Source organism: Peromyscus eremicus, chromosome 3 (assembly GCF_949786415.1).
Source record: "Peromyscus eremicus chromosome 3, PerEre_H2_v1, whole genome shotgun sequence".
Classification (NCBI taxonomy): Eukaryota; Metazoa; Chordata; class Mammalia; order Rodentia; family Cricetidae; genus Peromyscus; species Peromyscus eremicus.
In genome coordinates this window covers 58560159-58836297 of record NC_081418.1, presented here as the reverse complement: position 1 = coordinate 58836297, position 276139 = coordinate 58560159, and the positions used below count along the sequence as shown (strand labels likewise).

Sequence of the window (276139 nt, the reverse complement as noted above, 5' to 3'; positions counted from 1 at the left end):
TGGTCTATACTGCCTAAGCAAGAGCCACACTGAGCAGGACACAGTGTCCTTGTTAGAAATCTAAAGTAAACTGCACTTGTGCTATAATCATCTTGGAGGTCTAGGGGACGGGGGACATACGGGATATACCTTGGTGAGGAAAACCACCCACCCACTCCCCTCACCTCCTTAATAAAGAAGGCGCACCCTAAGAACAGTCCCCCACCTCCCCTGGGCACCAGGTCAATGCATAGAAAACCATCTCATCAAGCTGATGAGGTGAAAACGTTAGACAGCGTGAGCAGGTGCCTGTGAGGGAGGGGCTGAAGGCTGGAGAGCTCAGGCTGCTCCAGAACAGAGAAAGCCACAGACTGAGGGCGAGCGGGGATCTTGAAGGAACTAGCAAGCTTTGGGGGAGTGCTTAAAGTGAAAATAAAGCTTCACATAACTCCTTCCTGATCTAGCAGGGTGACGATTTGCCAAATTGGCTTTGCGCGGAATGATCTTTCAGCAAGAGTTAATCCACATTGTTTCTGGTTTGGCACTGAGGAAGGATGGGGGTCTCCTGCCCTCTAGTGGCCGTGTATAATGACACATGGAGCAAATGTGGACCTGCAAGATCCCTGAGGACTCTCCTAGCTCTCAGTAGGGACAAGATGAAGAGGGACTGTAAACTGACAGAAATTGATTAAGGAGAAAGACATGGTCATGCAAGGAGGATTCTACCATGACAAGGAACTGTGTGAGACCAGAGTCAAAGATTAGCAAGGAACCTGGGCACAGTGGCACACACTTTCAATCTCAGCACTTGGAAGGCAGAAGCAGGTGGACCTCTGTGAGGTCCAGGCAGGCAAGGCAAGAGCTACATAATGAGACCCTGTCTCCAAAACCAACCAACCAAACAAAACCACAAACAAACAAAAAAGAAGAAGAAGGATTTCCCAGGAGCCCACAGTCTCAGGACAGGGAAGCCACCAAGCCTGCCACAACGAAACTGCACATAGGATGTGGGGCACGGGGGTGCGTTTGGTGAGCCCTGAGAGCAAGGAAGAATATGTGTTATACATCCCGTGAGGTGTTAAGCAAATCCATGAGAGTTTGTTAAAGGGTATCAAGGCTTTATTAAGATATAAAATGGGGAGAAATACACTCACAGGTACAGAACAAATCCCACAACAGCGAGGCACAAAATAACCTCTACTCTGGTGCTCATGGTGATTGTTGGAGCAGCCAGGGGGTGATGGCAAATGTCTGGCTGGGGCAGCTCTCTGGTGAGATTCAAGGACATCTGAGCTGTAATTCCAGGCCACCATTGCACATTAGGGTATGAGCTGTGAAGTTCCCATCTGTTCCTTGTGGAAAACCCCACTTCCCTTTTGCAGGTGACAGACACTAGCCAAGGCTACACTTGGTGGGGCTGTAAGCAAGAGGGAGGAGGCTAGCCCACTGTAATCTGGAAAGGTAAGGTGCTACCTTTCCCTCTGCGAGGTCTCTTGCATTTCCGGCATACTGTGAAGATTCCCTTTTCCTTCCCCTCCTGGCCTGGACTCACTTCTTCTTTTCAGAAGGGGCAGGAGCAGAGCATGTGGTTCTGATGTCTGCCCTGCCAGTCTCCTTCCCACCAGGCTCTCATATGCAAGGGGCCTGCCAGAAGGCAGGCTTCCCTTGCTCCAGAATGGCAGGCCCTCCTTCCTCTCACCCCAGATTTGCGGCCAGTTTGCGTTCGTAAGTATCCCTTCCAGGTCAGTTTGTGTTCGTAAGTATCCCTTCCAGGTCAGTTTGTGTTCGTAAGTATCCCTTCCAGGTCAGTTTGTGTTCGTAAGTATCCCTTCCAGGTCAGTTTGCGTTCGTAAGTATCCCTTCCAGGTCAGTTTGGCTTGACCCACCATAGGATGGGTTTAACTGCAGGCTGAGACCAGTTGCGTCTCCACAGGAAGGGGCGCTTTCTTTCCTTGGGGACACCCAGGGAAAAGAGGCACAACTTGAGTCAATGTGGTACAGCTGGCTCTCTTTTGCCTCCAAGAGCTAGCCTTCAGGGTAAACGCAGGCCTCTGGTAGAACCTACAACACAACCTGTGTTCTTTTATTCCCTGTGACTCATGCCTGGTCTATGTTTGACCTCCAGACCCCGACCTTAAAATCCCATCAAGCCTCTTCCCTATCATATAAGTCAGCCCCATTTCTAGATTTCTGCCTGGTTGTTTCTTACTAACCAGTGCACTTCTTCAACCTAAGTGTAAATAACCAGCTCTACTTTGAACTCTTTACCTTCGCTCAACCGGTCTCAATACTTAGGTTAAGCTCTGTGCTGTCGAGATACAAACTTTCTGTCTTGATTCTACTGATCATGCACTCTTATTGAATGCAGTCAACTTGTGTGTCCTTTGAGTTTCTTCTTAGAATGTTCAACAATGTTCACCCCACGTACTTGCTGATGTGTCCTTTTGTGTGCAGGTGCAGTGGCTAGCCTGTATCTATGACTTGGGTTTTAATTATCTATGTACTTAGTATGTGGGACACACACATGAATATGAAGGTCAGAAGGCAGCTTGCAGGATTTGGTTCTCTCCTGCCATGAGGGTCCTGGGAATTGAACTCAAGTCACCAAGGTTGGCAACAAATGCCTTTACCTGATGAGCCATCTTATCAGCCATAATTGGATATGCTTGTTATCAGTGTGTATGTCCTGTATGTCACAGCAAAGTATGTGTTAAGTGGTACAATTACATGATAAAGTTTTTCCACCCTCAAAAAGAATTTATTTAAAGAGGCCTGCAAATGCACAAGAGTACAGGGTGATTCTCAGACAAGCTGAGCTGCCTAGAAGAGGCCCCGATGAGCCAAGCCAGCTGGAAGAAGCTCCAAACACCTGAAGACAGTTGTTTTGGTCTGAAAACATGCTGAAAGACAATCCCCAGCCTGTCCGGCTGAGCAGTGAGCTCCAGGTTACTAGCTTTCATGGGCTGTCACCCATGCTGGGGTGGGCTTTGGTGGTACAGCTGGCTTTGAGTCACTTCTGCTGCTGTAAGTAGCCCTCATCCAGATGTCTATAAACAACCCAATAAAACTCACTGGTCCACGAAGCTGGACTTTAATGGTGTTCTTATCTTGGTCAGTTAGTCAGTTCCCTATATGGGATGAGTAGACTCCCAGGAATAGTGTCCCATAGCAGACAGTATCACACAATGCTTCCTATTAGAATCTCCGTTCTATATTCATATTTCAGAATCTCTCTGAAAAATGAAATAATATTTTGACCTATGGGATCCTGACTTCTCACAGGACTGGTCTCTTGTTTTTATCCTTGTCATAAATAATAATTGGTACATGGGTAAAGAATCTTCTGGAATGGAATTTGAAGAGATACTGTATTGTTTTCCAATTCTTCTATAATGTGATTGTTCATTTAATCCCCCAAGCTAGAATCTGGTGAAATACCAAAATAAAACGACAAATCAAGTTATTATCCTCAAACAAAAGGTATAATAATTTAGCTACAGAGGATTAACCTCTTCTAGAATTATAGCTAGCCACTCCATATGAGATCATAACTATGGAATCAAACAGCCAGAGGAAAAACTAGAATTAAAGAATATAATATTTAATTTTCTGTTGGTGTGACAAAATACCTTGAGAAAAGGCAACACAGGAAAGAGAGGGTTATTTGGCTTAAAACTGCAGAGAGGATATGTGGTGCCTTGGATGAGAATGGCCGCTATTTGCTCATGTTTGAATACTTGATTCAAACAGTTGGTGGAACTGTTTGGGAAGGGGAAGGCGGTACGGCCTATTTAGAGGAGATGTGTGACTGAGGGTGGGCCCTGAGGTTTCAAAAGACACATGCCATTCCCACCGTGTTCTCTGACTCATGCTCACTCAAGATGTGAGCGCTCAGCTGTCCCTGCTGCCATGCCTTCACTGGGCCATCGTGGACACTAATCCTCTGGAACCACAAGCCCATTTAAACACGTTCTTTTATAAGTTGCCTTGGTCATTGTGTTCTGTCACAGCAATAGAAAAGTAACTAATACAGGATATCATCATGGGACAAGGCCATAAAACCTCAAGTTCACTCCCACCTCTGGGGTGTACTTCCTTCATCAAGACTCCACCTACTAAAGGATCCATGATCTTCCCAAATAGCCCCAGCAACTGGAAAACAAGTGTTCAAATGCTGAGCATATGGCAGATGTTTCTCATTCAAACCACAACCTTCTGCCTCTGGCCCCCAGACTCATGGTCATCTCATGATGTAAAATGCATTTAGTCAACTTTGTCTCCATAGTCTTTAAGAGTACCAATGCTGTTCAAAGGCCCAAAGTATCTTCTCAGACTAACCTCTTAAACTGTGACCCCCCCTATAAAATAAAAAACCATAATTATATATTTCCAACATACAATATCACAGAGTACACATCCCAAAGGGAGGAATGGGGAATGGTGAAGAAAGATTGGACCAGAGAAAGACTGAAACCCAGCAAGGCAAGTGCCAAATCAGCTAGCTCCATGTCTAGTATCTTGGGCTTGAGTTTCAAAGGGCTTAGGTGACCTCACCCATCCAGTGTTGCTGCCTGCCGCCCAGCTATCTCTTACACTGGTTCCACCCTTATATACAGTGCTCCTTGGAAGATGCCCCCACATGTGGTGGTATTGTGTTCCCCAAAATATTGTGCCATCTAATAAACTTATCTGGGGTCAGAGAACAGAACAGCCACAATATTAAACATAGAGGCTAGACAGTGGTAGCACACGCCTTTAATCCTAGCATTCCAGAGGCAGAGATCCGCCTGGATCTCTGTGAGTTCAAGGCCACACTGGAAACAGCCAAGCATGGTGACTCACGCCTTTAATCCCAGGAAGTAATGGCAGGAGGCAGAAAGGTATTTAAGGTGTGAAGACGAGGAACTATAGCCTGGTTAAGCTTTTAGGCTTTGAGCAACACAGTTCAGCTGAGACCCATTTGGATGAGGACTCAGAGGCTTCCAGTCTGAGGAAACAGGATCAGCTGAGGAATTGTCGAGGTGAGGAAGCTGTGGCTTGTTCTGCTTCTCTGATCTTCCCGAATTCACCCCAGTACCTGGCTCCAGGTTTGTTTCTATTAAAAAGACTATTTAAGATTCATGCTACACCCACAGCTCTGGCATCTCCGACATCTTGGAGTCTTCAGGCTCCACCTTCACAGCTTCATTCGCTGGCACTCATGGTTTTCTCTCAGAGACTGCAGTCCTGTCACGTGGTGCCTGGCCCAGTGACTCTCTGAGAGCACAAAGGAAAAACCCACGACCCCTACGGTTTTGCATTTCTCATGCTTCTAAAACTAGCACCACATAGATGACACTACCATGCTTTCCTTACAGCTTAGGATGGAGTCTGCCCCCACCCCTACTCCCTGGACCTCAGCTGCAGCAGATTCTGTATGCTGAAGCTGGTGAACAATTTCCATGGGAGTTTGATCTGTAAGCTGGAGTCTTTTCTGAGCGGGGGTGGGGGTGGGGTGTGTGGGGGGTCCTGCCCTGAGGCACATTTCTTACTCCTCCAGTGCAGGGCAGGAGGCCTCACTTAAGGGCACCAGCCTCTCTTTAACTTATTCAATTCCTTTTCAGTAAATGACCCAACCTAACTGTAACTTCTCCAAATTGCATTTTTTTTTTCTGTCCTGCTTGTCCTTTTTCATTTAGACCTGTATGGAGTCATCAGTAGTAACTATGCCATGAATTCAATGTTATACTTTCCTGAAATTTCCTCCACCAGAGAAACTAGTCCACTACTTTCCAATTCAGCCTCATGCAAATTCTTGTGACATAAGTAAAGTGCAATCAGATCCTTTCCCAAAACAGCACACGAATGGCCAATAGCCAATTCCTTAATAGAGTTGTTGTTTCCCTCTGAAGCCTCATAGCCAGGTCTCCATTGTCCATGCTACTCTCAGTTCTTCTGTCTTACAATCACAAAGAGCAGTGGACCATTTGCCAACAGTATCCAATGTCTTTTACAGCCCAAAATTCCAAAACTTTCCACATTCCTCCAGAAAACATGATCAAGTTCATTACAGTAACAACCTCACTCCTGGTAGCAATTTCTTCATGATTTACCTTTCTTCTGCCTGTGATAGAATATCCTGGCAAAAAGCTACTTGGAAGAGAAGGGATTATTTGGGTTTAAGGTTCCAGTGGGGCTACCACCCATCATTGTAGGGAAGACATGGCATCATGAGTGTGAAGCCAGCCTGGCAGTCAAGGAGCCAGCTGCTTGCATTTTGTTTTCAAAGAGGAAGATGAAAGAGAGAATGAAAAATGGGACCAGGCTATAAAACCTCAAAGCCTTCCCCAGTGATATAATCCCTCCAGTGACATTTACCTACTAAGGGTCTCATAATCCTTCCAAATAGCACCACCAACTGAGGACCAAGTATTCAAACATGTGAGCCTATGGGGGATATTTCTCACTCAAACCACATCAGAGAATAATAAATTATTTCAAGTCCTGGCAGCAAATAAAATGTTTCACAAAGAACAAATGGCTGTGAAGTCACAAGGGAAAAACAGTCTAGTCAAGGAGCACAATGGTGCATACAGAGAGTTGTTTGGGTCAGTAAGCATGCTCACTTCCCTGTCCACTACCTTCACTTCATTATGCAAGATTGTGTTCTAGATGGTTTTAATTTCAAGTATAATAATCCTATTTGATATCACATGTAATAGTTATATTCAGAAGACAGAAAAAAATCAGATCCAGATCATGATGGCTAATAGATTTTATAGGATCCAGAAGTTTCTTCTTTAATGGCTTTAGGAGCTATACCTCTCTCCTGAGGATTTCTGTTTTGCCTACTACTCAGCCTCCTGAATAGGAGATCCTAAGACTGCGTCTTGTTTGCAGTGGAGAACAATAAATAATATTTTATTAAATAACGTATGGGCCTCCCTTGCATAACATGTGATGCTTAGCTATTACAGTTAACTTCAGCAGTCAACTTGGCACAAACCTCAAGTAGCCTGAGAAGAAAAAAAAAAACCTCAACTGAAGACTTATCTCCACCAGACTGGTCTGTAGGCATGTCTGTGGGACATTTTCTTAACTTTCAATTGATGTAGAAAGGCCCAGACCACTGTGGGTGATACATCCCCAAAACTATATGAAAAGCTAGCTGAGCAAGCCAAAGGAAGCAAGCCTCCATGTGCTCCTCCACGTCTCTGTTTTAGCTCCTGCCTCTAGGTTCCTGATTTAGTTCACTAGTCAAAAGTTGCTTCAGCTCTCTTCATGGCCTCTCCTATATGGTTGGAATGTCCGGGTGAAAGTGAACGTCTCCTTTCCACTTAGCAGTCAGAAACCCAATGAAGTGGATGATGAATACAAGCTTCATACTTTCCGTGAGAAGCAAATAGCCACAGAAGTAGCTGTTGACATTCTGGGCAAAGAATGGAAGGGTTATTAGTCTTGGGGAAAGGTTTTTGTTTTTGTCTTTTAGGAGAATGAGGAATCTGAAAAACACTGGACAAATGAGACAACTGAAGAAAAACATTTGATTACAAAAGCTGTTATGCCAAAATGTATATTTTAAAGGTACCTTGACTTCAAAATTTGGATGTAAGGATATCTTGCTTTGGAAAGGAGGCTCTGCTTTTGTTTCCACAGAAAGCCAGAGGCTATGGATTTGTTCCAGATTAAGATACATCAGGATTGACCAACCAAGACCCCCTGAAAGGTCTCTGATGACACCATGGCCCCGATGATCCAACATCTGGAACTGTTTCAAGGCAACTGGCTCAGACGATACACCCTCATGGACTACTCCATAATCCTAAAATTTTCTTTGTGTCCCCATAAGATACAGCGCCCCCCTCCAGCAGGAAGTAGTAAGAGAAGCTACGCCCAAATTCCCAAATATACCAAGCTGACTTTGGAGATGTGTAAAGGTTAAAACCTTCCTTTTTAAGAAAAGAAAAGGGGAAGTGCTGTGGGATGGTCTGTATGTCAAATGTGTTGCTGATTGGTCAATAAATAAATCACTGATTGGCCAGTGGCCAGGCAGGAAGTATAGGCGGGACTAACAGAGAGGAGAATTGAGAGAACAGGAAGGTGGAAGGAAGACACTGCCAGCCAGTATGCATGACAAGAAGCATGTGAAGATGCCGGTAAGCCACGAGCCACGTGGCAAGGTGTAGATTTATAGAAATGGATTAATTTAAGATATAAGAACAGTTAGCAAGAAGCCTGCCACGGCCATACAGTTTGTAAGCAATATAAGTCTCTGTGTTTACTTGGTTGGGTCTGAGCGGCTGTGAGACTGGCGGTGTCAGAGATTTGTTCTGACTGTGGGCCAGGCCAGAAAACTCTAGCTACAAGCAAGGCTTTCCATGAAGCAAGGCATCTTGGCCCATGGCGGCAGAGTGCACCTACTGTTGAGTAAGGGGCCAAGGAGAGCAGGAGAGAGGAAGTGCAAATCTGTTTGGCAATGCATTGTGGATGCCAATCTAAATGCTCTCAACTTGGTTATTGCAAGCAATAATAATAATGAGAGAGGGGGGTATTCCTGAACTGACAGATACTTCTCATATTTTCCAGTAAACATAGAAACAGGGACTCACTCTTCAATCAGGTCAGCCATGACAGTCATCTGGATCGATGATTTAGAAAGACTATTTTATAATCATCCACTTATAAATAAGAACGGGACCCTTTTCTCCTATCCCCTACCCCTAGTCATCTTGATCTTTTAGACCAAAGAAAATGTTCTAAAATCAGAACTTCAAATCAACCAACACTTCCTCTCTGTACATATTTCAGGACTATTAGAGGGAAGTTTGGTTTTTTTTCCCCCAAAGGGAAAAGAGGGTCATACAAACATATGTTAGTTTATAATGGAGATTTCTAACATGGGACAGGATCAAAGAGAATCTAATGAGCCCCCAGTTACCTGTCATTTGCCTCCCAAACTATCAAAACATCGTCAGTGCTGCCCCCAGCCTCACCCACACCCATATGATTCCAAAGCATCTCCGTTTCACCCAGCATGCATTCTGAATGACAGCGTAAGAACAACAGAATTATAGCTGAGAAAAGTTAATAATCCCATAGCATAAAAAAGTCCAGAGTGTGTCCAAATTTCTCCAATAACTTCTCTACTTTCAATGCTCCCTACACATGAAAGCGGCCCACTACAATTTGCCTGCTTGTTATTGGGTCCCCCTGATTCTCCTGCAGGCTCTCACACTCCTGCAGGCAGCTGAGGCAGCCAGGGGAGTTGATGCATCACCCCATCTCAAAGCCACCTAAGTACTTAAAGTGTTCCTTTTGGGCTTTGGTTGTTTCTGTAGTTGGGATGTTTGTTTATTTGTTTGTTTGTTTTGAGATCCTGAGACTTGAACCTGGTGCCTCACGTATGCTGGGCAAGTGCTCTCCCTCTGAGCTATATCCTTTGCTCCTAAATATTTGGGGCTTTTATGATTAACATTAGTGACTGGTTTTTCTGTTGTTCAATTCCCAGAGTCATTATTTCCTTCTTTTTTCTTATATCCTTTGAAAGTAGAAAAGAAACTAAGTTCTAACTGTAGACGCTTGTCTCCACCATACTCACCATCAACTTCCACTTCTTCTCTTAGAGGACAATGCATTTAGGTTGACCTCGAGCTTCTGGTCCTTCTGTGTCCTTCTCTCAAGTGTTGAGATTACAGGGGTGGGGATAGAACCTAGGGTTTTGCACACACTGGGCAAATTCGACCAACTAAGCTATGTATTTTGATGATTCCCTTCTCTAGGGCACACCAAGAACCTTATGATTCTACATATTAACTCATTCAGCAAATAGGCACCCTCTAACTTATTGACTCCTTCTTACCAATATAAGCTGGTCCCTCAGGACTCCAAGGCAACCTTTTTTCTCCAAGGTCTATTCTCAAAATGTGCACTAGAGGGAACTATGCTCTCTAAATACTGGCCTCCATGTACTATTCAACCAGTGAGATTTCTGTATCCTTCTTAGCCCACTCAATGAAGAATCCCGGACAACCTGCCCTTTAAACTGGTAACAAAGGTTGGGGTGTAGCTCGGTGGTTGAAAGACTTCTTGTCTAGCATGTGTGAGGCACTGGGTCAATCCACAGCACTGAAAAACAAAAGTTAAATAAATTCCACCATGTGGATGCAAGGCATCGCTCCCGAACAGGTCTGTTTTCCAAAAACCATGATAGAGACAGCCTACAGATTTGGGGGTCCTATAAAATTATGAAAGCTAAAGGCTGTTTCCACTCCAAAATATTGAAAGAAAACAGCAAGAATAAAATTAATGTCTTTAATTACATGTTTATAGTACAACCAATTTAACCAATTGTTAAAATAGTGTCTCAAAAAATTTCAATATGCTTGAAAACTTAATAGCTCTGATTTTTCTCATACTGTCAAACTCCTCAGCCAGCTTAAATAAAAATGGCCAAGAAATCAGAGTCAAACAGCATATATCTCCTTGGCACCTAAAGTGTGCTGGATGCTGCTGTGGGCAGTGGAGGTCTGGTCCCAGACTTTTGGAGCCCACACTTCAAGGGGAGTTGATGGACAGGCACACAGCAAGCAACAGGCAAGTGCTATAGTCTGGTCCAAAAGACATGTGTTGGAGGCTTGGTCCCCAGCTCCCCAGCTGACGGCGTTAGTGGGAGGTGGCAAGTACAGGAAAGAAGGCTTCCAGTCTCTGAGGGGACAGTGAGACCTCGGTCCCTTCTTCATCCGCTCTGTTTTGCCCCTGTTCATGGGGTGAGCAATTTCAGTTGCCAGCACAGCTCCCAACCATCTGTAATGAGATCTGGCGCCCTCTTCTGGCGTGTAGGCAGAACACTGTATACATAATAAATCTTTGAAAAAAAAAAAAATTCTCCTCACCACAGGCCCAAAGCAAAATAGCCAAATGGCCATGAACCAGAGCCTCCCAACTGTGGCCAAATATCCCTCTTCTCTTTGCAAGCTGATTTTCTCAAGCACTTTGTTGTAATAACAGGAAGCTGACCCACATAGAGGACGTTAGTGGAGAATGCTAAAGGGGAAATTGAAGTGGACAATACAAAGAGAATGGATGTGTGATGATTTTGATAGTGTCTTCAGTCAAAGCCTTCTGAGACGGTGGTAGCTGCCCTGGAACACAAGTGACAAGAAAGAATTCTGGGATGTGAGAACAAAGTATTTCAGAATAACCACGCAGAGGGAAAAGACAGGAGGAGCTTTCGATGATGGAGTATGAGTTTTTACACCATAACGAAGGGCAGGGAAGATATGCAAATAGCCCCTGACTTTGGTAGTTCTGGGCTTAAGTTTTCAACATTACTGGGGCGCAGTGATCGATATAAATCCAGTAGCAACTTCAAAGTCTGAGTTTGAAGCTTTTCTGGAGTGAGGTACACATGGTGCATTCTCTGTCATGCTGGGCAGCAGCATCAAGCCACAGCCCCAGTCAGTCCTGCTGCTCCACGGGGACCACAGCTTAGGTGTGTCAAACACGTTAGACCTGCACCAGGGCAGAGCCGCACCGCATGGAGGAGAGAGGGGCTGTGTTGTACCAAGAGGCTAGGGAACAGATAAAAGCAGGCAACAGAGGTAGCCAGGAAAGACCGCTCCGGTTTTGTTGGTCTGTTTTTCATTCTTTTAAGGAAGCCAGAGGACAACCTCCGGTGTTGTTCCTCAGGAGCACTCACTGCCCTTTCTGGAGACAAGATCTCATTGGCCTGGAGCTAGCTGCTGGGCTAGGCCGGCTCAGCAGGGAGCCCTGGGGACTGTCAGGCCTGGTATTTTTACACTGTCTCTAGTGAGCAAACTGAAGCCCTTTAATGACTGAGGCATCTCCCCAGCCCTCCTGCAGTCTTCTGAGGTTGAGTCATGGGAGTGAGATGGCACCTTGGACATGGGGACATGGCCTACCTGTAAATATATTTCTGGATCAAATTTGCTAATATTTTATTGGAGAGTTTGTAATTACAGTCCTGGCCTGGTTTTCCCCCAGGAGTCTCATTGCCTGACTTTGGAAATGTTTGCCACACTGGCTGGGACTGTACAGGAAGGGCTATCTTAATGAGGCTGTAGGAATACAGATCTTATCTTATTTTTCTATTAAAAATTCAAGTATTCTGGGCAATTATGATTCAGCATATATTCAGACTAGGTCCATCACAGGAATTCCTACAATTTTCTAGAAAAATGTCTATTTTCTGTAAATGTAAACTTGTTTGATGCTTTGTTCATGAACATCTATGGAAACATCATTATCTCCACAGTCGTGCTTGGTTTTCTTCCTGACACTGTGTGAGTGCACTCCCTCCTCTCTCCCTCCCCACCCCATCAGAGGTTTTCTGTTTTGTCTTTTCTTTTTTTTTTTTTTTTAAGAAAAATTTTCATTCATTTTACACATCAATCAGAGATGCCCCTCTTCCCAAGAAGGCAAGGCCTCCCATGTGGAGGGACATCCAGTAGAGGCAAGTCCCCCTGCCTCAAGGCTGTAAGAGGTGTCCCATCATAGGTAGTAGGCTCCAAAAAGCCCGCTCATGTACCAGGAATGGATTCTGATTGTATCGCCAGCCCCCCGCCCCAAGCAAATCAAGCTACACAATTGTCTCACCATGCAAAGGGCCTAGTCCAGTCCCATCCAGGCTCCACAGCCATTGATCCAACTTTCATGAGTTCCCTCTGGTTTGGCTTGGTCATCCCTGCATGTTTCCCCATTATGATCCTGATACACTTGCTCATACAATCCCTCTTCTCTCTCTTTGACTGGACTCCTGGAGCTGTGTCTGTGACTGGCTGTGGATCTCTGCATCTGCTTCCATTAGTCATTGGAGAAAAGTTCTGTGATGACAGTTTGGGTATTTACCAGTCTGATCTTTGGGGCAAGCCAGTTCAGTTCAGGCACCCTCTCCACTATTGCTAGTAGTCCAGGCTGGGGTCATCCTTGGGAATTCCTGGCAACTTCCCTAGCGGTTTCTCTCTATCCCCCGTGATATCTCCCTCTATCATGGTATCTCTTTCATTGCTATCCCCCTCTCTCCCTGTTCCAGCTCAACCATCCCATTCCCTTATGTTCTCATCCCCTATCCCCTACCCTCATCCCCAATTTACTCATGGATATCTCATCTATTTCCCCTTCCCAGAGCAGTCCATGCATCCTTCTTTGGGTCTTCCCTGTTAGTTAGCTTCTCTGGAGTTGTGGGTTGTTGCCTGATTACCTTTTGCTTTATATCTAGCAACCACTTATGAGTAGGTACATACCATGTTTGTCCTTTTGAGTCTGGGTTATCTTACTCAGGATGATATTTTCTAGATCCATCCATTTGCCTGCAAACCTCATGATGTCATTGTTTTTCTCTGCTGAGTAGTACTCCATTGTGTATATGTACCACATTTTATTTATCCATTCTTCAGTTGAGGGACATCCAGGTTGTCTCCAGGTTATGGCTATTACAAATAATGCTGCTATGGACATAGTTGAGCATGTATCCTTGTGGTATGACTGAGAATTCCTTGGATGCCCAAGAGTGGTATAGCTGGGTCTTGAGGTAGATTGATTCCCAATTTTCTGAGAAACTGCCATACTGATTTCCAAAGTGGCTGTACCAGTTTGCACTCCCACTAACAGTGGAGGAGTGTTCCCATTGCTCCACATCCTCTCCAACATAAGCTGTCTTCGGTGCTTTTGATCTTAGCCATTCTGACAGGTGTAAGATGGTATCTCAGAGTCATTTTGATTTGCCTTTCCCTGATAATTAAGGATGGTGAGCAATTCCTTAAATGTCTTTCGGCCATTTGAAATTCTTCCTTTGAGAATTCTCTGTTTAGCTTTATAGCCCATTTTTTAATTGGATTGTTTGTTATTCTGATGTCTAGTTTCTTGAGTTCTTTACATATTTTGGAGATCAGCCCTCTGTCAGATGTGGGGTTAGTGAAAATCTTTTCCCATTCTGTAGGCTGTTGTTTTGTCTTATTTACTATGTCCTTTGCCTTACAGAAGATTCTCAGTTTCAGGAGGTCCCATTGATTAATTGTTGCTCTCAGTGTCTGTGCTACTGGTGTTATATTTAGGAAGTGGTCTCCTGTGCCAATGTGTTCAAGACTATTACTTACTTTCTCTTCTATCAGGTTCAGTGTAACTGGTTTTATATTGAGGTCTTTGATCCACTTGGACTTGAGTTTTGTGCATGGAGATAGATATGGATCTATTTGCAATCTTCTACATGTTGACATCCAGTTATGTCAGCACCATTTGTTGAAGATGCTTCCTTTTTTTCCATTGTACAGTTTTGGCTTCTTTGTCAAAAATAAGGTGTTCATAAGTGTGTGGGTTGATGTCAGAATCTTCAATTTTATTTCATTGGTCCACATGTCAGTTTTTATGCCAATACCAAGCTGTTTTTATTACTATAGCTCTATAGTAGAGCTTGATGTCAGGGATGGTGATGCCTCCTGAGGTGGCTTTGTTGTGTAGGATTCTTTTAGGTATCCTGGGTTTTTCGTTTTTTCAAATGAAATTGAGTATTGTTCTTTCCAGGTCTGTGAAGAATTGTGTTGGGATTTTGATGGGGATTGCATTGAATCTGTAGATTGCTTTTGGTAAGACTGCCATTTTTACTGTTAATCCTTCCTATCCATGAGCATGGGAGATCTTTCCATTTTCTGATATCTTCTTCTATTGGCAAAATTATTACGGCCGCTCCATGTAGTTAAAAGGGAGGTTTATTTAGTGGTGTAACTTACAAATGAAGGGATAGTTAGGTCGCAGGGTCTGGAAAAGACGTAGTGCAGTCCGGCAGTGTTCTCTGGAGAACTCTGCTTGCTCTACCTCCAGCATCCAGGGTCCGGGAACCAAGAGCGATGGCGCATCCAGATCTTGGGTCTTCAGGGTCCTCTCTTGGCCCCGTCTTGTAGGCGTGACAGTTACTAAAGCCTCAATGGGGGTTGGAACTTCCAGATCAAGGTTGGAATGGCTACCCACTACATTCTTCAATTTCTTGCTTCAGAGACTTGAAGTTCTTGTCATACAGGTCTTTCACATGCTTAGTTAGAGTTACCCAAAGGTATTTTACATTATTTGTAGCTATTGTAAAGGGTGACGTCTCTCTGATTTCTTTCTCAGCCCGTTTATCATTTATACATAGGAGGGCTACTAGTATTTTTTTGAGTTAATCTTGTGTCCTGACACATTATTGAAGGTGTTTATCAGCTGTAGGAGTTCCCTGGTAAAATTTTTGGGGTCATTTATGTATACTATCATATCATCTGCAAATAGTGAAAGTTTGACTTCTTCCTTTCCAATTTATATCCCCTTGATCTCCTTTTTCTGTCTTATTGCTCTAGCTAGAACTTCAAGTACTATATTGAATAAATATGGGAAGATTGGACAGCCTTGTCTTGTTTCTGATTTTAGTGGAATCGCTTTGAGTTTCTCTCCATTTAATTTGATGTTGGCTGTTAGCTTGCTATAACTTGCCTTTATTATGTTTAGGTATGTTCCCTGTGTTCCTGATCTCCCCAAGACCTTTATCATGAAGGGGTGTCGGATTTTGTCAAAAGCCTTTTCAGTATCTAATGAAATGATCATGTGGGTTTTTTTTTTCAGCTTGTTTATATGGTATATTACATTGATAGACTTTTATATGTTGATCATCCTTGCATCTCTGGGATGAAGCCTACTTGATCATGGTGGATAATGTTTTTGGTGTGTTCTTGGGATTGGTTTGCCAATATTTTATTGAGTATTTTGCATCAATGTTCATGAGGGAGATTGGTCTATAATTCTCTTTCTTTGTTGCATCTTTATGTGGTTTGGGAATCAGAGTAACTGTAGCCTCATAAAGGGAGTTTGGTAACATCCCTTCTGTTTCTGTTGTGTGGAACAATTTGAAGAGTATTGGTATTAACTCTTCTTTGGATATTTGGTAGAATTCTGTGTTGAAACCATCTATCTGGTCTTGGGATTTTTTGGTTGGGAGACTTTTAATGACTGTTTCTATTTCCTTAGGGGTTATTGGTCTATTTAAATTGTTTACCTGGTCTTGATTTAACTTTGGTATGTGGTACCTATTCAGAAAATTGTCCATTTCTTTTAGATTTTACAATTTTGTGGAGTACAGGTTTCTAAAGTATGACCTGGTAATTCTCTGGATTTCCTCATTGTCCATTGTTATATCTCCCTTTTCATTTCTGATTTTGTTAATTTGGATGTTTTCTCTCTGCCTTTTGGTTAGTCTGGATAAGGGCTTGTCTATCTTGTTAATTTTCTCCAAGAACCAACTCTTTGTTTCATTGATTCTTTGTATTTGTTCTCTTTGTTTCTATTTTATTGATTTCAGCTCTCAATTTGATTATTTCCTGGTGTCTATTCCTCCTCCTGGTGTCTATTCCTCCTGGGTGACTTTGCTTCTTCTTGTTCTAGAGCTTTCAGGTATGCTGTTAACACACTAGTGTGAGATTTCTCCTTCTTCTTTATGTGGGCATTTAGTGCTATGAATTTTCCTCTTAGCACTGCTTTCATAGTGTCCCATAAGTTTGGGTATGTAGTACATTCATTTTCATTGAACTCTAGGAAGTCTTTAATTTCTTACTTTATTTCTTCTTTGACCCATTGGTGATTCAGTTGAGCATTATTCAGTTTCCATGAGATTGTAGGCTTTCTGTAATTTTTTTTTGTTGTTGAAATCTAACTTTAAGCCATGGTGGTCCGATAGAATACAGGAGGTTATTCCAATTTTTTTTTTAATCTGTTGAGATTTGCTTTATGACCGAGTATGTGGTTGATTTTAGAGAAAGTTCCATGGGGTGCTGAGAGGAAGGTATATTCTTTTTTGTTAGGGTGGAATGTTCTGTGGGTATCAATTAAGTCCATTTGAGTTATAACATCAGTTAGGTCCCTTATTTCTCTATTAAGTTTTGAGCTCTCCAGTGGTGAGAGTGGGGTGTTGAAGTTTCCCACTATTAATGTGTAGGGTTTGATGTGTGATATAAGCTTTAGTAATGTTTCTTTTACATATGTGGGTGCCTTTGTATTTGGAGCATAAATGTTCAGAATTGAAACTTCATCTTGGTGGATCTTTTCTGTGATTAACATGTAATGTCCTCAATCTCTCTTGATTAATTTTAGTTTGAAGTCTATTTTGTTAGATATTAGGATAGCTACACCAGCTTGCTTCTTTTTTGTTTTTGTTTTTGTTTTTTTGTTTTTCGAGACAGGGTTTCTCTGTGTAGCTTTGTGCCTTTCCTGGAACTCACTTGGTAGCCCAGGCTGGCCTCGAACTCACAGAGATCCGCCTGGCTCTGCCTCCCAAGTGCTGGGATTAAAGGCGTGCGCCACCACCGCCCAGCCCAGCTTGCTTCTTAAGACCATTTGATTGGAAAGACTTTTCTCAGCCTTTTACTTTGAGATAGTGTTTGTCTTTGAAGTTGAGGTGTGTTTCTTGTATGCAGCAGAAAGATGGGTCCTGCTTTTGTATCCATTCTGTTAGCCTGTATCTTTTTATAGGTGAATTAAGTCTATACATTAAGGGATATTAATGACAAGTGATTGGTTTTGGTGGTAGTGTGTGTGTATTTCTCTTCTTTGGGATTTACTGCTGTGGGGTTATCTATTGCCTGTGTTTTTGTGAATGTATCTGACTTCCTTAGGTTGGAATTTTCCTTCTAGTGCTTTCTGTAGGGCTAGATTTGTGGATAGGTATTGTTTAAATCTGGTTTTGTCTTGGAATGTCTTGTTAACTCCGTCTATGATGATTGAAAGTTATGCTGGGTATATTAGTCTAGGCTGGCATCTATGGTCTCTTAGTGTCTGCATTATATCTGTCCAGGACCTTCTGGCTTTCAAAGACTCCATTGAGAAGTCAGGTGTTATTCTGATGGGTCTGCCTTTATAAATCACTTGGCCTTTTTCCTTTGCTGCTCTTAATATTCTTTATTTATTCTGTATGTTTAATGGTTTTAATTATTATGTGGCAAGGGAACTTTTTTTTGGGGGGGGGGAGTCTAGTCTATTTAGTGTTCTATAAGCTCCATGTATCTTCATAGATATTTCCTTCTTTAAGTTGGGAAAGTTTCTTCCATGATTTTGTTGAATATATTTTCTGTGCCTTTGAGTTGGTATTCTTCTCCTTCCTCTATCCCTATTATTCTTAGGTTTGGCCTTTTCATGGTGTCCCAGACTTCCTGAACATTTTGTGATATGACTTTTTTGGCTTTGGTATTTTCTTTGACTATGAATCTATTTGCTCTATTGTATCCTCTACACTAGAGAGTCTGTCTTCCATCTCTTGTGTTCTGTTGGTTATGCTTGCATCTGTGTTTCCTGTTCATTTACTCAGATTTTCTATTTTCAGCATTTCCTCTGTGTCTTCTTCATTGTTTCTATTTCAATTTTCAGATCTTGAACTGTTTCCCTCACAGTTTAATTGCTTTTTCATGGTTTTCTTGGCTTTCTTTAAGGGATTTATTGATTTCTTCCCATTTTTTTTGTTTGTCTTTCCCTCAATTTCTTTATTGGTTTCTTCCCATTTTTTGTTTGTCTTTCCCTCAATTTCTTTATTGGTTTCTTCCAATATTTTATTTGTCTTTTCCTCAATTTCTTTAAGGAAAATTTTCATTTTTTTTCTTTAAAGGCCTCTAGCATCTTCATGAAGCTATTTTTAAGGTCACTTTCTTCTGCTTCTTCTACATTGTGATGTTCAGGTCTTGCTGTTGTGGGAAGGCTAGGTTCTGGTGATGCCATGTCGCTCTTTATGTTGTTGTGTGTATTTTTGTACTGACATCTACCCATCTCTTCCTCTAATAGGTACAAGAGGTGCCTATGTCTGAGCGCGCTACTATTAGTCCACTCTGTGCTTGTTGAGTCTGTGTCTCAGAGGGTCCCTCTGGGTCCAGTCTTAGCTCTTGGTCTAATTGGAGCTGGCAGATTCTGTGTCTCAGGGAGCTGCTCTTGGCCCAATCCAAGCTAGCTGATTCTGTGACCCAGGGAGCTGCTCTTGGTTTTATCAGGGCTCTTGGTCCAGTCAGAGCTGGTGGATTTTGCTCAGGAGGCCTCTCTTGGTCCAGTGAGAGCTGGCAGATTCTGTGTCTCAGGAAGTTACTCTTGGTCCAATGGGAGCTGACAGATTCCTTGTCTCAGGAAGTTACTGGGGTCACAGACAGATGGGTATTGGGGTAGGGCATGGGTCTTGTAGATGGCAGAGACCAATGGGGGGTTTTGGTGAGGGAGCCTGGCCATGGGAGTTTCCCTGCTGGCCAGCAACTGGGGGCAGAGTTGGGTGGGGGTTCCCAGGGACTGGCTGTGTCCCAGGGCCTGGGTCCTAGAGGCAGGACTCTCTGGGTGGGAGGGGAGTCACTCACCTCTTGGTCCAATGAGAGATGGTGGATTCTTTGTCTCAGGAAGTTACTGGGGTCACTAGCAGATGGGTATTGGGGTAGGGTGTGTGGATCTTGTAGATTGCAGGGTCTGATGGGGGTTTGGTTGGGGAGCTTGGTTGCAGGAGTTTTCCCTGCTGGCCGGCAACTGGGGCACAGTTGGATGGGGGTCCCCCTGTCATTTTGATTGTATTTATTCTCTTTGATATTATTTTATTCTGTAACCCATCCATTTTTTATTTTTATTGCAACTTTTCTGCATTTGTAAGCATATCTTGACATTTTACCTTTTTTTTCAGTGCTGGGAATCAAACCAGGGCAAGCATTAGCATTCTGCCTCTGAGCTACACCGTCTGCCCACGTTTGCTAACTTAAACTGGATTTGTTTTGTTGTTTGTTGTTATCCTTGTGTTGAAGCAAGGTCTAGCTACTAGCCCAGGCTGACCTGGAACTTTCCATCCTCTGCCATCCCCAGCCTCCAGGAGTTCTGCAATACAGGTATATCTGTCACCATGCCTGGCCTCAAAGCTGAGCTTTTCGCTTTTAGATCCCCACATTTTCTCTTTTTCTCATGAATATATTTACAGCAATGTTTTCCTGTAATTATTGTTTCAGTTCTGTCCCACAAGTTTTTAAATGTAATGTTCTCAGAGTTACATGTTCACAAATATTTATTCCATTGCAATTCTTTTCTTTGACCTGAATTCTTGCATATATCTTTAAATCTTTTAATATATAGAATCTTTTATTTGCAATAGATGAGAGATCATGACAATTTGAAACTGGCCGAGATTTACACTTTAGGAGTCTGTCACCTGACACAGCCAGAGGACCAGGGCTCAGGACAACACAGATGGTGTGGGAAGCAAGGAGTCTAGTCGAGAGACATCCAATGAGGACAGTGACAGGCACACCAGCATCTGCCTGGGACATCCACAAGAAAGACGTCAGGAACAGTGGAGCAGAGTATTGGAAAGAAGGCTCCCACCACCACCACCACAGGCCTGTGATGGAAACCTACAACGAAAGGCAAGCTAAGGCGATAAGCACACAGACCTATTTCATGTCAGCTTTATGTGGTGCCGGAGCTGACAGAAATAAACTCTCAGAGGCAGGGAAACCTGGCTGAGCTGTCCATTCAGACAGCTGTGCTAAAATGTGACTGGAGAACCAAGGGTTGTTCTTATCCAACAGTAACACGAAGTCAGCAAGACCAGTTGGATCCAGTTCCTCCCAGTCTGCACGGCTTTCCATAACCCTCACATTGAGAGACTCCTCTGGAATGAAGGCTCTGGCCTACTTTAGAGGTCAGAGACTCTTCTGTGGCCTCCTCAAGGGAGTAGACAGGGGGATGGTGAAAGTGCCCATCTGATGATTGCCTGCCATTTTTCCATGTTCAAATGCCATAATGGGGGTAACATGTCCCGGACCCCACCAAAGCTAAGAGATGTGGTATAAAGGAGAAAAGCAAGCCTGAGCCACGGAGCTGCAGCTACCAAGGGGAGCACGTGATAGGAGCTGCAGGAAGCCATGGTCAGAGTATCCCCCTGACAGCATGAAGTACAGTTCTCTTGTGATCAAAACATGATGTAGCTTCTCACAGTCCTGGGACTCATGTAGACTGTCCTCCCCCTCTCCCCTGCCCAGGGCCCACACTAGACCTGTGGAAAGTTATAGGTCTGCTGACACTGTCACTTCTATCCATCAGCCAATTCCTCCCTCAACTCTCAGGACACAGAGTGCACCTCCCTGCCACCCACCCCAGAAGCCTTCCTTGCCAAGACTTCATTCAGCAAAGGTTCTATTGAATCCACAAGATAGTCATGGGGGACCCTGTCAGTCCCCTAGCATTTGTCCTAGTGCCAGATGAAGACCAACTCAGGCCCTCATAAGGAAAATTCCAGCTCCTTCCTACACCAGAGCTCCCCATTCCAGGCTGTACTCAATTCATAGTGGTTATTATAAAGTGGAATGGCGATCCCATGATCAGAAGCAGCTGTGAGGTGCCACTGAGTCCAAGAGCAGCAGCAGGTATTCACTTATGGCATTCCAGAAACAAAGTCTGCTCCAAGGTGACTCTCCTGGAATGCTGCTAGAAACTGCATGACCGAGGATTTTGTGCCTAAAGAAAAAGAGACACCACACTGCAGTTCATCAGGCATCTGCTGCAGGGCGGAGATGATGGCTGCTGTGCTGGGGAGTGGCAGCCGAGAAGCATCTCAGAGACCACAGATCATCTTGGGACCCCTGCTGCCTGCTCCTGGAGACCCAGCTGCACAGTTGGACAGGAGGAACGCCTCACATTCCCAAGGGCTTTGGACACAGCCTGTCATCAGCCCATGTGGGTCTGTACCCTCAGGCCAGCAGTCCAGGGAACACCCTGGAGAAACTCCCACAGTTGGCTCCTCTGCCCAGCTCTGGTCAGAGATCAGAAGGAGAAGTTCAAATTGGTTAAAGACCTTGTTCAAAGCCACACAGTCAGATGGGACCCCAGCCCATACCTCTAAACTCTGCTCTCAGCTCTTGTTCCCAGTTAAAAGGAACTGTGCCTCCACTGGGGGACTACCCAGCCAGCATTTGGATCCCTTTGTCCATTGTCATCTACCACCCATGAACCCAGTGACAGTTCTTTACTGAAGACCCTCAGGTAACCAGTATCGCACAGAACTGTCTTGTGTGGGCAAGAGCTTGGGTCTTACTCTTCAAAGACCTTGTCCCATTCAATGGGGCATCCAGGAAGCAGAGCCTGAAGCAGGGACTTTCATTTGGCAGGATGAGAATTCTTGGGAAGGTTCCAGAGAAAGAGAGTGGCTGCAAACAGCACAGGGCGGAGCCAGGATGCCCCAGCTGGGTCTCCTCTGGAGACCCCTTCTGTTCAGCTCTCCCGGAAACTCTGAGCATCAGCTGCATCAAAGCTCCTTGCCTCCCATTCTCAGCTTCCAGTTCAGGGCAGGGGTGAGGCGACGCCCAGGCTGGGCGGCTGTAAGCCCTGGTGTCTGTATTAATTCTCACTTCTCAGACCGAATACCTGACAAGAAGCAGTCTAAAGGAGGAAAGGTCTGTTCCGGTGTATAGTTCAAAGGAGTCATTCCATCATGGCAGGGGCGGAATGGTAGCAGTGGGAAGGAGCACGGCGGGGGGCGGGGAGGGGGGCGGGCAGAAGCAGGAGGCAGCTGGTCACGTGGCATCTGCAGTCAAGAGGCAGAGAGTTGAATGCTGGTGCTCAGCTCACCTTCTTCTTTTGATCCAGCCGGTGGAATAATACCATCCACCGTTAAAGTGAGTCTTTTCATCTCAATTAACCTAATCTAGATAATTTTTCACAGGTGTGGCCAGAGGTGTCTCCTGGGTGAGCCTAGGTCCTATCAAGATGACAATATTAACTATCACAATGGCCAACAATCAGCAAAGCTATAAAAGGGACAAGGGACGCCAAGAGCACACACAGAGACATTCTTTCACTTGGGGTGGGGCTCTTGGTGTGTCTGAACACAGCAGCTGAGGCAGGATGTATAGACAAGGGGTGGAGCCTGCTCCAGGAAAGATGTGACATTTTTGGTCCAAGACTTGTTATTTCTTAGCCTTTCACTCTCTGCTGTGTCCTGTAGCCCCACCCATTCCCATTAAGTTGGGCTGTGCAAGCCAGGTGAGGATGGGCCCTGCTGATATGGCCAGTCCCCAGGACCAGAAAGAGGTAACAAACAGTTCTGGCAGATAGACCCCCTGAAGGTACCCTCTCTCGCCTCTACATCCCGCAAGCTTTCCCAAGAGGAAAAAAGCCATCTCCATCTCCATCTCCTCCTCCCCACCCCAAGGGAAGAGGGCCAATGGAATACCTGAGCCAAAAGGTCCTCCTCAGAGGGTGCACAGTTCCCCAGTGTGGATGACATCTTTTTAAAATGAAGCTTCCAAGCCGAGTCTGGGGTTGGACCCATAGCTTCACATAACAAGCACCCAGGAGACAGTAATGCCCAGAGAGCACACACCCCTGGGTGCAAACACACAGGAACACACACACACACACACACACACACACACACACACCTGGGTGCAAACACACAGGAACACACACACACATACACACACACACACACACACACACACACACACACCTATGGATGCAAACACACAGGTTTTCTTCCCCTATTCTCACCCTGTGAGTGACAGGTAGGACTCTGAAGGGTTGTAATCCAGCCGTTCCTAAAGTCCTCGCCAGGCCATACCTCAGGCTGAGCCAGGCCTGCAACCCTGTCTGAAGCTCATAGTGTGAAACTCGGCCAAGAGAGGCGGGGCCAAAGCCGCTGCTTCTGCCTGGGATTGGGGGCAGAGTAAGAGGGGTGGGCCCTGATGTAACCTTCAGTTTGGGCAATGTGAACGGAACACAACCCTGACTACTCTACCCCATCCCCTCGCCCTAGAGCCAGGCTTCACAGGCCCCGAGTGACTTCCCACTCATGACCCTCCTTGGCTAGTGACAGAATCTAGAGTACTCCTCAGCCATGGTTGGGTCTGGACCCTACACACTTGCACTAGAGAAAATGAGGTCTGTGACAGGCTCCACCTTAGGACAGGGACAGGCTTTGAATTTGCATCAGTTCTGTCTGACTTGTTTGTTCTCCCAGCTCTATGAAGTCAGTGAGCAGGCTGTTAGGACTACAATCAGAAGAGATGTGACTGGCCCAATGGCCCACCCTGGAGTCCAATCTCCTGACTCAAATCTTCTCGGTGGCCCAGCGCTTGGGAGCCAGCGGGAATCACCTCAAAGCTTCTGAGCAGGTGTTGTTCCACCTTGGGCTGAGGGTGACTCAGACCCCAATAGTAGTCACTACCTGGACAAGGAGGTCTGTGCTAACTGTTGTAGCTGGTGATCTGCTTCCTGTAGTCTATGGTTACTACTCTGCTTTGAACACAAGTCCATGTTACCTTGGAGGAAATTCCCCCACAAGCGATGGGGGCTAAGATACAGGTTGGAGTAGAAGCCACTACCCCCTCCTGGCTATGTCCCCCAAAGACTGCTCCACATACCAACTGTTGTAGAGAACATTTATTTGAGTCGGCTCCAACAGATGTCAGGGACTTCCAGGAATACCCAACCTGGACATCCATTCAGGTGCACTCCTGTGTAGCCATAGTGTGTGTTGGGGGGTTATCCCTTCTGCTTCTACCACCCCCAAAATGCAAGGGCCTGAGGCCTCAAGCATCCATTATTGATCCAAGGAGCCAGCCCACAACCCAACCCAATGCATCTGTAGTTAACTCCCGTGCACTCTCCCCTTGCACAGCTCGCACACCACCCCCAACCTCCAACATTTATTCCATCAGCCAGTTGACAAGCATTTTCCTGAGAGTTAGGAGCCCAGCCCTGTGCTAGACCCACTTGGGGTTGAAGAAGAAATGACAGCCCCTTGCCCTCAGGGAGCTCACAGTCTAGTTGGGGACTTGAGGTGCACATGTGCACACACACACAGCACGTATACGTATACACAGACACAGAAGCAGCGTGCACAAGACTACACAGTACGTAGTACTCAAGGGAGACACCGTGTGTTAACGTGAGTACTGTCCAGAGGGAGCATGGCGGTGGGGTGCTGGGAGGCTCAGCCCTGGTGAAGAAGGAGAATTTTGGGGGTGGGGAAAAGAACATTTCGGGGCAGTACAGGGGAAGTCAGGGTACAGCTACAGCAGGGAAGAGACGAGCTGGGCAGTTAGTTGAGGGACACGGCGAGGGCTCCTCTAGACTAGCCAGGGAAAAGAGCTGCATGGGAGCTCCTAGGGTCTGGGGAATGATCCCCCTTCTCAGACTGCTTTAGTACTCAGTGACCCCAGAATAAGGCATAGGGGTTCAGTAAGAACCTGTAACCCAAACTGCATAGGGGATACAGGCAGTAAGACCCCAGGTTAGGAATCCACAGGTTCCTACCAAGCCCTAGCAGAAAAGGGAGGCCTCCCCTTTCCTAATGAGTGGTTCATTCTAGGGAAAAAGAAATATCCACAGCTTCCCGACTGACCTGCTCACATTTGAAGACAGGAGTCCTTGACCAACAGTAGCCCAAGACCCACACCCCCTACTTGTACACCTGCTTGCTTAGGGGACACACACAACTCCTCCACTGACTTCTTCCTCTGCCTAGACCCATGGGCACATGCCCATGCAGGGTTCTGGTACCTTTCTACCCACACCTTCCCAGGTGAGAATCTTGGCCAACCAAGAGGCCTGATTGGTTGCGTGGGGCTAAAGGAAACAGGATTCCTTCTCCCTGGGGCAGACACAGAGAAAATGATCCACTGTCCCTTCAGCAGTCCAGCCTCCCCTTGAGACTCCACAGTGAAATCAGAGTCAAGGCCAAGCACGGGGCTTCATTGTAAAATCCCACAGCCTGTCAGACACAAAAAGGGGGAAAGGAACCAAGCCCAGGGATCCTTGGGCAATGCTGAGGGAGGGAGACCGGGTCCTACAGATCAGGTGTATTGTTAGATTGGGGAGAAGGGATGGATGAACTAAAAGGGGCTCAGCCTCAGAATTCTTTATTCCCAAACAAGAGGCGACCAGGAGGAGAGAGACACACTTGGATGGAGTAAGAAAGGGATGGCAGATGAAACCCCCAGGGCTGAGGTCTTTAGTCTGGAGTCCCGAGGCTCCTGAAACTGCTTGGTATTTTGAGAGCTACATGAGTATGTGACTTCTAGAAGGTCCACAGCCTCCATCAGAATTTAAAGGGCCACGTGTCCCCGAAGTCTTAACCTTTCTAGTTCAGAGAGGGCGCAGAAGCACTCAGGTGCTGCTCACGTCTCGAGGGAAGTTTTGCCTCTCCAGCCAGGACTGCCATCAACTTGCTGCGATAGTGCAGACCAGTCGCTTTTTGTCTGCCCTTCAACCCAGTGGTGGGCAGGGCTGGAAGAGCGAAGCCAGCTCTCCACACATTCCAGCCAGCTCTCCACACGGGTGCTGTCTGTCTCCACATGTGAGTGGAGATCTCGGGGCAGGAAGCCAAAAGGAGGCTTGCCCAGCTGTAACTCAAGTCAGACCTGGGGAGCTCTCCCACCAAAGGCATGGACCCAGCCTCTAATTCCCAGCTCTACCAACACAGGGCACCTCCAGAGGTAGGTCTTCTGAGGAGACACATCCTCATGCCAGGATGCCAGGACCCCATGGGACTCCATTCTTAGTCTCCATGCCCAGATATGTCCTGCATGTCCTGGGCCACAAGGTCCTGTCCGCTTTGTATCTGTTCACAGAAAGAGAGGTCATGGTCAGTACATTGTAGTAACAAAGGCCCTGCCTACACACCCTGTCAAACCCACCGATGCCCTGCCCACATGCCCAAGTTCTCCTCACTGCCTTTTCAACAACTCAGTAACAAAGGTGAAAGATCTTCGGGTCCAAAATCCAAAACAAAGCCCATCCTTGACCCACTGTAGCACTAATTATTAACTGTGATTCGGAACAGGCTTGGGAAAACCTTGGAATTTCCTTGTTTGTCAAATGGCAGAAAAGGCCAGAGCCTCAGAGTGACAGCTTGTAAACAGGGGTCCCGGAAGCAAGCCCTGCTTATCTTTTTTTTTTTTTTTTTTTTTTTTTTTTTGAGACAGGGTTTCTCTGTGTAGTTTTGGTGCCTGACCTGGAACTCACTCTGTAGCCCAGGCTGGCCTTGAACTCACAGAGATCCACCTGGCTCTGCCTCCCGAGTGCTGGGATCAAAGGTGTGTGCCACCACCGCCCTGCACTACTTCTCCTTCTCACCAGGTGACCTTGCTCAGCCCTTTGGCTGAGGCCTCCAAGCTCTTCCCCTGAATGACCCTCGTCTCTCCCATCTGAGTCCCCGGGGCCTCTGCTCTGTGCTCCCGGGGCCTCTGCTCTGTGCTCCCCGGGGCCGCTGCTCTGTGCTCCCGGGGCCTCTGCTCTGTGCTCCCGGGGCCTCTGCTCTGTGCTCCCCGGGCGTCTGTTCTGTGCTCCCCGGGGCCTCTGCTCTGTGCTCCCCGGGGCCTCTGCTCTGTGCTCCCCGGGGCCGCTGCTCTGTGCTCCCCGGGGCCGCTGCTCTGTGCTCCCGGGGCCTCGGCTCTCATCCTAAACGACAGGTCTGAGCTCACTGCACTCATTACAATGTCTAGTGTCCCCTCCCCACTGAACACAAAGTCCTTTGTGGAACAAATCCTAGCCCTTGCCTCTGGAAGTCACCCTTCTGCACACCTGCCCTTCCTACAGCAATTCTCTGTCTCTAGGACGTAGTGCAAGGCCTTCGACCCCCCTCAGGTGAAGCCAGTCCTTTTCCTGACCCAGGGGCGTCCTCCCTACTGTAGCCCACATGTCTGTGCAGACACCCTGACGCCTGGTCCCAGGCACGAGTGCGGGCTTCCAAGTGCCTGGGCCTGGGGTCCTTCCAAGAGTGGAGCAGAGCACAACCCAGAGCTACTGAGCAAAATTCTCTGGACAAATGACTTCCCCCTCTGCGAACAGCCAAGCCTCGCAACACCCCAGGGAAAAGGAAAAGTCTCTCATCTTCGTGCCCAACTTACAGATATGCAAACTGAGACATGGAGTGAAATGGCTTCTCAAGGCCACCAGACAGTGGGTGCAGGCTTTGGGGACTGAGCTTGGGCCCAGGGACCGTGGAAAGCGTGGCCCTCTCCAAGTCGCTTTCAAGTCTGATGTGCTGAGAATGAAGATCAGGTAAGCAACAGTCATGGAGACCAACACAGGCCCGCCCACCCACTTCTGACCTAGAGAGCCAACACTGTACACCCCCGCCCCCACTCCCACCACCTCCACGCCCCAGGGGACTCTGGCCAACGCTATGGGGCTCACCTGCTCTAGGCCACAGGAGACTGAGGAGGCAAACTAACGCAGAACCCATAGCAGATGCATGCAGCCAGCCAAAGGGTCCAGGGGGAGGAAGGAAAGGGAGTGGCTCAAGCCCTTCCAACACCCCAAGCTGGCCCTGCCCCTCTCCCATGAGCCCATCCAGAGAGGGGGCAACTCAGCACCCCTGGATGTGGCTCCTGGATCGGAGGCAGCTGATGGTGGCAGGCCTCCCACGGGTCATAGCACGCGTCCTAAATGGGCTGCCTGGCCCTCAGGCCCGTGGCCATGGCTGCGCTGGTGGGTCTTCAGCGAGCCCTCACGCGCGAAGCTCTTGCCGCAGCGTGGGCAGAAGTAGGGTCGCCGCTCCCCGAAGACACCGGGACGACGCGGGTGTGGCGTGGGCATGCGCGCGTGTGTGCGCTGGTGGTTGAGCAGGAAGCGCGGCTCGCGGAAGCAGCGGCCGCACTGCGTGCACTGGTGCGGCTTCTCGCCGCTGTGGATGCGCTGGTGCGTGAGCAGGTTCTGCTTGAGGCTGAAGCAGCGGCCGCACTCGGGGCAAGGGAAGGGCCGCTCGCCGGTGTGTGTGCGCTGGTGCACCTCCAGGTTGTGTTTGACGCTGAAGGCCTTGCCGCACTCGGGACACACGAAGGCGGCGGTGCGACCCGCCCCTACGTGCGCCTTCTGGTGCCGCACCAGGCTGGGCTGCTGGGAGAAGGTCTGGCCGCACAGTGGGCAGCGGTGGGGCTGTTCCTCTGCCGGGTGGTGGATAACCAGGCCTTGGTCGTCCCCCAGACCCTCCTCCCCGTCCCCCGTAGGAGACCCTTCCCTGGAGGACACCAGCTCTGTCATGGGCACTTCCAGATGCAGTCACCAGCCCCTAGAGAAGCAGAAGCGGAGAGAGGGATCAAGGAAGACCCCACGGATCAGCCATTCTCCAGCCTTTTGAATCACTCACTTCCAACAACCCCCAGCGTTTGCCCATCTACAGCTTGGTTTCGTTTCCTCACAGCCCGTCGTCCTGGGCTTTTCCCAAGACCCATTACCTCCTAGAAGACTTCCCTGGCCTCTCCAGCATCCCCTTGCAGTCTGCTGCCCAACCCTGTGCCCTTCATCATCACCTTGGGGTAGGGTGGTCATGTTACCTCTAACTCCAACCCAGCACCTCAAGAACAGAGAGCTACCTTCTGTTAAAAGACACACCAAGCCCTGTGCCTGCAACACACAATGCATGGGCTAAATACTGCCGTGCAATTCTCAGGAGCAGCTTCTCCATTCAGATACCCAAGGACAGAAGGCGACCTGAAACCTGCAGGAAGGAAGGTCGCCAGTGGCTTAAAGCAGGAAGCAAAATAAACCCCCATAAACCTGAAAGTGACCTCCCCGGGTTAAACATTAAAGGTAGTCCCTCTGTCTAACGAGATGAATCCTACACTTGAAAAGTTGCAGGTCACTGAACCAAAGCAAGAGCTCCCAAGGAGCAGGTCTGGTCCAAGGGCTGAGCACCAACCACACTCACTCAGCAAACATCCCCAGCACTGGGCTCCCTGCAGGCCTGCTTTAAAGATTGTCTTCCCAGGCCACTCACTATCAGTCTGAAATAGTTTCCCACCGCCCTCACAACATCCTTGAATAAGGGGCAGAGCAGCCCTGCCGAGCCCAGGTTTGTAAATGGAATCATGGAAGCTGTGTGAAACCAACATACTTGTCCAAGGTCACGCAGCAAGGTGAGCCAGGCCTAGGCCCTAAGTCTCCTGACTCACTGTTACAAACATTTGGATATATGAGCTGCTCAGCAGCAAAACACCCCTTCACACACATACGCAGGCATGCACGCAGGCACGAACACACACACGCACACGCATGCACACCTACCAACACCTCAGCCACCACAAACCCATCCTTTCTCAAAGGGCCACTGCTCCTATAGCGCAGGGTGTCTTGCCTCCACTCCCATGCCATGTAGGGCACAGGGACCCACTTCACTCACCCCCTCCATCCAAGAAGCTTGTTCAGGGTTTCCCTCAAACCTCCCTGAAGGTCTTCACACTTCTAGCCTCAGTCAATCTACCTGCAGGGTGGGGTCTCAGAGACACCCTCTGTCTTCCCCTACCTCCAAGCCTGGGTGGAACTGGCACTCACCCTGGAGAAAGGGACTAGGACCCATTGTCATGCCTCCACCCACAATCCCTCCCCAGATAGCTGCGCTGGCATTTGCAAAGACAGACCATTAGAGTCTCCTTGGCCAGCATGAGCCTGGTCGCTGGGCAACCCTCCTCTCTTTCTCTACTAGACCTCTGACCAGGCCCAGAGGGTCCAGGGCCATGGTTGTGCCTCCCTCCCCCAAGTTCCTCCATCAGGTGCCACACTCACAGCCCAACCTGCTCCCCTTCTGCAGTCTGCAGCAGCTTTTTCCTCTGTCTGGGCAGCCCAAGGAAAACACAGTTAAGTCTCCCGCAGCGCTGCGCCCCTTCTTCCCCGCCCCCACACAGCCGAAAAGCCTCCCGCAGTCAAACCGCTGCATTAATCTCAAGAGCTCACCCCACCCGGCACGACTCCCTCTCACAGCCCTGCTAATTCCAGGGGTCCGAGCGACCCTGGAGAAACGTGATAAGCTGTGTACCAACCCCACCCCTAGGAAGAGACACAGGCTACCACCCAGCTGCCGCAGCCCACCCTGCCGGGCTGCCAGCCCCAGCTCCTGGAGGAACGCATGCAATCCACCCACCCCCGTGCCCGCAGCGCCCCCCTCGGGACCGCGAGACCCCGAGTAAACAAGAAATTAAGTCTTGGCACTGCCACTCCCAGAAAGGGCTGCATGGCTCCGGGCAAATACGGTAGCAGGCCCGCAGTGACCCGCCCCCAAGGGTCCCGCACTGGCCTCGATAAATACGGTAATCTCCCTCCCAGTCTGGGGCCCTAGCCAGAGACTCACGTGGCGCCGCCTCTGGAGCCCTCGTCTCTGCTGCAGCGCCGCAGTCGCCAGCGTCGCCGCAGCCGCACAGCAGCCCCGTGAGGCTGGGAGGTCTAACTCGCCAACAACCTGGCTGGCGGGGTGAGGGGGAAACGGAGGCCACAACGCTGCTCCTGCCCGGGGAAGAAGAGAGTCCAGATTCTGGGGCCAGCTTTGCCGAGAGGAGGGGTCACCCTAGTGGCCCAACACCCGCCCCCCAGCCAGCCCCCCTTCCGGAGGAGCGCGATCTTGATCTTCGTCGTCCCTAGGCAGAAGCAGCCTAGCCAGGCGCCTGACCTGCCCCAGCTCCTGAGAAGCAGGCTGAGTCTCTGGGAGCAGCAAGACATTCCCAAGGGGCGAGAAGGGAGAGATGCCCGGTGGGTGTGGGGGTGGGCAGTGCTGAAAAGTCTCTGCTGAGTCTATTGTGATCAAGCTAGAGCCGTCTCCCCAAAGCGCGGCTTCTAACCCCCAGAGAAGTCAGGCATGGTGCACGCCTTTAATCCCAGCACTAGAGACAAGTGGATCTCTGGAATTCGAGGCCAGCTTTGTCTACATACTGAGTTCCATACCAGCCAGTGCTATATAGTGAGGCTCTGTCTCAAATGAATGAATGAATGAATGCACCCAGAGAAGCAGCAGGTTTGAGGAGCAGCACTAAATTGCAGTTTCCCACTGTCCTTTAATAATACAGCTTGCCTGTCCATAACCTTGGCTTTCTATACCACTGTTTCTCATGTATTATCTCATGGGAACTTCCAATAACAATTGGCTCTATGAAATGGGATAATAAGTTATTATTAGTATTTATAGATAGGAAGAGATTTAAACCAAAACACAAGGTAGCTTCCTCCAGCACCCACAACTTTTAAAGTAACAAAGACCACACAGGAAAGGGCCTTAGAGTTCACAATTGATGAGGAAACAAGCCGGTGGGCAGAGTGATTTCAAGGTTATAGTCACCAGAGAAATAACTGATAGACTTTCTCTGTGGCCCCTCAGTAGTTGCCAGAGAAAGCAGGATTCCCAGAAGCAAGTAGAGCTTATTCTAGCAGCTTCTAGGACTGGCTGTTAAGTAGGAAAACGGTGCATCATGGGCGTTGGGAAACTTGGATAGTGTGAGGGTCCTCCCTGCTTCATCTCTACAAGTGTCCAGTGCGTTTGCAGAATTCCTCCAGAGGGCTGAGACACTGCAAACACCCTCTTGTTTGGGACGCGAGAACTGCAAGTCATGCCTACCTCTCAGTTTACTTAGGACCAGCATGTCAGCAGGCTCAGCTTGACTCATTCTGGACGACCCACCTCACCACAACCAGCCCCACTCCCCATTCCTGTGGTCAGTGATGCAGGCTAAGCAGTGACATTGCCATTTGACATGAGGGAAAGGGGGTTGGTAACTCGACTTGTCCACCAGGTCATGTTCTACACTGATGGCAGGTCCAGACCTTCTGTCAGCCTGAGGTCCCTTGTCACAACTATTGGCTTCTCTAAGGATAGCTCAGCGCTGGCAACTTCGGTTCTGATTCTCTTTCTTGGTAAAGTGGGTCAGAGACTATCAAAGAGGTGACATCAAATCAAAGACAAGGTCACACTTGTCCTAGTGGTTTACAATGTGGGGTGCTCAGCAGCATTGCAGAGAATAAGGGGGTACGTGGGTACCTGGGGACAGCCAGCCAGGCAGCTACCAGCTAGCCAGACATTAAGTAGAACATACAGAATGAAAGGTAAAAAGCACAGAGGCAAAATGTAGATGAAGAGAAACAGGTTAAATTAAGTCTAAGAGCTAGTGGGACAAGCATAAGATAAGGCCAACCATTCATAACTAATATAAGTCTCTGGGTCATGAATGGGAGCTGGTTGATGGCCCAAAAGAAAGCCTGTTACACATGGGAGCCAGTCCATGAGAAAGGAAACAAGACCCCAAGCGTTCCTATCCTGTCCTCTGCCAGGTAAGTGAGTGTGAGCCTGCAGCGGCCCTGTAGCCAAGTTGCAAAAGGCTGCATAGCTGGGTGGGGCTGGATCCTGGACCCCCTCTTGTCTTCTGTGAGGAGCAGGCTGAAGGCTAAGACAAATAACCCAAGGTCCATGAAGAGCAGCTGGTCTTGGGCAAACAAAGAAAACATCCAGTTCGACAGCCAAGGGGAGCTGTCAGCTGAGTTCCATCTCTTCAGCAGGCCACAGGAGAAAGGGGGACACTCAGGGAAGACCAAGGGGAGCTGTCAACTGAGGGTCATCTCTTCAGCAGGCCACAGGAGAAAGGGGGACACTCAGGGAAGACCAAGGGGAGCTGTCAGCTGAGTTCCATCTCTTCAGCAGGCCATAGGAGAAAGGGGGACACTCAGGGAAGACCAAGGTTTTCCAAAGCAAATACAATGCTATATGGCAGGACAGTGCCACGCTCTCAGTGGCATTCTCTAGGTAAGCTGTGTAAGTACAGAGGAAGAAAACACGGCTGTGGGCAGGAATGGGGGACAGGGGTGCCATTCAAAATCCTAGGAAGGGAATGACAGGGACGAAGGCTGAACTCCGGCCGAGTCACTGCTGTCTCCTCCCATTTCATATACTTTCTGTCCCCAGATATCAGGCCATGGTCTCTATCTCACCCAAATGCCTGGTGCTGATTTCAATTTGCATTTTTAACACACTTGTGTCGTCCCCATCAGGTTGTGAATTTCCAAGAGCAGGGACTGTGTTTTTAGCATCCCTGTTCCCCCAAGAGTCCAGCATTTGTGAGTCTTTTTCAATGTCTTTTCAGTGAATAATGCATGTCTACATGGTACATCTCACGTCTCCATGGGCAGCCACAGGGACAGGGTGAAAAATGAGGAAAACTACCGATCCGGCTACACGTTAGAGGGATGTGAGGGGCTGCAGAGGCCTGAATGTAGACGTAGGGCTCTAGTTGTGAGGTGTCATCTGTTCCAAAGTTCTTTCTTCGCAATTAAAATCCAAGACAGGGCCAAAAACATCGGTTCAGCCAAACACATGGCAGATCTGCTGAATGTGAGGAACTGGTTCATTCCGGCCATTCTACCATTTAGATACAATGTGCCCCTCCCTTCCAGAGCTCAAAGATTAATCCACTGATGGATTCATACGATGACAGCGATGGCAGTATTGGGAGGATTTTGCAATGTTGGAGATGGTGCCTAGTTGGAGGAAGTAGGCTCTTCCTTGGGTGGGAGGGGGTGCCCAGAAATCACACACACACACACACACACACACACACACACACACACACACACACACCATCTCTGTGCATCCTGGCTGCCTTTCGGTGAGCAGCCTCCTTTGCCAGACACTGCCACCACCATGATACTCTGTCTCAGGCCTAAAGAGATGGAGCCAGCAAAGCATGGACCGACACCCAGCCACGCACACCCTTAGGACGGGACTGCATGGACTGACACCCGGCCACGCACACCCTTAGGACGGGACTGCATGGACTGACACCCGGCCACGCACACCCTTAGGACGGGACTGCATGGACTGACACCCGGCCACGCACACCCTTAGGACGGGACTGCATGGACTGACACCCGGCCACGCACACCCTTAGGACGGGACTGCATGGACTGACACCCGGCCACGCACACCCTTAGGACGGGACTGCATGGACTGACACCCGGCCACGCACACCCTTAGGACGGGACTGCATGGACTGACACCCGGCCACGCACACCCTTAGGACGGGACTGCATGGACTGACACCCGGCCACGCACACCCTTAGGACGGGACTGCAGCCTTTGGTGTCCTCAGGTATTTTCACAGCAACAGAAAAACCGAGGAACATAGTTCCTCATAGAAACTGAGCTCAACAGGGAAACTCCTTTCCTTCTCTCTCCACAGTGCACATGCTCTTCCAGTAGCCACACACGGAGCTTATTAGAATCATAATAAAGGCAACCTCCTAGTGAGTGCTTGCCTTGTTCTTCGCCCACCAAGGCCCAAAGCTTCAGCCCCACAGCTGTAACTCCATCCTTGATTAACAACAGCAAAACCCCATCGTTTTCTAGATTTGAGCCATGGGTAAGGAAGAGTGGAGAAAGGGTGGGAGAAGGCAAAGCTTCTAGCTTTTTGCCTATAGAAACATCATTACTAGGGTACATTATTGCCCCATGTAGCTGTTACATAAAATTCAAGTTAAAATTCAGGAATCGGTATACATGTGTGGATGTTTGATTTTTGTTTTTGAGAAGGGTCTCCTGTAGCCCAAGCTAGCCTCAAACTTTCCATGTAGACAAGGATGACCTTGAGCTTCTGATCCTCCAGATCCTCCTGCCTCCACCTCCCAAGTGCAGAGATTAACAGCTGCGTCCATGGTGGCTAATTCTATGGGGTTCTGGGAACAGAACCCAGGGCTTTGTGCATGCTAGGCAAGCACTGACATCTAATCGATGAGCTACATCCCCAGGCTCCAGGTTTAAGTGTTTAGAGCCACATGTGGCCAGTGACTATGATATTGGACGACACACATTTCATCACTGCAGAAAGTGCTGTAGCACAGAGATCACCTAGGACACTTCCCCAAACCTGGAGACGCAGAAGATTCCATCCCCTTTCCCCAAAGGGACAACCTAAGACTCTACTCATTTCTCTCTCTTCACTGTCCTTGTCTCATCCAGGATGATGGTGACATACTATTTTTGCCTCCAATACTCCCCCTACCAAAAGGTCAAAGATATTTATGAAACTCAGACTACGTTAGAATGTTTCAGAGGTACCCTTCACTCTGTCAGCTTTTCCACCCCCGCCCCAGCAAGGATCTGTTCTCTCTCCAGGTTAGTGCACCTGCTGGACAGCTGCTCCTCAGGGCCGCTGTATCCCGGCCCCCCACCTTCCCTCAATCAGCTTCCCATGGCAGATTGACCCATGGACCTGAGCAGTGTACTCCAAACCCTCCCAAGGAGCCTGACCCCTTTGCTGTCGAACTTGGTTTGTTTGTTTGCCTAAAGCCAGCTGCTCTTCATGGACCTTGGGTTATCTGTCTTAGCCTTCAGCCTGCTCCTCACAGAAGACAAGAGGGGGTCCAGGATCCAGCCCCACCCAGCTATGCAGCCTTTTGCAACTTGGCTACAGGGCCACTGCAGGCTCGTACTCACTTACCTGGCAGAGGACAGGACAGGAACGCTTGGGGTCTTGTTTCCTTTCTCATGGACTGGCTCCCATGTACCCCTTATTCTCTGCAATGCTGCTGAGTACCCCACATTGTAAACCACTAGGACAAGTGTGACCTTCTCTTTGATTTGATGTCACCTCTTTGATAGTCTCTGACCCACTTTACAAAGAAAGAGAATCAGAACCGAAGTTGCCAGCGCTGAGCTATCCTTAGAGAAGCCAATAGTTGTGACAAGGGACCTCAGGCTGACAGAAGGTCTGGACCTGCCATCAGTGTAGAACATGACCTGGTGGACAAGTCGAGTTACCAACCCCCTTTCCCTCATGTCAAATGGCAATGTCACTGCTTAGCCTACATCACTGACCACATGGGATTAGATGAGATCATGAATAAGAAAGTCTTATTCACAGGGCCAGGGCTGAAAACCATCTGTTCAAGAGTGGAGCATACAGGCTGTGACAGTGTACAGCATATTAAAATGATTCCCCAGGAAGTCCTTCAGCAAGGGCAGAGGCCATGTTCTGCTCATCTAGCACAAGGCCTAGTACACAGATCCATTAAGGAGCCAATGCTTTGCAGTCCCAATCTGGTTGATATGCATATAAATCAGTAATTTAGCCTTCTGGGAGATTTGACCCTGTCTGCCCTAGGACCCTGTGAGAGACTCGTCACCCAGGAAAAGTGAACAGGCATTCTTAACTTGCAACTTGCACAAGCAAGAGCTACAATTAGGCCTCATTAACCCTGAGTCCTACTCACACTCCACTGTGATTTGATATTAATCACAGGCCATTTGTGGAAAAGAACCCGTTCTGTTGAAGGACCGAGCCTATCTAATCTCTTCAGTGTCTGCCACTTGATTCTATAGGGAGCCGGTGTTTCTGCAGGACCTACCCTGAAGGCAAAGGTGCTCTAGCCCAAAATGCTGGTCCTCTAGGATGCCTTTCAGTAGTAGGTGAGCCTTCCAGGCCAGATCCAGGATTTGCTAGATGACAAAGAAGAAGCATGGAATAATGCAGGACCCTGAATACCTCCTGGGAAGGTTGGATAGGAAAGAACAGGACATCACAGGGTGGCAGGGGAGAAGCTATTCCCAGTGTGGGTTGGAGGGGGTGGTGGGAAAACTCTGCAGGTTTGGCTTCCTGTTGGTCCTCAGAGCTGATCAGCACACCTCAGCCAGTGCAGAACTTCACCCAGCTTAGGGTCAAATAACTTGACCAAGAAAGAGCAGGCCAGGCTGAACACTAAGCTGCCTTGCCAACGTGCTCCTCGGAGAGGTGCAACAGCTGCAGGGGGCTTGCTTGGCCTTTAGCCTTCCGTGGCCTTCTGTAACAACTGAAGCATCTCCAAAATAAAGAGGTTAAACTCTGCCGGGCAGCGGTGGCGCACGCCTTTAATCCCAGCACTCGGAGGCAGAGCCAGGCAGATCTCTGTGAGTTCGAGGCCAGCCTGGTCTACAGAGCGAGATCCAAGACAGGCACCAAACCTACACAGAGAAACCCTGTCTCAAAAAACAAAAAAACTGAGCCATTCCCTTCCTTAACGAGCCTTACTGTAAACTGGAGTCCTTGTAAGATGGTATCCCAAAAGCAAATGGAACTTGAGTTTATAAATTTATAATTTTCAAAGTCAATCGAAATGTATACAACTATTGAATTAATTTATCATGCCCAATAGAATGAAAGATTAATTAACTGTGGTAGCTACTTTTGCTGCCAGGGTCTCCACTGTGCTAGCTGTAGTAAGCAATTATGAAATGGTAATCCCAGAAACAGTAGCAGCAGTGGCTGCCTCTGCTATAACAGCAACAACGGCAGCAGCAATGTCAAATTCTCCTCTGGAGCATGTGGGCATCCACTGACATGGATAGGACTCCAGGAACACGAACCGCCAAGGTCCATTTTTCTTGATCCCAGCACAACTTAAGCTGGCAGCTCTGCAAAAGAACAACTAAGAACCATAAAGAAAAAACAGGCAGCTCACAAGGAGCATAACTAATGGTCTCATGATGGCTACATTTAGGCTGATAAATTTTAAGGTATCTTCAAAGGAGGCCAATAAATGTTGCACAGAGCCACTCCTGAAAAGTATGTATTACCCCAGCTTGAAGAGGATTTTGAAAATGAAAAGGCTTAGCTGGCATGCAACTGTTAACCCTACTGGCTATGAGTGGGTTAGGGCTTCTGTTGGTCTTTTCTGTGTCGAACACACAGATTGCAAGCCCAGCGCCACTTTGAGATCTTTGGCAGCAGTTAACTCTGCAGCTCACACATGATTGAGCCTGTATGATAATGAGTATTCAGAGACGGGTAATACCTAGGGGGCGCTCACCAACCTAAGACAGAGTGCCTGTATGGCCTGGGCAAGCATCTCCATGACGGGTAAGGTGACCTGCTGATGTCCCACACAACCTAAGTCAGAAGCTTATTTTATTAGTAAAAGGGGAACCTGTAGGTTCCTGGCCCCCGTTTTGGATAACTGTTGCCTTGCTTGCTGACCTTGACCTTGATATCCTCCCTATGCTAATTCCCTCCCGGGTTTCACCCTCCCGAATGCTTAAGGGAAGTTCCTTGTCTATATATCTGGCATAATGGGCGTTAACAGCTTAGATGCAAGATTGTAAAACATCTGTAGCAAACCTCTGCCCTCCAGGGTTCTCCCATTGTGCTGTAAGCCTGTATTTAAGACCTCCTCGCTCCTTCAATAAACGGCATTAGGCATTAAAAAAAAAAAAATAGCTGAGGAGCCCCCATGGAACTGGACCAGGCCCTCTGGATAAGTGAGACAGTTGATGAGCTTGAACTGTTTAGGAAGCCCCCAAACAGTGGGACCAGGACCTGTCCTTGGTGCATGAGCTGGCTTTTTAGAACCTAGGGCCTATGCTGAGACACTTTGCACAGCCTTGGTGTAGAGAGGAGGGGACTGGACCTACCTCAACTGAATCTACCAGGCTGGGCTGACTCCCCAGGGGAGACCTTGCCTTGGGGGAGGTGAGAATGGGGGGTGGATTGGGAGGGAAGGCTGGGGGGTGGGAGGAGGAAGGACAGGGGAATCTGTGGCTGATATGTAAAATTAAATTAATTATAAAATAAAAAAAAACAAAACAAACAAAAGGTTAAACTCTTCTCCTTAGAGTGGCGACCAGAGGCCAGGCTGAACTCAACACTGCTTGGCATCCTCAGGAAGATAGCGGCCCCAGGAGGCCAGCACATCCAGTTCTCTTCTCCAGAACTTTACTGGCCCCACCTTCCTCCTGCCTCCAGCCCTGGAACTCATCTTTGGGGAAGAACACATCCAAGGCTATAACCTGAGCTGGAGCCCTGGCTTCTGTCAACACCAGGACATCAGCTCCCCTGCTTTACAGGGGGAGGAGAGGTGACCTCAGAGGGATGAGGAGGGGACAGAGAATCGGTATGTGGGAAGACACATGGAACTGACCTGAAGGACAGTAGAAGGCAGAAAACTACCCTCCAGCCTGGGCAGCAGGTTGGAGCAGGACACATATGAAAGGCAACCCTCACAAACACCCTCGGAATCCTAGGGAGCACACATAGCTGGTCTCCAGTAAAGATGATTCAGAAAGGACAGTGACACCACGTGGAATATTCAGTCCTTCATTTTTTCTCCAACACCAGTATGGGTACGGACCCAAGTCAGCCATAGAAACCCACACACTTGGAACAGATGGCCCACTCTCCCACAGCCACTTTCCCGAGCAGCCAAGCTATAGCTGAAACCATGTGACTGTACCCCAACCCTTAGTCATCATACACATCATCAGTTCTATGGCCAGGCTTGCCTTACCTAGCACCATGACACTCAGTTGGAGAGAGACCATCAAATCATCCAACACGGCACAAGTGGCACTGTCCTTGGTGCTGGGGAAATAATTACCCCCCTCCTAGCCAAAACCTTTGCTCTATTGCTGGTATCCTGGAGCCTGTGACCATCTTCCCATGCGGATGACCCCGCTAACCATCGTGCAGCCTATGTCACAGGACAGTGCTACCACTGATCAGTTCCAGGCCATTTCACACAAGGAGGCTTTCCTAGGGACCCCAACAGCCCTTCACAAGGTGCCTATGGCTGAGGGCCAATTCTGAATGGTGTACTAAGGAACACATTCCCATCACAGACACTCAGAGCTTTGATCTCGCCTCCCCCACTAGGCACTTTTCAGGCTTCTGGAATACCATCCTCAGGCCTCCGAACCTTGAGGAGCCTTTCAACAGGCTCTAACTTGGGGAACATCAAGAATCAGCATTCCTGGTCCTCCTGTTCCCCAAACAACACCCTGCAGGCACACATTCTACCACCCACCACCATTAGCTGCACGGGGGGCACACACTACGGCTCTTCTTCCTCCTCTGGGCGAGGGTGTGGTGCCTGAGCTCCACGATGCACACGCTGGTGCTTGAGCAGATGCTGCTTTTGACGGAACCCACGGCCACAGGCAGTGCACAGGTAGGGTCTCTCGCCGGTGTGGTTGCGCCGGTGTCGTGTGAGGTTGGGCTTTTGGCTGAAGCAGCGGCCGCAGTCTGGGCACGCATAGGGCCGCTCGCCAGTGTGGATGCGCTGGTGGATGGTGAGCGCTGACCACCATGAGAAGCTCTTGCCACACTCGTTACAGATGAACTGGCGCTGCTCACTGGGTGCAGCCAGGGTCTCGCACCCCTGACCACACAGCACTTCTTTGACACCCTGGGTACCGTGGGGCTTCACAGCCACACTCCGGGCAATCTCAGCTTGTGGCTCTGAACCAGGCACACCACCCTGGACTGCAGACCGCGAACGTAGCAGCTCTGCTGCGGCATGTACTCTCTGGTGGGCCCGCAGTGCCGCACGGCTAGGGTAGTTCTGTCCACAGCTGGTGCACCTTGCAGACTGGGCACCAGGCAGGTGTGTGCGCAAGTGCTTGAGCAGGTGCTGCTTTTGGCGGAAGCTGCGGCCACAGTGCGAGCATGGGTGCGGCCGCTCACCCGTGTGGTTGCGCAGGTGCCTTGTCAGGTTGGGCTTCTGGCTGAAGCGGCGGCCGCATTCAGGGCATGCGTAGGGCCGCTCGCCTGTATGGATGCGCTGATGGATATTCAGGGATGACCACCACGTGAAGCTCTTACCGCACTCATTACAGATGAACTGGCGCTGCTCACTGGGACCTAAGCGGCCATGGGCTGCTGTCCGTACCCCATGCTGGCCCCACCAGCCCTGGCAGAGCCCCAGCCAGACCCACTCGGGGCGCCCGCGTGGGGATCCAGGGCGCAGGCGGCAGGCCCGGCGGCGCACAGCAGCATACCGGAGCATCTCCTGCAAGCTGACCCGGGCACCCAGGCGGTCCCGGGCATGCGCTCGCTGATGGATGCGGAGGCCCACTTGGTGCCGGAAGCAGCGCTCGCATTCTGGACACGCGTGGGTGGCGGGTCGAGAGTGCGTCTTCTGGTGCTTGAGCAGGTGTTGCTTCTGACTGAAGCGTCTGGTGCACTCTGGGCAGCAGAAGGGCCTCTCGCCAGTGTGGTGGCGCTGATGGCGCTCCAGGTTAGGCTTCTGGCTGAAGCTCTTGCCACACTTGCTGCAGAGGTAAGGCTTCTCGCCCGTGTGTGTGCGCTGGTGGATCTTCAGGGATGACCACCAGCTGAACCTTTTCCCACAATCCACACACACGAAGTGACCCCCACCCGCAGAAAGTGCGGGGCTCAGCGGGCCTGGGGCTGTCCCCGGAACTCGAGTAGCCAGCCGGGCATCCTGCTCAGGAGGTGGGACCCACCATGCACCTCCAATCTCCTCCTGTGACCCCCGAGCCCAGGGCCGCCCCACGGTCTGGCACGGTGGGAGGACGCCCTGCTGCTGAAATATGTTTTCCTTGTCCTTCTCCGGAAGCGCGGCCTGAGACTCCACAGTCTGCAGCAGCCACTCTGGCTTCTCCTGCTTGATCCCCGCCAGCCCATCTCCTATGGAGGCAAAGGGAGAAGTCAGAAGACATCACCGTGGGATGCAGAGAGCGGAGAGAGGAAGAGGTGCGGGGAAGGGTGGGGACAGCTGAGAGAGTGAAGGCAAAACAGTTTTCAATGGAGGGAAGAACATGGATAAGAAAGAATGAGGGTAGGGAAGACTTGGAGGACCTAGATGGGCAGGCAGAAGGTGAAGAGTGGAGAACGCCCACAGAAGAGTAAAACCAAATCCGCGGCTGGCTTGCCAAGGCCATGGGGTCCCTCATGCATGAGCTGTCCTGCCTTCCCTACCCAAGGTCCAGCGGATGCAGAGATGTTAAAGAACCCAGGCAGTGACGCTTCCTGAGCCAGGGAGAAAGACAACGGCCAATGTTCAAAATTACCATTGTTTTTTAAAAGTGACTCTGTGTGTATACATGTGTGTGCACGTGTGTGTGCACGTGTGTGTGTTTGTGTGGGTAGGCAGATGCAAGGTCGATATGTGGAGGTCCAAGGACAACTTCCATTTTCATGTAGGTTTTGGGAGTTGAACTTGGGCTGTCAGGCTTGCCCTGTAAGAGCATCCCCTGCCCTGTAAGAGCATCTCCTGCCCTGTAAGAGCATCCCCTGCCCTGTTAGAGCATCCCCTGCCCTGTAAGAGCATCCCCTGCCCTGTAGAGCATCCCCTGCCCTGTAAGAGCATCTCCTGCCCTGTAAGAGCATCTCCTGCCCTGTTGGAACATCCCCTGCCCTGTAAGAGCATCTCCTGCCCTGTAAGAGCATCTCCTGCCCTGTTGGAACATCTCCTGCCCTGTAAGAGCATCCTCTGCCCTGTTAGAGCATCCCCTCCCCTGTAAGAGCATCCCCTGCCCTGTAAGAGCATCCCCTGCCCTGTAAGAGCATCCCCTGCCCTGTTAGGGCATCTCCTGCCCTGTTAGAGCATCTCCTGCCCTGTTAGAGCATCTCCTGCCCTGTTAGAGCATCTCCTGCCCTGTTAGAGCATCTCCTGCCCTGTAATATCGTCTGCTGAGCCATCTCACCAAACTAAAACTTGCTGTTCTTTTTCTAGCATGGACACCAGGAGCTTTCTAGGCATGCCCAGTCCCTCAGTGGTTAGGGCTACCACACCCTGAGTCACCGACCCTTTGTCTCCACTGGCAGAGCCCCTGCTCCAATACAGTAGCTATGGAGCAGGAACACCCCACTGGAAGGACCTCCACCTTTCTCTCACAAAACCATGAATGAGGAGGTAGGTCCCAAAGGCTCAGCATGGAAAAAGGTATTCCATGCCCTTTTAGTGAAGGTAATCCACTAGAGCAGTGGTTCTCAACCTTCCTAATGCTGCCACCCTTTAAACAGTTCCTCATGTTTTGATGACCCCCAACCATAAAATATTTCATTGTTACTTTATACCTGTAATTTTGCTACTGCTATGAATCATAATGTAAATATCTGATATGCAGCCCCTGTGAAAGGGTCATTCACCCCCAAAGGGATCACAACTCATGGGTTGAGAACCACTGCACTAGAGCTCAGGAGACCAGCGACCAGCCCACAGCTTACACCCAGGCTCCCGGTGGTAAGAAGCCATAGCAAAGACTGCTTTAGAAAGGGCAGAGTATAGATGTGATTCACTTATGTAAACATCAAATCTGGTAAAAAACTACTATGAGTTAGATCCTGGCCCATCACAGAGGAACAGGCTCTGAGGTCCTATCTGTGTTCTTCTTTGACGCAGGTCCTGGTTACAAAGGTGGGCTGCTTTGTAAGAATTTATGAGCTTGTAACGTGTGCACCTTCTTTTGTGTGCTATGTTTCAGTAAGAAGCTCACACCTGATAAAAAGAGGCAGTACGAAACAGTCATGAGCCAAGAAGATTTGCAAACAACAGATTTCAGCATCAGCAAAGCAACACATTCAAAGTAGAAAAAAAGATTAATAAAGTTAAAAATAAAGTCTTGCAAAGTACAAAAGGATTCCAATAATACTAAAATATCATGAATAGCCTTTATATCACTAAATCCATAAATATAAAGTAAATAATATTACAAGAAAATATAAATTAAAACGAATTCAAGAGCAGGTTAAAAGGACTGGAGAGATGGCTCAGTGGTTAAGAGCACCGGTTGCTCTTCCAGAGGACCAGGGTTCAGTTCCCAATGCCCACAAGGCAGCTCATAAACCTCCTGTAATGGCGCCCCCTTCTGGCCTCTATGGGTACTGCATGCATGTGGTGCACAGACACATGCAGGCAAAATATGCATACACATAAAAATAAAAATGGCCTAGCATAGCAGTGTACTCCTTTAATCCCAACACTTGGGAGGCAGAAGGAGGCAGAGCTCTGTGAGTTTGAGGCTAGCTCACCTACATAGTAAGTTCCAGGACAACCAGGGCTACATAAGCTCCCTAAAGAGACCGTTTTAAAAAAACAAAAATAAATAATTTAAAAATAAAAACACATTTTAAAATGATTTTAAATAAGATCAGATTTAAAACTGATTATATATATATATATATATGTTTATATGAGATTAATGTGAAAGCTAAATTCTAGCCCAAATTGGGTTATAAACAACATAGCTGTATCAACACACTCTATAAAAAATTCAAAGGAAGTATGAGAGATGGCTCAGCATTGAAGAGCATGTCCTGCTCTGACTTCGGCTTCAGCACCCAGGTGGAGTGACTCACAACCAGCCGTAACTCTTGCTCTCGGGATCTGACGTTCTCTTCTGGAGTTTGGAAACGTGTACAGCATACACTCACGTCACACACAGTCAGCATCAAAAATAAAAATGTCTTTTAATTGATAAGAAAGGCTTATTCCCAGCTCTGGAACTAGTCAGTAACTAGGAGGGAAAAAGAAGGAGGAGAGGAGAGAATGAGGGGCAGGGAGCATCTCTAAGACAAGCATCCAAGAATGGGAACAGGCAGGAAATGGCAGATTCACTGCTCCTCAAACACAAACATTTGCAAAGCAAGTTCAGCAGAATTAGAAATATTACAGCCTTGCTGGGATTTTTCCCTAGAAAAGGTAAAGATGGCTTGATATAACTCTCGATATTATCTTTTTTTTTTTTTTTTTTTTTTGGTTTTTTAAAACAGGGTTTCTCTGTGTAGCTTTGGTGCCTTTCCTAGAATTCACTCTGTACCCCAGGCTGGCCTCGAACTCACAGAGATCCGCCTGGCTCTGCCTCCCGAGTGCTGGGATTAAAGGCATGAGCCACCACTGCCCAGCTCAATATTATCTTATTAAAAGTGAAATATCAGCTGGGGTTGTAGAGTGCTTACCTAGCAGCACAAGGCCTGTAATTGATTCTCCAGCATATTAAAAAAAAGAAAAGTCTACCTTACAGTATTTTCAACAGATGCAGAAAAAGTCACATGAAAAATTTCAGTCATCATTTCGGGAGGAGGGAGGGCATTAGCAAACTAGGGATATAAGGAAATTCAAGAAGGCCAAAAGATGTATACTAACACTACAGCAAGCTTTCTAGTCAGCAACAAAGGATAGAAGACAGTATTCAGAACACAGTAAGGACACGTATTCTCATTGATACTATTTAACCCTGAGGAATCAGTCAAACATAGAAGAGAAAAACACAAAGATACTTGAAAGAGGAAAAAATCCTCTCATGAGCTTATGACTATTAACTTAGGTGTACCGGAGAACCCACTAACAAATGGAGATACTATGGCTCAGCAAGACTGTCAGGCACAAAAGCATACAAAATCAATTACTTTTAAAAACGGACAACAGCCGGGCGGTGGTGGCACACCACCCAGCACTCGGGAGGCAGAGCCAGGAAGATCTCTGTGAGTTCGAGACCAGCTTGGTCTACAGAGTGAGTTCCAGGAAAAGGCACAAAGTTACACAGAGAAACCCTGTCTCGAAAAACAAAAACAAAAACAAGCAAACAAACAAACAAACAAACAAACAAAAAAAAAACGGACAAGAGTCATTTATAATTGTGAGTGCCTTAAAAAGCATAGAAAATGTTTGTAAAGAAAACCACTAAACTTTACTGAAGAGACAAAGGTCTTAGTGCCAACTGTCCTTCTTTGGTAGTTTGAAAGAATGGCCTCCAAAGGGGGTCATAGAGTTGAAATCTTGGTCCCCAGTTAGTAGAAGGAAGTGTGATCTTGCTGGAGGAGATGTGCCACTGGGGGCAGGCTTTGGGGTTTCCAAAGCCTGGAGCCATTCCATTGTGCTCTCCTCTCTGTCTGTCTGTCTGTCTGTCTGTCTGTTTGTCTGATGGTTGTGGATCATGATGTGCACCCTCAGCTGGTCCCTCGCCCCACCATTATGGACTCTAACCCTCTGAAACCCTAAGCCAAATTAAATGATTTTTCTTACAAGTTGCCCTGGTCATGGCATTTCATCACAGAAACAGAAGAGTAACTTTTTCTTTCAGGGGAAATACAATAGGCTCCTGGTGCACAGCATTAATAAAAATCAGTTCGAAATTAATTTTGGTCTTCTCTGTGCTTGGTCATGAGAATTCATTTTAGTAAGCCATGCTTAAGAAGGCAGGCAGTGCCTTCAATTCTATATTGGCAGGAACTGAATATCCAAGTGTAATGAGTTAAATTGATTATAGAACTCTCCCCTGACCTGCGCTGAAATCCGGGCAAAGGAAGTATTTGGTGCCAAGTATCTAACCTGACAGTGAGTCTGAGGTTTATTCAATGAGAAGAGATCACTGTCCCTGATTGACATGGTGTCTACTGAAATAACCCAGAAGCCCCCATGTTTCATGCCTTATCTAGTTAAGCTTAGATGACATCCAACCAGAAAGACGACCCTGGACAGAGTTCTTCTCCAGATGCCTGCTTCAGAGTATAGAGGAATCTGGACCCAGCACAGACCCCTGCAGGGCCTACGACTGAGGAAGGGAGTGTGCTTGAATTTCAGCCTGCCCCAAGGCGCGCAAGTGTGATGAAAGTCTCGGGCCTCCAGGTACTGCTCCCCATTCTTATAACAGAATGCCAGGCAGGAAATGTTTCCACTCCAGGAAGCATTGGCCTGGGAAATCCCCAGACTGCCTGCTGCCTGTCAGCACAGCAGCCTGCAGAATGATGAGGACCCTGAACTCTGCATAACCCTGGGATCTCTAGTAGTCTGGCTTGATGGTCAGTGAACAACAGCTTCTCTTAGCCAACCGCCCTACCCAGAGAGCTCACTCCCCAAGTCTGACTGGCAAGGTGTTGTCAAGTCCCAGTCCCAGCACTGAAAACAACACCCCGCTTTTTACAACATCCTGCTTTTTACCCGCCTGCTGTGTCCCTACAGGCCTGGCTTGGCCTTTTTTATGCTCCCAACATTACTGTCTTTGTTTTATTCTTTGGATGACCTTCAAAGTCCTGGTCCCCACACTGAAATTCTACATTCTAGAAGATACTAGTTGAGGGAGGCAACTTACATTTGGCTCCAAGGAGGGTAAGGGTTTGGGAGGGGGAGACTGACTTCTCTTACCTGAGCCATTGGCAATGAGGATGCTCTCCATCCCTGCAGACCTCCCCCTGCATCAGTGCTGCTGAGGTCTCAGCCCTGCCCCCTGGGGGAAGACGGAAGAAAAGAGAAAGAATGGTCTGTGGCACAGTCAAAACCCATTTTCCCAATGCTCTCCCATCTCACAGCCCATGCTTTTTTTCAGAGTTCTATCAGCTCCCTCGGGTGAAATGTGCAGATGGGAAGGGAAGCGGGCACAATTCTCACGGACAGAGAGGAAACTGGGCCTGAGAGAGGCCTTGATGTGCCCAGAGACACAGGGATGGCTACACAGCTGAATGTGTGCAAATTCCATAACTCCCACACCAAAGCCTCAGAGTCCACACCCTCAGCATGGGTAGAGGGCATATGAAGGGCATGGCACCCGAGAGCCAGGTACCCCAGGTAAGGTTAGATATGGGGGACCTGTTCAAGAAGACACCTGGAGGGGCTGGGGATGTGACTGAGGCAGAGTGCTTGCCTAGCATGTGCAAGGCCTGGAATTCCACCCCAACACTATCACCAAAACTAAAACAACACCGGGAAGGCAGACCATCTCCCACATTCCCTACGTCAGTGGAAAACTCTTCCAATATCCTAGAACAAACCCCTCCATGACATCTCACAGCTGCTGTCGCCTCCTACACCACCACCATCACCACCATCACCATCACCACCATCACCACCATCACCACCATCACCACCACCACCACCATCACCATCACCAGCACCACCACCACCACCACCACCACCACCACCATCACCATCATCACCACCACCACCACCATCATCACCACCACCACCACCACCATCACCATCATCACCACCACCATCACCACCACCACCATCACCATCACCATCATCACCACCACCACCACCATCACCATCACCATCACCACCATCACTACCACCACCACCACCACCACCACCACCACCATCACCACCACCACCATCACTACCACCCCCACCACCATCACCACCATCACCACCACCATCACTACCACCATCACCACCATCACCACCACCACCACCATCACCACCATCACCACCACCACCACCACCATCACCACCATCACCACCACCACCACCACCACCACCACCACATCACCACATCACCACCACCACCACCACCACCACCACCACCACCACCACCATCACCACCACCATCACCACCATCACCACCACATCACCACATCACCACCACCACCACCATCACCGAGAACACGCAGGCTGACCACTCCCTAGTTCACGATCTAGCATTCATCAATCTCATTTTACAGTCATCTTTTGAACATCTCCAACTGCTTCCCTTTATAGCCGGGGTACGGCTTGAGACAGGCCACACAGCTGCTTGGATGGCCCAGGCTTTGACCCCCCTCTGCTCTGTTCATCCCTACAATCTCTGCCCATCTCACTCTTCCTTCCATCTGCTTAAGCATCACCTTACCAGAGCAGCTGGCTTCCCCGGGACCCCTCACTGTTCTTTTCCATCCCCTAAGTTTAGGAGAGTGTGAGGCACTGTCCTGTGTAGGCCAGGCTGGCCTTGCTTGTCATGTACTCAAGGATGACCTTCAGTTTACGGCCTCCAGCTCCCATCTCCCTAGTGCCACCGTTACAGACCCGTGCCACCAGGCCTGGCTTTCTATTCGGTCTAGGGATGGATAGAACTCAAGGTTCCCAGCATGCTCTGCATCCACTCTACCAACTGAGCTACATTCCCCAGCTCACCTCCAACGGGTTTTACCACCTGACAGGCTCTGTGTATTCCCAAACACGCTGCCCAGCTTTGAGCTGTGGCTCACAGGTGGGCTGGTGCTATCCACCACGTTGGTGTGACTGTCTCTCCTAAGGTTGGGGTCCAGCTTCACCCAACAATTCCCCCTTAGCACAACCAGGACTTTGTGGCTGGCTGCCCTATAGAAATTCAAAGCTGGTTTCACCCAGCCCCAGACAGGGACTTCTTGGTACCTTTGTTTGCTTTGTTATCTACACTAGAGAACCAACTCTGGGCCCTAGAGACCAGCCCTCAGTATGACATCCCCCAGGCCACCTTCCTGAGTTTGTCCTGGGGGTGCTTCCCCAGACTAGAAATCAGAGCCCTGACTGGAAATGCAAACCCCAGATGCAAGGCAGGGAGGAAATATTTCCTTTTCTCGGAGCATCTTCTTTAGAAATTTCTAGTTGCTAAGCTCTGGCTCTGTCCTCTCTAAACAAATGTAAATCTTTTCAAAACTAAATAAGCGTCTAAATAAACTTGACAACCACTGTCTTCTTCAAGGGTCGGGAGCCATCCACTGGAGACAAAGCAGGCAGGAAGCCAGAGGCCTCTCTCCTCAAGAGAGTTGGATGCCTCCCTCCAGCAGGCTAGCACCTGGGCAGCAAACTTTTTTTTCTGTCATAAAAATACGATGTTGACCTTCTGCTCTCTCCTCCCCACCACCTCCCTGCTCATGTCCCTCTATTTATGTATGTGAGTTTCTGCATCCCACACCTTGGAGACCACCTCAAGAGGCTTAGAGGACCATAAATGGAGGTCATCTGGCCAGACTGAGAGAGTGCGGGCCTGGAATGCAGAACAGAGCTAGAGGGTCAGGATTCAGCCTACACCACACCTGAGAGACCCTAAACTGCCCAGTCAGAGCACCCCTAAACCACCCAGTCAGAGCACCCCTAAACCACCCAGTCAGAGCACCCCTAAACTGCCCAGTTAGAGCACCCCTAAACCACCCAGTCAGAGCATCCCTAAACCACCCAGTCAGAGCATCCCTAAACTGCCCAGTTAGAGCACCTCTAAACTGCCCAGTCAGAGCACCCCTAAACCACCCAGTCAGAGCATCCCTAAACTGCCCAGTTAGAGCACCTCTAAACTGCCCAGTCAGAGCACCCCTAAACCACCCAGTCAGAGCATCCCTAAACTGCCCAGTTAGAGCACCCCCTAAACCACCCAGTTAGAGCACCTCTAAACTGTCCAGTCAGAGCACCCCAAAACCACCCAGCCAGAGCACCACTTCACCCACTCTGGCTTCTAAGAACCGTTTCAAAAATGGAACCGGAAGGGTTTTGGTTCCTGGTGACCCAGCCTGAGCACCACCAGGCCACACCAGGCCAGAAGGGCAACTCTTCTGGGGTCTCAGCAGGAACAGACATGGGAAAAGAAGGAAGGAGACCCACACAGGCCCAAAGGGATGAGGAGAGAAATGAGGGGGATACAGAAAAGACAGCGATACGTGGAGGCAGGCCATGTCTTTTGAGATCTACTTCCTGTATGCTCAGGTGTTACATGTCTGCAGAACACAGGCTAGGCAAGCCAAGCCCAGGGTAGGCCACACACGGACACTCAAGTCCTCCATGCCTCCATGCCACACCCTCCAGTGTGTCTCTCATTCCACCTATCACTCTGCTGTGCCATTTACATTGTCCCTCCCCATAACCCACCTGACACACCAGTCAGCTGACAGGAGAGACACCCAGGAAGCAAGTGAGTGGGCTTTCCACCTGAACACCCTAGCAAGACAGGAGCTAAGGGGCAGAAGCACCCCCCACACATACTTCCTATACAGCCTCGAGAGACCGGCAGACAGGCTGGCCTATCACGGGGGGCCTGGACCCCAGTCTTGACCCTCTCTTCTGTCCATCACCACGAGAACTACGAGGACAGGACATACACAAGATACGGCCTCTGACCACGGTTTGGCTGTGAAGTCCCCTGATGGGAAGTCCACAGCCGTCAGCTGCTCTGCCATCTGCAGAGACACCAAGAGGGGACTGTGGCCTGCAGCAGGCGGTGAGGGCTGGGACACGGGGGATAACAAGGGACTCTGGTGTCAGCACAGACCGAAGTGCACGGGGTGAAGATGAGGAACTGAGGTGAGGCCCAGTGACAGAGACAAGCAACTCAGGGGCCTGTCCAGGTCTCCCCACTCGCCCCTCCCACAATGCAGGCCCCTGCCCGGGAACGGAAGTGAGAAATGGAACGGTACTTCGTATCTCATCATCAGTAGAGCAGGTCTTCCGATGACAAAAGCCCGGCCACTGGCTTTTCTCAGCCCAGGGGTCCCACGAGGTCCCAATCCTGTTGAGCTCTCGTCTACACCAATGACACTTTACCTTCCCAGGAGACCCAGGCAGGCGACAGCCCGCCTCAGGGCCCTCCCCACCTGGCCACTGTCCTCTCCCCCACTTTTCTTTCTAGCAAACACATCTTTCCCAGCCCTCACTGACCCTGCCTGTCCTCAGGGCACCCGCCAGTGACATCATCCTTCTGCCTGCCTTCCCTGCTTGCCAGCCTCCCCAGGGAATTGCCAGAAAGCGGGGACATCATCTGCAGAGGGACAGGTGAGGGTAACATCTGTACCTCTGTGCCAAGGAGGTTCTTAGCTCTCCCCTGGGGAAAAGGATGTGCATCGCCCAAGCCCACACGGGTCTGAGGATGGGGTCACGGGCTTCCTTGACAGTGACCTGGGGAAAGAGAGAAGAGCTGTCAGCACGAACAAGGAGATGTCACCAGCTGCTAAAAACTGACAAGCATCAAGCACTCAGCAAGCAAAGCCCACACTGTCCTTTAGCTAAGGAAATCCTGCCTGGGGTCATGTAAACGGTGGCATCAGGATAGATGAGGGGATAGATGGAGCACTCTCCAAAACCATGTAGCCTCCAAGAGATGGTACGAGACTTACCTGGAGGGCACCAGCAGCCAAGACAACCCTAAACTCCCAGTCCCTCATTTTCAGGAGTTTGCCTTCTATGCCCAAATGTGGTTATTTAAATTCAGAGGAGCTGGAAAGATGGTTCCTAGGTTAAGAGCACTGGCTCCACTTCCAGAGGACCAGGGTTCAATTCCCAGCACCCACATGGCAGCTCACACTGCCTGTAACTTCAGTTCCAGGGGATCTGACACCCTCACACAGACATATATGCAGGCGAAACACCAATGCCCATAAAATAAAAATACACAAACCATTAACAGCTACAACAACAAGCATCCTTAAATTCAAATAAATTAACTTTTAAAATTCAGTTTCTCAAGCATGCTGGTCACATGCAAGTGCTCAAAGGCCACACGTGCTTGTCCCACTGTGACTGACAGCCAAGGCCACTGCTGTCTTCCTGGGGGGTGAGATCTAGGAGGGCAGAGCCTTGCCTTGCTGGAGCCCTGACACAAAAGAGCCCACACACACTGAACTGGGTAGATAAGACTTAAAGCAGACTCTCCTCTGGCCCCAGTCCTTTGTCATCACCAACACATTTACCAACACATTTGAATGGATTTCAGTCAAACAAGACCAACGGCCAACAGGAAGCTAAGAAACACAGCCAAGTGCACACACGAGCAATACCCCCTATCCACACCAGCTGAGCAAACACAAGTTCAAAGACACAGAACGGATATCTGCCACACTGCACAGTAACCCCTTCACCCACAGTGTGCTTTCCAGATCCAGTTAGCCACGGCCAACCTCACCTGGTAGAATAGAAAAGACCTTTTGAGAGACCCAAGAATGACATTTATTATAGCACTGTCATAACTGTTATATTGTAACATTTATTGATCTTACCCTCTCTCTGTGTCTAGTGTATAAAGTAGACTGTCAGATGTACGTGCGGGAAAAGACTGAGTGCAGTCCAGTATTAGCTGCAGTTTCAAACGCGCACTGGGAGCCGGGCAACACTGCAGCGTGTCCCCCAGACATGTGGAGGACTGGAGGACCGGACTTGTAAACACAGGAAAGTGTCCTAAAGCAGGCATGGGGGCTGGAGAGGTGACTGGGTAGTTAAGTGCACTTGACGCTCTTGCAGAGGATGGGGTTCCGTTCCCAGCACCCACATGACAGCTGACATCAGTGTGTAACTCCAGTTCCAGGAGATCTGACTCCCACTCTGGTCTGCCTGCATGTATGTGGTGCATAGAGATACACACAGGCAAAGCACCCGGACACATAAAGCAAAACTAAGTCTTTTTAAAAAGATGCATTTCCAGCATCATACAGGCATGCCGATGTGAGGCACATCAACACGGTCCGCTTGTGACAACAGAAACGAAAGCAATCATGATAAAGTCTTCTCAAATTGAATGTAGTGGGACCTTCATGTAATCCAAGCTTTCAGTAAACAGGAACCCCAGGAGTTCAAGGCCAGCCTAAGCTACATTTCAGGTTCAACACTAGCCTAGGTTACAGAAAACCCTATCTTTAAAAAAATTTTTTAAAAGTCTTTGAATACCCAGAGCCATATTAACATACACTCACTCCAAGAAACAGAACTTAGGGAGGGAGAAAGCCCTGAATTGCTTTATGGGACATGTGACTAGACTGTGCCCAGCAGTCCGTGCAGTGTGAGCTCCTCCGGGGCCTAGCCTGCATGGAAGCAGCAGATCCTTTCCCCTCTACCCACTTTGGGTGAGCTCAGTTACCCCAAGTCTACATCATCAGCCCAAGTTTCTCCCTTGAGCCCACACCCAAGGCTGGCAAAGTTCTTCCAGGCCTCCACATCACACCTAGAACGGGAATCAGGAACCCATCCCAGGCCACCTGTCACCAATTCTGAGTTCAGTTCTCAATGTTTCTCACCTAAATGACTTTAAAAAGTCAGTGAGATCACTTAGTGCATCAGTTCTCGACGTGCGGGTCGCCTAAGACCACGAGAAAACACAGATACTTATAGTCCGATTCTAACAGTAGCAAAATCACAGTTATGAAGTAGTAACTTCAAAACAGTTCACGGTTGGGGTCACCACATGAGGAACTGTATTAAAGGGTTGCAGCCCTAGGAAGGTTGAGAAACACTGGCTTAGTGGGTAAAAGTGCTTGACATGTAAACCTGTTGACCTAAGTTTGATACCCAGAACCCATGTGATCCACGTGGTAGAGTGTGAGCGCCAACTCCCAACTCACTCTCTCTCTCTCTCTTTCTCTCTCTCTCTCTCTCTCTCTCTCTCTCCCCCTCTCCCTCCCTCTCCCTCTCTCTCTCTCTCTCTCTCTCTCTCTCTCTCTCTCTCTCACACACACACACACACACACACATACAAAATAAATAAAATCTGAAAGTTTTACTGATTTTCTTGGTCCTTCCAACCCATCTGCCACCCAAAACCCAAATATTTTTCTAAAACTGCAATTTGGACATTTTTCCCCCTTAACATACTCCAAAGGCTCCCAGACACTTGGAGATTTAGCCAAAACATCTTGGCAAGGTCATTCAAAATTTAGTCTCTGGTTACCTTTCCCCATTGCCCCATGTATGTTATCACCCAATACCCAGATTTCTTGTCTCCTCACCCACCTGCAACCTCTGACCTGTCTTGCAGTGACCTTGCCCATACCCCTTTCCGGCCCAAATCAGGGGTCCCTTTGCCAGAGACAGACACCTTTTGGAGACACAAGCTAATGTTTCTGTGTCATCCAAACAAGTACTCAGGGTAACTGTCATCATCAGAGTTTTCTGTTATCACCGAAGATCAAACACATCCTAATATCCAGGCCCAGCCTTGTAGACCATTACAAAACACGGTTATGAGGGCTCACTTAAATGTCAGTTCGTCAGCCACAACTGATTGGTAGAAGCACAGCATCATGGAACCTTGGAACTGACAGGACACAAATGCTATGGAATGTTTTCATGCAATTGCTTAACACAGGTAAAAAACAAAACCGAACAAACAAAAATGTGGAGCCTGGATGGCCACTTGCCTCCAACCTCAGGTGACCACACCCAGCCTCCGCTGCAGCTGGAGACCATTCCGGGACTCTAGGTCGCCGGACACCACACCCACTGAAGCTGCTGCAATCATTTTACTTGAATAGTCTCGAGAACCCCCTCCCCCGAAAACGCGCACACAGCTGTCTGTAACTTCTGTGTGTTTTTCTCTCGCCTCCATCCTCATCCCAGGTCACGGAATCGCTCACTTAGGGATCACCTACTGAGTCTTTCTGTAACCAACACTGGGGTTCCTGTCTCCAGAAGCGCGTCTACGCGGGGGTGGGGGTGGGGTGGACAAACAGAGAACTCGGAACAACCAGAGGGGCCGCGCGTAGACTCTCTGCTCTCCAACGGTCCTACCCCTTGACCTCGCTGCCCTGGCCTGCCGCCCTCCCAGCCAGCCTCAGGTCTCTCCCCGCTGCGCTAGGCAGGGTGCTGGTGGTGCAGAAAGTTGGGGCCTGGAGCTGAGGTGCGCGCGGGACTCGGGGCACCTCAAGGCCCGGGACCCATCCTTCCTCTACAGCCCGGGACAGCAGAGCAGCACCGGAGCAGCGGCCGGGCGCTGGCCCATCCCTGCACCGCCCCTCCTGCCCGGAATGCACAGGGACTCGGGGTGGGGGTGGGGGGCTGGGAAATAAATACCTTTGACTTTGTAGCTAAGGTTAACGGGAACTGCTACCCAAGGGGCGACTTGGGCACCGGGCTCCGGGCCACGGCCAGTCCCGGGGCAGACGGGGCGGGCAGGCGCCCGTGATTGGCTGGCCGCCCTGCATAACCCTGTCTGCGGATTGGCTGTGCGGCTCAGATGACACTCCCGGCCCTATCGGAGCAGCCCGCGGGGCGGCCCCTTTGTTCTCCGGAGCCAATAGCCAGGGTCTGACCTCGCCCGCGGACTAGCATCCCTGAGCGGTGAATCTGTGCGCTGAGCCCTGCTGGGATGAAGACGGTGGTCAACGGCGGCGTCCTGTGCTGGGCGACATTACGTCGTTCTCCCCTGTCCACCAGGTGCCTTGGATCTGCCCGCCTTTGCGTGCTCTGCCTCCCGCACAAGCGCGTGTTGCCATCTGAACTCCTAACATGGGTGCGGGGTCCGGCAGTAGCTAGTATTATCGAGGTGCTACTGGGATCCGTGCTGGGAAGCCGTCGCGGACCACCACTGTTAGGAGCCCTCTCGAGAGTATGTCCATTTTAGTGTGGCCTTTTTCTTTATTCCCTGAAAGCTGTGTTCAGGTGACACTGCACACGCCCGCCTGTTAAACATTGCAGGACTCTTGTACCTCATGAGTATGCAATGAGCCATCTTCAGCACCTCAGCAGACCACAGTCATGATAAATGATGTTTGGTGCTGTCTGGGAGTGGCCTTGGAAATCGTTGCACTCGAGAGCTTTTTCTAGCTGAGGAAACAGGTCTGAAGAGGTTACTTTACCGCAACAGGTTTCACTGCACTCTAGGGTTCAGTTGAGTGAAATATCTTCAAGCTGCTAACCCGGTCCAGACCGCCAAGGACGGTGACTGTTTCCAAACACCTCCAGGGAAGTGTTTTCATCTCCAACCACTTCCATCCATCTGAAAGAATTCCTTCCACTCCTGCCTTTAGTTGGGTCAAAGTTGGGTAAATTCTCTCACTCCAGGCTTAGGAACCACGGTGGGGTCAACTGGAGAGAAACTGCATTTTCTCTCCAGAGCTACTTTGAAGGTGCATTTGGAACCAAGATGGATGACTTCCTACGACCCCTACCATGGGACCAATCTGCAGCTGATCAATCTGGGCTTGCTCTAAGCCCAGCTGCTTGCTGTCCAGCTCTCAAGCATAATGGAAACTGGGGTGGAATCTCTACCCATTTTCCCACTAACTTCACGTGCAGTAATTACGAAAGAGACTTTTCTGTTTCTGGACTTTGATGTACTTGTCTGTGAAACAGATGAATAATTTTCCACCTGCTTGTGTATCTTTCTGGATTTTCATTCCTCTCTGAGCAGCATTCTAGTTCCAAATCTTCCACCACCTAATGTGGCCCTGGAACACTAAGCAATTCCACTCTAGAGTGGCAGACTTTCTCCAGACTGACACTCCAGGACCAAGGCTGTGGAAAGATTGAAGCACATCTGGGAGTATTTCCCACCAAGCCAAAACAGGGCAGTTGAAAATGCACAAAAAAGAAATGGCTGGGAGAAAATCCTTTGAACTTCAGGTATGAAGAGAGAGAGGGGCCAAGAAGGATATGTAAAGCACATAAAGAGAGGTTGCATGTGGTGGTGCTTGCTTGGAACCCCAGTGCTTGGGAGGTAAAGTCCAGAGGATCAGTAGTTCAAGGCCAGCCTGCCTTACATAGTGAGTTCAAGGCCAACCTGGAGCTATGTTATATCCTGTCTCAAAACAAAACTACATATGTGTTGATACACATACATATATACACATACAAGGAGAGTCTGCATTATAAAATGTGTGTGTGTGTGTATGGAGAATGCATGTGAAGGCCAGAGGATCACAGCAGGTATCTTCAGGCACGTGCTATCTTCTCAAGACAGGGTCTCTAATTGGCCTGGAACTTCATCAAGTAGCCTAAGCTGAGGTGACCAGCAAGACACTGGGGTTGCACTACCTGTGGGATTACAACTGTGAGCCACCATACCCAGCTTTTCACATGGCCTCTGGGAGCCAAACTCCGGTCGGTCCTCAGGCTTGAAAGGAATATGTTCGACAAACCGAGCCACCTCCCCAACCTCAATAGTATGTAACCAAAAGCAGCACACAAATTTACTTTTTTTGATATGTAGTGGAAGTCAAGAGTGAGAGGGGAGCTGGGGAGATGGCTGACTAATTAAGAGCACTTGCTGCTCTTGGAGAAGACCTGGGTTTGGTTCCTAGAGCTCACACAGTGGCTCACAACTGTCTCATAACTCCAGTTCTAGGTCTAATACCCTCTTCTGGTCTAGCCTCCACACACATGTACACAGACATACATGAAGGCAAATATATCTCTAAGAGAAAAGGGGGCAGGAGCAGACGGACGAGTCTCAGTCAGCCTCTAGTAATCAGTATTACAGGATCATGCGCAAGTGTTTGCATGAATTTAAAGGGAGAAGAGAATCTAGAGCAGCCCATCAGCAGGATCTGGTAGAACTTCTTAGCAAAGTGCATTCCCCAAAGGTGAGTTATTTTTATGCACCACTCTGTAGGGACTGATGCAGCTCACAGGCAAGGGGGCCTATGGATACCTAACAAGAGCAGCACTCAGCTGTGTGTGAAACTATCCATGATGGGCCTGCAGCAAACCTTCCAGGGAGCCCCTTTCCCCTTAGGGAACCTGCTGCTGACTTTGAGCTGACCCCAGAGAAGGCTGAGCTCATGTGTGGATCTGTCATCAGTGTAGGGGTGTTAGCTGAAAGCTGTCTTTGCTGCTCGGAACACACCTTTTCCCAGAGCCTCCTTTTTTCATGACAACAACCTGACAAAGCTGCAGATGTGACCGCAGTATGTAAGGTTCACCGTCCTTCCAAGGAAGCTCTCAGTGACGTGACATGAAGGCTGAAGTGGGAAGAAAGCAATGATGGTCTTGGGTCCAACATTCCAAGACCTTGATTCCAAAGTAAGCATGTTTGTTCTCTGGTGCTTTTACACACACCTGAATCTGCTCAAGCTCAGGAATGTCTAGCTCTGCCTCCAGCAAGGACTGGGAGGAGAGTGTAAGGCACTCAGCTGCTGTCAAAGCTCCCAGAACCTGGCTTCTTTTCTGGAAACAGAGTGATGTTCCTTCCCCTGTCACCATAGCTCCCACAGAAAGGAACACAGCCAGCCACTAGTTCTAAAACCAAATCTTTATTCTCTAGTTTGAAAAGGAGGGTAAATGGTTGTTCTTTTTCAGTCCAGAGAACAAAATAAGACCCAGTAGGCAGAAATCATAGGAAAGCAGAATCCAATCATTTTAAGTAAGAATTTCTAACAATTAGAATCACCCTACAATAGAACCAGTGCCTCTGGAGGTAAGAGTACCCCAGCACCGAGGTGCACGGGTGGAGGCTGGCATCCACACCCTGGAAACCTTAAAAGGAAATCTACCCAGGACCTTCCCTGCAGTCAAACGCCCAGCATCAGAGGGCTAGGCTTTCCCAGAACTCCTGAAGCTCTGGAAAGAGTTGGGGAGAGCCAGGGGTTTAAACGAAACCACCAGGGAAGCCCTCTACTGGGGAGGAAGGACAGATAAAGCCAGGCAGGTGAAGGAGTAAATAAATGCCCTGGGAGGATAACCTACAAGTGGATGGAATTGCTAACCGAGGATGGGCCTCGACACATCTGGGTACCTATGCAGGAGGCACTGCAGAAGGGTACTGGTTAAAAAAAAGAAAAAGAAAAAAGAAACCGCTCAGCTTCACCTCTCCTGCCGCCTGACAAGGGCAGCAGCAGGCTCACCAAGGTGCATCCAGCTGGCCCGCTTCCCTGCCCCAGGATTCATTTACTAATGACTATACCACACCTACTTCCAAAAAATGACCTGAAGTAACTCATAGTAAAGACTGGGACATTAAGGCGTTAACACCAGAGGGTGGAGTGGTTCCCTTCCCACTGGTGGCTCCTCTAGCCGAGGATTCAAAGGGTAGATGGAGCTGCTATTGCTACTTTTCCAGGGTACAGGGCAGTCTGAGTTGACCTTACAAAAACCAGGTGGGGGCCTGCTAGCTCAAAGCCAGGTCCCTGCATTCTAAAATGGGTTCCCTGACCACCTGGGGAAACTCCAAATCTGAACAGAGCCCAGATCACTCCGCCTCTTCTATCCCCCTGGGATGCCCTCCAGCCGTGTCAGTGTAGGCACCCCACTAGGGGCCCTCTGCCACGCCTGTTGCCAAGGACATCCAGGCCTGTTTCCCTCGGCCTATGGCCCCTCTTAGGCATCATGCTGCTTCTGGTGCATCAAGAGTCGATCCTCGTCGTCAAAGGTCTGACCGCAGATGGCACAGCAGAAGGCACCATCCCGGATGTGGCTTTTCCGGTGTGTGATAAGGTTGGACTTCTGGCTGAAGCTGCGGTCACAGTCGGGGCAGGCGTAGGGCCGCTCGCCCGTGTGGATGCGCCGGTGCGACACCAGGTTGGACTTCTGACTGAAGGCTTTGCCACAGTCTGGACACACGTAGGGCTTCTCGCCGGTGTGGATGCGCCGGTGTGCTGCTAGGTAGGGCTTGTGGCGGAAAGCCTTGCCACAGTCGGGGCACACGAAGGGCCTCTCCGGTGCGTGGTCGCGCCGGTGGGCTGCCAGGTGGCTGCCCTGTGAGAAGCGGCGCCCACACTCCTCACAGGCGAAAGGCCGCTCACCCGAGTGCACTCGCGAGTGAGCAACCAAGTGCGTCTTCTTGCCGAAGTTCTTGCCGCACTCGGGGCAGGTGAAGGGCCGCTCGCCTGTGTGCTGTCGCTGGTGCAGCCTCAGGAAGCGCTCGAGACGGAAGCTGCGGCCACAGTCGGCGCAGCTGTGCAAGGGCACTGATGCCTCCGCCGCCGGGGTCAGCGGGGACCCCAGGGGAGCCCCAAGTGCGGGCTGCATCATGAGCTCCGTTGCAATCTGGGGACTCCCGGTGCCCAGAGCGGCCTGTGCTGAGACCTCTGAGCGCTTGTGGATTTTGCTGTGCGACAACAGGTTGGGTTTGTGGCGGAAACGGCGGCCACACTCGGTGCAGGGGTAGGGCTTCTCGCCGGTGTGTATGCGCCGGTGCGAAGTTAGGTAGGGCTTGTTGGTGAAGCGTTTCCCGCACTCTGGGCACTGGTGTGGTCGCTCGCCAGTGTGCACACGGCGGTGGGCGATCAGGTTGGGCTTGTGACGGAAGCGCTTGCCGCAGCAGGCACACTGGAAGGGGCGGTCCACAGCATCTCCGCCCGGCCTGGGGGCAGCCACTGCCGGGCGACCTCGGGGCCGGGGACCTAGGGCCTTGGCGGCTGCCTCCTCCAGGGCCTCAGTGACGTGCACCCGCTTGTGAACAACCAGCTGGTCCCACTGGGCAAAGCTCCGACCACAGTTGCCACATATGAAGGGCCTAGCCTCAGGGACAGGGGGATGGCACCTCTGCAGGTGGGCTCGAAGCTGCTTTTGTCGCCAGAAGCGCCTGTCACACTCGGGACAAGTGATGGGCCGCTTTGCAGCTGAGTGAGCCCGGAGGTGCAGTACCAGGGCTACCCAGCCTTGGAAGCTATGCCCACAGAGGTGGCAGGTGAAACCCAGATCAGGGGTGGCAGAGGCATGAACTTGAAGGTGCAGCGCTAAGAAGGGGGCGTGGCGGAAGCGCTGGTTGCACTCGTGGCAGGGCAGCGGCAGCCTGGCCTGGCACCGCCGAGTGTGAAGCCACAGGGCCACCCAGCCCGGGAAGCGCCTCCGACAGTGGGCACAGCGATGGGCCTTGCCTGGTGCTTGGCCTCCTGGCTGAGCTACTGACTTGCCCTGGTGCCTCGACCCTCTTTCGGGCTGGGGGGACTCCTGGGAGGGCCCAGAAAGGAGCCTGGGCGGGACTGGGCCCATGGCCATGGTGCCCCTGCAGCGCCGTTCCAGCATGGGTTCTTCCTCTGCGGAGGGTGGAAAGGGCACAGTCACTGCACGAACTGACCCCGGTTTCTCCCTCCCACCCCAAAGAAGAAGGCTGCCCTCTAGGATCTGCTAGCACCATTCTATTCTATATGCTGGTCTTGAGTTTCTAAATAACATTTCAAGGATCTTTCTATCTTTACTGCCCTGGAAACTTCCAGAAGGGAGACATGCTGTCACCCCTTGGGATTCTCTCAGGGTATTACCCTAGTGTCAGGAGGACTTACAGAAAATACTCCACCATCTCCCTACTGTGCCTGACCTACTGCAAACCCGCCTGTTGCCTTTCCCGTGGCAACCCCTTTCTTCTACCACATGAGAGCTCTCCACTTGACACATGAAGGAGTGTGGGGCTTCAATGGTGGTACTACTTGCCTGAGGTGACACTGGAAACCACTAGCAGACCAAAGCTGGGGGGCAGGTCTTGTGAACCCCCAGGCCAGTATGTCTTCCTCTTAACACTGAGGTGTGCAAAGATCTTAAAAACCATCTGGCTAAAGCCTTGAGGATGGTACTTTCAGCCTCCCCAACCTCAGCTCTAAGCCTGGAGGGAAGAGGGAACCGCCTGTCTTTAGGAAGGGAGCAAGGTGCCTCTCCCAGCACAGACTGATGCCAGGTCACCACCTGTCCAGACTGCCCTTGTCACCCACACCCAAGTGATTACGATTGGGACATTGGGGAAGGAAAGTGCTTTTCCACCCAAGGAACACCCACAGTCTGCTGTGGGGAGGGAGGGGACAATCCCTGGTTCAGCATCTCTCAGGGGTGTGAGCGATTGTTGGGGTAAGGAAGGGGAGGGAAGAAGACTGTGATCTCTGTTTCCCTTGCCTGGTGCTGCCCAAACTTAGCCAAGGACTGTCCCATATTCAGCTATATCACAGCAGGGGAGCCCAGATTCCCGAGAGTCTCCTACACAGAGTGAGTTCTGGGGTGGCAGTGAGACTCCCCCAGGGACCTTTCATGTCTGCTCAGGATCTCTGTCCAGGCACAACCTCCCAAACTCCTTTACAACCAGCTCTCTTCTGGGGGACTACCGACAAGACTCACCCCTGCCCCCCGCCCACTGGCTGAACCCAGGACTCCTTCCTTCCCCAGGAGCTTCTGTCCTGCTGGTAAGGGAGACCCGAACACTGGAGCATGGGTTTGTTGGAGGACACAGGAAAGGCCAGACTCTACCCTGGAGAGTGCAGAGCTGGGGATGAGGCGTTTTCCAACTCCTGGTGGGGATGTTCCTGGGGAAACTTCTGCCACAGCGCCTGCTTCGGCCCACACTCTGGTAGCCCCCGGATGTCAGAGAAAACTGTAGCAGTAAAGACATCCCTATCCCCATGGCAGAGCTCAGACCTCTAACTGCAGAGAGGTCAGCCTTACCTGGGGAAGGGAGAGAAAACCTATGTGAGGCTCCACGCTCGGCCAGGCAGCTTTGTGTCCTCACCCAGTCCCTCCCCCCATTCAAAGCCACAGACTTCTGCCTTGAGTTCCACACCCCAGCTTGGCAGAATGACCTAACGGCCACTGGACGAAAGCATGAATATGGCCCTTCGCCAGGAAGCACAGTGCGGCCTTTGGGGGCCACCTCCTAGCCTGGTAGGGTCACAGAAGAATTCTTGATCTGTGGCAAAGATCTTTCTCTGTGGCCAAAGGCCGACCTAAGCAGTAACTCAGGAATCCCTGCTGGCTCCCCTTCCCCCACTCTCCTCGCAACAGAAATTCCAGGCCTGTTTCCCGAGGGTCTGCGCAGGGCGCGCCAGTGTGCCCAGGACTCGGCCGGGATCCCCTTCGGCATCTAGGACAGCCCCGGGTGGCAGCAGGCCCACACCCCCCTTTTGTATTGGTGAGTGTCCTCTGCCCACGTTCGCTGGCACGCCGGACCGGCTCCTACGAGGGAGCGGGCCATCTTGGGTCGCACGCCCAGCGCAGCCCGCGGAGCCTGTGCGCAGGTGCGCTCGCCCCGCGCCGCAGCACTCCGCGCCCCCACCCCGCCCCGCGCGCGCGCGCGCGCGCGCGAACCCCCCAGCCTTACACACTCACGGTCACGCGCCCCGCAGGTGGAGCTGCCCCCGCGCGCCCTCGGTGGCCCCTGCGCCCCGGCTCGGGCCATACCTCTCCCGCGTGCCCTGCGGGGACGCGGCGCCCATCCATGAAGCCCCCGGCCGGCCTCTGCGGCCCGCTCCCCGCCCCGCCGCCGCGACAGCGGCAGGTTCGAGTTCACAACTGCCAGGCCCGTCCCCAACCTCCCCCCTCCGGGTTCCCAGCGCCACGTGACTACAGGAGCTGCGGAGGGTCAGTCTCGGCTAGGCGGCCGCGGCCTGGGGGCGGGGCGGGCCAGGTCACCCGCGCTTCTCTCCCGCCTGGGCGCACGGCCGGGGAGGGCCCGGCTCCGTTACCATGGCAGCCACCAGCTCGAGTTGTGGCCACCGGCCGGAACTCCAGTTTCTCACTCCTCTGTCCCAGCGAAGGACGATCGCCCCTGGGCCACCTCGTGGCCAGGCTGTGGTCACTGCGTCTGGCTCACCTGCACTGCCTTTTTAAAGTCTCAGGCCGAGAGAACTGGACAGGGCACCACCGACAGTTCCCCTGGCGTCGAGCCCGGGCCTTTGCCCAGGCCGCTCCAGCTTGGGGCTGCTGCGGGGCAGCCGCTCACCAGGGCCACAGATCCCATGGCAACCCAGTGCACCCCGCACACACCCGGACGGAGAATGAATGGCCCGCGACTGTGAACTCTGCAAGGCCCTCTATTCCCACAACTAAGATCCGGAGTCGCCCGCTCTCTAGAGCTGCAGGCCGGGCCCAGGTGGCTGTTGGCACAAGTGGGTCATTTACGCTTGGAAACGCACAGCAGCCAGTGTGGCGTCTGCGGGGGCAGGTGCAAGCCTGTGGTGATGACTCACCCACTAGCAGGTGGCCTTGGCTTTCCAAAGGAACCCCATCTTGGAGCTTCCAGACCAGTGCAATTTCGTGTCCTTTCATGCTTTCAACCAGACAAGTTTTGAATTGTACAATTATTTTAAAAACACTTTTGAAATCTCTCCCATACGTAGGAAATAGAGGGCCATCTAGCCCTTTCATATATTAGCCTCCTAGAGTCAATTACATTCGGTGTTTTGACATACTCTGGTGCTCTGAGTAGCATTTTATCTTGGGGTTGCCTGAGGTAATCCCTTGCAACTGTATATGCTGGCTCTTAAGATATTGTAAATTTTCTCCCATTTTATTGCTCTTTTATATTTTTTCATATATTCTAATGGCTGCATGAATATACAAATAGATTACAAATTGCTATATCCTTATAGGTTAATGTTTCATTGTACATGTCCAGTATCAGACTTTTGGAGGTGGAAACAGATGGTCAAAGACGAGGTATATATTTTTAAATGATCATCCAAAACTTATTAGTTATCCCTGAGAAATGACCATTTTCCCATTTCCTTGACAACATGGGCTATTTTCCCAAAGTTAATTAAAATGGCTTTGTTTTGGTTTTTGTTTCTTGGATTGCTGGTTTGCTGAACTGTTTCTTTTACATGAGTTTGATTTTTTTTTTTAACCAGTTTATGCTATGGCTTTTGAGAATTTGTCCTTTGTCCAGTTTCAAGGTTGGGAAGTTGGTTTTTGTTGTTTGGGGTTCATGCTTGAAGGTGTTAATCTGTCGTGTATGTGGAAAATGTTTTCCCTTGGACTGTTCTTTTTTGGGGATGTGGGAAGCAAGGTCCCTCTATATAGCCCACACTGGCCTCGAACCCAAACCTGGGGTTACAGTCATGTCTAGCACACTCAGCAACTTTAATTTTTGAAGTGAGAAAATTTTGGTTTTATGTGCTGAAACTTGCTCATCCTTTTCTTTCTGGTGTTTGCCTTTAGATTTGTGTTTAGAACGTTACCTCCTCCATCCCCAGTTACTCTTTGTTTACAGTTTCGTTGCAGAAAGTGAGTTTTAACACTTCAGTTTCAGCATTCCCTACAGCGAGTCTGCCGTGTTTTAATTTGATTTTCGAAACTTGTCTAGAATCACTCCTCTGTCTTTCCACATGAACTTTAGAACTTGTCAATATTTGGAACCCTGTTTGTGTTAGGAGAGAACAGAGATGTGTGCACTCATGGAATAGATGCACTGTTGGGGTCACACTTGCCTCTCACTGTGGAGTCACACGCAGACCTTTCACTCTTCCCATAAAGTGCACCTCAGATTCTAGAGCTTCCCATTCAGCAAGCATGGATGGAGCATCTGTGGAGCATATGTCCAGCACAGTGGTTGCAAAAGAATATGCAGTAAGACCCCCCAGTTCCACCTGCATGTTTTATAGGAATGCGTAAACCCTCAGGGGGACTTAATTTTGTGTCTGGTGTGGTGATAAGCCCCTCTCACTGCTGGGCAGCGATGGTGCACACCTTTAATCCCAGCACTCTGAAGACAGAGGCAGGCAGATCTCTGTGAGTTCTAGGCCAGCCCGATCTACCTAGTGAGTTCCAAGACCAGGGATACACAGAGAAACCCTGTCTCTAAAAACAAAACAAAAACCCTCTCCTACATATCTCATTTCATCCCCTCAACAGCCCTATGAAACAGACTCTCTGGTCCTCACTTTACAGATGACATAGCTGGGCCTTGGAGATGTTAAAGGGCTAACTGGGGGCCAGACTGCTGCAAGGTGGGTGATGGGAACAGGGGCAGCACTATTCAGCCTCACCCTTACCCACTGCAGTTGTGTACAGAGGTGGGGGGGCAGGGAAGAAGGAGCTTGGGACGCGGGGGAGCACCACATGCTGGGCCCAGCAGAGTAAGTGTGAAATGTAAAATGCTTGTGGTTAATGAGTGTGCAGATCTGATGCCTCGAGATCACTAGAGTTGATTACTGCATCCCCTCAAGCAGATTTCATACACTCCAAGAGACTCCTCCGTCACATCTGTGATCGGCCCCTCTCCTTTCTTAAACAAGGCCCTATATCAGCTCTCAAGCTGTGGATCTCAACCCCTCTGAGGGTCACATAGCAGATATCCTACATATCAGATATTTACATTATGACTCATACCAGTAGCAAAATTAAAGTAATGAAGTAGCAATGAAATAATTTTATAACTGGGGGTCACCACAACATGAGAAATTGTACTGAAGGATGGAGCATTAGAAAGAACCACAGCCCTAAAGCATTCCTTTTCTCCTGACCCCGGAAGGAAGTACCTTGTTCCCCCTGCCATCCCCCTTCAGTAGATGCTACCTGTGCTTTTTTCTCAATAAAAGAAACAGAGTGCCAGCCTTGACTCTGCAAGGAGAAATAAATGTCAGGGACTTGGGCAAAGATTCCTGAGCCTTTGTACTGGTCAGAAATGTAAAGCCTTAGAACTGGGGGCTTCAGCCTGTACCATGTCAGAGGTAGGAAGACACGGTCCTTCCACCAGCCAAATGGCCAAGTGATCTAGCCTAATGTAGAATGTTCCAGCTTTTGACATGTTTACTGGAGCAGTAGAGAGCCAGACTGGGCAAGGGCCCCCTGGAGGGCCCTGGGAGATTCCTTTTCTCTTCCTGAAGAGCCTGCTCTTTGTTTTGAGTTACATGGTTAAATGCGCGAGCAGCTGGAGGATGGAACCATGTCTCTAGAGATCCCATCTTCTGAAGATACCCACATACTGCTAGCAGCAGCCCCAAGACTGCCCCGGCAGTACTAGTCCATACATCTCACAAATATTTAATCAGTGTAAAAAATCTTGCGTTGTGCAGGCACTGAGTCTCTTCATGACCCAGCAGAAGTGGTCCATGCTGGTTTTCCAGAATGAGAAAGGATGGCAAGAGGCCTTTAACTGTGTGTATCATTGGAAATACCTCTCGGGTTAGTTAACACAACATTTTAAAGTCCTTGTTAATGATTTCTGAGTGACTGGCTGTTGAAAAGCTGGAGATGGAGGAATGGGAGAGGAGAAGGGAGAATTCACCTTGGTGGATTTCCTGTAACTATTCCATAGTAACTGCTGCCTCTAACAGTATGCCTGAGGCAGATTACAAGGCCCCCAGAGCTGTTCCGGGAGAGCATGCAGAAGGCACATCCCACACAGACCTGGATAAAGGACAAGCCACTGGGTGTAACTTCCTACACAACCCTGCCTCCTTGGCTCTCCCAGCTGCTGAACAAGAGAAAGCAGTGGGAGAGACCCACTGAATAGGTCACTTTCAAATACAAAGCGTTGCTTGGCTGAGGAGGATTAAGGAGTAGATGCAGAAAGGCCCTCTGTCCTGCTTGACCTCCAAGCAGGAGAAGCATTTACAAGACAGAAGACTCCCGCCACCAGGGAGAGCAAAGGCACTGAGGACAGCTTGAAGCCCTGGGAGGCCTGGAGATAGCAGCAAATTAAACCATCAACAAGCGTTACTAGCTGCCCTTTACAAGGTGCCACCCCTAGAGGCTCAAAGTCCTTTCCTGGCCTTGTCCATTTGTGCTGAGGATTTGACTCGTGGTAGCGTGATTGCCGAGGGAGTCCTGGGTTAAGTCTCCAACACAGTGGAAAACTAGTGATAAAAAAAATTAAAATTCACTGTTGTTTATTGAAGATACTGAATGGACTGGAATTCAAAGCTACCTTGTTGAGAACTACTCATCCCTGGGTGTCTCCCACCTGTATGTAAAATAGGAAAAAAATAAAAATAAATAAAAGCTATCTGTTTTCCTCTGGTTCATCCAGCTTTTGTTACAGGATTCTGACCCAACTAAGAATCTGTTGAAGCTGGGGAATTCCTCCACAGAAGCCCTGACAGACCACAGCACATCAGGTGTAGGTGAAGATGGGTTTTCCCTCTAATGGATGCACTGACCACCAGGTCCAGTTCCTACATGGAGAGCCGTGGTGGGAGGGAGATGCGGAAGCCTTGTGATGGAGGCTTTAAGGGCGACTGGGGTGTTGAGAGAAAGGCTGAGGCCTTTCTTACAGGACAGGGCTGGTTCTCATGAAAGCAGGTTGAGAAAGGATGCCTCTCTCGTTTGCTCTTCCATACACGCCTGCACTTCCTCTTGAGGCCCACTGCAATATGAAATACTATAAGGCCCTCACCAGAAGTGATGTCTTGAACCTCCCAGCTCCAGGATGGCGAGCCAAAATCAACCTCTCCCTTTATAAGCTTCTCAATCTCAGGTATCTCATTACAATAGAAACCAGACCGAGAGGCTAGGAATGGTGGCACTCAAGAGTCTGAGGCAGGAGGATCTTAGATTTGAAGTCAGCTTGGGTTGCAAAGCAAGACTCTGTCCAAAAAAGAAAAAAAGAAAAAGAAAGGCTGAGGATCTAGCTCAGTGGCAGGGTGCTTTCTGAGCACACACAGGCCCTACATTCCATGTCCAGAACTAACAAACAAGGGACAAAAATGTTCAAAGTCAGCCCCTGTCACTCCTAGGGTGAGCATCTTAGGTGAAAAGGATCTTGATGGCTTCTGTGGAAAAGATCAGAGTGCTTCAGCTATGGTGTTCTAAAAATAGCTGTAGCTGCATAAAGACATGAATACTGCATAAGAAGGACAAGGCTCGGAGAGGCCCTCCAGCCTTGGGTGGAGATTGGGTGTCAGCTCTGCTACAGGAGGCACTTTCTATTGCATACCCAGTTCCCAGAGTCTGTTTTGCTAAAAGAAGCAGAATACAGTTGGTAGGAAGGAAGCCAGCAGGTACCTCAAGTTTCCTGCAGAGGAAGAGAGTCTGTGTGGGCGCCTCGAAGCCATGAGGATCTGCTGCCCACCCCGAAGGAGCTGTCTGACTCCCCAGCTTCCAGCCCCATCCCTTATCAGTCTGACACTTTTAAAGGTGAATCAGGTCAGATTGCACCCCTGCCTGGGGGCAGCAAATGGCTTCCTTGCCTGTGTGTGTGTGTGTGTGTGTGTGTGTGTGTGTGTGTGTGTCTCGTGTTGTGTTTCTGATGGCAGATGAGGTTCTATATCACCTAAACTGACCACAGATTCATTATGGAGCCAAGGATGGCCTTGAACTTCTGATCCTTCTGCCTTACCTCCTAATGATAGGATTTCAGGTATATGCTACCACACCCAGTTTATAGAGTGCTGGGGATTGAACCCAGGACTTTATGAATACTCACCAAGCACTCTACCAACTGAGCCCCATTCCTATCCCTCCCTTGTGATTTTTAATAGCATCCAAATCAATGCCACAGCATGAACTGACTGTACCCGCCACTTTCAGGCATCATGAATACCTGCTGGACTCAGCCCTGGCCAGTCACAAATTGCTTCCAAAGGGGCCTTTGGAGCTACTGTCCTATCTGCCCAGATGATGCCTCCTATGGTTCCTCTAGGCTCCATCTTGGCCTGAGTTCAAATTTTGATTCACCTCTCCCATCCTCACACCACATTTCCCAGAGCTGTTGTAACAAAATATCACCAGCTTACAGGCTTACCAACTCCACTTACCCTTTCGAAAGTCCAAAACTTCAAAGAGATGAAATCAAGGCGTCTGATGGGCCAGCCGTCTTCCTCCAGGAGAACCTGTTTCCCAACCTTGTCCCGTCCGGAGCTGGAGCCTCGTGTCCTTGGCTCATAGCCCCTTCCACCACCTGCAAAGCATAGTGTCCAGCCTCGGTGTCACTTCGCTGTGTGGGACTTCCCTGAATCAACGTATAAAAGCACAGGTGAGTGTGCCCGGATAGATAATCCAGGGTCACTGTGCCAGCAAATATAAGCTGAAAATCAGAAACACTATTTTGATTCTTTCTGGGGGAAAAAAGGAAAAGACTCCCTATCCCAGGTTCCCTCTTGGTGAAGGCATTCACCCCTGAAAACTTGTAATTGAGAACTTCTGTCTATTTAAGGCCTGTTTAATTCTTTCTGAAAGCTACAGTACCTTTTTCCAAGTTCACTGTCTAACACCAGGACAGGAGTCACCTCATGGAATTGTAATCATCAAAGGAAGTTGAACCGATCATCCAGGCTCCAGGTGGTGGGGAACTTCTAAAGTTTCCAAATGGCAGGCCTACTACCAGTCATAAAGATAGGCGTCGAATGCCTGTAATCTCAGCACTAAGGAAATAGAGACAGGAGGATCAGAAGTTCAAGGCCACCCTTGACTACATAGTGAATTCCAGACTTGTCTCAAAACAAAGATACACACAAAGGTTCCCTTTGGATGTAGACAACAGAAAAGAAGGTGGCTTTCTCTAACCACGAGGTGAAATTTAGGGTGAACCACCACCGACAGACAGTATGACCAAGTCCTTGGGCCTGGGGGACCACTTCCAGCTGTGGGACAGTCTGCGCCGTCCCCTGTGCTGTGCTGTTAAAACAGCTCTCTTGAGAGTGAGTCATTGTTTGTTTGGTGTTGGTTTGGATTTGCTTTGGTTTTGAGGCAAAGCCTTGCTGTGTGGCTTGGACTTTGTAAACCTCCACCCTTGGCTCCACCACTCCTGGAATTACAGGCCGGCACTGCCATGCCCAGCTCAGATCTGGGACCTTAGAAAGAACAGAGATTTACTTCTTACAGTTCTGGAAGTTGAGAAGTCGAAGCCCAAGGGCTCAGAGCTGATGAGAATCTTCATGATGGACAGTGGAAGAGCGAACATGACATAACAAAGGCACATGAGAGGGAGGAAGGAAGCAAGCCGGGCCCTCACAGCCTCTTCTCAGGAACCCACTCCCATGAGGTCGAACTCACGCATTCAGTAACAGCAGCAATCTGTTCTTTCAGTCTGCCCAATCACCTTCTAAAGGTCCCACCTCTAACACTGTGCACTGCCAACTAAGTTTCTGGTGTGTACTTTGGGGTGTAGGAGGCACTCCTCTCTCACTGTGGACCCGACAGTGAGGTGTAGGAGGTACTGTCCTCTTGCTGTGATGGACACCCGACAGTGGGGTGTAGGAGGCGCTCCTCTCTCACTGTGGACACCCCGACAGTGGGGTATAGGAGGTACTGTTCTCTTACTGTGATGGACATCGGACAATGGGGTGTAGGAGGTACTGTCTTCTTGCTGTGATGGACACCCGACAGTGGGGTGTAGGAGGCGTTCCTCTCTCACTGTAATGGACACCGACAGTGGGGTATAGGAGGTACTATCCTCTCACTGTGATGGACACCCGACAAATGCTCCTTGAGAGTTTATCTTGCCTCATGGTTTAAGGAAACGGTCCATCCTGGCGGGCAGCAGAGCTAGCTGTGGCAGCAGGAACCTGAGGCAGCTGACCACGTTGCCTCTGGAGTCAGGAAGTAGAGATTATTGCTGGTGCTCAACGTGCTTCTCCTTTTATCCAGTCCAAGACCGTCGTCCATGATGATGCTCACATTCAGGGTACGTTTTCCTCAGCTAAACATCTCTGGAGACTCTCTTAGAGGCATGCCCAGAGCTGTGTCTTCTAGGCAGTTCCAAGTCCTGTCAAGGTGACAGTGAAGATGAACCTTCACAGTGGCGGTATGCAGCAGTATGCAGCAGTGTGCAGCAGTATGCAGCAGCGTGCAATAGTGTGCAGCAGAATACAGCAATGTGCAGCAGCGTGCAATAGTGTGCAGCAGTATACAGCAATGTGCAGCAGTGTGCAGCAGTGTGCAGCAGTATGTAGCAGTATAGAGCAGTGTGCAGCAGTATGCAGTGGTGTGCAGCAGCAGCATGCAGCATCGTGCAGCAGTGTGCAGCGGCACTGTAGCAGGTGCATCTCCCAGGCTGTGTAAAAAGGTGTTTTTTTCATGTCCGCACTCTCAGCAGATCACATGTGTTGTGGCTCTCACTCTGGTTCACATTAAAAATTGAAGCTGTTTTCTTTCTCTTCCGTCTTTATCCTGAAGTTATCCAGGTTATCATATTTTGTTTTTAATTATTTTCACCAATCTAATCTCTTCACTTCAAAACTATTTTAATATGTTTTGTTTTTTATCTGTGTGTGTGTGTGTGTGTGTGTGTGTGTGAGAGAGAGAGAGAGAGAGAGAGAGAGAGAGAGAGAGAGAGAGAGAGAGAGAGAGAGAGAGGCACACGCGCGCACGCACACACATAAGCATTCAGGTGCCTGATGAGACCAGAAGAGGGCAGATGTGAGTTGCCCAATGTAGATGCTGGGAACTGAACTCAGGTCCTCTCCAACCCCCTCCCATCACAATTCACAGTTTGCATCTGCAAAGTGATTTTTGTCATGTAAGGGAACACTCCCAGATTGAGGGGATTAGAGACAGCTCACCTTTTGGGGCTGTTATCTGGCTCATCACACCATTCCCATGCCCTCTAGCTCAGTGCTCAGTTTTATTGTTCTTCATAGCACCTGTTGAAGTAGTCAGACGTTTACATGGCTCTTGTCTTGCTCCCCACCACAAAATAATCCCAGGAAGACAGGTATTTGCTTTATTGTTTTTACCAATGTACAGCCAGCATCTTGGAAGGTATCTGGCCTGAGGTGCCTAGTGCTGTGGACAAAGGAATGCGTCAATGTCGGCTCCATCACATGGCTGAGCCAATCTAATGGAACCACACAGACATGTCCAAGCTTCTCCCTTGGCTGCCCGTGTTAATCAGGACATGGAAGCCTGCGAGCATGAGCAGTGAGGAAAAAGGACCACCTCTTCATGGAGAAAGATTCAGTCAGTACACAGAAGCAGCTGCAAACCAGAAACAGAAATCTTCGGTCTGTAGCTCACCCAGACGGACTCTGCAGCAGGGCTTTAACTGGATGCATGACTCTCTGGGGAGCCCTTATTCTGAAGAGGACTTGACATGACCCAGGGACACACTTGGTGGAATCTTGTATAATATTAGAGGGACCAGCCTTAATATTATACATCCCAGGGGCTCAGGAGAGAGAACTACTAATGGCGAGGACTATTTTCAGGAAATAGAATCTCAGCACACCGAGCTCTATAGTCCACTTGCTTTAATTCCTCTGGCATAACATCCACATATACACAGCTTCAGTTCTGTTCTCATGCCTAGCTCCTTTCTTGCCTGATTTCTCTCTGTTTATCTACTGTTCCCTCTTAAGTTCTATCTTAATTCTGCCTCATCTAGGTCCTTTTCACCTTGTTCTTACCCAGCTAGGGCTTTCCCATCTGACTCTTCCTCATCTTCCATCTCGTTCCTCTAGTACTCTCTTCTAGCCCTTCAATCTAGTTCTTCTCCGTCTCAGTTTGTTCCTCTCAAGTTCTTACCCATCTAGTTCTTCCATTCTCTTTTCTCTTCTCCATCCTCCACGTGCCCTGGAAGTCCTCGTATACATACACTTACAAGCAGTATTCACTTAGCAGTGCAAAGCCAGGCTTCCAGGGTCAAACAGAGGGGTGATAAGAATCACATAGGGAGGCAATAACCATTAATTATCATTTGCAACCCCAAAGGGAAGTGACCAATGGGGAAATGAATTAACTAAAGGCTAAATTCGGGTAATATCTAAGAAGAGGGACTCTTATATGCTCAACTATAGTCTTAAACGTGATTAGTAGAAAATGTTAAGAATCTATAAGTTGCTAGGTCAATGGGAGAAAATAAAACTGTCTTCTTTTTTCCTGTGGCTCCTATCTGTCCAAGCTATCTGCCGTTTTTTCTGCAGGGTGGGGGAAAGTGTGCTAGGTCGCTAGGCGACCTGTACAGCTAGATGCCTCTGGTGATAGTTAAAGGGAGATCTGGAACTAGAGGTAAGATTTGGGAAAGGAGGAAGTAAAGCTTAATTGGCACATCCGCCAGGCCTTCTCAAACAGGTAGCCTGGATGCTTAAGTCTGTTCTTAGAGAGTACAGAGGTATCTCTGATAAGGTACTTTCCTCCATCTGGGGCTGGACCTGGCTGGATGCTGCCAATGATGATAATTACAGGGAGGCTTGAACTGGGGTTCTGGCTGAGCATAGCTATAAGGTTAGTAAGGCTGTAAGAAAGCCTTCAGCAAGGCTGCACCTCCCCATGACCTCCCCAAACAGTGCCACCAACTATGGGGGACCTTCATTCAAACCACCACACTGACGCTAACAATTCTTTCAACTGAAAGGGAGTTTGGGCAGGCAGGAACCACGGCTGAAGGTTTTGGTTATTTGGTAAGCAAGTACAGTACGTGCAAACAACAGCACCTGCCACCACAGAAAACAAAATACCCATGATGCATCTGTTCTGCTGAACCACAAAGCCTCCGAAGTGACGGGATAGAATTTCTGTGCATTTCCAGGCCAGACCTGGCTTTTAGGAGACATTAAAGCAAGATACACACTGGCTTCTAAATCTATTTTCTGAATTAAATTGAAGGTATTGCTGAATCCCAGCTAGGCTTTAACAGGGGTGTGATATTGCAAAAATAGACAGGGTCTGACCTTGAAAGGCTAGCAAGGACTTTTCAACCAAGCTAAGCACTTTCTCTCCACTGAAGCACATGATGACTATGACGTTTTCCTGACAACACCCAAGACTGTCACAAAAAGGTATGAAAACAATTGTAGAGTACCTTCTTCCACTGCTGCAGGCCGCAGGAATATATCATAAGAACTCAGCTGGTTATGGCAAAATCACTACCTGGAGGAATCAGGGAATTCCTCCAGAGGAAGCCAAATCCCAAGGAGTTTTTGGTGTTACTCGAGGCAAGATTTGAGAGTTTATAGCCTTGCCTCACTTCCAATTCACTCTCTCTACTTCGTGTTTCTGGTTTAAGATGTGAGCTCTCAGCTTCCTGGTAGGGCCACCTGCTACCATGCCCCCCCCCCCCCCCCCCGCCACTGTTATGGACTCTCACTCACTCAAATAAACTCATCCTTCCATACGACGTGGTGTGTTACCACAGCAACAGAAAGGAGACTAATACAGTCGCCTCGACCTCAGTCTGTACTCTGGTATGCTGCCAAGACCAAACCTGCATACATCTTCAGTTAGCCCAGAAATCTCAGGTGTCACATCAGCAGTCAGCAGTCTGCCTTGCTTTCTTTCTTTTTCTTTTTCTTTTTCTTTTTCTTTTTCTTTTTCTTTTTCTTTTTTTTTTTTTTTTTTTTTGGTTTTTTGAGACAAGGTTTCTCTGTGTAGCTTTGGTACCTGTCCTGGACCTTGCTCTGTAGACCAGGCTGGCCTCAAACTCACAGAGATCCGCCTGGCTCTGCCTCCCGAGTGCTGGGATTAAAGGCGTGTGCCACCACCGCCCGGCCTCTGCCTTGGCTTTCTTAGGACACCAGAAGACACATCTCAGCACCAGTTAAGAAAGCTTTTTTTTGTTTTGTTTTGATGTTATTTGAAATTAGAAAATACTGCAACAACATGATGTATTTAACAACTACATAATAACATCCCATTATCATGTCAACCTGACACCGTACTAGAATTTTAACATATCACATTTATAGTTTATGAATGGTATGTTATATCATAATATGTAGTATATTTAATAACATAATAAAATATTTTAAAGGTTTTCCTTGAAAAAAAAGAGGCCAGCCCAGCTAGCCTACTTGGTGAGCTCTGGGCCAGTGAGAGACCCTGCCTCAAAAACAAGGTGTGAGCCGGGCGGTGGTGGTGCACGCCTTTAATCCCAGCACTCGGGAGGCAGAGCCAGGTGGATCTCTGTGAGTTCGAGGCCAGCCTGGGCTACCAAGTGAGTTCCAGGAAAGGTGCAAAGCTACACAGAGAAACCCTGTCTCGAAAAACCAAAAAAAAAAAAAAAAAAAAAAAAAAACCCAAAAAAAAACCAAGGTGTGTAGCTTCTGAAGAGCAACACCCAAATTTCTCCTCTGGCTTCCACATACATGCACACAGGTACGTGTGTACCGCTCCCCCCGTGCGTGCACATATACACACTGACAAAAATAAATTACCATGCTGGACGGCAGTTCTAAGCAAATACGTGTGGGATAGAAAACCAATACCACAGGGGGCTGGAGAGATGGTCAATAGTTAAGAGCACTGACTGCTCTTCCAGAGGTCCCGGGTTCAATTCCCAGCACTTACATAACACCTCACAGCTACCTGCACCTCCAGTTCCAGGGGACCCGACACCCATGGCAGAACACCAATGCGCATTAAAAAGAAAATAAAACCAATACCATAAACTGACATGAGTTGGGTCAGAGTAGAGTTGGAAGGTATTCTTAGGGTTAAGTCACAACAAATGAAGGCTGGCAAATTTGGAAGAAATTCTACAGCCCTATGATTTGAAAACCTTTAGACCAACTGGATCAGGCCCTCTGGATAAGTGAGACAGTTGATTAGCTTGATCTGTTTTGGAGGCATCCAGGCAGTGGGACCAGGACCTGTCCTCAGTGCTGGCTGTTTGGAACCTGGGGCTTATACAGGGACACTTGGCTCAGCCTGTGACGAGGGGACTGGATCTGCCTGGACTGAATCTACCAAGTTGAACTCAATCCTCAGGGGAGTCTTTGCCCTGGAGGAGATGGGAATGGGGGGTGGGCTGGGGGGAAGGCAGGGGGGGGAGAACAAGGGAATCCATGGCTGATATGTAAAATTAAATAATTAAATTATAAAATAAAAAAACCTTTAGAATGCCCCAATTGAAGAATAACAGCCACTGTTCCTGCTCAGCTGCTCCATCTAGTGGTAGGTCCTTGCGTGCAGTTCATAGTCTCTGAATTGGGTATCTTCAATATCCAGATTAGTATTTGCATTCTGACTACTTCGACTCTTAAAAAAATTTCTCACTCATGAAGCAAGCATGAAATACTTATTTTATAATGATGCAAGTTCTTTTTGTTAGTTTTTAAACTTTCCTAAAAGAGTAACTAACTACAAAGTTTTTAATACTGTTATATATACATATATTGCATTGTCAAAATGGACCCACTTACATTAAAATTTTATTTCTCATTGAGGAAGGCGCATAGGGCAGAAAAACTGGTGCATGAGAGCTATGAGAATAGCATATGGAATGGGCCTGTTGGCAGAGAGAAAGACTAAAAAGACCTCAGGACTAGGGACCACCTGTGTGAGACAGAGCATAGGACAAGTCCACATACGCAAATGCAGGAGCAGACCAGCACTATAGAAGACATATGTAAAGGGTGCTTTGCCACCTCCAGAGGACATTAGGGGGTACTGTACTATTGGGGACACCCTGCCTCACATCCTTGAAGGGTAAATGAAGTCATTCTTGGATTTTAAGACCAGTTTGAATTCACTTGGAAAGGGCAACCACAGATCTTGGGTACTTTCCCAAGTTTGCTGTCATAGGCCCACTCTCTGTCGTGAAGCTGTGGCCCATGGCCAGCTTTCTATCTTGTCCACTGATTGCCTTGGTAGTAAAACAGGATTCCTACAAGGTTCCCATGATCTTGCTCAGTCAGCCCAGAAAAGAACGTTTGCAGAGATAACCCATCTCCCAAGACAATGTCTTGCTGGACGCAGGCAATTTCAGGAAAGACAGACTGTAGAAATACACGCAGCCCCCGTGGCCGCAGCCACTTCCCGATTCTCAAGCCCTTCACAGGGTTACAGTCAGCTTTTTTCCTTGGCAGACCCTCAGCTTCCTGCAGGAGAGAGGCTACCCCTCACTGCGTGCTAACAAAGACAGTCTCATCCGTTGAAGGTCAGACTCTACCTCTTTTCTGCCTTCTGTCTCTTTACACCGCTAAAAAATCTAACATTTGGTGTCAAATCCTGGGAAGGGTATCCAAGGTTCACTAGCAACGCGAACCCTCCACATGGGTCTCCCTTGCTCTCATCTGGTTGTCCCGGGGCCCACTCATCTCCCTCAGGCAGCCATTTCTTTCACTGTCTCCACCCTTCTCTCATCTCATTTTTCTCTGTCTTGCTCTGACTTAGTCTGACCTCCAGGGGGAAGGCTAATTCTCCATTCCATCAGACCAGGAATCCAACACACCAAAATGTCAGGACAAGGTAACTCATGGGGCCTAACTCAGAGGGGCTCCAGTTAGGTCTCAGGGGCTCCAGGAGTCCCACTCTGTCTCTTCTGAGACTCTCTTGGTCGAAGGTTCCCGGAGCTTTCCACAGGCTGTGAGAATTGCTTGGATGAGAGTTCCAAGAACTCTCCACTGGCCACACAGTCTCTCAACTCCTGGAAACATACAAGAATGGGGATGGCCCTCCTACATTTCAGATCTGTTTGGTCAATTTGAAACCTGAGGGACATCTCCAGGTGGCCTGATTTGACCCATTTTTACCTTAGTTTTGCACCCACCATGGGTTCCAAATTGTCTGCACCGAAAGATACCTTCTTAGCCTGTCTGTAGGCCAATCTAAAAGAGCTCCATTTGGGAGACCCCAGACCAGCCACACTTGTTCAGCTCTTGGTCCAAAACTTTCCTCAATGTGTATTGGACAACGGCCACTGCTAGCCTGAATTTGGAACTTACAAATTTCAGTATCTAAATTGATTTAGATATCTTCATAAAATGAAATTGAGAATAGTCCAAGCTGCCCCCCCCATACACACTTTTAACTCCCAGCTCATCTTAACCCTTTCATCCCTGCCACTCAGCTCCACATCCAGAACCAACATGCCTGCCATTTCTGCTGGGTCTCCAAGCCTGTTTCTCTCAGCCAAGATAGGATACTCTTTCTGCTCTTGAGAATCCTTTGCCTCGTGTCTGTTATCTGCTTTTGTTTCTGCCCCACCGAAGTCTGGATGCTCTTGCTTGTATTTTTATAGTGTTCTGTTTGATGGTCTCTAGGTTACGGATATTGATATTATTGGCAATTTGACATCTTCATAAGAGAACAAATATTGGTTAAGTTTTCCGGGTTGTCTGCTTCCATCTGCAGGTGAAACGGGAACAAACTGGTTATAGATGGAAAAGACGCTCTGTCTAAAAAGTCTCTCAATAATAACTTTAGCATTGCCTGCTTAAAATAATCACAGCTGGGATTTAAGATAGGCAAGGTCATCAGACCTCCACCTGAGTAGTGGGTCACTCCTCCCAGCTGTATGCAACTAGACCCTAATTATATGAGACTTCAAGGATTTCTGGGTGTACAGGCTAAAAAAATGGGGAGGTCGCCCACCTGTGCAGCAAAGAGAAAACTGTTATATACACTGAGTAAAGGCCCCAAATGTTGCCTAACACCTCCCCTTAGAAAAGTTTCTTACAACAAACAGTAAATTTATTTGTTACTGTTATGTCTCATGGTATTTAAATTTTTTTTATTCTGGAGAAACACATATAAAAAGTAAAATGGCTAAATGTAATTTTCTGAATACTTCCCCCTCTTCTTTGTTTTGTTACAAAAATGTTCCACCATTCAAGGTGATGGATCTCTCTGAAGCTCTTGCTGAAATGTAAACTTTATCTCAGGATCTGTAAGACCATTGGGGGTGTGGCTTAAAAAGCTGTAAAATTTCAAGTAAAGAAAAGTTAGTTTAAAACTTGTAACAAAAAGGCTCAGTGTCGGGGGCCATGTGAGAGGAGCAGCAGCAGCTTTGGAATTCGTGAACACGGCTTGGCAGTTACCATAAACACTCTGAGTGAACCTTGTAGAGGCAGAGCCCTGAGGACTATGTGTCCTGAGGACCCCATGCTGTTCCTGAGCACAGGTCTGACTGTTGCCCTAAAGGCCACTATGTCCCTCATAATGTATGAGTTGTATGAAAACTCTAAGGAGGCTTCTAGCTCCTCATTGGGCAGTGTTACTGGTATTTATAATTATAGTGACTGACTTTTCCAAGCATTGATGCTGGAGCAGATTAATGATTCAACCACCACCCTTAGGAAGAATTTAGACATGTAGAATTGTTAGTAAAGTTAGGTTACAGTGGTTTTGTTAATGGCTTTGAGGTAGAAAATCTTGGGGACGATTTAAGGTTTAGAAAGGCACACTTTTAATGGTTGGGCGAGGGAATTGTTGAGGTCAAGAAGAGCAAAGGCTTCCTGGTTATTATTAGCAAACGTGCCTTTCTTGCTATAATGGGTTGGTGACCAAAGGCGATGATTAATTTCTTGTACCCATTTTTGCCCTCAGCTTTCTGATATGATTTAATTAAAAACTGTTAATGAGTGGATATGCACCCTGAGAATTTAAGTAGCAATTACTGGTTGATTTTAATATATAAAAGCTTAGATTTGTGATTCTTTTAAGATTTTTTATAAGATTACATTTTGAGATAAATAATAAAGTGATTGATCTTTTCTTTGTAACTGCAAAATGCAGCCTTCCAGTAAAAGAACTGACCGAGAAAAATGCCTTGCTTGCTTAAACTTTGTTAATCTATTAACAAGTTGCTTAGACATGAATGTATGTGGATCCTTGGGATAATTTGTTTTTCACCTATAATACATAAAATGTTTAATCATGTAAGGGTAGTGGAAACATGCCGTTTTTCACTTGTATTTGTTGTAATCATTCACTTAAAAATAGATTGCAACCACATTCTAATTTTTATATTGCTTGAAAGATTTTGCTGGGGTATATAAGCTGTAAAGGAAAAAATAAAGAAAATAAAAAAAATAAAGAAAGTTGGAAGGAAAACATCAGAAAAGAGACAAATGGGATACATCAGGAAAGAAGTAAGGGAAAAAATCAAGAGAGAGACCTTGACACGTTGAAGGTGTGTGTGTGTGTGTGTGTGTGTGTGTGTGTGTGTGTGTGTGTGTTCCCCTTTTTTGAAGGCTCCAGAGAAGTAAGTTTTACTCCCTTAGATAAAAAAGTCAATTAATTGTATGATCAATCGCTGACTCCACATCTCCTCTTCAGTTCCTGAGCTGCTAGGAGCTGGTTCTCAGCAGCAGCTGCTCAAACTTGATTAAATAGAAACAAAATTATGAAATCCTAATCTTGTAAGAGTTACTATTTTAGCCAGGCGGTGGTGGCACACGCCTTTAATCCCAGCACTCCGGAGGCAGAGCCAGGTGGATCTCTGTGAGTTCAAGGCCAGCCTGGTCTACAGAGCGAGATTCAGGACAGGCACCAAAACTACACAGAGAAACCCTGTCTCGAAAAACCCAAACAAACAAACAAACAAACAAACAAATAGAAAATAAATAAATAAATAAATAAATAAATAAATAAATAAATAAATAAATAAATAGAAGCCTTCTTCCGCTTATGGCTTCTGGTTCCCTCCAACTTTGGCTCCTCCCTCGGGTCCCTTCCCCCAGTGCTCTGTGGCTCCTTGCTGCTTCTGCTAGCTCACTGCAGGGCAGCATTCCTGGCAGTGGGACTTGTCACTGTCACCTCCCTGAATGGACTTACACCCACTTCCTTCACCAGCTCACTGTCTCCTACCCCTATTTCTCCCCCTACTCCATCCACCTTTCTGGGAAATCGCTCAGTTTTGCTCTATAACCAAACCATCTATTACAGCTCTTTCTAATTATTTTTCCAAAGTTTCCCCAGGAATGCATCACGGCAACTGTATGATCCTTCAAAGCCGATCAACTTAAAACGCTCCTCCTGCTAAGTGACCAGAGGACCCCTCTTCAATGGACCCTAAACTATCTCCTCCTGAAGATGACCCTCCTCATCAGGAAGTAGCTAAAAAAGGATCAACACCCCTACCCCCCGTTTTTATACCTTTTATGAGTTTAGACTAATAGAATGTCTTGGTGGTGAAACAGGATTCCTACAACACTAAAGATGGTCTTGCTCAGTCATCCCAGAAAGAATGTTTACAGAGATAATGTTTACAGAGAGTCATACAATTCAGGAAAGACAGACTGCAGAACTGCACGTAGCTCCCATGGCTGCAACAATCTCCTCACTCTCAAGCCCTTCACCCTGTCCTATAAAGGGCTGCACCAGCTTTTCCCCAAGGCAGATCACCTCTGCAGGAGAAAAGCTCCCCTTCACCCTACGTGCATAGTCCTGTCTGTCGGTCAGACGCCTGTCTCTTTTCTGCCTCCTGTCCCTTTGAGCTGTCTCAGAAATCTAACACACACCGTATAACCCATGACATAATGCTAACCTCTGAGCATTTCACAGGTTTAGGAAACACTTGATAAAGAAGGAGGCCATGTGGGGCTGGGACAGAACGGCTCGAGCTTTTGAACAGGCTAAGATCCCCGTAGGATGGGCTAAACAGCTGTGTCCCTTTCACACTGTTCTCAACCTGTGGGTCGCAATCCTTTGGGGATCCCATAACAGATATCCTGCATATCAGATATTTACATTACAATTCATCACAGTAGCAAAATTGAAGTTATGAAGTAGCAACTAAATAATGCTGTGGTTGGTGGTTGGAGGTCACCACAGCATGAGGAACTGTATTAATGGCGCAGCATTAGGGAGGATGAGAACCACTGTGTTAGAAGTCACTAGAAGCTCAGTGGGCTACAGCTGGGTGCAATAGCAAAAGCAAGCTGAGTGAATGATTCCAATAGGGTTTGGGTCTCAGTCCTGAAAAGAGGCAGGCACTCCATACACAGCGCTGGAACAGCAATTGCCGCTGCACAGAAAGCATTTCAGAGAAGCCACAGCCACCAACTCCAGTTCAGCAGCCACGGAGCCCCAAGACGACTCACCAGCCCCAGAATCCTTGGACTTGTTCCAACAATCTGTTCAACCATGGTGGGTTACAATGGAGTCCTAGGTGTGCAGAGATATGATTTACCTTTTCCCAGCCCTGATGCTCTATTCACAGGGGATGTCCGGTCTCCATTTTTCCTTCACCTCAGCCCTCATGTTTATCCTGGCCAGATTATACTCTTCTCTCATGCAGGCAATTGCAATTGACTCCTATAAAGACACTTTCTCCTCCACTCTACTCAACACACAACTACCCCAATGGCACTGTGTGTATGTGCATGCACTTATGTGTGTGTGCACGTGTGTGCGTGTGTGTGCGCGCGCACGTGCACACACATGTGTGCCAGCACCTATGTGTAACTTTTTAAAGCTTTTAGAATCACTGTTGAAGTTTAATAGACAAATTATCCACAGGCTGAGAAAATTTTAAAAATAAGGTACAGTTTCCTTCCCTCACAGGCAACCACTACTGTAAGTTTCTTTTCTTTTGAGAAAGATCCCATGTATCTCTATGGATATGATTCATTCTTAGTTTTAACTCACATGATTGATAACTCTTCCTGATTATCTACCATCCAGTAAGGCAGCCAGCACCCACATATGAGTTGGCCAGCTTGACATGTGGCTAATGTGACCAAGATGTTAATAGTTTACCTTTTAAAGATTATAATTGTGTGTTTGTGAGTGGAAATGCCCTTGACGGTCAGGAGCCCCAGAACCTGGAGCCAATGTTACGGGTGGGTATGAGCTGCCTGAAACAGAGCTTGAGAGCTAAACTCAGCTCCTCTGGAAGACCTGCCAGCACTCTTAACCACGGAACCCTCTCTCCAGGGCCAAAAATGTAATGTTTTAAATGTATGGTATATTGAGTTGAGATTTTTAAAAATCAGTGACTTGACACGGACAGGTAATTTTCAAACCGGTCGCCTTTGCATCGAGCTGAATCACTTCTAGCTAGAAGAACAGAGACCACAGGCATAGAAGCACAAGAACCACTAAAGGGAATTTGTATGGCCGTTACCTACAGTCACAAGAGCTGTTCCTTCGTCCGCTCCCACCACCCTGCTCCCAGCCCCCCTCTCTCATCCTAGGATTGCTGTCCCTTCTCATGCCCCCTCCACATGCAGGACACAGCTGCATTTCTCTCAGCTCAAGTCCCATACTGGAAGTCTGGACTGGTCACCAGTCCCCAGGGCAACCCCCAGCATGGGGCCTTGGGCTGAAAAACACTTGTCACATGTGTGCCTATTGACCCTGGATCAGAAAGCTCTTGGGAACCACAGTTGCCATCGGTGGTGGTTAGTTTTAGTTGTCAATGTGACAGACTCTACAGTCACCCGGGAAGAGTCTCAGTGGGGACTGTATATATCAGGTGGGCCTGTGGGCATGGCTGAGGGATTGTCTTGATTATGAATTGATGTGAGATGACACAGCCTGAAAGTGGGCATCAGCTGGGTTTAGGCTGGATTACATATGAATGAGTAGAGAGAGCTGCTGAGCAGTGGGTATGCACACATCCATCCCTTTTGTGTTCTTGACTATGACTGGGACTAGCCGCTTGAGTCCCTACCTGACTACCCCACAATGATGGACTATAACCTGCGAACAGACTAAGTCCTCTCTCCCTCAAAGTTGCTTTTCTCAAGGTATGTTTTCACAGCAACAGAAGCAGAACTGGACCACCGTCTCTTATCTCTGCTCACTGATAGCTGCGGGACTGAGATGCCAGTGAGGGGTTCTTGGGGCTGAAGATCTTGCTGGGACCCTCGGAGCACATGGTAAAGAATCCCTTAGCTCTATATGAAGAATCTGGCAGGGTGTGAACAGTGCATGGAGAGAACTTTATGCCCAGTTCTACCAGCCAGCCACTTTCCCTAAGTTTCCCATTTCCTGCTCAACAACTCAAGCAAAGGGATTAAGATCCCACCTTTCTGCCACACTGGGAAGCCTGTGTGAGACCCTGTTTCAGGGGCCTGCCTTTGTTAGGACTCAGAACTGTAACAGGGAAGAGAGAAGACTGCAGTGCCAGTCTTCTGAGAGAAGAATCTCACATTGAAATAATGAAAGGGCTGGAACCTGGTGCCAGCCAGGAGGAACTTCTCTCTCAGAGAGATTCCAATACCACACTGGCAACTTGTCAACCATCTTACAAGTGTGACTAGAGGAGGCATTGATGGCTCGGTGACGAGTGGGACCTGAGTGGGACTACAACGTCTGACTGAGACTCTAAATATGCACACCCCTTGCAGTCCACTTAAAACTGAATTTCAGGGGCTGGAGAGATGCTCAGTGGTTAAACATATTGGATACTCTTCCAGAGACCAAGGTTTGGTTCCCAGCATCCACATGGTGGCCAATCTTCTGTAACTCTAGTTCTAGATGATCTGATGCCCTTCTCTGGACTCTGTGGACGATAGGCATGTACATGTAGTATAGAGACATACACACAAGCAAAACATTCATACACAAAAATTACAAAATACTTTTAAAAATTTAATCCAGCCGGGCGGTGGTGGCGCACGCCTTTAGTCCCAGCACTCGGGAGGCAGAGCCAGGTGGATCTCTGTGAGTTCGAGGCCAGCCTGGACTACCAAGTGAGTTCCAGGAAAGGTGCAAAACTACACAGAGAAACCCTGTCTCGAAAAACCAAAAAAAAAAAAAAAAAAATTTAATCCAAACTTTATGTCCATGCCTGGAAGACAGACTCTGGGGTCACTGAAGCTCTTTGTCGTCTTCCCAATATGGCCACATTAATAAATCCTTTTCTGTGTTCACTATTATTTGTCTGTGTAATTGGGGACTGACAGCAGAGCCCAGCTTAACGGGCCTTTCAGGGACCACACTTGGGCCCTAAGGTCTCAGATAACAAACCTTAGGGATCGATGGAGACTGTTAATGATACACTGCCCCAGGCTTTTCCCATTTGCTCAAGGTACCCAGAAGCTGAGCCAGTATCTGGACACCTGTCTCTCCTCCCCTTATGAGTTTCAGCAGACATTCTGTCCTACCTGGAGGCCCCTAACACCCCTATAGCCAGTCTGAGACCTTAGGTCATTTCACTTAGGATGGGACCTCAGGAATGGCCAGGAAAAGCAGCATGTGGAGCCACCAAGGATGGCAGCCCTGCAGGAGCGCCCTCCCTTCTCAGGGTGCATTCCTGGAAAGAGTTGACTGACTGCAAAGTCTCAGCTAGGGATTTCCAGCACCCTGGAAAGAAAGGGCAGCCCTGAGTAACTGCGACTGTAAAAGGAAGTTCTTCAGAGAGCACATCCTTCAACCCTCAGGGGAATGGTCCACCTGGCCAGCAGAGACCTGGAAAGGCTTCAGATCCTCAGACAGGAAGCAGTAACATAAGATATCTGCACAAGTTCAAGTCTTTGGCCTTCTAGCTGGAGACATGAGTCAGGGTCAGGGAACAGGTGCCAATCCAGGGGCGGGGGGGGGGGGGGTACTAGGTAGGAAGAAACACATCCAGCCTCGCACGTCTACACGTGCAGATCCAGGAGGTAGGGGTGGTGGATCTGAGGAGTGGAGCTGGAGGCAGGACCACAGGAGGGAGGGTCTGCTTGGAGCCTCTGCAAGGAAGAGACTAACACCAGCCCAAGTTAGGCCGATGTGAGTGAGAGACACCAGCAAGGAGGTGACAGGAGAGAGGCAGACGCCTGGAAGGCAGATGAAGGCAGCTAGCCAGGGACACGGGCGTTCTCTCACTGGACCAAAAGATGAGCCGAAGCAACAAACCTGCTACCTTGGTACTGAAGGAGCCTCAGTTTCCCCATCTGTGGCTTTCTAGTGGAAGATCACCTGTTCAAACCAGGTTCTTCCAAAAGTCATTCCCTCAAGTGACCCCAGTTATGGGCCAAAAGATGACAGAGACAGAGGCTGGAGAAGAAGAGGCAATGGGGTAAGATCTGTCTGATACTAGAGAACCCAGAGCCAGGTTGGGGCAGGGGTGGAGGGACACCCACCCCGGGGACAGTTGTCTTGATGGCAGCTGCAGCCCTGGTGCAGGGAGGGTTAAGCATTTTGCAGTTCCCATCTGCTCTGGGCTGGCATGTCCTCCCACATTTACGTCTTCTGAAAAATATTCAGCCTGTAGCCTGTCTCATTTGGTGCTCCAGGCCCTCCCCCTCCCCCTCCTTCGGCCCAAGCCAAGAGGAAGGTCAGGGGACTTTGGGAAAGGGGAAACTCCAAAACTCCGGACTCTGGGAGAAGGGTCAGTGGGGAAAGGCGGGGCTGTGGGGACCAAAAGAGAGAAAAGGGGGATGAGAGGGTGAGAGGGAACAGCTTCCAGGGAGCTGCTCCAGAGACCACACAGGGAAAGGCTTTGCTAGAGCAATAAACCTGGTATTTTTCAAGGTACCAGAGGGGGGCTGGGGATTTGAGAGATGAAGGGAAGACCCAGAGGGAAGAGAAAATGGCTCAGAAAGAGGCTATAGTGGCCTTAGCCAGCCAGACTACCTCCTGGGGCTGTTGGCAGAGAACTCCAAAACTTTGCTGGCACCAGGAAACAAGGCCTTGCAGAGTGGGAAGGGCTAGTTGGATTCCCAGTGGAGATTCAGAAAGGGCCACTTCTGGCCCCAGGAATAGGTCAGGGGAGAAGGTGACCCCTACCCCCACCCCAGCTCTAAGAGCTGAAGACTATACACCATCTTTGCAGGACCAGAAGGACTGCGGTGAAGCCATGAAGCGCCTGCTGATCTCCCTGGCCTTATGGCTGGGCATGGTGGGCATACACGGGACGGAGCTGGAGCTCAGCGAGACACAGCGCAGGGGCTTACAGGCGGCCCTGGAGGAGTTCCACAAACACCCACCCGTGCAGTGGGCCTTCCAAGAGGTCGGGGTGGACAGCGCTGACGACATGGTTAGTGCTGTGACTGCGTAGGGGACGGAGGGCTGCAGCCCTGGAGACCAGGAAACTCCCAGAAAGTTTCCTGGGAGAGGCCACCAGGCAGCCATCCTCCCAGGCTGTGCCAACTCTAAGTTACGGTGTTTGGGGGAGGAGAGGAATTACCTGCTGGCCTTCTTGTCTGTCTGTCTGTCTGTCTGTCTGTAGCTCTTCTCAGCCGGCACCTTTGTGAAGTTGGAATTTAAGCTCCAGCAGACCAGCTGCCTCAAGAAGGACTGGAAAAAACCCGAGTGCAAAATCAAACCAAACGGGGTGAGTGAAGGGCTCTTTTGATGGGAGCAGCTGCCTGGGTATGGACTGGAGCCCAGAGGAGCCCTGTGCTCATCACTGGGACTGTCTGCAAGGAAGAGGGAAATCTCTCCATCAGATGGGACCACCGTCTAAGCCCCTCCGAAAGAGCTTCTCTATGCAGCTTATCCTGTGCCCCGACCAGACTATGGCCGGTTCGCTGCAGGGTTTCACAGTAATCAGCCTCCCTAAGTGGGCACTGCTGCTATGGAGTGACCTCTGGGCTGAAGGTACAGCACTTTGGGTTAAGGTCCTTGCTCTCTAACTAACAGCTTTGTGGGTCACTGAAGGTCTTGGTTCCCTCCATCAGGGAAGGGAAGGGACTGGGTTATATTGGTGATTTACAAGATCTTGGTTCCAGGACCTTTTGTCCAAATTAAATCTTAGGGGGGAATGTAAATATTAGGACAAGGTGGTAAGGGCCCTTGCTGTGCTAGCATGAGGACCTAAGTTTGAATCCCCAGCACCTGTATGAAAACAGCTGGGCGTGGTCACACATGCCCAGAACTCCTGCACAGTAGTGTGCAGAGGATACTCAAGGCTTGCTGGCTGCCAGCCTAATTCCGGGTTCAGTGAGAGACTTTGTCTCAAGGGAATGAAAAAGAGTGATACAGCAGGACACCCAGATGTCCTTGTCTGACACAGAGCGCACACACACACACACACACACACACACACACACACACACACACACCAGAGAGAAACAGAGACAGACACCATCTGGGGAGGACTCTTGCCTTTATACATGTTTGCACATTCACACAGGCACTTGTGAATACACCTGTGCAGAATACGGCATATGAGCAGTAAACACACGCATGTTCACACAGGAGTGATTCCTACACAAGTACTGTAGTCTGCAGGCAAGGCAGGGTAGTATACACTTGAAATTCCAGCATTGAGGAGGTCAAAGCAGGTGAACCACAAGTTCTAGATCAGTCTGGGCTGCTTCTTAAGACTATGCCCAAAGAAGAGAACTTCTAAAGATCTCCTACCCCAGGGTGGACTGCATGTCCATCTGGCTTGCCTATCCCCTTACCCCTTGGGTTAGTTATATTTCTGTTGCTGTGATAAAACACAATGACTAGTAAACCAACTAGTAGGAAAGCTTTATTTTGCCTCACAGTTCCAGAGGGATAAAAGTCCATCATGGCAGGGAGGCAGGGAGATGTGTCTACCAGCAGGCACCACAGCCAGAGCAAGAATCCGAGAGCTCACATCCTCAAAAGCAAGCAGGAAGCAGAAAGAGGATTGGGAGTGGTGTAAGGCTTTAAACTCTCAAAGCCTACCCCAGTGACACATTTCCCCCATCAACCAGAGACCAAGTGTTCGAATACCTGAACCTATCGGCACATTCTCACCCAAACCACTCTCTCCCTCCACTCTAGAGAATGTCAAGGCCAGGCCCCACCTGACCCTCATGGTGTCCTCACTCCCTTTTCCTTCTCTCACACTCTCCACCAGAGAAAGCGGAAATGCCTGGCCTGCATCAAATTGGACCCCAAGGGTAAAGTTCTGGGCCGGATGGTCCACTGTCCGATACTGAGGCAAGGGCCTGAGGTAAGAAGGAACAGAGGTGAGGGAGGGGCAGGAGCAGCCCACACCTGGGTCTGTGGGATAAGTACCAGAAGCTGGAAGGAGAGTAGGGCGGGGGGGTGGGTGGGTGGGTGGGTGGCTGAGACACTTCCGGAGGCTGCGGTGGTGCCTCTCCTCCCGGGCATTGCTGCAGCAGACACTGGTCCTGGCAGGAGCCTCAGGAGGCCCAGTGCACTAGGGTAGCCCAGGCTGGCGAGGACCCCCGTAGCTACTTCTTCCCTGGACAGTTTGCCTTCTCCAGGTCCCTGCAGCCCAAGTAAGCCCTGCACAGGTAGGTTACTGGAGGGAGAGAGCCCTGGCATGAAAACTGGACTGAGGGAGGCAGAGAAGGGGGGTGCGAAACTTGGCTGAAAGCTAAGATCAGACCAAAACAACCTCGCTCATACTCAATCTGGTTTTCCCTTCTTCTCTAGAACTCCATCTTCCTGTGCAGCTGTGGCAGCACCCAGTGGCAGCACACCGGCCCCCAAAGATGAAATATTCCAAGCTAATAAAATCGCTGAGTCTGTTCACTTCCAACCTTGTGTTGTTGCTCTTCCCGCAGCTCCACCTGCACATATAAGGAAAGCTCAAAGGCTGGGTGTATGAGTCCCCAACTTCCTGCCTAGTTCAGGAAGGAGCACACAGGGTGAGTGTAGAATCTCCTACAGGACTAAAACAGAGGCATGGAAGCCTGTACTTTTGCTGAGGAAGAGACAAGAAACGATACAAATGAGCAGAGAACTATTTAATAAGAGTTAGCAGGTGGCAAGTAACCTTACCCATAAAGCCTCAGGCTTGGCACTTGGGAGAGCCTGGGCTCAGCATGCCCCTGGGCCTGGCTGCAGCATTTGCCAGATAGTGAGGGGAATCTCCTATACCTGCTAGAGGCCACCTGGAAAGCATGTCCCTGCTCGCGTGGAAGGAGGGCAGGAAGTGTCCTTGGGGAGATGCAGGAGTTAGGATGCTCTCAAGAAAGGGACAAATGAACAACCTACTTTGCAAGGTCAGTGACCAGAGAAAACCAGAGAGGCAAGGGCATGGGGTAGGAAAGAGATGTAGGCAACATCACTACGATGAGAACACCTGGGCTGTGAGGCACATTCAGAAGACAAAGGAAGAAGTGGTTTCTGCCGGGCTCAGAGCCTGCTGGGCCTGGGCCAAGCAGTCCCCGGCCTGGCGGTCCAGGTCAAGGCATTCCTGCAGTGTGTCCTGGAACTGCCTGCAGGCCTCTTCCAAAATGGAGCTGTTCTGCATGGGCCAGGATTCCCAGTAGTCAGGATCCACCCATGGCTGGGCCTCTATTGCTCTGGGGCCTGGGCTGGAGCTGGGGCGCAAGGAACTGTCCAGGTCTCGGCATAACTGGTACAGCTCACTGCCCTGCCCACTCACACGTTCCCCATCTATGACTTTGAGACCAGGTAGCAGCTCTCGAACCACAGCCCAGTAGGAGGGACTGGCACACAGCGGGTTGCTGAGCCTGGCTAAAGGGTCCCGGAGCCTCAGGTGCTCCAAGCCCTGCAGCCCAGCCAGACACTGCAGCTGGTTAGGAGTAGCCAGCAGGTTACCAGCAACATTGAGGCTCTGCAGGTTGTCACAGGCTGCCAGTGGCTCCAGCCCCGTGAGCCGATTATTGGAGACATTGAGCACAGTCAGCTGGCGCAGGGATGCCAGTGGGCCCAGGTGGGTAAGTGCGTTGCCCGATAGGTCAAGCCACTCAAGGCTCAGGCACTCCCCCAAACAGCCCAGGTCCAGCAGCCCCAAACCCCGAAGTTTCAGCAACAGGATGGAATCAAGGGCAAACTCTCCAGAGCGGGACTTCAGCAGCTGGGGTGTGATGCTCAGCACCTCGGTCTCTCCTGACTTCTCTCCAGGAGGCTCCATGATACGGACGATTCAGATGGCCTGGCCCTGGCAGTGCTTAGAGTCACAGGGATGTGGTGTCTCTGGGGATCAGCTGCTCTCCCTCATCTCTGCTGGGGCCCTGAGAGAGAGAGAGAGAGAGAGAGAGAGAGAGTGTCAGGCCAGCCTCTCCTGAGCATCTGTGTCCTGTGCTACAGGGAACAGCAGGACGCCATGCAGAGAGCATGAAATCCTTGTGCTCACAGAAACCAGAAAATGTTAAACACACACACACACACACACAGAGAGAGAGAGAGAGAGAGAGAGAGAGAGAGAGAGAGAGAGAGAGAGAGAGAGGGGTATAACTGTTTTCTGCTCGGAGGGCTGGGAATGGAAATGGTTAACGGCCTAGGCGACCTCTGTGTTATCTATATGACCAAGATCACACCAGATCCTCCCTTGGGACCTTAAGATGACGCATGTATTCTATCTACAGAACCCATCTTTAGGGAAGAGGTGACACATACTTTGAAAGGAGTTTCAATGTAATTATGCCCTAAACTTTATTGTGCAAATGAGATTGTTACACCAGAAAACTTTTTTCCAAATTATACTGTACTTAAAAATGCCTAAAATAAACTGCCTGGTGCTGGACTCCAGAGGTTTGAACCAACACTGGCTACTGAATCATGTTAAACTGGACTTTCTTCTTGCCTCACATGGATACTTTCTGGCCATGGTGTTTGCAGAGGCCTCCACAATGGCAGACCCACCAGCCTTGATTCTCGGAGCGAATGGCCAAGAGCCAGGCAAGGCCTGAGACCATCTAAGCAACAGGGGAGGACACAGCCCCAGCCTGGGGAAGAGGCTCTGGCTCACTCCAATGGTCACATCCATGCTATACGGAGCTTAGGACCCGTACTGCCAGTTTGGCTCGAATCTGGACTTCAAACAAAAATATTGATACTTGACTTTTCCAGTAACTATTGTGATATACCTTTATTAACCCTAAGAGGTTCCTTTTGGAAAAGTTAAATTTTTTTACTGACTGGCTGCTTTATTGATATTTTTGAGACAGGGTCTTGTGTAACCCAAGCTGGCTTTGAATTCTTAATCCCCCTGCTCTCCTCCATGCCACCCCACCCCTGAGAACTAGGATTACAGGCTTATACCACTACTCCTGGCTTAGATTTATTTTTAAATAGACAACAGGTAATTACCACCTTTCAGGCATGCAGACTCAATGAGAACGTGCTGTAACTTCTTTCATTCACTCAAAAATGTTATTTCCATCTTCCCAACATTAACACTAAAATTAAAATGGTACCCAGAGTAAGCAGACCAACTTATACCTCTGGCTAGAGCTCTAAGGCCTGAGAGGTAGGTAGGCATTTCGTCCTAGGCACAGAGGAAAATGAAGTCAAGAGAGGTAGGACAGGGTGCGGGTGCGGTGAGCTGGTTTCACACTGTTGCTCCAACTCCAGGAAACCACTATCCCACTCCCCGAGCCCCAACCAGCTCCTCTGCTTCCACACCACTTCTCAGGTCAGCATGAAGGCAATGATCACCGTGTGCTGGACAGCACAGTGCAGCTGAAGGTACGGCATCACAGCCCAAAAGGGCAGGCTGGGGGAGGTGAAGAAGTCCAGGAAGCCATTTTGGAGCAAGGAGCAGGAGTGCCTAATACAGTTCTGAAATGTGGGGGAGGGCAAGCGTGTCATCGGTGGCTGTGGGACAGTGAGCCCATGTGTGTGACATCATTGTGAGGAGGAGTCTGCCTGTGGGGGAGGGACAATGTTGATGCTGCCCAGAGGATAAAAGTTCACTCAGATAGAAAAACAAAAGCAGAAGCAGGCTTCATTCCAAATACCACTCCCAAACTGCAGACTGTGGCCGGGCCAGACTCAGTCTGGGCTAGATGGGTAGTTACACCTACAAAGAACATTAGGACACTGCCAGTGCCAGTGCCGCTCAGAGCCTGTGGGTGGAAGGCTCTGGGGACTCCCAAGACTAAGTTCGCATGAGCACCACCACTTAGTGCCCTCTCCTCCAAGGAAAGCAGGTTCGGAGCACCATCCATCAGTGATGGCTACTCATTGTCTGCAAAGAGCTCCCCACCAACAGTACATCTGAGGAGGGCACTCTTGTCTTCATGAGAGTCATTCCTGTCAGCTCACTAGCCTGTAACACTCCAGTCCTCTGGGCCCTGGACTCTCTGAAGAGCTTGGAGGAGACAAAGAGTACGAGACTGGGCTACACGGCAGTTCTGTGATGCTGTATGCCCAGGACCGTGCATGCAGCTACCTAGGGCTACATATGCCATCCTGCTGTCCCTGACTGCTGTGGGGGAAGGCAGGGTCAAAGCCAGGAGAAAGCTGATCAGCTGTCCCCAGTACCAACTGTGTCAGTGTCTCCTGACCCCTCCAGGGGTGGGACATCTGCGTATTAGGTAATGCACCACAGCAGGGCCGGCAGCACCGGCAGGACAAGCCCTCCTGCTGCACCCACTGTCCCTGTCACCCCCTCACCTGGGCTGCCCACAGCTGGACCCCTTTCCCACTCAAGCCCTTGCTTACTGACGGGCCAGGACTAAGATGTGCGAGCACCTCTGCGATTTACATTGCCTGACAATAGTCTGACACCCAGCACAGGAGATGCAGCTGGTATTAAGTCAATGAAACAAAACCTCTCGGATGTCTGGAATGGGCTTGGTCTGGGGAATGTGGGGCATAAGCAACCTCTGAGTTCCCTCCTTTCTGATTAGACATTTCAAGCCGGGGGCTCCTAAAGGCTTGGCCCAGGCCCTGACTTCTTCCTCATGCCAGGACACAAGAGCTTTTTCATACACATCCCCCCCACCCCACACCCCACCCCCACCCCCGAGACAGGGTTTCTCTGTGTAACAGCCCTGGCTGTCTTAGAACTCACTTTGTAGATCAGGGTGGCCTGGAACTCACAGAGATCTGTCTGCCCCTGCCTCCTGAGTGCTGAGATTAAAGGCGTGCACCACCACCACCCAGACTTTCCTATACTTCTTAAGGTGCCAGATGGACTGTGGTGGTCTGAATGAAAATGGCCCCCATAGGCTTATGGGGAGCAGCACTATTAGGAGGTGTGGCCTAGTTGGGGGGAGTGTGCCACTGAGGGTGGGCTTTGAGGTTTGAGATGCTCAAGCCAGGCCCAGTGTCCCTCTCACTCTTCCTGCTGCTTATGGGTCCAGATGTAGGACTCTCAGCTCCTTTTCCAGCGCCATGTCTGCCTGCACGCCACCATGCTTCCCACCACGATGATAATGGACTAAACCTCTGAACTGTAAGCCACTCCAGTTAAATGCTTTCCTCTGTAAGAGTTGTTGTGGTCATGGTGTCTCTTCAGCAACAGTAACCATGACTAAGACAGGGACCATGAGGACGTCAGCTTGCCCTGTCTCCGCATCTTCCCTAGAATGGTTTACCTCCAACCTGTCATGACTAGTCACTTGGGAAAGCTGAAGGAAGGGCTGGACAGTTAGGTTAGAGGAGGCCTGGCCAACAGTGAGCAGCCAAGGCTTGTCTTCTTCACTGCCTTCTCCCCTCCCTCTCTCCATCCTCACACCTCTGCTGGACCCCTTCTTCTCAGGCGGACAGGCACAAGTTTGCAGCCATGGGTTCTGGAGCCTCCTTTTGGCTTACTCTGCCCACATGGCCAGCACTTCACCTGGGAAGTAGTGATTTCTCCAAAGAACACGTTTTTCTCTTCCCAATGTAGGCAGTTGAGTCAAGGGAACCTTCTCTCTGCTTCTCCAGGAAAACTTGGTCAGCTACGGGACCAATGTGCCACTTGGTGGGGAGCAAGGGCTTCTTCTTCGTAAGGACAAGTCTTTTTCATGCTTTTTTCCAGGAGCGAGAGGTCCTGATTTTCCCCCTTGTATTCACAAGGTCATCTTTATGCCCAGAAAATCAATTTACCCTGTCTTTGACAGGTCCTCCCTCAGCCCAGCTAAGTCTAAGGAGAGGTCTTAGTAGCTCTGGTGTTGAAGTCAGGCTGGGATAAGCTAGGGTGGCAGCTAGGTTCTTGGGTCTGGTCACAGGAGAGTTGGTGCTCACAGCAGGGTCTTCCTGTCCCACTGATCCTGGGAGTGTCTTCTCTAGGGTGACTTATCTTTTCCCATTTCAATATGCTTGGAAATTTGGGAGAATGAGAAGATGAGCCCAGGCAGCAAGGCAATATGAAAATAATGCCTCTCAGTCACCCTCGGGGACTTCCAGGCCAGAGGCCAGACAAGAAAGAGAACCAAAGGGCATGAGGCAGTGAAATACACAAACGACAGTGAGAAGCAACCTCAGGACACAACTCCTTGGCGAAGTGTGATTCTATTCTTCCAGCTGGGTCTCATGGTCCCCTGCACACTGGGACTGTGTTCATCATTTCTGCCAACTAACTGTTCTTCTTTTTCCTTCAGTGTATGAGGCCAGAGGCACTTGATATTTTTGTTTTGTGGACAAAGCATGCAAAGGTCCTGTGGTCATTCACTAACAGAGCCATGCTGATGGGGACTAACCTCAGGAGTGAGCAGTGTTTCTGGGGCTGCAGAGCTCCAGATCTCTGGATCCTGAGCACCTGGGCTGCTCTTGGTACCAAGAGTCCAGAGACAATGTGCTACGTGACTCACCACCTGTTAAATTAGCGACTAGCGTGCAGAGTCCTAGGCTAGAGGCTTTGCTCATGTACTCTGCAGTTCCTTCTCTGGAAGTCAGCTGTGAAAAGTCACAGGACAGTTATGTTCTTCAGGAGCTGGACCAGAGGTATCTGTGGTGATATTTTGTTTGTGCTCTAATCAATTAAGCTTGCCTGGAGATCAGAGTGTGGAGCTAGCCACTAGAGGTCAGGCAGTGGTGGCACACACCTTTAATCCCAGCACTTGGGATCTCATGCCTTTGATCCTAGTACTTGGGAAGCACACACCTTTAATCCCAGCATTGGGGAGGAGGAAACAGGAAGTGATATTGGTTGGGCAGAGAGAAGAAGTGATAAGGTGGGGTGGAGTCAGGAGCTGGCCCCCCTTTCAGACTGTGGATTCCTAGAGGTAAGAAGTCTTTCTAGTGGCTGGTTGCTTTGCTTCTCTGATCTTTCAGCTTTCACCCTGATATCTGACTCCAGATTTTTATAATTAAGACCAATTAAAATTTGCACTACGGTATCCTTGCTCATGTTCCTTTCTGTGTCACACATCCCCAGAGCGCTGCTTATTCCTTTACTTCCCACACCTGTCAATCCTACTCCTCTATGGCTCTTGCCCAGGCCTGCAGTGACCACCTTGGCACCAACTTAATGGGCTTTTCTGCAACACCCACCAGGAGTGCCTGCCTGCTTCCACCCTTTGCAATGTCCTTTGTCTTCCATCACAGACTACCACATTTCTTGTACTTCCTGCCATTTCTGACCCCTCAGTCCCTTATCTGGTCTCCTCTCCTCTAAGCTGCCTCCATGGGCCTATTGCTGGACAGTCTCCAGGCTGCTCTGCTCATCATCCACCATCAGACCTGGGTTCACAACTCTCTCTTCAGTGCCAGTCACTCTTTCTGCATCAACTCCATCTTAGTACAGGGATAACCAGCCTCCCAGATGCTCAAGTCTAAGACCTGGGTGTGGTCTTCAACTCCACCTCCCTTGATCATTTCCCTGGACATTAGGTCAAGAAGTCAGGAAACACAGGATGAAAGAAAAAGACAGAAAAGAAGCTAGTGACCCAGGATATGTTAGCCCGGAAGAGAAAAGACTCAGAGGAAGACAACATAGTGTGAGCACCCAGCAACTGGTGAGCTGCACCTCTTCATGGTAGAAGATGATATTGCACAGGAAGATGATATTGCACAGGAAGATTAAAATCCAAAGCCTGCACACTGACACAGACTGCTGTGGATGATTGATTGATAAATGAAACACTGATTGGCCAGTAGCCAGGCAGGAAGTATAGGTGGGACTAGCAGAGAGGAGAATTGAGAGAACAGGAAGGTGGAGAGGAGGAGATGCCAGCCTGCCATCCAGGGAGCATCATGTAAAGGCAGCAAGCAGGTAAAGCCACGGAACATGTGGCGACATATAGATTAACAGAAATGGGCTGAGTATAAGAGTAAGAGCTAGACAATGGTAGGCCTGAGCTAATGGCTGAGCAGTTTAAATAATATAAGCGTCTGTATGTTTATTTTATAAGTGGGCTACGGGACTGCAGGGGCTTGATGGGACCCGGAGAGAAAAACTCTGGCTACTCGGAGGAGTGTCAAACACTGCGGATGACTGGAGATGGCAGGGCAGTGTCTAAGAGGAAACAGGTAAGTCAACTGAGACAGCTCTTACACACTCCTGGGAGAAGGCTTAGAGGATTGAGAGTCAATGGCTTTGAGCCTGTCTCATAGAACTCAACCAGCCACCACAATGAATGAAGGTCCATGAGAAGTGACACTTGTAGAAGAACTGGGCAGAACTGTGAGTGCAAAAGACCGTCCTTGGCCCAGAACTATTCTGAAATGCCAGAAGTGAGGAAATTTACCTCAGATCTTACTTTATGACCAAAGAACCTGAGTCCGAGCCTCCAAAAACTGTCACTGAAGATAGCACAAGGCATTAAAACTAGGCAACAGTACCAACAGTAGTCTAGAAAAGGGGGAAAAAATCTGCCTATCAGAGCTGCAGCACAGAGCTCATCACAAAACCTCCATCCATAGACCTAGGAGCCACTGGGGCACAAACCCTGATCTCCTTCTAATTCCTGGTCCTGGGTAGGTGCTCTTAGATCCACTCACTTGTTTAACAAAACATGCATGAAATACCATGACCCAACATGACCCTCAAGACACACATATGGGCAGCGGGAATGGTAGCACATGCCTGTAACTGTAGCTCTTAAGGATTAAAGCTCCTGATCCAATCATCCAAAGTTGACAACTTTACAAGACAGAATCCTGCTGTTTGAGTGAGAGACTCCATACAGTATCTTTAGTCTGAAGCACCTCCTGGGAAGCCTCCTTGCCTCAGTGCCTCGCTTCACTCTTTCATGCTTGCAATCACAACATGCCTGTAACTGGAACGCTTGGGAGGCAGAGGCAGAAGGAGCTCAGTTATAGGCTAGCCTGGACTAAGCATTTTTTTTTAAAGTAGTAGAAGGGGGAGATGGTACACTTCAGTTGTAGGGTGCTTCCCTGGTATATGCAACGCCCTGGGTTCAATCTCCAGCACCAAAAAAATAAGTACAAGAGTGACTGTCTGGTTGACAAGCTCAAGAAAACTTAGAAATGATGACCTGGAGATATTAACAGCAAACCTCTCACTCATCTAGCATGTACAGGGCCTTGGGTTCAATCATCAGCAACATCAAAACAAAAAAAAAAAAAGAAAAGAAAAGAAAAGAAAAAAAAAAGAAACTTACACCACCTCACCCGGGAGAGTGAGGACCATTGAAAAGCCATTCAGGAGTAGATTATCCAGGGCTGGGAAGCAGAGGAGATGGGACAAAGAGACTCCATGGAAATCCTATTTACTCACAAAGGTCTGTCCAGACTAACTGAGCTTGAGGTTCTTTTTGAACAAATCCTTAGGGATACTTTTACAGAAGATGAGAAGCCCCAGGAGTGGAGGGTGGCTACCTGGACAAGGCTGACAATATGGAGGGGACAGAGGATGAACAGACACCAACAGTGACTGAAACACAAAGCGAGAAACAGAAGAAGACTTTAAAAAGCAATTCTAGGGAACCAAGGGGAGAGAATTTCCAGAAAGATAGCCTCGGTAACTGGTGATGGAGCCTGGGCACTGCAGTAAGAAGTGTGGCAGAGGCAAGGACAGTCATCTGCCGTTTTAGAGGGGGACCTACTCCAGGACCTCCTCAGACACCGAAGTCTTTATATCAAAGGACACTGTACAGAACCCACACATCCTCCTCTACACTTTAAACCATCTCTGTATCACCAATGAAGTTGAGAAGTTGTATTGCTCTGGACTCAGAACAAGAAAAAAGTCTGTGTATGTTTGGTATACTTGTTTCTAGTTTGTTGTTGTTGTTTCTGAACAATTCAGTCCCAATGGTTACAGAACTTATGGATGAAAAACCTTTGGCAGGTCCTCTGGAGTGCTGAGTGTACTCAGAATGCTGGACGGGCAACGGGAGGGGAAGGGCTTGGCAGTGTTTCTCAAGTGGAGAACAGGTGCCTGGGAAAACGGAAGTCAAATATACTGGAAAGAGGTGAAATCAAAGGTGAGTCACTTGGGAAACGTTTGGAGTACATGGAAACAGCAAGGACTCTTATTTCTGACAGACAAGGAAGCAGAATGGGTCTGCAGGCAGGCAAATCAATGAAAGGATGGCGGATGGGGAACTGAAACAGTGTACTGTCCAAAGCCTATCAATTCCTCAGGGAAGCCACATAATTGTAAAACCTGCAACCTGGCATCTGTTTACCTGGACTAGGAGATGCCTCTGCTCATACCAGGTGTTGTCTGATTAGATTATGACGTTCTCTTTATTATTCTGCCAATCGTTCCCAGGAGCATGCTCAGAGGGACCTTGCCTCCTAATTCTACCCCGCTGCACCCCACCAGCCGTGTTCAGCTCAACTCACCCTGGGCATTCCACAGTTCCACTGCATACAAACTTGCCAGCCTCCTCTCTCCCACCTTTCTACTAAAAGAAGGGTGTGCTATGGTCTCTCACCCCAACCGAGGTTTTGACCATTTGCTGAGAGATGTTTTAAATAACACTCAACCATCCTTTGAGCTCACACTAGGAAAAAAACATGGAATAGTTTCCTGCTGGAAGACTACACTTCCCAGCTTCCCTAGTGGGCTACCGAAGTCATTTCCACCCATTTCTGCCCCTCTAAGAGGCTGCATCCCATGTTCCTCAGCAGGCATTTTTGCCATCTGCATATGTGGGTGACAAAATGCTCCCTCGCCATGAATAAACGTGGCCCCCGTAAAGTCAGACCAAGCCTTTTTTTCCGCCTTGCTCTCTCTCTCTCCAGCTGCTCTTTTTAAATAATCTATGACACTAGCAGAACCCTTGTTGCTATGTACACCCAGACGCTGTGATCGTGGGCTAGGGCGACCACGGCTGCACCCACCTCACGGGACCGTCACCGGTTAAGGCGGTTCTGTCTGTCATTACTCAGAGTAGTTCCGGGCGTTGAGGGAGTGACCACTCATAGCTGGCGGTTCCGGAAGCATCGGGCCTCCCGGGGCAGCACAGAGCGCGGCGCTACTGCACTTCCGGCGCAGGCCCAGCCTACTCCGGAACCCGCGAGTGGCCGGAAGGGGCGGGGATCCGTGATGCGGAGATGGGGCTGCGTCCGAGGAAAGGGGTGTGTCAGAGTGGGTGTACGGGTTACGCAGATAGTCGGCCAGAGAAAATTCCAGTTCTCTGGTTTGGAAGCCGCGGGCAGTGGTGCGGGGGGATCTTGTTTCTGTTAATAAGTTTGGTCATTAGTTCATTGAGCGGTGCGGCGTTGGGGAGTGCATTGATAGGTCCTTAACGGATACGTGTTCGGTGATGTTCCGTGTGCCCGAGCACAGGCCGGGGTGACCTAGATTTTCTACTCCGTTAAATGGTGCCCGGTGCGTGCTCCCCAACCCGCCCGTGGTGGTGCGGTCATGCTCACCGCTTTGCACTGCAGACAAAAGGCGCCACAATGACGACCAGAAGGACCCCCTTACCCATACTTTCAGAAACCTACCTCAGAGTGTTTCCTGAGACAAAGGTGCACTGCCTGGTGTTGCTCCCAGAGGCCTTGCACCCAGGGACGTCACCAGCGCAAACTGCCACCTTTGCCAATGACATTGGCCAAGGGATAAAGAAGTCACCCTAACTGGACGCAGGGGAGAATCTTTCCCTTTGGATTCACAGGCCACTTGGAGATTTCTACATTGGTCCGGGAGCTAGGATTTTCCATCTCCTGATGCTCCCCCCTGCCCTCAGACAAAGCAATTCCAGGTCACCCCTCGAGTCTGGGCTGGCAAAGTATAGACATTTTTGTTTTGATCCTATTTGAACCTCTCCGTGTGATGGACCAGCCTAAATCCATTTTAAGATTAGAAGCCATCTTGTTACGAGGTCAAAATAAGTTCACTCTTGTTTTCTGTAAAACTTAAGTGTGACCATGTCTTGACCTATTTTCTGGAGATGTTCCACCAAGTTCCTACGTAACCCAAATCCTTGGAAACCCCCTAGCCTTGCAGTTTGGAGGCTATAGAAAAACCTCATTTTCCCTTTGTCCAGTGTTATTCTCTCAAATCCCGCTTTAGGGAGATAGCCCTGTCTGACAGAAATAAAGCTTGCATAATTCGACCAGAAAATTTGGATTGTTGGTCTTTGTAGTCTTGTTCAGTGGGATTAACACATGCTTCAGAAATGGGAGTGCTTATTTCTCCATTATACATCACATGGCATGTTAGAGTAAGAAATGTTAAGGTGCTAAGGAAAAACTGTCAAAAATACCCCTAAGCTGGGAGGTGGTGGCACGCCTTTAATCCCAGCACTCGGGAGGTAGAGACAGGAGGATCTCTGTGAGTTCAAGGCCAGCCTGGGCTACAGAGCAGGTTCCAGAACAGGCAGGGTGGTTACACAGAGACACACTTGGTTACACAGAGAAATACCCCCCCCACACACACACACATAAAACTCCTCTTATGACAGGAAGGAAAACTATTCAAGAAGAAACTACTGTTGAGAATAAAGATTTCGATGGTGAAGTACTTATGCGTGAGGCCCTGGCTTCCAGCCTCGCACCACCATGACAGTTGGTGTTGCAGCAGGGGAGAGTGGGCGGCCACACTCGGCTCCTAACACAGCTAGGACAGTGGGAGAATTATAGCCCAGAAGCAAGAGTGGAGTCTGTGCCTAGAAAATAACCAAGTGCAAAAACATGCTCTCAAACATACTTAGACATTCTTGTTTCCTGGCAACACCAACCCATTCTCTCATGCTTGACTTTAAACATTTTGACATTTTGCTCTTGGGAGTTAAGTCTAGCCCTGCCCCCTAAACAAACTATTTTTGTTTGTGGTTTGTCTTTTTTCCATTTAGAAGCCCAGCTCTCCCACAGTCTCTGTCCCTGTGTGTAGCCCTGGCTGTCCTGGAATTCACAGAGCTCCACCTGCATCTGCCTCCAGTGTGCTGAGATTAGAGGTATGTACCCTTATGCCCAGCTTCTAGTCTCTTATGGAGCTGGAACGATATGGTATTGCTATGGCGTAGATGCTTGTGCCTCCCCGAAACCCCCACCCTTATTTTGAAATTGTTACCATTATATGATGAGGCCTTTGGAAGGAGATTGTCAAAGTGGAACCTTTGAATGGGTTTAGTGCCCTAATAAAAGAGATCTGGTAACTTGTTCTTCATCATGTGAAAACATGTTAGAAGTCACTGTTTATGAAGGAGAAAACAGTCTCTCCTTGGATACCAAATCTGCTAGCTCTTTGGTCTTGGAATTTCTGGACTCTGAAACTGTGAGAAATAAACATCCTTTGTTTATAAGCCACGACCCCACAGTATTTTATAAAGCAGCTGTGCTGAATCGCTTTATGTCACCTTGACACTAGCTGAAGTCATCTGAGAGGAGGGAACTTCAAGTGAGAAAATGCCTCCGTAAGATCCAGCTGTAGAGCATTTTCTTATTGGTTACTGATGCGAGCCCATTGTGAGCGGTGCCACCCCTGGGCTGCTGTAAGGAAGCAGGCTGAACAAGCCAGTAAGCAGCAGTCCTCCATGGGCTCTGCCTCAGCTCCTGCCTCCAGGTTCCTGCCCTGTTTGAATTCCTGTCGTGACTTCCTTCACTGATGGACTATGGATGTGGAAGTGTAAGCCAGACAAACCCTTTCCTCCCCCACTTGCCTTTGGTCATGGTGTTTCATTATAGCAGTAGAAACCCAAACTAAGACAGCAGTCAAAATGGACCAAGAGAAGTGTGTGCTTGAAAGTGTGTTTGGCTTATGTTGCTCAGCCCAGTATACTTTTAGATTTATTTATGTGCATGAGTGTTTCTTCTATGTGCATGTATAGTGCCACATTCCTACCTGGTGCTCATGAAGCTCAGAATAGGGCGCTGAATCCCCTGGATTATTTATTATTATTATTATTATTATTATTATTATTATTATTATTATTACTTCCCAGTCTTCAAAGGGTCGCTTCTGTTGCATCCTCTGAGATTACATTCTTTTCTAAGGTGGCTTGTATTTCATTTAGTTTTATTTTTAGCACACACGTGAATCACTGTGTAGTCACTTGGACACTATTTTGAAAGTGTGCCTCTTTCATGTAAGATCGTCTGTGAGAGCATTATTGCCGAGATCAGGGTCCCAGGCTTCAGGATGTCTAACTGTCCCAGGGTGTTAAGTTTCCACACAGAGTTCATATTGGTGATACTCCACTCTTGAGCTCCTGCCCCATCCTACTCTGTGTGACCAGCTTTGAACTCAGTGCCAGTCAGGTACCCAAGCTCCACAGCTCCCCCTTACCAACTTGGCTTAGTGTCTCTGAACGTTGAGGAGACTCTCCAAGCATCTTAACAAACCCCTAAACCTATGTCCTGTTTCTCAAGGGGACACATGAAAGGATTTCAGGAGCTAAGTGGCCCCAAGGCTGTTGCCAATGCTAATTTTTTATTTGTTTATTTGTTTATATTTATTTTGAGACAGGCTGTTACTATTTCCCTTGCTGGGCTCTCTGCGGACCAGTCCGGTCTGGAACTTACAGAGATCCACTTGCTTCTGCCTCCCCAGTGTTAGGATTAAAGGGTGGACCACCACCTCCAGCACAATGTTAATTTAAATTTAATCAGTCAAATAACCACTCACATTCTGCAGTTCAGTATGACTGAGTCTTGCTGTTCCAGGACTCTGCCTGGTGTTGGAGTTGCCTCCAGTTGCCTCCTTTACAAGGCCTTGCATGCTGGTGATGGTCTATTTCAGTAAGCTCCATTTTCTTCTTCTTAAATGAAACTGAAGGTGAATACTCTCTGCTCGCAAACCTGTACTTTGTGGGATGACTGTATCCAGAAAACCATCTGATTTAGCACTCAGAACTGGCGTGAGACACGTCTCATCTCCAGGAGGTTAATCACGAGTGAATTGCAGTCCCTCCCTTTTTCTAATTACAGGATTCTTAAGTCATCAGCTGAACTCTCAGAAAAACTCTGGGGAGATTTCTCCACAGCCCTGCAGTATTGGAAGGTGAGTTTAGGTGTCATTGACAGGTCCCAGGACAAATGGCTGCCTGCGGTGCCTAGTAGCAAACCAAAGCGCCCAAGGGCTTTGATTCCCTCCCCCAGCTTCTGATTCCTGTAAAAACCTGCCATCCAGCCATGCACTTTTTGCTCTCCTGGTTCTTTTTGCCTGCTTGGCTCTCTCTTTGCTCTCCCTTGGCTCCCCCCACCCACTCCTCTCATGGCCCAGGTCAGTCTGCTGGCCATGTTCAGTCTGTCGTTTTCTCTCCCTTGCAGATGCTTCTGCCTGTTCTCTCCCTCATATCTGCTGTGGATATTGCTCTGTATGCTGCTTGGGTCTGAGCGGCTGCAGGAGCCGGGTGGATACAGGAAAACTCCAGCTACACATATCTACAATAAAAACCTTCTCCTCGGCCGGGCGGTGGTGGCGCACGCCTTTAATCCCAGCACTCGGGAGGCAGAGCCAGGCCGATCTCTGTGAGTTCGAGGCCAGCCTGAGCTACCAAGTGAGTCCCAGGAAAGGTGCAAAGCTACACAGAGAAACCCTGTCTTGAAAAAACCAAAAAAAAAAAAACCTTCTCCTCAACTGCACCTAGGAGCTGTCATGGCCTCATTTCATTCATCTTGTCATTCAAAAACAAATAATAATTGAGCCTTGTCTTCAAGTTGGGTACAAACAGAAAGCGCCTTTGAAGACCAGTGCTAAACACTATATCCTTAGCTGGCAGTACTCAATAAAGTTTGGCACAGAAGACCAAATATTCCAGAACAAATCCATATTCCCTTGTATGAGTTTCTTAACAGGCAGAATTGGAGTACTATCAGGTAAAAGTTAACCAGGCCAAATAAGTCCACATTTCAGCAGCTCCCTTAACACTGGCTGAATTCTTTCTAAAGCCTTTTTCTTGAGGGAATGCTGTTTCTTCTGAGATACAATAATCGTCCTGCCCCTTAAAAGATTTTTAAATTTTATTTTATGTGTATGTGTGGGCCTGATACCCCCCAGAGGTCACAAGAGGGTGTCCAATGCGCTGGAACTGGAGTTGCAGACGGTAGTGAGCTGCCATCTGGGTGCTGAAAACCAGAGGACTTGTGTCCTCTGGAAGAGCAGCCTGTGCTCTTAACTGTTGAGCCGTCTCTCCAGCTCCGTGGTCCTAGTTTGCTTTCTGCAGCTGTGATAAACACTGTGACCAAAAGCAGTTTGGGGAGGGAAAGGTTTATTTCATCTTACAGTTTATTGTCCATCATGAAGGAAGTCAGGGCAGGAACCTGGAGGCATGAACTGATGCAGAGGCCATGGAGGAATTCTGCTTGTTGGCTTGTTCCTCATGGCTTGCTCAGCTTGCATTTTTATACAACCCAGGACCCCCTGCCCATTAATGACATTTTTCCCAGTGGACTAGGCCCTCCCACATCAACTATTAATCAAGAAAATGCCCACGGACTTGCATACAGGACAGTCTGATGGGGCATTTTCTCAGTTGATGTTCCTCTTCCCAAATTACTCTGGTTTGCATTAAGTTGACAAAAACCTAATCAGGACATATCCCATAATATCTCCCTTTTAATTTAACTTTCACAGGTTGAACATTTAGTGTTTGACCCAGAGTACCACCCACCCAAATGCTTTTACTTTCTTATACATCTTGGATCAAGGGTAGGAGTGGGGATTCTTGGACTGTGTCCTCTGGTTGAGGAGACAGCCCTTGTGACCTCAAGGCTTGTTCTTGCTGGGTTTGTTACATAAAGCTGCTGTTCTTTGGAGGTCATGCTATTTGAGCAATCAGGTTGCATAACAAATCTTGTTCTGATAATAAAACTCACCATGTTGACAAATAGAAGGGACTGTTTTGTTCAATTAGCTTTTTAAAGTTTTAGTTATATGTGTGTGGGTGGGTCTATGCATGTGGGTGCTGTGCCCGCAGAGGCCAGAGATGTCAGATCCCCTGGAGCTGGAGTCCTGGGTGTCATGGGTGGTTGTAAGCCACCTGACCTAGGTGTTAGAGTTGAAAACTTGTGTCCTCTTGCATATGAAGAGCCATATGCTCTCTGAAGCACTGAGCCATCGTTCCCACTCCACAGAGACTGCTTTCTCTTCTTTTTAAAAAATCATATTTGAGGGTTGGGGATTTAGCTCAGTGGTAGAGCGCTTGCCTAGCAAGCACAAGGCCCTGGGTTCGGTCCTCAGCTCTGACAAGAAAAAAAAAATCATATTTGTATTAATTCTTTGAGAATTTCATATGATGTATTTTGATCATTGTAGCTGGAGAATTTCTCTCCAGCTCCCGCCACCAAGTCCCGCCAGTCCCAGAGCCCATTTATAAAATAAACACACAGACTCTTACATTATTTAAACTGCTTGGCCATTAGCTCAGGCCTGTCATTGTCTAGCTCTTACTCTTATATTTAGCCCATTTCTATTAATCTTTACTTTGCCACATGGCTCATGGCTTACTGGTACCTTACATCTTCCTTGTCCTCATGGCGGCTGGCCGTGTCTCTCTCTCAGCCTTCCACTTCCCAGAATTCTTTTCCTTGTCCCGCCTATACTTCCTGCCTAGCCAATGGCCAATCAGTGATTTATTTACTGACCAATCAGCAACACACTTGACATACAGACCATCCCACAGCACTTCCCCTTTTCTTTTCTTAAAAAGGAAGGTTTTAACTTTAACATAGTAAAATTACATATAACAAAACAATTATCAAGCAAGAATTACAGTGACAATATTAAAGAAGAGATCCTATCTATCTTATATTTGTGAGTTTAAGGTTTTTATATCTAACTTATCTTTTATTATAACTAAGGAAAATTGTAAGTATCTAGTCTTTAACCACATCAAAGACCTCAGAAGGATATAATACTGCCTGAGAAATGGGAGAAGGATGCAAGCAACTTTTGGGAGTCTTGCAGGGTAGACAGAAACAGCTGAGCCTGGACAGTCATCCCAAGTTCTCTTGTAAAGTTGGGGCATCTGTCTTCAGCCCACAGGCCTAGAGTCTCTTATTCACTTTTCTCTGTGTCTTGTAGAATGTCTGCCAGTTTTCTCTGCAAAGCAGGAACCTGAAGGACCATTTTATCAAGCAAAGTTCAGTGGTCACCTTTCTATGGGTCCTGCATGTCCAGTTAATCAAGCAGTCCAGGCAAGAACAGTTTCTTGCCCAAATGGATATTTTTGTCAAGGTGAAGATAAACTCCATATGGAGTGTCTTCGATGCCCATCCTCCTCTCTGAAGTAAATCGGTGCTGTCAGGAGCAGACACGTCTCACTGTCCAAAAAGTCTAAATTTTTAAAACATTTTAAATGCCATATTCTGTAGGTCTTTGAAGTGTTTGAAGACTACCTATCTATCTGGAATATAACTATGTATACCTAGAAGACTTAACTAACATGGCTACAATGATTATCATAGATGACTAATTATTAATCTATTTTTTAATTATCCATTATAATTTTAAATGAGTTACATAAACATAATACCTCAAACAAGAATAGAAATATATATACAGTATAACAAAATTAAGTTTAAATTTGTATCAATAAACTAAAATCTATAGCAATGTAAAACATTTTAAACAAGTTGTTACTCTTTAAAAGTAGGTTCATTAATCTACCCTTTCATCCTATCATATCTAAACTATCCCCCTTTTTGTTTTAGAAAGAGATTGTATTTATAATCAACCTGATTTAAATAAAAATATTGTTTTTTCTCTGTCCCACACCAGAGGGCTCTTCTGATTTGGGACATAAGAATCTCTTAACCATTTTTTTTTTTTTTGAGCAATATGTCTGGGTTTAGAGGGGGAGTGAGCCAATTCCATCTCTAAAGCCAGCTTGGTATATTTGGGAATTTGGGCGTAGCTTTTCTTACTACTTCCTGCTGGAGGGGGGCGCTGTATCTTCTGGAGACAGAAAGAAAATTTTAGGATCATGGAGTAGTCCGTGAGGCTGTATATCTGAGCCAGTTGACTTGAAACCATTCTGGATGTTGAATCATCTGGGCCATGGTGTCATTGGAGACCTTTCAGGGGGTCTTGGCTGGTCAAACCTGATGTATCTTAATCTGGAACAAATCCATAGTCTCTGGCTTTCTGTGGAAACAAGAGCAGAGACTCTTTTCCAAAGCAACATATCCTTATATCCAAATTTTGAAGTCAAGGTACCTTTAAAATATACATTTTGGCATAACTCAACAGCTTTTACAATCAAATGTTTTTCTGCAGTTACGAATATCAAAGAGAACATAATCCAGATTCTCTGTGTGGTAGTCATCTTTACGTGGCTTATTTTTTTATATTAGCTTGAGCCTATTCCTTTTAAACTGCAGCCTTCTAAGCCTGAAACGGCGCAGTGGCTGCTGGCTCCGCCCACTTCAGCTTCCCAACATGGCGGTGGTCCGCTTTCTGCCAGCTCTGGGAGCCGTAACTCTCAGAAATAGTGGGTCTACACTTTTACCAAAGTAGCGTGTAGCCCAGAAACCTCTTTTTTTGTTTTGTACTAGCAAAGGCTAAATCCATCACACAGTTTAATGTGCTACTTGCAGAGGCCTCATTCCCACCATATTGCAGGTCCAGAGCGCACGCTAGGAACCCGCCAGTAGCTCAAACCGGCAGCTGCCGCTTATTTGAGAGAGACAATTAGGAAGCTGTTTTTAGGTCCGTTTTAGAATCTTTTTTCTAAGTTTTTAGGTGGAAACTCTTGCCACCACGTTGGACGCCATTTGTAGCTGGAGAATTTCTCTCCAGCTCCCGCCACCAAGTCCCGCCAGTCCCAGAGCCCATTTATAAAATAAACACACAGACTCTTACATTATTTAAACTGCTTGGCCATTAGCTCAGGCCTGTTATTGTCTAGCTCTTACTCTTATATTTAGCCCATTTCTATTAATCTTTACTTTGCCACATGGTTTGTGGCTTACCGGTACTTTACATCTTCCTTGTCCTGATGGCGGCTGGCAGTGTCTCTCTGACTCAGCCTTCCACTTCCCAGAATTCTTTTCCTTGTCCCGCCTATACTTCCTGCCTAGCCAATGGCCAATCAGTGATTTATTTACTGACCAATCAGCAACACACTTGACATACAGACCATCCCACAGCAGATCATATCCACCCCTTCTCCTCCAATTCCCAGATCCACCCTCACCTCTGAGGAGACTGAGGCTGGAAGAAAAGTTTTTAAAAGAATATTTTTAGATTTATTTATGTGTGTGATGGCTTTGCCTGCGTAGATGTCTGTACACAGTGTGCATACCTGGTGCCTGCAATGTCAGAAGAGAGTGTCAGACCTCCTGGAGCTAGAGTTACAGACAGTCATGAGCCATCATGTGGTGCTGGGAATCGAACCCTGATCCTCTGTAAGAGCAACAAATACTCTTAACCACTAATCCTCCTCCCCTGCCCTAAGGGAAAGGATTTGTTGTTTGGTTTTGGTTTTGGTGATATGAGCGTTGTGAACAGAACTAACCAGTACTGTATCTAAGAGGAATGCCACATATGATTCTGACTGTCCATTTCCCAGAGCTTCTGTGGGAAAGTTGGAATTGGCACTACAGGGTCAGCGAGTCCCTGGGCCTCTTCACTCACCGTCTGAACAAGGCCAGTTCCTCCCTCCCTCTGCTGTGCTCCTCTCCTTCCCTCGCACTCCTAGACCCTGCCTTTGGTTTCAGGCAGTGGCATCCATCCTTCTTGCAATGAGCACCGGTCTGCTCATGTCCATGAGATCTGTTTTGTCTTTCTCACCTCACATGGTAGCCACGGGGACTAGGTGCCTCTCCCATCCTTTTCTGTTTCTCTTGCATTCATTCCTATAGAATCTTGGAGTTGTTCCTTGCTCCAGATATCAGGGGTGCTTTCCCCTACAGGAGTCATGTTTACCTCTTCTCATATTCTCTAGGGTCTCTGTATCAACACTCACGGACCTTCCTGAGCCCCTCCCCCATGCATGATGAATGTGGATGGGTACCAAGCTCGGTCAGGTCTTCAGCAGGTAACCCCAGATGCTTTGATTTCGTGGACACATCAGCTATGTCATGTCTAGAAGTCAGTGTTCCACGTTGTTCCTACCCATCCTTCAGCTCTTCCACATTTTCTGTCCTCCACCCCCGTGCTGTTCCCTAAGCCTTAAAGGAGGTGGAGACTTGCTGGAGGAAGTACATCACTGGAGGTGGGTTTGAAGATTTTATACCTGGTCCCACTTTCTGTTCTCTGTCTCTGTCTCTCCCTCCCTCCCTCCCTCCCTCTCTGCTTCCTGTGTGTAGATGACAAATGTGTGCTCTTTCTGCTCCTGCCTTCATGGCTTCCCCACCATGATGGACTCATCCCTCTGGAATTATAAGCCAAAATAAACTCTTTTTCTCCCCTAAGCTACTTTTGGTGTTGGTATTTTATCATAGCAACAGAAAAGTAATATATCCACACATTTAGAAATTAAAGACACTTACCACAGACACAGAAATACAGACTATGAATAGGCTCTTAGATCACACTTTGGAAAGCACTTGAGCTGTTGGTATTTCCTGTGTCAGGTGCATCAGCAAGTGCAATGGGCTGAGACCCTGGCAGAATCTAGTGCGGCACAGTGTAGGCGGAGTTTCTCTGTGTCTCAGCAGCGGCTCCCAAATAACCACTCAGAGACTTATTATTTATTATAAATGCTTGGCTGATATCTTAGGCTTGTCTCCAGCCAGTTCTTACAACTAAATTAACTCATTTCTATTAATCTATGTGCTGCCCTGAGGCTCATTTACCTCATCTATGAACTTCCCATGTTGCTTCTTTTGCATTTGGCTCGAGACTCCTCTGATTCCACCCTCCTTCCCAGCATTCTCTCTGTCTAGCCATCAGCCAATCAGCTTTTTATTAACAATGAGAGCAATACATATTTATAGTATACAAAGATTGTTCCACAGCATTTCCTCCTTTTTGTCTAATTAAAAGGAAGGTTTTAAGTTTAACATAGTAAAATCATATATCACAAAACAGTTATCAAGGAAGAATTACAGTTATAATCAATATCCAGTTCATTTGTATTTGGCAAAATTAGAGAAAATACTCTATTATCTTTATGAGTCTAAAGTTTTATACCTAATTTACCTCTTACCATAACTAAGGAAAACTTTAAGTCTAATTATTTAGTCTTTTTTTTTGTTTTGTTTTTTTCGAGTCAGGGTTTCTCTGTGTAGCTTTGCGCCTTTCCTGGAACTCACTTGGTAGTCCAGGCTGGCCTGGAACTCACAGAGATCCGCCTGACTCTGCCTCCCGAGTGCTGGGATTAAAGGCATGCGCCACCACCGCCCAGCTAATTATTTAGACTTTAACTCCATCAAAGATCCCAGAAGGATGCAATGTTACCCAATGACAGGGATATCTGGCTGCCTGGGCAGTCACCCAAAGTTCTTTTGTAACATTGGGGTATCCAACTTTGGCCTACAGGTCTAGTATATCTGACAGACATTTTTGAGAAGCAGGGAATCTTGAAGGACTATTCTACCTTGTCTCAGCAAAGTTTGGCAGTCCCTTTATTTTGTGTCCTGCTGGTCCAGTTTGGACAGTATACTGTCAGCAAATGAGGAAGGGCAGGTTTTTTGTTTTGTTTTGTTTTTTTTTTTTGTCTAAATGGCAAGATTTTGTCATAAGGAAAACAAACTCCATATGGAGTTTCTTCGATGCCCATAATCTTCTCTGAAGCAGATCGGTGCTGCTAGGAACAGACATGTGTCATTGTCATGAAAAGCCTTAAATTATTAAACATATTAAATGCCATATTCTGTAGACCTTTGAAGTGTTTGAAGACCATCTACCTATCTAAATAAATCTGTATATGACCTTGAAAACATACATAACATGACTATAAGTTTGACTATTATAGCTGACTATTATTTTGTATTTCTTAATTATACATTACATTTTTAAATGAGCTGCATAAACACAATACCCCAAACAAGAGTAGAAACATACACACAGTATAAGAAAATTTTCTTTAAATTTGTATTAATAAACCAAAATTCATACCAATGTAAAATATTTTGAGATTAATAGTTATTTTTGGATTAAAGTAGATTAAATAATCTACCCTTTAATCTCACAATATTCCACTTTTTTCCTTTAGAAAGAGATCTTTGAATTTAACTGTTTTGTCTAGCTTTTTTTCTGACTATGACCAATAACAACTTATAACTAACCCCCCTTAAATGTTGATAAATATCCATAACCCATCTTTTGGGATTGTGGGCATTGTTTTTTCTAGACTGCTTCCTGTTGTCTGGGGGCACTGACATCTTTGAGGGAACTTTGAGAAAATCAAGATAATTGTTAAGTCTGGTTGCAGTGTTCTGTGAGGATGAATCATCTTAGCTAGCAGCCTTGAAACTGTTCTGGATGCAGAATTCTGAGGAGACTGTAACAGAGGCATTTTGAAAGGCTGGATCATCTGAGCCATGCATTTTCACTGGTGTCTGGTCCCCTTGTTCTGCAAATACATAAACTTTTAAAGGTAACATCACAAGTATGGAATATGTGGTGTGTACAAGTCAGTTAAAGATGATTTTTGTTTTATGTTTGAGAAGGTAAAATATATGTTATGTGTTTTGTAGTTTTTATAGGCTTATTTCTTTATGTCTGTAGCCAGGATTTCAGGGGGTCTTCCCTGATCAAATCTGATCCATATGTAGGCAGAGTTTTTTGTCAGGACTGAAATAATCCCACTTCTGACACCATAGACAAAAAGAGGGAAACGTGGAATATTCCTTTACACTGTGTGAATATGTGTCACTGTGATTGGGTCAATAGCTGGACAGGTAGAGGTTAGGCAGGACTTGCAGAAAAAAGAGAATGCAAAGAGGAAGAGGAGTCTTGCAGAAGTGGGAAGAGACAAAAGAGAAGGAGATGAACTCATCATACTGCAAAAAGATATTGAGCCATGTGGCAGAATGTAGATAAGAAAAATGGGTTAATTTAAAATGTAAGAGTTAGCTAGTAACAAGCCTGAGCTATTGGCTGAGTATTTATAATTAATATTAAGCCTCTTTGTGGTTATTTGAGAGCAGCTGCTGAGACACAGGAAACTCCATCTATAGCACAGAATTTAAAGAACTGACATGCTAAAATAATGTGATGGATAGCTGCCAATGTTTGATGGGCCAGATACTTGGATCCACTTTCCCAGTTCCTGGTCACACTTTTGTGAAGCATGAGCTACTATTGATTCATCATTGAGACTTGAGTTCAGAAAGTATCCTGGAGCTGGAGCTGGAGCCCCTCGTGTTCCTTGGGGTTCTGAGTGGATTGGGTGGAGCTACACCTGAGAATGCACAGTGACCTGGAGTTCCTGGTTGAGGAGACACAGATGAGGAAGTGAAGAGTTTGTACCCCAGCATGCACCACACCTTTGTTGGGAGCAGAATGCTGAGCTTTCCTGTAGTCAGAAGTTTTCTCGGGTCCCACCTGCCCACCCCCCCACCCCCTGCAGACCTGCAGCTGCTTATAAAATAATCACTCAGAGGCTTAATATTATTTATAACTGCTGGGCCATTAGCTCAGGATTATTACTGACTAGCTCTTACACTTAAATTAACCCATAATTCTTATCTATGTATAGCCACATGGCTTGGTACCTTTTCTCAGTTCTGCCTTGTCATCTTGCTTCCTCTGTGTGTGGCTGGTGACTCCTGACTCTGCCTTTCCTCTTCCCAGAATTCTTTTAGTCTGCTCACCCTGCCTATACTTCCTGCCTGGCTACTGGCCAATCAGCGTTTTATTAAACCAGTGTACGAGAGCATTATCCCACAGCACTTTCCAAATAAGAAGACCAGTGTTGCTGCTGTGGCGTTTTATTTTGAATTTAGGGGTCAATGCGGAGGTACTTTGTGCTGGCATTGGGGCCCACTGGCCTGTAGTCCCCCAAAGCTTGGTTGTTTCCTTTCCCCCAGAATGGCCAGATGAAGGGTGACGGGCACCTCAGGGTGTCTGCTTCCCTCGGGTTTCACAGCCTCCTCTCACAGAGCTCTAGAGAAATGGCCCAATTTAGAGGCTGCTGATGAACCAACATTCTAGAGTTCTGCTTCCCACTGTGTGTGTGAGAAGCAGAGGTGGGACAGGAGAAGACTTCCTCAGGAATATTTCGGAATGACTAGAGACGTTTATGGCTGTCCTAATTGGAAGCAGGGGAAAGTAGTCTGATGGCATCTGACGGGTAGAGTCAGGGGTGCTGCTAAATATCTAGGAATTCACGGGCTACTCACCCCTAAGCCCTTAACGTCCATTTAATTACCTAGTATAAACTGCCATTTCTTCGAGGCTGGGAAACCCAGCTGGGGTCCTTGAGGGCCTCGTTTGACACCAGAACTCTTAGGATCTGATGTAGTTTAAAATGCAGAATCTGGGATAGCAAGATGACTTAGTGGGTAAAGGCACTTGCTGCCAAGCCTTATGACCTGAGCATGAGTCTCAGGACCTGCATGATATAAAGAGAAAGGACTCCTGAAACTTACCTGCTAACCTCCACATGAACACCATTGCATGCAAGGGCAAACATGCATGTATGTGCATGTGCATGCACACACATACACTAAAATGTGATATATGTAAAAGTGTGTTACTTTTGCTTATGCTGCATTTGTTTAATGATGTAAGGATGTGCTTTTTTTTTTTTTTTTTTTTTTTTTGAGACAGGGTTTCTCTGTGTAGTTTTGGTGCCTGTCCTGGATCTCGCTCTGTAGACCAGGCTAGCCTTGTCCTCACAGAGATCCACCTGGCTCTGCCTCCTGAGTGGTGGGATTAAAGGCGTGTGCTACCACCGCCCAGCCAATGATGTGCATTTAATTACATAAAGATATGTTGTATTTGTTTCACCTTGCCTGCCTAAGGCACCTAATTGATCTAATAAAAAGCTGAATGGTCAATAGCTAGGCAGGGAGGGATAGGAGAAGCTGGCAGGCAGAGAGAATAAATAGGAGGAGAAATCTAGGCTAGAGAAAAGAGGAAGGAAGAATGAGAGAGAAGGAGGAGAGAATGGAGGACATGCCTGGGGCAAGAAACCAGGCAAACACCACCTGGCCAGACATAGAAAAGCAGTGAAAGTAAGATATACAGAAGTGAGAGAAGTAATAAGCTCCGAGGCAAAAGGTAAAGAGAAATAGGCTAATTTAAGTTAAAGGAACAAGCCAGAAATGTGCCTAAGCTAGGCTGAGCATTTATAACTAATAATAAGTCTCTGTGTCGTGATTTGGGAGCTGGCTGATGGCCTAAAAGAAAAAGGCTGGTTCAATCACACAAACATTTTCTTGAGGTGAGAATGCTTCAGATCTACAACCATCAATTTTCTAGTAATCCAGATGATTAATGACTACAGTTGCCATGTTGTACACAAGACCTCTTGATTGCATTTCTTTTGTCTTGCTGGAATGCTGCATCTGGTGCCCAACATCTTCCCAGAGAGAGACTTGTTAACAGGAGTGTGGCCTGGATTCACCCAGGACTGTGGTCATCTGCTCTCACTTACAAGATGTTACAAGATGAACAGAACTGGAGTGGCGGCCAACTGACTATGTTCCCAGAAATCCAGAGTTTTATCCAGTTAAATCATTCAGGCATGGGGCTTTCAGAGGCAGCCAACTCCACATGGGCTTACATTCATCCCTTCACGATTCCAGAGTTACCAGCAATTCCTTTAGGGTGAAGAAAACAAAATCACCTGCAGGTCACGTTACAGTTTCTGTGGGGACAAGAATAGCCCCTACCTATCTCTCATGAGAACCTGGGCCCATGAGTGTCCCTGACATCAGTTGGACTGTACCAGGTCTCTCTGTGATGCTGAGGTACGACAATATCACAGATGTAAGGAGGCCTGGAACCAGGGCAATAATGCTGCAGCCTCTTAGCTTTCTGTCTTTTGGTCTCCCAAGCAGTAGTGACCTGTAGGGACTGCTCAAGACTCACTAGCCATCATTGTTATTAAACATCCTTGAAGGATATTTCATGCTGGTGTGGCATAGGCTGAGGAACCATCACTGCTCCTGCTCAAAGCCTTTGCTAAGGCCATGATGTTGATATCATCAGCCCCACCAAGTATTGCATAAATTGGACTGTCTTTCTGGAGACTTGCACCCTGCACACTCTGCCTTCTGCTGGTCATGTGTGGGCCCCATGCAGCTTGAATTTGCTCTGTCTGTCTCTTCTTTTCTCAACGGACTTGTTACTGGGTGGGATGGTCTCTGCTCCAACTTCCCATTTTGGCCCTTGCCATGGCTCGGGAGTACCGTATTCTACACTACTGCTCCTTTGTAAATATCTCTACCCCAGGGACATTCTGTGAGCCTCTGTGCTGACTGACACTGATTTGCCTCTCATGGGGGGAAAGTCCTGTTTGAAACAGAACTATAAAAGTTGCCTTGGCACAGAATGGTAAACCTGCACCCAGAAACAGCAGCAACCCTACCTCAAAGACCAAGGCCAAGTCCTGTGGACCACTCCTTTGAAATGTCCTGTCCTCAGGCCTGGGATGACCTGGCTCCCTCTGATCCCCTCCACCCCGAGGCAGGGTGCTGGATAGGCAGATCTCAGCCTCAGGGCTTCAGCTATGAGGAGGGTTATATTCCAGACATGGAGCCTGCTTTTCTTCACAAATCAGGAGACGTGTGCTTTGTAGTTTAGGGCAGAAGTAAGGTGGTCAAAGTCCATGTGAACAACTGTAATCTTTATTCTCCTGCTGGGCTTCTGTGTCGGCGTCCCTGACACACCCACCATCCCCAGCACTTACTAAAAACAGCTCACAGCAGCAAATCCCTCCTCTGTCTCCAAGATGTCCATGTGTGCTTCCCCAGCAACCCAGAAGTGTCACTTACAAGAACCTGAATACCCTTCATCTGAAATGCCCTCATCAGGGAGGACATGACCTCTCTCAACCTCTGGGAGAGCGAAGACCTAACTCATCATGGACCACCAACAACACAGTCAGCCTCATTTCATCCACACTGACCATTTGTGTGTGTGGTGCTGGGCATAAAACCCAGGCTTGTGCACACTTGGCAAACACCTGCCACTGACGGCATCCCCAGGCCCTGTTTTGTGAGACAGGGTCTCAGTGTGTAGTCCAGGCTGGCCATGCAGTCTCTATCCTTCTGACTCTGTCTCCTGAGTGCTGGGATTATAGGCGTGTACCACCACATCTGGCTTAACCAACTCTGTCTTATAGTCCTGAAATTCCCTTTCTCTAATTTAACTTGAGCCCCTGATCACACCCCTCTTGACTCCCTTATTCTCCCCCCCCCCCTCTCTCTCTCTCTCTCTCTCTCTCTCTCAAATATTCTGTCCCCACTGCAAGATCTGATTGGAGTTCAGATCCTTCTCTAGAGAAGTTGTTAAGTGAAACACATTTTGTAGCTTTAATGTCCAGTTTTGTATATCTTTTTTAATTGTGTGTGTATGTGTGTGCGCATGTGCACACATGCATGCCATAGTGAACATGTGAGGATCAGAGGACAACTCGCAGGACTTGGTTCTCCTTCCATTGTGTAGTTCTGGGGATCAAATTCTGGTCGTCAGACTTGACAACGAGCACCTTTACTCACTAAGTCATCTCACAGGCCAAGTTCTGTGTGGTTTTGATGAAGCCCCACTGTCCCTGCATAGTCCCACCTTGAGCATGGAGGGAAAGCCCCTCAATAGCACACAATTCTTGGCAAAGGGGTGGGAGGCCTAACCTTACCAGAGGGTGAGGAGGCAAGTACGCTCAGCCCTCCCCTCTCCTTGCCCTACTGTGTTAGAGTCTCTGGCTAATATGGGGCCTGGATTCCCTTTAGTGTGTGGCTATCTAGCTTCGATAAATTCTCTGCTTGAAGCCTCATGGCTCTCTCTAAGCTCACACACAGCTAGAGGCCAGAGGGATCCCATGATCACCCATGCTCTGGGGAAATGGCTTTGAGAAGGTCTTTCCATAACTACTTGTTTTAAACAGGTTGTCCTGTGCCTGACACTTATGTTCTTCATCCTGGACCCTGTAAAAGCAAGCGCCTGGGTCCAGACCTCCATCTCCACAGCCCACTGACCTCTGTGCACATGGTTTGGGTGTGTGGTACACTGTGGGGACCCACAGTAGTGACATCCTTTTTTCCATGGCTGTCCTCTAACCACAGCAGGGCATTCTCAGTCTCCACAGTTCTGAATGAAGCCAATGGTTACACAGAAAAAGGAAACTAGACAGGAGAAAGCCACAGGCTCGAGGAGCTGCCAGGCCCAGGCAGGCCAAAGGATGCCTAGGGAGCATCTCTCCATGTCTCCAGCCTCCAGGAACAGAGAGGCTGCAGCCAGGGAGCTCAGTGACTTCCAGTCACAGATTCACACATCTGGCAGCATCCACAGGAATGCCATCAAACCAGCACCAAGATGCCCGGAGTCCAGACAACAGCTTGGAGAAGGGAGCAGCTATTTGCAGAGAAGCCCCTCCCTTTCCCCCACCCCGGGCCAAAGAGGATTCCAGGTACCCCAGACCTGAAGCCCTGACAGCGGAATGTAGCAGTCTGGGCCTGGTGGGATCCAGTAGGAGGAGGTGAAGGAATGGTCCCCTACACCCAGGGCTCACGCGCAAGGGCCTGGCATGTTAACCAGAGGTGCCTTCCATCTGTAGCTCCCTTTTATCACTCTACTCCCAGCTCCAGAAGGCCCACAGGCCCTTCCCTGCCAGCTGTCTGGAGTCTCTCACCTACCCACCCACTCTCAGCCCCCAGCAGCCTGATGTTGCCTGCCAGCAAAGCTCCCAGCTGGCTTTGATTTCTTAGGGTGGAGGGCACTGGGGGCATGTGATACCCTGGGCCATTCTTGCCCCTTTAGCCCTCTTCCTCTGGATTATTTGGTTCCCCTCTTGCCTCTGGACCCTCCAAGCACTCACCCACCCATCCAGCTTTGTGGATTGAGCAGCTATGACCTCTCTGTCACTCCAACATGTAGACAGCTGTTGTGACTACCCAGCCCTCTGTGTAAGGCAGTCTAATAAGCCACCTTCACACACACACACACACACACACACACACACACACACACACACACACTTCTGTTGGTTCTGTACCTCCAGAAAACCCTGCCAAGCTCACTCCTCATTGCCCTGAGGATCAATCCAAACCACTCCACTGGCTCCAGGATCCCAAAGGTGAGTCCACCTTACTATGCCCCAGTTCTTTGCCTCCCCCGACCCCCCACAGAATTGAGATTTTAGCCTTCCCTAAGCTACAGGCCCTGGAATACCTGATTCCCTCTGCTGCCTTCCTCAACTCAACAAACAGACCCCAAGCTCAGACATCCAGCAACAGGGAAGGTCATACTCAGAAATGGAGCCCACTTTATACACAGGCACCATGTCCTCTGTCTCTAGGGGGTAAAAGCCAGAGGCTGAAGTGCCGCTCGAATGGGCCTTGGTCTTTCTCCTGCTGGGCAGGTACTGGGCCAAGTGTAGGGCAGTCAGAAGAGCCAGCCTCTCCTCCAGATCTCAAAACTGTGGGAGGGTCCCCTGCATCCAAGTCCCAGAAGTACAGTCCCTTTTCCTGTCCCCAGAGCCACCAGTAAACAAACAGAAGACATCCGAGTAGAGGGGACAGAGAGAGACAAACAGAAGACATGTGGCAGCTGGCAAACCGAGCAGAGGCCAGACTCGGCTCCTAAGCCACAACCTTGCATCACCATTATTTATTAGACAGGAATCAGCTTTTCAACACAAGTCATGCTCACCACGCCCCACCCCACAGGAAGGCTTCAGGGGTTAGGGTAGGAAGGGAGAGGTTGCCCATGGAGGCCCCCATCTAAGCCCTGAGCAACCAGCAGGCCCAGTGCCCAGCGATCTGAGCTACAGTGTATTCCACCACCACTCCCAAAATGACCCTGAAAAGGGGAGGAAGACCAAATAAATAGTCAATAAATAATCACGGCCGGTTTATCTTGCCCTGGGAACTCAGCCACTGGCTGGGAACCAGGGATTGTGCAGGGCTCTATCCTAGCTAGCTCTGGCAACTCAGACAAGAGTGGGAAGTCCATACTCACCCTCTCAGGGGGGTGAGGGCATGGGCTGGAGGGGTCCCCTAGGCTGACCCCCTGTGGTCTGCATTCTCTGTCTTCCATTGTGCCTGGCACAGAGTCACATGAGCTTGAGGACAGAGGGTCTCAGAGGCCAGGGAGGCATAGTGCCAGGAGTACCTCATAATCATTACCTTTGTCTGTCCCCAGCCCCAACTCCAGATCTCTTCAGTGCGGTTGGGGCCAGCTGTGGGATCCATCCCACCACAACCCAATGAAGAGTGTAGCCTCCTGGCAGGAATGGCTGCACCCCAACGAACAGGTTCTGGGGAGTGAGTGAGCTTATCTACAGAGGGAGAGCAAAGTGACTAGAACATTCCAAAGACACACTGCCTTCCTCCCGTGCTGAGTGACTTCACTGCTACAGAAGACTAAACATGAAAGTTTCTCTCTTGACCCAAAGCACAGTGCGGGGTGTGTGTGTGTGTGTGTGTGTGTGTGTGTGTGTGTGTGTTTGGTGTGACTGTTTCTTTAGGACATCAACATCTCCAGTGTTGTCACATCTACAAGTGTTTGAAACTTTAAGAATAATCCACACCAAGCTGGAGAAGGCCTGTGACCCTGACCCAATATTTCACAAGGTGGAGGCAGAGTTGAAAAGCTTGGCCTGGGCCATATGTCCCTTCTCCATGAAGACCCATGTCCTTTCTGGGACTGGGTTGAGTCCTGGCATCTGCTCTCAGGATGAAAACAGACCCCCCAGCAAGTTCAGACCCTTCCCCAGGATCTGCTTGAGAGAGAGAAAACTGCCTTAAAGGGGATTTAAGCACAGGTTGGCTCCTGCTGTGGCCAGACTGAGCACAGGGCTTTCCCAAATGAGTCCCCCTAACGGCTGGGAAGCTGAAACCAGGATGGCTCTGAGGGTGAGGATCCCACAGCGCTGGCATGGAGAACACAGGAGGGTTGACTGATGGGTGGGGCCGGTGGGAATGCAGGGTCTCCAGGGACATCAAGGCTGGGCCATCCACAGCAGGGTACCTGAAAAGCACATCACATTAAGCGTCATCAACTAGACATCCCTTCACCTCCCCTCTGCTTGGAAAGCTCCCTCAGCCAACTCCTTCCCCTGCCTAGACCAGTTGACCCTCACCCACCTCTGTCCAAGCTGGTCTCTTACTACCCATGGCCAGCCTCACCTTACCATGACCAGCTTACAGATGGGTCTCACCCACACCCTGTCCCCACCTGTGGTCTGGCAGGCTACAGCTGAGGCTATGTGTTTGAGCCTCAGGAAGAAGCTTACTGAAGACAGGAACTCGGGACCCCAGTCTCCATCTTTGCGGCTAGCATGGCCTTTATTTCCCTTGCTAAACAAACTAATTCCTGAGTCCAGAGGAAGCCCCTGTGATGGTCCTGGTCCCCTCCCTCCCCACCACAGGCCCCTCAGTGCACCCTCAAGTGAGTCTCCCCTCAGTACCTGGGGCCAGAAGCCAGCTGATCACTCTCAGTGGTCACTCCCACAGGAAGCGCACATACCAGATGGTCTCATTCTTCAGTTGTGGACCAAACAGGGGGTTCAGCTGAGCCAAGATGGCGATGAGCCAGCTGTGAAGGACAGCAGAGTGAGGGGACCCATCCCACACACCAAGGGAGAACTCGGCTACTCTCTCTTCCAAAGAGCATGCAGCTAATCTAGACTGTGTCCTGGCTGGCACAGGGATTGGGCTTAGGATCTGTGGGTTTTGATGTGAGTTGATTTGATTTTCTGTAAGTATATAAGGTCCCTGAGCTCAGGCTGGACCCAGGGTGAGGGTTCCTTAGGGGCCTTAGGGAGCCACCCTGCATTGCCACACACACCTCTGCTGCCCCCTAGTGGTTCTACACTGGCTTTAGTCCAATCACCCGGGCGTTCCTTGGCAATACGATGATGCCCTGATTTCTATGTGACTTGCTGAGTCTAGAGTGGAGCACCAAAGTTGTGCTTAAACAACCAATCCGATCTGGACGATTCTGATGCCCAGATAGGAGCGGACACTACTGAGCTGGCCCAACTCATGTATCTTACAGCTCAGCTGGGGGCAACACAAAGCTCATGCAACCATCACCTGGGAGGCAGAACCAGACCCAGCACTGGTGACGGCCACAGCCCCAGCTCCGGGGGAAGGCGGTACTCACAAGAGGTAACAGCAGACAGCAGTGGCCACCAGCATGGTGATGATCACCCTGCAACAGCAGAAAGGGAAAGGCAGCCTTGGCACACAGGGCCGGAGAAAGAGCTCCCCGTGTTCGCCGGTGCCACCTGGACAGGAGGCTGAGGTCCGTTCCGAGTAAGAACTCCAAGACAAAGCATAAGAACATCAAAGGGCGTCCACATCCAAGGTATGTCGTAAATCTCCTCTCCCTGTCTCTTCTCCATCAGCAAACACTTCTCCGTCTTCACGCTGGAGAAGGCTTTGCCCAAGCTCCATTTGTGGCAGCCCACCATAGGATGGCCTCAAAGTTCATCACACACACACACACACACACACACACACACACACACACACACACACAAGATGGGGTAGGAAGCAAGGAGGCAGAGCCAATGTTAACAGGGGCCGGGCTGTTGTAAAGAAAACCAGGGCTTTGTGCCCACTCAGAGAAGACCAAAGACAGAGGCTCCAACACAGCTGGAGATGTGTTAGATGAGAAGGAACTCACCAAGACTTTCAGGAGAGACGACCCTGGAGTGGCTACAGAGGAAAGAGCCCAGTTAAAATCTTTTTTAAAAGACTTATTTTCATTTTTACATATATATGTATACACACACACACACGTGTGTGTGTGTGTGTGTGTGTGTGTGTGTGTGTGTGTGTGAACTTGTGTGTCCAAAGGCCAGAGAGGACCTCAGATCTCCTGGAGCTGTAGGTAAAACAGTTGTGAGTCGCCCAATGTGAGCACCAAACTTTGGTCCTCTGGAAGAGGAGGGTCTCTCCAGCTGCCTTCAGATGTGCAGGAATAAAGGCAACACCCATCTACGGCTCCAGCTAAACCTTAGGCTAAACCTAATCCAAGGCAGAGAGCCCAAGCACTTCAGGGTGGTGCTGAAGAGATTAGTACTCCATCTTCCTTTAACAATAGTGACCACTCGTGGCTGTGCACTGGACAGTCAGTGCTGAGACAACGCACAGGCGGCAAAGTGTGAGGGCTTCATGACTGAGAGGGCCAACAGGAGGAGGGACTGGTAAACGGTGCAGAAATCTGCTAGGAACCTTCCAAAAATGAAGGAAGCTAAAATCATCCCGTACACACAACGTGCCCAGGACGATGTTTAGGGCAACCCTCACAACAGCCTTACAAAGCAGGTATTGCCATCATCCTTCTCTTGCTAGATGAGGAAACTGAGGCCTGGCATTTGCCCAAAGTCACACAGCTGGCAACGATGGCGCATCAGTGCCCATGGGTGGCCTTTACCGACTGCAGGGTGTGTGTATGGGAGAGGTGTGCATTTAATCACATTCAAACGTCCCTGACTTCTGAATCTACCCTTTCACCAGGCCCTCCTGCCTGTTTGCTGGCAGCTGCGGCCCAGGTGCAGATCTGGAAGAAGTCACAGAGAGGCGTTCCGGTCATGAGCTGAAGGGTAGCAAGCGAGAGCCCCAAGGTGAAGAGGCGAGCCTAGCCAGGGGACGGGGGAGGGTCGGCAGGGAATCGAGGCCTTGGCTTTCTTACCCGCGATTGGGTCCTTTGGGCACGAACCAGGGCCCTGCGATGCCGATGAGGCCCCAGAACGTGGTGAAGATGATGACTGGGAGGGCAAAGGAGTGTGCTGTCATGGCTGGGTGCGCGATGCTCAGGTGGGATGCTCGGTCGAACGGCGGACTCTCTAAGCAGGTGCACGTCCTGGAAGAGGGCGGTGAGCATGCGCAACGGGATCCAAGTGGCTCAGGCCCTGGACCAAGCGATTCTGCGCTCGCGCATCTCTGAACCCCGCCCGCTGGGAACGCAGCCTGAACACCAGCTGTCACTCAGGGCCAAGGGCGGGGTTTCTTAGGAGTCCTTTCCTTGATTGGCTGAGTAGGGTTTGCTCCGGTCGCAGGTGATTCCAGGCTTGGGTTTGCACTTTCCTTTCTTATTCCCACCAGGACATGGTGGGTCACAAGTTGTGCTCTGCCTGCCCAGGTGTCTGGGCTGCCCAGGACAGGGGGACAGGGTAGGAGGAGACCCGAGCCGGAGCGGGGGACTGCGCGGGGACTACAGGGACTTCGATTATGGGAGTTCATGTAGCTGGGAGTCCACAGACTTGGCCTCCCATCTCTCACCCACTACTACCACGTTGCCCTCGGTGGCAAGCTCGTGGGAAGCATCTAGCAGCTTAAACTCAACAGTTTCTCCCGCAGGACAGGAAGGGTCTTCCTTGGACTTTTTGGTCCCATATCTCCCTCTTTTGTGGAGAGCCATGGGATCTGTTGATCTCCACCCTCTGTAGAGATCCTTTCTATAGAGAACAGTGGCCCCAGGAGACAGTCTTGGCGGCAGATCCTGCCCCTTGCAGCTGACCAGGGCTGCATACATCCCCGGAAGCTAGTGGTTGCACAGCATGGGAAATGGGGCACCCACACCCACACACGCACACGCGCACACACTGGATGCAGACGGGAAGTGCCTGTCCTCGTACTTGCCTCTGCCAGTGATGTGCTCCTGGCTATCTAGAGCGGGGACAGGTCACATCCACTTTCCCCTAATTAAGACTGTTTTATTCATCTTGTCAAACTTCATGCAAGTTGGAGGTGAAGAGAGGGTGGTATTCAAAGATCTCAGGCGCAAATAAGCTAGTTGAGGTGTCACGTGATAAAATACTACAGCTCAGACTTGTTTAAAAGCCTTCCTGCCCAGGGTGATGGCACATGCCTGTAACCGCAGGAAAGTGAGGGTTTTGGGTGACACTGGCTGTACTGGGTACCTTGCTGTGATTCCCGTGGAGTCGTCCTCTGACCTCCCCACATGCACCATGGAGTGTGTGCCTCATTCAAACACAGACATCATACACACAAAAATAAAGATTTTTTTTTTAATGTTTCCAAATCCTCCCTGGGAAGCGACAGGAAACCAAGCCTCAGTGCCATAGACTTGTCACAACACCTCTTTGTAGATATAGGTGGTGGGAGTGGGGGTGGGCAACAATTTGGGGTGTCTGTCTTTTTAGCAAGGCCTTGTGATACTCAAAACGTGCTCCTCAGCCAAGGCTTGGGAGCTGGGAAACATAGTGAGTGGGAGGAAGAGGGGGAGGGCAGTGGTCTGCTGCTTTCTTCTTCTCTTTCTTGCTCCCCAGCAGGGATATGAAAACCTGGACCAGAGCAAGTGTCTTTTTCACTAACTGAGCCTATCCCCCCCCACCCCACCCCCCGCCCACCTACCAAACCCCAAATGCGCAGAAGTCTCTGGAAATGGAGAAGTGTGACACTGTTTTATTCAGCTTCTGGCATGCCTGATGTTGCCCTACAATAAACTCCGTCCCTTGTTGCAAAGGCCTTGGGCATCCCTGGAGCCCTCTTAACTTTCCCTACTGATTGATGTCAGCCCCGTACCTTTCAATTGGGGCCATGAGTCAGGCTTCAGGATTGATGCAGATCGTGTGCACACGCGAGTTTAAGTCAAGCTTGGCTGTTTCCTCAGCGGTGCATGCTACTGCAAAGCAGGGGTGCTCTACAGATTTGATAGAGAAGATAAGCTCTGAGTGAAGGACTCAGACTGAGCTGGAGCCTGCCCTCAGTGACGTGAACGTTGCACCCCCAGAACTCCTGTGCAAGCTCCCTGCTCCACTGAAGCCTGTGGATGCCCAGCCTCTGATCAGGCCACTGACAGACTATTCTCCCTCTATGTGGGAGTTCAGGGGATCTGTGGAACACAGCAAGACTCCAGGCTCTCAAGGCCAGCCACTCCTGAAGGGCCACCATCCAGGTGGGAGCTGGAGGGGGAGTCATCACAGCAAGCATCTATGGAGCAGGTGTGCTGCAGCTGGGGACGGAGCTCCCATTTCAGTGGAGCCATCGCCAAGCCCTGAACACGCAGCCTGTCTTCTGTAAAGTTCACTGCTGCCTTCCTGGTTGTCTGTGTGAAGAAGGAGGAGGAAGGCTTATCTTACTGTAAGTTCAGACAGGAAATATATTGTGGAAGGCCTTTCAGGAATATTCCAGGACAGGGTGGCCCAGGCAGGTGTTTAGTCTTGCTCACAGAACTAGACAGCCAAGAGCCAACACTCTGGTGCTACTCTGTCCATCCATCTTCACAAGGGTCTCTGTGACACTTTTTCACGGATATGCCTCCTGAACTTTCTGCAGCAAGTCCCCAAGCTGTGATCTAGTCGTTGTTGCTACAGGGAGAGATTAAAGTGGCGGCAGGAACACAGACTCCCTGAGCAAGGTCACCTCCTACAGAGCAGTGAATTTTCTCATCACTGTGACAAAAGAAACTTGAGGAAGGAAGGGTTCATTTTGGCTCACATCTCACCATGGTGGGGAAGACAGTGGCAGGAGCATGGGCAGCTGGTGACTGCGTCCACAGGCAGCTGGTCACTGCATCCACAGGCAGCTGGTCACTGCGTCCACAGGCAGCTGGTCACTGCGTCCACAGGCAGCTGGTCACTGCGTCCACAGGCAGCTGGTCACTGCGTCCACTGGCAGCTGGTCACTGCGTCCACAGGCAGCTGGTCACTGCATCCATAGGCATCTGGTCACTGCATCCATAGGCATCTGGGCATCTGGTCACTGCATCCACAGGCAGCTGGTCACTGCATCCACAGGCAGCTGGTCACTGCATCCACTGGCAGCTGGTCACTGCATCCACAGGCAGCTGGTCACTGCATCCACTGGCAGCTGGTCACTGCATCCACAGGCAGCTGGTCACTGCGTCCACAGGCAGCTGGTCACTGCATCCATAGGTAGCTGATCACTGCATCCATAGGCAGGAAGCAGAGAGATGAATGCTGGTGCTCAGCTTGCTTTTTGTTTAATTCAGTTTGGGGTCCCAGCCCACGGAATGGTGCTACCCATATTAAAGTTGGGTCTTCCACCTCAATTAACCCAATATAGACATGCCCACATATAGAGCTTTGTTTCCTAGGTGACTGTAGACCAAGTGGACAGAATTATGTACCACACTCTGCAATACAGTGCAATGACAGCAGGAAGCATCAGCCCACTGCCCCCAGGACTTCGGTGGTTTGCTTTGTTTTGTCGATTTTAATTTTTAAAAACTTGTATTAATCACACATACAGTAGTCTGCCTGCACGCCAGAAGAGGGCACCAGATCTCATTATAGATGGTAGTGAGCCACCAGGTGGTTGCTGGGAATTGAACTCAGGACCTCAGAGAACAGCCAGTGCTTTTCATCTCTAGGCCATCTCTCCAGCCCTAACTTTGGTGTTCTTAGCCCCACGGGTCTGTTAGTCAGGATGCTGAGTCACACTTAGCCCCAGCTGTGTGCCATCTTCAGGATGCCACCGCTGCCCAGAGGTCTTGCTGTGACTATAGGATGAAGAAGATGCTGAGAGAAAGTTTCTGTTTTGCCATGGTTATTAGATTACAGCTGCATGTCCTCTCACGGAGCTTGATAGCCAGAGAAGAGTCTAGATAATCAGAGAGCCAACTGATATCCCTAATGATTCTGTGGGTTGAAAAATCCCAAGGCCAAACTTGACCCTGGGTTCTTTAGGTCATGAGAAAAGCTGGCCAGCCTGAGCCACTGTGATAAGAACTTCAAGAGCTACACAGACATGGCCACTGTGACACATCCCAGGAGAGAGGATCTTATGTGTTTCTTCTGTGTGGCAGAGGCCTTCCATCTAATCCAAGGGGACCTCTGAAAGCACAGGAGGACCCTACAAATGCAGTGTGTGCATCCCTAAAACACGGGCAGTAGCTCCTCTCCAGCTAGCCCCATGGAGCCTGGGTGTGGACTAGGACCACAAGAAACACTAGCAAACTACTACTGGGAGGTCTTTGTGCCCCCAAATGTGGCCCGCATTCTACCTGTGGCAGATGCCTAGTCCCCATGCAGAGCTACGAACCACAGAGATCTTCTGCTGTAGTATTTCTCGTGTTTTTTGAGAGTCTACACAGCCCAAGCTGGCTGTGAGTTCTCTCTTGCCTCACTCAGCCTTCCATGTCTGTGATTACAGGTCTGTGTCATCGTGCCTGGCTCTTTCTGCCATACTAGGGGCAGATGAAGGGCTCCAGTCAGATGCATGTCTGCACAGGGGCCTCTGGGAGCTGTCTTGTCTGTGGAAAAAGGCTAAAACATGAGTCATGTCAGACATCCGTTCTTAGCGCAGAGGTGAACGTACCTTTGGGTGCTGAGGGTGGTAAGAGTTATGGACAGAGGCAGCATTCAAACTGCCGAGTGAAAGGCCCAGCAGTGGTACTGTCACAGGAAAGCCTTCTGGGTCTGAGGATTGTGTTGACCCATGGGAAGACTCACACTGAAGAGGCTCTGCCCTGAAGTCCCCAGCAACAGGGGCTATGACACTTGGAAGGCACAATGTAGCAGGGTAGCTGCACCTTGGGTTCCCCTCACACTTGGAGAAGGCCCCCAGGTCTCAGCTCATCCCCTCACCTTCCAGCACGTTCCTTGCTGGCTGGCAGGTGCTGCCTTCCCTGGGAGCTTTCCTGCTAAGACAATGCGAGGCTCATGCCAGCGGAGACTGCCCATGGCAGCCTGTCTCTAGGCTACACCCTCCCACCTCCATGGAAGGCCAGGGAGGAGTCTCCAGCACCGCTGTGGGCTACCTCTCCTAACTTGCAGCTGCAGAGCTCTAGACCAGAAACTGCCACCCAGCCTGTGGCTTCCCGTGGCTCTCTAGTACCACTGAAAACCACACACATGCAGACACGCTATGACTGAGTCTCCTGGCCAGAGATTCGCTAGTATCCAGCCTCTGTGCCACTTTGCTCCATCCTGCCAGGAGGGCTAGTGGAGGACTCCTGACCACCCGCAGAGCTGCAGAGGGCATCCTGAAACGGTTCTTTGGGAACTCTGTTGGGTGGTGTCAGGGCTTTGGCATTGCTGTGAAATGGTGATTTTCCCGTGAAAGCCAGGCTTTTGGATGAAAGCCCCCTGATAGCTCTGATGTGCTGATCAACAGTGAGCATGGAACACTTGATTCTAACCCAGGGTGCGCTGCCCTCTCAGCTCCGTCTTCTCATACTCACGGGTAGAACCTCTCAGCTCACTCAGGATTCAGAGGAAGGAAATACAAAGACAGCAAACAAGTCAAAGTCTGCTTTATTCAAATAATAAAAGTTAAGACTTGAACACGGTTTTTTAACCTAATTTGCACATCCTTGAAAGCAGGAGCCCAGAGCATCCCAGACCGGTCATCCTTGTTCCTGGCTACAGAGATGCCAATTCGAGGGAACCTGTGACCGCCACAGTCCTGACCACACTTAGCACTCTAGGGACTTGCCCTTTGTGGTCCAAGGTCTGGAGGCTGCTGCACTCTACTGTGTTCAGCCGGCCAGGGGCTGAGCTTCCTTACTCCCCGAGTCTCTGTGGCTACTGACATCACAAAGTGCTGAGTACAATGCTGGCTACTTGGAATAGCAGTCCCAGTGGGCACCAGCTATCGGGTGGGGGGGGGGGGTGAGTGCCGAGAAACACAGGAGATGCTGTCCAGAGAACAGGCAGGAGCCAGAGGCACAGATCTCTATGAGTTCAAGGCCAGCCTCATCTACATAGAGACAGACAGACAGCTAGGGTGGGCTGGGGTGCCAAGCATGTGAAAAGGCAAGAGAGGAGGGGGAGGCCAGGGCTCAGGTCGAAGGGGCAGTGCCTCCTCTTCCTCACCATGCCCTTTGACTTGTTTTCCCCTGAGGCAAAACCAGGATGCTCCCAGGGAAATGCAGCCATCCCTAAGAGCAACACAGGACCAGCCTGAGCACAAAGGCTGCAAAGTGAGCACATCCACCTTGAGGACTACACAAGGATATTGCTTCTTTGTCTTGAGCCGGCAAAGCGGCACTGGGGTTACCTTCTCTGGTCAAGACCTTGAGTAAGGCAAACACCTAACAGTCTGCTCTCTGCGTGACGGCCACCCAGTGCTGCTGGGGAGACTTAGCCTAGAAACACCCTGCTCCAAGGAGCCCCCTTTTCTATCTGAAGAAAACACCAGGTGACCTCAGGGTGCTGGTGTGAAGAGGACAGGGTGCTTCTCCACCTGATAGCCCCCTCAGCTCCCCAAACCTCATTCCAGAAACCATGCCTACATTACTCGCAGGACGGCTGTCTTGCTGAGGGGATTGTTTGTTTGTTTGATAGGGTTTCTCTGTGTAACAGTTCTGGATGTTCCTAGAACTTGCTTTGTAGACCAGGCTGGCCTCGAAACCACTGAGATCCGCCTACCTCTGCCTCCCAAGTGCTGGAATTAAAGGTGTGCGCCACCACTGCCCTGTGCTGAGGGGATTTTTAAAGGAAAGATGCTATGGAAAAGGTGAGCCATGTGGATGGAGACCTATACCTCAATCCTGACCTGGCAAATCCCTGGACTCTGAAAAGACTTGGCCTGGGCCATCTCCTAGACCTGGAGCCAAAGGCCTGCCTGCCCCCTTCCCCCAAACCCCCAGGCTGGATGGGAGATTTTCTTGAGTGGAAAACCGTACACCGCACACCCAGGCTAAGTGCTGAGGCTGGGAGCCATGGGGTCTGCACAGTGCCGAGGCACCTGGGTGCAGCATTGCTGGGGTGTTCAGCTCCTGGGTGCAGCATTGCTGGGGTGTTCAGCACCTGGGTGCAGCATTGCTGGGGTGTTCAGCACCTGGGTGCAGCATTGCTGGGGTGTTCAGCTCCTGGGTGCAGCATTGCTGGGGTGTTCAGCTCCTGGGTGCAGCATTGCTGGGGTGTTCAGCTCCTGGGTGCAGCATTGCTGGGGTGTTGGGCTCCTGCTGGAAGGAGTGGGCGGTGGCATGGTCAGAGGCTCTGTGCTCATGACACAGTGCAGGGAGCAGACAGGTAGCAAGCAAGGCTTCTGCCCACTTCAAAGGAGCAGGCACTCTTCCATTAGGCAATTCTCCAACCTGGAGCTAAAGGTAGAACCTAGACAGATTATGCTAACCAAACAGACAATCACTGAGCCTGCAAGGCCAGTCTGCCCTGGGATTCACAGTAGAAGGGGAATGTGAGAGGGCCCAAAGGCAGTTTTACTGGCGGCCCTTCTATGAGAGGGGAAGTGGCTTTTAATCCAGAGAACACCCACGAAGGTCCTGGGGAAGCTTGTGAGAAACTACAGCTGCTGAGCTGGGTCGGGGAGCAAGGTTCTACTCGTCCAGGATGGGGCACGTTTGACAAGCCCTGGTGCATTCTGCAGAAGGACGAGTGCACCTGTCCTGTGTACAGCATGTGTGGACAGCACTTCCGCCTCCACACAGGACTCTAGTGGCAAAGCTGATGCCTTTACCGCTAAGGACACGGCAGGGTAGGAGCAGCTAAGTGCTCTAGACAGGCCCCTCTTGCCAGGATTTGAGGCTCCCATTACTGCCATAGCTACAGGGAGCCAACAGGCACTTGGGTTCTCTGTGGAAAACTCCACTTGAGGAGTGAAACTGAGGCACAGAAGAGGAAGGGACCGATCATAGGCACATTGTCTGCAGAAGAGCTGGCCGGGATTCCACACCTCCCAATTCCCACCTCCCCTGAACTCCTCAGGAGACTGCCTGGTACCACAGCAGCCAAGCCCAGGGTTCAGGGGTGGGGAGGGAACACCAGGCTCCCTTCAGGGGAAGCATGTCTCACTGTGTAGGAGCTGTGGTGACAGCACCCTCCTCAGGTGCGCTGTGCAAAGGATGCTGGTCTGTTTGTGTTGAAGGCGGGCCTTGAGGGGAAGCTTCTCCTTGATTCTACAGCATGAGCTTCTGCAGTGGTCCAGAGCGGCCAATCCTGGGGGCTTCTGCAGCAGGCCAAGGTCTTTGGACCATGGTCACTTCCACCACCAAAGTGGCCTTCCTCAGAGGCCACCTCCTATTTGTGCCAGGGATGTAGAGAGCTGGGGTATTCACCTGCTACCCCACTTTTCTACTTCAGGAAAGTCCTTTGCCACCATAATGTGTGGGATGAACTCTCACGGCAGGATTCTTTCTTTGGGAAAAACAGACCTGAGGTAAGTGCCTCTCTGGTATGCTTTGGCACTGGGAGGCACTGCTGTGCCTTGAGGACCTTGTCCCTTGGGGATGTTTGCTTCAACCCTTTGTCACTGCCTACATCCTGGGCCCATGAGGCATCCTACCAGGACAGCCTAGAATCTTCAGAGAGCCTCTCTCCATGACCAAGGGTGCCCCAGAGCCCGGTCTAGGTCACCTTCAGAACCACAGGGCCTTTGAGAAGGTATAGGGCCCAGGAACCTTCACTATGTGATCCTTCTGAACCTCATGGCTCCCCAGATGATGTGATGGATGTCTTCTGGACCATGGGTTCCTCCTTACAGAGAGCTTCCATCCCCTCCTTCCTGAGTCCTGTATCTGTGGAGGAGACAATGATATGTATACTGAGCAGCAGATGGGTGCCTTCCCTACCCTATGTCTAAGTGTGGTAAAGGCGACATCCAGTACAGACCAGACAGGCCAGCACTGCATCCCACACTATTCACCTGCCTGTGGTAAAGGTGACATCCAGTATAGACCGGACAGGCCAGCACTGCATCCTGCACCACTCACCTGCCTGTTCTGCATGTTCTTTTTCCTCCTGGGGTAAAGGATTGTGTTGGGGCTTTGTCCTCAGGGGACATCTGCAAATGTCTGGAGGTCCTTCTGGTTGTCACAACTGAGATGCAGATACTGGTATTCCAAAGGGGAATTAATGGTCCCACCCAGTGCATTGGGACCCACTGCTGTGGGATGGTCTGTATGTCAACTGTGTTGCTGATTGGTCAATAAATAAATCACTGATTGGCCAGTGGCCAGGCAGGAAGTATAGGTGGGACAAGGAGGAGAATAAAGCTGGGAAGTGGAAGGCTGAGTTAGAGAGACACTGCCAGCCGCCATGATGACAAACAGCATGTGAAGATGATGGTAAGCCACGAGCCATGTGGCAAGGTATAGATTTATGAAAATGGATTAATTTAAGCTATAAGAACAGTTAGCAAGAAGCCTGCCACGGCCATACAGTTTGTAAGCAATATAAGTCTCTGTGTTTACTTGGTTGGGTCTGAGCAGCTGTGGGACTGGCGGGTGAGAGAGATTTGTCCTGACTGTGGGCCAGGCAGGAAAACTCTAGCTACAACCCACTGCAAGGAGTTACCGGGCCCTGAATGTTCACAAGGTCTGCTGGGGGGTGACAACATCACACACAGCTTGCTAGTGTCCCCATTTGCTTCCTTGTAGGTACCAGTTTCACTAATCCCATCGAGAGGACAGCTTTTCCTCCTTACCCTGGTGCAGGGGACAGACTCAATGAGATCACTCTTTGCTATCACATGGAAGGAGACACACCTCCTACTTCCTGTCCATTTGGGGTGCCGGGGCCATCAGTCTTCCCATCAAGCCTCTGTCACCCCTGGTATTCAAGTCCACTGCCAATGACCACAGGCTCAGCAGTAAAAAATAGCTGTGGGAGCAGTAGAAGGTGAGCGGCGGAAAAGCGCCAAGAGACACGCCCTCTCTGTCCCTGCCGAGCATCCGTGTGGAGAACCCTCACTGGCGGGGGGCTTTGGTCACAGTGTGGAGAACCCTCACTGGTGGGGGGCTTTGGTCACAGTGTGGAGAACCCTCACTGGTGGGGGGCTTTGGTCACAGTGTGGAGAACCCTCACTGGTGGAGGGCTTTGGTCTCCAGGACTGGAGGAGAGGGGTGTTTTCCAATCAGCTCCCAGTACTTTGCCTTATGATAGACTACAACCCCACCCTCTGGCTGGTGGCTAATGGAGGCTCCCCATCTGTTTTCAAGCTCCCCTGCTCCAGGGATCCCCACAGCCCCAGATGGAATACCTCTCCACACCACTTCCTCCACAGCCACCCTGACCCTCCTGCTGTCTTCTCTCCCAAAACCCCACTGCCAGACCCAAGTCAAACCAATGCAGCTTAGAACATGATACCGTTGCTGCCTGACGTCTCTTTAATTTCCAGCAGTGGGCTTCATCTCAGCGCCATGATGCTCGAGTGAACAGACTGTTGTCTGCTCACTCACTCCTGGATGAAAACCCCAGCACCAGGACGACACTGGCTCACAGAGGGGCAAGATCTACAGCCGGGGCAGGTGACCCCAAACTGCATGTGACACTACCCCTGCTGTCAGGATCTGGAGCACCAGGGCTCTCTAGCTGGGTCACTGCTCCTCCAGGATAGCTCTCCTGTCTCCAGCTCCTCCCTGCAGCACTCCATAGGTCCCTCCTTTGGGGGCTGACTTGTTCAGACTCTGGCTCAGTGTGGGACTGGGAATATAAGGGGCTCCTCTTTGGTTCCCATTCTAGTGATTTTGGGTACTTACTGGCATGGGAGCGGGCAGGCACCTGGGCACAGGCATCGATGTGGCTGAAGCGTCGTCCTGAAGAGGTCAGGTACCAGTGCTGGATGGCTGGCTGGGGGTCATACTCGGTGACTGCCACGCCATTCAGGGCTGTCATCATGAGTGTGTTGAGCACCTCATTGGAGAGCTTGGTCCTCTCATCAGTCCTGATCCTGTTCATGGCCTTGAATCCCCGTGCACAGCAGGAAGTAGAGAGGGGCACACTGACCACCACAGCCAGGAGCTTGCTCAGCAGAGGGAATCGGCAGTGCTGAGTCAGGGCGTTCTTACACAGCATGGAGAATGGAAGGTTCTGGTTCGCTGCTTTCAAGCTCAGCCACTCCTCCAGCAGCGCTTCCTCACTGTACCCCAGGGGGAGGGAAAGCTCAAAAGACCTGGCCAGGCTGAGAATGTCACTGTTCCCAAAGCAGGCCAGTTCAATCCTGCTAGGCCAGGCCATGGTGTCTAACACCTCCATGCTCTTGAGCTGTGTGGGGCGGTCTGCACCAAACCTCTGCCGGAGGTACTCGACCCCAGTCAGGATGGTTCTCTCCCTGTCTGCCTGGAACCACTGCTCTGCATTCTCCACTCTGTCCAGGAAGATGCCACGGAGCTGCCCGTCCTGGAAACTGGCATTGAACTCCTCTTCCTTAGGCCCCGCCTGTTGGCGGAGACTCTCCAGTGCCACATAGGCGTGCCCCAGGGTAGAATTCACTTCTGTGACCAGCACAAGCTCCTTCTGGCATACCTCCGACAGAGGCCTGTAGATGCTCAGGAAATCCAAAAGGAAGTGACAGAACTTGATGAAATGGAAGCCCTTCATCAGCTTCAGCATGCCCCTGGCTCTTTGACCAACCGGGCCCCCAGCCTCCACCACACTCTGAAGGTGCCTAGCCAGGGCAGGCCAGCTCACGATGAGCGCGTTCAGAGTGCGCCTTTTGCTGGCCACCCACCTGATAGCGTTCAAGTCCTTCAGACGGATGATCTCTTGCTCCAGGAGAGCTGCACCGCCCTGCAGCTCACTGAGCCTCTTATTTGAGGACTGATAAAACTTGAAGACGGTCCGGATGTGCCGATCGCACTTCCTCACCAGATCAATGCTCCCACAAGCATCCATCACAGACACATGCAGCTGGTGGGCCACACTGTGCACAGGCAGGAGCTGAGGGATGATCTCCCGGAACTTTTCCACGAGGCCTCCCTTGCAGCTCAGCATGGCAGAACCATTAGTCCCCAGACCCACCACCCAGCCAGGCTTCCGGAAAGGGATATCCAGTTCATCTAGGGCAGCAATGATGGTCTCAAAGTACCCATCTACTGTCTCACTGGAGAGAGGGGCCAGGGTGATAAACGATTCCTTCACCTCCATCTGCTTCAAGTAGCGCATGTATATGCCCACGCAGGCCTGGTTGGAGGAGTCTGTGCAGCTGTCCAGCAGCAGGCTCACACACGGGGAGTTCTGAATGTTTCTTAGGATCTCCTTCTTCAGCGTCTCGGAGATATACTTGATGAACTGGGTGCACGCGGTGCGATTCCGGTACTTGCCTAATAGCGTGGTGCCATTGTTCTGGAGGAGTTGCAAGACCTTCTCGAAGTCATTCAGAGGCCTAGAGTGGTAGGCAATGGAGTAGGCTGCATTGAAGAAGTGCTCCATGTTGGCCATGAGGTCGCTGGAGATCTCTGGAGTGAGGGTGGGCTGAGGGCTGTCACCTCTGATCTCCATGGTGTTGACACACAGTTTGTGTGCCTTACTGACTTCATGGTATTTTAAAGTCTCCACCTTAAAAGGCCCAGCGTAACCCTGGACTAAGCGGGATGACTTGTCGTGGAGAGTTGGTCTTTCTCTGCAAACAGAGCAGAACAGCTTGGTCTCCTTGGAGTCCATTACTAACCAGGGGAACTGCCCAAACCAGGACCTCTGAATGGAGCGGGGCCTGTATGTCCTCTTGACTTTCTGAGGTCCGTCCACTTCTCCTTCACACGTGCTGGGAGGACAGTGAGAGGTCCACGTCTCCACGGAGGCTGGCAGGGAGGACGCTGCAGCTGAGGCCTGGGTTTGGATGTTGGCTTCTCTTACTGCCACCGTCTTCTCCTTCCCTTTGGAGAAATGAAATTATGCTTGGCTTTGCTGTTCCGAGCTCTGTGGTCTACCAGCTAAGACGCCTGCACCGAGTAAGACACTCAAGCAGAGAAGCCGCACACGCCCCTCCTTCCAGAGATCAATGCCAGCCTCTACGAGCCCTTCCCAGCGTTACTAGTGAAGGCTATCCTGGTTCCCCGACAGGTTGTTGTTCTTCTGTTGGCTCCCCATCTACCCACCCGATACCCCAGGACTATGAGACACCAGATGCTGATGAGCTTAATCAGCCACCTTGGCCACAGACATTATTAGATAAACAGGCAACTTTAATCTTCTCGTGAAGCTTCACAAACAAGTGAAATTAAATCCAAGTGCCTTCATCTTCTCATGAGTCTCAGAAGGAGGTTAAGATCTACACAGAGTGGCTACTGGCCCGTGAGTTATGGATGGGGAGTGTAAAACACATAGTTCTCACAGGCCACAGCGCTGCCACTGCTCCCCAGGAGGAGAGGGGAGGGGAGGGGAAGAGAGGAGAGGAGAGGAGAGCGCTCAGAGTCAGGCCCCGCCCACTGCTCTGCCCAGTGTCTCTCATTTACCTCCCCACAACTCAGCCACAGCTATCAGCACTTCTGCTTGTCAGAGGACCTTATTTCTTCTATATGGCCCCAGCGGCCGAGACTGTTCTACAGTCTCAGGTGGGGCTAGTTCCTTATTCATCTCTGTCGACCTGTGGCCTAGTAACATAATCAGTCCAGGATAAGCACGGCTAAACTCACATTGTGTGGCTTCCCATAGCTACATGTGTCCAGACTTGTGCCTTTTAGAACTTGACGGGGCTAGACTCACCTAGGGATCGACTTTTCCCTGTCTTTAGCCCATTAGGGTCCTTGATCCAGGGTGCGGCTCTCCGTTTCAGTCTTGTGATCAAGTCTGGCTTGGCAGCAGGTGGCTCTGTTGCAGAATTGAAGATTCATATAATGAATCATTCAAGATTCATAACATCACTGGGCTGGCAGAGCACATAGCCCACCACAAGCTAGACCCGGCCCTGCAACATGCAGAGATGACTGAGTTCTGTCCTGGGTAAGGACCAGCTCGTGGGACAGACTTAGAACATACTCACTTGAATGCCTAAGCAGAGCCAGGGAAGACTTAATTCTTAGCCAGGATGGATGACTTCTACGGCCAGCCATGAGTACCAAGAGCCAGTAAGATGCATCCAGAAGGGAAGCGGGGAAAAGAGACAGAGAATAAAACAGAAGGAGAAAGACGCAGCATGCAGTGCAACGCCCATACAAGAGGCTGAAGTTGCCATCAACGGCCTGTGCTTGAGCCCCACCCCACGTAACCTCAGCGGGCTTTTGTGCAGGTGACTAGCTAGCTGCACATATTTGAGTGAAGAACCTTTAAAGACATCTACCATCTGCAATGGACCCTGAAAGAGGATTAGGAGAGTTACACACTACTCTTTACTTAGCTCAGGGTATGCACAAAACTGCTTCCTTATTTAATGTAAACTCCTCTACTATCTCCTTTCATGCTTTTGTATGTCTGTAAAGGTGTGCAGTAAAGGGTCAGAAAGGGGGCTTAGTGGGTAACGGTGCTTGCCACTAAGCCTGATGACCTGAGTTCAATTCCCCAGGAATCACATGGTGATAGGAGGAAAATTACTCCCACAAGTTGTCCACTGACCTGTACATATATGCCATGGCATACATATACTCTCACTCTCTCTCTCTCTCTCTCTCTCTCTCTCTCTCTCTCTCTCTCTCTCTCTCTCTCTCTCTCCCCCTCTCTCTCTGTCTCTGTCTCTCTGTCTCTGTCTCTGTCTCTGTCTCTCTCTCTCTCTCTCTCTCTCTCTCTCTCTCTCTCTCACACACACACACACACACACACACAAAATGTTTAAAATACGTAGAAGTAGCTAGCAGCTTGAGTGCTTCTGGGAGGAACTGAAGGACTGTTTATCCTTTGGACCACTTGGATATTCACATGGGTGACATGGATATCTGTGTATCCACATGTCTACTCTTAATAAAAACGAAGGAGGTAAATGACTATAGTGTGGCAGACTGAATAGCTGTCCTTCTTGAAATGGCTTTAAAAGAAGAGTGAAGGAATAACCAAAAGCACAAGCCAGAGAAACACTGTGCTCCATACACCAGGAGACAGAAGACGCACAGGCCAGAGAAACACTGTGCTGCACACACAGGAGACAGAAGATGCACAGGCCAGAGAAACACTGTGCTCCATACACACAGGACACAGAAGATGCACAGGCCAGAGAAACACTGTGCTCCATACACACAGGACACAGAAGATGCACAGGCCAGAGAAACACTGTGCTCCATACACACAGGACACAGAAGATGCACAGGCCCAGAGAAACACTGTGCTCCATACACACAGGAGACAGAAGATGCACAGGCCAGAGAAACACTGTGCTCCATACACACAGGACACAGAAGATGCACAGGCCAGAGAAACACTGTGCTCCATACACACAGGACACAGAAGATGCACAAGCCAGAGAAACACTGTGCTGCACACACAGGAGACAGAAGATGCACAGGCCCAGAGAAACACTGTGCTCCATACACACAGGAGACAGAAGATGCACAGGCCCAGAGAAACACTGTGCTGCACACACAGGACACAGAAGATGCACAGCCTATACCACAGGGGAGGCTGGTGGTCTGCAGCACAGACCGATTTAGATGTAGGCTCTGGTGGCAGGACTGGGGTGGGGTATTGGGAGTCATTAGTGGGTAAGGAATGAACAGAGCTGAAACATTCAGAATCGTGGTCTCCAGTGGCAGGACTGGAGTGGGGTGTCGGGAGTCATCAGTGGGTACAGAATGAACAGAGCCAAGACAGGAACAACACTTGTTCAGAGACCTAGGAGGCCCTTGCAGCTCTCCAGGGAAACTAGGAAACAGCACCAAGGCAGGGGAAGGAGAACAGAGGCTGAGCACACGAGAAAATCTTCCAAGACACTCCAGACCCAGGACACGGAAAAGGGAAGGAGAGTGGCATTGAAAAACAGTTTTTAGTTCATAGGCTCAGGGGTACACTGCTGGATGCCAAGCACCCGGCTGCTGCCTGTACCTTCTATACCAGTGACAGAAAGGGTGGATGTGTGCGTGTGTGCCATGTGTGTGCCTGTATGTCTGTGTGTGTGTGTGTGTGTGTGTGTGTGTGTGTGAGAGAGAGAGAGAGAGAGAGAGAGAGAGAGAGAGAGAGAGAGAACTGGAACTGTCCTCCCTTGCCCTCCAAACACCAACAAATAATAACTTTTGTAGTCTCTTCTACGACACACTCAAATTATAGCTGATCCTCAGTGTCACCTACCCTTAAATGACTGTACAGAGCTTCTTGTTGGCTTTTAAAGCTTATTTTATTTATTATTATTAACATTATTATTAGGGGTTTCTTGAGACAGGATCTCTCCATGTAGCCCTGGTTGTCCTGGAATTCACTCTGTAGACCAGGCTGGCCCCAAACTCACAGAGACCCACCTGCCTCTGCCTCTCAAGTGCTCAGATTAAAGGCATGTGTCACCACACCCAGCAAGGTTTTGTTTTTAAATAGGAATGAACTTAGAAAATAGTTTAAGAAAAGCTTCCTATGTGAAAACGAGAGATTAACAAGCAGGGAAAATACTAGATCCAGGAGACTGCAGGGCGCAGCATGGAACCTTAAGACAGGAACCAAGAATTAATACTGAGGGGTTGTGACAGGGCTCAGCTCCCTGATCTTCCAGAGGACCAAGTTCATTTTCCAGCACCCACACTGGTGGCTCACAACTGCCCCTAAGTCCAGCTCCAGGACACTTGACTCTCTTCTGATCTCTGTGGGCATCGCCACACATGTGGCAGACACTCACAAACATACACAGCAATAAAAACAATCTTTTAGAAAGTGTATTCATTTTTACGAATGGTTGTTTGGTCTGCATGTATGTCCATGCACCATGTGTGAGCTGGTGTCCTCAGAGGCCTTAGGACTGGAGTTAGAGAAGTGTGAGCCTCCATATGGATGCTGGGAATCAAACCCATGTCCTCTGGAAGAGCAGCCAGTGTTCTCAACCCTGAGCCCTCTCTTCAGGCCCCAAATTAATATTTTTAAAAATAAAGGACTTTTGCGGGGTGGTGGTGACGCACACCTTTAATCCCAGCACTCAGGAGGCAGAACCATCGGATCTCTGTGAATTCGAGGCCAGCCTGGGCTACAGAGTGAGATCCAGGAAAGGCGCAAAGCTACACAGAGAAACCCTGTCTCGAAAGCCAAAAAAAGGGGGGGGGCTGTTGATATTAATATCGACAGTAAGCAAAGTCATGATGGTGCTGCAGGAAAGAAGAAGGGAGCTCAGAAACAACAGCAAAACCAGAAATTAAAAAAAAACCTGAATTGTCGGGAAATAAAATAAATACACCTTCTTCAAAGCTGTAAAAAATAAAAGGCAGGAAATAGAGAAAAATAAATAAAACAGAGTCTAAGTCTAGCAAGCATCTGCTAACACAAGAGTTCTGAGAAAAAAGAAAAAGAGATTGAGGACATCACAGGAGGACATTTTCCCAGGTACAAAGTTGGGGAGGGGAGGGGGGAGCCCCAGAGCTACTGTAACACCCACTGGAGCATATCATGAAGTACACTAGTACACTAGAAGAGATTTTCAAAAGGTCATTAGTACTTTTATTTATGCACATGTCTGTGTGTAGGTGTGCATACATGAGTGACCAGAGGTGTCAGATGCCCTTAGGCTGGAGTTACAGGCAATTGTGAGCTGCCAGATGTGGGTGCAGGAAACTAATCATGAGTTCTCTGTAAGAGCAGCTCATGGTAACTGCTGAGCCATCTTTCCAGCTCCCCCCCCCCCCATAGATTTTAAAAGTTCTCAGAGTAGAAATAATACATTGTGTTCAAAGACTTAGGAATAAGAAGGGTATTCAATTTCTCAGCAGCACCAGTAAAAACCCAACAGAACAATGCTTTCAAACCATGCTGAGGAAATGGTTTCCATCTGGACTCCATGCTCATCAAGTCATCACTCAGTCATGTTGGGTACCATGAAGGCCCCTGCAAATCCTAAAGACACCTGCAGTGTCTTAAAAAGAAGCGCTGGGATCTACCATTTGCTAGGAAGCTACCAGAAGACATGTCCACTAAAACTGTCCACAAAAAGGAAAAATCCAGGAAGTGGGAACGTGACAAAAGAGACTCCAAGCCACAGCTGTGTGGCAGGCCTAGGAACTAATCTGAGCAGGGGAGAGGAAGGTCCAAGAGGAGAGCGCCCAGAAAAAGAATGACGGCAACAGATCTCAGGATGTTTGACCACAGGCAAAGACATCAGATGTGTTTCTTAACTCCACTGAAGAGTTCAGACAGAATTAGAGGGAGTACAAAAAAATTAACCAAATAAAAATTATGAAAAAATTCCACTTCCAGGGTGAAAAAACTCTATAAAGAAGGAAACAGCACAATACAGCACTTGGCAGTAAACAACACACAAACACAATTAGGCAAATAACTCACATTGAGGTAACCATAAAAGTGTGCTATACCTGTTCTGAGAGGATGGAGGGGAGAGAAGTGGACCTGCGTGGCGTAAGAGGCATGTCTTCATCCTCCACAGTAGGAACCACTAGGTAACATCTAAAATTAAACCAGGAAGAGCAATGAACACATGCAACAGGGTACTTAAGTATGACTCTGCCTGCCTGTTTGGGCTGAGGGCATCAAATATGGGGCACCAGGACCAGGTAGATGGCTCAGCAGGTAAGAGTACCTGCTGCCAGGTGTGACAACCTGGGTTCAATTCCTAGGACCTATATAGTGGAAGGAGAGAAACAAACTGCTCTCACAAGTTGTCCTCTGACTGGCAGGCACGCACCCACATACATGCACACATCTGCAATACATAAATATAATTCTAGAAGAGTTTAAATGGAGTTTTGTTGCTCCTAACAGGGCAACAAGGCCCCTACAAGATACCACAGGCTAATAAAAAACCCAGTGCTGGGAATGGGTTACTTCTTTTGGAGTTGGCCAGTGAGGTCCCACAGAACCCCCAACATTACAGGCCATTGCCAACAGTAATGGTTACCCTCCAGAACTCGATGGTGAGACCCTATAGCTGATGACACGACCTGAATTGAGTCATAGATAGAACATGGAGACATCAAACTGGTACTGACCTAGAAGCTTTGGCCCTATTGGTTAGCACTCATAGAGCTGGAAGGTGTTATGCATGCTACTGGAGGAGTAATCACCCACTTGTGAACCCTGCAAGGCATGCCCACTGGTACAATAGTAAGATAAATGCCATGAGAGTAACCAACCACCTTCTGACTAGACTTAACACCAGTTCCGTAAGATAGGAGCTATACCTGACACCATTACCAAGGCCAAGAACCTGTGGCTAGACAGGTCATAGGCCTGAGGGGAGAACCTCCCATCATTCTAAACGCACACAGTATTTAACCAACTGCTAATGACTTATCTTCACACCCATAGATTAGAGCACCTCTTGACCCTCCTCAGAGAAGCTTCTTCCTCAAGCAGATGGCAATTACCGGAGACCCACAACTGGTGAAGGTGCAGAGAACAAGAGACGGTGGAACGCTCAGCCTTAAGTGGGACCTCTATATCATATTCCCCCTCCCAAGCCCAGGGGTCATTGCGGAAGAGGGGGCGGAAAGGGTGTAAGAGCCAGTGTTCTCTGGACAGGGCAGCTGCATACATGGACTAGGAGCAGTTGAGACATCATGCATGCCAAGACCTCTGCAAGCTCAAGTCAGACTTGAGTCCAAGCACTGGCAGGGGTGGCGGGCACGAAATTCTCCCCCTCTTGGCAACTTATGGCTGCTGGGAAAGGGAGAATCAGCTTTGTAAGGGCGTAGTCCCTGGGAGGTTGACCATGCTCACAAGCACAAATTGGACTCAATGAGTTTTTTCTTTTAAATGATACAAATTTGGGTGAGTAAGAAAGAGGGTGTAGATCTGGGAGGAGCTGGAGAGGGGTGAATACAATAAAGACAAAGTCATCAAATAACGAATTTTTAGAAACGAGGCACCTGCCACCTATCATTCAAGTGGGGTCACGGCACAAACACAGAAAGCCAACGGTGCTGCCCCGACCTGTGAGGAGGCAGTCAGAGCAGACCCTGAAGGTCAGGAAGCAGATGTTGGAGATGTTTGGGGGAAAGCTGTCAAATGGATCGTGAACCCCCTCCTGCTACCATAGGGAAGGTGGGGATGCACCACCCCTCTCCCTGCAGCTGTGGGGGTTGTCATAGGAACAGCTGAGGGTGCTCCTTTGTTAACGAACTGCAAGAAAGCCAAGCCCTGAGTTCCACACCCAAATGAAGGATGCGGCACCAGCAGGAATGAGCTTGCAGCCTTCCTCCCCAGGTCCTCCCGGGCAGTCTCTGGGCCAGTATCTTGATTCTGGGTCTATGAGAACCAAAGTAGGGAGCCTAGCTGAGCTTACTGGGCCTTCTGACCTGGAGAACTTCAAGACAATAAAGATTTCTGATCCTTCTTGGCTACTCTCATCTCCAGGGTGGCAGGGGCCACCCCAAAAATCAGATCTAAAAGAATTATTGTGGTCCTGGCTTGTTCTTCACCCCCTCACTCCAGGCTGCCCTAACCTGGAGGCACAGTCCTGTGTCCAGCTCTGGAGAACTTGGCCCTCTGGCTTCCCCTTGGTCATTCTAACATTCCTACTTGTCTCCTGGGCAGATCTTCCCTCTCAAATTTGGTTTCCATTAGGTGATACAACTTCTCCCCAACTACATGGGGCCAGGCTGTAGCTAAGACTCTCTTTCAGAGGGAGGCACTGCTCTTCTGAAGTAAATGACCTATCTGCTTAGCACACGATGCCTTCTTTACTAATAAAAATCCTAGGTTAAGTGGATACTGGTAGAGGGCTTGCCCTGTATGCACAAAGCACTGGACTCAATCCCTAACACAATATAAACCTGGTGGGGTGCATGCCTATAGTCTTAGCACCTAAGAGGTGAGGCAGGAGGATTAGACGTTCAACATCATCTTCAACTATACAGTGAGTTTGAGGCCAGCTTGAAATACACCAGACCCCTGAGGTCTCAAACAACCAAACTAACCAGACCAAACCAAAATAACCAAACAACCAAAATAACCAAGCCAAACCAAATGAAACCAAAGACTCAGGTCAGCCTGAGTGTTTCTATTACTGACAAATGTCCATCCTTCTTTCTTCTCTCTGTCTCTTTTCTTCTCTTTCACAGAGTCTCAGGCTGGCCATCCAAACCCTTGATCCTTCTGCCTCAGCCTCCTGAGTCCTGGGATTACAGGCATGTACCACCATGTCCAATGACAAGTTTTAGTTTCTTAACGGTTAAATGTAAACTAGATTTCTAGTTGTTTTTTGGCAGGAAGCAAGAGACCTCACCAAACATGATCAGAATGTGAAAACAGAATGTAAAACACAGAAATAAAAGAACAGCTGGACAATCTGCAGATGACAGACAAGATAGTTCTAAATGAGTGAACCCCAAACCGAGACTAACAGGAAACACTGAGCGTGAGAGACAGGCTGTAGACAGAACTCGGAGCAGAGCACTGGCCTAATGTGCAGGGGCCCTGTGTTCTGCCCCCAAAGCCACGAAAAATCTAATAGAACCAAGCCCTCCTCTCTATGAGAAGATGACTGTCCTCTGTAGGTTCAGCACTGTTGGAACAGCCAGGTACCTGTGACAGGTGAGTTACAAGTCTACAGAGCTGAGAAGCTTTGAGCCATCCAACTGCTAAATGAATGGAAATTAATGTTAAACTTGATTGCACCAAACTAAAATTTCTGTTTGAGAACAGGTCAAGGGCTGGGGATATAACTCAGTGGTTGTACTGGCTAGTTTTATGTCAACTTGACACAGGCTAGAGCCATCAGAGGAGGGAGCTTCACTTGAGAAAATGACTCCATAAGATAGGGCTGTAGGCAAGCCTGTAGGGCATTTTCTTACTTAGTGATTGTGAGTGGTGCCATCCCTGGGGCTGGTGGTCCTGGGGTTCTATAAGAACTCAGGTAGAATAAGCTATGAGGAGCAAGCCAGTAAGCAGCACCCTCCATGGCCTCTGCATCAGTTCCTGCCTCCAGGTTCCTGCCCTGCTTGAGTTCCTGTCTCCATTTCTTTTGGTGATGAACTGTGATGTGGAAGCATACAGTGAATAAACCTCTTCCTCCCCAAGTTCCTTTGGTCATGGTGTGTCATCATAGCAGTAGTAACCCTAAGACAGTGGTTGTAATAGTTTGGGTTTCTATTGCTGTGATGAGAAACCTTGATCACAGCAGCTCTTACAAAGGGCTGGCTTACAGTTCAGAGGCTTAGTCCATTATCATCATGACTGGAAGCATGGCAGCATGCAGGCAGACATGGTGCTGGAGAGGAGCTGAGAGTTCTACATCCGGATAGGCAGGGAACAAGGCAGAGAGAGTGACAATGGCCCTGGCTTGAGCATTTGAAACCTCAAAGCCTACCCCCAGTGACACACTTCTTCCAACAAGGCCACACCTCCTAACAGTGCCACTCCCTATGAGCCATGGGGGCCATTTTCATTCAAACCACCACAGTGGCAAAGCAACTGCCTAGATTGAGCAAGGCCCTCTATTCTACCATTAGCTACAAACCAAAATAAAAGCCAGACTCAAGAATAACAAACTTGCCGGGCAGTGGTGGCGCACGCCTTTAATCCCAGCACTCAGGAGGCAGAGCCAGGTGGATCTCTGTGAGTTCAAGGCCAGCCTGGTCTACAGAATGAGTTCCAGGACAGGCACCCAAACTACACGGAGAAACCCTGTCTCCAAAAAACAAAAACAAAACAAAACAAAAAAAAGGATAACTCTGAAATAACATTTGAACTCTGTAGTTGTCTTTCCCACTATAAACTCTGAGAAGAAGCAGTGTGGAGATAAACTAAAGTAAGAACAAAAGGAAGTGTGTGGCAAGTGTGCCACAACGGGATGTCACCCACTTCTCACTAAGGTGACAGAACCAGCAGCGATCCACAGGGACAGTGTGAAAGACCAACTGTTAGCTACCCGCAAAGGGGATGGGGTACAAGAAACGAAAAGACTGGCATCTTCTGCTGCTGCATGAACTTTTAAATGACCGTATCTTATGCATGGTGCCATCATTTTAATACCAACACGATGAACACGAATGTCTCAACTCAAAGAAAGGGAGTCCAACCAGTAACAGACATACAAAGTAGGATTTTATCCGAGTCCACTGTACATTCAGTAGACAGAACAGTAGGATTCACTTTGGAATTTACCAGATAAATGACTGCGGTCTGGGCACTGTTCTCTCATATGGAAAATATTACTGCCTACTTTCAGAATTGGTTTAAATATCACGTCAAACATACAGAAGGCTTTTAACACAGGACCAGCCCTTGGCAGACATTCAGGCCACAGCAAAGACACTCTGCCATTTCCAGACATAAGAATAAAAAACAAAAACAAAAACAAAAAACAAAAAAAAAAACAAAAAAAAACAAAAAAACTTACCAAAAGAAAACCATGAAGCATTCCTATGTATGCAGATCATAGTATTTTGAGCTAAGACACAAGGAACAGGTTTTAAAAATTAAAAGATAATGCAAAATTATCTGGAAGCAAACTGCCTTGCTACTGAAGGCTACTTTGAAAAAAGAAAACCTAACTTTTTAAAGTCAGTGTATAATTATTTGTTTGTCTGTTATAAGGTCTTACTCTGTAACCCTGGCTGATCTGGAGCTCTCTGTATCTATCATGTATCAAACTCACAGTGAGCCTCCTGCCTCAGTTTCCTGCCCAGCTGGCATGCAATTTTTGCAAATGAATTTCCCCTGGATCTTGCTTCCTAGCTGTACAGCAGCGGCATTGATGTTCTGGAAGTACATCACCATCACAGGCACCAGATCTAAGGGACAAAGACAAGTCCTCTGTCACCGTGAGATAATGATTACTCAAGTAACTTCCGAAATGTCTGGAGAGCCATGTAAGACTGCAAACAGCTATTGCAGTGGCAGAGTATTTACCCAGCACATACAAGGCCCAGACTGAAACTTCTGCACCACACATGTAAGAGTAACTATGGAATTATGAATAATAATAAAAACAAGTGTACAGAAGGAGAATGTTGGAAAGTGGAGCTAGAGAGATGGCTCAGTGGTTAAGAGCACTGTTTACTCTTCCGAGAACCCAGGTTCGTTCCCAGCACTCACATGGCAGCTCACAACCATCTGCTACTCCAGTTCCACGGGATCTGATGCCTCCTCCGGTCTCCACCAGCACTGCACACACACGGTGCACAGACACACACGCAGACAAAACACTCATACACACTAAAAGACAAACAAACAAAAACGGTGTGTTAGAAAGTAATCCAGACTGCGGCTGTAGTGTAAACAAAGGGACACGCCCATCGACAGAGCCATAAGGAATGACTCTAGAGAAGTCATTCCACAAGCAGACGTTAGGAGGTGCTGCTGCAGTCACCGAGTGTGCAGGCGGCCTGCTCTGCCAGCTCCTGCTATGGTGCACACCAGTGACACCAGGAAACACCACTCTAAACACAACAGCTGTCTCCCCATCTGAGGCGGCATGGCACCCTGGGGTGTCTGCCACAAAGACGCACATGAGAAACAAATGCAGGAAGGGTCAGTCTCTGCTACCCTAACTCTCCAAGGCCCAGGCCTGCTGACATTAATGCCCAGGGCATTGTGCTGGCACCTGGAAAAGATGGAAGAGCCTCAGGCTGTTCAGATGGAGTGGGAACCCTGAGAGACCCATTCGTCTTCAGCCTCTGCTCATGCTGCTCCCATCCCCTGTCTTGTCTAGGTACCCTTCCTCCATCTGGGGGACCTGGTTTTGTGTCCCCCATAATACTTCTCTGAAGACGTCTTGACTCCTCCCTCCCACACCCAGACTTCCCTACCCCACTTCAGTAGCCCCAGGGCACTCTTCCAGAACCTTCTTATGAACTCAGATGTCTCACAGTTTCCTTCAAAGGCCTGCTGCTGCCACAAGGCCCCTAGTCCCTAAACGCCCCATAGCACCCAGCAAGTATCGGGTATGCAGTGAATGTGAGTGGGGGAGGGGTGGATGGACGGACAGGAAGATGATTGAAGATGATTGAAGAGGCGACACAGTACAGTGACCCAAAGCAGGCAGCGTTCAGAGGGACAGAAGACAGGCTCTCGCTGCTCAAAAGGAAAGGGCAAAACTGGGAGAAGGCCACAGCTGCTCTGAGGTCCCCGAGCCAACGACAGTGGTGTGTAAACGCTTACGGAGAGCTTTACCCAGGGAAGCCAGCAGCTCGTAGTTCATCTGCATCACATCTCTGTAGAGCTCCTTCTGCCGCCTGTCCAGCAGGCCCCACTCCTCCCGAGTGAAGAACACCGCCACATCCTCAAATGTCGCAGGGAGCTCCCCGAACACCCTGGGATCCTTCAGCGGCTCGCTGTCAGGAGGCCCCTGCGACACAGAGCAGCACTACTCAGCCCACTGCTGGAGTGAGGCACGAGGCATGACTGCAGCCTTCTGAAGACACCTTTCTCTCTAGAATCCCACCAAGCAGCCCAGGAATGAATTCCCTGCTGAAAGTCATCGAATCCATGAGCCTTAGATAGTACAGAAACCAAACTGGCTCAGTCGGATCCAAGTGTCTTCAGGAAAGAGAAAAACTTGCAGCACAGAACCTCTGACTGTTGGCTGTCACCTCGAGTCCCATGGTCACCCTAAACTCACTGTGGCTGTAGAGAGGACTGTCTGCCTCCAGGGTCTACCAACAGGATGTGAAGGAAGCAGCGGTTAAAAAGAACTAAAGGGGCTTTGTCAGGGACAAGAACAGAATCTCTAGTTAGTGGAAAAATACAGACACCTCCCCCCCCCCCCCAATAAGACAGGGAACTAGATCATCTTACAGTCAGGTTGCCTAGCAACAGGACATTGAGGCAGAGCCCTTGACCCTTTCACCCTGTAAACATCCTATACAATATCCTGTTAGCTTGCCCCACCTTATGCAGATGACAGCTTCTTGCTCCCCCCACCCTGCAGGAACTATATAAACCCTCCTGGAGAAAAATAAAGTTGCACCTTGATCAGAATATTGTCTTGGTGTATTTCCTTTGTGTCTCCTGTCCCTATCATTCCATCCTTAGGGTGGTCGAGAACCCGTTGAAGCCCTGCTGGCCGGGGCAGGGCTTAGAACTAGGGAAGGCTTTATGCACACCACACTACTAGAATCCTGAGGCTTGGAAGTCAGACCTGTTATTACCTCCTAACACTAAAAAAATAACAAAAACATGAAGAGAAGCTTTGCTCTTTCTCTGGATTTTGGAGAAACTTGACCACCCAGTAGAAGGCTCCTATGATGATATCTGTGAGGAACATCTGAGCTACCTACTGACCCTGACCACCAATGGTTAACTGTTAAATTCTACTTGCTTGTGATAGTTGAGAGCTGGGGAAAATTCAAGTCACTCAAAGATCTCAGTGAACAGTTTCCTTAGCTACCAACTCTCCAGGAAATTAGGTAACCATGAAATAAACACAAGTTGAACATTATCATCTAGTGTGGTCCAGCAGAGCTGTACCAAATGGAAGGAAAGTACCAGGCTGGTGGTCAGAGCTCTGGGCAAAGGCCAGCACTGGCCACAACAGCTTGTGGATTCTAGACTCCATGAGGTCACTTCTTCCTGAGTCTCAGTTTTCTCCCAATATGGTGAATTTAGCAACTCTTGCTCTATCACCTCAGAGTAACCTTAGACACAGCTCATCACATAGCATCTGTGAAAACTCTGATGTTAAAACATTAAAGATACTAAATATCACAATACAGTCTATGCTCAGTTTGTGATGGACTGATTCTTGAGTTCTGTGGCTGTTCTGAATGCTGGATAAAGATCACCATTCCTTCTATGGAAAGTCAGGATGCTCTGTACCATGAATTAGGCTTTGCTGTCTATAAAACAGAAGATAATCCAGCAGTTGTCCCAGTTAAATGAGTTAATACCTATAAAGCATTTAAAGCAATATCTAGTGCCTTAAAATAATGTGAGCTGGGGCTGGGGAGATGGCTTAGTGGTTAAGAGCACTTGCTGCTCTCCCAGAGGACCTGGGTTCAATTCTCAGTACCCACATGGCAGCTCCCAACATTTATGACTCCAGTTTCAGGAGATCTAATGCCCTCTTCTGGCTTCCACAGGTACTGCACACACGTGATGCACAAACACTTGTGCAGACAGACACTTACACAGATAAAAAAATAAATAAAAGAAATATCAAAAAAGAGAAAAGCATGTGTGCTCTGGTGAACCTATGACGTCAGTGATGAATACCACTACTGTTGTTTTTTTTAATGTCACTTTCAATATGAGTCTCCTCTAAGGCACAGCAATCAATAAACACATTACCTGGCTGCAGAATTCAGTAGTGTCCTTACACAAAGTGTTGCTACTTGAGGGATTAAGGATGTCACTGCCAATTTCTTTTTGCCTCAAATCTGACATGCAGTCTAGATGCAAAGCAGGGATGGCTCCACTCCCTGGAGGGTCCTCTAGTTCAGCTCTTGGGCTTGACAGGAGCTCAGCTATGCCATCAAAGTCTCCCAGGGGCCCTGGAGGGTAGAACGTGGGACAGTCTGCAGTGAGGAGGTGGTCAGGGCTGGCCAGGATATCTGCAGAACTCTCCCTGAGACTCTGGAGGTGGGCTGCCCAGACGGGGTCCTTGGCGGCCAGGGCGTTGACACAGAGCATGTGGGCCTTGCTCTTGGCGTGGTATTTGAGAGTTTCCACCTTGAATGGTCCTGTGTAGCCTTCTATTAATCTTGACCGTCTGTCCCTGCCCGATGGGTATTCTCGGCAGACAGCACAAAACAGAGCCGTCTGTTCCTCATTCATGATCAACCATGGAAACTGTGTGAACCACAACTTCTGGACAGAACGGGGGTTCTTGTCTTGGGGGCTGTTTCTTCCTGTCCAGTCTCCCTCGATGGCACTGTTCTCTGTGCTGAAGTGGGCAAGGCAGGCTTTCTTTTGAGGTGGTAGGTATGGTCCTTGCTCTCTGGTGGAACCCTGCACATCTGTTTCTTCCATGTAGTTCATGTGGGTTTTTCCTTTCAAAGAAAGAGATCATTGAAATTTGAAATCCTATGGTCTGAGAGCCATCAATATACAAATGGTAGGGCACACTCAGTCCAAAATGACACCCCCTCCTCTCTACTTGCTCTAAAGACTATCATAATTGAATTCTCGACTTTCATTTGCCTGACTCCTCATACCCATCTTGCTTCCCCAGAAGGAAATCAAGCAGGTGTGCTTTAAGCAAATGTTTCCTTTCAAATAAATTAAAGGGGAGATGGATACATTAGATCAAATGGACATGGCTGCACTTTGACCAAGGCCACCTCAGACAGTGGCCCTCTGTTAGGTTCAGAGCTTACTTAGGATAAAACACGGAGCGCAGGGCAACACAGGGTTTAAAGAGATGGAGGAGCCAGACTGCAACTCACTCGTAGGAACTTCTTTCTGGGGTGGGCCTGGCAGAGAGGCCCCTGCATTCTGCTTAAGAACCTAAAGCAAGGCAGCCACCTATTCGCTGGGCACAGCTGCAGTCCCCAGACAGACAGCAGCTGGTAAGCTGCAATCCACCTCTGCATACAACAGTCCTCTTCATCTTCTACAGGGACTGTGCTCCAGGCCCCTGGCAGATACCTGGGCCATGGAGGGTCCTAGGCTATGTACTGTACTTTTCCCCATCTATACATAAAAGCGATAACATTTCATTTATAAATTAGGCATAGTAAGCAAGTGGCAATAACAAAATGGAACATAATAATATTGTAGTTGAAGTTATGGAAATGTGGCCTCTCTTCTTTAAAATACCTTACTGCCTTACATTGACTGTGGCTGACAGTCGGTTAATCTAACACCACGGGAGTCCGTGGATAAAGCGAGTACACACTGCAGACAAACGGGGCTACTGCAGTTCCAGCTGGTGATGCAGACGAGGGACTCAGGACTCAGTGTCCCTCTATTACACCCTAACCTTTCAGAGTTCAAAATGCTCATGGCCTCATGAAGCCTTTTCTTCTTCAAACTAAACTACAAGTTTCTTTCTTTACAGAAATGAAAACTGTAATTCCCTGGAACCACTTCTTATCATCAAGCTAAGTTTCAGTGCTCAGTGGCCAAGGGCTCTTTTTAATTCAGTCTAAGAACTGGGCACAAAGTTACTAACAGCCAGTAGGCCACAAATAAAGAGCCACGCAAGGGGAGACAAAAGAAAACAAATGGGCCTCTGGGTTTCTTTGCAATCACAGCAGTCCAGAGATGCCTGTGGTCTAGCTGAGGAAACCACAAGAGGGCAGACGCTGTGGATCTGACTCACACAGGAGAGAGCCCCACTGCCTGGGTTCTCGCAGGAGAACTGGGTTAACTCTGCCATCTCCTAAAGCAGAGACGCCTCCCTTAGGACTCAGCAGATAGCTGTCTCACTGTTCCGTTCACTTGATGACAATTTTAGACCTACTGTGTGCCAGGCACTGCCATGGACACTGAAAATACAGCGGGAAGTAAGACTGTCACACCACCTTGGAGTTTTCAGTATTAACACTGGCTGTAGGGCAGAAATCCAAGGAGGGGGTTGAGAGGGTGGGGTGCATACTCAGACAAGTGACGTCTGTGGGAAGGACATGTTCCTCTTGCGCATGGTGGGAACAGGCAGATAGGGTGCGGTTGGCTCCTAGTGCCCACCCTGCTCCTTGTCAGTATGTACCGCCTTCATGAACAGACCACACTCACCAGGATGATGGTTCAGGAGACACCTCTGGCCCTGGATGTTGCCTAGCCATGGCTCAGCCTCTTGCCCAAATGCATGGAACAGCTCAGGATTGGCAGCAGTTGGTCCTGAGTTGGGAACACGGAAAAGCCATGAGTGCCTGGCTCCAGGTCCTGACACCAAGGGGGGACTCTACCTGGGACAGCCTCCATGTTGTGAGATCGTGGGTGGTAAAGGAAAGTGAGAATCAGGTGGTCTGGCTTAGTGGTTTAGAAATTCTGCTATCTGTGAGACTGCTAAGAGAATAGGGTAGCCAGCAAAATCAAGGGCGGGCACAGGCAAAGCTAAAATGACATTAAATTGTCAGGTTACAGGGCTGGAGAGAAGGCTCAATCCTTAAGATCACTGGCTGAGCCAGAGGACCCTGGCTCAGTTCCTAGCACCCATGTGGCAGTTCATAACCATCCATAACTCCAGTTCCAGAGGATCTAACACCCTCTTCTGGCCTCCATGGGCACCTGGCATACACAGGATATACAGACATACATGCAGGAAAAACACTCATACCCATAATAATAAAAGTAAATAGAAGGCAACCATGTTGGACATAGATCCAGCCCTGGCACACAGTCCCACTTGCCAAGAGATGCCAGAGAGCTATACTTGCACATGAAAACTCCCTGTAGCTCAACATTGGCAATTTAAACACTTTGTAGACGCCCCAAACTTAAATATCAAAAGCCGAAACAGCAAAGCAAAATGGAACAGAACTCCCACTGTGAGTCAAAGCCGGCTGTGAGCTACTGCTTTGCAACTTGAAGCTTCAGAGTCTTGGTGGTTTTCAACTTTATAAGCAGGCACAGCGATAGGACCCAGCCTTGCTACAACCCCACCACCCACAGAACACTGAGGTCACAGCTCCCATACCCTCATCCAACAAACACAAGTTAATTACCCTCATCCAAAAGGCTCAGGGCCATGGGGACTAGGGATGTAGTTCAGTTGACACAGTGCTCACCTAGAAAGCTCAAGGCTCTGAGTTTAATCCCAGCATTTGGGGAGGCAGGAAGATCAGAAATTCAAGGTCATTCATGGCTTTTTAGGGAATTTGAGGGCCAGCCTGAGCTACATGAGACTATCAGGTTTTGGAATTTTTCAGATTTTTAAGTATTTGCACTTTATTAGTAGAGTACTCCTAATCTAAAATACTCCAGAAATCGAGAACCTATGAGTGCAGGTGACTCTCTAAAAGTTTCAGAGTTTGCAGGATTTCAGATAGCAGACGTTTGGATTATGGATACTCAATCTAGAATAGAACATATGTGTGCACAAACATTTGGAACACAATCACTTCTGTCCTCGGTACAGAAGGTAAGACAAAGCAGAGAAAAGTGTGTTTGAAACTAAAACAGAAGCGATGAAAAACACCTACATTTGTACAAAGTTTCCCGGTTCATTTCATCTCATTAAACTGCCTTAAGAAGAAAATCAAAGCCTATGAGGTTGAAAGCACCCAAGCATCAGTGTGTGGAGCTGGAGAGAGAAGAGATTCGCAAAACCAGTGCTCTGGCCACCACTACTGACTCCCTCCAGGATCCCAGGGGCTCCACAGACCCAAAGACTGTTTCCCACTCTGCACTGTGGAAACAGCCCAAAGCATCAGACCGCCTGGCATTCTCTATTTGTCCTGGCCAACTTACAAAAAGGAGAAAGGACTGGGGTTGAGCAGATGGGTAAAGATACCCAGAGAAACCCAAGAATTGCAGAAAATTCCCCAGTATGTCCTGACCCACGTGAGGCTGGGGACACGGATCTAGACTGGCCGTGGTAGATGCAGGAATCCTTACCTAGAGGTGCTGTCTGCTTGTTGGAAGCAAAAACGTCCTTCTGGGGCTGATTCAACATCATCCATTCCTCCTGTAGCAAGTACAATGTGATGTCATCAAAGGTCACAGGAACCTGAGAGAAAAAATGATCCCTGCTTAAATATCAAGTTCCTGAGACACATCTTCCACACTGGCAGTCAGAGCTCCTACTCTACGAATTTACCAGTGTGTGGGGGCAGTGTGGGAAGCATTATTGATGTACATACACAACCTGCAACCAATCTCTCTTGCTATGTGAGTACACATCACAGTGGAATAAAATTAGGAAGTCGCAGCCACTGAACTCAATCAGAGCCTTCTTTATGAGGCTGACCTAAGAAGTCTCTATTTTTACATTTTGTGTGTGTGTGTATGTGTGTGTACACATATGAATGTGTAGAGCAGAGATGAGTATCGGGTGTCTCTCTCAATTGCTTCTCCTCATTTAAAAAGTAAAAAAAAAAATAATATTTATGTGTATGAGTGTTTTGCTTGCATGTATGTATGTGTCCCACACTCATGCCTGGCCCTGGAAAAGTCCAAAGAGGGTGTCAGATCCCCTGGAACTTGAGTTATGGATGGTTGTGATCCACCATATAGGTGCTGGGAACTGAACTTGGATCCTCTTCAAGAGCAGTAAGTATCCTTAACAGCAGAGCCATCTCTCCAGGCCCCAGAAATTAAAAAAAAATGTTTTATGTTCATTCCCATCATTGAAACAGAATTACTATTAATTGGTATATGACCTCCAAATGTTTTATCTATGAATATATAAAAATGGAACATTTTTAAAGTAGTAGTAGGGGCCAGCCAAATGGCTTAGCTGGTAAAGGCACTTGCAGCCAAGCCTAATGACCTGAGTTAAGTCTCCAGGCCCCACTTGGTAGAAGGAGAGTACTGACTCCTGCAAGTGCTGACCCCTGACTTACACACATACAACATGATAAAGAAAAAAACGACAGTAGTGAAATGATATTGCAAAACATTCACTTATAACAAGTATTTGTGCTTACAGAGTCTTCCAAATGCTGCTGCAAAGTGGACTCCACTAAAAGGAAGCAGCCAGACAGGAAGGAGGCACGTGCAAAGACAGTCTAAGGGGATTAGTGTGGAGAAGTGTGTGTGTGTGTGTGTGTGTGTGTGTGTGTGTGTGTGTGTGTGTCGGGGGTGAGGTGGGGTGGGATCTGATCCCAGGATGAATGCTGAACATCAGGACCAGAGGGCAGTCTATCCCTAGAGATGCAGGTTTTTTTTTTTTTTTTTTTTAAAGTCTGTCACCCACAGGATATGGTAGAGCACACCTGCCCATCAGTTGGAGGCTGCCAAAGAGTGACCAAGAGTTGAAGGTTGGCCTGGTATGTATAATGGGACCCTATCTCTAAAAACAAACCAACTAAGCAAATGAAATCTCAAACTCTTGTGAGCAGGGACACAAGGCTTCCTATTCACGCCGCTTCTCCAGGTTGAGAAGGCACCACAGTGAAGGCCGATGGTCCCATATCTTGAGCAGTACAATGAGGCAGAAACTGAATATGGAATGAAGACATGTCTTTTTACCCAGGGTGACACACAGATACCTGGCACCCTTCTTTTAAGCTACATTGTGGCAAACACCTTTCTGCTTCTGGGTGACTAGTATAAAGCCTCAAATCTGCTTAAATAAGAGAAATTTCTTACCAATGTAGGATGCAAAGTGTATGTGAATATTCTATTTTAGCTGGTTCCTCTATTAGGCACTCAAACTCCCTCAACACGAAGCTCAGTCCTCACTCTAGCTCATCCCACAGGAGTCTCTCCTCCTCCCATCACTCAGCCTACCTTGATCTTTCCTCTCTCTATACCCCCAAACCTAGATCCCCTAACTACCTTTTTCTCCCACTATTTATAGTCTGCCTACCCATCAAGGTCTTATCCACATTCTGTCTCTTAGGAGGGACTTCCTTACTAGTCCCAGTGTGGTTCCTATCCCAACCTAGGAATGCCTCAATTCTCCCCTACATTGGGGCAGGAAACCTGTGCTTGGCTGTTTATTTTATAAGATGCCTCACAGGCACCACTCCCTCTCCCCCACAACATCACACAAAAAGGATTTCATAGTCAATTACTTCATTTTTTTCACTCAAAATACACTTGTTAAGTGTTCTTATATGCTGCCAAACAGTGATCTGTAGATGTGGAAAGAGACTCAAAGTGCAATAACAGAACTGGATTGGGACAAAAATGATAAAGGATTGATTATTTCCATAAGAAAAGACAGAGATGGCCAGGAAGCAACAGACACATCCATGAAGTACGTGTGCAGACTCCTACACATGCCCAGCACCACCACCAACACAACCCTCAGGACAGCGTGGTGGGCTAGACTTGTGTCCACCAACCTCCTTTATGAGTCATCCTTTTAGAAAATGCTTGCTCAGAGTCTCTTAAATACCAGGGGTTGTTCTACAGTTCTAACTGGAGATACTACAAGTAAAGCCAAAAAATATAGAAACAAGTAAGAGAAATTTGTAGACACCAGGGCTGAGACAAAAACAAAACAGAATAATTGGATGCAGGATGACAAGTCTTTGACCTCTTTCCATATTCTATCAATGACAGGCAACATATCCTACCTACAATCCAACAGCCCAAGATTGCTTTTAGTTAATAACTGTCACAAAATATCAACTAAGCGGTATTCTGGCGAAGAGATGGAGCCATTGCAAAAGGACTCCCCAATTTCACAGCTTTCTGCTCAGAATCTGAGTTCATTTTCTACCAGGCCTTTGTCTTTTCACTGGTTTGCAATGCGGCTTTACTGTGAGTTGCTTTCACAAGGTTTCTCTCATTTTTGGATAATGTTCTCATCTCTCAGGGTAGAAAACATATACACTTGGGGAGGGCTAAGCCTTTTGGAGACACCCTGCAATCCAGACTGGAATCAAGGGGAGATTTCTGAGCCTTGAGATTTTCAATTAGTGGTTGGATCTGAAAAAAAAAAAATCAAATTCCTTTGCTTCCTCCAAAAGATCTATATTCCTCTGTTCGTTTGTTAAAGGTTAAGGAAGGCTACTACTGAGAGAAGAGCTTGGAAATCAACCTTAAACCACTAACTCTAATCTTGATGCCATTTTTAATACCCACAGCCCCATTTCCTCATCTGAATTCAAGTTCAATCTAAACCAATCTGAAGATACTACTCAAGAGAAAGGGCCCTTCCTTTTAGTGTGTGCGCTGGTGTGTTTCCCATAGTTTCTAACACACGCTGGCCAAACAGCTTTCATCCAAGTACAGATCCAGTTGAGCTTGCCCTCACCCAGATATTCTGTAGACTGCTAGATCTGGAAAATCTCTGTAGCTAGTGAACTGGGTGAAGGGAGGATGGAAGAGAAGCTTACACAAAGAACAACTGCTTTTCTGAGACAGGAGCCTTTCCAGATAAAATTATGGCACCAAAATATCCTCCTCATCTTTCCTCTCCCGTGGGCCAGCTTTCCCAAGTGCATCCAAGTTACTCAAGTGGAAACCACAGAAGAGCTCTCTGTAGAATAAGGTTCCTTTCTATTATTCTTGTACTTCCAACATCTTACTCAATGCAAACCTCGGAGTACACGTGTTTATTAAATGGATACAAAGGAGATGGAGAGGGACAGAGGGGAGAGAAGTCATATAAGCATTTGAAAACGTTTGTTGAGAAAATTCCTTCCGTGCCCCACCCGCAAATCCTCAAGAAGGGCTGCAAGAGCTGAGGATGTAGCTCAGTGGGTAGAACCCTTGTCTCCTCGGTCCAAGGCCCCCGAGTCCGATCCCCAGCACTGCAAGCCTGCACAAAAGAACTGGATGCAGAGAACACCAGAAAAGAGGCTGCCTGTCTCTCAGGCAGTGTGCCCACAACCCAGCAATCCTGTCAATGCTCCTCTGCTCCACTTTCTACCCTACCTCATCTCCCATCTCCAAAGCCTCTTCTTGCCCAAAGCCTTGAAGTAAGATTGTGGAGTGTGTTTCTAAGCCATGCCCACATTCTTCATGAAGTAGATAAACTAGAAGTAGAAGTATGCAAGAAAGTGCCAGGAGCCTTTTTTCCCTTTCTTGGGAAGGAGGAGCAAGGAAAAGCCAGGCTCTCTCTCCACTTCTCAGTTCCCCACCCTTTGACTCCCCTGGCGTCCTATGCAGCCTCTATGTCTTAAAAGCAAGGCCTCCTCCAAACGCCAAAGGGAGGAAAGGGAACCAGAAGCACTTTGGCATCACTATGCTTGGCTAGTCCCCCACCCCGAGACCACAGGCAGAGTGGCCACAAGCAGAGGAATGGCTGACCCGAAGTGGGGTCAGGGAGTAGGGGATGCTGGGGCCAGGATGAGTAAGTATCTCCCAGCCGAGGAAGATAAGGCAGGCAGGCGAACACTTTCCCGCAAGGCTAGCTCATCCAAGGCTAGCTCATCCGCTAGCCCAGACCGGGAAGAGCGACAGAGAGCAGCCCCCTGCCCTTCCAGCCCTACCTTCCCCGTCTCCCCGGGCTCCATGGCCAGGTTCTAGCGGCCCTGCAGACCGCCGCCCTCCAGGCCTGTTCCGAGGCCGCCGCGGCCCACTCGGGACTTGGGATCCCGGAGCCGAGTCACAGGGGCAGGGGAGACGAGGCAGCAAACTTCGCTCTCCCACAGCGGGAGGCGGTAGCGTTTGAGCTGGCAGAGAGAGTGATGAGCTGGGACCAGTGCGGTACTAGCGCAGTGCTTTACGGCTGCCACCTCCCCAGGCAGAGAGGCTCACGGGAGGTGTAGTCCAGCCTGGAGAGTGCAGCCTGGACCGGCTCCTCTTGGTGTGAGTAACTCCCACTAGCACACATGTCAACAAGATTAGTCAAGAAAGTAATACTTTTTCCTTACATTTCTATTTTTATTTCTTAAAAAATAAAAACAAAAACAAAACAGCATGTCACTTCATAGCCCAAGGTGGCTACAACGCCTGAACGCCTGATTCTCCTGCCTTAGCCTCGTGATTACAGGCCAGTCCATCATGCTGGATTTATGGTGTGTGTGTGTGTGTGTGTGTGTGTGTGTGTGTGTGTGTGTGTGTGTGTGTGTGTGTGTCCACAGGCCCAGTGTTAGAGTTATAGGTGAGCGCTGCCCAACCTACCTTCTATGGGTGCTGGGATATAAAATTATGCCCCCACAAAGACTTGTACAAAAATGTTCAAATAATAGAAAACCCAGCAGCAACAGAAATCTCAACTGGTAGATAGATAGGCAAGCCACAAGGAATGTCCATCAACTGGCAGATGATGGGCGTTTTGTAGAAGACCCATGCAATAGCTACTATTTATCATTAAAAGAGAATGAACTACTGTTGCATGTTATAATGTCAGTGAGCCTCAGAATCATCAGGTTAACTGAAAGAAGTCAGAAGTTTGCATGAAATGTCCAGAAAGGGCAATTCTATTGAGATGAAAAGCAAGTTTAGTGCTTGCCTGGGGAATCAGGAGAGGTTGGTTGTCAGAGGGCAGGGAGCAATGGAAATGTTCTAAAACTGGACGACAGTGATGTTTGTGCAACTTTATTTTCTAATCAAGTCATTATAGTTTAAAGGTAAAAAAGAATGAATTTCAGGTTGAGTGTGGCACCTCACATGGGTAATCTCAGTACGCAGGAGGCAGAGGAGGTGGATTTTTGTTGGGTTTAAGGCCATCCTGGACTATAGTGAGTTCCAGGCCAGCCAGGTCTCACACAGTGAGACCATGTCTTGAAAATCACACACACAAGCTGGAGAGATGGCTCAGTGGTTAAGAGCACTGGCTGCTCTTCCAGAGGACCTGAGTTCAATTCCCAGCAACCACATGGTGGCTCACAACCATCTATAATGGGATCTGATGTCCTCTTCTGGAATACGGCAGCCTGAACACTCCAGAATTCCAGAATTCTCTGTGTTGTGATGGAATCACACTGGGTTGAAGGATATGACACTCATATCTAATACAGGAGCTCTTCAGACTTCAGATTCAACCCTGTCCTACAACAGGGAACTCGGGCAGTGATGGGGAGTGACTTATTCAAGGGTGCCATGAGGACGCATGGTGGGCCCGCCAGAGCTGCTGCTCAGGTCCAGGCTGAGCTCTCCCTCCAGTCCCCTGTTGGGCCCAGGAACAGAGACCACACAGTAGTTTGTCAGCATTAGTTGCCAGCATTACTTTATTGGGAATATGCTAATGCCACAGGTCTAGAGCCAGAGGCGGGCAAGTGGGCACTGAAAGAAGTGGGGAATTGCCGCAGAGCCCCATGGTCACGAGAGACAGCCCGGATGCATCCAGCGGAGCCTGTCAGTGCTTTGAGAAATCACCATCTGCAGACAGAATTTTGAGATGGGCTAGTGAGAAGATGCACTAGTGAGACAAAATGAGTCAGGGCAGAGGACGATGAGCTAGGGGACGTGCAGGGTGAGCTGGAGGACGAAGATGCCTGAAGGTGTGCAGGGTGCCGCCAGTTCCTCCGTGCCCTCTACCTAGGTTGTGGTGTCCCTCCTGTGTCTCCCCCACACTTGGCATACGACCTCAGTTATACACATCAGATAAGTAACTTAACCCGCCAGCTACTTGACATGCATGCCCTTCAGAGTCCTCCCAGCAAGCCTGTGTACATGTCAGGCCTGTTCAAGGGATGGGGTCCTGAGTACTGACCTCAGCAGAAGACTGAGATTTGAACCAGGTACAATTACTGCAAACACCCAAGTTTATGTGTAATTGGAAAGGAAATAAGCAGAATGCTGGGGAGGGGAAAGGATCAGACTAGACTGGTAAAGCCAAGGAAGAAGGGGACCATGTGCCGTGCATGCATGCTCCTAAGGCCTCCTGAAGGGGAATTCTGACCTGGCCCAGGATGGTCCTACAGAGCCCCTCTCCCTCCTCAGCCAGACCCACCCTGGCAGGCACTGCACTGGCAGCTGTGAATCTCTGGCAACACCACTGGCTCTGTGTGGCCGTCAGGGCAGTGGAGGTTCAGGAGCCGCACGGGGCTATCAGGATCTAGATGGTAGCTACAGCAGTCACACAGGCTCTGCAGGTAGGGCTCCTGGGCGAGAGAAGCTGGTTGAGTGGGTAGGGAGCCAAATGGGAAAGGGCCAAATGCCAATTGTTCCGGACTCCCAAGGTAGCCTGGGCAGCGGGGAGCATCACCACCAAGCCCCCTTCCTCAAGAAGTCCACTTTCTTCACCCCACCCCCAGCATATCTGAACATCCAATGAATGAATGCTTCAGGGTAAGGATGTGGCTTCCACCCTAAGCAGCTTCAAGCCTAGATGGAAATGGGCTAGTCATACAGGAAACAGCTAACAAACTCAAAGGGAACGGTTGGGATCCTAAGCATTGTGGACTGCCCTTCCAAACACTCCTGCCCCCACAGAACAGTGACTTAATTTTACCTATAACCTTTGAATAGTTTATAACTCTTAGAAATTCATACAGTATCAAGTTCAAAAATGGTAAAGGTTATTATCTCCGAACTCTGTTCCTGTTTTCTTTCTTTGCTCTGTGTTTTATAAGTTCCAAATGTGTTTGGGGAAAATGTTTCCAGGAGGGGCAGGAGTACTCGGGACAGCAATACCACAACACGGGATTGAGACAAAGCATTTTGGGAACCAGAGAGAAAGCACCATTAGCTCCCAGTATTAGCTAACCCAGTTGAGCGGAAGCAGAAGGGAATGGCCTCAAGATTAGATGTGAGGTGCCGGGGGCCAGGAGCCAGGCCTCCATTCAAAGGGAATGTCAGTGGTCTGAGTTACAACTCTCCAGTTTGGAAGCTAAGAGAGTCAGGGGGTGAAGCAGGGTCCAAGGAGAGCAAGCAGAGAGAACTTGATTCTGGACTTGTTCGGGTGTAGACTTTACAGGAAAAGCCTGGGAGGGCTTATCTGTAAAAAGCCAACCCTGTACCCCCTCCAGATGTGAGAATGATGGGCCTGGCCTGTGGGGCGTTTACCCAACCACCCCCACAGTTCCCCAGAGTTTTCTTGAGTGCGAGCAGCAGGAAATATTAGATAGAAGGATTTATTGCGGAGAATATCGCGGAGAGAAACAGATAGAAAATAAAGGATAGCCTCGAGAGGGCCTGGAACCTATTCCAACGGGCCCCGACTGCCTCTGCCCCAGGGTTTTTATAGAGACGCCAAGGGGTGGAGCAAAAGACCTCCTCCCCCAGCACAGCCAAGTGCAGACCATCTCAGACACCTGCACTCAGGCCCGTGGTCTAATCATCCTCTATGAGGACCTGCTGGGTAAAGCCACGAGGAACCCGAGAACGGGCTCCCACACTGGCCTCAGCCACTTTCCCTCCCCAAGCCTTTCTCTGTGGGCATCTCGGCTTACTGGCTCAGAGAGACAAAGTTGTCTGAGAGGCATGCTCTGGGCATGTGTGTATACCACCACCTTGGAGAAGGGCTCTGACACCCCATAGTTCTGTCTGCTCTGTGAGAATGGACTGTATTCCTCATGTGCTCTGGGTTCTTCCAAGGTCCTCAGCTAGTGTCAAGCCCTCAAGGGCACTGGCTGACCTGCCCGATGGATCTGTAGGGCAGCCCCCAGCTCACCTCAGTCATGACATTGGTGCTGGACCTGCAATGCCCACTGCAGTAGCTCACTTCTACGAGATCCAGGCGGCAGGGACCCTTGGTGAGGTTTCTGAGTTCTGTGAGGTGCCGGCAGGAGGCTGGATCCTCCTCTGGGGGTGAGGGGGTAATATCAAGACAGAGGAAGAAGCCATGCCTGGGGGGACTTTAGGCAAAAGACATGTAGGGCAGAGCCTGGGATGAGGGAGCCACTCTGATCCCCATGCAGGCAAGCCTGGGGAAGGTGGGAACAGCAGGCTGGGTGTGAGATGGTGAGGCAGAAAGATCTAGGCCAGAGAAGGGCGTTTACAGGTACCCATACCCTGCATACCCAGAGTGTCCCGTCGACAAATGGGACAGCAGCTCTCTGGCTCCTGTACCATCACTTCACCCTACAGAGAGCCATCCATGGTCCACTCAGGGGGACATCCCATCACCCCACACTGCCTGCCCAGAAACCCTAAGACCAGCCGTGGAGGGAAGGCATTGGGGGGCTGTCAAGAAGACTACAGGGCCACAGGGTACCTGAGCACAGGTGAGGCCTGGGCAGTGTCGAGTGCAGAAGCTCTTCCCACGGAGGCAGAGGCAGCTCTCACAGGGCTCCTGCCATTCAGATCCAGGCTGCAGGCGGGGGAAGCTCTGGTTGGTCTTTCCTGGATTTTCTCTTTTTTCTTTTGTAAGATTTTATTTTTATTTTACTCTCTCTGTCTCTGTCTCTCTCTGTCTCTGTCTCTCTCTCTGTGTGTGTGTGTGTGTGTGTGTGTGTGTGTGTGTGTGTGTGTGTGTGTGCGCGCGCGCGCGCGCGCGCGCGCGCGCAAGTGCTTGTGGAGACCAGAAGAGGGCATTGGATCCCCTGGAGCCGGAGTTACAGGTGGCTATGAGCCACCAGATGTGGGTGCTGGAACTAGACTCAGGTCCTCTGAAGGAGCACTACACGCCCTTTCTCTTTGAGCTGTCTCTCCAGCCCACTGGACTTCCATGGTAACACCTCAATTCTAAACCCAGCCTGGGAGTTCCAGCCAGTGCACTGGCCCAGGACCGGAGTCTGGTTGGGAAAACTCAATACACTAGAGCCAGGGGGGGTTGAACCCAGGGCCAGCTGGGTCCCGAGAGTTCAGAGCCTGTGTGCTACTGCGGGGCTGGGGGTAGGCAGCCAGAACAGCTACAGGTCAGTGGGTGGGGAATGGGCGGACCGGAAAAGCAGCTGGTGTCTCACCACGTGGAGACGCCCATGGTGCCAGCATTCACAGTGCTCTTCGGGAACACAGCCGCCTGTCCGGCTGCGGAAGTGCCCGGGCTGACACACACAGCCAGGAGCCTGTGCCTCGGGGCAGTCTTTCCAAGCCACTGTCATGTTCATTTCTGGACATGTCTTTTCGCAAGGCCCCGGCTCCCCTGGGGCCGCATGCTGCCATATTTCCCCAGGAGGGCACCCTGCAGGAAGACCATCCACCCGCTGTCTTTGTCCGCTCTGGATCCAGCACAGATTGCCCACCCCGCTAGACCCCTCAGGCACTTTACCCGTCCCCTTCCTACGCTGCCTCCTGGCTCCAGCGGCCATCCGTCAGCTATGCCTCTCCCTCTGATCCATTCCTCGAACACTGGCCCAGACAGCTCTCACCCTATAACCAATCCTGTGCACCTTACCTCTGCATTTCCAGTACCCCATCACATCCTAAGGGCGTTGCCTGCTTGCCAGAAACTCAGAGACAGTCTCCTGCTTTTATTTGTTCTGAGGGCTGGCCCACCTTCATCCAGCACCTAGGCTGGGTGCTTTGGAACTTGCCAGGCCTGTGTCTGAATCCACAGATCCCAGTGTGTCAAAGGTGGGCAACTTCAGAGTCTGGGGTTTCCCAAGCCAGACTCTACTTTTCCACTCACCCCTCTGGACCTCAACTTCTTCATCGGCAGGAAGCACCCTTTCACTCCCTGGCCTCACTCATGTAGCCTGGCTCAGTGCATGCATACTATATCGGTGAATACCGCCATGAGTGGAAAAGACACACGGGGTGCTTGGGGACTGCAGAGTGGGGAGTGCTGGGTGGGCCTCAGGGCAGGGAAGTGGTCCAGGTGGACAAGAAGCAGGCATTTCCTGAAGCAAGTAGCTTAGCCGGGGTTGTAGGCAGGGCCCTCTTTCCCTGAGTCGAGTCTTGGCTTTGGAGGGACAAGGATGGCCGTGTCTCACCCTGACAGTCGATGAGGGAGCAGATGAAGGATCCACCTTGACAGGTGCTAGGAAGACAGAAGCAACTGCTCAGAGGCCCCCAGCCCCTCCCCACCCCAATCTCAACAACCCTGCCCTCCAGTCAGGCTCTGGGCCCTCACCAGTGTGTGCAGTTCCAGGTGAGCACAGTCCCTGGGGGCAGCTCCCGGGCCTGTTCTTCCAGGGGTAGGGTGAGGCCCCAGGGCAAGGAACGCTGGGAGCAGGGGCAGGCAGCCGGGGAAATGCACGTGCCATTGTGTAGCAGCTGAGGTGGACAGGCGCAGTTACACTTGGATCCAACCCCATGACTCCCCAATTGCCTCTCCTCTCCCTGCCCCCTGACCCCTGCCTCGAAGCCAGAATCCAGTGGCCTGACTCACCTGCCCCCCAGGGCAGCTACAGCCAAGCTGGCAGGCTTCCTGCACACAGATGGTGCCAGGTTGCAAGTGGGAACAGAGGCTCGGGCACAAAGTGGCACAGGCACTGAGCACCTGCCCAGGTGGACACTCTGGGAAACATACACAGTGAGGCGGCACTCGTGTTATAGACAGCCTCTGCTACCCACTGCATGGGCCAGCAAAGATGGAGGGCTGTGCAACTCCAGGCCCAGGGTACTCACCAGGGCAGCCCTGCAGGTTACACTCTTGCCACTGCTGCGTGTCCAGGGCCTGGCACGGTGCACCCTCAGGACGCTCCTCACAACTCCTGTGGCGCACCATGGTGCCCCCACCACAGACAGCTGAGCACTCGCTCCAGGATGACCAAGGTCCTAGGACTGGACACTCGAGGGGTGGACACACCAGGGACCCATTGATGCATGTGCTGTGGATAGGGTGCACACCAAGAACTCAGGCCCCAAGTCATGACAAACAGCTTTCATCCCCCAGCAGTGCCCAGAACCTGGACCTGCCTCATGTCACCCACCCAAAGCCCTTGGCCTGGTTTGGCAGAAGGGCAGCATACCAGTTATGGCAGTCCAGCTGGACCACCTGTGTGGGGGCCAGCTCCCATGAACCATTGGCACTGGGCAGGCCACAGTGGCAAGAGGAGATGGGCACACAGTGTCCATCCTGCACCAGCTGACCAGGGGGACATCGGCAGCCTGAGAGGAGCAAGCAAGATTCGGTGTTTTAAAAAGACTTGAAGCAGAAGGGTGATTTACTGTTAGGGAGGAGGAAGGGGACCGGGCAAAGCAGGGAGGAGGAAGGATGGGAAGAGGGAGAAATGGTGAAAATATAATATACACTTGTATGAACATGTGACCCATTATCTGTACAATCGATACTTGCTAATAAAAGGGTTATAAAATTCAGTGCTTGGGACAAGGGTTACATAATGGGTTCCTCCAGCAGCCAGACTGTGTTCAAAGCCCAGTCTCACCCTCTGGCCATGCCTGGGAGACATCCCTACACTCTTCTACACAGTAGTTTGTTTTGAGATAGGGTCTTGCTGTGTAACCTAGGCTGTCCTTGAACTTGCAATGTATCCCAGGCTAGCCCTGAACTCATGGCAATCTCATGCCTCAGGCTCTCAAATGCTGGGGTTCACCAATGTATGCCACCACAGCTGGCAACCCAGCAGGTTTTGATAGAGCCACTAGGGGGGACTCGAAGTGGGTGCTGAAAGTGACTCCAACAGTGTACTTTCTTACCCTGCCATGATCAATAGTCTGACCCTTCCCCTACTTTACCCCTGCGTCTGTAGTGAAGAGGGCCTGGACAACCCAGATTCCCCAGGCCAGGCTGTGGTGTGGCCAGGTACCTGGGCTGCAGGGTCCCTGCAGACACTGAACACCATCCCAGAGGTCAGCACAACTTCGAGGGCATTGGTTGGCACAGTCAAGTGTAAACACGGTGTCCCGGGTTTCACAGCTCTCCCCTGGAGTCCAGAAGTAAAAGTCTGTATTGGAGTCATTCTTGCCTACCCCCCACCCCCAGCAGACTCTCTTTTCCACTATTGACCACCTGGGCAGAGGCACCAATCCCCCTCAGGGGCCATTTCCAGTGTCCCAGTCTCTGCCCCTTGGGATGCTGGGATACTGGTTACCTGGGCAAGATCCCATATTGCAGCTTTGTGTTTGAGCCCATGGTCCACGGCAGTCTCTTCCAGAGGTATGTCTTGCCTCTCTCCAGCGCAGCTTGAATCCTCCACTGCAGGGCACTTGGCAGGGGCTCCAAGGTCCCCAAGGACCCCATTGGCATGTGTCTCAGGAAGGAAAAATAAAAACAGAACTGCCTCAGGCATCCACCCCAGGCCTCGTCTCCTCCCCACCTGGAAACATGGCCGAGGTCCTTCAGGTTCCTTTTTTCTTTCCTAACTGCTACTGGGATTCTACCACATCTCAAACCCGGAGGCAAGCAGAAGGCTTAGCAGGTTGCCTCACTCCTGACAACAGAAATGAACCTATGGCTAGCCCCATCTGGACAGCGCCCTGCTGCTAACATGCCAGACACATCCCGCCTGCTGGCCAGTATCCCTCTTTACCATTGCAGGCTCCAGGGTCAGGGCAGAGGCGTTGCTGGCTGAGGGGCACAGTACAAAGTGCAGGGTCTCCTGCCCAGGGCCTCCCCGTCTCAGGGTCCAAGCAGAGGCGGTTCCGGTACTGCTCTGAAGCCAACAGAGCAACTGAGGTCACAGGCAGGCCTGATGTGTTCAGAGGCCAGTGCCTCTCCAGGGCAGTCTTGGAGGCAGGGGCCAGGGCACTCGGGGGCAGGCAGGGCCCACAAGGTGACCACTCTGACCATCCAGTCAGAGGCAGAAGACCTAGAAAGGCAAAGGGTTTGTGCTGGTCTCGGGGACTTTTCAACCCAGAGAGCCCAATGGGCAGGCAGGAAGAGCTCAGAGTCATGACCAGAACAGGGAGTAAATAGGAAAGACTAAGAAAGGTGTCGGCAGCCGGGCGGTGGTGGCGCACGCCTTTAATCCCAGCACTCGGGAGGCAGAGCCAGGCGGATCTCTGTGAGTTCGAGGCCAGCCTGGGCTACCAAGTGAGTTCCAGGAAAAGGCGCAAAGCTACACAGAGAAACCCTGTCTCGAAAAACCAAAACCAAAAAAAAAAAAAAAGAAAGGTGTCGGCAGGGCAGGGTACTATTTGTCTAGGACTGTCCTGGCTTTAGCAATGCAAGCTCCATGTCCTGAAGCATTCCAGGGCTAACAGGACAGTTCTCCCAAGGCCATGATTACCTTCACACCCTTGGCTGGAACACTGCAGCTCTCCACTCTGGCATTCACTGTGGGAGAAGCACATCAGGGTGGGCTTTGGGGGATAGGAATCTGCTGAGCCACGTATGGCCCATCAGCCTGAGAGCTGGGTGCTCTGGGGCAAGATGAGCAAGCTGTAAAGTTAGGCATCTCGGGGTCACTTGATCTCAGGTTGGAATGGTCCAAACAGGCTCAGCCTGGCCTCTGCTGAGTCAGGATGCCCTTGCCCACTCCACTTCTGACTTCTGTGCCCCCTCCTCCTAATACTCACCATTCCTTACAGCCTAGCTGCAGGCGGTCCCCAGGGGCCAGGGTCACCCTAGCTCCCTCTCCCGAGGTATACCAGCAGTTACACTGTTCTGGGAGAATGCAGTCCCCAGCCTGCTCCAGCAGGCCCTGTACAGAAGCAAAGTGAGGAGAGTTTGGGACTGTGGAGGGACCATGTCGCCTATGGGCCTCACACCATGGTGGTTTCCAACAGTACACATGTGTGTTGCTGAGCCCGTGTGTGGGGTGGTGACCAAGTAGGGTTCCCAGCACGGAAGTGATGTGGTCCCTCTGGGCGTCCTGGAGAGGGGAGCCAGGGGAGTTGGGCAGAGCATCCCCTTCTTGAGCATCTCCCCAACTTCCAGAGCTCACCTTGGGACAGTAGCAGCCAGGCTGGCAAGGCAGCAAGTCCTGGCAGAGCTGAGGGCTCAGATGTGTGGCACAGAGCCCCGCACAGGGGGAGCCACAAGACCGGAACTCGAAGGGGGGTGGGCAGCTGTCCTCTGAGGGAGAAGGAAGAATGCTGGTTGAGGAACAGCCCACAGACACCATCTCACCACAAACCAAGTGCATGCTACACAGTCCCAGTGACACCTTTAAGAGGTCACTTGGTGATAGTACAAGACTGCCCTTCTGCTGCTTGCCAAGGAAGACTAGCTCCCCCAAACCTTCCACCTGGCTCCTGCTCAGCTCATGTGCCCCCAGGAAGGATTAGGATGGCTGGGCCTCGAGATCCAAGAAGCTGGATGGAGGAGGGACTGTGGGAGGCGGAATTATGGTGGGTGCTCTAGGGATTGGCAGGTGGGGCACAAAGGGACAGGCTGAGGGACAGCTTCAACAGAAGCTAGGCAAGATACCCCGCCTCTGAGGCAGCTACAAGAGGAAAGAATGGGCGAGGGTCAGTGCAAACCCTGGGCACTTGCACTATGGTCTTGTGGGTCTACATGAGGGTACCTAATACTACCCGCACTCTGCTCTTTGACCTTTCATCCCCGGGCCTTACCTGAGCAGTTGCCAATGGTGCATGGCCGGAAGTGGCCGTCCAGACGTGTGCAAGGAGCGCCCCCCACAGCCCGGCCGGGTGCTGGCCCCTGGTGTCGGTAACGCTGCTGCACCAGGACCTTACAGGAGCAGCGTGTCCAGCTGCTCCAGTCACTCCATATGCAGTCCTCTAGAGACGGGCAGGGATGTAGGCTGGCGGCTCCCATAGCATCCCCTGTGCCCACACCCATGCCCGCCCTAGCCAGAAAAGGGCAAGAGGGAGCCATGGGTTCTGAAAGGCCCCACTGGGTGGATTCCCTCAAAGTAGGTAAAGAGAGCATATGGCAAAGGCTCTGAAGGGCACAAAGCAAGGTGTTGTGGGGTAGATAGAGGGACATTTCATCGAGATAGCCTTGCATAGGCAAACACTTATTCCCTGAACTTGCAAGGAAGGAAAGCAGGCGAGCAACTCACCCTGGCAGGGCCCTGGGTAGCAGGCCTGAGTGTCCAGGTGTGAGAATGTGTCATTACACATGGAGTCCTCTTTGGTCAGTAGGCAGGGGCAGGATCCAGAGCGGGAGGCTAGGCCTGTGCCACAGCTGCGTGAACAGGGTCCCCACGGTCCCCAGGAGCAGGTCTCTGGCAGCTGCAGGCACAGCGGCTGCCCACAATGCTGGGTCTGGGTGTCTGGGCCCTGGCAAAGTAGGCTCCCAGGCTGAGGAGCTGACACCATGCAGGATCGAGTGCGAACCTGGCTTCCACCTCCACAGGAGACAGAGCAGTGGGACCAGGAGGACCACAGCGTCCAGCCCCCAGGCACTGTAGGAGGGCGCAGGCGAGGTTAGAGTAGCAAGGGGGGGATGGTGAAGACCCAGAGGTTAGGTTGGGATCCTTGTGGCACAGAGGGTGGCATTGTGTGTGTGTGTGTGTGTGTGTGTGTGTGAGAGAGAGAGAGAGAGAGAGAGAGAGAGAGAGAGAGAGAGAGATGGGGAACACAGGATATAGAAGAGATGGCCTGCAAGACACAGGCCAGTAAGGGGGTGCTGGGGTGAGGGACAGGATGGAGCCCAAACCTGCACACTCCGTGTCTTTGCAGATCACTCCCTCTGGGGTGCAGGAACTGGAAAAGAGCCTGGATTCAGGGTCCTGCTATGCAGCAGGGCAGTGGGGCACCCTTCCCTGGCCTGCACTTACCATTGCTGGCACTCTCCCTGCAGCCAGCTGTCCCCCAGGGCACGAGGGTGGTCTTCATGTAGGCACAGGGGTGGGCAGGGGGCCTCGGGGCAAGGCCGGCTCTGTGACTGTTCCTTCTGACACTCCAGGGCCCACGAGCCTGATGTGGAGGACCTGGGCAGGGCCAGGGGCAGAGGGGGGGACAGACAGCTCATGCCCTGTATAATCCTTCAGGCTTCAAGGGGAAAGTCCAGAGAGAGCATGAAGGTGGCGGAGGAAAGGCCTAGGTGACCAGCACACACTGGGCCAGGACACGGGATGGAGCAGTCACTGAGGAAAGCGGCACGTACCCAGGAGTTCTGTCAGAGAGAGGGACAAGCCAGGCAGGAGACCCCAGTCACCCAGACCCATACCTAAAGCGACTCTGCCGCCCTTGAGGTCCACATGAGTGACTGCAGGGACTCCAGGCCGACCAGTGGCTCCAGGCACAGTGGGCAGGAGGTGGGCAGGGCTGAGCAGTGCACGAGAGTTGCCCAGCCTGACAGGAGCAGTTGTTGCAGGCATCCTGATGCTGGCTCCCTGGGGCCCAGCTGCGGCCCTGGGCATCTGTGCATTCACAGTGCCCAACTGGCACACAGCCACCGTCCTGCTCCAGGAACCCTGTGGGAAGTCAGCAGGTTGGTGCTGGTATCTGGACCACATCTGCCTTGCCACTGAGCTACCCCGAGGAACCAGAAGGATCTCTAACATGTACCTTCAGAGCAGCCACAGCCCAGCTGGCAGGCCTGGTCCTCCTGACACACGACTCCCTCCTGCAGGTCTGAGCAGCGGTGTGGGCAGCGGTTGGCACAGCTCACTATCTCCATGCCTGCTGGGCAGCCTTCCTCTAAAGTGGGGGAAGCACGATGTTAAGAACAGTTGGGTACCCCAAGATCCTTCTCTTTCTTGTCAGTGACTCCTAGAGGCTCCAGGGTCCATCCTTTCCCCCATATTGGTATAAATTGAAACATCACGGGCTTGCTTGGCAGAGCCCTGGGGTTAGGTGAGTCTAAACACACAGACAGCTCCTCTCCCCTCCAGTAAGTTCTCAGAACCTGGCTGGTCATCCAATAAGTGTTCATGAAGCTAGATTAATCTGTCCATCTCAGAAGCTAACACTCTCACTTAGTGGCTTACAGCCCTGGTCTGAAGTGTGAGGCAGTATGCAGGTGAATGGGGATTTCCTGATAGAGGAGTCTTGGAGTAGCCAAGACCCTTAGGGCTGGGAGCATGTGGAGGAAGAGCTGAAGCTAAGAGAGGAAGTGTGGGGCGAGGAGGGCTCAATTACAGTCTCTGGTTCAGTTTACGTCTGGGAGGATCACCTACACCCTTGACATCACACTGCAAGCTCTCCAGAAACTTTGCCTGGGCTAGATGGTTCTCCAGAAGTTAAGAGGACAAACAGGCTGGGAAGATGTCCCAGGGATGAGCCAAGTAGGTGGCAAATCTTTGAGTTCAGCTTCAGCCACAAAGGACCCAGATCCACACAGGATGTCCCTGCCCAGTACCCAGCTGCAGCCATCCCTTCCCTGAACATCTTGTTTTTCCTAACTAGCCAGTGAAGGAGCAGCCAGTCTCCTACACCCCATGGGTATAGTGGGAATGAAGTTAGAGATGGGGGTGGAGAGAGCTTTGCGGAAGTAAGCTCAGTAGGCAGGAAGTGACTGTCCGCCACTGCAGTACCACACGCCATGGGATTGCAGGACCGGATGTGGTGCCTCTCCCCGACACAGGATGCTCCCCCATTCTTGGGTGGTGGGCTTGAGCAGCTTCTGCTCCTCAGGGATCGGCCCCCTCCACAGCTGCGATCACACCAGGACCAGGGACTCCAGCGGGACCAGCCCCCGGGCACTGTTAAGAGAATAGTTCCATCAGGGTTTGGCTCCAGCAGCGAGACTGTGGCATGATCAGGAAATGCAAGGCAGCAGAGCTTCTCTGGGCTGGGGTCAGGGAGGAGCCTGAAGCTACGCGGTGTCTCCAGCTCCCCTCACCTGGACAGGCGCGAAGGTTGCAGAAGCGGCGTTCCTGGTACGCAGTCAGGATGTCAGAGCACCAGTGTCCACCAGGCCCAGGGGGATGGTATGCTCGTAGACGGCGCTGCTGGCCCACCCCACAGCTGCGGGAGCACGGCTCCCATGGGGCCCAAGATGTCCAGGAACAGTTCTCTGACCCACACCCAGGGCCAGGGCACAGGGGAGGAGCTGGAGGATGAAAAAGATCTGGAACCAGCAGAACCTGCCCCAGGCTCTCCTTCCTGACCCAGCTCAAGTTCAGACTTCCTCACCTGGGCCTCTGTGACCTCATCCACACCCCAGGGCTCCTGTTCTAGATCTGATAATGATGGGTGTATGGTTTTGACAACTGAGTCTATGTGCCTTGCTCCCATAGGGGACAGAAATCCCTGACTCATGGGGCTGTTGAGGGATCGGGGAACAACCCTACAGAGAGTATTTTGCCCCACACATGCATGAGAACCATGGGGCCTGATAGAACTTGGCAGAGCTCAGTAAAGTCAGACACTGATCTGAGATTAGATTAGATTATTCGATTGTTCTAGGGAAATTGGATATCGAGGTCCAGGTCTGGGTTTGGATGAGCTGGTTGGGCCTCAGAATCATACTTGTACATGAGGGTAGGTTGCATGGACGCTCTTGTAAGGAGTCTCCCATTGTACAGTTGCCCAAGCACAGGCGTGTACGGCTGCGCCATGTTGGGTGAACAGGGTCTGTGCAGCTGTGGGAACATGGAGACCACAACGACCATGGGCCCCAGCCACCTGTGGGAAGGAGGGGTAGAAGAAAGAGTGGGTGTACTTCCCAAGGAGTCAGCCAGGGTTCCAGCCCTTCCAGGAAGTAGGGATGGGGAAGAAAGAGGCACAGGGCTTGCTCTCCCCAAAGAAAGGCCATCCTGGAGGGGTGCTGAGAGACTCGGGGTACCTGCGAGGCTTGTCACTGGCTCCACTGTGGACCCTGCAGTCCCTGTGAAAGGAGACCCTGTTCAGGAGTGTTTGGGTGCCTGCAATGTGCCCTACCAGCAGCACACACACACACAGAGTGTAGAGCATCTTGCAAGATCTCCAGAAGTGCTGGTTGGAGACCTGAACAAGAGTCTAGAGCTGTTGGGTAAGAGGAAGGAAAATGCAGAGATCCCAGCGGGGATAGACAGGTACAGAGGAGGGCAAAGGCAGGCAGAGCCGTACCTGCTGGGCAGGTGTCTGCCTGGCTTCCTTCTGTTTCCCTTACCAGGGCATTCCGGGCTGAAGCAGTACTCTAGGTCCTGAAGGGGCCCGTGGCAACTCAGTCCACCAGGAACAAGTGTGGGATGCACACATTGGCGGGTTCGGGTGCGGGTACCCAGCCCACCACAGGAGCGGGAGCATGGACTCCACACGCTCCAGGGACCAAAGCTGCCATGGACCCTGGAGCATTCCTCCCTTGAGCAAGACAGCTTCCCGTGAACACAGGAGCTGTAAAAAGCACAGCATGAGGGGCGGGGCAAGGTGGCCAAGGAGGCACAGGCAGGGCAAGGGAGAGGACAGAGCCCAGGGTCCCCATCCTCACCTCACAGTCCCTCCTTTGGCCTCCCCCCACCTTCTAGCCCACTCCCCACCTTGGAGGGTCCCTTACCAATTTCCACAGACTGTTTGAAGCATCTGGCCTGGGTGCAGCTCATCTCCAGGTCCAAGGGGCTGGCCCTCATCTCCCAGAAGGGCTAGGTAGGTTCTGGAGGCAGTGCTGGCCACCCCCAGCTCCTGCAGCAGTGAGGCTGTCAGTACACAGGGGCATTCCTGGGTGCATGGACAGAAGGAGACAGTGAACTCTCCCAGGAAGTTCCTACTGGGCACCTATGTGGAGCCTCTGGTGAGACTTGGGGAAACAGAGGGAACGGGAGCAGGAGGGAGGACCTGGGCATCAGGAGGCATTTCCCGGCACACAAAGGACTGAAAGCCTGTAGGCTGTGAACCTGGGCAGAGAGTCAGCCAGATTTCTGTACAGAAGAGCTGGAGGGACACAAGCAGGCACTGGCAGAGACTGCAACAGGACAGGACTTGGAGAGGCAGAGAGAGTCCTGGCAGGAATCAGAGGAGTCTGGGTGCCTCGGTGTCAGTCCAGGCTGATGGTCAATGTCCTCCTGACCTTGGAGGAGCCCCTCCTCCCTCAGGCTTGGTGTCACTACCTCTTAGTCGAGAAAATGGGGCTAGGAAACATCTCAGGTTCTGGCTGGAGGACGCCACCAGGGTTAGGAATGGAATCCTGAGCATCTGTTGGGCTCAACAGAGCAGAGGGAGTACCTGCCTGCCATCTGTCCCCACAGCTGGAGGCAGAGATGTGGGGCCAGGTAGGGTGAAGGTGTGGGGGCCCCTGAGATGGAGGATGGGGCTGCTGGGCCACATGCCATGGGCAGCTATGGGGACTCAACAGGAAACTGCCCTTCCCTGCCAGGAAGACTGAATGCCACAGCCAGAGGGACACAGAGCAGCATGCCATTGCAGTGGCCTCAAAAGTCTTGTAGGTGTCCTTGAGCTGGGAGATCGGCTGGTAATGGGCACAAACCCAGTTGCTATCCCCAGGGAGCAGATGGCCTCTCGGAAACTAGGGACACCCTGGGAAGAAGCTGCCTCACCTCCACCTCCCTTTCGGGGCCCCCAATCTGCCACCCTGGATATCAGCAGCAAAGGCCTCTCAGGTTTGAGTGGCACTTAAAGTCACACGACAAGGGGGACTGTCTAAGAGGTCACTGACTCCTTGGGGGCAGTGAGCTGCCCGATGCCAGAGACAGAGGGCACAGCCTCAGGCTCCTTCTTACCTGGACACAGGCCAAGCGATGCTGAAAGGTGCCCTCAGGACAGTGGCACCCCTCCTCACAGCTCTCAGAGAAGCAGGCCACCTGTCCCATGATGTGAGCACAAGAGAAGGGGCACCCCTCACTGGGCTGGCATTCACGGTAGAGTCGGCCCGCTGGGCAGCCTGTCTCTGAGACAGCACTGGAGTCAGTGCCCCGTCACTGCCCTCACTGCCCACCTCTGTGCCCACCTCGTCTGTGGCCTGAAGGTCATAGTGTCCAGCCCCTCGGCAGTGTCCCTTCCCCAAAGGCTCCCCCATAGCCTGGCTGTTTCCTCCTGTACTTGCTCATCACTAGCAAGGGAAGAGCATGATGGGGACAGAAAGGGAGGAGTCTACGGGTACTCAGAGTCAGGGTCAAGGGACCTGATGGGACTCAAGGCTAAGGGGTTACTGGGGAGAAGCTGGCTGGGCTCACCTCTGCAGACCTGGATGTGACAAGTTCGGCTCTGTCGAGCCAGCCCAGGGCAGGGGGGTCGGGCACAGTGTCTAGAGCGTAGCTGCTCCCCTCCCCCACAGGAGACACTGCATCTCTCCCAGGGGCCCCAGGAGCTCCACATGCCAGGTCCAGGGCAGCTGGGCACCTCACGGCACCGCAGGATGCCTGCCACACAGGTGCTGGGGACAGGGAAAGGGGTTTCAGTGACAGGACCTGGTCCACGTCTCTGAAGGCACCATGGCCCAGTTCCACAGCTCACCCCCAATCTGCTTACCAGTTGTCACAGGGCCCAGTCACCACCTCTCCAGGTTCCAGGCTCTCCCAGGAGCTGAGTGTGGACCCTACTGACCGGCTCTGGTTCTCAGGGATCCCTGAAGGCCACAGGAGTAAGTGTGGAGACTCTAGACAGCACAGCAGCCTTCACCTCGCCCCACATCCTACACTCCCGACTTCTAGCACCCCGCCCAACAGCACCCATGTCCCGGAGGAAGGTGCTGGAAACTCTCTCTAATCTGCACTAGCCCAGGATGTGGGAAATGCAGGGCTTCCAGTTCCCAACCTGTAGCCTGGGCCTGGGCCCCACGGGTAGAGACGCAGAACCAGGCAGAGTGGTACTGCACCTCCCCCAGGGGCTGCTGGGGGAAAGGGGAGGGCAAGGACCAGTGCACGGGAGGTACCACTGACCCATGGCTCTGGGCTGGAAGTGGCAGGGACAGTCAGCTGGGAGCACACAGAGCCCATCCCGGGAGAGCCGGCCTGGGGGACACCCGCAGCCAGACTGGCAGCCGGCTGTGCCTGGCAGGCATGTACTGCCAAAGGACAGGTCCTGGCAGGAGTGAGGACAGGGCTGCCCACAGGGTAAGAGATCCTGGCCCCCTCCACAGTCTAGGAAGGAAGTGAGAGAGTTAGCGTTCGGGCGTTATCCCAAGGGGTAAGAGCCTCTTGTGATGCCGACATTGGCTGTGACCTGACACCTCACCCAGAACCGAGGGCGAGCAGCTTGAGGCTGCCGTCTGAAGAGTTCTGTGTGGAAACGTGGCAGTGGCGTCAGCATTTCTGTAGACCTACAGAGGACTCTCCCTTGCCTCTCCCCCAAAGCCTTCACCTGTGCACAGGGCGGAAGTGTCTCCACAGGGGCGACTCTGCTGGTGGCCCCCAGGACAAGGCCTGCCTCCGTCAGAGGTGGGAGGATGACCGCACACTCGGCTCCGAAGGGACCGCCCCAGGCACGCATCACAGGGAGACCACGGCCCCCAAGGGCTCCAAGCTCCATCCGCTGCACCAAGGAGACAGAATCATCTGTCTCGGGAGACCCAGGAGGCCTTAGGTCATCAGGGTCAGAACATGCATTTGGGTTCTGGAACAGGGACACAGGCCTCATAGGAATGCCACACCTGGGCATGCTGTGGGGTTAGGGCAGGCCTCCTTTTGATGCTGCACCCCTGCCTCCCCTGCCTCCTCAGGGCATGGGGCACCCCCATGCTGGGGAGCAGGGCAGACACAGGCCCTGGAGCGGGTCCTTGTCTGGCCCCTGCAGGGCTGGGAGCACGCTGTCCACTCTGACCATGGGCACCAGCCTCCAGGCACTGTGAAGAGTAGGGCAGGCACTGGATGTAGTTGATGCAATCCTGAGACCGCTCTCCTTGCACCCCTACTCTCCTCCCCGCCCTGTAAGCTAGCACATACCTTGGCAGGGCAGGTCTGTGCAGTTAAGTCTCCCCTCCATGCAGGTGCTGGGCAAGAGCAGCGCCAGGGGAAAGATGGCAGTTCAGAATGGCCTAGGTCCCCCCCCCCCCAAACTCATCTGCCTGCCTCTTCCTTCCTCTTCCTCTTCACACTTTCATGGTGTAGTCTAAGCCCTTCTTCCTACTCTCATATGCTTCAGGAGCCCGCCCGCCTGCCCCATCAGCTGCCCTTCTGGGACGGCACAACTGGTGTGCTGTACTGGGGAATGACTGTAGGTAACCCGCAGGTAAGTGAGGGCAGGCAGCAGGAACAAACACCCTATCTGTTCCTTGTCCAGCCCAACTTCTCTCCTCCCAGCAACACATACTCAGCTCTCAGCAGACACACCGAGTCAGCTGCCTCAGTTTCCCCTCCTGTTAGACAGGTGTCATGGGGCCTGCTCTGCATCTTCTCCAGGACAGGGGGTTATCTAGTGTACATGGTCTGAGCCCCCAGAGCTCAGATGCACAGACAGCAGCCGCTCTGGTCAACCTGCTGCCTCCTGCCCCAGTAATAGAGCACAACCTCTCACCAGTGGTTACAGCCATCAGGCCTCGGCAGCTGAGTGCCCGGATGGTGGCGCTTCCCTGTCAGCAGGTCCAGGCAGCTGCAGTGACTGGGCTGCACGCAGATGGCCCCATCAGCACTCAGTACCTTGCCCAGGGGACAGTAACAGCCCGGCTGGCAGCGCCACACACAGTGCTGGGGGAGAGGCACAGAGCAAGCAGGGGTTTTAGTCATTAGGAAACGGCCTGAGGTGGAGAGTTAGGAAGAATCCCAGACCATGTTGGAAGTACCCAGTGGGTAGGTGTGGGGGTTAATCTTGATTCCTAACTTGATGGGATCTAGAATCAACATGGAAACAAGAAGACACACCCTAAATGTGAGTGGTAGCATCCATGGCTGGGGGTCCTGGGCTGAGTAAGGGAGGAACAGCCTTGTTACTCTGCTTTCTGACTGTGGATGTGATGTGACCAGCTGCCTCGGGCTCTTGCCTCTATGCCTCCCCCCAAAAGCCATGGATGTCTAACCATGAGCCTGAAAAAGCCCTTCCTTTCTTAAGTGACGTTCGTCAGGAATTTTGTCCCTGCAATGAGTAATGATCACAGTGAGAAGGAAGGGTGCCCAGAGAGAGAAAAGTGTGACCTTACAATTACTTCCTCTTCAAAGAACTGGTGAAGGGCAGGAAGAGAACCAGCAGGCCACTGAGTTCCCTGCCACTGAGAAGGAGAACAGCCTTATGGATGAACCCCTCAGCTCCCAAGGCATGCATCTGGAAGCTGGGGCCCTGCAAATGTGAAGCCCCAGGTCTTGGGGATGGCAGACTCAGTGTGGGCTTGCACTGATGGTCTGGGAACTGAGGCATGCCCAGACCCCCCTAGTACTCGGGGAGCAGGTGCCCGGGAGAGCTGGCTGGGAAGAGAGGCAGTGTGGACAAGAGCTGGGGACAGGCCTTGTCTATGATGACCTGCAGGGGCCGTCCCGTTCTAGCGCTCCTTCGTCCTCCTCCCTCAGCTGTCTGGAGCCATCCCTGGCCTCCTGTCCACACACGGCTCTCCTCACTCAGGCCTCAAAGCACCATGTCCATCTTCAGAGCTCTTTCCATGTCCATCTTTAACTCGTGTCTGTCTTCCCAGAGTGTGGGATCATGGATCCAGAGATCTTGTCTGTGTCTGCCTCCTGTGTCTACAGTGTCTGTGTAGGTGTTTAGAACACACACACACACACACACACACACACACGCACACGCACACGCACACGCACACGCACGCACGCTGTGTACACCAAATGTTTATGACACTTACGACGATTCGGTGGGCTGACGTCCCTCCCACGTGTCTGTGCTGTGTCTACAGTGGCACTCTAATTTAGAAACATTGGCTGTGCTGATGCCAAGTGCTGCTCGATAAGGCTGCCTCGCTCATCACCAAGAGGGAGCAAGCCTGCACTGTGGTAAACTAAAATCCAGGGCCTCGCCCATCCCTACCAGGCTTTCTGCCCAGCACCAGGCAAGAAGCCATGGGCCCCAAACCATACCCATGCTTCCCACAAGAGGATTCTCTGGTCAGAGCCAAAGGTCAGAGAAGGGGTGTCAAGGGGGCCCAGACTCACCACAAGGTCATCACAGGAGCGGGGACAGGGAGGGCCACAGGGGCTGTACTCTGCCCCTTCAATGGTGCTACAGTTGCTCACTGGAGGACAGGATGGGCTGAGGTTGGTTGGAGCCCTTGGCCTGCCTCCCAAGGCTGCTTCCTAGCTTCTTACTCTTTGCTCCTGGGCCCACCCCATCCTCAGCAGGTACCTGGGCATGGTTGAGCCTGGCAGGCCTCCCCCTGGGCCTGAGGTCCTTCACAGAAATCCCCTAGGCCCTGGGGTGGTGGCTGGTCACAGGCTCGGGTTCGGCTCCGCAGGCCTCCTCCACAGCTCCGACTACAGTCAGACCAGGGTCCCCAAGGACTCCAGCTCCCTGCTTCTGAGAAAACAGCAGAGGAAGGAGTGTGAAAGGGTTTGGGGGTACTGGAGCCAGCTGGCACAAGGATGAGGTACTGCAAAGATGGCTCCACCCAGGGCTTCAGGGCAAGCATCAGCCTAAAGAGCCACTTACGGTCACATCCCGGCAGGAGGCATGGTTCTTCCTCAGCCTCAGAGCCTGGGCAGAGGGTTGTGGGGGCCACTGTGGGCAGGGGAGCTAGGCTGAAGGGTGCCATACTGGAGGGCCTGGCACAGAAGCGGTGCCGGTGGCGTCGGGCAGGACTGCAGGAGGCTGAACACATACTCCATGGGGTCCAAGGTGACCATGCAGGCTGACCTTGGGGTGCATGGGGGAGCGAGAATGGGAAAAGAGAATGAGCCAATGAGGCACCATAACACCTTACGCCTCAGCTCTCCTCGAGCCTGTTTCCTACCCCAGTGCAGGCCCGAGGCTGCTGGGATGAGAAGCAAGGACAGAGGAGTGAGAAGCCTTTCTTACCTTCCTCACAAGGCCAGGAGCTGCAGTTGGTGATGAGCCCAGAGATACAGGAGCTGGAGGGGAAACAGAGGCTTGGGTGCTCCCTGGGCTACAAGGTCCCCACAGAGCCTTTGCTCAAACTCTGGCCCCCAGGACCTGCAAATGTGACCTTATTTGGAGACGGGATCCTTCCAGAGGTAACCAAGTCAATAAGGCCGTTGGAGGGGGGCAAGGCCAATCTGGTGTGATGTGTGTTCTTGTAGGAAAGGGATGTTTGGATGCTGACATACACAGGGGGAGGATGGTGGACAGAGGGAGAAGACAGCCGTCCCCAAGCTAGAAAATGTCAGATTGGTGCCAAAAAGGAGAGTTGGGACAAATGCTCCCTCAGTGCCTCAGCGCACCAGGTCTGCCAACCTTGATCTAGGACATATGTGGCCACCGACGGCTGTTACTCAAGGCCCCTACCTCCAGAACAGGTGTGTGTTTGTGTGCATGTGTATGAATGCGTGTGTGTGTGTGTGTGTGTGTGTGTGTGTGTGTGCATGTATTTGTGTGATGTGTGTATATGTGAGTACAGGTACGATATACTTTAGTACAACAATCATAAAAATTAAGTTAGGAAGAAAAAGACAGGTGATTCTTTTTCCCCATTACTGGAAACTTAATTCAGGGTCTTGCCAGGCAAACCCTCTACCACTCAGTACGTCCCCAGTCTCTGAGAGAAGACAGACAAGGATGAGTGGCTGGGGAGGGGGGGTGCAGGCAGGTTTAGATGGCAGGGCTGGCTGGTTGTGGCTGAGGATGGGGAGGGGCTAGGCATCTCTCTGACTAACTGGAGCCAATCTCTCCTCCTGCTGAGGAAAGACAGCCGTACAGTTGGGTCCTCAGAACTGGGGGTGGGAGGGGCTTACCAGTTCCCACACGGATGAACCACTGCACTGCCCGGGGGATGAAGGCGCCCCCTGTGGGTACAGGGGCAGTCCTGGGCAGGCACACACACACTGTTCTGAAATAGAAAACCCTTTGTCATCCTGGTTCCAGCTTGCTCCAGTCACAGCCCGCACTCAGTTTCCTAGTCCATCTCAAGGGCCACCCTCCAGAAGCCTCCACAGGGCTTAATCTAGGTCCCTCTCTCAGTGGCAAGAGCAGACCCTTAGCCGAGGGTCACATGGGAACATGGGCGCTCTCCTTCAGGGAGAAAAAAGACCTGCTTCCATTGCAAGGCTGAATTGTTCAATGAAATCAACTGTGTGCGATACATAGTTTTCATATGAACCATGTGGTTCATAGAGCAGCATAACACCCTCCAGCCCCCGACCCCTAGCCTGGCAACCATTTTCATTAAGGAACGAAGCTGTGTCTCTAGCCAGAACCAGTAGGCATCCAGAGCGTGTCTTCCTTATTCATCCCACTCACCTGACTACCCAGTCTAAGACTGAGCACACAGTAGTGCTCAGCACATAGCTGGTGATGGATAGATTAGAGGACATGCATTTGAAGGAGTGGCATGTGTACAGCCCCTTCGACTCACCACCACTTTCATAAGCAAGAGAACAGCTGTCTAAGGTGTCTTTCACGCAGCAGTTTCTGTCTCCAGCCCCAAACCTTTGGCGTTGCCCTTGCCCAGGCCCCTGGCTGTCTCTTCCCTGCCGAACCAGGGTCCCAAGCCATGAGGCAGTCCCAGCTATGGCCAGGCAGCAGGATCTCACCAGCAGGAGCATTCCAGAAAGGCAGTAGCAGCCGGGTTGGCAAGTCTGATTGGTCTCTCTAGGGGTGCTGAGATGGGCACAGGAGGCCGGGCCCTGGGCACAGTCTAGCCATTGCTGGCCCTTGGGACACACACCTGGCACTGGTCCTGTAGACACACGTGACAAAGGGGTAGCACAGTGCCTACCTACTCAGCTTTCCCCAACACGGGAGAGGCTGAGGCTGCCATGGACAGGGCTGCGGGGGTGGGGTGTTAGAAGTGTCCTGACATGGTGGAAATAGAACTCCAGTGCCCCCAAGGCATCCCTCACCTGCACAAGGCTGCAGGCTGCAGGCAGAGAACTCAATGGGGCTGTGTGGGCCACTGCCTTGAGTGCGGTTTCTGTAACCACCACCACAGGGCACCGAGCATGGAGTCCAGGAACCCCACTCTGCACCAGGACCTGTGGGTAGTGTCCAGGTCACTAAAGCTTTCACATTCCATACCCAGTACATCTTTTTCCCCAGTCCAGATATCCAAAGACACTCCTTCCTTCTCATGCCATCTCTCTTCACCCGCAGAATTATCTCCACCTTAGGAGACGTGGTGTCTTCAGAGAGGGAAGTGGGCTGGCCTTTAGGGAGGGTCTCTCTTGGGGAACCGACTAGTAAGGCCTCTGGGGACCATCTCTTAGTGGCATCCCTTAGGGAAGTCCCTTATGTCTCTCATGGGGTCCTGAGGGGGGTATCGGTATCTTGGATTCTCTCTAGAAGGTTCTTTAAGGAGCTCTCTGGCCCTAGGTTCCCACTCTTACCTCGGCATGGCCTCAGACTGCAGAACTCAGCATCTACGTTGGGACCTTGGCACTCGGCACCCCCAAAGGCAGCTGGTGGTGCCGTGCCTGCTCTGAAGCGCCTTCGGATGCCCACATTACAGCTTTGGCTGCAGGGACTCCATGGAGTCCAGGGGCTCCAGCCACAGGCAACTGCCAGGGTGAGGGAGGGCAGATGTCTGAAACCAGGCCAAGTTGTCTTGGACCCTGACTCTCTTGGGACACCACCAACACTCCCAGGAAGCTATCTCAGGAGGGTCCAAGGTCTCCCATAGTCTCTGAGCACCAACCACCACATGGAGGGAGTACCTGGACAGAGTTCTGAGGTGCACACCATTTCTCCAGAGACGCAGGTGCTGTCAAGAAAGGGTGCAGTGAGCCCCAGTCCAGTCACCCAGCCCTCGCCACTGAAGCACTGGACACCTGCCTCAAAGGACAGGGAGCCAAGACACCAGACACACAACGTGACATGTGGGATGTGACTTGGACTTTCACTCCCGTGCCTCCCTCCCAAATCCGCCGTCATCGGGCCCCTTGATCCCCCAGGTAGGGTGCTGTCCCTTTGACACACAGTTTCATCAAGAGTGCCTTTTTATACTTTTTATTTCGTGTGCACTTATTAAACAACCTCTGTACATGACTTTAAGTGACAGGGCTAGGCAGGGGCAATTTAGAAAAAGCTAGAATTCTAGAAGAAGTGGTTATATTTTCGCCCTTCCATTTTTCTCCAGTATGTGCTTATTGGTCAAACACTGGAGATTCCAGAAAAATAATCTAGCAGAGAAAGGGGGTGAAGACAATAAGAAGGGGACTGGGGAAGGTACCAGGAGATAAAAAGGAAGAGGAGAATGAAGAATGAAGAAATCTGAGGAAAGGGAAGGGGGTGGGTGGGTGGAGGGGCGGAGAGGAATATGTTAGAGCGCCCTCTGCTGGCAAAACCTCATGTTAGCTTTGAGAACTGGATACTTCAAAGAGCAGAGCCCAAGGGATCCCATGTAGAGAAATACATTCAGGAAGGAGAAAACACCTTCCAGAGTTGAGGAGCTATGACAACTGATGGGTTCTGGGAAAAGGAAAGTCTATTTTCTTTAAGGACACAGCCCCTGGTGGCTGGACCATTCTCCAGTGGATGGTCCCATACCCATGAGTATCAAGACAACAACATTAAGTTGGAAGGGGCTGGGGTGGATCCAGAAGGAGTTAGAGGGAGGAGTGAGGGTGAATAGGATCAAAATATATTATATGCACGTAGGAATTGGTCAAAGGGTAAAAATATATTTTTAAGAAGAAGCCTCTCTCCAGGCTATAGTTCCATTCTGCATAGCACCCCACCTATCTGAAACCCAGTCTTCCCACAGTCAGATGGGGTGAATATTTCTTGTAGGCACCTGTGTTGTAGCCAGGCAGTGATTCACTCACTGCAGTCTTCTCGGGAGCCATGCCCGGTGCGTTTGTCAGCATATTCGGCCCCCTACCCTTTGCACCCTCCCCCACACACTGATGAGTGAATATGTGTGAGTCCACTCGTGTCCTACTCTGGAGCATAGTCCCTCCCTCTGTCCCCATCCTCACTGGTAGCCTACCAGTTGTTGCAGTCCAGGTGAGCTACCGCTCCTGGTGCATAGAGCTGCCCGTGCAGCTGACAGGGGCACTGGCTGCGGGCCAGGCAGCTGGCATTATGCAGGAAGAGGCCAGGGGGGCAGGTGCAGCTGGGGGCACAGGAGCCAGTGCACTCTACCCCAGGGTCCTGTGCCAGGCACAGCTGAGGGCACGGACCCCCCTCCTCCTGACACTGCTCTGCTGAGCGGAACACCATGTTCCCTGGGCACTGGGCTAGATGGGGAGACAGAAAGGTCTGAGTCAGGAAAGGAGAGAAGGGATGCTGACAAGGAGGAAAGCCTGGATGTAGTGATTGACAAGGCAGAGATGAGGAAGCCCCTCCCCTCCAGTCCTTTCCCCTTCCCTCCCCTCGCCCCATAGCTTGGCTCCCTGGTTATGAACGCTCTTAAGAACAGGACACCAGTGTCTGGGTCAGGAGGAATGCCCAACAGATCAAGGAGCTAAGGAAATAGACTCTCCTCGGCTGGCCCTGCTCCCCTGATTTTGCCTGTGAGTGGGCTCTGCCTCCAAAGTCACATGCCCTTCTAGGGCAAGTAAAGTGCCTGGCCCAGTATCTGGTTCCAGGCAAGTGGGAGGACGAGGAGGAGGAGGAGGAGGAGGAGGAGGAGGAGGAGGAGGAGGAGGGGACTTGGAGAGACACTGAAAATCCTGAAGGTTTCCTAGCTCTAAGTGTGCCCTGTTCTGAAGTCAGAGGTCAGCCAAGCGAGAAGAGAAGGCTGGAAAGGTCAAAACCCCGGGGTGGACAAGGCCACTTGGAGAGTGTGGAGGGCTCTGGCACCTGTGCAGGGATGCATATTGCAGTCTCTGGTCTGAGTGTGGGGTCCTGGGCACACAGGATTCCCAGGAGCCAAACTGGAGCAGCTGCGCCCGCGAGTCTGGATGCCACCATTACAGGAGGCTGAGCAGGTGGTCCAGGAAGCCCAGGAGCCCCAGGCACTTGGCACTGGCAGGAAGAACAGAGGCTATGGTCATTGGTGGCAAGACATGGGCAGAGGGAGGGAGGGATTTAGGATGATCCCAAATAATGTCAATCATGTGTTGGTTTTTTCGGGAGACTTTGGGTGGGGGTGGCTTAAGGACACCGCCAGGTTTGCTCTTTCCCTCCTTCCTGGGGGTCGGACCAGGTCAAGGGGTCATTCTCTCCTATTCCTTTTCCCACTCAGGTTCTCAGCCACACCAGGAAGGTGGGGCTATACCTGGGCACACAGGGGGGCTGCAGGGCTCCTCTTGGGTGGCCTCTCCGGGGCAGAATGTGTCCCTGGAGCTGGGGCAGAGCCGAGACCGCTGCCGCCAGCCAGGGTCCCCCCCAGGGACAAGGCAGCTCTGGGAGCAGGAAGACCAGGACGTCCAGGGTGTCCAACCTGGCATCTCTGGAAGGAAAAGACAGTACAGGCCTGTTGTATAGAGGCTCTGGCCAGGCTGGCAAAGGTTGGGGGCCATGAAGGGTAAGGTTTGCTCCTCTGAGTCACTCTGTTGTTAGGACCCTGTTCTACGGCTGTTTCCCACCCTTACCTAAGGCAGAGCCCTCCATGGAACCTGGCCAAGCTCATGCCCTGCTTCCCCACGGTTCAGCCAACAGCTCACAATATATTCCCTATCCTCACAGTCCCTGAGCCTCAGAGTTTCCTGTGATCTGCAACCACCTGCCTGAGATCACCATTCACTCTCCCCTGCCTCCAGGACCCACTCCTCAGCCCCCTCCTCTCATTCCCTGTCACCCATCCCTCATCCGGCCTCACACACCAACAGGGATTAGCCTGCCCTGCAGTGACTTCCTCGCTTGACACCGCATAGCCTGAGGCAAAGGGACAAATTGGAGCCTTTATCTTGCCTCTGAGTGTTCCTGTCTGCCCTGGTCACCTGAAGCACACAGCCAGGCCAGCAACCTCTTCATTCTGGCCCCTGCAGACACCTGTCCCACCCTAGCCAGCCTGCCCAGGGACCCAGGATGTCTGCACAAGAGCCTGTCTCTCCCGCCCCAAAGCCCGCTAACCTAATCTGGTTCCAGGACCATGACTGGATGGGTGGGCGTGACTCTCACCCTCTAACTTCTACCTTCTGGCTCTGCCTCGCCTTCCACAGGGCCCACTGCAGTTTCTGCTGGCATTGGGGTCCAGGCAGGAAAGGGGACATGGGGACACCCAGCGTCCTCTGGCACAGCTTCATTCCCTACCCATCCCAGGTACCAGCCAGGACAGGGAATTGGGAAGAGGAAGGCAGTCTCCTGCCATACCATACCTGTCCCACATTCTGTGTAACAGGCCTGCAGTTCCTGCCCATCACCTTCACACGGGGCACCTCCAAATGCCGCCGGAGGGTTGGAGGGGGACCTGGAGAGAGACTCGCCTTCCTTGTCCTTCTGTCACCTGTCCACTGCCCTCCCCCCACCAGGGTGACCTGCTCTCATCCCTTCTCCACATCTCTTCCATTTTTGCCCGACCTCCACACCTGAACCTGGCCCTCACTCCAGAGCCACAGGAGCGATCACAAGGTGTCCAGGGGGACCAGGCAGACCAGCCACAGGACTGGGGGCATCCTCCTGGCTTACACAGCAGTACCCCCTCCTCACAGGTGCTGCAGAGGACAGAAGGGGTAGAGGACCCATCCGCACCAGGAGGCTCCGGCCAGTATCCACCCTCCACGCGATGCCGCCCTTCTTCATCCAGGCCCTCCTGTGACCCAGCTCCTTCTCTCACGCCAGTTCTGGCCCCTGGACTAGCACCACCCCTCGGCCCAGCGTGCTCACCATTGGCTGCAATTGTCCAGCAAGAAGGCCAGGCCAGGCTGTCTCAGGTCTTGGCCCACCAGGCAGGGGCATTCAGAGAGGGGCAGGCAGTGAGAGTCCTGGAGGAAAAGCCCAGGAGGGCAGCGGCATCCTGGGTGCAAGGAGAGGAAGCCACTTAGGGGCAGTACTGGGCTTGGGTGGGCAACTCTCACTTGCACTTTCTGGCTCTGCCTCACCTTCCATACAACGCCCACTGCAGCTTCTGTTGGCTTCGGGGTCCAGGCAGGAGGGTGGGCATGGGGGTACCAGCCCCTTCCGGCACAGTTCAGCCTCCACGTGAACACGGCCTGGCTCACAGTCTCGGGAGAGAAGAGCACAAGCAGGGTGGGCGTCAGAGGCCCAGAGACAAACTCTGGGGCTCCACTGTTGGAGGTCCCTCCCAGCCAGCTTCCCTTTACCTGTGTCACCCGGGCAGAGCTGCAAGCTGCAGGGTGCTCTCTCATGGGAAGGCCCAGGGCAGGGGGCACCACCATTCTTGGGTGGGGGATCCACACAGCTCCTCTGGCGACTCTGGTGGCCACCTCCACAGGAGACACTGCAGGGCTCCCAGGGCCCCCACTCTGACCATGCGCCAGCCACTGTGGAGGAAGAAGGGGGTCCACCAGAAAGACTCCAAGGAGACAGGCTGTGTAGAAAGGGGAAGGCCAAGCCAGGGAGCCTCTCCCAGCTCCTTGGGAGCCAGTGGCCTGGCAGGCAGGAGCAGCACCCTAGTGGTTCTACAACTCCCTTTATTCTGGAAAACTGCCCATAGGTGAGTGAACCAGGGAAAGACACCCGGTGACTCCAAGGACAGAGTTCCAGCCCCTGGCAAGGTTACAATGGCAGAACCCTGAAGTGGGGCATGTCTGGAAGCAGTGAGACAAGGAAATGCCAAAGCCAGGGTTGGGAACCTGATGTAGGAGCTGTGGGGAGGCTGGTGTGTGTGTGTGTGTGTGTGTGTGTGTGTGTGTGTGTGTGTGTGTGTGTATGTGGAGGGGTACCCTCTCAGCAGCACGCAGTGCAGGCTGGAAAGCCACTGTGTTGGAGTCACTGAACAAAAGGTCTACAAGGCCTTCAAGTATGGAGCCAGGGACAAGTAAGTGGTAGAACCAGCTGCCCCTTAAAATACCCTCTTCTGTTGTCTCCTTCATCCTCACCCACGGAGACATGGGTGGGAAGAGGTAGGAATGACTGCTGCCAGTTTACAGTATAAGAACCCTGCGTAAAGGGATCCCCAAGCTACCTAGGTAGGCAAGGAGGGCCAGGGCCATGAAGGTGAGTATCCTGTCTACTCTTTGAAGGCTCTAACGGCATGGATATCATTGTGCTAGAGTCCCAACAAGACTGGACACAAGAGTTTCCAAAGACAGCAGGGCATTTGGTGAGGGTCTCTGATGGGAACCAACCCAGGTCTCCCACAGCAAGTGGTCGATCTCTACTTCTTTCTGGGGTGCTAGGCTACCTGGGCAGGCTTGCACGAAGCAGGGCTGGCTACGGAGCTGGTCCAACAGACAGGTGCCTCCGGGCAGGGGAGGTCTCAGCAGCTCCCGGCGCTGGAAGATGAGGCCCAGGCCACAGCTGTGGCTGCAGTGACTCCAGCCAGACCACGGTGCCAACACACAGTCCACTGCAGGGGACGTACATCAGTGCTCGGAAGGGGGCTCATGCAGGAACAGGACCCTCAGGACTGTACTTCCGGCCAGCACTTACCACAGCCGTCCTCATCAGAGCCATCCTGGCAGTTCAGCTGAAGGTCACAGCGCTGCTCACGAGGGAGACACTCCCCACTGCCACAGCTCAGCTGACTTGGGGAGCAGAGGGCCACTGAGGCTGGCAACCCAGGGAGGGCAGTGGTAGGCACAGTGAAGGGTCCAGCACTGGCTGCCAATCCATAATTTGAAGAGAGAGGAGGCAGCCACATAAATTTCCGTTTCTGGCTGGATGAGAAACTGAGTCCCTTGAACTTTAGGCCAAGATTAGGACAGTTTGCTGAGCAGAAGCTCTGGCCTTTCCTCCCTCCCAGTGTCCCTGGCAGCCTTCACCCAGGATGAGGCCCGCACAAGGCCTTTGTTCTACACAGTTCCCATAGTTTCTCTACTTGTGAGTGTCCAGAGAGCAGTTTGTGCATGCAGAACAGTCCTTCCCCTTGGTTACCCTCTTTCTGAATGGGTTCTCCCTAGGGTCCCAGTTTCTGTGACTGGCTAACACTTTCTCTTCTGATTGGCAAACCAAGCTTTGATCAAAATGATCTACCACAGATGGATGGATGGACAGATGGGTAGAGACTATATGGCTAGATGGATGGGTATGTGGCTACATGGATAGATGGACAGACAGAAAGATGAGTGTGTGAATGGGATAGGTAAATAGATGAGTAAACAGGCAGACAGGTAGGTGGGTAGGTAAGTGGAAAGATAAATGAATGGATGGATAGATAGATAGATAGATAGATAGATAGATAGATAGATAGATAGACAGTAAATGGATATGCAGGTATATGGATCGATAGATGGGTCAATAGACTAATGGATATACAAATTGAGAGAGTGATGGACAGATTGAATAAATGATCAGATGCATGGGTATGGATGGAAAGATGGATGAAAAGATGGTGTACGTATGGATGGGTAGATTTAAGAGTAGGTGGGTGGGGGATAGAGAGATGCCTTAGTGGTTAAGAGCACTGGTTGGAGCACCAGAGGACCCGGGTTTGATTCCCAGCACCCACATGGTAGTTTACAACCATCTCTAATTCCAATTTGAAGAGATCCAATGTCCTCAATGGTCTCTGTGAGCACATTCATGTGGCATACATTCATGCACACATAAGTAAATAAAAACAATAAAAATAAATATTTTTTAAAAGAGCAGGTAGATGACAGATACATAAAGAGGTGAATGGATCATTGGATTTGTGGATGGATGGATGAGTGGATGTATCAATAGATAAGTGGGCAGATGGATTGGTGGATAGATGAGTAACCTCAACATCCAGATAGGTTTAATAAAACAGGCTGGGACCCAATGTCTATCCCATTCTCTCCATCACCTTCAAAGACACTGGAGCTTCCAGTAGCTTTTACAATTCCTCTCTGTTCCCTGCTGTCCCAGCCCCTCCTATGTCCCTACCATATGAGCTATCCAGACCTGCAACCATTTGCCATCTCCAGATGATGCAATCCCCCAGCTCACCGCAGTGCTGCTCATCGGAGCCATCAAGACAGTCCTCCCTTCCATCACACAGCTGCTTCTGCTCCACACAGCCCAGCACATCACAGGGCATCTGCCCAGGGCCACACCATGTGGGTGGGAAGGGCCTGGGGGTGACACTTTGGCCTGCAGGCAGGATACCACCACAGCCAGCTGACTTGGGAACCAATTACCCTTACCCTTCTTCCTTGGTCACTTAGACCCCAGCTTCCCTCTACTTAGCTTCTAGGATACCCCACTTTCTGCCTCTCTTGAGGTAATGAAAAAGGAGTGAGTTGGGTTAGGAAGCTTGGTGCCTAGGCCAACTCTACTAAAAATGACATGGAACCATGTGACCTAGATCCAAGTGATGAGCCTCCTGCGGCTGCTGCTCCTCACGGAGAAGCTGGGCTCACACAGGCCTTTTCAGGCAGAAGAGTCTTACCAGCAGGAGCCGCAGGAGTGACTGAGTGTGGGGGAAGCACCCTCACAGCTGCCATTCCTGGGTGCAGGCTCTTGGCGCCAGGAGGGAATGTGGAGATGGTGGTCACCGTCTGTATGGATTGCCCTGAAGCAGGCAGAGGAGTCTCGGGAGTGCGAATGGGACCTGCTGTCTTCCCTGAGGATGGAGGAGGGAGTGGGAGGACACTGGCTAAGCTCACTGGCCTGTGAGAGGTGGTGAGACAGACCCTGAAGAGGGCATCCCTGGGTCCCATGTGGTACAGGATAACCATAGACAGCTATCATAGACAGCATCCCACCTTGGAGGGACCCTCAGATTAAAAAAAAAAAAAGATTGGTCCCTAACCCCCAAGGAGCCCGAGAAGAAGGTTAAGAGAAAGGAGACAAAATCTGGTTTGATCTAATACTGTTCTCTAGTTGCAAGAAGACATAATAACTTTCTAATCCAAGGTCACTGTAAAATAAGGTGTTTAGAGGCGAGAACTGGAGTCGTTTAAACATAACAGCAGAAGGAGCAGGCATGGCTGAGACTCGGGATGAGGACATTGCTACCGATGTGACAGAACACTGATTTCTGAGCTTCTTGACAGCTGTTGTGAAAAGGAGAACCAGACACACACTTTCTGCCAAAACATTCATCTTCAAAGACAGCTGTTTTTGGAACCAGATTTAGAATAGGACTAGGATTCATCCCATGAGCGCACGTGTTGCAGATGTGCTTTTTTAAAAAAAGACACAAAGACATGGTTCAGCCAGACTGCTGAACAGCTTCCACCGGAGTTCACAGAGAACAGCCTCCTATGTCCATAGGTGAGGAACCTGAGGCACTGGCCGGCATGGTGTGTCCAATATCTCCCAGGTTAGAGTCAGCACAGGTCTGCTGCTCCAATGCACCACACCCATCCCACCCTACACTGAGACAGCTCTCTTGGGGACCATGGCATAGGTGGCTGATCTTGGGGAAGCTGGTACATGCCTGTTGGGGAGTCCCTTTTCCTGCTTAGGAGCACCCTAAGCTAGGCACCCTGCCCACTTTCATGTCCACTTAGGGAACCTGCTGCCAACAACACTTTAGGAAATGCCTAGCATCATATCTAGGTGAGCAGAAAGATAAAGATGGAGCCAGGTGGTTTCTCAACTCCCTCAAGAAGACTTATCCAGGGTCTGGGGGCTGCAGCCACCTTGCAGGACAACTGCATGGCCCTACCAGCTGTCTTTGTCCCCTTAGACCTCATATCCTGAGTCTAGTAGGCTGAGAAGGTTGGGACCTGACCATACACCTGGTGACCAGTATCTCTTGACCCCATAGCTCTCTTGGAAGAAGTCAGAGGACAGGGGGTTTCAGCCTCTGGGATGCCACTGCCCTTTGCTCTAGAAGGGCAGGTAATGGCAAGGGCAGGGATTTGGGGGAGGGGATCAGAGTCTGTGCACACACCTCCAGTAGGCATGGATGATTCCTGCTTGGGCTGCTGGTTCTCCGTGTCTGCCAGACCCTACAGAGGGAGAGCGCTCAGTGACCCTGCTCAGGCCTCCAGGGCAGCTACACATGGTCCATCCCTTTTCCAGCAAGCCATAGCTGCCCCCTTCCCACCTCTGTATGTTTACAGAAACCTAGAGCTGAGGACAGAGGTGTCTCTCCTGAAAGGTAAGTAGGCTGGATATTGCAAGGTACTGGCCCACAGAACGCATGACCAAGCTACCCTCCCCTGCCAGGTGGATGAGCTGGGCATACTCGGGCACTGGCCCATTCCCTCACTGGCCCACCTGGGCAACCACTTCAGCTCTTTTCCCCAAAGCCTGAGGCCTCCTCAATACCCTGAGCAGGTCGCTTGTCAGTGGGAAGTGTCCTGTTCCTTCTTATGTCACAGATATCCCCATCCTTCAAGCTCTGTCCCAGATGCCTTTGGGGACCCCAGGCACAGATTCCCAAAGCAGGTGCCCTGGTGCCTCCTCACCCAGGGCACAGTGCTCTTGCCACCCAGAATGCACGACGCCAGTGCCCTGCCCTGTCCATATCTGCACCACTCGGTCCCTCTAGCACTGGGCACCCACCTAGCACCAAGCTGGATCTCACATCGCTCAGAACTGAAGGCCTGGCAGAGTAGCATCAGGAAACACAGTTGGAGGAAAGCCACTGAATGTGTGAAGGAGGACAATACAGAAGCAGACCGTGCATTGGGGAGGCAGTGAAGCCCAGATTCTCACTCACCTCCCTGGGCTGGGCTGGAAACTCTCCAGGCTGGGTGGAGGAGGGGACTGGGGTCCTGACTGTGGAATGGACCCTGAGAAGAAAAACACCAGGAGGACTCCAGGGAATCTCCCAGCCCTGGAGCCCAACCACCCTGAAGAGATCAGGTTAGGGCATTCAGGAGGGGCACTGCCCGCTAAGGCTGGACAAATGTGAGTTCTAACAGCTTGATCTCAGCTTGATCACGTCATGATCACTGGAGGGCAGGTAAAGCTCTCCCATTGCCCACCCTACAGGATCAGGTAGAAATTGAGAGTTTCCCAACTATCATGCTGGGTGGTGGTCCTCTTAGCTCAGGGGCCATCCTTTGAGAGTCACTAACCTCCAGGTATCAGGAGAATACACAGAACCCAAGACTCTCAGGGTGGTAAGGGCTCTGGAGCACCCAGCTGTGTGTGACTCCTCAGCATGCAAGGTTTATGAAGGCAAGGCAGGACTCCTCCCATCCAGGTTCCACCCAGAGCCAGGCCATACCTGCTGGTGGTGTCTGCAGGAAGGGGCCCACAGCCCTCCTCGTCAGAGGCCTCCTTGCAGTCCACAGCACCGTCACACGACCCTCCTTTTGGGACACATTCACCACTGGCACAGCGGTGTCTGGTCCCTGGACATGGGGGTGCCAATGGGGACACTGTGGAGGACATGCTACTAAGGACTCCTGACGTCACACTGCCCACTCTTGTCCCTCCGGCTCCCAGGCTGGCCTTACCTGGCTTACAGCCCAGCAGCTCCACCCACAGGAAGATACCACGCTGAATGTTGTTGCTGTGGCCATCGTGTGGCCACACCCTGACGTATCGCGCCTGTACCATCTGGTCGAACGTCCATACCTCAGGGGCCATATGGCTCGGGCTCCCGGAGGAAAGCTGTGGGAGACATTATCTGTTGCTCAAGTCCCACCTCTTGCTCAAGCTGCCACTGTAACCCTGTTTTGGTGTTCCTCCTGCTTCCCCCAACCCTCATAACGTGGACGCTACTCCCGCATAGAGAAGGCGATCTTTGAGAAGGTAAGCGTGAACACCTATGTGAACTGAGTCCTATGGCTACAAGGGTCTGTCTCCTTAGACAGGATGCCAACCCCTAAAGGAATGTGCTGTACCCAGGCTGCTCCATAGAGACCTGCACTTCCGAGGGCCTCTGTGACCTGGGTGTGTTACCATCCAGCTCCTTCACAAGCTGTTAGGAGGTCGTATGTGCAGATTCCTAAGCCACTTTGATGGTTTCAAGTGTCCCTGGACTCGCAGCTCCACAGAGCATAGTCCCTGCTAGTTAGCAGGTGTTCCACAGATGTCTAATGCAAGGACTGTCCCTCAGGGGGATGAAAGTCCCTTGGGGACGATGGCTGTGGTATCCACAAATGGGTTTCTTGGGCCACCTGCCCCAGAGGACTGGAGTGCTCAGTACCGTGGGCAGGGGCAGGGAGTTGAGAGAGTCGTGCCACTGTAGACCATCACTGCTGAACTGGAGCGACAAGCTGGTGACATAAGCAGCAGAAGAGCCAACCCCCTGCACCATGATACCTGAGGAAGGAGCAGGGCAAAGCAAAGGTCAGCACTGAGGCAGCCACCTCATCTCCCATCCCCTATCCCGTGCCCTCCTCCTCACTGACCAGTTAGGTTCCGAGGCTGCAGCAGGTCCAGCTGCAGGTAGAGTGGCTGGGCGTGCCACTCAGCATGAGCACCCTCTCCAGGGCCAGGCCCTATGGTGGGAGCCTCTGTGGCAGCCCAGGTGGGGTGTTCCATGTGCTGGGATGATGCCCACATGGGCAGTTGGGCCAGGCCCAGGGGAGAATAACAGGCATCTGGATTCAGGAGAGAGAGTGGCTGGAGCAGGGCAGAACAGAGGGTGGTAGGGGCAATTAGGGGGCAACAAGGGGAGCTAGGGGTATGGAAGACAGGAAAATGCAGCAAGGAGGGCAGAGCTGGGGAACGCAACTTGGGATGGGTGACTTCATCGCCTGCAGTGTGTAGAGGCTGGGAACTGCACCCCAGGTCTTGTTTCCCCAGCGGTCTGGGAAGTACTAGGGCAGTCCCTTTCAGCATCCAGACCCCACACGACTTACCCCCCAGAGGAGGCAGAACATAGGTGAGCAGGGGGGCTCCCATCGGAGGGCTGGAGGTAGGGGCAGGAGTGGTCATGGGGACCACTGTCTGGTTCTTTCCTGTGCAGAGACCCAGCGGTCAGGAGAGAGAGTGGGAGAGGCTGCCGCCAGCCACCAACCCAGCACTCAGGCCCTCCACACTTCCTGGACCACGTTCCTTCCCATGACTTCTCAAGAATAAACTCCAGCTGGGAAGGTCCCTCTTTCCCTTTGAGTGAACTGGGGCTTTTCACCTCCACTGACTATTAAGAAAACAGAATAAAACCGCCAGGCCCAAACGGATGAGGATGGAACAGGCGCAGTCTCTAACTTCTGCAGGCATTAGGAGACTCGAGCAGTGAACGGCCTATGTAACTGCCATGCTGGGTGAGCTCTAACTTCACCAACTGGTACACTTTTAGGATGAGGAAGCTGAACCATGGCTTCCTGTCATAGTCTGCACTGGGTTCTCCTCCTCTCGAGGCTCTTCTGCCGCCCCTGAGACCCACTCACCAGGCAGTGTACAGTGGCAACACGATTCTCCCATCCCCTCCACCAGGACCCAGCCCTGTGGGAACACAGACGTCAAGCCATTTGTGCATCTCTAACCCATCAGTTTCCCCAGGCCTGGCTGGTCTAGATCACCTTTCCAGGCTCAGCCCTCTCCACATTCCCAGACCCCTCACCTGGGGGCAGCTGCCCAGCGGGCAATAAGGGGAGCAGTGTGTGATACCCCTGTGCAGACACTCGCACACCGTGCAGGGGCCTCCACGCCAGCGTTCCCCAACATGATGCATGAGGCCCCACTGCTCACAGCCCTCACAAGGCTCTGTCTGGCACCTGGAAAGGATGACATGGTTACAGCCTCCTGGAGGAGGGGGCTCACTCAAAGCCATCCCCAACTTGCCAGGCTAAGGGCATTCTTAGACTTGAGACTGTCGATAAGAAAACTGGGAAAGTCCTGTGTAAATGTCCGGTCACGCCGTAATCCCACTCTACACTTGCTCCTGTGAGAACAGCCACAACAGGCACACAGGAATGGGAAAGGAAGCGATCTGTGCCAACCCTGCAGGTTAACACAGCCGGCCCCAGAAGGGCTGGAATAACTATGTCCCTACAAGCCTCACCAGAGGCAAACCCCCTCCACCCCGGCAGAGACAGAGACCCATTCTTGCCACAGGAATGGTCAAGCTCTATCTGTAGGTCCTGTCTGCTGGTTCTTGGATCTAGCAGGTACAAAACAGAAGTAGGAAAAGACAGCTGAGGTGTCAATTGGGCGTCACAGAACAGCTTGCTAGTCACATGTGAAGTGCCTATCTCAGAGTTGACCTCCTAAGCAGAGGCAGAGGGTAGATCGGGTCCCTATCCTGTCTGCACCTGCGGGCCTTGCGGTGGATGCCACGGCACTGGCGACCCCGACCAGAGAGGCGCGGGTTGTTGGGGCTCCGGAAAGACCACTGGAGGCTGTGGCCGCTGCAGGGCCCCAGGCACTCCGCCCAGGGGGACCAGGAGGACCAGCCACAATCCACTGAGAGAAGACAGAGACAAGGTTGGGTGGTCTGGGGAGGGACAAGGCCTCCCAGGGATGGGCCTGGGCAGAGGCTTACCAGAACATTCTGGATTGGGCTGGCAGCGATGTGGTCGCCCATCCTGGCAGAAGCAGAGCTGGCAGTCCATTTTGATGCGTTGCCCCGGCCAGTAACGGGTACCATCCACCAGGCAGGGGCACTGCCTAGGCTTCACACATTGCCCCTCAGTGCCCAGCACCTGCCCTTCTGGGCACCAGCAACCTAAATAAAGCCCAGCATTAGGTATCATGTAAAGCAAGGCCTCCACAGACCCAGTCCAGTACCCCTTCTCACCTGGGCTGCTGCAGGGCCTATCAGGCGAGCACGTGGTCTGACCAGAAACATCATCACAAGTCAGAGGGCAGGGGGCACAGGGCTGGAACACCAACTCCCCGAAGCAAGTGGCATTGGGGCAGCCCTCCTGAGGGCAGGGATCTGAAAGTAGGCAAGGACAGGGTCAGAGCTTATGGAGAGGCATCTGCAGCAGAGACCAGTGTCTACCACAGTGTCCGTCACAGTCCTCAGTGTCTCAGCTGGTGACTCCTATGCACACAGTACCCCCCAGCAACCCTCTATGCCTGCTGTGTTCTCCCAGTCCCCCGGTATCCAAATAGAGGACCTCCTCCCCGAGTGCCCCCTCAGTACCCCATCACCAGCCTCCTCACGCCCTTACTTGTGCCCTCTTCCCCTTTACTCACGGGCCTGGTGGGCACTACGGGGGCTCCCAGGCAGCAGGGCACAGTCCTGGCCCCCGTTCCGGGGTGGTTGGCACTGCCGATGGCGTGTCATGGTGCCCCCACAGGGTTCGGAACACGGAGACCAGGGAGACCAAGAACTCCATTCGCCATCCACTGCAAGGGAGGGCCAGGACGGTGTGTGTGTTGGGGAGGAGAGGGCTTTGAGGCAGAGCTAGGGGGCAACAGCCTCTATTTTCCCCTCTGTCTCCAGGACCTGCTCCCCCCCTCCCCCTCCCCCTCCCCCTCCCTGATGTCCCTTCCCTCACCCGGGCAGGCCTCTGTGAAGCAGGCCTGTGACTGGCGCTGGGGGCCTGGGCAGTTCTGTAGCACCGGGAGACTGGATGGGGAGCAGTGTCGACTCCGAGCCTGTATGCCAGGCCCGCAGGTCTGACTGCATGGCTCCCATGGGCCCCAGGAGCTCCAGGCCCCACAACCCTGCTCTTCCAGGGAGGGCTCTGCTTCATTTGCCAACTCACAGTCTGGGTTCCCATCACAAACCTGGGGAAGCAACAGGCTCAGACTTCCGGCTAGGTGTACAAAATCTGAGCCTACCTATCCCTGCTTGAGACTCACCAGCAGGAAATCAATGCAGGTGCCATTCGGGCAGGAGAATTCTGGGCAGGGACCCCCTGTCCTGTTGGGGCCTCCTGGGACTGACAGCCCCTCTGGGGAAAAAAGAATAGTTAACTAGGAATGAAAATCATCTCCTAGACTACAGGAGTGTCCCCAGCAAGAAAACAGTGTCCACACCACAGTCCAGCTCATCCCCACCCTGTAGACAGTCAGGGATGACATCACAGAGCTGCTTGGGGTCCAGGCACAGCCATGGAGTTAAACCAGAGGATAAGAGGCCGTGGCATGGGGCAGCTGGGTGGAACCTAAGGATAAGAAGTGACCTACCATACTGCTGCCCCCATCCCCATCCTATCCCCGCACAGAGACCAGCAGGGAAAGCCAGGAAATTAGAAGAGGACATGGGTGGGAGGCAGAGTCCTGTCCTGGATCAGAGGAACCTTTAGAAGGGGTTGAAGAATGGTCCTGGAGAAAAGTAAGGGCCTATGGACAGCCTGACACTCTCTCTGGTGAGGCATCCAGGGCATGAAGGGCTGATTTGTAAGGACACAAAGAGTTCCACTCAGGTGAAGTGGGGAGGAGCTGTGGATAGGGGAGTCTCCAAACAGACCTACCCCTCCCATGCCCTCAGCCACCACCCACTCCTGTTTCTTCTTCCCCAAATGTGAGCAGACAAAAGACCCCTTTCTCCTCTCCCACAGGCCTATAGGGAAAAGCAAAAACCTCTATGGAAGGTTTCAAGGTAAAGATCAAAGAAACAGGGAGACAATCACGCAGCCTCTCTCCAGCTGTGCACCAATCTGCCACAGCCAGGGGCAAGGGTGGCACTGGGAAGCTCCAGGTTCCGGCCTATGAGGCCACCAGCAGAAGGGAGATGTACAGAGTGAGGCGTGTGACTCACCACAGACATCGGGATCCTCATCTGAACCATCCGGGCACTGGGGCACACCATCACATAGCTGTCCCGGGAACACACAGTGTGGGCTGTGGGCACAGGGCACCTGGTACAGCATGCAGGGCCCACCACAGCCAAGCTCGTCACTTCCATCTGTGCAGTCATCCTCCTGGTCACAGCGCCAGCCCTGGGGAGTGCATTCTCCACTGCTGCACTGGAACTCGAGGAGGCCGCAGGGGGACACTGCAGGGGGTGTGTGGGTTAGACCAGCAGGAGTGGACTCTCGGCTCTCCAGGTCCAGCTCACCCTCACATCTCCTCTGGGGATGCCCTCGAATTTCAGCATCCCTGACTCGTACCTGAGCATACCCCTCCCCAATCTAGTCCTACCCCCCCTCGCGTTTGACTGCTCTTTTGTTTTCTGCAGGCCTCCCCCAGTCCCTAAATGCCCACTAGGTTCTCCTTCACTGTTCAGAGGGAGGCTCTGAATACAAGGAAATAAATCTGGACCTCCTATCCCTCCCAAACACTGAACACATCATTCCAGATGATGTGTTTGGCCCTAGATTTGGCTCAAATGCTTCCCTCTGGGATATTCACCCATCCCCTTCCTGGGCAGCTCAGGCTTCAAGCTTTCTCACCCTATCTATTCCCAGAGACTCACCAGGGCTGGCACTGCCCATAGGACTTGATGCTGTAACCAGAGAGCTGGTAGAAGGGCTCTGCCAGGTGCCAGCAGGGGGTGTAGGCAGAGAAGGCAGAGGGCAGTGACCAGGACCCTCATCAGCTCCATCTGGGCAGTCCCAAACTCCATCACACAGCCGCATGGTCCCAATGCAAGTGCCGTCATCACAAGATACCTCTCCAGACGTGCAGCTCACCTGTCCTGAAGCCAGAGGAGAGGAGGTGATCCTGGGACTTAGCCCCTTCTAAGACTTGTAAAAATGTACGTGTCTATGTGTCTGTAAATGTAAGCCACATGTGTGCAGGTGCCTGTGGGAGCCATAAGAGGATGTCAGAACCCCTGGAGCTGGAGTTACAGGTGGTTGTGAGTGGCCATGTGGGTGCTGGAAACTGATTTCAGATCTTCCGGGAGAGCAACAAATAACCTTAACCATTGAGCAATCCAGCCCCTAGGATTGACACTTATTCCATCTCTTTGGAGTATCTCCATTTGGTCACCGACGGGTACCACCTTCATGAGTGGAGACTTGGCATAGAAAGGGATGAATACACAGGGGCCTTCCAGGATCTGGACCCTGAGGCGGGGGTGCCTAGTGGGCAAAGACTCCTCACCCAGACAGGACTCTTCGTCTGCAGCATCCAGACAATCAGGATGACCATTACACAGCAGGGCGGGTGGCAGGCAGCGACCGTCAGCACAGGCCAGCGAGCCATGGGGACACGGGCACCCCTGCTCATCGGTGCCATCTCCACAGTCATCCTGCCCATCACAGAGCAGAGCCAGGGGCAGGCAGTGGCCAGATTGGCAAGACATCTGCCCCTCCCCACAGCCTGAGGTGGCACAGCCTAGCATGGGGAAAAGAGGCAGGTTCAGGATACAGTGTTGCCAAAGATCCTGGCCTAAGAAGGATCAGAACACACACACACACACACACACACACACACACACACACACACACACACACTCCGTCCCTCAGTCCTCACCCATCACCTAAGTCATAGCTCCTGGCAGGGGAAGCAGCAGCTTAAGGATCTGCCCTGAGGACAGATGCTGCAGCTTCAGTAAACCCAGTTATCTGTCCCAGTGAGTGCCACACAGGTAAAAACACTCACCCTCCTCATCTGAGCCATCACCGCAGTCATCCTGGTTGTCACAAAGCCACTCAAGTGGCACACAGTGCCCACTCTCTCTGCACGGAGCCTCTCCTTCTGCACAGCCAGGTTCCATCTCCTCACAGGGGACACCATCACCTCCACAATGCCACTGACTTTCCTGACAGGTGCTGAGCGCAATGGAGGCCTGGCATGAGCCACACATCAGCTTGTTCAGCCCAAGGGCACAGGTTTCTCCCGGGTCTCCCACTCACCAGTTTCCACAGTCTTTTTGCAAAACAGTCCCCGGTGGGAAGAAACTGCCACCCCACTCACAGGGACAGGCAGCCGGCTGCACACAGGTTCCTCCTGAGAGCACAGAGCATGGGATTCAGAACCAAGGATGCCCGGCCCACACTTGTGGCCGCTGCCCAGCCTTAGTGTCCTCTCCCCAGGAACACACCATGCAGCAGTGTCCCCTCGGGGCAGAAGCAGCCCTCCACACAGCTGATGGTCTGGCAGTGCCATCTGGTCTCAGGGTGACGATCATGGCAGGTGGGGGGACAGGCGGAGCCGCAGGCTTCATATACCTGACCTCCTTCACACTGTAGGGCTGGGTGGGGAGAAGAGAGGCTGTGCTCACTGAGGTCCAGGGCCACCAGGAACAATGGCACAGACAAGCCAGCTTCAGTTGACACCCAAGGAAAGCACGGGATGCACACCGTAGACCTTTGCCAAGACGCACCCTCCCCCCCCCCAAAAAAAAAAGATGAAGGATGCTAGCCCTGCGCATCAGCCATTCTCATGTTTGGTTTATTAAGAAAAGTATCTAGCAACAGAGTGAGCATCCAGCTCACCTTTGAACCTAAGTGATTAAATGGCCAGCTGGTGGTGGGACAGGAGAAGCCCCTTTCAAGGACTGAGAGAGTAGGGCACACTCACGGCAGAGTTCCTGGCTGCGCCAACGCACACGGTGTCTGTGCCGGGCACACTCATCAGCATAAGCGGCAATGGCTGAGCAGAGGCACTCACAGTCTCCCCCGGTGTCACAGCTGTGGGGTGGAGCCATCATCCTGTCATACGCCCCACTCCCTACACACACCTCAGCATGCCCACTGCACCCAGCCCTCAGCCCTCCTTACCCGCAGGCATCGTACACACACCACTCATAGTGCTGCTGCGGGGGCACCTCTGTGTGGCACGGGGCAAAGATGGACTGTAATATCACCCCACAGCGGGCCTGGGCCCAGTTCACCCGGTGGGTGTTCACCTGCAACACAGGGTGCTTCTGTGAGCCCCCCTCCCCCCTCTCTCCCAGCTATTACACCCCTACCTCCCTCCGGCTGCCCTGCCCTGCTCACTGCACAGGGGTGTGGCAGGTCTCCCGGCTCAGGGCACAGGGGATTGAGACGCCAGGAATGGGCGGCAAGCTCTGCAGTGGGCTCCAGGACTCCTTGGCGGCTCCGCAGGTCATTACTGGCATCACCATCAAAGTCTCCACACAGCCCAGCCACACGACCTTGGAAGTGGGGGGATAGCTGTACCAGCACCCGGGTGCCTGGTGGCATTATAAAAAGTGACCCTCAGCTGGGCTGGAGCAGAAAGACACATGGGTATGACAGCCTCCTTGCACAGGTGCCCCCACCCAACAGGGGGTGCTGATTCCCTCTTCTGCGGATAACTGAAAAGATCAACAGCTGGGAGTCAACTAGGAACCTAGCTTCCTAACTAATACTAGGTGAGAGACAGCAAGACCCCCCAATCAGGCCAGGTTCGGGTGGCTTCGGGCTGGGCTGAGAAGCTCCAGGCTAGCCTAGAAGCTCCAGGCTAGCCCAGCTGAGAGGACCAAGTCCACACAGGATTCTTTTGGTTTCCTTCAATGTCTCACTAACAGTTATATTTCTAAAACACCAACTGCTTATGTTTGGGAGTGAGATGTCAGCAGGGTCTATTTTCATTTCTTCCTAAAACTTGGTGTTTTCTAAATGTTTCTTTGGTGGGGCTGTCATGTTCGTAAAATGAAGAAAAACACAGTTATGAAAATATAATACGGGAACAGGAGAGATGGGTCAGTAGTTAAGAGCACTGGCTGCTCTTCCAGAGGACCTGGGTTCAATTCCAAGCACCCACACGGCAATTTACAGCTGTCTGTAACTCCAGTTCCAGGGGATCCAGTGCCCTCACACAGACATTCACACAGGCAAAACATGAATGCACATAAAATAAAAATAGTGTTTTTTTTTTAAAAAAAAAAAAAAAAGAAAGAAAGAAAGAAAGAAAGAAAGAAAATACAATATGGAAACTCCAACCACTTCCAAGGGCTGTGAGTCAGGGGTGGCCACTGGGCTGGGGGCACTGGGCAGAGGGTGAGACACAGCAAAAATCTCGGCCTGGCTGTCATACTGGAAATCTGCCCCAAGTGGGCAGTCAGGGGTCAGTCTCAACCTCAGAGCTTGGCAGGCACTGGGAAGAAGGGTTTGGGGAAACCAGCTCCCATTGTGAAGGCCTGGTGTGGTTAAGGCCAAGAGGGTGAGCCTGACCTCCATCCCAGAGCAGAGTGAGGCCCAGACGTGTTGCCAACAGCAGGAAGAGGCCGGCACGGTGCAGACTCAGTCCAGGGCCTGCATAGACCTTGGGGAGCTTTATGCTCACTCCATTCACTGTTACTGCCCGGCCTGGAGAAGAAAGGGTGTTAAATGTAGCCTGGACACCAAGAGGTCCTCCCAGCCACTCCTCCAAACTTTCTTTTGCTTATTTCTCTAGGTGACCTTGGGTGGGTCCTAAGACTTCTTTGGGCCTTGATTTTCCAGAGTTCTGGCGCCAACAAACCCCACCCTAAGGACAACGAAACCCAAGGAGGCGCTGAGAGGGAACCTGGACCCTGCCATGCTGAGGAGCTGCGATGCTACAGTGTGATGCCCGCTACCCTCTGGCGATGTGCCAGCCATCCTTGATAGAATCACAGCCACCTCTAAGCACGTGCACAATGGTGCTGTCCAGACGCACAGCCAGTGCCTTGGTACAAGTGAGGCCACTGGTCCCACAAGGCAGGTTCTGGACGGAGACACTGAAGCGGCCACTAGCCTCTCTCACGAGCAGGTACTCGCAGGCCCCAGGAAAGGTAAGGACCAGCCCATCGAATGTCACATAGTGGGGAGCACCAGATGCCTGGCACCGTCCACTGCACCGCTGACCTGTGCAGTGCCACCGCTGGCCCTGGCACACACTGTGGGCAAGAGACAGGACAGGGCCATTAACAACAGTGACAGCCCAGACAGACCCCGAGTGTGACGAATTCTAGAAGGTTCCCAGTGTTCAGACCACTCTAAATATCCCGTTCCATCCACTATTCCAAACTGTTTTAGTGAAAAGAGGCACGATGGCTGGGGAGTCAAGGGTCACAAGGTCATATGGCAACAGGTGACAGGGATTGTGCATACCAAATGTTGCAATCTTCCTGGATGGTGGCATTGGGTGGGTACCATTGCCCATTGTGACGACAGGGACAAAGATCAGGAGTCACACAGCGCTTGTCCTGGGTGGAGGGCGAAAACACTGTTTCAGACAGCTAGGGAGCAGGGCAGGATCCTTGTATAGGGAGAGCACCTTGGTGCCCCATGGGTCTCCTTCCCAGTCTCACCAGCAGCACGGTACCAGGGGGACAGACACAGCCATCAGTGCTTCCAGCCAGACAGGAATGGTTGGTTCTGGGGCTGTCGCAGGTGAGAAGGCAGGCACCAGGGGCATAGATGAGCTCCTGAGGGCAGAGTGCCCGCTGTGGGGGGCAGTGGTGGGCTGTGCAGTTCCAGAGGCCCCTCTCCTGGCAGATGCTGTAGAGGAGGGAAGATGAAGAGCCAGGCCCAGCATGCGCTCATCTGGCTGTCCTAGGCCCTAGGCTGCCACAGTGAATCTCAGGAACCTAGACCCCTGCAGGCATCTGGATCCCCTAATGCCTGGTAGGAACCCAGCCCCAATTCTAGAGACCAGAACAGCTCAACTTCCAACACCCTAGCCTCCAGCACAGAAGACAGGCTGGTTCAGGAAGCCCACATGCCTGGGATCCACAGTCCGCCTTCTGTCTGGCTCCCATGGGGCTAGTCTTGGAACTCCTGAATGGGGCAGAGATACTGACTCCTCATGCGATGACTAATCCTGACTGTCAATTTGATGAGATTGAGAATCACCCAGAGACAGTCCCTGGGCCTGTCCATGAAGGATTTTCTAGATCGGGTTCATTGAAGTGTGAAGACCCACCCTGACTGGGCAGCACTGTTCCACGGGCTGAGGTTCTGGGCTAAATAAAAAGGAGAAAGTGAGCCAAGCACCAGCACCCATCTCTCCCCCTGCTTCCTGACTAAGGATGCAATGTGACCAGTTACCCCCTGCCGCCATGACTTCCCCACCATGTTGGACTGTATTTCTTTGCACAGTGAGCCGATATAATCACGTGCCCCTTTAGCATCTTCTTGTCTGGTGTTCGGTCACAGAGACAAGTAATTAAGACATTTACCACTTGTCCAAGCAGCAGAGGGGATCCATGGAAGTGCCCAGGAGCCTACCTCTGCATCCTCAGGTATAGACCTGATCTTTCCTCTATGGTATAGACCTCATCTTTCCTCTATGGCATAGACTTCATCTCTCCTCTATGGTATAGACCCGATCTTTCCTCTATGGTATAGACCTGATCTTTCCTCTATGGTATAGACCTCATCTTTCCTCTATGGTATAGACTTCATCTTTCCTCTATGGTATAGACCTCATCTCTCCTCTATGGTATAGACCTGATCTTTCCTCTATGGTATAGACCTCATCTTTCCTCTATGGTATAGACTTCATCTTTCCTCTATGGTATAGACTTCATCTCTCCTCTATGGTATAGACCCGATCTTTCCTCTATGGTATAGACCTCATCTTTCCTCTATGGTATAGACCTCATCTTTCCTCTATGGTATAGACCTCATCTCTCCTCTATGGTATAGACCTCATCTTTCCTCTATGGTATAGACCTCATCTTTCCTTTTCTGGAACAACCTCTACATATCTGAGTCTCACTTTCCTCATGGACCATTAGGAACCGTTTTTCATACCCCCCTCAACACTTTCTTAGACTATAGTTAGGAAGTCAAATCAATACACTAGGTACTGGACATGAAGCTCTTGAAGCTGACAGTGCCCTGGCACTGAGGAAGTATCAGCACCCTGCCATCCCTCCCTGGCAATCCACGGTGACCATGCAGCACCAGCACCAGCCATTCACTCCGAAAGCTCTTCTTCTTTTTGCCCGAGGGTGGCAGTTCTTACCAGTGGCTGCAGTCTTTCGTGGTGGTGGCAGTGCCAAAGGTGTACTGGCGGCCTTCAAGCTGACAGGGGCACATGCTGGAAGGCACGCATTGGCCCTCAAGGCCCCACAGCAGTCCAGGGGGACAATTACAACCAGCCACACAGCCGCCAAGCTCTTTACACTCTTCGGGCTCCCCACAGTGATGACCACACACTGGGGCACACTCCTGGTATTCCTGGCCACCAGGACACTGGGCAGCTGGACACAGGGATACATGCAAATCAGAAGCCTAGCCACCCTGTCTAGACCTCAAGTTCCTGTGCCTCTACAGGAGAAAGTGCCTAGGAACAGTCTGGTAAGGAACGAGTTCCTGCCCCTCCAACTCCCCCAAATGGAGGGCACGAGGAAAGGGAGGTGAGGAGCCCAGGGTAGGGTTGGCTTGGTGGGGAGACTCACGGCACAGCGTCTCATTCCTCCATTGCAGTAGGACACCCTCCTGGGCACAGCGGCGTGCATAGGCAGAGAGCACGGAGCACAGACAGTTCCTGCCAGGGGCACAGCCACACACAGCCTCCAAGCAGCGCAATCGAAATGGTTCTCTGTCTACTAGCCCATGACACTCCTTTGGGCAAAAAGAAAAGGGGCAGTTCTTTCTTCATGGAGTCCCTTTCCTTGGGAGCCCACCGATGTCTCCCTGTGCCCTTGACTCTTTCTTGCATGTTGGATCCCTGATCTCATGGTCAGAGGATGGGGACACCCTAGTACCTGAAAGATGGGGCCATGCAGGATGGCACAGGCTGCCTCTGCGAAAGGGAGGCGCTGGGAGTAAGTGCTGCAGGAGGACAGTGGGGTGTTATCCATCAAAGGGCACCTTCCATCACCTGACACTTGGAACTTGCTAGCAAAGGCGGTGACGCTGGTCTCTATGTCCCCAGCAGGTGTCAGGAAGTCATCCTGCTGTTTCCAGGTAAAGGTGCCACACAGACCCTGCACCTGAGCCATGGAAGACAGGAAAGTGAAATCCAGTCTTACTTAGCCTAGCCCAAACACTCACTAGCCTCCTAGCATACCTGATAGGCATGACGGGGGTCCAGGGTGATGTAGGCTGCAGGGTCAGCCACTCCCCAGAGAACCCAGGCCCCAGGCCAGCGCAACAGCAAGAAAGTGGAGGAGGCACGGGAAACATTGACGTCCTCAGCACCAATCCAGGGCAAGCCTACATCCTGCCCATCCACCAGCACAGCTCCTGGAAGAGAGGCCTGACCATGTGATAGGGAACCTGTGGGAGGATGGGGCTGCAAGACGGGAAAGACTCGGCAAGATGGGAGAGCATGTGTCAGGGTGGGATGTGGGAGCAGCTAGAGTGATCCCTGGAGGCCACCTGTCCCACCAGAGATCACCCTTCCATAGCTCAAGAACCCACATCATCATGTATCTTTGCATATCCCTTTGTTTGTGTGGTCAGTATGTGGGAGAGCCAGCAGCAGGCCTGGGCATGGCAGAGTTGGAGGGACAGTGGCTGAGAGGGGCCAGCCTCAGTGGCTCATGTGCAAGGCCTTTCCAACTCGTATAACTGTGTGACTTGTATTTACCACTGAAAACCAGCAGAAGACGTCTTGGGAAATATCCTTGGGATAGTGTGTCTGCCCCTGGGAGGGAAGCATGAGGCAACATAGGTATTAAGTTCATCTGCAGGAATCTAGAAGGGATGGTTATTGAAATCCAAAGAGGGCGTGTGGAGGGCAGGCACGGGGTAGGCCTGAGGTGGCAGAGTAAGAGCAGTGGACAACAAGCCCAGTCGGCACCCTGAAGAAGTAGACAGCAGAGCCGTTGACTCCCCTGAGAACAAAGGCCCCACACTAGACAAGGAGGCAGGGCTAACAGTACCTGAATATCTGAGCTGAAGGTGGGTGTTCCCCAGGAAGACAGAGAGGGCATGGAGGCAGCTGCCCATGTCACAGGCCCCATGCTCCAATGCAACCCGCAGCTGGCCTTTCACAGAGTCCTGGCGTAGACAAGGTGGCAGGGCCGTGTAGAGAAGCCATGAGGAAGCCTCAGTAGTGTGATGACTTCAGCTCCCACCCCACACAGGTGCTAACCAACTTCTCGCCAGACAGATTCTGTGAGGCAAGAGGCTTAACCTTACCAGGGACTGACATGGGTGAATGGATGTGAGTGCATGAGGGGAGATTTTGTGTGACTGCATGTCTGTATGTGTGTGTGCATGTGTGTGTGTGTGTGTGTGTGTGTGTGTGTGTGTGTGTGTGTACACTTTGGAATGGGAAGATCCCCATCTTTCCTCCCCATAGGTGTTCCCTATTTGTATACATGTATATGTAGACATTTGTTGAATCTACATACACATACATGACTGTGTGTATGTGTGTGGTCCGTGTGCTGGCATGCAGCCTCCATCTCTGTGTGTATACATCATACATGTTTGGCCAGGTGACTGGGAAACAGCTCCCTGGATCTGCTTGTTGACCCTGCCCTCCCCCATGTCCTCAGCCCACTGTCACCCAGGCAAGGCGGGACAAGTCAGGGGGTTGCAGTAGTCCAACACTGAAATTGAGAGATCACTGATCAGCCCTTGGAAGGACTGAGACACAGCGCGGTGTGTGATGAACTGGAGAAGCCCCAGCTTTATTGGGGAGGGTCCCTTCTCTCTCCTGCCTGTGACAAGCCCAGGGTTTTACATCTATAAAAGGAACTATGAAGATGGATTTGGTTCTGTGGCCCTAGATAGGAGTGGCCAGTTAGGAGAGATGGGGACTAGAAAGGACAGTGTGCGTGCGTGTGCATGCATGTGTGTGTGTGTGTGTGTGTGTGTGTGTGTGCATGCATGTGTGTGTGTGTGTGTGTGTGTGTCTGTGTGCAGGCGTGTGTGCTCGCGTGCGTGTGTGTGTATGTGTGGGGGTACGCAGGCAGCCATTCTCCTGCCGCCACTGCTGTCCATCTCTCCTCGAAAGAGGCTGTATGTTCCTCCACCTCTTGCTTTACTGGCTTGTTTACAGTTAGGTCCCCTCAGAGCTCCCCTGGGAGGGCCCCACTCTGACAAAAATCCTCTTTCTGAAATAGGCTCTCTGCTCACCTGCACCAAGCTGTAGTGGCAGCCTGGATTGCCCCTGAAGAAGAAGCTCCGCCCATCAAAAGTGGAGTAATGCCCGTCACCGCCCACTGCACATTCAGCAGGGCACAGGGCCTGGGCACAGTGCCAGCGGCCATCCTGGCATTCACTAAGGGCAGAGGGGGTGGGACAGTGTGCTGTGGCATCAGACCCCTCCCAGAGCAAGGAGCTGGACACGACCCACTCCCAGCCCATTGGTTCTTTCTCTCCCCTGGCACACCCACCACCATAGTCATTAATCATGCCAGAAAATGTCACAGGTCACTGGGTGGGAAGCCCCAGAATGCACTAGTTATTTGGAGGATCGAATCTCAGAGACAGCATAAAGGAAAGTATCAGGGAGAACTACACGGCCTAGGAGAGCCCAAACACCCACCAAGGGTTGCATTGCTGGTACACAGTGTCACCAGGGGCGTAGCGCTGGCGCCGGTGGTAGCAGGGGCAACGGGCAGCAGGCACACAGCGGGCACCATCCCAAAAGAGGCCAGCCGGGCACTCACAGCCACTCAGACACTCTTTCCCACAAGACCCCTCCTCTCCCTGGGCTACTGCTGAGCAGCTGGGTGGGCAGGATGAGACACAGTCAGAGTAGAGCTGCCCCCCTGGACACAGGCGTTCTGTGGGAACAAAAAAGGGCTGGCCTTGGAAGTCCGGCAGGCCTTGGGAGACAGCCAAGGGGCCCTCGGGAAACGGGCCACTCAAGGATCTTGGTCAGTTTGAGGTGGGCAGACCCAGCATACCACAGAAGCCAGGCTTCCTCCAGTGCACGTGGACGTTCTGTCGAGCACAGGCCCGGGCATAGTTGGCTAAGGTGGTACACACAGCTTCCCGCGGCCCCTCTGGGCCACTGCCTGCTCTGGCTCCAGCACAGTAGGCAAAGAGGCAGGTCTCATGGTACTCATCTGGGGGAACCTGCAGGGAAGGGAAATCTTCAGCCAGCAAGTGTCCCTCCTCACCAACATCGGCCTCCTCTTCCTTTACATCCCAACTTGTGCTGGAAGAGGACTCAACAAGAACAGCCATCTTGTTCCCAGAGGTAAAACCAAAGACAAGGAAGGGATGTCTCGACTGATGACCCAATGAACCTAAAGGCAGGGTCAGATCACCCAACTGGTACCTCTCGAGCATCCACTATCCCCTGCAGAACCCTGCCCTCCATCCCACCCCTACCTGGGCATGACATTGCCAGAATGGATCCTCCAGCAGTTGGTGGCATATATCCTGGGCTTCAGCTTGGAGCTTGCCAGCTTCCAAGCCTGTTTGTGGACCTTGCAGGACACCATCACAGCCCGGGGCCACCTCCACGGCATCCAGACACCCAGGCTGAGGACAGAACCAGGCCAGGAAGCGGGGACAAGGGGCATTAGCCAGGAAGACAAGAAAGTGACTCCTGCCCTCATAGCTGCCTCAACTATCATGCCCACCAGACCTCGTTCTGGGCTGCAGATGGAGGCAAAGTGACAGGCCCAGCCCAGAGGAAGAGGAGCCAGGGTCAGTCAGCCCAGACAGAGCTGGTCAGTAGCCACATCAGGGAGGACCCTGGGGTAGTCATTAATGACACAGCAGTCGCCAGCCTCCCTATGGGACCCTATGTGCTCTTTCTGAGGACCCCAGGAAAACAGTGGGCAGGCAGGAGGCAGTCTCACCTCATAGTCAGGGAGCCTCCATGAATTCCCAAAGGTGGCCGCTAGCATGGCCAGTCCCCCTTCTGGCTCCACAAAGTCATCTGAGGACATTTGAGGCCAGTGCTAGACCTGGAGTCCTATGTCTTTTCCCTCTCTCCCTCCCTCTCCCCTCCCTCCCTCCCTCCCTTTCCCTTCCCTCCCTCCCTCCCTCCGTCCACCAGCCACACCAAGTCACATCTCACGTACCCTCTGGTCGGCCACTGTAAAGCCCACAGAGGCCCTGAGTCCGTCCCCAAAACTCATGGTCCACAGAAATGGAGATGGAACTGGACCTGTCCAGTCTCACAACAACCCCCAGGCCCCCAGAGAGCACCAGCCAGTCCCCCTGCCATTGCAGGCTCATCCCTGGGAAGAGGACAGGGTCATTCAGTCTTAAGGGTCACACTCCCATCTTATCACAGCACGCACACCCTGAACTGCCTAGGGAAAGAATTCACACAAATGTACAAGCTCTGCTGTGCTTTTCCTGCTGTGGCTGCTATCTTGAGAGAGTAAACTACAACACACACACACACACACACACACACACACACGCGCGCACACGCACACGCACACGCGCACGCGCACGCGCACACACACACACACACTATATCTACACCACACATATACTATATACACATTCCACTTATAGCACATATACACATACAGTACACATACATGCACCACAACACACAAGATATACCACATACCTCACAGCATACATACACACATACCACACTTCTATACAGACAATACACATACATTACACATACACTCCACCCACCCACCCATACCACGCAGATACATGCACACTTAACCCCAACCTCCTATCTCAGCCATGATGATATTCTCATGAGGCAGGTGGGGAAACTGAGGCTCAAGACAGTTAAACAGAGTGACTTGCCCAAGTCACAGTTGAAGGCAGTAGGGAGCGGGTGAGCCAGGCTTATGCCTTCCCAATCCTTAATTTTTAAAAGCTTCCCAACAGTAGTCAGGGGGACGCAGCAGCTCTGCCCCAGCCCGCCACCCTGCCCTTAGGAGTGGGCAGACCATCCCAGAGGAGGGAAGGAGCCCTCACCATGGAGCAGCCGAGGCTCCCCAACAGGCACTGGCTGGCCCTTCACAGAGACCTCTCCATCTTGGATCAACACCTCCTCGGGGCCCATCATCACTCGAACCTGAGAGCAAGCCGTGGATCAGAAGTGTATCTCTTCTCCCCACCACGTCCAGACCTTCCCTGGGGTCATCTCTCTCCCTTCCTCACCAGCCAACAGTGCCCAGGCTGGGGACAGTGGACCCTAGGCCTGAGGTGGACAGCCCAGCTGGAATCCACAGCACCAGCTAGCAAGTAGGTACACTGGCCCAGGAAGTGGTAGTGACGCCCGTCAAAGGTTTGGTAGTGGAAGCCGGACCAGGTGGAACAGGTAGCTGAGAGCCGCTGGCGTCGGCTCCAGAGCTGGCCTACAGCCCCTGCCAGAGGCTGCAGGAGGGCTTCAGAGGAAGCATTGCCTGAACGAGATACATCAGGTGTGAGCCTCTAAATGCAGGGACAGAGGTGAAGGGACAGTTCCTGGCAGAGCAGGAGGTATGACGGCAGGGCGTGGTCCCTCTGGAGGGACCGTAGGAGTAGCCAGGGCCTGGTGGAAAGGCCCAGAACTCTTAAGGGTAAGGGTGAGGGTGAGGGTCTGGATATGCCTGTCTCCTACAGACCCACCTGGGCGGTGCTGACCCAAACAGCTGAGGCACATCTCGGAGCTGCTGTCCCACCAGCTGTGTCCCCAGGGCTGGGCGCAGCATTCTTCCAGGCTCCCTGCCGAAGAATTAGCTGAGCCTGATAGAGGTTGGCACTGCCATGTGGCAAAGCAGTGGCCTGCAGGGTTGGCTTCAGCGAGGGCTGTGGTAGAGGAGAATGGGGCACATCCAGCCTGTCATTACATAGATGGCCTGGAGAGCCCAGCCAGACCTGCTGTGTCCTCAGGCAGTCTGTCAGCTCTGCTGCGTCACAGATGGGCTCCCCTTCACAGCCACTACCCCAGAAGGCACCATTCACCCATCCTGCTTGGGTACTTACCGTCAGTACAGTGAGGACCCCCCCATCCTGGACAGCAAGCCCTCACTGTCCGGTTCCAAGTAGCAGGCCGGGTTTCTGGGGGTCTGCCCCCACCATACAGGGGGAAGCGGGGAGAGAGGTTAATGTGTAGCCAAGTCCCACCACAAGGCAAGACCTAAGACCTTAGGTCTGGTCAACTACTCCAAGGGGTCCTTCCTATCAAGTAATTCTCCCCTCCTGACCTTAATTTCCTCAAGTGTAAAGCAAGAATGAATGCTGGGAAGCAGCCTGGGGCAGAAGGAATAAGTGTCATACCTCTCCCTGCCATACGGTGCTCACCACGGTGCCCTCTCCTCCACCCACACCATCTCTCTCCACCCACCCTTTCTGGAACCCAGCTAAAACCCGTTTCCCAAATGGCTGCTGCACCAGGTCCTCCCAGGTCCTCCCCCACTCTCAGGATATCCCGCCGCCGTCACTTTTTCCTTTCCTGCCCGGCAGACAGCCCAGGTTATGACCCTCACTCACTTGTAGATGGCACAGAGCCCGAGTGCTGGGGGCCTGGTGAGGCCCACATGGCCACTCCAGGGCAGGTCCAGCTGCCAGCCTAGGCGGATATAATGGTACAGACTGGTGCAGGGTACCAGGTCCTCCTGCCGAGGAGTTACTTCCTCTTCCACATGGATGGTCTCTGTCTGCTCACACCACCGCCTGTCCAGGGATAGGGGAGCACAACTATCAGCTGGGAGAGGTTCTTGAAGCAAGGAGGAAGTTAAGGGTGGATTGAAGTGCTGAAAGAGTCTGGCATCCCAGAGGGCGCCTAGGCATAGGCATGAAGGAGAATCTTACTGGGAGAGAGCCCCATGAGCTGCTTACCCATTAGTCAGAGCCCATAGCATCCCGAAGAGAAGGGCAGGGAGCAGCATGCTGCCCCACCCCAGGCCACTTTTGGGAGGACCTGAGGCTTGGATTTGGGCAGTGCTACTTCGAGAGACCAGAGAGGACAGCACTGGTCCCCTGCCCCACACTGAGTTTTGATGCAACCTGGAGGTCAGTCTGTCCAGGGCTCTTCACAAGGGGAGATTTTATCCCAGCTTCTTGCCCCTGGGTAGCAGCTGTCCAGAACCAGATTGGACCTACCTACAGCATCCCTTCAAATGCCAACTCTCCCTGGAAACAGGCCCCATCACACCCCTCCCAGTGTGTGTGCGTGATGGGACTCCAGCCAGACATTTTGAGCCCTGGTTTTCTACACTTTCAAGCACTACCACAAATTAATGTATGAGTGTGGTCAAGACATGTTCCCTTTCTGAGTGTCTGCGTCCTTACAAGTGAAAACTTCAGGGACTTCCCAGGGATGCAGAGATGGGGCTCGATAAGCTCTTTGAACTTACAGGTGTGAAGATTTTTCTGAGGGATAGTCTTCTCAGCCTTCAAAAACTGCAGGCAGGGCTGGAGGGATGGCTCAGTGGTTTAGAACACTTGCTATTCTTGCAGAGGACCCGGGTTTGGTTCCCAGCACCCACACAGTGGCTCAAAACCACGCACAGCTCCAGTTCCAGGGGATCCAAAGCCTCTTCCTGATCTCAGCATCAACAGGCACACATGTAGCAAACATACACAAACCACTGCCTTTATTGTTGTGTCCTTCTCAATGTTCATCCCTTTCCCTGTTCCCTCTCAGGCCAGCTGCACAGGAAGAAGAGCTGAATGGCTGGAGCACCCAAGTGTGTGGCGACAACCTGACAAAGCAAAGCCTTTCCTCAGTGGGGTCAGGTTTCTGGTTTTGATTTTTTTTGGTTTTTTGTTTGTTTGTTTGTTTTTTGGGTATTTGTACAAGGCGTTTGGGGCCATTTGGTCACCTGTGGGGTTTCCGAGGGTCCCAAGGCATCCAGAAGACTGAAAGGATCTAGGAAGATGGGAAGGGGAGAGGGGTGGGATAGGTCTGAGAGCCTGCTCCCCCTGCCTCAGGCTGGAGCTGAGCTGAGCCGGATGGAATAATCCCAGTGTCCGGTTCAGAGGAGGCACCTGCAGGCTCCACAGGCAAATCCTGGTTACGTCCTGGTTACCAGTAGACCTCCAAGGCCACTGGGACTGGAAGGCAGCGGGACCTGAAACTCTGAACCCTTTTATTTCATAATGAAATGAGGTCCCACTGGGCATCCTGCATGGTCACCCCACCTGGTACTTCACAGCTGGCCTGGGTATTCCTTCTTCTGTTGGGCCTGGAACCAAAAGAGGGCCAAGGACAGTCCCTCCAGTTGCTTCCAGATAGCTAGTGTTGGTGCCTGGGAGTTGAGTTGAGTCCTGGGAAAGGGTCAGGGTCAGTCATGGCAAAATGTCCCTCTAACTTCTTTACATGTGGACTGCAGTTCTCCAAGCCCAGTCTTGAACACACAAGAGGGACACTCACTCTGCTCCTAAGCCACCTGCAGTCAGTGAGCATACAGGTATTAGAAAAACCTTTTGCATCCTGAGTCACAGGACCTCCTGATCCTTCCTATGCTCCAGACCTCACTCCAACCATCTGTAAAAGTTGAGGACACCCTTGCTGCATCCTGTTAAGATCAGTCTTGGGTCACTGTGTCCTGATTCAACAGGTGTCATCATCCTTGTGACAGGGTGCCATAGCCTGGGACCTTGTCCTGTCCACAAGGGCCATTTATTGCCCGCCCCCCCTTTTCTCAGACTCTCTCCAACTCTGTTCTGCAACTTGGCTGACAAAGGAAACTTGGACTGGAGAGAAATATAACTTGGATCTGCCCTTTCCCCTACAGGGGCAAGCAGGCGGAAGTGGTAGCCCATGGGAGTTTGCAGAAAGATCCCACAGGCATGGAATAACCTCCTAGATTTTAGCTTCAGGACTGAAGGGGGAGGGGGTCTCAGAAGCAGAGTGGGTGGGTAAGGCCCAGGAGTATGTGCACCCATGAGCAAAGACAGACGGCGGGAGAAGTCTGGGAGAGGTCCATACCTAAGGCCAGGAGGTTTTCTTGCCCACTGGACTGAACCCCCTCCCGAGCCTCCGCCGAGCCCCGCCCAGCCTCACACCCTGCAACCTCCATGCCTGCCCAGTCCTTTCTGTAGGGGACTTGGCTCAACTTCTCCCTATTTTCAACATTGTGATCCCTCGCTCTTTCAGCTTGGTCCCTAGTCCTCAACCCTCGCAGCGGGTGTCGGATCCCGTCCTTCGAGTCTAGGTGGATCCTGGTGGAGAGTTTCCCTAACCGATTCTCCCACTCTCCACTGGCTAGACAGTCTCCCGTGGGACCGCGGCGATACTACACACTCGGCTGGCACTGGCGATTTTGAAGACAGCAGTGCACACACTGCTCTCCTCCCCAAACACGCCCCCTCCTCTCCCTGCTCCCCCCAACTCTTCACCACCACCACCCGGTTCCGCGCTCCACCTTTCCCCAGCTCCTCCCTCCTAAGCTGAGAGCACCCTCCCTCCCAGCCCGAGTGCCCTTCCTCCCTAGCCTCCTCTTCCCCTTCTCTCCCCTCTTCCCTTCCCCAGTCCTAAGCTCCCACTTTCCATCTCACCCCTCCGGGCATCTTGCCTTCAGACCGTCACCTGCACTCGAGTCTATTAGTGCACCCTTCCGTGACGGGTCTCTCGAAGACCCCTGGCCCCTACCTCCTCTGCCTGGTGCCCCGGGGCAGTACTCCTGCTTCCCCGGTTCCTCCCCCATCACCCGCAACGCTGCCCCACACCCTCTCCCTCCGCGTCTTTCCTTCCCCTCCCCGCGAAGTTTCAGGGCTGTCAGTCCCGGAGTCTTTCGGGCAGCCCGCACCCAAGCTGCAGGCAGCGGGCGCCATTGTGCACACCGCCGCCCGGGACCGGAGGCCCGAGCGCCTGGGTCCCCGAAGCGGGCCGCGGCACATAGCCGCAGGAGGCCGCCAGGTAAGGACAGGGGAGGTTCCTGGGCAGGCGTCTCCTCCTGCCACCCAAAAGGAGCTTTGCAGACGCTGCCGGCTCGCGGCAGGTGACAGCCCCGAGGGAAGGGGCGCGCAGGCGAGCGTGTGGGGGAGGGGCGGGGGTCAGAGGAGGGAGGGGAGGGAGGAGGGAGGGTCCAGGAGCAGAGGGAGAGACTAGAGCACTGGAGGGGAGGGCGAGGGCTCGGGGAGAGGCCCGGTGGGAGCAGGTGGGAAGAGGGAGGGAGGGGCCCGCGAGGAGGATCCCGAGAAGAAGGAGTAGGTTCCTTGGGATAGAGTGTAGGAGGGGTCCAGCGCGCAGGGGCAGGAAACCAGGGGATGGGACCGCTCGGGAGCCAAGGACGCTGACAGGTGAGCCTAGAGCAGGGCAGGGGCCCGGGACCCGGAGTGACTCCCGGAGGTCTAACGGGGGCGGGGATTGGGGGGGAGTCTGGTCGGGAGGAAAACTCCAGAGAGGGTGAGAAGTCAATGGGGAGCAGAAATGGGCACCGGGGCCAGTGAGAGGGAGGTGTGTTGGGAAGAAAGGGGGATGGGGAGGGGCAGAGCCAGGGAGTAGGTTCAGGGACCGAGAGGTTAGCTTGGATTCCCCTGGAGTGGGGGGCGTGAGACCTAGAAGCGAGGGAGCAGACCGGGAGGGGGAGGGGAAGAACAAGGCTGGGGACGGGGAGGGGAGGGAAGCGGAGCCGGAGCTTGCAGGGTAGGCAGAGGGGGAAGGGAGGCGGGGGCCGCTGAGGGGAAGGAGAGCTGCAGGAGGGAGGGAAGCAGAGGGGAGGATGGTGTGGGGGAGGGGGAGGGAACCGAGGAGAGGAAAGAAGGAAAAGAAACCCGAGTGGGGGAGGAGAGGGGAGGGGCAAGCGGGTGGGGGAGAGCAGCTGAGACGGGGAGGGCGGGAGTTGGGGGAGGAAGGAAAAGAGGAGGGGGAAGGAAGGGAGAGAGTATGCAGCCCGGGAAGGGAAGGGGGTGGCGCGCGGAGAACTAGGCGGGCGGGCACAGGAGGAAGGGGGAGGGGAGCGCTGCCCAAGACTGCGGGGAGCCGAGGGTCAGGGAAGGCGGTAGCTGCCGAGGGCCGATTCCAAGGGGGCCCCAAGGGGTTGACCCGGCGGGTGCGCGCAGGGGAGGAGCCAAGGGGGCGGGGCAGTAGGAGGAGCCCCAAAAGGCTGCCAGATTTGGTGGGGAGAGAGGGCGGAAGACTGAGGGTGAGGGGAGGGGCAGAGGGAAGGCTGCCAGGGATGGGGGAGGGGAGTCTGCTGAAGGAGGGGCAGAGAACTGGTTGGAGGAGCAGGGAAGTACAAAAATCGGGGAGTGTCCTGGCCTGGTGTGGGGGTGTCCTAGCCTAGTTAGTCCTATGGGGGCTGTGTGGCTTTGAGGTAGGGGTTTAGGGAGAAGTTAGTCATTTACTACCTCTGCAAGGACCCTCTTCAACACCCCCCCCCCCAGTATCCCTAAAGTGACACTACTCCCCTAAGGCTGGCTTCTGTTTCTCTAGCTCCTGCCATGATGGCTGGAGGTTCCACGAGAAGTTTCCCACTCTCCATCTTGGTCTCCCACCCTCTATCCAGAGAATTAAGTGGTCTCTACTTCCCCAGGCAAAGTGAGTCCCTGCTGATGGCCTTGGGGCTGGTTCTAGAGACTTGACAGGTGGGACAGGGGCCGATGTCTATAGCCAGCCAGAGTCTGCAGAAGGCTCCATGTCACTGGGTCCAATCTCAGAAGTGTCTGCTCCAAATGCGGTTTCCCCTGAGTTTCCTCACCTGTGCCTAAGGCATCACTCTGGTGCTCTTGGGGACAGCTGAGACCTAGGTGGAGGCTGACAGGAAGATTCTGAGCAGGGCTGTCTTTTTAGGGTCTGTGGCCTGATCACCTAGGAGAGCCACTCCTGGTGGCCATGAGAGAGACCCTGGAGGCCCTGAACTCCTTGGGTGAGTGGGGACAAAGGGACCAGGAGGGTGGGAGTTGCTAGGCATACATGGTGTAAATGCCATCCTCAGGAGTTGACAACCCTGAGCCCTTGGGAATCTGGAGAGGCAGACATCTTTTTAAGTGACTATCATATGTCTCTGACCAGACCAGGATGGTTATACTAGAATGTCTGTGTGCATGGGATTCACAGAGAACTGGAAGCTAGGAACAACAAATCACTTACTACACTTACGTGTTTATTTATTGTGTTTATCTTTATTACGTGCACATGCACATGTATGGAGGTAAGGCCAATTTTCTGAGTCTGTTATCTCCTGCATGTGGGTTTTGGAAACCAAATGCAGATCATTAGGCTTAGTGGCAATTACCTTTACCCACTGGGCCGTCTCCCCAGCCCAGCACTGGAAGTTAAATTTTTTTTCTATTTCAAATATTCATTTTTTTTCTTTCTTTCTTCCCCCCACTTCAATTAAAGGGGCTGAGGTTAGTAACTGGCCAGGCTGCTGGGGAGCTTGGGCAGTCCTTTGTCAATGCAGACAGGAGATACCCTCCTTCCACAAGCCACCTGGGGAAATGCCCCATCTCTGATACCAGTTCAATACTAGAAGCTTCATTTGAACTCATCCCTCTGCCTATAACAGGATTCTCAGTGGGACAGCCAGAGATGGCTCCCCAAAGTGAGCCCAGGGATGGGTTCAATAATGCCCAGGGGAAGATGTCATCTAGGGAAGAGAGCACACTGCACTCATGCTCAGGTAAGTGGGGACAACGGAGGTCTCGGAAAGAATATTCCTTCTTCCACAAGCCATCCATTAAGCACCCACTCTGCCGATGCTATTCTGGACATTTGGAACACCTTGGGCTCAAACAGACCAGGTCCCTCCCTTCGGGGAGCTTAACCTTAGAGGGGACAGCAGTCAGCCAACAAGGAATTTAAACACGGTAAAAGTTTAGAAGATGGGACGCACTGTAGGAGGGATAAAGCAAAGTGAGAGGGACCTCGATGGCTGCAGATGGGAGAGGTAGGAATGCCTACCGCAAGGTCTAACCCTGGCTTCTCACTCTATCCTCCACACATGTTTTGCCTTAAACTGGGAGGACTAACTGCTCGGATCAAAGGTCTTTCCTTACTTCCACCTCCTCATAAAACATATAGTCCAGAAATTCCTCACAGTTGTGGCTCTTGTCCACCCTTAGCACCTGCTTTATTCACTGGGAATTTGCTTTTGCAGGAATGGCAGAGGATAGAGTTCTTTGGGTGGGTGGGTGGATGGGTGGGTGGGGGTTCAGGCTTGCTTCCTAGTACCAGTGGGGACTGTCTTCTGTCTGTGATGTTTCGGGAGTCCTTGGAGACATCCTCTTCTTTTCCAGGCCATGAGACCCCAGGCCAGAAAGACGGCATCCACACAGAACAAGCTGAAGCTCCGTGCATGGGCAGCCAGGCCTGTGCCCCACAGAAGGCTGAGCCTGCCGGTTCTGTGCCAGGTGAGTCTTCTGATGGTCTAGAATCAAGCAAAGGGACCAAGGACGGAGCAAGTTCCAGGGCTCCTCTCTGAGAGCGCTGTGTTCCGGGCCCTGTCTCCTTTGCTCTGTAGAACTTTAGAACTCCGAAGGAGTTGCACATCTGTGGACGGTAGAATGGGAGAGGAAGGTCCCAAAGATAAGTAACCCACTTTAACCCACTTCTAGAAGTCCCAGCTTCCCTCATCATCTCCCCCAGTTCATACATGCTGCTGCCCTCTTGGATTATAATGGCCACAAAGATTCAGGGTGTTCATCAGCTGGTCCGCTGTCTCTACCATGTGTGCTCCTTTTCTCAAAACTCTGCTGTTCTTCACAGTACCAAGGGTCCCCAGTCTGTAACCCTGCCACCTCACCCCCCACCCCCTCCCCGTCTGTAGTCATTAGCTCATCTCTCCCATTCCCCAGGCAATCACTCCATGGCCCTACCCATCACTTCTTCCATTCATCACCACTTGCTTGAATGGCATCACTCACCCAACAAGGATTTATTTAGTGCCTGCTGCACAAAGGTGTCGAGTGTGGCGGGAAAAGACAGGGCGTCTAGCTGCACAGACCTGGGTTGCACCCTTGTTCTGCGCTAACCTGCTGAATGCTCTTGGGGTGGTGGTGCTGTGTTTCCTCCAGGGTGATTTGTTCACCTATCATCAGGGTGACAGTAACTTCATGGTTGGCATGAAGCTTTATGTCACTGCATGCACACTGCCTCTCCATAGTTGGCCTCAAATAAATGGTCACAGAGCTGATTTTGGTCAACACATAAAGACACTTTGTTATTGGACACAAAATTAGGATTCAAGATGTCTCCCATCCAGAAGCTAAAATGTAGCTGGGATGCTGTTACTATGAGGCAGAACAAATAATTAAATCAACAATACACAGCCACAGATTTTTAATTAAGCACAGAAGCTAATATTAACGGCAATTGCTACAGGAATTATGGTAAAGGATCCCTATCTGCTGGACGTGTCAAAGTGTTGCTTTGTGTACTGCACTGTGAGAGAAGCATAGATTTCGGAGGTTGCAAGTCGGGCGGGGGAAGGGAAGACCTTGGTTGAGAAAGGACTTCCAGGCTGGAAGCGGGAAAGGTGATAGGTGACAGACTGAAGAGCAGCAGAGTGGAAGACAAAGCCGCATGCCTGGATGAAGGAGGCTGGGGTAGGTGTGGGAGCTCGGTGCAGCTAGAAGCTATGGCTGATTCTTGAGCAGAGGAGTGGCATGGGGAGGAGAGGAGCGACACAAGAGGATAAGCAGACAGTGATTTGGAGCCAGTGAGTTAGAAACTGGGAGTGGATGTAATCTGTGTGTAATATGATCAAGGCTCAGCCTATGACAGGCTTTCAGGGCCAGACAGCACTCGGATCATGTGGCTCAACAGTTCTCGGGCAAGATTCACTGGGGGACGTGGGGGCGGGGGGCTTTAAAGGAAGAGGACGGATTCCTCTGCATGCATGGATGCATTTTGTGAGAGTTCCCTAGGAACTTGAATGTGCCCTTGGACTGAAGCTCTCCTTGAGGCCTCTTGGGGCTTCTCCCAGCAGAGGAACACTCACCAGTCCCCCCGCCAGCAAGCTCCAGTCTGTGTCCTCGTGCCTTGATCCTGTAAGCTCCAGCCTCTCTCGTAATGGGACTAACCAGTCCACCAGAGCAGGAGGAAGGGAGCTGAGTAGTGGGCACCAAAGGGAACGGAACCTCAGAGGGAGCATTTGAAAGGCAGGAGGGAGCACAGGGGTGCCCTGGTGCTCAGGGAGGAGCACAGGGAGAGGCACAAGGTTCCAAAGCCGTCCTCCCTCCTAAGGTTAAGGTTAGCTGGGGGTAGCTAGCCAGGATGCTGGGGGCAGTCTCCGGATGATGGAAACTCAGAGAAAGCTTGAGGACAGAAGCGGGCAGCAATCCTTTTCTGGAGGTAGGAGGGGAAGGGTGTCTACTAAGGATTCGAGGGAAAGTTCCTGAGTAGGGGAGCTGGCCAGCTGAGAGAAAGGCCCCAGGAGGGGCCCTGCTTGCCAGCAGATTGGATGCAGAGGGAACACAAAGTGGATGAAAGAGGACTTTGGGATTTACTGATTCCCAGGAAACTTTGTGTGGGGTACAAAGAGGACCAGACTGCAGGGATACTGAAGTGGGGAGCCTATTGGGAAATGAGTGTGCCCGTGGATGGGCTTTCAAACCATTCTTTTTTCCTTTTTGACTGTTCAGGGGAGGAGTGGATGATTCGGAAGGTGAAGGTAGAGGATGAGGATCAAGAGGCAGAGGAAGAGGTGGAATGGCCCCAGCATCTCTCTTTCCTTCCCAGTCCTTTTCCCGCTCCTGACTTGGGCCACCTGGCTGTTGCATACAAGCTGGAGCCAGGGACTCCGGGGGCTCTAGGTGGGCTCTCCTTGTCGGCTTGGGCCCCGATACCTGAGAAGCCTTATGGCTGCGAGGAATGTGAGCGGCGTTTCCGGGATCAGCTAACTCTGCGGCTGCACCAGAGGTTGCACCGGGGCGAGGGTCCCTGCGCCTGCCCGGATTGTGGCCGCAGTTTCACGCAGCGCGCCCATATGCTGCTGCACCAACGCAGCCACCGCGGAGAGCGTCCCTTCCCGTGCTCTGAGTGCGACAAGCGGTTCAGCAAGAAGGCCCACCTGACCCGCCACCTGCGCACGCACACCGGCGAGCGGCCCTACCCGTGCGCCGAGTGCGGCAAACGCTTCAGCCAGAAGATCCACCTGGGCTCGCACCAGAAGACCCACACCGGAGAGCGACCCTTTCCCTGCACTGAATGCGAGAAGCGTTTCCGCAAGAAGACACACCTGATCCGCCACCAGCGCATCCATACGGGCGAGAGGCCTTATCAGTGTTCCCAGTGCACACGCAGCTTCACGCATAAGCAACACCTGGTGAGGCACCAGAGGGTGCACGATGCTGCTAGCCGTACCCGGTCCTCTCCCGACGCTCCTGCTTCTCCCCATTCTGCCCCGTCCCCTCCTGGGCCCAAGCCTTTCGCTTGTTCCCACTGTGGCCTGAGCTTTGGCTGGAAAAAGAACCTCGCTACGCACCAGAGTCTGCATCTCACCGAGGGTCGCCCTTTTGGGTGCGATGAGTGTGCACTGGGCGCCACCGTAGACCCCGCCGCCACCGAGCCCTCAGCCTGCGCTCCCCACGCTCCTGACTGTGGCCCGGGTTCGGGGCCCGCAGCGCCCCCGCGCACCAGCTCCGGTGAGCGCTCCTTCTTCTGCCCCGACTGCGGGCGCGGCTTCGCTCACGGGCAGCACCTGGCCCGGCACCGGCGCGTGCACACGGGCGAAAGACCCTTCGCCTGCGCGCAGTGTGGCCGCCGCTTCGGCTCGCGGCCCAATCTGGTCGCCCACTCTCGGGCTCACAGCGGCGCCAGACCTTTTGCCTGTGCGCAGTGTGGCCGCCGCTTCAGTCGTAAATCTCACTTAGGCCGCCATCAGGCAGTGCACACGGGCAGCCGCCCCCACGCTTGTGCCGTCTGCGCCCGCTGCTTCAGCTCCAAAACCAACCTGGTCCGCCACCAGGCAATCCATACGGGCTCCCGCCCCTTCTCCTGCCCGCAGTGCGCCAAGAGCTTCAGCCGCAAGACCCACCTTGTGCGGCACCAACGCATCCATGGCGAAGCGACCCTCCCAGCCTCAGCCTCGACCCTCTCCACTCCAGCCTGGCCCAGTTCCTCCGAGGTTGTGCCTCCTCCGATCTTCTTCTAACTAAGGAAGTTCTGACCTGCATCCTTCCTTTCCTGACAGATTTGGAAAACTCATGCCTGGAGACTTCGTGGGCTTTCAACACTCTGACTTAGGTTGCTGCTGAAGTACCAGGACACATGTCATTGTCCTTTCCATAAAGTTGAGAAGTCTGAAAAGCATACTTAGCTCTTGACAGCCGTGACAAAGAACATGTAGAGAGAACCCTTCCTTGCTTTGGAAATCGGGCATTTCTGGGGATCAACTAGGTCAAGGGGAGACTGAGCAGGAAACCTCCACCTAAAGGGAAAGAATAGTTATTTATGTACTTGAAGTTCATTAAAGTTCAAATCTGAAGTTTGGGACTGATTGAGCCAGGGGTAAAATGCCTGACCAGTCCAGTTATTGCCACTCCAGCCACAGAAAAAACCTTTCCCGTCAGTCCAGGGAAGTTAAGTTTAGCTAGCTGGTTTGCTGTTCCCAATCAATGTGTAATATGTCTAGATGCCAAACAACCACCCCGGTCCCAGTGTGCGCATGCGTGCATGCGTGTGTGTGTGTGTGTGTGTGTGTGTGTGTGTGTGTGTGTGTGTGTTTCAGAAATTCGGCATGGGAGGATGGAGTGTGGACTAGAGAAGGCAGAGGGGCAGGCTGCCTTTTGCCAGTTCCCGTGGGCCCAGCATTGTCACTGCAGGCGCTGGGGCGCATACCACCTGTTTGCAGCCCTGCAAGAGGCTTCCCAGAAGTACCCTCTCCTGTACCTGCCCAGGAGGTACAAAAGGAGGCAGCGCTTGGACAGGTCATAAGGGTTGTTTCTCTATTGCACTCTCCACCCTCCTCCTGGTGAGGAGTGCTTGAGCCTGCAGGCGCTGGGACTGCACAAACCCAGCGGGTGGGGGGAGGGGAGGCGGGGAAGGGCAGACAGAAGCGCTGGGGCTGGCTGGCAGTGAGGGGAGTGGCGGGTGTGTGTGTGTGTGTGTGTGTGTGTGTGTGTGTGTGTGGGGTGGCGGGCCATAAGTTTGGAGAGAACTGTTTTGGATTTGACCTCTCCTCTGCCTCATGGGGGACCTGGAACGAATCAATTACTCTCCCAGAACTTCAATTTCTCATTAAAATGAGAATTGGTGTTGACAAGGGCTGAGACCCCATCCTATTAAGAGATCACTAACACCCCCCAGCAACTGTCTCCTGGGCTCTAAGCACCAGGACTGGTAGGAGCCAATGTAGGAAGGATCCTTCCATCACAGCTTAATTGGGCTTCCCGGTCTGCAGGTCTGCATTACTGTTGCTGTGATAAAACACTGACCAAAAAGCACCTTGGGCAGGAAATGGTTATTTGTTTTACACTTTCAAGTCACAGTCCATCCTTCAGGGAAGTCAGGGCAGGAACTCAAGGCAGGAACTGAAGCAGAGACCAAGGAGGAATACTGCTTATTGGCCAGTTCTTATTCACTTGTTCGGTTTGCTTTCTTAAAAACCCAGCCTGGGGGTAGCACTGCCCACCGGAGGGCCTCCCACGTCAATCATTAATCAAGAAAATGCCCCCACAGGCCAGTCTGATGGAGGCATCCTCTCAATTGAGGTTCCCTCTTCCCAGATGACTCTAGCTTGTGTCAAGTTGGCAACAACACAGAACAAAACTGAAACCTAATCAGCACAGTGGACTGCTTGAAGGCAGAGTTAGGACCCCAAAGTCCAAGAATAGTCAAGGGAGGCTGGCAGGATGCCACTTCTAAAGTCATGCCCGAAGAAAGGGCGCAGGAAGTGTGGGTGGGAGTAGGAAGACCCGGATTAGGTCCAATCCAAGATCCAGAGAGCGCCAGTGCTCAGCACGAGGAAGGAGGAGCTAGAGGTGGCCTGAGAACCAGAAAGGCCATCCATTGTGCTGAAGCTCCCACTGTATCCAAGGGAATGGGGACATCAGGTTTTAGGCATGGCCATGTTTACATTCCTGCACTGTAGAAAGATGTTAGCTGGAGAGGGCATGGCTGGAGATTTGTTTATCAGTCACCCATCTGCCACATGGCAGGGACCTTGGACCATGGACGTGTCAGGAGATGGAGATGGGTTGAATTCAAGAAACACTAGGCAGTTGGTACAGGACGTGCTAAGAGGGATAGTGGAACCAGTGGGCCTGACTTCCGCTTAGCCGCCTAGCTGACAGCAGCCTTTCCCTGAGAAGTGTCCATCAGACGGGGAAGCAGACTTATGCTGGGACAGCAGTCCTCTACCTGCTGAGTGTGACTTGTAGAAAGGAGGCCGTATTGATACAGAGCTTGGGATAAGGTGAGCTGGAGACAGGTGGTCTGGAAACCATCGGTGTTTCAGAAGCGTTTAGGTATTAGATGCTCTCCTCCTGAGGAAGTGAGTATGGTTCAAAAAAGGAGACCTTGGACTAAACACTGGTGTGGAGCACAAACAGTGAGAGAAAGACACTGAGAAACCTGTAAAGACCGGGGTGGGGAGCACCCAGCATGGAAAGGAGGACCCTGAGAGGAGGTAGCAGGGATGCATGGACAACAGTTCCAGGAAGGAGGAAGCAGCTAAAGGCTGGAGGAGCACAGTGCATGAACCCAGGGTCCTGCACCTAGGCAGTGGTGTGCAGCATCCCAGTGGTTGGGTGAGTTCCAGCTGCAAAGGTTGAGTCCCAGAAGGAAGGTCCCAGAGCAGGCGTAAGCGAAGGAGACCTGGACGTGGGTGAGGGAGGAGGGGGTGTCAATGGGGAGGCCACTTTTGCTATAAGGCCAAGGGCATGAATACATGGAAGGTTTTGTTTCCTGGCTAAGAATGGGTAGGTGACTGTTGATCCATGTGTGCGTGACTATCAAACAGCACTTCTTCCCAGCCCTAGCTGTTGGCATCCCCACCACTCCCTGCATTCAAAACCCAGCTCAGCTGCTCTCTGAAGCGGCCCACCTGGCCTCGGGGTACCTGAGCCTGTAGGATTTGCTAAAAGGCGACTGCGCAGACCGTTCGACTCATACACACGAGCGCAGTGTTACACCACTGCTTCCCTTTCTCCAAACATTCTGGAGTTCTTGTGTAACAACAGCTTTTTGACCCTTCAGCGTGTTTGATGAGCACTACCATGTGCCAGGCATTTCTGGGATTTCACATTCTCTTCAAGATTCTCCATCCAGCAAATCTTTTGTCTTCTGAACTTGTTTGCAAATAGTTGAAAGTCATTTAGTGTCAAGTCTGGCGATCGAAACAAGGGACATGCTCTAAACCGAGTGGGACTGATGGTACAGGGCTTCCATCCCAGCCACTGTGGAGGCTAAGGCAGAAAAATCAGAAGGGCAAAGCTTACCTGGGCCGCAGAGGGAGTTCAAGGTCAGCCTGAAGAACCTAGGGGAACATGAGGGGGAAAATGGGGGACTGGCAAGAAGACTCAGCAGGTAAAGATGCCCACTGCCACGCCTGCATTTGATCCCAGGGACACACAGGGTAAGGAGTGAACTGCAAGTTATCCACTGACCTGCACACACGTGTTATGGTATGTGTATGTGTGTGTGTGCACACTAAATAAATAAAAAGAATTTTAAAGAGTTCTGGGTTTGCAGCTTGGTGGTGGAGCATTTATCTGGCATATGCAAAGCTCTGTGTTCAATTCCCAGCCCTCCTCTGGCCAAGATCTGAGTGAAAGGCTGGGGCTTTGGGCGTTGTTGCAAGGAGGAGCTGTAGACTCAGTCTGAGGTATTCTTACTAAAATGAATACCCACTCTTGCGTTTCTCCAGGTGCGAGCCATCCTTGGTACTGGTATTCAAAAATAAGAAGTAAAACACAAATTATAGGTGTGTATTTATGTATGAATGTTTCATCTATAATGGAACATTTCATTAATTAGCCAAAATGCATTTAGTCTCCTCCAAATCTTAAAAAAAAACAACAAAAAAAACCCCCATAATTCTTTATTGATTCTTTGGAAATTTCTAGTCTCCTCCAAATCTTGTTCCACAGAAAGATTGCCTGTGGTAAACAGGTGTGGAGCAGAAAGTCTGTCGCCCCAGCGTGTAATACAGATCATGTATAGATCATTCCACCTGCCTGTGAGGAACTTACAGTCTGGCTGGAGACGAAACATCAAGGTCCCACAAGCAGAGACTCTGTGTGCTCCGCCGGCTGCCCGACGTTGTCTGTTGTCGTAGCCGTTGGAGGAGGAGCCAGGGGAAGAGCTGGGGAGTTGTTTACATGCCGCCCTCGCACCGCTTCGCCCTGGCACCGCTTCGCCCTGGCACCGCTTCGCCCTGGCGGCTGTCCACTTGCCCGGAATGCTGCTGCTCGATCTCTTCTCTTCTCATTCTTTCCCACGTGTCACCGTGCTTGGGGAGCCAATCAGGGACCAAGATTGGCAAGGGCAGAGCAAAGCGAGTGGACTTTAGCAGCACCTACTCCAGGTCCTAGAAAAATCTGCCAATCACATGACCCGCAGGACACAGGAATCTAGCTTTAGCCAAGCCTCTGGTGTCTCCTCCCTCTGCAGGGGTAGACACAGAGAGCTGCTGGTCAGAGGGATCTGCCAAACATGCCTGCAAATCTCAAGTCAGAGAGAGTCTAGGTGTGTCTCTGACCAGCTCAGACAAGCAGGTAGAGCGACTCTGGCATTTTAATCCTCTGAACTTGTAAATCCACCCAGTCCTGTGCAAACATTGTAGGAAACAGAGCACAAGTCCTCGATCTCATGACTTTGACTCTTCAGATGTAAGACAAGCTATGTCCTCTGGATGGCCCTTAGTGCTGAGTGCTCTGGGATACAGTAAAGAACTAAGAGTCATGGCCCCAGACTCAACAAACTTGAACCTGAGCCGAAAGAGAAAGTTAAAGCTTCACAACATGCCCATCATCTGTGGCTGGGCAGGCACAGGTATTGTGTCCTATTCAAGACCAAAGGGCAGAAAAAGGTCAGGGTGTAGGCTGGAGCAGTCCCGGGTGTTTCTGGAGGGAAGTGTGCCCTGGGTGAGTTAAGATGGCTAGAACTACAAGCAGGAGGCAGAGGACTTGGGATCAACCCCAAGGCCATTGTGTAGGGCCGTGGGCCATAGGAGGCCAGCTTTATAACTCCAGGCAGTGATGAGAACTGGTTATCCTTCTCAGGGTCAGTTCAGAGAAATCCTACCTCTCCTGCAATGACTGATGTTAAAGCTAATGGGTATTGTCTTAGTTAGGGTTTCTTTTGCTATGACGAAACACCATGACCAAATAAGTTGGGGAAGAAAGGGTTTATTTGGCTTACACTTCCACAGCACTGTTCATTATCAAAGGAAGTCAGGACAGGAACTCAAACAAGGCAGGATCCTTGAGGCAGGAGCTGATGTAGAGGCCATGGAAGAGTGCTGCTTACTGGTTTGCTCCTCATACATAACTCACTCAGCCTGCTCTCTCTCTCTCTCTCTCTCTCTCTCTCTCTCTCTCTCTCTCTCTCAAATTTATCTGTTTTTTACGTGAGTGCTCTGTCTTCATGTACACCTGCATGCCAGAAGAGGACATCAGATCCCATTACAGATGGTTGTGAGTCGCCATGTAGTTGCTGGGAACTGAACTCAGGACCTCAAGGAGAGCAGCCAGTGCTCTTAAACACTGAGCCATTTCACCAGCCCCTCAGCCTGCTTTCTTACAAAACCCAGAACCACCTGCCCAGGGACGGTACCATCCACAGTGGGCTGGACCCTCCTCTATTGATCACTAATTAAGAAAACGTCTCCGTAAGATCTGGCTATAAGGCATTTTCTCAGTTGAGGCTCCCTCCCTTCTGGTGACTCTAGCTTGTGTCAAGTTGACAAAACCAGACAGTACAGAGACGGTAGTAACTGCTAACAGTTCCTCATTATATAAACATCATACCAAACCCACAGACATGCAGTCACTACTGTCCATTCAGAAAACAGAAACTGTCCATGGAACAGTGACTCCCTAGTCTTCCCATCTGGTGGTCTCTACCTACCTACATTCTACTTTTTCTAGTTATCTGACCATTAGCACTCTCTTGTAAGTTGGATTGTATAATATTTGGGCTTATTTCACTTAGTAAAAAATCTTCAAGGTCCATCCACATGGTAGCACACACCAGAATTTCCTTTAATTCCTTTTCCTAAAAAAAAAAAAAAAAAAAATGAATGCAGTGTGTGTGTGTGTGTGTGTGTGTGTGTGTGTGTGTGTACCACAATATACACATGGAGGTCAGAGGACACCTTGAGGGAGACTGTTCTTTCCTTCCACCATGTGACTCTTGCGTATCTTATAGTAAGTGCCTTAACCCACTGGGCCATCTTTCAGACATAGCATTCCTTTATTTTTTATTGTAGTTTTTAAATATGGGTTTGAACCCAGTTTTCTTCATTTTAAAGGTTGAACAATATTCCATTGTGTGTCTGTAGTTGTTGTTTCTCTGTTCATCTCAATGATACAGGTTCCTTTTGCCTCATGCCCATTGCGAATGATGTTGTACCCCCTGGCAGAGAGCACCCTCACATTCCCACACTCTAAGCTCAGATTCATAGACGGACCTAGCAGGTGAATATGTAAGACAAGTTTGTGCAAGATGTCTGAGGAGAAGAATAAGAAGAGATGGCTTCTGCCTGGATGGTCAGGAGGCATCTCTGAGATGAAACAAATTGGCAGGAATATTAATGCTGTGGTCTGGGCCCCTGGCCATCCAGGCAGCATGGTTCCATGCACCCATGGCATCTGGTCCGTCTCCTGGAAAAGAGGAGAGCATCCTCTCCTATGCCCGTGACTGTGAAAACAGTGCTGTAGCAAGTAAAGCACAAAGCATTTCTCAGTTACAAACGCTCCCTTTCCAGGAGCGACTGTCAGTTTCAGAGACATGCTAAGACACAGGCCTGGAATCTGTGACAAGGTGTGAGTGACAGACACAATTTAAAGCAATTAGAAATGAACAGGCTGGGTAAAGACCAGTTTTCATGGAAAGTGTGTACTGCAGCATGCTGAATAAAGGCACTTGGGATGGGAAACAAGTGTCCCAGCAGGTGACGCAAAGGGAAGGCCAGCTGTGCACAGACAGGCAAGATTCTGAGAACACGCCAGGGCAGGGGACAGGAAGGTTGCAAGATCTTGAAATGTGCTCCCAGAACAGGTGGTAGAGACTCTCAGGAAGAGACACTTTGTATCAGACGCAGGTGACGCCACAGGCCCAACACCTAGGCTGGGTGTGTGAGAATCACCTGGGAGTTCCCTGTCTCCTAACACTGCTGCCTTCTGCCCCCACCACCCAGGCCTGCCTTCACACACACAGAGGGGCATGGTCTGCACCTAGTGCCCCTCACCAAAGGTGCCACATTGCTTTTCCGGCGTCTTCTTAACAAATACCAGGGGCTGGGAGGCTCAAAATGACAAAAGCAGCTCCTGCCCTGTCACTGGATTGGAGGTTGGAAGACTGAGGCCCGATGCTGGCCCGACCTCCTGCCCTCTGCTTGGGTGGATGATGAGGACTCTGCTCTGTGCCTCTATCCTATCTGCCCTTTCTGGTGGATGCTTCTCCATCTCCCCTTCTGACCTCCAACACTTCCCGAGCCATCATTCTGTGGGCATCTGTGTCTTCTCTTCTTAAGGACACGGGTCCTATTGGATTAGACCCAATCTAATGACTTCATCTTAATTCGATTACCTTTGCAAAGACACTATTTCCGGATACATGGCCTCAGAGCTGTGGGAGGTCCTGAAATGAAGGCTCCAGGTGCCTGGAGGCTGGGAGCTGGCTCTGGAGGGCGTGTCACTCGAAACAGGTGCAAGACAGAACTATATGTTTGCTTATGCAAGCGATTGGTTGTTTTGTCTTTGAGAAAGGTTCTCATTATGTAGGCCTGGCTGGTCTGGAACTTACTATGTAGCCAGGTTGTCTTCCATCTCCGAAAGAACCACCGGCCTCTGCCTCCCAAGAGTTGGATGGAATTAAAGGCGCGTGCCACCATATCCAGCCTTTGTGGACATTTTTATGAATCTCCAGGGCCTCAGACAGATTCTTGCCCTGTTCTTCAGGGGAACTCACAGTTCATCTACTTAATGATCCTTAGGACTTATGGAGACAAAGCAGGGTTGGAGACCACTCACACTCTTCTGTGAATGAGCAGCTTTCCGGGGCAGCCGTTGGGGGAGGGGCTGGAAGGGTGGCTCTGGGGAAGGGCTGTGGGGCGCTCCCTGGGGAGAGGTGGGAGTGCACGGCAAGAGCTAGAAAGGCTGAAGAGTGCCCTGACGCGGGAGGTTGGGGGTCCCAAGATGCTAAAGATTCGGGGTGCTAGACCCATAGAGGAGATAAGCGGAGCAGATTAAACCAACCGCCCAACTGCAGACAGAGCCTTCAGGTTTGGGATTAGGTCACCCTCGGGGCAGGAGACCTTCCTGGTCAACAACAGGACACCGATTCATGTAATGGGCTTATGTAATATTGTTATGTAATATCATTAGAAGCATCATCACAAATTGGATTCTACTTGAGGTTCTGCAGAAGCCAGACCAGGGATCCCTTCCAACCCTGCAAGACAGCCCCTGGGGGTCAGAACCCTCTTTCTCTACCATGATTTCTCCCAGGACTCAGGGGCCTCAATCCCTGTGATCTTTAGGATCTCCCCACAGGACCTGGATTTTTAGATAGATGAAACCAATTTTATCCTGGGTATCCCGGGTATCTTTTTTCTCCAGACAGAACAACCCTCAGGTCCATTCAAAGGCCTCTCCTCCACCTCCACTTGTACTCCTGATGCTGGCACCTCAGTCAGGCTTGTGTTGGAGAGGCCTGGGAACGTTCTCCAACGTGGCTCTGTAAACTTCTGTGGACCACTAAATACTTTAAAATGTTTTGTTAACACATATTAATTGTACATATTGTTGGTGTTGGTGTAAGATTTTCACACAAGCACAGTGTGCACCTTTGATCCACACACACCCATGTCCCCTCCAGGCTTTGATTTTTTGTTCACTGCTCTGCATTCAGGTCCATCTCGCTCAGCTTCCTCACGTGAGAGAGAACATGCATTATTGCCCTTCTGTGTCTGTTCATTTCACTCAAAGCCTTCCAGTCCCAAATGGGAGCATGCCACTCCTCCTTAGGGCTGAATAATACTCCCTGTGTACATAGACTGTGGGGTTTTTTTGCCCATTATTCAGTCATTGGGCACCTAGGCTATTGTGAATCATGCCATGATAAACATGGATGCCTCTCTCAAAAGAATGTGTGTTTAAATAAGTTTGTATATAAATTTGGAGTCTATGATCCACTCTTAATCTTATCCATGGGCCCTCAGGGCTGTCAAAAGACTGTGTTCTCATCTTACATACAAGACAATTTGGGCCTAGAGAAGGAGAGATGATTACAGAGGGCTGCAGGTGGGAGGGAGGGAGTAATGAGCCCATGGTGTGGTAGGGCAGGTCCTGCTGGCAGGTTTCTGGCTCCCAGTGTGGCCCTGTGCCTGTGCCTACCACAGCAGAGACTAAAAGAAATTCTTCAACAGGTAGGTGTGCACAAGAAACAGTCAGGCCTCTGTATCCCTCTTCCTCTTCAGGAGGCAGGGTAGGGTAGGGTACAAAACACAGGCTGAGGGGCCAGAGCTGAACTGAGCTCACAGGAAGAAGCCTGCTACAAACCAGGGAGATGGCTTGGTGGGTAAAGGTGTTTGCTGCCAAGCCCAGAGACTGGAGTTAGATCCCTGGAACCCTCATGCTGGAGGGAGAGAAGCATCTTCCATGAGTTGTCCATTGATTTCCACACTGACACCACGACGCGAGAATGTGTGAGGTGCTACTCACAAGGAGCACACGTGACTCAAAGGCCCTGTGTCACTGAAAAGCCTACCCACAAGGAGTGACAGCTTAGGAAGGGTGCATTCCATGAGCTTTTTACACTCCCAGCAGACAATTCAGCAGTTCAGTCTCTTCTCCCCAGCCATTGTTACTTTTGATATAACCTTGGGAAAGGAGGCTTGTAAATCTTGTAAGTTTCAGGAGCTTCCTGAGACTTTTGAGTTTTGTTTTATTTCTGAGCCTTTTAAGTTTTATTTGCTTCCTAAGTCTTAATGAATCTCCTTTCCAGAGACAACAAAACAGCTATGCAACACCCTTCCCTCAGACAGCTGCAACAGTGTGTCCTGGGCACACCTTGTGCCTCTCCTGCTGTGTGTGGCTTGTTTCAGGAAGGAAGCAAAGCAGAGATCTCATCCTCACTCCCACTTCTATTCCTAGCCAAGGTCACAGTTGGGAGCTGCACAGGTTCTGTAGGTGATGTCCCAGGGGAAGCACTGCTGATTGGAGCAAAGGATACTCACGGGAATAGTCAGGTAGGTACTTAGGCATCAGAGAATATGGGGGAGGGGTGCAGCTAGACTCCATGTAGCACCACTACATTATCTGCCTTTTGGTCATATAGCTAGTTAAATGAATTGTACTTAGCAGGTGGCAAACAGGAGCTGAACAACACACCAGTCCCAAACCAAGCGGGAAACAACAAGCCTTTATTTTTGATTTCATAACATATAGTTACTCTTCCACCTGTTATGTGAAGGGACGCTAGCCCACTTGAACATGTGGCTATGGCAGCCCTTGCCCTTCTCTCCATGCCCTCTGCCTGGCTAAAAACCATTAGATAACATTCCTAAGGCTAGCCACCAAGTTCTATTCCCTTTTTTGGCCACTTCTTCCTTTTGAGGCTGACTATCAAAGGCTAGCAATCAAAAGCCCACTTTGGCTCACTTAATGAACATGCCCAATCAAAATTAAACACCTCATCCTAACATGGGGTTTCCCTCTTTACCTTTAAAAACCGTCATTTGCCCATGTGCCACATCTGTCTCCTCTCTATCCAGAGTCAGTCCTTTGTCCCTCTGGGACAAATATCCCTGCCTCCGTTCCCTTGTCCCCTTGTCCCTTATCCTCCATCTCCTTTACCACCACATCCCAGCCCATTCTATCACAGATCTCCCCTTTTTTCTTCTTAAGAATGACACCTCAGCCGGGCGGCAGGTACACACGCCTTTAATCCCAGCACTTGGGAGGCAGGGGCAGGCGGATTTCTGTGAGTTCGAGGCCAGCCTGGTCTACAGATCTGAGATCCAGAACAGGCACCAAAACTACACAGAGAAACCCTGTCTTGAAAAACAAAAAACAAACAAACAAACAAAAACAAACAAACAAAAGACACCTTAAGGTCATTTGCTGCTGTTTTTCTGCCTGAGTCAGAATGCAGTCACTTTTTTTCTTCCCCACTTAATGAAGGATCTCTCTGTGTAAACAGGTGATGGGTGTGATTTGTGCCTAGGGTGGGCTCTGGAAGGGAGCCCCTGCTGTGCGGGCATCCTCTTCCCTATGACAAAAGCAACTTAAGGAAGGAAGGGCTCCTTTGGCTCATGGTTTAAGGGGACACTGTGTCTTAGTCAGGGTTCCTATTGCTGGGAGAAAACACCATGAGTAAGAAGCAAGCTGGGGAGGAAAGGGCTTATTTGGCTTACACTTCAGCATTTCTGTTCATCACTGAAGGAAATCAGGACAGGAACTCAAACAGGGCAGGACCCAGAGGAAGGAGCTGATACAGAGGCCATGGAGGGGAGCTGATTACTGCATTGTTTCCCATGCTTGCTCAGCCCATCTTCTTTAGAACCCAGGACCACCAGCCCAGGGATGGCACCACCCACCATGGGCTGGGCCCTCCTCCATCCATCACTAAATGAGAAAATGCCTTACAGCTGGATCTCATGGAGGCATTTCCTCAGCTGAGGCTACTTCCTCTCTGATGACTCTAGCTTGTGTCAAGTTGACACAAAACTAGCCAGTATAACAGTCCATCTTGGTGGGCAAGTCACAATAATGGTAGCACCAGGCACCTGGTAACATTGTATCTTCAGTCAAGAAGCAGAGAGTTGATTGCTGATACTCCAGCTTTCTTCCTTTCCTTTTTAAAATTCATCCAGGACTCCAATTCTTGGGATGCCCGTATTCAAGTTAGGTCTTCCTCCTCAGTTAAACACCACTCTGAATATACAGAGGTACCCAAAGTCGTGTCTCCAAGGTGATTCTAAAGCCAGCCAAGTTAACGATGAATAGCGATGATCGCACATGGGCTGGCAGTTAGGGGAGGCTCTGCTGAGTGGCTTTGGCTGGCCTTATTAGAATATATCGTACAGCTATAATCACCTTAGGGTTCTTGGGACTCCAGACCTGGGTGGTCAGAGATGTCCCCATGGTCAGTCTGGTGGTTGGTTCTTGGGCTGGCTTCTCTCTTCCTCCAGGAGTTTAGTCTGTGTTTCCCAACAAGATAGCCTGAATCAAAGAGTGGGAGCAGCCTTTACTCCAGATCTCATGCAATGTCATTTCTACCATTTTCTCCTGAACAGATTAAGTTATCAGCCATCTTTGTTGACAGTCTCCTGTACCCACTACTGGAACACGTGTTAGGTGGATCCCAGCAGAGCTGAAGATCCCTTCAGCTATTGCAAAGTTCAGTCTTATAACCTAAGGCTTCCCCTGTCTTACCAGCTTGGTGACTTTCCCCCTGGTCCTACTGAGGCTGTTCAGTGACAGGAGAAAAGGCCCAGGTCTCCGTGGTCTCTGTCTTGTTTTCTAATCCTTCTCTACTGGGACACCATGGACTCTCCCACAAGAAGATACGGATTATGAAAAGAGAAAGGAAATCTCATTTGATCCATTCATGGTCATCTGGCAAGGGACCTTGGTGTGGCTGGATGCTGTTGGAATACTAACCTTTTATGTTCTCAGAGGCTCTGCTGAGTTCTGTCTCTGTCCTGGCATGAGACCACATGAGGGTCCACTGTTCTCTGATGGAAGCCCACCTTCTTCATTTTGAATTGATATAACAGCACGCCTTGGTCTGAGTAATTTATAATAAATGCAAATACATTTGGCTCATGGTTCTGCAGACTGAGTATCCCTTAGCCAAGTTACCTTGATGTATAACATTGACCATTAAAAAGCTCAACTCAACTAGCAAAGATAAAAAAGAAAATGTTGATTCAGTAAACCCATGGGAAGGCTTGTTTGGCAAAACAGGGCAGAATGAGAGGTTTATGAGGTAGTTCCCATGAGAGAAAACAATAATAACAACAAAAAGAAAGCATCTGAGCCATACAGTGCATATGGCCTCCTGAAAAGTAAGATCAGGGGAGCAGGCTCACATAGATGGAGCCTCACACCTTCATACTCAAAGTCTCAGTAACTCAGCAGGGAGTTCTGAGGCAAAGATAGCTTGTCAGATGAGTCTGCTGGGGGCAGGAGAACCAAGCCTGGTGTCCTGCCATGCTGAAATATGGCTGGTACTTCCCAGGGGAAGTGTGCCCTGGGATGATGAGCTGAGGTGAATCCCGAAGACCGAAGACCAGCGACTGCAGACAACCCGCCATTGCTTTCTTGAACTGAGCAGCACTAGATTTAGATGAGAAATTCAAGGCTGGCATCTCTCCGGTTCCTATAGGAATGTAGGGCTCTGATTCAGCCTCGGGAATACCAAGAATCTACTTCATTTAATCCCAAGATTCCCTCCATCTCTCATGCCCTTTACTCCTGGGTCAGCCCTCACTGGAGACCAGCCTTCTCCACATGATAGGAAGTACAGTCAATGAAAGCTCTCAGGATTTGCTGTTTATAGCTTTTGCTAACCAAGAGGGTAATGCACACACTCTAAAATGATTTTAAGTTCCTGACCTTGAAGGAGGTATTCCATTTGGTCCATCTTGGCTAGGTACTCCCTTCTGGATCAATCAGCAGGTGCCAGGGACAGGACCACACAGGAACATGGCAGCTATTGGCCATGCTGTGAAGTAAGAAGAATAAAGAGCTGCTTTTTCCTGAAGAAGAGTGCCACTAGGCAAATACAAATTGCACAACTAGTCCAGGCATGGTGGTGTAGGCCTCTAATCCCAGCACTTGGGAGGCAGAGGCAGGCAGATCTTTGTTTGAAGCCAGCCAGGTCTACATAATGAGTTCAGGCCAGCCAGGGCTACACAGATACATTGTCTCAAAAACAGAAATAGCCGGGCGGTGGTGGCGCACGCCTTTAATCCCAGCACTCGGGAGGCAGAGCCAGGCGGATCTCTGTGAGTTCGAGGCCAGCCTGGGCTACCAAGTGAGTTCCAGGAAAGGCGCAAAGCTACACAGAGAAACCCTGTCTCAAAAAACCAAAAAAAAAAAAAAAAAAAAAAAAAACAGAAATAAAAAATTACCTATCTATTCTAAATAGTCAGTACACCTTGTCTCCACTTCCTCACTCCCATTTGCCACTAAACCACTTGCAATCTGAACCTCTGCTCTCCTTCTCCTACTGAAGTAACCTTTGAAGTGACAATCGACAGTCTAATGGTCAGTAAATCCGATTGTCCCCAGGCTAAGCAGATAACTTACCTATCTCAGCTTCAGCTTCCTTCTCTGCAAAACAGGGATAAAACAACACTTTATTGGGTTGACACTAGAATGAAATAAAATAATGCAAAATGATGATATAATGTAACAGAGGGCACAGAACATTCTGGTTGTATTTCTTAGCTAAATTTAATTAAAAAAACAACAGACAATAAACCATTTGACAAAACCATTTAATTTCATCAAACTAATCAAGAGCTAGTCCCAAATCTTCAACGCAAGTCCTTATTAAACACACCTGATGAGGCTAGGACATAGCAAATCTCAATAGAGCTGGTGAGACCGTTCAGTGGGTAAAGTGCTTGCTATGGAAGCTCGAGGACCAGAGTTCGGATCCCCAACACTCATGTAAAAGTGGGTGTGGCAGTGCACATCTGTGACCCCAGTGCTGGGGGTGGGTCAGAGGTAGACAGATCCTAGGAGCTTGCTGGCAAGCCAGACTAGCCTACACGGTGAGTTCCTGGTTTAGTGAGAGACTGTGCCTCAAAAAAGAAAGTAGAAAACAATAAAAATGGGCATCCTGTTCTTGGCCTCTGGCCTCCACATGTGCGCACACAGGCAAGTGCACTCTTGCACACACATGCACAGCACACACCCCCTCTTGAGTGTGAGCAGGTCTGGGACTTGGCCTCTAAGTGACAGTTATGGCAATGCCTATGGAGGTCGCTGCTCTCACCATGCCATGTAACACGGGGCTAATTTGCTAGCAGAGCTTCTCTCTGCAGACCTGATGAGGAAGTGTTGTACTGGGAAGCCTGTGGCAGAACCTTGGGTGCTCTCCTGGGGTCTGAGAACAGCTCTCTAGCTGAGTTACTAAGAAGCTGACTCCTCTCTCCCTCAGTCCTGCAGCCCCAAAGAAATGAAATCTGCCAACATACACCCAGAATGTTCCGTGCCCTCTGCCATATTACCATCATTTTACATTAAATGCCAGTAATTCTAGTTCTAGGAGATCTGATGCCCTCTTTTGACCTCCAAGGGCACCTGCACTCAGGCGCATTGGGATGGACACACACACACATACACACACAAACACACAAAGTAATAACAAAATGTGAGGGGGAAAAGTATAAAGAAGAAAAGGAAAATGTGTTGTATGCCTCTCGTGCTTAAGTGTTTGTTATATGCTTTATCTGCACCGTGCACTTTTACAAGCTTACACATCCTAGCAGGCTGGGAAAGTGACCAAGACTTTGAGAAGTCAGGGGCTCATCGGGACTCGCATGCCTAGATCCCGAGCCCTCTTCTTCTTTGAATTTGAGGAATCCTTTCAGACAGAACTTTGACAGTGCACTACAAGAGATTTTAAGATTTGAAATAATGCTGTGTGAGTCTGGAAAAGCCAAACATAATGACAATTACATTTTAAAAATGTCTCAGCAAGTCTAGAAAGGTTTGCTGCTACCAGCTGTTTCTTTGGTGATCTTTCTTTTCTGTGTCACTACTTAAAAAGAGCGACTTTCAGCCAACGCTACATTCTAACTAAGACTCTGGCAGCAAACATCATGTGTTCTTCAGCAGCATCTCTGTGACTCTCACGTGACTTTTGTCATGTCATTTGCACTTCTGCTTGCCGTGACTGGTCCCTTACCCGACTCAGTGGTCTAGGGTCTGTTCTCAGAACACTAGCTGATCCTTGTTAAACGCTGTATGTGCCTGCACGCATGTTAGTGTAGGCATGGTGAAGTGTTTGAATGAGAATGTCCCTCATAGGCGCAGCTGTTTGAACATGTGGTCTCCAGCTGGTGGCGCTGTGTGGGGAGGTCTGGGAGTGCAGCCTTCTTGTTGGAAGGAGCCACTGGGGGCTGGCTTCCACAGTTTAAAGCCTCCTGCCACTTCCAGTTTGCCCTCTCTCTGCATCATGCTTGCAGTTGAAGATGTGAGCTCTCAGCTTCCTGCTGCCATGCCTCTGCACCATAATGGAGTCTCACTTCTCTGGAACTGTAAGCCCCAATAAACTCTTCTTCCTTCTACAGGTTGCCTTGGTCATGGTGTAAACTGAAGCTGAGACAGGTAAGTCATCTGCTTAGCCTGGGGACAGTCAGATTTACTAACATTGGTCACGGTAGTGTTTTATCACAGCAACAGAAAAGTAACACATGGGAAAAAAGCATTACACATGGAGAGATGACTGAGTATATTAGAGTGTGCGTGCGTGCGTGCGTGCGTGCGTGCGTGCGTGTGTGTGTGGTAAGTGGGGTAAGGCCACGTCCATACAACTAACTCAAGACCAGATGGATACAGAACTAGTTTGTTCTGTGTGTGAACTTCAGCATCTGTTTGCCCATTTGTCTTAAATACTCGTTTACAAGCATTTCCTTCAATGTTGTTGAGCAGAACAGAGGAAACACTTTCCCTATGACCATTCCAGAACATTCTCTTCTGCCTACTTCTGAATATAAAAAGGTCATTGCAGCTGGGCATGGTGTCACACACTTTCAATCCCAGAATTGGGAGGCAAAGGCAGGCCATCTCTGTGGTCTGGGGCCATCGGGTTCATATGGTGAGTTCCAGGCAAGCCAGGGCTACAGAATGAGATACTATCTCAAAAACAAAAATAAAACAAAAACAAAAACAAACAAAAAAAAACATCACTGCAAAGACAGGCTTGGTGCTGAGAGAACCAAGAGGCAGGAGCGAGGACGCACCGAAGAGCCAAGGAGCAGAGGTGCCCGTCAGAGGCATGCCCGCCCAGGTTTGGCTGGTCTCACTTTTGAGAGTTTTTGGAGTCTGATGGGCTGTTTTCATGTCTCGGAGTGGCTTAGACATTGGGAACAGAACTCTGATTAGGCCTGCCTCTGTTCACAGGAAGCAGGAAGAGCATGGAGTCTGACTCCCAGAGGAGACCCACTTTGAACTGCGTCAGATGTAATCAAGCTTGCAAAGCTCTCAGTCAGCTGTTAGACTTGGACCTGAGGGGCAAAGCTGACTTACTGGGAGGACAGCCAACAGAGGATGAGGGCATTAGGAGAAGAGATCCATGGAAAGACGCCACCGAGACTCCACCTTGGGAGCCTGCAGACTCAAGGGACTCAATCCAGTACTGCGAAGGCCATCTTGGGCACTGGTATAGGATACTCCATTTTCTGGAAGAGCTGACCACATTGTGCTGAGCTGAGCTAGGTCCCACAGTGCTGAACTAAATAATTCCTAAGATGCTGTGGAGCATTAAAAGTCAAAGTTACAATCAAGTATAATACTGCATGCTACAGTCCTGGCACCCAGGGACCTGAAGCAGGAAAATAGCAAGTTTGAGGCCAACTGAGGCCATACAGTGAGACACCTGACTGAAGATAAAAGTTAAGTTTCATCTTTCATGGAAGACAGACTTGTCTAAACTTTATTTTCTCTGGTTTCTTGGTGGTGGGGATGGGGTAGGGGTGTGGCTGTGGGGTGAGGTAGGGGTGTGGAAGTGAGTGAGTGGAACAATCTTCTGGATGATAGCACCTGATAGCTGGGGCATTTAGCTTGTTCTAGATATCTCAGCGAGCCCTCCTGTGAGTTCACTCAGGATACCCACTAACATCTTTGGGTCATCACAGTTTTGGAAGGGCAAAGACTCTTGGAATGGTTGGACAACTGTGGTTTCAGTTAACATCCTTGCCAGATTTAATAAATGCATCTTCATCAAGAGCCATGGGGTCCAGCTAATCCACACTTCTTCCCCGCCACAGCCCCTGCTTGCTCAGAATATGCCATGCCTAATCAATACACCTGATTTCCCCACTGGCTTCGCTGTAGGCCCTAAAGACCCTGGGTTCTTTGGGGCTCTGTGGTGGTACACCTCCTTTTTTTGCTTTTTCCTTCCTTTTCTTTTTGATGTGAGGTCTCACATGGCCTAGGCTAGCCTTGACCTTTCTGTGTAACCAAGGCTGGCCTTAAACTCCTGGTCCTCTTGTCTCACCTCGGAAGCGCTGACTTTACCAGCTCTGAGTGCCATCATATCCAGCTTTTCTTTTTGATTATTTTTAACTTTTTATGTGTTTGAGTGTTTGCCCGTATGGATGTCTGTGCACCACATTTAAGTCTTATGCCCATGGGGGATAGAAAAGGGTGTCAGACCCCCAGGAACTGGAGTTATAGATGGCTGTGATCTGCTGTGTGGGTGCTGGGAACCAAACACAGGCCCTTTGCAGTAACAATAAATGCTCTAAACCACTGAGCCGTCTTTCCAACCTTTTTTTTTTTTAATATAAAAAGGATTTGTTTAATGGGTTCACTATTATTTAGAGGCACTGGATTTATTTTAAATGTTTATTGTGGGGGCTCAAGAGATGGCTCAGCAAATAAAAACATTTATGCTCTTGCGGAGGACGGGATTTGGGTTTCAGCATCCACACTAGGCAGCTCACAACTGCCTGTAACTCCACTACCAGGGGATCCAAGGCCCTCTGGCCTCTGAGGGCACCTGCATGCACCTGGTGCACATAACCTCACACAGGCACATATACATAAAAATAAATATTTACTGGGCACCTGTTGTGTGTCAGGTACTGTGGAAGTAGCAGCTGAGGGAGCAGGAGTGGACAAAGTGACATAAATCTATAAGGAACACAGCGAATAGCAACATGAATAAATACAATAGCACCTTGTCAGCTAATGCTTCCGAGGAAAGTACAGCAGGGAAGGGTGAGGAGGCTGTGGGCCAGATTACAGTTCTAATAGAGTGGCCAGGGAGGTCATACTGAGGAGGTAACATTTACATTTAGGGACAATATACGTTTAAGTGGCACAGATGAATAAACACAACAGTTTCTATAGATGCTTTCCCTACCTTTCCTTTTAGTTTTTGAGACAGGGTCTCACTGTGTAGCCCTGGCCGGCCTGGAACTCACTATGTGGACCAGGCTGGCTTCCAGGTACTCAAGGTGTGCACCAGCATGCCTAATTTACATGGCCATCCCTCTGAAGCTACTAATCATGTGATTTTCCCCTTTAGTTTATGATGGTGGTGGGTTACCACTGCAGGTTTCCGGGTGTTAAATTGGTTTTGGATCTCACAGATACACCCAATGTGACCATGACTTTCTGTCCTTCTAATGTTTGACTGGTGGTTGGTATTCTGATGTGATTTCGGCTTCTATGGACTCTGAGGCTGGCGCTGATGTCCTGCTCCTGGATTGTCAGCAAGTTTTGGCTTTAAGGTTGAGGTAGCCTCATATTATTCCTACTCTTTGGCTAACCCATGAGGCTGTTGATTTCTTCTGAAGGAAGACGTTTTGTGAACAGCTTTTTCAGCGGTATAAAAGCACTCAGGTTTTCTGTCCTTTCCAGTCTGCTTGTACTGTTTTGTGCTTTAATTTTCTTTTTTTTTTCTTTCTTTTTTCTTTCTTTGAGACAAGGTTTCTCTGTGTAGTTTTTGGTGCCTGTCCTGGAACTCACTCTGTAGCCCAGGCTGGCCTCGAACTCACAGAGATACACCTGGCTCTGCCTCCCGAGTGCTGGGATCAAAGGCGTGCGCCACCACCACCTGGCTTGTGCTTTAATTTTCAAGGTCTTGGCAAAAAGTTCATCTTGTTACCCTTTACAGCCCATAATGTCTACAGTGATGTCATCTTTCACTCCTGAGACAAGTTATTTGTGCTTTTTTTTTCATCAGTGTTTTACCACAGGCTAGTCACTAATATTAGTTTTCATAGTACAATCATTATTTTTTGAATATATAAAAACATCTGGGATTTGCTATTTGACTCTAGCCTAGATGGTAAACTGTGGTCAGAGAACACATTCCATGTAATTCCAGTACTTTTTAATTTGTTTAAACTTGCTCTGGGGCTTAGACAATTAGCTCAGTTCTGCCCTGTTCTGCATATTCGTGGGAACAGCAGTCCTGTGGTGCAGTGTGCTTACATTCATGAATTGGGTCAATTTTGTTAATCAGCTTGCTCAAAATTTTGGCTTCTTTCCTAATTTGTCTTATCAATTTGGGAAAAGAATAACAAAATCTTCCAAAGAGGATTGTGAATTCAAATGTCTTTCCTTCTAGTCCTTTGGAAGGATAAAATTGGGAGAAGTGGAGTATGAAAAAAATTAAAAAACAAAAACACACCACAGCCAATCTAAAACAAGACAGGAAAGAAGGAAAACAAAACCAACCCAGCCGACCAGCCCCAAACTCTGAAAGTGGGACAAAGCCCAAACACAAAGGTGCGTTCAAGTGTAAATATATCAGTAACCGATGCCATCTAACGGGCTAAGGCCTCCAAGAACAGAAACTGTCAAGGTGGATTATGAGGGAAAAGCCTTGCAGCCACAGGTCATTAGAAGGAGCCACATGTAAAATCCAGATATCAGCCAGCCCAGAGTTAAGTCACATTACCAGTGGGCGGCACTCAGGTGGAACAGTGACTCGCAGGGTGCTGTGGGAAGTCTCTGATTGTCCCTGCGGCTACCTCTGCCAGCCTTCCATCAGCCTGCTCAGTGAGCTGGACCCTCCCACTTTTCTGGCCCATGGGTGATAGAAGGTCCCCACCCAGGTGTGGCCTAGGGTCACTTCCCAGAACAGTAGGGGACAGACACACCGTCTCTGGCCCCCACCTCCAGGCCAGTAGATCTGCAACAAGTTTAACCAGGTTGTCCCAGAACAAGCCTGTGCTGGAACTGTTCTCAGTGAGTCCAGAAGGTTTCTGGTTATCAGCGGTGACAGGAGCAGGTCCTGGAGACTGCCTGCAGTGTGAACAGAGCAGACACCACACAGCTTCAGCCGGTTCCGTGCTCATGTTTCAGCTAAAGTTTTCTTTAAACCCGTTACACTGTCCAACTGGATCTGAACCACTTACTGCCTTTACCTGTCCTAAGCAGGCACAGCAGAGGCGAGGACTTAACACCGAGCAGATGACAGGCCCTGGCAACTCAGTCCCGTACCACTCTTTGTTCACTTGTGCTGGCTGCCTTCAAGGCCGATGTGCCACGCAGAGCATCATGGTCTCTGGCTTAGAAAAAGAGTCACTCAAGCAGGGCAGACCAAGTTCCTGTCCTAGCCAAGGCCACCCACATCAGGCCCCAATTTGTCTTATTAATTTAAGAATGCCTAAGTCTTCCAAGTAGGGTTATGAATTTGAACGTTCCTTCTTCACTCTCCGAACCTGTCTTACCCCTGCCCATTGGCACTGGGAACACCAGCACTGCCCCACTAGCCTGGAGATGCAGCTGCCCATTCCTTACAGGTGGAGGCCACAGCCTTTGGTTTTCTGCTCCCACCTGCAGTGAGCTGGACTTGTTCCAGTCAATGCCCTGTGCGCACCTTGTATTACATTCTAGGTGGACTTCTTGGGGGTATGCTTTAGTCTCTAGGTCAGTGGTTTGAGAACCTTCCTGATGCTGTGACTTTAAATACAGCTCCTCATGTTGTGGTGACCCTCTCCCCAACCATAAAATTATTTCATTGCTACTCATGTTATTTGGCTACTGCTATGAATTGTAAATATCTGATGTGACTCCCTGGGAATGTGAACCACGGGTTGAGAAACATGGCTCTAAAACACTTTAATGATCTTTTGTGACTGTGTCTGCCCAAATCACACTCACCAAGTCCCAGGCCTGAAGGGCACTCAAGTCTTGGATATCTCCAGAGACCACGACTTTAGAGTGTCACAGGGCAAAGCAGCCACAAGTAACTGCTTATGGTTGTCACGGACAAGGTCATGTCACCCTGAGCTTCGGCAGGCAGCTCAGGCCCTGGCCTTCCCAGGTCCCACGGGTATAGGTGCAGCTCCTGAAAAGTCCTCAGGTTCAAAAGGAATTCAGATCAACTCCGAAGGACGAGGTGAGTAAATGTGGATGGCTAGCTGTGGTACATTACCAAGCATCTCACCAGGGCAGAAGCAGATGGAGCGACATCTAGTCAGCCAGGCTAAACCCAAGAGTGGCCCAGGCCTTAGTGTACTATGAGCTAGATGGTGCCTTCCTCCTCGATTATATGCTGAAGGTTTAACCCTAACAGGCACGTCCAACCTGCACATAGCTGAGAAATGCTACACATGCAACCCAACACAAACCTGTAAACGGATTTAAAACAGGAGTTTTTGTTTGTTTGTTTGTTTTTAATCTCAACTGTCTGGTTCTTGAATGTGAACTTTCTAGATGACAACACTTTGTCATAATGTCGAAAGGCTGACCATGCTGTGCCCCCTGGCACTTCAGAATGTGACGTTCCTTAGAGTCTTTAGTGAAGATGAGTTCGAATGAGAATGAGTGCCAACCAAAACATCCTGTGTCCTGGCAGGAGGGGCATTTGGAGAAGAGACTCATAGAAGATACCATGAGCATGAAGACAGCCTCCAATGGAACCAGATACCCTCTGCAGAAGCAACCCTGACAAGACCTTGATTTGGGACCCCTGATTTAAGCTGCCCAGACTAAGTCTGTGACACTCTATACACAGCCTGGGAGAGTGGCACATGTGCAGTACTCTCCCCAGGAACCCTGTGGCATTCTGTGCCCAGCCTCACTGCACATGCTCAGCTCTCTTGAGGTGGGTGTGTGTGTGTGTGTGTGTGTGTGTGTGTGTGTGTGTGTGTAAGAGGGAAACGTAAGCTGCCTAGTTCTCACTGTACTGGTGACAATCCAGGCAACCATGCCCGAATGCCGTCCCCTCTGAGCACTCTTCCATCGAAGCCAAATGGCCTTTTCTTAGCAGCTAATATATTTAATTTTAGAATCCATGTGGGTCAGTTCAGCTTAGACCACAGGCCAGGCTCTCCCTAAATGAGATCTGTGAATATTCACTCTAGACAGACAAAGACTGGCCTTTTAGTGTCCTTGAGATCAGGAGCAGGAAATTAAGGTGCCTTCATGGTGCCCTCTGCAGCTGGCTCTGTGCATATGTGGTATGCATGACACCCACCTGGAACCTAGATGGCTCTGCTAAGGAGGAAGAACAACTGGCTGACTGAACCTGAGCCAAGAAAGCCGGAGGTATGGCTGAGGAAAGCCTCTATAGTGGCTCTGTGCAGACATGGGGGCCTGGCACAGCAGAGGCAAAGGGCCAGACTTGCAGCAGTGACCAGAGGGCCGCTGAGCAGGTAAGGAAGATACAACCCCTGGGGAAGCAGGCAGCCTGCGATGGTTTTACCCCAGAGGGTCCTACCAGGCATCCTGGCCACCCAGCATCCTCAGCAAGCCTGAGCAAAGGGACAGTACAGTTAATGGGCCCCCCACCTCGGATCCCTGTGGTCCCCTCCCCAGAGGTCTTTGCTGAGGGCTCCCCCTAGCCGGCTGTTAGGTTCCTTGTGCTGGTTTGGAATGCTGGTTGCTGCCACTCCAGCAGCCTGAGGTTCTGTGTCTGCACTGGTTGCTGGTGAGGCCACAAGGGGGACCAAGGCAGTAGGCACTGAAGGGGAGGGGGAATTCTGGTGGCATCCGGTGTGTTCCAGAAGGGGGTGTGCAGTCAGCACAGTGTGGCCTCCAGGTGCTGAGGAGATCTGCTGGGATGAGCTACCCACGGGCCTGGAAGATTCTCCCAAGGAACCGTCTGGAGGCAGCTGAGGCACCAAACTGCCCTTTCCTCTAGAGAGTCCTGGGCGGTCCCCAGCCTTGCAGCCTTCTGCCTGGGCCCGCAGGATCTTTGGTCTGGGCCTGCTGGGGCCCTTCTGCCTCCAGTAGGGTAGGTGTCTGTGGTCCAGTCTGTTGGCCCAGCGAGGTCTCCGGGGGAGGGTCAACCGCCAGGAAGCCTGGCCTTTTGGTCCAAGGCTCTGTGGGCGCCTTCTCAGCCGGTCCATCTGGGTCCTCATGGTGGCCACTTCCTGAGTCAGGCCTGCCAAGGCTGATGCAAGCTGATCCAGCTTGTCCGTGAGGGCAGTACCAAGGCTGTGCAGCTCCTGCTGCAGGAATCTGCCACAGGGGCATGGTGTCTGGAAAGAAGTAGGTGGCCACTTTGACAAGACAGTTGTGGGAAGGGGAGACTTGCTAGGTGGCTCCGGAGGGTCCCCAGAGAGCAGCTTTCCTTGAGTCCTGGCTGAAACCAGAGAAACAATGGGTAAGAGTACTTAGGTTGTAAGGGCCTTCTCTCTGGCCCCAGAGACCTCCGTAGTGTATTCAGTATCCTGCCCCCATAAGGCCTGGCTTTCAGAGAATTTTAATCTTAGGTTCCTCCCCTCTGACCCCCCAAAACATCTAATTAACTCTTCAGTCCTACATCCCTTGGAGTGGGTCTCACCCAGGCAACGTGGTGCTAGTCAAGGTCCCTGCCATTCTTCACCCACTCACCAGAACGGAAGAGGGGGCTGTGTTTACTAAAGCCCAGTCAAGGCTCTGCCCTTTTCTTCTCAGAACCTTTAGGGCTGCAGACAGGGAAGGACAGGTGATGGCCCAAGTGGCCCAAGGACCCACACCCTGTCTCACTAAGTTCTTGAATTAAAGCAAGGATCTGAAATTGAAGCAGGAGGACCACACGTTCCAAGTGGCCTAGGTTACTTGTCTCCCACAAGACTTTTGAAACCTTATCTCAAGCGAAGACTAACAACTAAACATCACAAAACAAAGTAAGAATGTGGCCTGATGCTTCATCTGAGGGAGGGCAGCCAGGGCTCTTAACAAAACCTTGCACTCTCGGAGGAGTCAAAGCTCACAGGCAAAGAAGGTGCCCAGCACACGCGCGCACGCGCGCGCGTACACACACACACACACACAAGCCAGCAAGGATGGCGGCACAGACCCCTGCATCCTGCAAACCTGTGGTGCTTTCCAAGCACGGCTCCGGGTACAGATGCGTCACCCTGCCTGTTGTCACTGTGGGTCCCTGAACAAGGCGATGGGAAGCCCATGCTTTGTGCAGGACCCCAGCCAGGCCACTCAACAGTGTTGAGGTTCAGTTCCCTCAAACCCGAACTTGGACTCCAGATGCTTCTCAATGCCTCTAAAAGGAGGGCCTGTGGGCTTTTATAAAAACCCTGAAGTAAAGTGAACCACGTACCTGAGTGGCTTCAGTATAAGATTTTCCTACCCATAACCCAAATGATGAACTTGGAGCATGCTTACTTCCTTAGGCTGGGACCTGGGTTCTGATTTTCCCAGAGGCCACTAAAGCGCAGCAAATGCTGGAGAAGCCACCAGCTCACCTGTGGCACTGGGTTGCCCATGTCCAGGCTCCAGGTCACTGGTGTCTTCAGCACCCTTGGGCTCAGGCCTTTCTTCCAGCTGAGAGGCAGGCCATGGGCACCCAGTTGCCTCTGCAGAAAGAGCATCAAGCACTTGGGACAAGGACAGTTCTGGCAGTACCACTCCACATGGGGCTGTCTTCATGGAGCCACACCCCCAATCCCACCCTCCCCCCAATGACAAATGTGCAACTTTTAAACAGTGATTAAATCAGGTGCAAGACGCTGGGAAGCCTAACACTGGTGGGCCGGCCTGCTGGGGCATGTGGGAACCCCTCTGCCATTTCCTGTAAATCCTCAGCAACTTGTAAGGAAATGTGAGTGTGGCTCATCCTGAGTCCTACATAGGTAGTAGCCAAGGCCTAGGAGCAGCAGCTTCCGAAGACAATTCCCTGGCCCCTACCTCCTCGTTCTCCTCCTCCTTTTACTTCAGCGCTGCTGACAGGGCCAGGCTGGCATGTGTGCTCTGCAGCTCCTTCTCTTCTGGGTGACTGGGTCTTGACTCCTGTCCCTTCTGCTCTTCCTGTTAGGAACAAAGTCTGGGTCACAGCTCAGGTGGAGAGTAAAGCGGCTTGTAATACCCGGTGTCATTTCTAGACTTCTGGGCAATTCCAAGAAGTTCTGTTCTCACTGTGTATGATCAGACCCAGCCTCACGCATGTTAGACAAGTGCTTTACCACTGAAAAAGATCACTGTTGATATTTTCTTTGTTAATTGCCAAGTTTTAAAAATGTTACTGGATATTAACTATATGGTGTATATATGTGTATGCATATATATATATGCATGTATGCATGTATTAATGAGCATATATGCAGATAATATATACATATCATTCAGTGGTTTACCCAGATTTCCTTACAGAACACAGCCCTGGGCTCAGCTTCCCTCACAGGATCTAAAGCACAACAAATTATGGGGATGTTTTAAGGAGAGCCAGCAGAATGACAACCAAACCCAGAGAATGAAGTCTGGACCTTTGGACCATGGGGACATGCTGCTGTCATCCAGAGACTCCAGACTTACCTGTACTGAGGCTGCTGCAGTCCCTGGACTCTGTTCTGTCAGGGTCTTCAGCAAGACAGCTATTGTTGTTGACTCCTGGGAATGTTCCAGGGACAGGGCACAGAGGGACAGGACCCTTGCCGGAGGGGAGGTGGTCTTTCTCTGTGTCGTAAGTGAGCTAGCATCAGAGTCCTGACAGGCACCTCGGAGAGCAGCTCACTGCCACCACCACCCCCATGCCAGCAGACTCACTCTGGAGGGGTGGCTGCCAGAAAGCAGGCTCTGGCCTTAGGTCTTCTCCATCAGAGCTGCTGAAGCTGGAGCTGGAGCAGGGGCTGGGACTGGGGTCAGGACCAGTCACGCAGGTGAAACGCAGGGGTCTCACGGGCAAGATCCCCCTCAGAGAGCTCTCCAGGCAGTGTAGAGGGGAGGGCATGGTGGCTGTCTCTAAACAAAGGAGAAAAGAGTTCACTGCCCAGTTCCTGACAGCACAGTTTTGGTGGCCAGGCACTTAGGATGCATCTTTTCCCCGCTCAGCCACAGCCCACTTGGGCTCTGGTGGACCCTGAACAATTTACTTTCTGGTCATAGGTAGAGAGAAACAAACCCAGAGGCTAGCCATGTCCCCAGACAAGTGAGCTGGGGAACTTTCCGGAGTTCCAAGGCCCTAGAAGCTCCTGGTCAGGTTCCAGTTAGGTCCTGAGTCTTGCATGCGAGGCAGCCCTTCCCATTGGGTAGACTGCAACCCACAACTTAGCAGACCCTCTACCCAGCACTATGCAAGAGTTTAGTGAGGACCACTGGTGAGCGAAGTCATCCTTCCACCCCCTGGAGACTAGAATGGTCCTGCTGGAGCTGCCTGTAGTCAACAGTGTGTACAGGGTGCCCTTCCATCCCAGCAGCGTCTCCACTTCAGACACCCCAAGGAAAGCAAACATCCCGTTCTTTCTTAGTCCACTCTGTTGGGTCCACGTCTATATTCCGTGCAAGGGCAGGAAAGTAGGGAAGGAACAGAAAAACAGAGGAGGGAAGGCTATCGCCTTGGCAAAAACTAACTAGAGGGAAACTCTGGTGTAAACACAGAAGGCGGCTCACCATCTTTTGGCCATTGCCACGGTCCTGGCCTGGCAGTCACTTGGTGGCAGGTGGGGGGGCAGGTCTGTGGACTGCCTAGACGTAGACTCCTGCTGGGCACCTCTCCCCGACCCTGTCCAAGGTGGGGTGGCTCACAGGCCTCGCCCCTCGGTCCTGTTTTAATGAGAAGAGTTCTGACAGCCCTACGAGACCTCATACTACCACAGAATGGCTTTCAGCACACAAGCTTCAGGTCACTATAGCAGCCCAAACCCCTGGGGCCTCTCTACTCCCAACCCACGCAACACGGAATCCCAGGAGGTGAACAACTCAGTGTCCAGACAAGGGACGACACAGTCACAACAGAGACACCGGTCAGCAAAGCTCTGGCTCAGTGGAGCAGCAGACAGTGGTGCTGGGCCTCCACGTCCTGGACTCTGACTGTGAGTCTGCACGAGTCGGGGAGAGACTAGGCCAGCTGACTTTCTGCCCCCAGCCTCTGCCCAGAGCATCCTCTCAGCTCAGCTGAGATCTGGCCCGAGGGCCGCTACCCTGCTGCCAAAGCCACAGTGCAGGAGGGATTGCTCTTCCCCCAGCTATCTAGAAACGCCATTTGTTACCTTCTGTGTCTGCAGTCCAGGTCCTGGGCTCTGTTCTCTTCGACCCCCTGTCTGCAGCCACGGAGCAAGGCCAGGCAGCCTGTGGCCTGGGAATAGGGATCTCTCTTAGACAGTTCTCCAGGCCTTGGAGTGGAGAGTGTCCTGGTAGATATCCTGTAGTCAAACATGAACAGTCTTGGATGGGTAGCCAGTGCTCTGTGAATCCCTGGAGCCGTCTCTTCTGCCCTGATTAGGGCAGAGGAAGGAGGCACAGAATACAGGATGTGTCCAGGTAGCTCAGGGCCCCAGATGAAGACCTGGCTCCAAGCACTTGTCAGCCTTGGCCTGGGGTAGCCCTGCTCAGGCTGCCCTGGAAGAAGCCTACATAGAAGTCTGCCTTGGGGGCTGGAATGAGATAGTCTAGTCACAGGCGTCTAGTTTAGCACAAGAGCTGTCACCATGTCAAGGAGTGATGCTGCTGCCTGCTTAGTGTGCAGGACACCCTAACAACCAGTGTGTCTTCTTTTACCCTTCCAAGGAGGGCAATGATGCAGGCCTTCTTGCCTCTCAGTATCACATCTGGGCACAGGAGGTCTAATTCTCGATAGGTTTCAGATACATTTCAAAGCTAGTACTCCTACTGACAGAGTCTTGTGCAAATAACAGGAACTAGACGGTGTAAAATTCTAGAGGGATAAGGTAAGCAGACAGTACTAGTCATGAGGCCACGAGGCACCTGCTGTCTACTCTGGAAGCAGGCAGAGATTATAAGCAAGAGACGACCACGTGGGGTTGGTATAGCATAGCATAGCATAGCACAGCACGGAAGTACAAACCACATCAGCAAAGGTGCTTGGCACCAAACACACTTGAGTTTGAGCTCCAGAACATATACGGTGTTGGAAAATTGAGAACTGACTCTTGCAAGTTGTCCTCTGACCACATGTATGCCATGGTACACATGGAAGGGCAATGAAAACTGAGGGGCACTTGAGTTCTATATTGGGGGGGTGTTTCCTCAGTAGGATTCAGAAAAGAGAAAGCAGGCTCTATAATGAAAGCATTCTCCCAAATGCTACAAGAGTAACTCCAACATGCAGCAAAATGTCACTTAGCTCTTCTATGTGCCAGACAAGAGCAAAGTAAGCCATCCTGCCCCCAATTAGGCAGTGTTTGGCAAGACCGACAGAATCTCAGATCAGGGTAAGAGCAGGGTACACATGAATGTGCGACTTGCCCAGCGTCTGGCTCTGTCTGTGCCTCCTGCTGTCTGTGCCTGTATTCAGCTCTGCTGCTTTAACAACGGGCAACAGCACTCGAAGCCCAGCTTTACACTGACTCTGCTGTACACTGAGAGCCATATAAATCAGGAACTTGGTGGGTGTGGGCTTAGGGACTCTGAGAAAATCACTGTTGACAGTCATCCATGGTACCTGAAGAACATCAGGTAAACTCGTTTAACTCATCAGGGTAAACTAGAATGAGTCACTCTGGGCTGCTGGTGCCACGCCACTGAGGCAGATGTCAATTTATGTTGCCAGGCCTTTAACAATGGACGTGGCCAGGGCATAGTTGGGCAGATGCACTGGGTATCCACCCACAGGACAAGACAGACATGATGGTTCCAAGAGAAAAGTCAAAGGGGGATGCTGAGAGAGCTCCAGAAGACCCCAAAGTCTCCAAGAGTGACTTCCTTTGGCAGGGCCCAGGGAGGCACAGATTAGGGAGTACAGTTCTGTAGGTGGTTTTCTAAGATCCGCACTGTCCCCTCAGCTGGAGGTCATTTAGTACTACAGACACTTCTTTTTGTCTGCAACAGGGAAGGGTTTAGCGTAAAGGAGATTAAGGACACATTGCCAGCCATTGTCCTATCCTTTCTGAGCCAAGCTACTCCAACAGACCCCTCTCACTTCCCAAGACAAGTCCTGGGTGTGTTTCTGCTTTGGTACACCCAGTTCTTCTGGCACTGAGGCAGAGATAATAGTGGACAAGGACCAATGTATTCCTTCCCAGAGGACTCCAACCTCAGGCTGGACCAGCTCACCTTTCCCAAGCCGTTGCCCCTGACTGCTCCTGGGGCTCCTGAAATCCAGATCCCCATCACTGCTGCTGGCTGAGGAGAAGCTGGTAGGGGTACCCTGGGAGCCAGAGGACTGAATCCCAGGTCCCTCTCTCATGCAGCCCCGCAAGCTCAGAGGCAGAAGTGGCTCTCTCGAAGCATCTGCAGAGAGAAGTATAATTGGGTCAAGGCAGAGCATGCTGGAGAAGTCCTTGAGCCTTAGAGTATATGGCACCTGAAGACCCAGCCCAGGGAGCCCCTTCCCCTTCCAGGGTTTCTTTCCCAAGGCACTGATGAAAAGTCTACCCCCCCTCCCCCATACGGTCTTGGGAATAAGAAGACCTCAGAGGAGGGAAGTGGGTGGGGAAAATGTGGCCCTCACCAAACCTGGATAGCTATTTGGGGGAAGGCATGAAGCAGGGGTTAGGAAAGAAGGGCACATGCTCGAGGAGGAGGAGGCCCAGAGAGGATGAGCAGATGGTCCTCAGCACCTTCCCACTGTATGCACAGGAATAGCTGTCAGCCTGGGCCCCAGTACCTGCACTCTGAGATCCTTGTGGCTGTAGCTCAAGTCTCTGAGAACCAGCATCTCCTGGCTGGGGACTTCTGGACCATGAGGTGGCTAGCGGCTGAAGAGGTGATGACCCGCCTGGAGGAATGCCCTTCAGACAGGCCTCCAGAGCTTCTAGGGGTGAGCTTGAGGCCCTGCCGGCTGGACAAGAGAGGCCACCTTGTCATCTCCTCTTGCTGGGCTCTGGCCTGCTTGTCAGACCCCAGCTTGGCCTTTGGCTGGCTGGGTGGCCCACAGCCTGACTTCTACAGCAGGCTCCAGCGATCTGCTAAGCAGGAGATCCTCCAATGAGGAACTTTGAATGCATTTTCTGCTTCTACAGAAGGAATGAAGCTGTCCCCAGCTCTGAGGAGAAGGGTGAGATAGCCACATGCATGCCGTGGCCAGCTTCCACAGCCACAACCTCACTGCAAAAAGAAGGTCCTGAAACCAGAGGGTGCATGAGCATGGGCCTGGACTGAGAACATGAATTAAGATGGAACAGCTTGGGAGGAGAGGCAGGGGAAAGGCTCCTTGGCCGAAAGAGAAGCAGGTACTTCCCTGTGGGCTTTGGAACCCAGAACTTACCGAGAGTCATGGGGCCCCAGCGGGGCACACGGACCTCTCTGCTATCTCCAGTGAAATAGGGACCGTGGCCTTGCCTGCTAAGCTGGCAAGATGTTGGCACTGGGGGACTCTGGACCCAGCCATCTTCTACCTTCACCACGGCAAGCATACTTCCAGCTCCTTGACTACGGCGGAGAGGAGGAGTCTGGGGGCATCTCATCCCTGTGGGAAAGGTGAGTGCTGGGAAGCCCTGGTTACAGGCTTAGACTCAACCTAAGTCCTAAGAGCTCCACTTTATAGGGTTCGGAGGGACTTCCAAGGTCCCTCTGCCTACACAGCAGTCACTAGCTCTGGATATGATCACCTCTCAATGCCAAGCACAGATCCAAATAACATCTCTACCACCTTTGGGGTGCTCAGGAGCTTTCTAAGGGATGTTAAAGTGAACCCCTCCCTGGTCAGCAACAAATTAGAACTTGCTCCTCATGCTTCAGGCCTATTCAGCCCCACCCTCTCAAGGTTGTGCTCTCGGGAACACAAGCTTATTGATGAGCTGACAAATATCCCTGGTGCAAACACGCATGCTGGGAAACCCATCCTCCAGCCATACCCGCTGCCTGAACACAGGACGGCAGCAATCCCCAGTCACAATTACGGTCTACTGTGCTACACCTCCTGCCTTCTGTTCCATTTCCCTCTCCCACCCCAATATCCTTTCTAGAAAGTTGTTCTAGCTCTTTTACCTCCTATAACAAGAGCCAGTTTGGAAAATTATGAAGCTGACTAAGGGTCTCCCACATGCTCTGCTCTTGTACAGAGTGATGAGGTCCAGCACGGGGTTGTCGGACCAACATGCTGACACAGGACATCAATTTTGTTGTGAAGGGTCACACACAGCTGTACTCAGAGCAGGGAAACCAAAGACATTACATCTAGCTCCCCCACCACTAATCTAGCGAATGGCCTTTACCTCCAGAATTCCTTTTCCCTGGATCTTCCTGCAGCTGCAGGTCCCCTGCTCCTGAGGGGCTGGGACGCCTGTCTGGGGCTTCTGGGATCTCCTTCAGACAGTTCAGCAGGCCCTGAAGGGGACAATCCCCGGATATTGCCTCTGTCTTCACTAAGGGAAAAGACATATGTTTCACTTAAGTTCAGCGACCTCAGTCTTCTGACAGACAGACAAGGACTGTCCTGGGGTGCAGTTTGAGCAGCACAGGGTCAGAAACCAGGACCTGTAAACCTTCCAGGTGGGCAGCACCTACACACAGCTGTCACTCGGGGTGCAAATCGAAGAGGGTGGGCTGGCAATTTCTGAGTTCTGAGTACAACTTAGCTTCAAGGTTGACATACACATGGAATGTTCATACCCATGAGAGGAATTCTGTAGTTAAGTTCACCCAACCCAGAGGATGGAGCAGCTCTCCTCTACAGATGCAAGACCAAAGATCAAAGGCTGCCTTTTGAGGGGCAACCTCAGGCAGACTTCAGTGTCCACTGACACCTCATTCATGTCAACAGAAAGTGACATTTGAGCCCTAAAGTACTCCTCAGAGTCCCACATTAGAAGGAGCAGAGAGAGGGGGCTGGAGAGATGGCTCAGTGGTTAAGAGCACTGACTGCTCTTCCAGAGGTCCTGAGTTCAATTCCCAGCAACCACATGGTGGCTCACAACCATCCGTGATGAGATCTGGTGCCCTCTTCTGGCCTGCAGGCATACATGCAGACAGAACACTGTATACATAATAAATAAATAAATCTTAAAAAAAAAAAGAACAGTGAGGAGAACGGGACAAAGTCTGCTGCTGCTATCCTTGAAAGCCACTGGGCTTCAGACAGCTGACCCCAGGGACACAGGAGCACCCAAAGTGGTCATCTCATGGGAGATGGCATGGAACACAGCAAGAGCTATGAATGGCAATTTGAACTTTCCAGGGACTGTGGAGACTTTGGCCTGAGCAGGCCAGGTGCCCAGGGACTCACCCGGGCAGGGCAGGCTCCCTGGCTCCACCTCAGCTCTGCTCTGCTTCAGCACACTCAGGCCAGGCAGAGAAGCTGGCAAGTCTGCGGCTGTCCCACGGTGCTGCGGCCCGGGCACAAGGATTTCCTTCAGACAGTTGATGAGGCCTTGCAAGGGACTGTTCTCAGGAGAGGTTCCTACGCACATACAAGGCAGCTAAGTCAGTGTAGTCCCGACAGGCAGCACGAGACCCTCAGCTAACCCCACCATCTCTGGGCAGCTGGGCATCACCCATACATACACACAAAGCTTATCTTACAGCTGTGGTTCTCAACCTGTGGGCCATGACCCCTTCAGGGGCACATATCGGATATTTACATTATGATTTATAACAATAGCAAAATTATAATTATGAAGTAGCAATGAAATAACTTCATGGCTGGGGGTCACCATAACGTGAGGCACTGTATTAAAGGGTCACAGCACTAGGAAGGTTGAGAACCGCTGTCATACAGGGTTGTCATGAAGTGCAGATGAGAGTGACATGACCTTCTCTGACCCTACTCAGCTCTGGACCGCTCGGCCCCAGGAAAGCCAGCCTTTCACCTGTTCCTATGCCGCCTCTATCTTGTCTTAGGTGGCTCTTGCTCTGGTCCAGGCTTCGAGTGGAATGAATGGAAGTCTCTCCCGAGGCTCCTAAGCTTTCCTTCTCTATGGAGAGTGGCTTATCAGTAGCTCCTACTGCAAAACACAAAGAAAGTCATGTTAGGGGGGACTTAGACTCTGGGATCACCCCAGATCTGCTCCCCAAGAGGACAGACCACTCTAACTCCCCAACCCTCTGAGAGTCACCCACACCCTAAAAATTAGCCTCGTGCTGGGGCTGTCTTTGGAGGACTTGTTCCAGGAGGGCTGGAGGCTATATCCTGTTTCCTTCTGGTTTAGCTGTAAATACCAGGACTCGTTCATGCTGGATGTTTCCAGACCCTTTCCCTGACCCCAGTCTCTGAATCTGGCCCAGCTAAGGAAGCCTATAGCCACAACACAGCTCAGGCTTATACTCATGCTTTTTCTTCCTTTTTAGTGTGTGTGTGTGTGTGTGTGTGTGTGTGTGTGTGTGTGTGTGTGTGTGGTTGTTGTTGGTTTTTTTTTGATTGCTTCGTTTTGTTTTCCCTTAGAGACAGTTTTTCTCTGTGTAGCCCACCATTTCCTGGAAGTACTCATGCTTCTTATGTGGGCTTGTAAGACAGATGGCACATGGAACCATAGGCTAATTGGAGTACATTTTTGGGGAGTGTCCATTTTAATCTTTATTTCTTTAAATATTCTAAATTAAAACACCAAACAGGGCTGGAGAGATGGCTCAGCCATTAAAGGCTAGGCTCACAACAAAAAATAAAAAACCAACACATTCAGATAAGTACAGTTTCGAAGTATTGTAGAAGACAAACTGAGACCCCCGAGAACTTCAGAGGCCGGCACAGCTTCCCTGCTGCCAGCCCTGCCGAAGCAGCTGAGACTCAAACCAGGGCACAGAGGTGAGTGATCTGCCTGGCTTGCACATGAGGAACTGCCCAGAGCTCTGTGTGTGTGTATCCAGTCCTCAGTGATGAACACAGGGACAGGCCATCTGGAACTGAGCATCAAATCACCTGGTCTGCAGACCAGAGGCCAAGTGTGTTCTCATTATTCAGAGATCTTTGTTTCCAGTCACCTACAGAGGAAGCTGAGCCAGAGAAAGTGAAGAGGGTATGGGTTCCAAGACCGAGTCTAGGGGTAGGCCTTGACAATGCGGGGTGTCCCTGTGCACATTGGGTCAGACTCACTGGTAGGCAGGGGGCTTTCTTGTGCCCAGTCTCCAGGAGGGCCACTGGAAGATGAGCTGCCTGTGGGTGTGGTGGCCAGGCTGGGGTGGCTTGCAGGGCTCTCCGGAAGAGAACTAAGCAGGCCTCGGGGAGGGTAAGTTTCCACAGCCCCAGCTACTGTTGGGAGATGGAGAAGACGCCAGCTGGTAAGTTGTCCTCACATTACCACAGTCAGTGCTTTCCCTGTCCTGTGCCACTAACAACAACCAGGAGCCAGTGGCCTACTCAGTGTCATTGCTGAGCTCCGAAACTTGAAGATTTATGTCTCAGCCATGTCCCGATAAAGCACAGAGCAGTGAGTACAAAGCCACATCCCACCCAGTCAGTGCCACTCTATACCTCTGCTCCCTTCCTCTGTCACCCAACACTAACTGCAGAGGGCTGCAGAAGGTAGGGGACATGTTCTAGGGGGACCAGGGGGAGAGGGGAAGAACAGACAGTTTGCGAGGCAGAAAGAGAAAGGCTGGCAGTAGGATCTAGGACCCACTGGCTATCTGGACAAAACTCAGCTTCTCTCCTGTTCCCCATCTGCTTAACAGGGACAAACACACTGCTCACCACCATGCAAAGTACAAGGCAGCAGGGGGGATCACCAGGTGGCTGGACATAGAAACACCGAGAGAAGGCATGAACTGTTCCCACCCCCACTAGGTCCCAAAAGCTCAGAGGATGAGCACAGAGAGAGGTCAAGAGCTGAGCCGGAAGGAACTACGCACAGCCCTGTGCACTGTACTGAGGTCACTCATGCAGCTTGTGTGACTTACCCTCAGGGCTCGCTCGCTCCCCATCCAGACTGGTGCTCCCACTCTCGGAGTAGTCCTCAGTGCCCTTCACTTCTCCAAACAAGAACTCCGGAATCTCCTTCACCAGCTGCACTAAGGCGGTGAGGTGTAGGCTCTGCTGGGGCTGCCCTCCTGTGGAGAGGTGTGTGAGCCTGTGCTCGGTCACCCAGCTCTCCAGGGAACCCTCTCAATCCAGATGGAGCAGTGAAAGGGAGCACATGGCTCAGAGAGAGGGTTCTGCGCTGTTACCCAGCAGTTCCTCTTGTCTCCTTTCCACTGAGAGCAATATTGAAGGGTCCTGCGGCTCCATCTGGCCGTCTCCCTTCCCTCACTTACTCCGGGCCCCATGTGCCACCTCTACTGTCTAAACAGCAGGCTTCTCTGGGTAGGGGTGAGTGGGGCCCAAGGCAGAGGTTCTCCCCGATGTGACCTCAGGTCTTATTCTGAGCATTTCTCCATGGACTAGACTACATGCAACGAGCCTCCCCCAGAGGAAGAGCGGCAAGCCTCAAGGAGGCCTGGACTGAAATAGCTGAAGTCAGTGTCACTGGAGGGGCAGAACCCAGGGGCTGAGACCATGACTAGGAGGAAGTGCTCCAAGTCCACTGGGAGGACCTACCCTGGGAACCGCGCTCCAGTGGGGGTTCCTGTCCCTTATCGAGGTGGCCCTCTCCTGCGGTGGCTCCTCCAGGCTCTGTGGGTGACAGGAAAGCAGAGAGAGGAAGCAGCTCAGAGGTCCCTGGGGAAAGAAGGAGCAGTTACTCTGGGAACAGAGTGGCTTTTACCCTCCCGCGGTCATGTGATGGCCCAGATGCCTGCTTATCTACGTAAGGCTTTCCACTCATGTTTGTGTGGTCACCAAATCCAAAAGACCAGACACCCCTAAAGCTTACACACCCCCACTCTGGCTCACAGAAATGAGCAAAGGAAAGTGAGGCCCTGGCAGCCTCAGGCTCTGAGCACTCCCCTCAAACTACTCAATTCACAGATGAGGAGGCCAAGGCCTGGAGGAGCCTGGGGTCTCACGGAGACTCCAGGCCCTGGGCACAGACCCTGGCCTCCTTTACTGCTCCCCTCTTCTGTCCCTGCAACCCGCACTCTGGAGGCCTCAGGACCTCACCCACAGACACCAACGTCTCGTAGTTTTCCCGCATCACGTCTCTGTAGAACTCCCGCTGCCCCTCCTGCAGGAGGCGCCACTCCTCTTCAGAGAACCGCACGGCCAAGTCCTTGAAGCTGATGGGCACCTGTGGGCACAGTCTCCGGGGGGGTTGGCTGCATCCCTGCCAACATGGCCCACCCAAACTGTCCCTTAGCTCAGGGAGCCACATGCATCTCCTGGTAAACACCAGGAGCGGGCAGTGCAGACATGGGTGGGATCTGGCCTGAGTGCAGCGGGTACTGGGACAGTGCCTGGGTGCCCAGGAAGGTGTGCCACCAGCAACATTTTGGAAACAAGGTCACCACAGGTGTAACTAGGAAAGACGAAACTCTGTCCCTTAGTACCCAGGCAGCCCTATCTGCTGTGTCGGCTACTAAGTGACTGTCTGAGACCTGGGACTCCAGCACCGTGGCACTGAGAGGGGGACATCAAGTTACTAAGAAAACCAGCTCATTACCAAGGTCTACTACTCTTTTCCCCAAATCCTTGGGGTCAGATGTATTTTGAATATTTGATTTTGAATGTTCTCATGTACATAATGAATTATTTTAGAGATGGCCCTCAAATCTAAACAAGAAATTCATTTATATTTTGTTCTTTATACACCTAGGTGAAGGTAACTTTTACAGGGTTTTTAGTATGCCTGCATTCTGACTGCAAATGATCACAGGAGCTCAGATGTGGACTTCTCTACACAGGGCATCACGGTGCTCCAAAGTTTTGCCTTTTGGAGCATTTTCCACCTTAGATTTCTAGACCAGAATTAATCAACCTGCATAGCAAAGAAAAATCCCACTTACTGCTCTTCAGCAGGAATGACATAATTTATATCAGAAATTAAACACCCCCAAACAGCAGGGGGAGGGCAGCAACAAAACCTCACAAAGCCCTGAAGGTCTGAAGGAGATCAACCCCTTTCCACCTGCCAGGCAGGCAGCAGGTGAGCCAGGTACTCCAGGCCTGACCTGTGCTCAGGGCCCCTGATCTGCAGACTCCGATCTGGTCCAGGTTCCACTGCTGGGCAGAACTCAACTTCACTCTTCCTGTCCCACCTGCCTGCAAGGCTTCAACTCGCCACAAACCCTAGTCCAGCTGTGGTCAGTTCCACTGTGAAAAGCTGTGACACTCATCACCAGGCGCATGCAGCAGAAGCATGCAGTGGGAGGTGATGGCCACGGAGTCCTTCTAGGGGCCCCATCTAGAGGCCTCATCTCACCATGCTCCCTACCCGCCCCCCACTATTGCCACTTAGCATTGAAAGCCTGTAATATAGTCTTTAGGAACTCAAGAAACCCAGGAACCCCGGAGCTTTAGGAAACAGTTCTTCACATCCACACTCCACACCTGTACCTGCTAGGCTCACCTCCTATACCTTATGGCTTTGTAAGATGAACACAATACCTCTTAGTTTCATTAAAAGTCATCATTCAGTAGACTTTAAAACAGCCATGAAAACTGAGACAACGATAGACATCTGATAGGCATGAACTTAGATTATGGCAGAAATTAACCATGCAAGTGACACAAACAGAATGTAAATATGGAAAGAATCCATCTAAGTTAGAAACAAGTATGATCTGTAAGAAGGAATTGTAAAGAAAATGGGGACACTTCTAATAAAGCAGAGGAGAGTCAACTGCCTATTTCATGCATTTAAGTCAGTGACTTTAGAAACTGTCTCTGCTACTCACTGGCAGCCTTACCACCCACTCCCTGCCATCTCTCTGCTGCCATTCTTGACAGCTGACAGCTACCACTGTGCATACACTAGGCTCATACTCCTAGAGCCCTGCCAGGAACACCTCAGATACTCCACAAACCTCTAGCAGGGAGCCATTTTGCATTTCTTATTGGCCTCCTAGACATAAAATGTGGACAATCTTAGGTTCTGTACTAAGGAGCCAACGGGGCAGGTCTGCCACTGCTGCCCTTCAAAATGCCTAGCACCAGGTAGACCCAGGCAGGCACCTGGGAATGTGCATCTCAAAAGGGTTTCTACCTAACCAATTACAGGTTAATTGGTTAACACAGTGACTAATCTGTGCAATACAGCTTGTGCTGAACACACATCTCCTTTTGAGGTGTCTGCCACTGGGGCAGGTGCCAGCAGAAGGTCTGAGTGACCTGTTCTCAGCAACAATCCTGGGTGTAGTGTCTCTGGCAAGCTTCCCCCAGTGGGTATTCCACACGGGTCATTCACCATTATGCTGGGGGAGCTCAGTGCTTCTTGGTGCCTGCACTGGAGGCCTCCTGGAAGGTGCCCTCAAGTTTCCTCTAACCTGGTTCCATGCGCCTTTGCTATCTGCTGAGTTTGTCAGATGTTTTCCCACACACAGCTGTGAGTCTAACTACCTGCTGAGCCTGAATCCTCATGGGCATCTCTAAGTCTCAGATGCTCTTGGAGATGCCACCATAGGACCCCATTACACCTGGCCACCTTACAATCCGTGCCCCACCCCCCATGTATTCAACCCATCACTTCCTAGTCTTGCCTTTGGCATCTCTGCTACAGCTGTGTCCTCTGGTCCTTTCTGGGGCTGCCCCTCTTCCACCTCTCTCTCTGGTATCCTATCAGCCAATGCCTGGGAGCCATGGGGGCTGGCTGGTAGAGCGGGAAGAAGCTGCTGAGTCCTCATGTGTGAGCTACAGACCCCCAGGTCTGTGACAACAGGCTCAGGGTACAAATGGGCATAAACATGCCTCCTACAGACCAAATATACATGTTTTGCTTACACATTTTAATTACTGTTTAAACATGTTCAGATGCTGCTGTCCTTTAAAGATCATGCAAATTATGACATAGTAACATCTACCACCCAGGTGCACTAAGCAGACAACCACGGAGGATCAGGGAAGTTTCACCATCAAGAAGGGGTCCGAGAGCCAAAAGAATGGAAGTTCCTGTTTATGATCCAACCTTCTCACTGTGACTGCTAAGGGAACAGGAATGATCAGTCATCGGAAAGAATGACCAAGTCATGGCAACAGAGAGGTATGACCCAATGGGGCCTGCCAACCTGAAAGCTGGAACCTGGTCAGCTGTTACAGACCCTGCCGGAGGGAAGGGTGCTCCCACAGAATAGCAGTCCAGCAAAAGGGAAGGACTCTTATGGGTCCCTGGCCTTAGCCACATGACGTGTATACTCTGGCCTACACTGCAGAACTCTTCCTAAATAGCAGTGTGGCTCAGGCTACCAGAGTGCCATGCTGCCAGCTGTCAAGCTTGTCCAGCACCTCTGTGCTTAGGAGACAGATCTCCATTAGCCCTTGGCTTCCCATGCAGGGTCCATTCTAAGCACAAGAGTGACTGGGCCATGCATAGATTAAGACCATTATCTCGGGGAGTCATTTCTGATGAAAGGATGGGTTCAGCCCTCTTCTTTCTCTGTTTACTCATGCTCTTCTGCCCCTCTGCCTTGCACGGTGGGATGACAGTGCTACTGGCTGAATGTGAAGCACCCTAGCCCCGCCCACACAAGCTCATGTTTTAAAAGCTTCTTCCCTGCCTGCTGAACTATTTTAGGTTATAGAAACTCTAGAGAGTGGACCTAGTACGTCACTGGAGGTGGGTCCTTTGGGGATGTAGTACTCCTGGTTCCTTCCTGTCACACCCCCTATCTCCCAATCATCAAGACCTGGAGAACACACGTGTTACTGCCGAGATGGTCTGCCCAACTACATGGGTCAAATGACCGTGACTGAACTCTCCGAAAGCATGAGCCAATCAACCCAGCCTCCATTAGGTGTTTCTGTAAGTGTTTGGTCTGAGCAACCAACAAAGCAGCCAACCCACACACCAAGGCAACCACTGCCAGATGCTGCTTCCTTGCCAGACACTGGTCCCTTGATTTTGCATTTCTCAGCAGCCAGAACCATGAAAGAAAAAAAAAAAATCTGTTTTGTAGCTGTTGTTTGCTTTTTAAGAGAGGGTCTCATTATTTCAGCTCTGGCTGTCCTGGAACATATTGTGCAGGCCAGGCTGGCTTTAAACTTAGAGATTCGGCTGTCTCTGCCTCCCGAGTGCTGGGATTAAAGGCGTGCACCACTACCACCTGGCTCCATGTTAAGTATTTTAATATAGAAATACAAAGAAGCCGGGCGGTGGTGGCGCACACCTTTAATCCCAGCACTTGGGAGGCAGAGCCAGGCGGATCTCTGTGAGTTCGAGGCCAGCCTGGACTACCAAGTGAGTCCCAGGAAAGGCGCAAAGCTACACAGAGAAACCCTATCTCGAAAAACCAAAAAAAAACAAAAAAAAAAAAAAAAGAAATACAAAGAAGACAGGTGGCCAGATATTCCACAGCTGTATCTTCATGCATTTTCAGTTTGTCAGCTCCATTTTTCACTGGTTTACTCTCTATTCGTGTCTGTTTCTACTACTGTAACAGAACACCTGAGAGGAGGTGAGTTATAAAGACAATAGATTGATTTCTTACAGTTGCAGATTCTGGGAAGTCCAAAGTGAAGGGGCCATGCTGGTTGCGGGCCTCCTTGCTACATCATATAATCCATGACAGTGTGATGGGGGACATCACATGGTGAACAAAGCAAGCAAGCAAGCAAGCCAGAAAGGCCTTTAAACAAGGCTACTCCCTCAATAGCCCATTAATAACAAGTCCAGTGATTTCCCCACAAAGCGTGAACATGACACTGGGAATTAAGTTTCTAACAGGCAAAATGTGGAGGCTATTGTCAAACTCCAGCATTCTTGTTCATTTAGTGGTAAGTTGGTCCTCTTGAGAGCCATAACTATCTAAGGTACCCTGAATGACAACATATTAGTTAGGAGACTTCAGCGAAACAGCTGGCCCATCTGAGCCTTAGCAAACTCATCTGTAATAGTGGATCATGTCCTGGTTCATAGGGATAGTACACAGACAAAATGAATAGGTAAAATGTCTAGAATAAACACTGGAGTACATAAAGTGCTAGACTAGTCTGCCTAATATCCATTTACAGAGTGTGACTTGCCACCTCAGGCTCTTCTAAACACCACTCCTGACTTGGGTGGGGGGTGATGTGAGGCTCTTTATCTCAAGGCTAAATATATCTGGCTCCTTTAGGCCTTTGTGTGTGCTATTTTCCAGACCTCTCTCCATCCTAGCCTCAAAAGGAAATCTTCACTGACAATGTTTTTTTTATAAAATGTGAATGAGAACTTGCTGTGACTCCCGATGCTCCCTTCAGAGGTTTCCCAAACAGAAGAAATGGAAGTGGAGATGTTGGTCAGATGGTAAGGTGTTTGCCTAGCATGTTCTGGGACTGACCCCCAGTGCTACCACAAACCAGATATAGTGGCACATGCCTATAATTCCAGGTGGTTGTAGGAGGATCAAAAGTTCAAGGTCATATTCAGCCACATGAAACCCTGTCTCCAAAATAAGTAAATAGATAGATAATAAATAAATAAAAATAAAAAGTGAAGAAAGAGTGAAAAGTGTGTGTGAGGGAGTGGGAAGAGGAGGGGAAGAGAGAGAGGGCATGGGGAGATTGACTCAGGAAGACAGCTACCACTGGCCTGCCATCTGGGCTGCTGCCCCCATTCATCAGAAGAAAAGCTTCTGGAGCTAACTAGGACCACGGTGGATGACCAACCTCCTTCTCATGGCTGCCATGATGGACCTCCTAAAAACTGCTTTTACGTGTCTGTCTCTGTAAGAAACTGCAGTTTCAGCACTCACGGGATGGGTCTGTCTATTGCAGTCTTTGTCAGCCTAGCCCCACTGCCCCAGCATGGCCCAGGCTACCAGGTCAGATCCTGTACCACCTGCAAACTGTGCACACACCCCTGTGATTCTTGGAGTCAAACTGAACACAAAGATTGCAGGCCTTCCCGATCCCTTTCCATCAGACTGTCACCTTCTTGCATTCCCACAGACCATGCCTGACCATCTTCTCCACGCAGCTACACAGTATGAGGCTACATCCTTCCTTGAACATCAGGTCTGAGAGATCCGCGGTCCAACTCCCTCTGGATTGAGAACGAGAAACCCAAATATGCAGTCTCCAGGATGGGGTCAGTGAGCATTTCTGTGGAGGAATGTGCTTGGGTTGCCTGTCGGCTAAAGCTACAAAGGACACTCCAGGGCCAGGTAACATCCCATTTACCTTACGTACTGTTTCTCCCAAGATACTTGTGGGGTACTAGTGATATCTAGCCACACGCTGTTCTAAACACCCCAACACAGCTGCCGAAGTCTGGCCAAAGCTCATGGGCAACAAAATTGGACATCTGACTCTGGGTGTCTACCCAGAAGGCAGTGCAGCAACTGCTCTGGCATCTTCACAGCCTACGACCCTGCCCAAACTGTGCCTAGGCCACAACAGCAGATAGGGCTCTTCTTCCAGCTCTGGGATTGACACATTTTACCAGCATAACTTGGATCTGTTTTCTTTCTCCCCACTTTCTTGGCCCCATTCCCCGGGATTCCGCATCTTAACAAAAGTAAATGTCAGATTTAGTTACCCCTCAAGTACCGCTCAGGCCTCGATCGTGCACACCCTCTCATGATATCTTGTACTGAAAAGCCCAAGGAATGAGCTCTCCAGGTAGAAAAGAAAGCTCCAGGTCCGTGTTCCTGGGGGAAGGGGAGAACCCTAGACTTCTGGCCAGGGAATCCTGGGCATCTGGCCGGTCTGGCTGGGCTCACCCAAGCTCAAAGTCGGCGGTGACGGCTCCTTTCAGGCCCGTCGCCCAGGGGGCCGCGTTGCACCGAGAAGCCCGGTCGAGGCGTCCGTCGGTCCGCAACGGCTCGCCTTACCTGGAGCGCCATGGCGGAACTCAGCTTCGCGACTCCCCGGCCCACCCAGCTTCCGGCGCGGCTCCGGCAGGAGGCTGCACTGAGACCCTCGAGACCCTCGAGGACAGCGGCCCAGCTCCGCACGACAGGAGGCGGGGCCGGGGGCCGTGCCGTGCGGGGAGCCGCAGTGTTGGCTCGCCTGGGTCAGCCCCGCGCCTCGCATCGCGGGAGGGGGTGGTCCCGCTTCCGCCCGCAGCCCCCGGCCTCACAGCGAGAACAACGCAGGCGCAGACTACACTTCCCAGAGGGCTCCGTGGCTGGGACGTGGCTCCAGGGGGGTGTGGCGGGGGCTCGCTTTATTGCTCCGCCCCTCGCACCTCCAGCTCTTCAGGTTCAGGGACCGCTTGGAGGCCGCCACGTCCTGTCAGGCTTGCGGCTGCGCATGCTCAGGTGCAAACAACCGTTCACCCAAACAACCATCCATCCACTTGTGCGATCCTTCTAGCATCTGGCGCTTTCTGAGCGCGTCCTGGGCAGGTGCCAGGTGGGGATGCGTGGATAAGAGGCGACCGGTTTCTCTCATAGGCTGCAGTCACGCAAACCCAACCCTGAGTGGCTGAAGGGCCAGGGCACGAGGGGTTCATAGCCACACTGACCTGCGTCATTATATTTTGTGTGACTATTTGCTGGTTTCGCCTGCTGGTGGTGGCAGCCCCAGTAGTTCCTGACAAATAGTAGGCTTAAATACATGTGTGATGTATGGACTAAGTGCGGGCCCCACCAACCCTGGATGCGTTTGCTCTGCTGTCTGTGAGGTGCAGGCGCAGGCCTCAGGCTGAGCACTGTGAGGCCCATTTTCCTTCCTGCAGGAGCTCCCGCACATTATATTGGAAAAACTCAAGACAGGAGAAGGTTGTGGAGCTTCAACTGCTCTTTGAAACAGGTGCTTGGAGCCACAGCAGGAGCAGAGGTCACCCTGCCCTGGACCCTGCTCCCCCAAATGCCTGCAGCCACCCCAGTGTAGTTCCTCTTTAGTGACTCTGGCCTACATGAGCTCCACTGGCTTTGTATCCCCACACGCCAGAACACAGGATGCGGCCTTGGATGGAACAAGGGAGCAGACACCACTAGCCGTTACTGCTCAGCACAGCTGAAGGAATTTCCTCCTTCATACTCTAAGGACAGGACTGGAACATGGAAAAGGCAAACTGAAAAGTTCAGTCTCATCTCCAGTAGCATCTCAGGGTAAGTCCTAGGCCCAAAGCCAGGGACCCATGATCCCTAAGCCTTAAAATCCTCTCAAATTAAAACCTTTAAAAAAAAAAAAGAAAGGTACGATTTCCAGCATGTAAAGTCCTCCTCCTGTCTGGGCTTAGTGCAGCATTTGTAGATTCTGGGCCATCTGTCACTAAGAACAGCCTAGCAATAGCAAACTTTCTGAATGGCCACTTGTTAAAGTTACAGAAAAAACTGCTACCCACCCGTTACCCTTTGGACTGTTCTTGCCTCTACTCCAGCCCTATATCTCTATGTTAAAAATTTTACTCCAGATGACAGGGGTTGTAGTCTGGGGTATGCTACTATGACAAACCAGGATTAATTCAGGGAGGCAAGAGAAGGCAAAGGTGTTTTTTTTGGCTAAAATGACCAAGGTTGCAGAGCAGTTTTGAAATGCTAGTTCTTGGCTGTAAGGATCAATAAGGATCAATGGAGTGTTGTTATTCCAGTTCGGAACAGGCACTTACTGAGTGGGTGTCCTTGGCAGAAGTACTTTTCCCTACAAGGTTGCTGTGGCCTTTGAGTAAGGTTGTGGTCTTGGCCGTCTTTTGTGACCATTGTTGTTATCAGCAAATATATGTGAGGAAACCCCCACCCTCCTCATCGCCGTGGCTTCCTGACTTCGTTCTGTCAGCAGTTGACATAAGTGATTCTGTCAGTTTCACGTAAGTGGCTCTAGTTTGATCTCAACAATTCCGCATGAGCTCTGCATGTAGATAAGGGATGCAGTAGCAATGGAATGCATTTGAAGCCTCAGTAATTCAGATCGGTTGTTCGGTAAATCGGTGTTCAGGGGCTTAGCTTTCTGCATATTTGGCATTTGGTTCCTGGCCGTCCACCGAGTTGGCTTTTGGTGGACTAAGCCAGCTGTCTTGCTCACACGAAACAGCTAGCTTCAGTCAGTGGTAAACTGCTGTCCATTTCCCCGTATGAAAAATGGCTGGAATTGAAAATAGTTTCTGATTTACATTATGATTTTTTTTTTCCATCCATGAGGTAACCTAGAAAGACTTCTGAATCTCCCATGATGAGGTTCTTATAGAAGTTATGAGTTTTTAAATTTTGTCCTATATTCAGAGACTGTGATGTTGACTGTAATGGGTGTATCCAAAATTTTGACATTGTAATAAAGTTCACCACACAATGGAGTTACAAAAAATTGTAAAAAAAAAAATCTGCTAAGGTTTTAAGTAGGCTTATTATTTTGTGTTGAGTTTCATCCATAGCTATTGTGGGTCAGGGGTTGTACATACCTGCTAGGATTTTCTGAGACTTATTTTGTGGCAAGAAACATTTAAATGTTTGGTATTTCCTTCAGAAGAGTGTTCATATTCTAATATGGGTGGTAACGATCTAGTTAGAGATTAAACCAAGCATATTGATTGTGTTATTTATGCCTTTTATATATTACCATCTATTTGTCTTTTGAACTGTTGATTATTGAGCTGTGATAAAAATCTCAAGAATATGTGTTTGTCTATTTCTCCCTTTATGTATTTGGTGGCCTGTGCATAGAAATTTAGCATTGTAGTATTTTCCCAGAGAATTGTTCATTTTAATTTTGATAAGTAACACTATTTCTAACAATACATTTTGTCTATGATCTGTTTTATCTGATATTGTGATTGCTAGGTGTGCTGCTTTGAATAATAATGACCCTCATATATTTGAATATGTGGTCCCCAGTTGGTGGACCATTTAGGAAAGATTAGAAGCTGTGACTTTGTTGGAGGAGATCTGACACTGGGAGTGGGCCTTGAGGTTTCAAAAGACTCCTATCTGTCGTGTGTCTCTCTGTTGTGGGATATTTGTATGCTGTGTGAAGGTGTATTGCTGTGATTGGTGTAATTAAAAAGCTGAATGGGCAATAGCTAGGCAGGAGGTGTAAGTGGGATTTCCAGGGAGAGAGAGGAAGAAGAGGAGGAACCTAGGCATGCAGGAGATGCCAGGAGACACGGAGAGGAAAGAGGAGGTACAAGATGGGAGAGAGGTCACGCCATGTGATAGAACGTAGATTAATATAAATGAGTTAATTTAAGTTATAAGAGCTAGTTAGGAACAGGACCAAGCTATAGGCCGAGCTTTCATAATTAATAAAACGTCTTCCATGTCATTATTTGGGAGCTGGCTGGAGGGACAGAAAAAGACTTGTTACCTCTCTGCTTCAAGGTTGTGTGTGGATCAATAGTGAGTTCTGGGCTATTTCTTCACTTTGCCATCATGGACTTTAACCCTGTAAAAGGTTAGAGTAGTCAAATTAAATGTAAGCCAAATTAAATGTTTTCTGTTATGTTATCTTGGCCATGCTGTTTTACTGCAGCAATAGAAAAGTAGCTAAGACGCTGTATTTGTCTTTTCTTCATTCTCTGGATACCTCAGATAGGTCAAGCCCCTGAGGCTATGCAAGGATAGTTTGGTCCCCAGAACCCACATGACAAAGCTGGGCGTGGTGGCATGTGCTGTGATACCAGCTCTGGGAAGATGAAGGCAGACTGATCCCTGGGGCTCACTAACTAGCCAGCCTCGCCTACTTGGTGAGTTCTAGGCCAGAAAGAGCTAAAAAGGGAATGACACCTGAGAAACAATATCTGAGTTGTCCTATGGCATATATATATATATATATATATATATATATATATATATATATATATATATCCTTGCCCAATACACACACACACACACACACACACACACACACACACACACACACACTTTATAAGGAAAAAATTTAATTAAATTTGGTAAGTGAAATAAAAAGCTTGAGGTGGAGGAACTTGCAGTTCTGGGCCTGTGGTACTCAATGGCACAGTTTTAAATCACTCCGAAATTTCTCTGAGATTTTAGGAAGCTGAGTATCCTAAGATTTAGGATTAGAATAAAGAATGAATTTGCAGCACTTGACCTTAGTAACTAAAAAAAAAAAAATAAGAAGAATAATAGAATAGCAGGGGGCACCTGGATTTGAACCAGGGACCTCTTGATCTGCAGTCAAATGCTCTACCCCTGAGCTATACCCCCTGATGATGACTGAGGTCTAAGTAGTGCCTTATACCTGTGTAACCATGCTCAACATGTCTATAAAATGTTGCTGTGGGTATTCATTCAACTGTGGCTCCTAGAAGCCACCAAGCTTGCCTCACTACAAATTTACCTCTATGATATAAAACAAGCAATGGTTTCTTCCACCAAATGTTTTCTTGATGCACCTGATTTCATAAAACTAACACTACTAGGTGTAAAGAGTTGGATAGGCTGAGACACAACAATGGTGAGAGCCTCCAGCACACCACTATCTTTGAAAGACAGATCATCCAGACCAGAAAAAGGAAGAGAGGGCTCCAGCGGCACAGCATCAAACCCCCGTGCACATGGAGTTGCAGCACTTGTCATGCCCAATATTTCAGAAAGAAACGGCGTCTTACACTGCTGAAGAATAAAGCTGTCTTTAAAATGGTGCCTTCTCTGAGTCTGTGATTCACCCGCTCCAGACAAGTGGTTCCTCTCTTCATCTCACAAGCTGACAAGCTCTATTTCTGAACCAACCCAAACTGGGACACCAGATTACAGAAGAATCACATACCATTAAAACAGATGAGAAAGCCTTTGGAAAGAATGAATACATGTTCATGGTTTCAAAATGGTTTTGGTTGATTAGGACAAGCATTTTACCTCTTTAGTGTGCTCTGAGGAATCTCTCTGAACATAAAATAAATTCTACTAGTGGTGGGGTGTTGAAAGTTTTCCACTGAAACTCAAAACAAGATAAAAATATTCATTGTAACTACATCTGATCTTTGATAAATGAGGGTCTTAGCTAGGGAGGAAGGAGTTTGATAAAAAATAAACAAAATATATAGTTTTAAGGGGAGAACACCGGTTTTTTTGAAGATGAAATGATTACAGTATGGATGAGAAAGTTGCAGACCACCACATATATAAGGCCAAATTAGTATATATCCTTTATTTTTGGCTGACAATCAAGAGTGAGCTAGAGTCTCAGCCTCTTGGTGCCAAAGCTCAGTGGTGCAGCATTTTGAAAGGTAAAGCCCACAATTACATCCATCTTAGAGCTGCAGTCAGAGTTACTGCAACATTTGTTTTGGCAGAACACAGCCGTTATTTCAGACACAACATGACAATTAATTTTGACTTATATCCTTTTCAGTTACTTTAGCTTATGTTTGTTTTATAAACATTATTTTAGCTAATACATCTGGACCATGATCAGGATCTTGGAAATCCCAAATGTGTTGCCAAGGCAGACTTGGATGTTAGGGGTGTAGAGAGCTGAAAAGTGTCTAAGCAGACACAAAATGGAGTCAGGACGTGATTGTGTTACCTTAGTCATTTCAATATGATTGTATATGTGGAACTTAAAAAGGTGCCAAAGGCACACCAGTTAGGATTATTAGCTGTTCAGCAATGTTTCTGGATTTAAAATTGAAATTATTAGATCAGTGATTATATTGCAGTGTACCAGCAAGAAACTGGAAAAGGGGGAAATTCCATTTAGAATAACATAAAATGTCAACCTTCTGTATTAGTTAATTTCCTTATTGTTGTGAAAAATACTTGGCAAATACAACTCAAGGAAGGATTATTTTGTCTCGCAGTTTTAAAAGGATGCAGTCGATCATGGTGAGGAAGGCTTGGTGGCAGAAGCATAAATGGCCGGTCAAGTTACTTCTGCAGTCAGGAAACAGATGGAGACGGATGCTGGTGCTCAGCTCCCTTTCTCCTTTTGATTTAGTCCAGGACTCCAGCCCGTGGGTTAGTGCACCCTGCCTTCAGGCTGGG

At 50.7% G+C, this 276139-nt stretch overlaps 11 protein-coding genes, 1 long non-coding RNA gene and 1 other non-coding gene across 17 annotated transcripts; 2 read left to right on the top strand and 11 right to left on the bottom strand.

The window, feature by feature from the left end:
- Nucleotides 1–25862: 25862 nt before the first annotated feature.
- LOC131905809 (uncharacterized) lies at nucleotides 25863–27979 on the bottom strand. Its single transcript, XR_009378045.1, has 2 exons — nucleotides 27846–27979; nucleotides 25863–26557 (listed from the first exon to the last, which is right to left on the bottom strand). It is a non-coding gene; the product is annotated as an uncharacterized LOC131905809 (long non-coding RNA).
- Nucleotides 27980–28140: 161 nt separating this feature from the next.
- LOC131905808 (zinc finger and SCAN domain-containing protein 2) lies at nucleotides 28141–30685 on the bottom strand. The gene has a single exon (XM_059256619.1). It carries the CDS (start codon nucleotides 28978–28980, stop codon nucleotides 28369–28371), a length of 612 nt encoding a protein of 203 aa, XP_059112602.1. The 5' UTR covers nucleotides 28981–30685; the 3' UTR covers nucleotides 28141–28368.
- Nucleotides 30686–39798: 9113 nt separating this feature from the next.
- On the bottom strand, nucleotides 39799–56074 carry Znf775 (zinc finger protein 775). Its single transcript, XM_059257703.1, has 4 exons — nucleotides 55954–56074; nucleotides 51971–52074; nucleotides 47602–47683; nucleotides 39799–42143 (listed from the first exon to the last, which is right to left on the bottom strand). The coding sequence occupies exons 3-4, from the start codon at nucleotides 47630–47632 to the stop codon at nucleotides 40546–40548; spliced, it is 1629 nt and encodes a 542-aa protein (XP_059113686.1). The 5' UTR covers nucleotides 47633–47683; nucleotides 51971–52074; nucleotides 55954–56074; the 3' UTR covers nucleotides 39799–40545.
- Nucleotides 56075–59672: 3598 nt separating this feature from the next.
- On the bottom strand, nucleotides 59673–64140 carry Repin1 (replication initiator 1). The gene is made up of 3 exons (XM_059257702.1): nucleotides 63979–64140; nucleotides 63052–63246; nucleotides 59673–61856 (listed from the first exon to the last, which is right to left on the bottom strand). The coding sequence occupies exons 2-3, from the start codon at nucleotides 63203–63205 to the stop codon at nucleotides 60196–60198; spliced, it is 1815 nt and encodes a 604-aa protein (XP_059113685.1). The 5' UTR covers nucleotides 63206–63246; nucleotides 63979–64140; the 3' UTR covers nucleotides 59673–60195.
- Nucleotides 64141–87314: 23174 nt separating this feature from the next.
- Nucleotides 87315–90535, top strand: Rarres2 (retinoic acid receptor responder 2). Of its 3 annotated transcripts, none has more exons than XM_059257700.1 (6): nucleotides 87315–87439; nucleotides 87884–88087; nucleotides 88280–88384; nucleotides 89885–89980; nucleotides 90169–90287; nucleotides 90430–90535. In XM_059257700.1, exons 2-5 carry the CDS (start codon nucleotides 87908–87910, stop codon nucleotides 90274–90276), a joined length of 489 nt encoding a protein of 162 aa, XP_059113683.1. In that variant the 5' UTR covers nucleotides 87315–87439; nucleotides 87884–87907; the 3' UTR covers nucleotides 90277–90287; nucleotides 90430–90535. The 3 variants fall into 3 exon arrangements, with proteins under 3 accessions (XP_059113683.1, XP_059113682.1, XP_059113681.1); XM_059257699.1 differs by lacking the exon at nucleotides 87315–87439 and adding an exon at nucleotides 87451–87582; XM_059257698.1 differs by lacking the exon at nucleotides 87315–87439 and having other exon boundaries at nucleotides 87762–88087.
- Nucleotides 90536–90728: 193 nt separating this feature from the next.
- Nucleotides 90729–101122, bottom strand: Lrrc61 (leucine rich repeat containing 61). Its single transcript, XM_059257697.1, has 2 exons — nucleotides 100933–101122; nucleotides 90729–91979 (listed from the first exon to the last, which is right to left on the bottom strand). Exon 2 carries the CDS (start codon nucleotides 91877–91879, stop codon nucleotides 91100–91102), a length of 780 nt encoding a protein of 259 aa, XP_059113680.1. The 5' UTR covers nucleotides 91880–91979; nucleotides 100933–101122; the 3' UTR covers nucleotides 90729–91099.
- A 20753-nt stretch (nucleotides 101123–121875) lies between these two features.
- Nucleotides 121876–124961, bottom strand: Atp6v0e2 (ATPase H+ transporting V0 subunit e2). Its single transcript, XM_059256618.1, has 4 exons — nucleotides 124739–124961; nucleotides 123203–123250; nucleotides 122505–122632; nucleotides 121876–122065 (listed from the first exon to the last, which is right to left on the bottom strand). The coding sequence occupies exons 1-3, from the start codon at nucleotides 124840–124842 to the stop codon at nucleotides 122539–122541; spliced, it is 246 nt and encodes an 81-aa protein (XP_059112601.1). The 5' UTR covers nucleotides 124843–124961; the 3' UTR covers nucleotides 121876–122065; nucleotides 122505–122538.
- Nucleotides 124962–132085: 7124 nt separating this feature from the next.
- On the bottom strand, nucleotides 132086–150328 carry LOC131906285 (zinc finger protein 862-like). Its single transcript, XM_059257041.1, has 5 exons — nucleotides 150317–150328; nucleotides 149886–150072; nucleotides 138420–138524; nucleotides 135476–137590; nucleotides 132086–133513 (listed from the first exon to the last, which is right to left on the bottom strand). The coding sequence occupies exons 1-5, from the start codon at nucleotides 150326–150328 to the stop codon at nucleotides 133422–133424; spliced, it is 2511 nt and encodes an 836-aa protein (XP_059113024.1). The 3' UTR covers nucleotides 132086–133421.
- Nucleotides 150329–151982: 1654 nt separating this feature from the next.
- On the bottom strand, nucleotides 151983–160892 carry LOC131906284 (zinc finger protein 862-like). Its single transcript, XM_059257040.1, has 4 exons — nucleotides 160718–160892; nucleotides 156225–156336; nucleotides 154401–154505; nucleotides 151983–152713 (listed from the first exon to the last, which is right to left on the bottom strand). Exons 1-4 carry the CDS (start codon nucleotides 160739–160741, stop codon nucleotides 151983–151985), a joined length of 972 nt encoding a protein of 323 aa, XP_059113023.1. The 5' UTR covers nucleotides 160742–160892.
- Nucleotides 160893–162381: 1489 nt separating this feature from the next.
- LOC131906870 (SCO-spondin) lies at nucleotides 162382–216102 on the bottom strand. The gene is made up of 103 exons (XM_059257695.1): nucleotides 216053–216102; nucleotides 215705–215887; nucleotides 215198–215280; nucleotides 214841–215020; nucleotides 214391–214635; nucleotides 214205–214304; nucleotides 213334–213492; nucleotides 213109–213188; nucleotides 212633–212785; nucleotides 212203–212374; nucleotides 211839–212079; nucleotides 211427–211571; nucleotides 210223–210340; nucleotides 209406–209581; nucleotides 209101–209328; nucleotides 208792–208957; nucleotides 208356–208593; nucleotides 206695–206884; nucleotides 206495–206589; nucleotides 206024–206280; nucleotides 205595–205729; nucleotides 204416–204612; nucleotides 204197–204324; nucleotides 203997–204106; nucleotides 203518–203667; nucleotides 203330–203423; nucleotides 203076–203245; nucleotides 202575–202808; nucleotides 201943–202164; nucleotides 201286–201522; nucleotides 200385–200476; nucleotides 200078–200309; nucleotides 199773–199925; nucleotides 199369–199509; nucleotides 199114–199296; nucleotides 198884–199034; nucleotides 198193–198346; nucleotides 198020–198074; nucleotides 197489–197587; nucleotides 197036–197227; nucleotides 196816–196946; nucleotides 196145–196292; nucleotides 195904–196057; nucleotides 195391–195463; nucleotides 194611–194674; nucleotides 193165–193329; nucleotides 192723–192866; nucleotides 191241–191411; nucleotides 190993–191157; nucleotides 189950–190129; nucleotides 189728–189850; nucleotides 189513–189642; nucleotides 189215–189340; nucleotides 189005–189096; nucleotides 187963–188136; nucleotides 187545–187709; nucleotides 186730–186979; nucleotides 185456–185502; nucleotides 185129–185299; nucleotides 184646–184777; nucleotides 184337–184482; nucleotides 183539–183633; nucleotides 182646–182698; nucleotides 182280–182483; nucleotides 181977–182147; nucleotides 181787–181866; nucleotides 180207–180376; nucleotides 179636–179682; nucleotides 179344–179535; nucleotides 179055–179225; nucleotides 178634–178834; nucleotides 178224–178320; nucleotides 177929–178128; nucleotides 177476–177636; nucleotides 176296–176456; nucleotides 175912–176135; nucleotides 175606–175647; nucleotides 175290–175445; nucleotides 174661–174870; nucleotides 174353–174520; nucleotides 173385–173516; nucleotides 173044–173290; nucleotides 172652–172804; nucleotides 172531–172577; nucleotides 171932–172276; nucleotides 171480–171647; nucleotides 170849–170979; nucleotides 170481–170605; nucleotides 170192–170238; nucleotides 169493–169771; nucleotides 169055–169213; nucleotides 168770–168886; nucleotides 167972–168110; nucleotides 167628–167830; nucleotides 167389–167516; nucleotides 167131–167273; nucleotides 166991–167037; nucleotides 166022–166239; nucleotides 165331–165426; nucleotides 165128–165197; nucleotides 164788–164918; nucleotides 163126–163276; nucleotides 162382–162551 (listed from the first exon to the last, which is right to left on the bottom strand). The coding sequence occupies exons 1-103, from the start codon at nucleotides 216100–216102 to the stop codon at nucleotides 162529–162531; spliced, it is 15441 nt and encodes a 5146-aa protein (XP_059113678.1). The 3' UTR covers nucleotides 162382–162528.
- A 2562-nt stretch (nucleotides 216103–218664) lies between these two features.
- On the top strand, nucleotides 218665–226590 carry Znf467 (zinc finger protein 467). Its single transcript, XM_059256617.1, has 5 exons — nucleotides 218665–219077; nucleotides 220953–221028; nucleotides 221671–221784; nucleotides 222401–222514; nucleotides 224747–226590. Exons 2-5 carry the CDS (start codon nucleotides 220995–220997, stop codon nucleotides 226255–226257), a joined length of 1773 nt encoding a protein of 590 aa, XP_059112600.1. The 5' UTR covers nucleotides 218665–219077; nucleotides 220953–220994; the 3' UTR covers nucleotides 226258–226590.
- Nucleotides 226591–248628: 22038 nt separating this feature from the next.
- Nucleotides 248629–270294, bottom strand: Krba1 (KRAB-A domain containing 1). 3 transcript variants are annotated; one of them, XM_059257694.1, is made up of 17 exons: nucleotides 270086–270294; nucleotides 262782–262901; nucleotides 262145–262294; nucleotides 261342–261497; nucleotides 260122–260256; nucleotides 259539–259712; nucleotides 258529–258678; nucleotides 257580–257780; nucleotides 256980–257153; nucleotides 256427–256603; nucleotides 254404–254556; nucleotides 253805–253957; nucleotides 252962–253156; nucleotides 252731–252871; nucleotides 252107–252226; nucleotides 251665–251775; nucleotides 248629–250562 (listed from the first exon to the last, which is right to left on the bottom strand). In XM_059257694.1, exons 1-17 carry the CDS (start codon nucleotides 270285–270287, stop codon nucleotides 249751–249753), a joined length of 3324 nt encoding a protein of 1107 aa, XP_059113677.1. In that variant the 5' UTR covers nucleotides 270288–270294; the 3' UTR covers nucleotides 248629–249750. The 3 variants fall into 3 exon arrangements, with proteins under 3 accessions (XP_059113677.1, XP_059113675.1, XP_059113676.1); XM_059257692.1 differs by lacking the exon at nucleotides 270086–270294 and adding an exon at nucleotides 263283–267269; XM_059257693.1 differs by lacking the exon at nucleotides 270086–270294 and adding an exon at nucleotides 263283–267269 and having other exon boundaries at nucleotides 261342–261494.
- Nucleotides 270295–274288: 3994 nt separating this feature from the next.
- On the bottom strand, nucleotides 274289–274360 carry Trnac-gca (transfer RNA cysteine (anticodon GCA)). The gene has a single exon. It is a non-coding gene; the product is annotated as a tRNA-Cys (tRNA).
- Nucleotides 274361–276139: the final 1779 nt, after the last annotated feature.

Excerpts from the sequence above, each read along its gene's own strand:
- LOC131905808 (XM_059256619.1), bottom strand. The coding sequence starts at position 28,980 with ATGACAGAGCTGGTGTCCTCCAGGGAAGGGTCTCCTACGGGGGACGGG.
- Znf775 (XM_059257703.1), bottom strand. The coding sequence starts at position 47,632 with ATGGAGAGCATCCTCATTGCCAATGGCTCAG. Across the intron at positions 42,144-47,601 it reads CCTCATTGCCAATGGCTCAG|GAGATGGGCTGGCGGGGATC; the intron begins GTAAGAGAAGTC and ends TTGCCTCCATAG.
- Repin1 (XM_059257702.1), bottom strand. The coding sequence starts at position 63,205 with ATGGGGATAGGGATGTCTTTACTGCTACAGTTTTCTCTGACATCCGGG. Across the intron at positions 61,857-63,051 it reads CCAGCTCTGCACTCTCCAGG|AGGAAGAACCCATGCTGGAA; the intron begins GTAGAGTCTGGC and ends CACCCTCCGCAG.
- Rarres2 (XM_059257700.1), top strand. The coding sequence starts at position 87,908 with ATGAAGCGCCTGCTGATCTCCCTGGCCTTATGGCTGGGCATGGTGGGC. Across the intron at positions 88,385-89,884 it reads GCAAAATCAAACCAAACGGG|AGAAAGCGGAAATGCCTGGC; the intron begins GTGAGTGAAGGG and ends ACTCTCCACCAG. Across the intron at positions 89,981-90,168 it reads TACTGAGGCAAGGGCCTGAG|GAGCCTCAGGAGGCCCAGTG; the intron begins GTAAGAAGGAAC and ends TGGTCCTGGCAG.
- Lrrc61 (XM_059257697.1), bottom strand. The coding sequence starts at position 91,879 with ATGGAGCCTCCTGGAGAGAAGTCAGGAGAGACCGAGGTGCTGAGCATC.
- Atp6v0e2 (XM_059256618.1), bottom strand. The coding sequence starts at position 124,842 with ATGACAGCACACTCCTTTGCCCTCCCAGTCATCATCTTCACCACGTTC. Across the intron at positions 123,251-124,738 it reads CCCAAAGGACCCAATCGCGG|GGTGATCATCACCATGCTGG; the intron begins GTAAGAAAGCCA and ends CTGCTGTTGCAG. Across the intron at positions 122,633-123,202 it reads GCTGTCTGCTGTTACCTCTT|CTGGCTCATCGCCATCTTGG; the intron begins GTGAGTACCGCC and ends TGTCCTTCACAG.
- LOC131906285 (XM_059257041.1), bottom strand. Across the intron at positions 138,525-149,885 it reads TTCCCTGGGTAAAGCTCTCC|AGCCACCTGCTGCCAAGCCA; the intron begins GTAAGCGTTTAC and ends ATTCTGCAACAG. Across the intron at positions 133,514-135,475 it reads GCCTGCCCGCTCCCATGCCA|ATACAGGACTCAGGAAGGAG; the intron begins GTAAGTACCCAA and ends TCTCCTCCACAG.
- LOC131906284 (XM_059257040.1), bottom strand. The coding sequence starts at position 160,741 with ATGGAGCCCGGGGAGACGGGGAAG. Across the intron at positions 154,506-156,224 it reads CAAGCAGACAGCACCTCTAG|GACCAACTGCTGCCAATCCT; the intron begins GTAAGGATTCCT and ends TTCCCAACTCAG. Across the intron at positions 152,714-154,400 it reads TCTCCTGAACCATCATCCTG|GAAAAACCCACATGAACTAC; the intron begins GTGAGTGTGGTC and ends TTTCTTTGAAAG.
- LOC131906870 (XM_059257695.1), bottom strand. The coding sequence starts at position 216,102 with ATGCTGCTCCCTGCCCTTCTCTTCGGGATGCTATGGGCTCTGACTAAT. Across the intron at positions 197,588-198,019 it reads TTGCCACTGTACACTGCCTG|GAAAGAACCAGACAGTGGTC; the intron begins GTGAGTGGGTCT and ends GTCTCTGCACAG. Across the intron at positions 169,772-170,191 it reads TTCCAGCCAAGGGTGTGAAG|GTCTTCTGCCTCTGACTGGA; the intron begins GTAATCATGGCC and ends TTGCCTTTCTAG.
- Znf467 (XM_059256617.1), top strand. The coding sequence starts at position 220,995 with ATGAGAGAGACCCTGGAGGCCCTGAACTCCTTGG. Across the intron at positions 221,029-221,670 it reads GGAGGCCCTGAACTCCTTGG|GATTCTCAGTGGGACAGCCA; the intron begins GTGAGTGGGGAC and ends TGCCTATAACAG. Across the intron at positions 222,515-224,746 it reads GCCTGCCGGTTCTGTGCCAG|GGGAGGAGTGGATGATTCGG; the intron begins GTGAGTCTTCTG and ends TTGACTGTTCAG.
- Krba1 (XM_059257692.1), bottom strand. The coding sequence starts at position 263,493 with ATGTGGCTCCCTGAGCTAAGGGACAGTTTGGGTGGGCCATGTTGGCAG. Across the intron at positions 261,498-262,144 it reads GGAGCGAGCGAGCCCTGAGG|TAGCTGGGGCTGTGGAAACT; the intron begins GTAAGTCACACA and ends ATCTCCCAACAG. Across the intron at positions 254,557-256,426 it reads GGGGCAACGGCTTGGGAAAG|GATATCTACCAGGACACTCT; the intron begins GTGAGCTGGTCC and ends GTTTGACTACAG.